Source organism: Cheilinus undulatus, linkage group 6 (assembly GCF_018320785.1).
Source record: "Cheilinus undulatus linkage group 6, ASM1832078v1, whole genome shotgun sequence".
In the NCBI taxonomy this organism is placed as follows: domain Eukaryota; kingdom Metazoa; phylum Chordata; class Actinopteri; order Labriformes; family Labridae; genus Cheilinus; species Cheilinus undulatus.
In genome coordinates this window covers 47,606,851-47,834,090 of record NC_054870.1, presented here as the reverse complement: position 1 = coordinate 47,834,090, position 227,240 = coordinate 47,606,851, and the positions used below count along the sequence as shown (strand labels likewise).

The 227,240-nt window shown below is 38.7% G+C and overlaps 10 protein-coding genes across 17 annotated transcripts; 3 read left to right on the top strand and 7 right to left on the bottom strand.

The window, feature by feature from the left end:
- Nucleotides 1–11,757: 11,757 nt before the first annotated feature.
- On the bottom strand, nt 11,758–13,881 carry LOC121511401 (actin-depolymerizing factor-like). Its single transcript, XM_041790063.1, has 4 exons — nt 13,798–13,881; nt 12,573–12,865; nt 12,345–12,421; nt 11,758–12,250 (listed from the first exon to the last, which is right to left on the bottom strand). Exons 1-4 carry the CDS (start codon nt 13,798–13,800, stop codon nt 12,108–12,110), a joined length of 516 nt encoding a protein of 171 aa, XP_041645997.1. The 5' UTR covers nt 13,801–13,881; the 3' UTR covers nt 11,758–12,107.
- Nucleotides 13,882–24,782: 10,901 nt separating this feature from the next.
- LOC121510929 (calpain-2 catalytic subunit-like) lies at nt 24,783–41,507 on the bottom strand. Of its 2 annotated transcripts, XM_041789315.1 has the most exons (21): nt 41,256–41,507; nt 38,076–38,145; nt 35,078–35,196; nt 34,846–34,979; nt 34,605–34,773; nt 34,433–34,516; nt 33,781–33,866; nt 31,684–31,758; nt 31,379–31,536; nt 31,101–31,270; nt 29,872–29,883; nt 29,558–29,769; nt 29,435–29,471; nt 29,288–29,353; nt 29,152–29,209; nt 29,003–29,067; nt 27,725–27,793; nt 27,555–27,633; nt 25,242–25,358; nt 25,094–25,152; nt 24,783–25,011 (listed from the first exon to the last, which is right to left on the bottom strand). In XM_041789315.1, the coding sequence occupies exons 1-21, from the start codon at nt 41,490–41,492 to the stop codon at nt 24,988–24,990; spliced, it is 2,100 nt and encodes a 699-aa protein (XP_041645249.1). In that variant the 5' UTR covers nt 41,493–41,507; the 3' UTR covers nt 24,783–24,987. The 2 variants fall into 2 exon arrangements, with proteins under 2 accessions (XP_041645249.1, XP_041645248.1); XM_041789314.1 differs by lacking the exons at nt 24,783–25,011; nt 25,094–25,152; nt 27,725–27,793 and having other exon boundaries at nt 28,981–29,067; nt 41,256–41,492.
- Nucleotides 41,508–43,103: 1,596 nt separating this feature from the next.
- On the bottom strand, nt 43,104–57,477 carry LOC121510754 (calpain-2 catalytic subunit-like). Of its 2 annotated transcripts, XM_041788967.1 has the most exons (21): nt 55,586–57,476; nt 53,346–53,415; nt 53,088–53,206; nt 52,833–52,966; nt 52,582–52,750; nt 52,400–52,483; nt 52,240–52,325; nt 52,076–52,150; nt 49,179–49,339; nt 48,929–49,098; nt 48,823–48,834; nt 46,477–46,688; nt 46,206–46,242; nt 45,956–46,024; nt 45,804–45,861; nt 45,634–45,698; nt 44,691–44,759; nt 44,026–44,104; nt 43,522–43,638; nt 43,380–43,438; nt 43,104–43,300 (listed from the first exon to the last, which is right to left on the bottom strand). In XM_041788967.1, the coding sequence occupies exons 1-21, from the start codon at nt 55,820–55,822 to the stop codon at nt 43,277–43,279; spliced, it is 2,106 nt and encodes a 701-aa protein (XP_041644901.1). In that variant the 5' UTR covers nt 55,823–57,476; the 3' UTR covers nt 43,104–43,276. The 2 variants fall into 2 exon arrangements, with proteins under 2 accessions (XP_041644901.1, XP_041644902.1); XM_041788968.1 differs by lacking the exon at nt 48,823–48,834 and having other exon boundaries at nt 55,586–57,477.
- Nucleotides 57,478–68,790: 11,313 nt separating this feature from the next.
- On the bottom strand, nt 68,791–75,732 carry LOC121510755 (microfibril-associated glycoprotein 4-like). The gene is made up of 7 exons (XM_041788969.1): nt 75,672–75,732; nt 71,578–71,647; nt 70,766–70,918; nt 70,383–70,421; nt 69,685–69,781; nt 69,389–69,556; nt 68,791–69,219 (listed from the first exon to the last, which is right to left on the bottom strand). Exons 2-7 carry the CDS (start codon nt 71,581–71,583, stop codon nt 68,969–68,971), a joined length of 714 nt encoding a protein of 237 aa, XP_041644903.1. The 5' UTR covers nt 71,584–71,647; nt 75,672–75,732; the 3' UTR covers nt 68,791–68,968.
- Nucleotides 75,733–75,855: 123 nt separating this feature from the next.
- Nucleotides 75,856–83,372, bottom strand: LOC121510756 (dual specificity protein phosphatase 13-like). The gene is made up of 5 exons (XM_041788970.1): nt 83,099–83,372; nt 82,767–82,984; nt 76,670–80,537; nt 76,339–76,420; nt 75,856–75,913 (listed from the first exon to the last, which is right to left on the bottom strand). The coding sequence occupies exons 1-3, from the start codon at nt 83,221–83,223 to the stop codon at nt 80,326–80,328; spliced, it is 555 nt and encodes a 184-aa protein (XP_041644904.1). The 5' UTR covers nt 83,224–83,372; the 3' UTR covers nt 75,856–75,913; nt 76,339–76,420; nt 76,670–80,325.
- A 4,477-nt stretch (nt 83,373–87,849) lies between these two features.
- Nucleotides 87,850–90,209, bottom strand: LOC121511035 (dual specificity protein phosphatase 13-like). The gene is made up of 3 exons (XM_041789522.1): nt 89,926–90,209; nt 89,630–89,844; nt 87,850–88,422 (listed from the first exon to the last, which is right to left on the bottom strand). The coding sequence occupies exons 1-3, from the start codon at nt 90,156–90,158 to the stop codon at nt 88,223–88,225; spliced, it is 648 nt and encodes a 215-aa protein (XP_041645456.1). The 5' UTR covers nt 90,159–90,209; the 3' UTR covers nt 87,850–88,222.
- On the top strand, nt 89,243–111,471 carry LOC121511034 (sphingomyelin synthase-related protein 1-like). 3 transcript variants are annotated; one of them, XM_041789519.1, is made up of 6 exons: nt 89,243–89,318; nt 102,631–103,248; nt 103,329–103,424; nt 105,141–105,258; nt 105,427–105,577; nt 110,367–111,471. In XM_041789519.1, the coding sequence occupies exons 2-6, from the start codon at nt 102,635–102,637 to the stop codon at nt 110,669–110,671; spliced, it is 1,284 nt and encodes a 427-aa protein (XP_041645453.1). In that variant the 5' UTR covers nt 89,243–89,318; nt 102,631–102,634; the 3' UTR covers nt 110,672–111,471. The 3 variants fall into 3 exon arrangements, with proteins under 3 accessions (XP_041645453.1, XP_041645454.1, XP_041645455.1); XM_041789520.1 differs by lacking the exon at nt 89,243–89,318 and adding an exon at nt 91,206–91,295; XM_041789521.1 differs by lacking the exon at nt 89,243–89,318 and adding an exon at nt 91,654–91,749.
- Nucleotides 111,472–121,897: 10,426 nt separating this feature from the next.
- LOC121511033 (neuropeptide Y receptor type 4-2-like) lies at nt 121,898–147,832 on the top strand. Of its 2 annotated transcripts, none has more exons than XM_041789518.1 (2): nt 121,898–121,962; nt 145,802–147,832. In XM_041789518.1, exon 2 carries the CDS (start codon nt 145,872–145,874, stop codon nt 147,210–147,212), a length of 1,341 nt encoding a protein of 446 aa, XP_041645452.1. In that variant the 5' UTR covers nt 121,898–121,962; nt 145,802–145,871; the 3' UTR covers nt 147,213–147,832. The 2 variants fall into 2 exon arrangements, with proteins under 2 accessions (XP_041645452.1, XP_041645451.1); XM_041789517.1 differs by lacking the exon at nt 121,898–121,962 and adding an exon at nt 127,941–128,069.
- A 7,877-nt stretch (nt 147,833–155,709) lies between these two features.
- On the top strand, nt 155,710–226,894 carry mcph1 (microcephalin 1). 3 transcript variants are annotated; one of them, XR_005992041.1, is made up of 15 exons: nt 155,710–155,791; nt 157,640–157,683; nt 157,777–157,868; nt 157,966–158,084; nt 158,219–158,303; nt 159,813–159,924; nt 160,000–160,131; nt 160,231–160,311; nt 163,542–164,717; nt 168,099–168,214; nt 177,177–177,214; nt 177,338–177,500; nt 177,576–177,653; nt 178,599–178,752; nt 226,062–226,115. XR_005992041.1 is itself a non-coding variant. In XM_041790077.1 (15 exons), exons 2-15 carry the CDS (start codon nt 157,659–157,661, stop codon nt 226,444–226,446), a joined length of 2,508 nt encoding a protein of 835 aa, XP_041646011.1. In that variant the 5' UTR covers nt 155,710–155,791; nt 157,640–157,658; the 3' UTR covers nt 226,447–226,894. The 3 variants fall into 3 exon arrangements, 2 of the variants coding, with proteins under 2 accessions (XP_041646011.1, XP_041646012.1); XM_041790077.1 differs by lacking the exon at nt 178,599–178,752 and adding an exon at nt 226,394–226,894 and having other exon boundaries at nt 226,062–226,299; XM_041790078.1 differs by lacking the exons at nt 155,710–155,791; nt 178,599–178,752 and adding exons at nt 156,194–156,228; nt 226,394–226,894 and having other exon boundaries at nt 226,062–226,299.
- Nucleotides 181,674–213,648, bottom strand: angpt2a (angiopoietin 2a). The gene is made up of 9 exons (XM_041790079.1): nt 213,172–213,648; nt 202,148–202,303; nt 194,941–195,062; nt 194,616–194,854; nt 194,146–194,273; nt 193,617–193,718; nt 189,796–189,962; nt 186,405–186,535; nt 181,674–182,529 (listed from the first exon to the last, which is right to left on the bottom strand). Exons 1-9 carry the CDS (start codon nt 213,430–213,432, stop codon nt 182,357–182,359), a joined length of 1,479 nt encoding a protein of 492 aa, XP_041646013.1. The 5' UTR covers nt 213,433–213,648; the 3' UTR covers nt 181,674–182,356.
- Nucleotides 226,895–227,240: the final 346 nt, after the last annotated feature.

The window sequence follows — 227,240 nt, the reverse complement described above, 5'->3', positions numbered from 1 at the left end:
AATAGAAGCCATTTTAAAACTGCCATGTAGTCCACACTTAGTGTTTCTATCAGAAAGTATTACTACATCCTCAGTTATCACACAGCAGAATAAAGGTTATCAAAGCTCACCAGAGCTTGCTTGACAGACTATTCATGTTGGATTTTAGTCTTTTGAAATGTCTTGGTTCTTGCCCATCTCCACCTCTTTGATGAGAAATTCCATCCCAAATTAAAATCTTCAAAAGTCAAGTTTAAGTGATGAAAAATGTTGCATTGTGAACCTTAGACGGAATAAAACATGAACGAACAAAGATATGAGACACAAACGTGTAAAACTGCATTATCACAGAGGGTATGCATGCATACATTTTATTTTCTCTATTTTCCTGTTACAACGTAAAGATTTGATAATTTCTCAAGAAATTATCAAATTAAGTGTTTTCCCAAGGTGAAGCAAATAAGTTGTATCTTGGCAAAACATCTAAAATGTTCTTATCATTGCAGTGGCCTTATTGAAACTTTTTTTTTTCTGTCAAATGTACTGCTAAACCGGGGGCCTTAATCCTGAGAGCAGGTAACCTGACACGCTAGATGGATTTGTTTCACACATCCATCAGGGAAAGCTTCAATAGGAAATGTTTGAGAAAAGGCAGAGGATTTTAAAAATACTCAGTGTGATTGGATAAATGTTCTATCACATCTCTACGGGCTTATCAGAGCAACAAAACACGTGACGTAGCAGTTATCAAGCTGCTTGTGCGCAGCTACTAAGGAATGACGCAAAACATGGCAACTATAGACATGTAAGTACTCAACTTTTGTTGTTTTTGAAAATAAAACAACTCACTGCTGTTCTTTGTTCTTTTAACAAAGAAATGTTGTCAAGTTCTGATAAAACTGGTGCTTTAGCAGCATCCACGCTAATCTCTTCCTCCATAACTGCACCAGCTCCTTCTGCTGCTTGTTAACGTCACGACTCTGCTGCGCCTGAAAGTACTGCCTCTCGTCGCTGATTGGTCCTGTCACTTTCTAATCGGGCCCAAACGTTTCAGATGAGTGCTTAACAAGATGGATTTGCCAGTGAAAAAACAAGGAAACGGGCGTATCCATCTGCTTTGCAAGGTTGGGTGGTACAGATACTTCTGACTCACCACATCATATTTTCATTCTAACTGGCCCACCAGTAGGATGTCAGCAAAAATGTACACTTAACCTTCGTGATTTGAAATATTCTTAAGCCATAAAGATTAGAAAAAGTAAAGAGTAAAAGTAAATGGATAAGACATTTGTCATTTCATTTTCTATCAAAAGTTTTGCATTTTGCAATTATGACTTAAAGTTATGGTTATAAGTTTTTATTTCATATTTTGACCTTTTCAGGTCTTAACTTTGACTTTTTATGTCATATTTTGACCTAAACTCAATTTTTAATTTTATCTCCAGTTTGACCTTTTCAGCTCCTAACTTTGGCTCTTAATCCCATATTTTCACCTTTATAGATAATAAATGTAAAATTGTATCTAACGTTTTAACCTTTAAAACTCATGATAATGAATTTTATATAATTTTATGAAATTTTCAGCAAGTGGTTTGAGTTTTAACTCACATTTTTCAATCTTCTTTGATTTATAATCCCAGATTTTGACTTTTGGACTCAGCGTTTAAAAATCAATCTCGTGTTTTGACCTTTAAAACTCATGATTATTATTTTTATCTCATATTTTAACATTTGAAACTCATGATTTTGAGTTTAACTCATATTTTACCCTTCAAAACTCATATTTTGGAATTTTATCTCATTTTCTGACTAAAACACAAGATTTGGAATTATAAACTAATAATTTTACCTTTAAAACAGAATTTTATCTCATATTCTGATTTAAAACTCAAGATTTCAAGTTTTTCAGTTTCAGTTTTTTTTACCTTTAAAACTCAGGATTTTAAATTTTAACTTATATTTTGACTAGGGCTGTCAATAGATTAAAATTTTTAATCACGATTAATCTCACAAATTCCATAGTTAACTCGCGATTAATTGCAAATTAATCACACTTTTTTTCTGTTCTAAATGTAACTTACAGTATTATTTCTCAAGATTTAAATACCCTTATCAACACAAGTGGACAAAAATGCTTTCTTTATGCAAATGTTTGTTCATGTCAACAACCCAAAACAACAGATAAAGTCCAGAAAATTCTCTAGTCTGAGCTCAAAGATACTTAACGCTGCAAAAAATATGCTGAGAGCATAACATGGTAAACTCAAGCCCAACAAGCCACAACAGATGGAGATACTGACCTTAATGTAGCATTACTGAATAATACCGCAATGTAGAGTCAAACTTTAGACTTATAGAAGTTAACTCCTCTGTTCTCAGCAGCTGAACATCAAACAACAGATCTCATCATCACACATGGACATAAAGAAGTCAAGTCTCTGCTGAGAGCTCAGCAGTAAGGCACAGACACATCTAATGGTGTTTCACTGTTCTGATGTGAGTAAGGTGGACACATCTGCCCTGCTCAAGAGAAAAAGCAAGTCATTACTTAAAAAATGTCTGCTAATATTTATCATGTTTTTACTTTCAAACTAAAAAATTTAGTCCAAATGTAAAATAAATGCTGACAGTAAGAAATGACTGTCATCAGTCCAGTAGATTTACTGGAATGATGTCAATAAACACACATGTGAAGCCTCTTTTCAAAACTCTTGAACACACAAAGTAAAAGAAGTCTCAGTGGAGAACTTTTAAGGTGTACTAAGAGGACTTAACCATCTCTTCATTCTTCAGATCATAGAAGAGCTACGGATTTAAAATAAAACCATTTTTTCTTCTTAAATAAAGGAGACCCACAGTCTAATAATGCTTTCAGCTTATATTATGATACTCTACAGAGCTCATTCACTAACCTCTGCTCTCCTGTCACACACCAGCCTCTGCTACTCTGTCTCCTCCTCCTCCTCATGATGCAGCTGTACATTCACCATGCATCAGACAGTCTCCTACAGGGACTGCAGAGTCTTTGACAGTTTTGCAGCATCTTGATTGACTGTTATTTAAATTTGGGGTTTGTTTACAGTTCTAGTCGATCGTTTTAGTAAGTTTCGTTTTTTCCTAATACTTTCACTTTCAAGCAGGAGCTGCGTGGGGATGAGAGGGGGGGTAAACGGACCTTTAGGAGACGTGATCGACCAGTCAACAGTCAATATAAAGGGTCAGCACAGCTGTGGTGCCAGTTCGTAGCAGATATAAATAAATGAATAAACCATACAGGCCCAAAACACCGGAACACCGGGAAATGCCCGGTATGCCAGATAGCGAGTCCATCCCTGCAGAGTTGTCTGAGTGTCTCCATTGTAAACAAATCCAGCATGGCGAGGGGGGCGGCTCTCTGCATCAGCAGTGTGCATGGTCAGCGAGTGGTGCGGGCTATATAAGGCTCTACGAACTTCCTGTAACTCCATTCATGTCGACAGTAGGAGAAAATAACTTCAGTCTTATCTGACATGATCTGAAAGCTGAACCTGTCATTCAAAAGTCTCTGTCCTGTATCCATTTCTGCTCGCTTGTACCGCATCACGACGGCGCCACTTCCTGGTCTGGCAAACTACGGGATGGGTCGAGGGTCATACAGAACGCGCATGTGTTAATCAGTAATTTGAGTTAACGCGATATTAACGCGTTAACTTTGACAGCCCTAAAACAAACGTTTAAAACCCATAACCTTGTTGTGACTGGCAGACTTCCTAGCGGGAACGTCCGCGCTGAGGTTTGACAAAAATAATAAGGTTTATAAGCTGACTACAAAAGTTTGAAGCTGAACCAAAGGTCTCACAGTAAAATTTATTGTGTGCGAGGGCCAGGAACAACTTGCTTGTTTCCAAGGCATCGTAACTTCCACATTCGTCATCTTTCCTACCTTGGTGAGTCTGGATGTGTCCGTTAGCTCAACCTGTAATGCTGAAACTACATTAACACTATTAAAGCACATTTTATTGATGTTTCCTCACTCTTAGCTTGATATTTTCTTTAATCGAGGAAGACAACCAGTGGTTACAACTTAATTTTAAAATGCGGAAATAAAAAAGGACATGTATCAAGATAAAATTAACATTTTTACACATAATACACATGCATTTATAGGGGTTTTCTTTACTAAACAATGCCCCCATTTAAAATAATATATCAACTGCAGTATACAGAGAGAAATATGGCTTTTTTTGCATTCCAAAACTGAAGGATTTCCAAACAGTGTAAATTAAACATTCGTGGTATAAATGAGCCAAAATCAAGCGTAATGTAGAAAAATACAATTATATAGGCTACGTATGTGGTTTCTTTCTTTTTTCTTTTTTTCTTTCTTTTTTACATTTTTAACTGTTCCACTGTGCAATAGTTCATGAACACAATTACAAAACGATTTAATAATATGGACTACATTTTACAGAATTAATTATCATCAGAAAGTAAAATGAAAAGATCATTTCTTTTGAAAAAATGGCATAGAGTGCCAAAATTGTGGGGAAAAAAAAAGACTAGACCCAGTCCTGTACAGTGTGCAACATTGTATACATGTATAAAATTGATTTTTATATCATATTCAAATGATCATATTTCCTGTTCCAATTGGCTTATTGAGATCATTCATTATATATTTCCATGTTATCATGTGACAAAAATAGTACATGATGACAACGGTGTGAATAGTGGAATCCTACGGCTTCATCATGCAGCAAGATAATGACCCAAAACACACTGCCAAAACAACAAAGGAGTTCATCAGGGGCAAGAAGTGGAAGGTTTTAGACTGGCCATGTCAATCTCCAGATTTAAACACTACAGAGCAGGGTTATCAAACTCAAATCCGGCTCACAAGATCATATGCTGTTCTCATTAAAACTGGCTCTAAAATATAAGGTCTGCAGATTTCCTCCAGTATAAAAATGTAAACTTAACTTTGATGATATCAAATATCTTTAAGTCATACATATGTGGAAAAAAACAAGGAATAAAAACAATTAGAAAAAAGAATTTTGAGAAAAAAAATTGTTTTTTCATTTCATATTTTCAATTTTGCATTGCACAGTTATGACTTCAATCTATTATTTGGACTTTTATTTCATATTTCGACCATTTTAAATGTATCATTTAGACTTTTGTCTTGTATTTTGAGCTTTTCAATTTATTATGAAATTATCGTGGAATGCTATGAAATAATCATGGAACATTACAAGACGGAGATGTTTTAAAGTTAAATGCAAAGCCGGAACTACACTCCAGACATGGCTGCAATGTGTCACTCCACCCAGTGGTTTACTCAAGAAATAGTGCCATGTATTTGCTTCATGTGTCGTAATGTTACATAATTACACGTTATTATTTCACGGCGTGGTGAATGTGCAGGTCACAACTTGTCCACAAGAGCATTTTGGAGTTGTTGGATTGTGTTTTTGATGAGTTTGATGAGGGAAAGCTAAAAATACCATCTGCTTCCATAGCATTGGCTGTAAAGCTGATATATCAGTCCCCTCAGATCTAGAAACAGCTTGCACCAACAACTAAAGGAAACGAACCTATTACTAGGACTGAAAAAGGGGGAGGTTGACTGGCTGCTCAATATGACTAAGGTGCTTAAATAATAAACCAAATTGGGTGCTCTTGGAAAACGGGGGGGGGACTGTGGGGAAAAAACTGTCCAAAAAGGAGGAGAAAACCAGGCTGACGTCAGCCTGGTTTTCTCCTCCTTTTTGGACAGTTTTTCCTCCTATTACTAGGACTATAGGAATTATGGCAATGGGCGAATTTGACAAAATGTTGAAGTATCCCTTTAACATCTAATTTTGTGTTTTTACCTTTTGAACTATTGTGTCTCAGATTTTGAGCCTTTTAACTAATCATTTTGACTTTTTAAATCTCAAAATCATTTATCATCAGTGCTATTTTTTCCCTATAATTTTTTACAGTGAAAATGAGGTTAGCAGTTTGGTTAAATGTGGACCCTGTTAGGCTCTCAGATTGGACCTTTGTTAAATCACAAGTCTTCATTCAGCATCCCCATACATGTCTACCTTGCCACATGGACCTTTTTCAATGATTGAATCACACTTTGAAGATATTATTGCACCATGTAAGATGTAACATATGATTTAATGTTTCTTTGATAGATTACCTTTTGAAATTACCTTATTTGATGAAAATTGAAGAATCTGTAGTGGATGCATTAATGATGTAAGTTTAAAGGCCCTCTTTTGGCATTTAATTTAACATTAATAGACTTTGTTTGAAATAGTTTAAGATCTTAATATCCCCTTTGTTCTTTGTTGTATATAGAAAAAAATCATCCATTCATCCATCCATCCAAAGAAAGAAAGAAAAGAAGCAAAGAAATAAATGGTTAAAACGGCATTGGATCCTGTGTTTGAATGTGCAAACAACATAAGTGTTCTGTGAACCAACAGCAAAACAAACTGAGTTTTTTCAACCTTAATTTAGAATCCGGCCCCTTCTGTGATTGAGTTTGACACATCTGCTATAGAGCAGGAACTGTATCTGCTAAAGAGCAGACTGAAGGGAGAAGCCCCCCAAAACATACAGCAGCTGAAAGAGGCTGTGGTGAAAGCTCGGAAACGCGTCACAAAATAAGAATGCCAAAGTTTGGTGATGTCAGCGGGGTCACAGGATTGATGCAGTAAGTCTATCTGTTCCAACACTTTTGCTCACCTAAACATTTGGTGTTCTGTTACAATCAAAGCTATTTCCTAAATTGTGTGTCAGATCAAGATGTAAATACCTGGAAATAAAAGCTGAGATGTTGATCTATTCTCTCATATTCATCTTTTTATGTCAAACCCAAATGTTTTAGTCTACAGCAAAAATAAAGGAATTGGGCTGACCGTTCCCATACTTTTGGAGGGGACTGTACATTTATACTTCACAATAGTCTCCTACATATATCATGGTTTATTGGTGGTTTGATTGAGCCCCATAATATCATGAATCTGCCCTACAGATGTATCAATTTGTCACTCATTCAATCTTTCATTATTTCTATATTATATATATAGATATATTATATTATATAGGACTGTGGTTGGGGCCAAAGATGATGGTGACGAGCCTCAGCTAGGCTAGATAAAAACCATGTGAGGTTTTATATACAGCTGGCAAAGTACAGAAAATTTTATGGGAGGACCTCCTAAAATAAAATCTACGACTGTGGTACTAAAACAAAGCTCCTGGCTTAATCTAGATGAGGCTGGGTAATAAAGAGAGAGTCAGCATCCTTTCTTACCACATCCTACCTGTGTGGGACAGGTATGAGCCATCTGGGATGCTCAGAAAGGCTCATTAATCCACCAGGTAAAAAGCTTGAAGTTATTTTCTCATTAATGTTTTAGTTTAAAAAGGTAATTCATGAAGCAGAAACATCTGGGATTAACTTTATGTCTGAAATAGTATTTTCTCGTTGATCCCCTCATGGTAGTGAAGGTGAAAAGGTTAGGACAGGAGTAAAATCTGATGTTTAGACAGAAACTCTGGGCTAAAAAAGATGAATCTCTGCCTTAAAGGACTAAAGGAAAGGACAGAGAAAAAGAAGACAAAAGCTATGTTGGCTGAGGGTGAGAAATCTGCTAAAATAACACATTCATTTCCCAAACACACCTCTAATTCTGGCTGCAGTATACCTAGCAACAGTGCTGCTAAGCTAGCAGTCATGATGTGCTGGAGATGGAGATGTGCCCTTCAAAATAAAAGCACTTATTAACCTTTGCCACCATTTTTTTGAGGCATCTGTGGCCCAAGCACTGCTCTTAGGTACCTTTAGTACCTGCATGGATGCTGATTAAAATCTGTCTCATTCTGAATCCAAAGAGTGTGCCTCCAGGCTACCGTAACCTGTGGTTATGACATAACCACATGTCTGTACGCCCTGTGTAAATGGCAAAGGCTCAAATCCAACCAACTCCTATTGTCTTGTCTGAACAAAGCCATAAAAGCCTCAGAATATGTCTTGGAAAAACAGAACATCTCCTTTTTCATCATGACGGTTTCTAGTATAAATTCAGCATCTGTGTGCCAACATTTAGCTTGTTAATTTCAGCATTTTTAGAACTGCCGTGAGTTGATCGATGTTGAAGTAGAATAAACTGCCACTAAACTTGGGTCAGTTTGCTAATAAGATTTGGGGGGGGGGGGGTCTGCTCTGACATGGCCAAACTTAAATGTACATCTCACTGGTGTCAGGCAAAAACCTTGTATCTCCAAAGTCCCCACTTTTCAGGGAATGAAACTAAAGCTGTACCATTTAATCAGTTTAACCCTGAATGGTCATTTGGCTCTTGAGGGCTCTTCGGGGTGTGTTTTGGCTCCCAAGAGGGCACCTTAATGCGTTTTTCAACAATTGGGCCACGAGGGGGGTGAATGCCCCCCCCGCCACCCCTCTGTGCACGTCACTGTTTAAGAGAGAAAACCTGAAATTAATAGTAGTTTAAAAAGTCTTACATTTTTACATTAGAGACTGAAGTTTTCAAAATGATCATTTACAACAGAATAAAGTCAAAATTTACAGGAAACCAAACAGAAAACTGAGGTTGGATTTTTTTTTCTTTTTGACAGGTTTAAATTCACCCACGTTTATAACTTTCAAAGTTTAAAAAATGTGTTTTTTGGAAATTCTCAAGTTTTTTCTTGAAATCAACAGATTCTTTGAAATTTAGTAATTTAAAAAGTCTAATTTTTACATAAAGGACTCAGAGGTGTAAAGTTTTCAAAATGATAAATCTACAACAGTGTAAAGTCACAATTTTAAAGACACAAAACTGAAAACAGGGGTTGGATTTTTTTGTTTTCGTTGTTTTGACAAATTTTGGTTCACATATATTTATGACTTTTAAAGTCATTAATGTGAAAATCTGTTTTTTTTTTCTTCTTTTGGGAGAATATCAAGTTTTTTCATGAAAATGAACTGGGGCCTCATTTATAAAGCTTGCTTACGCACAAAACGGGGCTTGAAAGTGGCGCACGCCACTTTCCACGCAAAGGTCGTGATTTATAAAAATAAACTTGGCGGGAGAATGTGCGCACCGGTATGTCAACTTTGATCCTTGCGCACGAACATTTTGGAGACGGGGAAACTTGCAGCGCAGATGGTGAGGTGGTGAATTGAAGCCAGTTTCATCTCGTACATTTAATGTCATCACATATCAGACTTAAAGACCCGCGTAATCATAAACACCCAAGTCTGTAGTTATAGATGTGTTCCTTTAGTGAGCCATTACTGTGTGCACAATGTTCATATATCATACTTTCATCTTCAAATGATATAGAGCGATGATAGCACTGATTGATTAGTATTAATTGTGACAAGGTGTGTAACAATCAGTCTAATTGCTGAGTAAGCATAGAAATAGTGCGGTGACACTCGTGCGTAATGCTGCACAATGGATGCGCTGGCACTGCTGGAAGATCAGTCAGATGGAAGGATCAGGATGGAGAGAGTCTTCAGGGACCACGAAGATTTCCTGGCCCATGATGATGACTGGCTAATGAGCCGATTAAGATTTCCTAGAGCAGTGCTCTTGGGTCTATGTGCTGAACTGGGCCCAGTATTAGACAGAACCACCCGCCGGAACCGCGCCATCCCGGTGCATATACAGGTGCTGACCACTCTGGGGTTTCTGGCAACCGGCTCCTTCCAGCGGGAATTAGCCGACAGGTATGCGTTTGATATGATTAACAACATAACATTTGACATTTTCTGTCTAAAGCCCCTTTGGGTTATGATATAATACAGTTAAATTCTGTAGGTCTGGGACATCGCAGCAATCCCTCAGCACACTAATGCCAGCCGTTTTGGCTGGCATTATGAACATGACCAGTCGATTTATCAGGTTTCCTCACACTGTGGGTGAACAGGCCAACATTAAAAGGCAATTTGCAGCAATGTCCGGTTTTCCAAATGTAATCGGCGCGATTGATGGCGCTCACGTTGCTATAAGGGCTCCGAGTGGAAATGAATTTGTCTATGTGAACCGACAAAAATGTGCATACAATCAATGTACAAATTATTTGTACCTCAAATATGGTTTTGACAAATTTAGTGGCACGGTGGTGTGGGCCAGCACGTGACTCATTCATCCTGATACACAGCAGTGCAGAGAACAGACTGCAGATCGCTCTGTGGCACTCACACATGTACAGCGGTGACGACCTGCTGCCTCGCTTGTTTTTCTTTTATTAGTGATGCCACTACTGTGACCAACAAATAAAATCATTCACCCACAAGCACCTCTATTTCGGTCTGCAGGAAACTCCTTTTCCTTGTCGTCTCTGCCATGCGTAAAGTGCCGTCGATCAGCAGGCTTATTTATATGCATGAATGTTCCTGAGCTACTTCGCATTGACCATTCATGGTAAAATGTGGGTGTGTAGAGGGCGGGAAGTGAGATGAATCCACCCGCGCAATCTTCCAGATGGACTGTGATTTATAAAGGGAAAAGCGCTTGGAAGTGTGCGCACGCACGGTTTTATAAATCAGATTATTTTTGGGGGTGGCCCTAATACACAATTGTCATAATGGATTGTTTATAATTATTTTTTTGCCAAGAACAAGTGAATGTGGGCCTGTCATGTTGGGATTTTGTCAAACACAATTAAAAACTGTATAAAAAGGAGCGATGACTTGCCTGTTAACTTATCAAAAACAGTCCATAGTACGGAAGAGAATGAGGGCCGCTGAAAAAAAAATTGAGACAATTTTTTTTTTTTTACTCATGAGATTAAAGTCAGAATTCTGAGATTAAATTCAGAACTCTGAAATTAAAGTCAGAACTCTGAGATTAAAGTCAGAACTCTGAGATTAAAGTCAGAATTCTGAGATTAAAGTCAGAACTCTGAGATTAAAGTCAGAATTCTGAGATTAAAGTCAGAACTCTGAGATTAAAGTCAGAACTCTGAGATTAAAGTCAGAACTCTGAGATTAAAGTCAGAACTCTGAGATTAAGGTCAGAATTCTGACTTTATTCTCAGAGTTCTGACCTTAATCTCAGAGTTCTGACTTTAATCTCAGAGTTCTGACTTTAATCTTGTCTTTTTTCTTAGAAGTGAAGAAAAAAATTGTCTCCGTTTTTTTTTCAGTGGCCCTAATACTCTTCCGTACCATAGTGTTAGATGGCAGTCGGAACTGAGAATCTGAAGCACTCAGATGTAGTAAAAAGCCGACTCCAACAAGTCTTCATCCTGATGAAGACTTGGAGTCAAAATGTGTAGATATCCCTGTTTAATAAAGGATTTTTACTACATCAGAGTGCCTCAGATTCTCAGTTCTTACTGCCATCTAACACTATGGACTGTTTTTAACAAGTTTAACGGGCAAGTTATTGCTCCCTTTTTTATACATTATCTTCATCCTTTTATCCTGAAAAGTGCCTGATCCTGGTGACAAAGTTTCGTATACCTTTGACCCCATGTAGCACTCAACCACCTTTTTTCTTCAATTAAAAATTGTTTTTAATTTTTCCAAGTCAGTCACCACTGATTTAATAGACTGTGGTGGAAAAATTGAGTTATAAAAACGAATGTTTTATGTGTTCAAGCCTTTAAAATGATAAGCTCTTACTTTGCCATTATTGTATTTTTATTTTAATGTGCTCATTACCGTTTGTTTTTGTAGAAATTGTCTTGTCTCTTTGTATGAACCACGGGAAGAATCGTCATTATTGCAGCAATTAACCAATGGGGATTCAGTAAAAATAAAGGAATAAAAAAAGTAAAGGATCCATTGCATTGCGTTTATTTGATAATAATTCAGTGAAACTTCACTCATTAAAAGTTTCTTCACAGGTGTGCAATACAGTGTTAACGGTCTTAAAATAACATTTTTTTTTTACCCAGAAATATCCCTGATTAACCAATCCATAAAAATAGCAAAAATTGACTATACTTGAGTATTCTGGAGATATTACAGCAATTATGCAAAATAAAAACAGCAGATTAGAGAAATATATATGTACCACGAATTAAGTTTGAAATAAATCTTAATGTATAAAGAAACTCAGACGTCATCTGCTAAACTCCCTTTGAACCAACTTTGTGATTCAGCCATGGGAAGACCTTGGATGGTTGGCTTATTGGTGACATTTCCTCTGTTTCCCGGGTATGTCCTTGCCCTCCATTTTAACGATGTGAGGCGTGAGTTTTTCCAAACATTCAATGAAACTTTCACAATCCAACTGTGTGATGTCATTCAGCTCCATATTGTGTTTGACACCTGTTGAAAATGTAACAGTTATTAAACATGCAGTTCCATCATTCAGTCAAATCATTATGTGAAGTTTAATACAGAGCACAGCCAAGTAACCTACCTTTACAGCAGTTCTTCAGAGAGGTTCTGGATGAGGAGTATTTCATTCTATCTTTGACGCAGATGTTGTCTGGAATCCTGAAAAGAGGAAAATCATTGACAACAGCCTCACAAGATAAATAATGCCACAAAACATGGAAAGCAAGTGCCCAACTCTGCAAGTTCCCAAGATTATTTAACTCTTCCTTCTCTACCATCTGCAGACAGTTGCATAATTAAAAGCACCTACCATGAAGCAAAGACCAGCTCCTCTTTTTGAATTCCTTCGTCGGTTTCAAAGTGGCAGTCGTACAGCATGTAGAAGCAGCAGGCTTCTTTCGCCAGAGACTTGCACAACTGGAAGGCATCCTCCGGATTGCCATCTTTGCCCAGCATCTGGTCAGTGTACACTTTGTCCACATCAATCATCGTATCACCACACTGGATGGTAAACGTCACCAGCCGTATACGATTGTCTTTATCAAACACTTTGATTTTCTGGACCATTTCCTTGGCTTGGTCCGAGATCTTAATTCCAGATGCCTGCATTCAAGAAGACAGAAACTGTTAAAAACAGGGAAATGCTCTTTTTATTTATGCCTGCATCTTATTGCATCACATGTGAGATTCATGACCTAATGAACTGAAAATGTTTAATGCTCCATCCATTTTAAATTACATAATGTTGTAGCTGTCACAGTTATTTAAGTTAAATTTGATTTTTCTCTTGCACAAGAATCTAAGAGCTGATTAAAATGCATGACTTCTATTTGATTTGGTTGAAAATGGTAAAAAAAAAAAAAAAAGTAGCCTTTTTTTCCTTGCAAACTTGTGTGATCCATTAAGGCTGAGTCTAATGTGTTTGTCGTCTCAGTTCTTTCAAAAAGATTGAAACAGCCGCACAGTGTGAGCACTTTGAATGGATATTTTCCTCCTGTGCTTTGGTTCGACACCAAAAGCAAACTGAAAGATGAAGAAACAGGGTTTCTTCAGAACCACACAACACTTCTACTCTATCAGTGGACATTTGTCTTTTTAAGCCATTAGGCGTAGCGTCCCTATGATTTTCAAGGCCTCTGCTGTGTCACATTCCTGTCATTGTGGAACAAGTAAGCACAAGAAAGACCTCCCTGAGGGAGGGTCTCAGAACAAGTTTCAAGCACAGACAAAGCCCCCTCCATTTTGGAGGCAAAGCCCCCTCCATTTTGGGGAAAAAAACCACACCTTGAAAAAGCCCTTTTAAAACACTAAATTCTCCTCACACAGCAAAATGTTCCCTCAGAGACACACAAAGAGAAAATCTTACATTTTGAAGATTTACAACAGGGCTTCACTGAGTTTAAATTTTTTTACAGATGTGTTAAAATGCTGTGAAAATGCTGCAGCAGCTTTAGATTACACATCCTACTAAGCACACGAGTCACACAAAAGAAGCCAAGGAGCAGCACATGAACCCAGCTGTGAGAGTTACTCACCATTTTGTCTCTGGTGTGTGGATGAAGCAGGCAGCTGAGAGAAATGGCAAGACCAGTGAAACTGCTGAAGGGTCACTAGGAAGGAGAGCAGGTGGACTCACAGAGGAGGAGCTCAGGTTAAATAAGCACACCTCCAAAGCTGGGACCACCCCTTTTCTCTCAGGTGTTACAGTTTCTGCTGCAACCTCAGCATTTGCATTTAATCATATTACATTAGAAGCTTCAAACACAACAGATATGTGTGCCTCATTTGGCTCAAAGTAGAATGTTTTATCCTTAAAGAGTCACTTCTTTTAGATCTTTCAAATGCTGCCTCAGGTAAATGTCTTCCTTTTTAGGTAAACCTTCAGGTGACACAGTCAGAGGTGGGAGTGACACTTAGTACCCTATGGCAAACAAACCTGTCTACATTTTTTAACCTGATCTGCTGTGGAGAGGAGGTTCAGTGGCCTTATAAGGTAAAAGTTGGGACTAGTGCTTGCATATGTCAAAAGAATTTTTCTACCTATAAGGAAAGGTAGATGTCTGCCCAGTCCGATGATTGATATCTGTAATTGGAAGGCTAAAGATCATGTTTGATTTCAGTCACTCCCTGCAGATAACACAGAAACATTACACCGCAAAAGATGAGCTGAAGCGACAGATTGGGACATCAGCTCAGTTAGTAAGTCTGAACATCATGTGCTAAATTGAATGCTGAGTCAGTGTGATTTATGTAATTTACAAAGTTTGGCTCACGAATCTTCAATTAGTGCACAGCCTCAGGCCTTTTTTTAGATAAAATAAAAATGGGACATAGCCTGTTTGTCTGTTTCACAAGTAATCAAACAGAATTTAAAGGTACAATATGTTAAAAATGTTTTGAGAGCATGGGCTCAGCTTTTTCTCCAAACTTCCCATAAAAACCTGCATTTTACACCAGTGGCTCTCAACCTTGGGGTCAGGACCCCCTTCAGAGTCGCGAGACACTGAAACGTGGTCTCTAGATGCCCTGAAAAAACTAAGAATGTTTTTTGAATCTCACTTTGCAACAATTTTGTCAAATTTTAACCCCTTTTTGACAGTTTTTTCCCATCAATTTAAACACATTTTTTCCATTTAACCCCTGTTTTTGTCAGTCTGTTTTTGCCACTTCTAAACCAGTTCTTGCCACATAAGCTTAATGTTGCCTCCCACCCATTATTGCTGCTATTAACCCCTTTATGCCACTTTTTGTACCCAATTTTTCCCATTTTAACCACTTTTCACTCTTTCATATGCCCAATTTTGGCAGTTCAACCAATTTCTGACAATATCTGCCAATTTTTTCTTTCTCAGTTCACACTTTTATGACAGTTTATATCAATTTTCCATCCCATTTCACCAAAATCCAGCCACTTTTTTTAAAAACTCCCTTTAACCACTATTTATGCCCATTTTTGCAATTTTTTAAAATCTAATTTTTGCCACTTCCAACCCATTTCTGTTACTTTTGAAATCCAATTTCACCACCTTTTCCACTATTTTTTGCCATTACAAACTCATTTTAACGTTTTTTAAACCATTTTAATTAATTTAATTAATTTGGGCCCCAGTTTGGCTGGGCGCCAGAGAGCTCTTCCATTTGTCCCCCTTCATGCACGGCCTGGTCTGCACGTAACAATTCTTGAATGTGCCATGTGCACCTTCAGGTACAGTGGGGGTCCCAGTCTCTGGCACCTTCATTTTGGGGGTTGCAGGCTGAAAAGATTGAGAACCACTGATCTACACCTATGTGATACAAGCAGGGGTGGAAAGTAACTAATAGCTTAACTCAAATTACTGTAACTGTCTAGGGTTTTTGGGTACTTTAAGTTCTTTGAGTACATTTTGAAATCAGTATTTTTACTCCTACTTCAGGAAGTTTTCACCAGAGTAACTGTGCTTTTACTTGAGTACAGTACTTTTGTACTTTTCCCACCTCTGTTGAGGACACAGTAGCACATCCAAATACAGTGGTTAATTTCTCAGGGATAAACAGTTCATCTGATTTTAACTCCCAAAGTGTAATTCTAACTCCATTCTGAGTGAAATGGTCTTCAGAGTTGGAGCTGACAGTGTCGATCCATACATGTGGACAGAAGAGGAGACCGAGACTTTTCTTAACATCATACTTATACCCTTAAACGGGGCTTTTGCCATACATACATACAGATTTTGTCTCTGAACTATGATCCATTACCTTCGTCTTTTGTTAAAAATGATCAAGCTTCCTTGCAGCAAGGTACAATTGTACTTGTTCGAAATTTAAGAAATATCGCTTTTATTTTGTGAAAAACTGTAATGCAAATGGAGCTAGTGACTTTAGGTGCCCCTTCAGAATGTATAGTAGGTAGGGATTTATGTTATTATCAGCCTGATAACGGTATCAGCAAATATCAAAATTTCTGCTGATATTTAAAACTGACAGTTTGGCTGTGAATATCAGAATATATGACTGTAAATTTTTGCCTTTTTTACTGATAAGTTTGTAAAGTTTTGGGCTGGATGGACAGACCTACACCAGTTAAAGTTTTTTTTCTTTTTTCTTTCTCAATCTTTTAACTTAAAAGTGTGTATTAAGCACTCATGTTTGTTTCTTTTTTAATCATTATGCATTAAAATATACTCAACGGACAGAAGTTTTAGGTCTGAAATACATATTTGAATATTGGTATTTACATGGGCTAAAATTAATCTGTAGATACCAGCATATTGGCAAAAAAAAAAAAAAAAAAAATCCAATATGGTGCATCCTTAATAGAGGGTATTCTTCATCAGCATTCTTCTTTCAGAGGAGACCCACCTTACTACAGATTTTAAGAGCTACTGCAGCTTTGTCAGATTGTGCATATTAAACACTTTAAATAAAGTTTAGTTAGTCTGTATGTAGTCTGGACCAATGAAACACTTCCAAAGTTTAATTATATGAGTTTAACACTGGCAGTGTTTCTGTGCGTTTGACTTTATTATAGAGGTGTGACTTTTAGAGATCTATTCTCTTAATAAGGAAAGATCATAATTTACTGTAAAACTCTGCAGTAGCTACTCAGGACTTAAAGTAAACTTTTAATTAAATACTTTTACTTGAGTAGAGTTTTAGACCAGTACTTTTATTTTTACCAAAGTAAATTTTAACTCAGGTACTTTTACTTGAATGCAACGTACTTTCTCCTCCATTGGATATAGAGCTATTTATGTGCATATGGACACAACCCTGAAAACATAGTGCTTCCGGTCTCAGTAATTGCTGGTGCAGAGGTGTAATATGTAAATAGTACAGAGCAGGATGTGCCACATCCGACCAGACACATCTTTCCATCTGGCCCCCAGAACATCAAATTCATAACATGCAGAGGAAAAACGTTTTTTTTTTTTTAAATACTCCTTACAGCTATTAAAACAGCTCCAAAACAATTGAGATAGAACAATTTAATCAGGAATGGCTTTGTTTCATCCGTTTTTCAAAATCCCACCTGTCAGCCATTATTAGCAAATATAATGCATGTTAAACACAAACTTATCGGTTCAATACTTTCTTGATAAAAACTGAAGTTTCTGTGGAAACACGGTGTTTTGGGAGTGCAATATTCCTACTTGGGTTTTTCATTACCAGCATCAAAATCAGTGACAGACAACATGACAGCCACAGAAATATCCAACCAAAGTATCTCAATCGCCCCCTTGTGGCTGGCTGCGATATAGAGACTGAACTCAATCCCAAAAATGACATGCATTTGAAAGAAAATAAAAATATTTAAACAAAAATATGTTAATAAGACCGTTAAAAAAACAACTTAAGTTTATTTAAGAGGTCAGCTCCAAAAAGTGCCTGAATAGGAAAAAACTGGCTCTTATACAAATGTAGTTGATGACCCTGGTACACTGCCTACAGAAACACTCTTTAGGCTAATGGTCTTTTTTGCTTTATGAGCTCATTTAGAGGCATAAATAATTTTAGCTTGTTTCATATCCAGCGAGAAATCCTACCAGGAGATTGGTTAAAATGTTTATAAAACTACAAAATTCACTATATACTTGGAAAAGTGCACCTAGTCAGAAAACTGTGATTAAAGCTCATTTTACCTAATGACTAGAGTTGTAAATCTCATCCAAGGACTGCTGCTATCAGCTCCAGTCCTGTCTACACCATACACTAATAGAGGGTTATATAGATAATGGATGGATGAAACTGTAATAAAGGATTAGAGAGCCACTTTATTGTTGGTAAGGGATGTACTCGGCCTATAGCCTGCTAAAGCATTAGTGCAGCCTGTTAAATGTGCTTAGAATAAATAACACACCTACAAATGAGGACAAAAATAATAGCCCCCTATGAAAAATTCAGTTTTCCCCAACTATTTCCAAAGTGCTATTATAAAGAGCATTTTTTAAGCACGCTGTCTAAATTCCTCAAAACCACACAAAGTGATGATTGACTAAAGCATGTCCAAGCATGTCCCTCCGCTTTACTACAGAGCTGCATCCCTCTGACTGTGTGTCCATGTCAGACTGAACAAACACTCCCAAGACACAAGTCAAAAACGCTCAACTTAAAACCAGGAGTTTTTCTTATGTTGTCACCACCTTTGCATTGATTTCAGCAGGCATCTATTTTTAGTCCAAATATTTAGCGTTGAACTCTTCTAGTGACATTAATGCCCCTGTAGGCTCTGATAGATTCTAAGAGAGAGGCAAGCAGTGCACCTGCATGTTTGATATTATTTGGAAAGTAAACAAGAGCCCTCAGAAGCCACGCCCCCTTCACATCAAGCTGAACTATCACCTTAATGGGGCAAGGACCCATATATGGTCTGTGATACAGTACAACCAGAACGATTTTTCTCAGCCAATCAGTGAAGCTCAGTCACGGAAAGTGACATCACATCATCTGACCATTCAGCAGCACCATAAATGGCCCTACAGTCATAACCAAGCATGATAAGTAGGTAAGACTTTGTAAACATTGTAAAGGTGAACAGTCGAACAAATGGAGGGACCATATTTAGGTACTGGCCCATTTAGGGGTGTAAAATGTTGTCTATATAGAAAACATGTGGCCAGCTCATCTAGCAACCATTAGAAGGGTATTTTCTTAACAAATAACTCATTATAATGTAGGACCATAGAACTCTACAGCAGTGGTTCCCAACCATTTCAAACCCTTTCATTGTAAAAACCCTAAGAAAGACCATCTTATAAACTGTCCCAGACCCCAGACTGCTCTATAGTGTAGTTAGATGTTGCCACAGGAGTGTAAAAATTCACAGGGGATCCAGCAGTGAACTTTATTTACTAATGGAAATTTTCAAGATAAAGATAATAGAAATAGGTGTAATTTCTAGACAGTTTTGAGACTTTGCAGCAGTTTTGGTATTCTTATATGGTTTATATCTGTTGTTTTATATTTAATGTGAGCCTTATTTCTGCTCAAATTAACTCAGATATTTGATATTTGTGTTGTTTTTTTTATATTTTCTGGTGGATTTAGTAAGAAACATGAATTGTATAAACAGTGAAAAATTTCAGTCAATTTTATGACAGTATAACAGTTTTCTTTCACCCAAATTGCTTAAATTTGTACTTATTTAATATCTGGAATATCTGTCATACTTTAAACTTATCAGTCTCACACTGGATGCACTATTCTGTAGCATTATTATTACTGTTATTACTGCCATTTAAACTGGAACTCTGTATTCACAGTACACTTACTGTTCATATTCACCATGCCATGATTGTTGCATTTATAATGTTTTATCATATTAAATTACATTACATTGAATTATATTATATTATATTATATTATATTATATTATATTATATTATAGGATATTCTACATTATATTATACTATGCTATACTGTACAATATTATAGGATATTGTATTATTTTTTGCACCTTAACTTGATATTCATATTCATACTACAATACCAACTACACTGTTATAGGTATATCTTGTATTACTTATAACCTTGCTCCTCCATACTGCACACCTAACCTACCATTCTATTTGACCTCTTTTGCACTACCTCGTGTTCATGGCATAACACTTCTCTGTATATAATTTTTTGCCATAAAGTTACCATGTCACTTTACACAAACACGTATGACTTTAATTACTATTGCTTGCAACAAATGTGAATTGTATATACCTACTGTCAATTATGTCATTCTTTATTTGGATTTTATTTAGTTATATTGTTCAATTCTATTGTATTTTTACCACCTGTTGTGTTGCTGCAATGCCAGAATTTGCCCTCTGTGGATCAATAAAGCCTTATCTTATCTTATGTTATTCATACTGTGAGCCTCATCACTGCTAAAATTCACGTGTTTACTTGATATTTGTGATTATTCTTGGTGTCCTTTTGGACATCATTACTTTTACGGTATTCCTAAGCTGGTCATTTCTTTCCTCTGAAAGAGATCAGAATCTAAAGTCAACCTCACAATGTCTTGTAAGATGAATATTTTGTTTTTTAAATAACTTTTACATTTGCAAGTAAATACTTATTAGACTGTGTGTGTTTATTTTTCCATTTTTAAGATCATAATAAGTAAACAGATTTTTTATTTTTTTGTTACCATAAACAGGTGAAGAGCCATATATGGGTACTTCTGAAATATATTGCCACCTCAGATTAAACTCTTACAGCAATCTGAGGGGTTTTATAGCAGTCATAACTCAGCGAGTGACACAGAGGTGGAGCATGCCCTGATTTACAAATCTGCACTGTTCCATATTTGGTATGATAGATCACTAACTCTCACAGTCAGGAAGTAGACAGCTACACTCGTGGTGCAGAAGTGTTTAATTCACCCAAAACGTCAGCAATGGAATCTAAACAGTGATTACTGAACAACAGACAACATCTAAAAACACCTGAAAGATCTGGTGGGCAGATGTTGGATTAATTCACTCTACAGCAGGGGTCATCAAGTACATTTGCATAAGGGCCAGATTTAGTCTCGATGGAAACTCTGGGGGCCGGACCTTTAAATACACAAAAATGAAATCAAAGAAATATTTTGGTCTGATTGCAATATTATCGTAGTATTGTTTGTATTTTCTTTCAAACCACAGGACACTTTTAGGCATTAACAGTGAGATCAATCCCTGTTATCTATAATGCAGGAGACAGGCCTGACAACAGAGTTGGCAGGGCCCCTGAAGAATCCCAGAGAATGGACCCCGCACAGTTGTGATTTAGCACCAATATTAACTCATTTTTTGGACTTTTAACTCCTTTTTGATACTTTTTGCCTCTTAATGCCTCTTCAACCCATTTTTTGCAAGATTTTAGCCCCTTTTGAACCACATTTCCTGCATGTTTTATCCCCTTTGTGCACTCTTTTATCCATTTTGCCACTTCTGTTTTTGCCACTTTTTAACCCCCTTTCATTACTTTTTGTTCAACAATTTTTGCCACTTTAAACCCATTTTTGATGCCTCTTTAACCTAAGTTTTGCCACTCTTCAACCCATTTAAATCACTTTTCCTCCATGGTTTATCCCTTGTGTGCCACTCTTTTATCCATTTTTGCCACTTTTTAACCACTTTTCATTACTTTTTTATATTAACTTTGTCAACTGTAACAATTTTTGATACCTTTTGCCAATTTTTTCCTCTTTTACCAATTTTTGCCACATTTTAACCTCTTTTCACTACTTTTTCTGCCAATTTTTGTCCCTTCTTGCCACTCCACAACCCATTTTGCCACTTGACACCATTTTTTGCTGCTCTCTAACCGCTTTTCACCACTTTATCTGGCCTTTTTTTGCAGCACTTCTGCCAATCTTAACCCTTTTTAAAAAAAAAAAATCTACTAATTATGACAGTAAATTTCTGTAAAAACAGATCAGATTTTAAGTCATTCTAACACTATTTCAATGTTGATTGTTTATGGGATGGATTTAACAGTTGCAGACATGTAAAGCCAAAGGATACTCTTAAAACCACAACATCTTCTTTCTCCCTGTCTGAATTATATGATCTTTCGGGAGCCAGACAGGGAGCTATGGGGGGTCTGATATGGCCCCCGGGCCACCAGCTGACGATCAGTGCTCTACAGAGATAGATTAACACTGACTGGATCAGCACTACCAGATAACTCAGACACTGAAGCCCATTTAATTTGAATGGAGATAAAATTACACTTCAAAATCAACACTGACATTTTTTAACACTGAGAATTCAACACTCAAGTTTTTGCTGTGTATTGGGTTGTCCAACAATATATATATTCTATGGCTCAAACTTTGAATTCCGCAGCATTTCAGTGACTGCCCTATAAAGGGTTAAACTGGCACAGCTGGGCTTCTGTGTGTGTTGACAATGATAGCAAATGCTAGGAGTAAACATTAGCTTGCAGTATCGACAGTGTAAGAAGATATTATGACACAAGTGCAGTGTGCTGACTCCTGCTGTAACAACTTTGTTTCACTCAGTGGAACTAGGAACCTTTATGTGTCCTCTATGTGCGTTTTCACTGGGGTTGGATTGGCGAGGAATCACCCCATTCCCTTGCCACCCTAATGAGAAGGCCCCTGGCTACAGAGCTTAAACACTGTGCATTTAAACTAGGATCAGAGCTAAATCTTCAGTTCATGTTGTTATAATTTAAACGTTTTCATGGGACAGTATTTATCATATTATTGTTTATATTTTGTATTTGACTTGTACTTGCTGATTTGTTTCCTGAAAGAGGTGTTTTAAAATATGTAGGCCTCTGCCTGGGGCCTTCAAATTACCAAAATCACTCCTGCTTAGTATTTCCCTTTTCTGCTGTGTAACATTTCTTTTTCACAACAATTATTGGGCAAATTACTTATCAAAGCTCTACAACTCCCAGTCAGTAAATAACCTAGTTCTCCAAATAGAAAATGACAGAGTAATATTCTGTGCTTGTTCGTGATCCTAGAAGTTATATCTTATATCTTTTCCTTTCAAAAAAAAATTTAGGGCAGAACAAACCATTTCTCCATGGTGGCTATTTATAAGCACAGTTAGTGTGTTTCATCATCACAGTGGCTTTTCTTCCTCTCTGTGGATTAGTGGTTTTACAGAGTCAGAATCACGCCCAACATCCGGAGCCTCTTCTGCTCAGAGGAGCTGTCTGCATAAATGTCAGCACGTCATAGCACGACTGCTGTGTGGCTGCACTGCAGACAGAGCACTCAGAAAGACACTGTGGATTTACATGCAGATGTCTGATAGAAGAGGGGTTTAGATAACGACAGACTTTTTGGTCAGCTCAGGGCTGTTGTGTTTTTAAGGTTTATCGTAGTGGCATTGGTAAGGCTGGCCTCTAACAGCCAGCAGCAACATTACAAAGCAGTAAAAGGGGAAAAACAGGCCTGAAAGACACCGAGCAGAAAGTGGCTGCTGCATAACTCTGTCAGTGGGAAACTTCTTGTAGCTGCAGGCGTGAGTTTTGTAATGGTGATGACGTCAAAGCAGGAAACTCAAGTCTGGGAAACTCTGACATCTACTGGAAGACTGCAGCTACTACATCTGTCTTTGGGTTTTGGTGCTACAGATGTCTACTAGTATGTCTGGTTGCACTTTACATCTCACTCGGTGAAAAATAAAAAAACATTTATTTGTGGGTTTTGTTTTAGAGCAACAGGTCATTCAGTATGAGCACATACAGTTAGACATGTCACACTTATGTGCTAGTCTGTCTTAAATTGCATGACAACAAATTTACTGAAGTAGAACAGGATAAGATAATGTGGTTGGAGATTTACTGACTGCATGCATGACCCAAACCGGACTTGGGGCCCATTTGAAAAGTCCTAAAAAATGACTCCTCAAGTCCTTTCCTATCCACTTTTTCCTTGGCCTTGATGGTCCCAGGGTTAAGAAAAGGTGTGAATAGGCAGAGAAGAAAGAATTCCCCAGTGATAAGGGAACTCGACTAGGCCAATGATCAAGATCTGACCTGAGTTTACTGTATAAAAACTACAATTTATGTTTAATGGACAACAAAAGTGCATCTGTTGGCTGGTGTAATCTTCTCTTTGTTGTTTAATGAAGCTATTGAAACATTCAAACCTCTGTGATAAATACAACCCCAATATCCCCAAAAAATGCTACTCAAATCTTATGAACCCATATTCTATTTACAATGTAACATAAACAACATATCAGAAGATAAAACTGAGACATTTTACCATTTCATGAAACTATTAGGGCCATGTTTACCATTGTGTAGGATCCTCTTTTCTTTTAACAACAGTCTGCAAACATCTGGGAAATTAGGAGACCAGTTCCTGGAGTTTTGGGAGAGGAATGCTGTCCCATTCTTGTCTGATGTAGGATTGTAACTGCTCAACAGACCTGGGTCTTTTTGCTGGATTTTTCCGTTTACGGTGCTCCAAATGTTTTCTACTGGTGAAAGATCTGGACTGTGAGCAGGCCAGTCTGGCACCTGGGCTCTTGTACTGTGATGCCATGCTGTTGTATGTGGTTTAGCATCATCAAGCTTAAATATGTTAGGCCTTCCCTGAAAGAGACGTTTTCTGGATGGGAGCATCTGTTGCTTTAAATTTTAAAGCAATACACAATAAACAATAAACTTTAAAACCTCTATCTACTTTTAGCATTAATAGTTCCTTTCCAGATGTGTAAGCTACCCATGCCATAGGCAGTAATGCAACCCCACTGTTGTGAATGAAATATGGTTTTATGAGATTTGCAAATCATTGCATTCTGTTTTTACATTTTAACAATGACCTAACTTTTTTGGAAGTGGGGTTGTATTTCATTCACTCTCTATGACTGCTTTCAGGTAAGTGGAAAAGGGACTCATATTTCTCTTTGCTTGAGTCCTTAAAATGACACTAACCACCCTTCATCATTATGATATGCAGTGTAACGGGAACTCTCTTAGTATTCACCCAAAATCCTTGATATGAATGAAGTGAAAGCTTGAAATATGAAACAAACTGAAAAAGTAGAAGAGAATGATTAACACAATAACATAAATGTACAGATATCTTTATTTGTAGCCCATTTTAACTTCATGTTCTTAGACAATCAAACTCACAAATACTTTCCCATAAGATCAGCATCCATCAATTAATCTTCACACCAGATATAAACCAAAACTCATGATGAACCAGAGCAAATATTCAGATATGAGAACTATTCTGTCTGGATTGTTCAGTTTGAGAGGTCAGAGCTTGTCTACAACATTGACAGATTCAGCCACTGTAGAAGGAGACACAAACAGTCAGTAAGATTCATGCCTGCAACTTTAATTTCTGTGCAAGTTTCATCGAATGTCTCTCACCTCCATGAATCCCAGCTCTATCATACCTTCGCCGTCCTTGTCCAGTGTCTTGAAGGTTTCTGATTAACAGAATTGAACGTCACTCCCCATGATTTCTGCATGGCTGTCAGAATTTAAAAATGGGAGGAAGGTTTAAAAAAAAACTCACTGAAGAGAGACTCTAAGCGGATCAGGCAGCAGACAAAGTTGTCAAAATCGATGCTGAGGTCTGAATCGCTGTAGCGGGCGACAACGATCTGATGCAGAGGGTTGTTGAGAGAGAAACCTGCAAAAACACAAAAAAATCAACCTGTTTATTCATGGAATTCAAACATCAAACAAACATAACACCTTCTGCCTTGATACAGCTGGTGTATGAATTCTATGTTTTGCATGAGCTGATGCTAAGCTCCATTAAAAGCAAACAAGGTTAGTTCCTGCAATGATTGCTTTGAATGCTGTTACTTTGCAAAGCCAAAACCAGTCGTGAACTCATATTGTGTTTAACTTGCCGGTGGCATATTCTACCAGTGTGGAAACAGAAACCTTCACTAGTAGATTAAGTTTTATATTCCACCAATGTGGACATAAATATCTGCTTCAACAAAGCAAATATTGTTCTCTACTTGGCATTTTCCTGTCTATGTGTGTGGCTCACCAAAAAATTAGGCGAGCCCTCTCTTCTCTAGATTCTACGCATGTGAGAAAGTAAAGCAGTTATCCACCTCTCTTTGACAATACAGAGTGTTAACTCTGAGTTTTTATTACAAATTAAGTTCAGTCAGGAACATCAGGACTCAGGCATTAAGTTGTACTGGACTTTGAAGTGCAGGTAAATCTACCTGTGGGTAATTCTCTAAAAAGTGGGACTGTATTTAAAATGGATTCGAGTCACACAGGAGGGCTCAGATATTTTTGGCTGGGAGGGGAGCCCAGACTTGTTTACACAGAGCTTGTTAGCATCATCAGGGCTATCCAGGCTAACAGCAGTGAGGACATAACTTCAGCTAGAGATAAACAAGAAGAAGACAATACTAAACTATCAACGGTGGACGTTTATTTCTTTCTTCAACTACTCCGAGAACCAGGATAACTGGATTTTAAAGTCCTAAGTTAGCAGTGATTGCAGCTGAATTCATCAGCTTATGAGCATCAATATCATCAATTGGTAAGCAACAAGTTAATTTAAAATGCAGAGTTTTAGCACGGTCTGACATTACTCTGCAGCTGGTTAGTGGTTTGGTACAACGACTTGTTGTTTTTTTCTATGGAGGATGTTTGGCTGTTAGCAGCTAATGTTGGCTAATGGGCCATGGGCTAACTGGAAGCTTACATGGGGCTATGTAATGCATATTCTACTGGTCACACTTTATGGTGTTTTCTATGTGATCTTATGCAAATAATTGTAATAATGACTTTTCTCAGTCATTTTCAAGTTTGTGTTGTTGCTGTTGAATGCAGGTTATGTCCGTTAGTAAGGAAACAAACCTATTACTAAGACTATAGGAATTATGGCAATGGGCGAATTTGCCAAAATGTTGAAGTATCCCTTTAAGTATTTTTATTCTATTTCAGACATAGATATTAGCCATGGGAAATTATGTTTAATCAGTAAAATAAAGCTGAAGTCATAGCCTTCTGATTAGGGTGCCCTTGTGGTTCTGTAAAATTTGTATTCCAAACAACTCTGCTGCTGTCACAACCAGCAGGTGGCATTAGATGCAGCACTTTCACTGCAGTAATGGCAGCCGTTCAAGATGGCGGCGCCCACAAAGTAGCCGCAGGATTCGTCTGAACACCAGTTCACAGTAATACTAAACCCTGCCCATAACTATCACAAACTAATGCCACAGCAGGATGAAAGAAGAGCAAAAACACATTTTCTGTCAAAAGCTTTCAGTGTTGTCTTCGCTTTAAGATGATTTTTATAAAGCAATGCAGTCCAGTTCCAGTAAAACTGTTGCTACAGTATATCTACATCCAAGCTAATTTCTACACCTGCAGCGGCCATTGCTAATGACTTCCAGTACAACTAAATCCCACCTGTAGCTATCACCTTGTTCTCCTTAATAAATGATATTTGCTCATGTTTATTATCAGACCGGGCTCAGTTGTTTCAAATTGGAGCTTTGTGGGATGAATCTATCCGCTTTGGTTAGTTAGTTACTGCATGTGATAATTATTGAAAAATATTCTCACAGCTGATTTGAGTGACTAACCTAACGTGTTTTTTTCTACATATTTGATTAAGCAGTTGAGGTCATGTGTGGCAAGCCCAATACGTTTTTTTCTCCAGGTTAAATAAAAAGAGACTGGGGTCACTGAAGGACCTAAATTAGCCCAGAGGATTGATTTAATACTCTGAGTCTGTATACACAGGTTTAAATGAGCCTGCTGCCTTAAACGCTGTACTAGGTTATGTAAACTTGAGTTCAATTAACTTCTTGTCTTACGGTAAACAAGCTCTGAAAAAGACTCTTACCTGCATCCTCAACAGCCATCCTCATCTCAGAGGCGCTCATACAGCCGCTCCCGTCTGCATCTTTGTCTTTGTACATATCCTATCAGAGAGCACAAACATTTAATATTACTGTTTCCATCCTTCTAATGGACTACTGCATGAATGTGAATGCAAACTGGTGAGTAACACACCAGAAACTTCTCGATCTTTGTCCACAAGATTTTGAACTCAACCAGTCCCAGCTTTCCACTTCCATCTTTCTTTAGAGAGAATGTCAAGAAAAACTGTGACATTGTATTTTGAAAGAACCAGATATTCTACGCCTGTGACATCCTTTTTTGGAGCTTTCTGATCGACAGAAATTGACAGTTTGGCAGCGGCGGGCTAATCGGTTAGGTCCGTTTTCAAACCTGGCACATTTGTTTTTGATTGGAGTTTTGGGACAATCAATCAGATACGACAATCTGTTTTTAACAGGACTTTCTAAAACTGCTAAGAAAGCATGCTGCTCTTTTCTCCTGACAACTGAGTTTATCCACGTTTCTTAACAGTTTTCTTTTCTTGAAGATACATCAAACACGTCATGAAGATATATTTCACTTCACTGTCATTTTACCTAAGCCCAAAAAAGCGTGTCAACTCCTTTTTAGCTAGTTGTTATTGCATTATAGGGATGTGCATGGTTTAACTGTTAATTTCATTTATCAAATTACAATATTTACAAGACAGTTAGACTAATTACCTGTAATTTTGTGTATACAGTCTTGTAATCCTGGTCTATTATGGTCTTTTAAACTGTGATGAACCTCCCACCACTAGAAGCCACTGTAGCTTCAGGTAATAGCTGCTGCACTTCACTGGATGTAAATACAAGAAGCTTAACAGTTAGCATGTAGTAGGAACAGTGCAGTATGAACGTTTTTATGTAATAAATGAAAATAAAGATGTATGTAGGGTGTCGAGGGTTGAACTGCGTATAAGTACTCAACCAAAGTTTAAAGGCCACTTATCAGCTGGATGTTAATCTGCAAAGAGGAGTGAAGGCTGGCGAAGCTAACTGCTAATGTTAGCGGGTGTGTTGCTAGCCTGATATACTCTGTACAGAGTGGCTAACACAGTGACCCAGAGATGAATTTGACTGTTTTCTAAGTATTTTATTCTCTTTAGACTAGTCGGTTAAACGCAATGTACATGAGCACTCAGATGAATGGAGAAATAGACACAAAGGAACATCCTTAGCTTTTATCCTGCTTGTTTCAACAATAAACAGCTTTTTGAACAGCAGCACTAATCTGTCCCAGCTGGTCAGACATGTTTGTCTCTGTGCAGTGAAAATACCACATTTGAGATGTGGGGAAGGTGAATTTGACTAACCAGGTTGTCTTTAAGAGCTGTAATGCATCTGCATATATCACCAAATCTATTTCCAGCCTAAATCAGACTTAACCTGGTGCCATAAGGAAGGATACATCCAGTAGGTTGACCATGTTTCGGCATGTTGTCAGGCTAAACCCGTCGGTTTTGATGTCACTTCCTGCAAAAGAAGAAAATTTGATTTCTCTGAGAGTAAGCTGCATAAATTTACTTGTTGATCGTGTGTTAAAAAAGTTTCTCTTACTCCTCGTCACCACTCTGTTGAGGATTCTCTGCAGCTCGAATGCTGAAATCTCCACATCCTATGGAGAAACAGAAGCAGTGCAGACAGGATGATTTTAGACATTAAGTTAAAGAAGTTCAGTCTTTGGGGTACTCACATGTCCAGCAAGCTGTCCAAACAGTCTCTTGAATCTGTCACAGATGTCATCTTCATCGATATCAATCTAAAGAAAATAAATCTATTTTAGTATTAAAAGTAGTGATAATCTTCAAAATAAAATCAAATGAATCCGAATATATTTTACCTCCTCAACATGGCTCTCAACAGGATCGTCAATCTCTCTAAAGGCAGCAGAAACTCAAAGTTAGATGATCATTTTGAAGCCAATATTTTTATTTATGAAACTAAATCTGTTAAAGGTACATACTGGAAATCAGCCTGTTTCTCTGAGAAAACCCTCATGTAAAAGTCTCCGTTCTTGTTGGGCTCAAACGTAGACGGGATGATGAGGTATTCTCCAGGGGGCAGGACAAAGCGGTTGCAAACTTCTCTCAGGTTGATGAAAGTCTCAGAGCGTGCTTTTGAACAGTTTCTCAAGAAGAAGTTTCTCTTCAGGTGCACTTGCTTTTTGCCTGAGTACTGGAAATGGCAAAGGATGGTCACATGAGGGCGCTCTTTACTCGCATTATGAGCCCTGCATTTTGTGATTGGAACAAAAAATGGAGAATGAAATACACTTACCTCTTGGGGCAACTGGAAAAAAAAACAGAAAGAAAAGTCAAAACAGAAGATTAAAAAGCATTCTTGACTTGCACAAGTTTCAACCCTATAACTGAATGAACTTAATTAGATCATTACAGCAATGGCTGTGACAGACATTTAGAAATTTCCACATAATCTGCATCCATTTACTATTATCATAAGGAACCCAAAAAGATATAAATCTTTTATATGATATAAGCATAGATAATTCAAAGTGCCTGTAAAGTGGTTAAAAAAAAAAACCCTGTAATTTAGGTTTGTTGAATGACAGGCCACTATCTTATGAACCACCAGGTCAGATTTCAGTCATAAACAACATCTGTAGGTTTATAAAATGAAGCTCCAAAGTCATGAAAAATGAGGCAGTGATATCTGCTAGGATGGCGTGGACTTATTGGTTAAATACATCGTAGCCGTGCCAACTAATGAAAAATACAATTCTCTAAGATTTAAAAGAAATGCTGCAACCCGAATGGAGGATTTATGTCCTGACAGGCAGAAAGTTTAGAGCTAAAAAGTCTCAGTTTCATTTTCTTAACCAGTATTTAACTCTTCAGGTAATCGTAGTGTTTCATTATCCACGTCATATGAAGTTACATCTTTCTCCTGTTCAGCAGATGTTTTTGTTAAGATACACTTCATTTCCTGATGTTGCTCTTCAAAGTAAAAGTCAACACTGATGATTAGAATTAGAGGCTTTTATCTTGATATACTTTAGCATCAAAGCTAACAGACAGGATTACATGGTCATTGCTTTGAGAGACACAAAGCCACAGCCAGCTTCTTTTAATCATCAAGGATTAAATACATCAATTTATGGATTAAAACATACCTACAGCAGGTAAGGTGTTTGTTCCTGCTGTGCCTTGTTCAAGTGAAAAATAGACAAGAACTCCAGCAGATAGCCTGCCCCCTGACCTTGAATTTGATTTGGCAAATCTACCTCACAGTGAACAAAAACACAGCATATAGCTGGCTGTTAACTTTCAATGAAGGCAGTGACATTGGCTAATAGCATACTCTGCTGAGATGAACTGTTCTGTGATTTTATATTGTTGTTGTGTTAGGAAGGTGGGATAATTCATATAGCACCCTTTACCAAAAAGGTTTGCAAAAAATTGTGCAGGCACTGTTGAGCTCTATTGCCTCATACCCTATACAACCTGACTTAAAAAAATACCAAAATCTCCCTTTAAATGTGTGCCTACCTCGTAGATGGCAAATCCGATGGTCTCCATGTCCTGCCCCATTTTCCTCATCCGGCGCCGGTTCTTCTGCATCAAGCCCACGATGAAAGTGCAGCCCTCCTCACCTTCATCAGGGTCATCGTCTGGCTCTTCCAGTTTAATGGTAAACTGGGGGTTTGTCCAGAAGGAATCTAGGGAGGCGAGGATTAGCATTAAAGCAATATAGGCAGTCTTTGTTGATTTTAATACACGTTCAAAAGTGCTTGATTAAAAGGCAAGAGGATTAATCCTGCTCCTACTTGGGTAGTTTCTGCATCCACCGGCTGATGAGCCTCTCCTCCACGTGTCTTCAAATTCAGACTCCGCCCATTTCGTGTACTCATCTGTGAGAGCATCAGGTGTGAGGTTGCAGATCTCAAGGCGGGAATATTGGCGCAGGAAGTCAGAAAATGACATCCTGTGGACATATAAAACACAATTACTATGGTATTATGATGGTATTACCAACATCATTAACAAAAACGTACAGGATGTGGTAGTTAAATTAGAAAAGTCAGCATAAGGAAACAAGTACATGAAGAAAAAAAGATTAAGAAAACTTTACCAAAACTCCCCATCCTCACAACGGTTGGTCAGCCTTTTTCGGTCGTCATCACTCACATATCTCCACTCAGAAGAGCTAGATAAAAATAAATTAAAGTTGTTGTTCTGCTGGGAAGTCTGGTGATATGCATTCTCTAGTTTTATCACTCTGAATTTTTTTTTATCTATTTTTTTTTTTTTTTGCACATTGATTAAGGGTCTCTTTACACTAGGCCAAGTTGTTTCGAACCGTGAATCTTAACAGACCGTTTGTTGACTTGATTTTGATGATTTCCGCCTTTTATTGAGGATAAATGTGAACAGTTTTTGCGCTCTGTCCCATTCTCGGTTGCATTCACATCTCATCCGAACCGTGGCAGAGTCCACTTGAATCGCGCCTGAAACCATCTCCCCCAAGTGGGCCAGGGCTCTATGCCTGGGCATGTTTCATTTGATTCACAGTGACCCGACTTTGGGCTCAAGTGCACTCAGGTCTGGGACCAATTTATCTGGTTGATGCAGTTTACCTGCAGCTAACCTCTGTCCTCTGTTCTACTTGGGTCTGACTAATAAAAGGCTTCAGTCTGCAACCATCATGAAGACAATCCCGCCCCAGATTAACACCGGTAAACCAGTCTATGTACTGTTTTGTGAATTAGCAATAGGTTCAAACTGCAAAGATTTTATAACTTGGTGTGTGCCACCCAGAGTTCTTTTTAAGCTTTAGCTCTCTTGTTCTCTTATGATCTCTTCTGATTCCAGAAAACCAACAAGATAATAAAAAACAAACATGCTAAGCTGTCTTCTTCAAAAGCAAAACCACAAACCGAGTGAGTGAGACAAATTAATTAGCACAGGAATTACCAGTCTTTCCACTGGGTGTGTTTGTTTGTGTGAATAACAGAGGCACTTACACTTAACACCACCATACAAACAATAGTTAAGACGATTCAGTCAGGCTGGGTGTTATTCTGAATGCACTAGGTGTAACGAGAAAAAACGATTTGTAAAAGGTGGTTGGAAGCAGCTCTGTTTTTTAAGTTTTCGGTTTAGAAATCTGTTATTTGATGTTTTTGGGGGGTTTGAGAAGTCCAGGATAAAATAGTGTTCTCAGTACGTCTTCCTTAGATTTATACTTGTCCAAGTGCTAAACAAATAAAGATTGATTGATTGATAATATGGATTATGTCAATATTGTCTAATATTTTGGGCAGAAAAAAGATACCTCACCAGGCGCAAATAAAATCATTTGCATAGTTTAATTACATGAAAAGTCAATGTAAAGAACCAAGTAGATGTGAGTTCGCCTCAGGCAGCGCGAATGCTGTGAATTAGCCACGAGAATTGAGCGAGTAATTTGCGCAAATTTGTGTCGCGTTCAATGCACTGTTGCTTCATTCACGAGAGCTGATAAATCTGAACAATTGAATCACTTGCTGCGCAAACCAATCAGCAAAGAGATCCTCCAGTGGTGTATTTTACATTTGTCACTGGAGGATCCCGAGCTATATGACACAACACGCCTGTTTCACTGGCACAGGAAAAAAAAGGGAGCTCCCTTGGAGGAAAGTGAGTGAGGAGGTCAGATTGCCTGCTAAGTTATAAAAGCTTCTGTCTGCCACTTTGTCACAGCAACAGCAACCTTCTAAATGTAGTCAAGCTCAGCCATATTTGTTGACAATCGATTGAAATGCTAGATGTGGGAGAAGGCGGCTCCTCCCCTCTCCCATTCTGTGGGCACATGCAATTTAATGTGCAAGTAGAATGAGTAAAGGTGGCCTTACACCTAACGACTTTTCCTCTGATTTCAAAGTCGCAGACAAAATTCCAAGTCCGAGTAAAATCATTGGAGTCTTGCTAAAGTTGCTGCTCGCTTCCGTTGTCTCAGTCGTCAGGTGTAAGGTGGTCATAAGGCTTAATTTAACAGGATTATTTGGACAAATAATCTGTCGCCACCAACCATGCCCTAATGGTTGGAGGCTGGGGACATATAGGACCCAGAATCAGGCTTGAAATAATCTAGTTTGTGGCCAACCGTACTCAACCTTTAGTGCTCTGTACATAGACTTTAAATTGGTATATTTAATCACATTTTTTAACCTTTATGTTCAATACTCACTTGTCACTCCAGGCTCCGTTCCACTCCACCTGTCCCCATGGGTTTCTAATTCTGATTAGCTGCTCCCTGCCTCCTCTGAAACACACCTAACAAACACGAAAGATGTCAAGTACTGCTTTTTCTACGTTTTTTTCTATTCAGTTCTATAAGTACTACCACTGTGGTTTGTTCTTGTTTTTGTCTGTTTTGAAGCCTATAGACCCAAACAGCTGATCAGAGCTGAGACGAAGGAATGAATAGCCTATTTGTTGCACTGAAAAACAGCGGAATGGATGTGTGAAACACATCCATCTGACGTGCCAGGTTACAAAAATGTAGTATTCATAAAAACATTTGAACGATACATGAAAACATAATATTTCTACGTCAGTCTTTATTGGGGGGATTTTTTACCCTTAGGAACATAGGTGTATTTGTGATGACCTATGCAAGAAACAGGATTCCTTGCGATCCTTATTTTATTGGAAATTTGACAGTTACATTGTTTACAAAAAACAGCTTTAGTCTCTACAGTTGCACCCTCTCATACAACTGTAATCACATGTGACATGAAAACAGCTAACAGGCCAAGCTCATGGCTTGAAATTGCAGTCAACAAACCAATGGCGTGATGTCAAGGTGGATACAACCATGATATTATGCATTTCCTCACCTGCTCAGCTCCTGTCACTGAGTATGCATGGCCCTTCACCAGCTTACGATATGTGACAGCTTCTGAGTCAGACGCGCTTGTAATCTGGGAGGCAGAAGGAAAAGATAGTGGATTGAAACTGACCAGATACCAACCACACTGTATAAAAGAAAGACAAAAAGCCCCAACTAACATCAATGGAGCATCCCAGGAGCGATCCTCTCTGTAGGGCTTTGCAGATGATGTGGAAGAGGTGTGGATCTGCCCTGTTCAGGTCGTGTCTCTCAGCGATGCCTCCGGTGAAATCCTCAAAGCCCTCAGTGGTGCTGCCTCCAGATAGAGCCTCATAGCATCCATTTACCCTGCAGAGAAAAGCAGTTTACAAGAGAAGACTGGAAAAAGAGAAACTTAAAATTGAGATGTGCTGTCATTACTTGGCGTAGGCCTTCTCAAGCAGGGCGCTCCAAAACTCAGAGCAGTTCTCTGAGTGAACAAACAGCAGCTCTCCATCTTTGGTTGGCAGGCGGTCATCCACCACCACATCCACCCACTCTCCAAACTGCCAGAACTGAGAGATGGAGAAGCCATAATTAGTCAAAAACAAACCTGCTTGTGCTGCTTCAGCTCTGAAGGAATGAGGAGGATGTTTGTGTCCGTTTACTGCACCTCAAAGTGAAAGATTCCAGCGTAGTCTTCATCAAAGCTCTGGTCATGAGGGACGATACGTGACAAAACCTGTTTGTTGAGAGTCAGGGATGCTATAGCTGCCAGGAGCCAGCAGTCACCTGAAGACAAGGTGACAATGTCAGAGAAAAGGAACAAATGTGTAAATCCTCAGATAACGTCCAGGTTAGATAAAGTTACCTGCCTGATTTTATTTGCTGGGTTAGATCAGTGACTCTATATAAAAAAATTGGTAGCATGTCTCCAAATCCTCCTGGTGGGACTGGCTAGACTAGCATCAAATTAAAAATTAAAGATATTTCCTGTCTTAATTGGTAATTAACATTAAAAAAGGAACTACATTTGAGAAGAACTTAAATGACATTTTGTTTAATTTATTAATTTGCCCCATCTGTTAACATGGAGTAAACTGAGCTCATAACCTATACTATAGGCAGTCACTTCAAATATTTTGGCTCCACTTTGGAGGAACAGCCATGCATTCTTTTATATACAGCCTCTAGTTAGGATCATTTGTTGAAATTGGGTTGGTGAAAAACGTGTCCCGAGATTGGAGAAAAATAATCATTTAATTGAAAGATTTAGAAATTAATTTTTGAAAAAAAAAAAAAAATATATATATATATATATATATATATTACAGTATCCTATGTCAAAATATGTACCCCAGTATCAAATTTCACTGTAATGCATCCTAGTGTTTAGTACAATACTATATCTTATTGTAATGTATTGTCATATTGCATCATATTATGTCTGTCATACTGTATCATATTATATTGTATTGTGTTGAACCACAATGTATTACATCTTTTTATATCGTGTTATTTTCTTTTGTAATGTTATGAATTGTTTCATCACGTAACCTACTGTAACATATCTATCATGATGTGACAAAATGCAACGTGACATAATAACATGATGTAAAACAACACAATGTAATGCAATAGTACACAATGCAACATAGAGTGACAACACATTATAATGCAGTTCAATGTAACATAACCCTGGTAAACCAAAGCAACCCACTGTAATCCACTGTAATGCAACATAACACAACATGACACATGACAAAACATAATGCAATGCAACACCTCGAAAAGGAACATCCCGTAACACAATGTCCCATAACACAACAATCTGTAAAGCAAGGTCCTGTGCCGCAACGTCCCGTCATGTAACGCAACGTCCTGTCACATAATGCAACGTCATGAAACGTGAAGTCATGCAACGCAGCTCAATGCAATGTCAAGCAACACAATGTCACACAACTTAAGACAAAGGAACGAAACACAAGGTAATGCAACACAACTCAATGTAACATAATGTGAAAAATCTTAATGTGGCATAACACGACGTGACATACTGTGAAATAACATGATGTAAAGCACCGCAACTTAACGTAGCATAATGCAACAGTATGCAACACAATGTAGAGTGATACAATGCAACATAACGCATTGCAATGTAACATAACAACGGTAACCCAGTGCAACCCACTCCACCATAACCCACTGTACCACTGTACACCATAACCCACAGTAACGCAACGTTACACAACGTGACACATGATAAATATAAAGCAATGCAACATCCCGTTACACAATGTCACGTAACGCAAGGTCTTGTAACACAACATCCTCCAATGCAACGTCCCACAACGCAATGCCCTGTAATGCACCGTGACGTAATGCAACACAACGTAACACCATGATACACCATATTTAATGTTTTGTCCTTTATAGAGCTATTAACCTACATACTGTTATGATGAGAACAACTATATTCCAGGTTGAGCTTACTTTAAATTAACATCTGAATCAATCTGAAGCAGTCCAAGGTTCCTTTAAAGCAATAAGCTCATACTTAATTGCCAAGGATTAGTTTTAAAATTTGTGTCAATCTGAATACAGTAAAAATCTAAACAGCTTTCCCTTTGAGAAGTCATGTTGTTGAATTTAATCCTTTAATCCTGAGAGATCTCTCAAACAAACTTAGCATGAGGTCCTTCTTTTTCACACTTCTCAGTTGTGTAATGTCACATCTATTGTCTTTTCCCTCCTTGTTAATTAGCTGCAAACGTCTATCCCACATGTGCTTGCATTCTCACAGACTGGGTGGAGGCAGCCAGGGAGGGAGTAGTCGAGATGATGTGTACACAGTGACAGCTGATGTCAGTGCAAAGGTATTTACTCTGAGTTTTGGATGGTATTTATAGGTGTGGAGTTACAAAATACAGGCAAAAGACTCCAGATCTGCAAGATTGTTCTGCAGAAGTTTATGTGTAGAGCTGCAACAGATCTGTCAACACTGACAGGCCAAGATAAGCATGAAAATCATGAATGCAAATGGTGTAGATCTGGGGTGTCAGAATTTGACAAACTGAGGGAAAGATACAGAAATATGTAAGGAGGGTAGGGCCACTTTCATATACCTCACCTTGAGGATATCCAAGTTAGTAAAACAAATCAAAATAGGTTAAGATGTGCGTATTGATTGGGTATGCTACTTTATGTCTGACAAGGCAAATAACCAATCACTTAAGGAATTTGTGGGGGTGGCAATCAGATTTCAGGGGGTGCTAGTCAGCCCTGGTCATTACTGGCTCTGTCCCTGGAATGCCATTGGTACTGATAATTGCTGTCGTAGACCTCAGGGCATTATAAATCAAAATATTGCAATTTTTTTTGGTTGCCAATATGATTAGATTGTCATCTCAATTTAGTCCCATTAAAAAAGTAAAAATAATTCTTCCTGTCAAAATGTTACAGAGTGTAATATACATTTGTCCCCTGGGCCATAGATAGGACAACCCTGGTGTAGATGGAGATGAATGTCTTCTTTTTAAAGAGCAATTAATATCTAATTGTGCCATCAGAATGCATATGAATGTGATTAATAGGGAATTCATAAAAAGCTACAGTATGCTACAACTGCTGAAATTTTAACAAGTGAAAAAAAAAATTAAAAAGTGACTCACCAAGTGCTCCTTGACAAATATCAGTCCTGGTTGCATTTTCAGCTATAAATTTTGGATTTGAACACAATTGCTGTGGAGGAAAAAAGAGTGAAAGTGAGTAAAATTTTATTGCTTATTCAGGTGAACTCTCTATTTTGGGCTACCTATTTTATTAACACTAAAGAAGATGGATATAAAATAAAATTACTCTGATATACTGTAAATATTTATCACTATTAAGACACTCTCCTTTGGGGGAAAAGGAGTGAAATTTTGTCCTAATTGGGCTACCATACCATCACTTTTCTAAAATTGGGATTAATGGCTGAATGACAATAGTAAATCAAGATTACTTAGCTTTGATTAGTTTAAAAGGGCATATTGCCATTCTACAAATTTTTAAGCATATTTAGCAATTGTTTATTTTTGGATGAAATAGAATTAAAGGGATGTATTTCATGATGCTGACTTTTAGATTAAGTATTAAAATAGGTGCTGCCCTGCTTTAATGTTGTGGTCCGAAACCAGGCCTTAAGGTCTTGGCAGACCAAGTCCATTGTTTTGGATGTATTTTTCGGTCACACACTTAAACCTTGCAAACTAAGTGCAATGCATTTTATTCGTAACCTTGCAAAGCAGATGGATACGCCCGTTTTTCTTGTTTTTCAACTGGTGAATCCATCTTGCAAAACCGTCTGAACCGTTTGGGCCAAGTTACAAAGTGACAGGACCAATCAGCATTGAGGGGCAATACTTTCAGGCGCAGCAGAGTCGTGACGTAAACAAGCAGCAGCAACAGCTGGTGCAGTTATGCAAGAAGAGATTAGCATGGATGTTGCTAAAGAGTCAGTTTTATCAGAACTTGATGACATTTCTTCGTTAAAAGAAGAACAAAGAACAGCAGTGAGTTGTTTTCTTTTTGAAAATGACGAAAGTCGAGTACTTACATGTCTATAGTTGCCTTATTTCGCGTTATTCCTCAGTAGCTGTGCACGCACAGCTTGCTAGCAGCTACGTCATGTGCTTTGTTGCTCTGATTGGCCCGTAGAGATGTGACAGAACGTTCACCCAATCACACTCCGAGGATTTTTCAAAGCCTCTGCCTTTATGTGAAACACATCCATCTGGCATGTTAGGTTATTTTATTCACATACACTGTTAAAATTCGTAGATTTGCAAATTGTTTTGCACTGCAAAGAGAAAAAGAGAGGATTTGATTCTGTGGCTCTGTAACTCCAAAAATAAAAAAACCCCACTGGATTCATCCAGCCTGACAGAGAGCACCGGCTCGTACGTCACAGTCATAGACTGCTGGAAGAACTGGACAAACCCTGTGTGACGTCAGCCGTCTGCTTACAATAGGCAGACTCAAACTGCTCTTGAAGCCAATCCGCGACAGCTTCCATATTTCAAAGCCTCTGCCCTTTCCCAAACACTGTGTATAAGAGGTTTTCCAGATGGATGTGTGAAACAAATTCATCTGGCTTTCTAGGTTATCTTTTATCTGACAAACCCGACACGCCAGATAGATTTGTTTCACACATTCATCTGGAAAACCTTCAATATAGAGCACTTGTGAAAGGGCAGAGCCTTTGAAAAAAAACTCGGAGGGTGATTGGATGAATGTTCTGTCATATCTTTACGGGCCAATCAGAGCAACAAAACACGTCATAATGGCACTGGCCTCTTGTTGCTGCTTGCTTACGTCACGACTCCGCTGCACCCGAAAGTACTGCCCCTCGATGCTGATTGGTCCTGTCACTTTGTAACCTGGCCCAAACGGTTCAGACAGTTTTGCAAGATGGATTCGCCAGTGAGAAACAAGGAAACAGGCATATCCATCTGCTTTGCAAGGTTAAGGAACTTCTGGTAGGTTACAAAATTTGGTTAGCCAGAGAATTAAGAACTTGCTATGGATAGAAAAGTAAATCAAAATAGCTAAGGAGATTGGTAAATAGTGACATATTTTATTCACAATGTGCAGTTTACTTATTCATGTTAAATGAGCTGTCTGAGAATTTTAAAGTGAAATAAGACATTCGGGAGAGTAGTGCTGTCCTTATTTTCCATCACTGTTAGAGCAGGAAGACTACGGTGAGTAGTGTCCCGCTTCTGCCCTGCTATGAAAGCTCAACTATGGAGCACTAAGTAGCATGCCATTAATGCAATTTAAAAAATAAAGTGCACCAATTTTGAGACCTGCATCTTAATTAACACTTTAACACCATCAGTCCTTTTTAAAATGCTTGGACGGAAATGTTTTGAATTTATAGGTAAATACAGTAAAAAATAAAGCACTTTTAATGTTGATGCAATGCAGGAATGCACTTCTAACTCAGTTTGCAATTATGATACAGAAAAATCTCTGACAAATATAGACCTTGGGTGCATTTTCAACCAAATGTGTATTTGATCATCACTCCTTATTAACACGATCCTTTGTGCACAACCATTCTTTTGGCTCACAGTTTTGTACACACCCTCAATTATATGGACTTGTTTTGAAATTAGGTGCATATGCTATGGAAATATTACACTTTTAGTCTTGACACACAGCAGGAAAACAGCTTCTGATTAACTTGGCCTTTTTGGTTAAAAAATAATCTTTTAAAACATTAATCCTGTTTGCATCTTAGACAATACATTTTGAATTTAAACACATTTCTGTGAGGGAAAATTAGTAAAATTGAGTTAAATGATGCATCTACCTCATGTATGCTCTTCTTTGCTGGCTTGAAATATTGTGACTTCCTTCAGTTAGACAATAATGTTTGCAGAACACAAAAACTAAACATTTTTACCTAAAAGTGTTGCTCTTTATCTGCTTTTCTTTCAAACATAATGCCTTTAATCAAATTCATTTTCAGTCTCCTGTACTGCAGAGACAGATGCACTTGGCATTTTTTCTATCTTTTGAGGCCAAAAACAAACTCTTTCTGCATTTTAACAAGAACTGACATGCTGGATGATAAAATCTGGATTAAAGATAAACACTTTGGTATTTGGATGAGCACTAACAAGCCTAAACAACCAAACAGCATCAAAAGTATGTGTTGTGCCATTTAAGTCTACAAATCTTCATTCAGACATTTAAATCTTTGGGCCAATATGGCCCAGGGCTTTTATTTTTGCTCATGTAAATCATCTGCAGCCACAAGCCTTAAGTTAAAGCAGCTGTTTCCCTCCTCCTCTTGTACCCACCCCGGGTCTTTTCCAGGTGATTCCCCGAACTTTGTAGGAACTTGGTCCAAGTTCTTTGAAGCCTAAGGATGAAGGCTCAGCATCGAAGCAGTTGTCCTCAAACAGCCGTCCTCTCCTAAGACAGTCCCTCTTCAGACTCTCATAGTCCTGGTTCAGGTACTTCACCGCATGAGAGTTGGTACCGATCCCATGTTGTTTGTCTCGGTTGTGCTGAAGTTTAGCTGCAATGCCAGACATTTTTAAAAGACTGTCAGACTCTCTGAGCGTTCACAAGTGCCTCCTAGTTTGTGTGACAGTGTCTGTGTGTATGGTGTGTGGTTAAACAGGCTCTGTTTCATTTATGCTGCTCAACTGTCTCCACACCCTTTATTGTTCATACCAGACAGCAACCTGACTCCGGCTCACCTTTTCATCCAACCTGCTCTACATCTGGCATTCATCCATGGCATATTTCACACATATGTGGCCCTTGTGGATATTTCAGAGACGTGTGCAGAAAATCTGATCCCTGGAATTATTAATCAATAGTATTTCTCCCCTTTTTGCCTCATTAGATACCACAGTTCCTGCAATTTCAGCCACCATTCAATAATAATAAACAAAAGAACTCAACACTCATGCATGGTTACTGACTGGATGTGTGTAGACCATGATCAGGGGAAATGCAGATTGGCAGTTTTCAGAATGTGGAAATAGGGAACTTTTTAAAAAGTTCACACTGTGGAGCCCCTTTTCAAAACTTTGCTTTTTAGGCACCCAAAAAGCAAAAGTTTCATCACAGGATAACAGAATAAATGAAAATGTTTGGATGCATGTCCTCTTTAGGCTTCCATTATATCTGTGACTGCTCAACCCAGAACATCTGAACATGCTTTGATAGTAACTTATAGATAGACAGCAAAGGCTTCTTGATATCTGTCTTCAATTAAAGTTTTGCAAAAGCTTAATGAGCTCAAACCTTAGCTAGCATGACAAATTCATCTTCATGGCACAACACAATTTGTTGTCATAAATATCTTATATTTACTTATTTTAAGCCACATTAAACAAATACAGTCGTGCAGAAGTTTTGGGCACATAAAGCACTGAGGATTCATCATGGGGCTGATGCACCGACACGTGTTGCTCAGCAGCTAAGGTCAAGCCTTTTCATCCTGGTAATACGTCTGCGGACCACCGGTGGTTTTCAGACCCTTGGGACATCCACAGCACTACCAGGAGCTTATGTCAACACATCTGCCCACCTGGACAGTACTCTGGGTCGTGCTTACTTGCCCCATCCGCCCCTTACTCCACCCTAAAGGTGTGGGCATTGTTATTATTTCAGCAGTTTATTTCCCATGCTCCTGGCAATATGCAAGGACATCCAGAGCACAACTGGGGTTGTGCCAATCCTCCACCCAGCCAATGGTGCCTTCAGGCAGCTTATGCCAGCCTTACACCAGAAGACTTTGCTAAAACTTAAAAGATGTTATAAAGACTGACATCTGAGACCCTCTCACATCTAAAGACAATTTGTCTGCAAGCTGTTGAGTTTTTAGTCTCAGACTGAGATTTTGCAAAGACTGTGGGTCACTAACTACAAGACTAGAATATGATTCCTTTTGAGATTATTTCCCATCATGCATCTGGTGGAAATTCACAACAACACTTTTTGAGCAGAGGACAAGATGTGTAAGGAGATGCAGATCAAATTTGAGTTAATATCTCTTACAGTCTGGCATTTTAAATCATTTACATTGAGAAGAAACGAAAGGAACGTTAAACACCAAAGCCTCTTTGCATGTTACTACAACAACCATGAAACTATCTGGAATGTGATAGAAAGAAACGAAACATGATTTAGTGTTTGTATTCCATGTATTTATTGATTAAATATATAGCAAGTTTTATGCCTTTGGGACACAGACAGAGAAATGAAATCTCTTTTTTAAGAGTGTCTGAGTAGCAGGAATCTAATTTAAATGGTTTGAGCTTCCTCTCCCTGCAGAGAACACAAAGTGGCCCTTTGTCGTCACCAGTTAGTGGATCGCCAGGCACAGCCACTGCAAGAGGAAGCAAAAAGATTCAGCAAGCTGTGAACAGCAGAACTAACAGGAGCTTGTGTTTTTGTCTTATACACACCTGCTGCATATTCAGCTCAATTTTCCCTTTGTCAGCTTTTTCCAGAGACTTAAACATTTCTGATGAAGAGGCAGAAACAGACACTGAGGTTATCAATATCCACATCAAGCTAATCAGTACGACAGACTGAATGGACACTCACTGAAGAGCATTTCCAGTTTGACGAGACAACCCACAAAGCTGTCAAAGTCGATTGCGTACTGAGCGTCAGCGTACCGGCTGACAATGGCCTGCAGGATCTCACTGTTGATGTGGAAACCTGAAGAAGAAAAAAAACCATGAGTCACTTTTCATCGTTTTCCTTTTGCTCATCAGTCACTTTTATAAAAGGGATTATTTCTGATCTTTGGGAGGTTTTGCTTTTAAAACGTGACAGATGAGCTGAGTGATAATGGAAGTGACAGCCTCGCCCATGCTTGTTTTGTCCCTGTGGTGAGAAGTGCATAAATGAGCAGGGAGGGAAGAAGTCCCCTAACTGGGTTATCCAGTCTGCCTGCAACCAGCAACAGGTTTCCCAGCATGCAACACAAAACAGCTGTAATTATCACCAGCTGCATCAAGAAAAGTGCACAACACTGACAGAGTTGCATGTTTATAAAGTATTTTCAAAGATTTCTTGGTAAAAGACATCCCAACACAACTTGACCTGCTTCATTGGCGGCTAATCTCATCTCGTGTGAGCTCATGGTGCCAGAGTTGTCCGAATCATGTTTCTTGAAGATCTCCTATAAAATACAGGCATTCAATTGTAAGGTTATCACGTTTTGTGGTGTTTATTTGTTGTTTCAAGTTTTATTGTGACATTTCCGGTTCCTTTTGTGTGGTTCGCTGCTAACTTCTCTGTGCTCTTCCTGAGGCTGCTCCCTTCCACCACGCGGCGCTGAAGAGGATTGAACACACCTGTCTCTGCTTAATCATCAAGCGCTCTACAAGAAGCATGCAGAGACACTCCTCAGTGCCAGAGTTTTGAATACTACTCACCAGTGGTAACCTTCGGCTCACGGCTCACACTCGTCTCATGATTTTGTAAATCTCAGGGTGCTTTTTGTGACTTTTTACTAACATCACATCTCCTTCTCTTCCAGTGCCTCACTCTTCGCCTCACTGCAGCCCAGCCACAGCACTCTCTCCCTAAAAACTCTCACTCCCTTGGACCCTTGGATTCCCCCTTCCCTGCACTATTATCACTGTACAATAAATCTGTTAAACTTGTCATCTGCGTCTGCATTCTGGGTTCAACCACACTATCACATCACATGTTTAAGTGTTTAAATGTGACTAAAATTCAAACAATGTGAAGAAAAAACTCACCAGGTATTTCTGGATTTTGGTCCAAAGCAGGTGAAACTCCAACAGTCCTAACTTGGAACTTTCATCTTTCTGGAAAGAATTAAGGCTCGTTCAGTGTTTTCATTACAGTGCTCACTTATTTATCTTTATTTATTGTTTTGATCAAGCTAGAACATCCAGCACTGAAACAGAAAGCCAATAAATCAGTGAAGAAAGTTGCCATGGTCCTTGTATTTCAAGTTTTTTTTTTCAGGTTGTCCTGTCACAGCTGTCTTTTACAGCTTGTCACACCTACCATTCAAATTGTCCGCTAAATTACTAATTGACATGGTTTTTAATTAGAGGAAACAGGGAACATGTGTGAAGTTGAGTTTTTCACTGTTCTACCACTAGATTTTGTTAGTACGCATGGTCAGAGTTGTGCTTAAATTTACGCACGTTCCTAAGCACAAGTACAAGTTGATAAATTCCATACTTTGCGTGGGAATGTTCTTACGCACTCATTACGCACAGATCTGTTCCTAAGCACGGTTGATAAATGAGGCCCCAGGCCCCCTGCGACCCAAACGGGATAAGCAGTATAGAAAATGTATGGATGGATTTTTTATGAAATGTTAAAATGTCTCAGTTTCAACATCTGATTCGTTGTTTCTTTTCTATTGTGAATTAAAGAAGGGTTTTTGAGGTTTGAATATCATTGCATTCTGTTTTCTACCTTTTACACAGCGCCCCAACTTTTTCGGAGATGGAGTTGTAAATTCATACATAAAAACTTGAAATCTGCTGCAGACGCCAAGGCAGCATCAGCACCGAGGTTCAAACCTGAAGTGTCAAAGTGGTAGATGACCAGTAATAGGTGACACTACAGAGCCTTCATAGATTGTTATAGTTTTTGATTGAAGCACAAACACATTTCAAAGTTTCAAAGCTGTGAAATCCTATACCAATATTTCAAAGAGGATACATCCAGCAGACTGACAATGAGGCGGCCTGTGTCCAGGCGGAATCCGTCCGTCTTAATATCAGACCCTGTGAGAGAGACGTGAAAAAGAAATGAGCTCTACATCTTCAGCAAAAAAAAAAAAAAAAAAAAAGAGATTTGAAAATAGACGTGTGATTGTTTTAAGCACTCACGGCTGGAGACGACATTGTTCAAAATCCTAACCAGTTCAAATACGGACACCTCGCAGTCCTGTTGGAAAAAATGCATTAGTTTTGATCTGTAAACATGATCCAAAGCTGCATAAACTTTAGTTTTACTTCCTGAATTGATCTTTTCAACGCACATCTCCAGAAATCTGCTTGAAGAGTTGTTTAAAATAAGGATCAACATCGCTTTCAGACACTTCTGCCTCCTGTGAGGGAAAGAGACCGATTAGTCACTAATATTAACATCGATTGGCTTCAAATCTAAGCTAATTGAATATTGCACATTTTAATTATAGATGTACAACAAGCTTTAAGCGATTATTTAATCCCAGTTTTCAGGTACTTTATTCATTTTTGCATGCATCATTATGAAGATTTTTTTTTTACCTCCTTTACATCAGCATCAATGTCTTCCTCCATAGGACTGAAAATTAAAAAATGAGGACACTTAAGCTGTTATAAAATGACATTTAATGCAAGTCACTTCAGATTGGATTTCTGTGTTCAAAGAGGGAGATGTTGTCTGAGCTTTGTCCACTAGATGGCTGAATAAGCTAAAACACTGAGGTCTATGTAACCCTGCATGACTGTGCCTCTGTTGACCATTATTTGTTTGATAAGGTACTACTAAATTAAAGAATAGGCAAACTGAAAATACCTGGTTGCAGCTTGTTTTTCCGAGAACACCCTGAGGAGGAAGCTGGCGTTCTTGTGAGGCTCAAAAGTCGAAGGAACGATGACATATTCTCCAGGAGGAAGTCTGAAGCGGTCGCACACTTCTCGTGTGTTGATAAAGGTGCTGCTGTTGGCCACGGCTGTCTGCCGCAGCAGGACGTCCGGACCAAAGTGAACATTACTGCGACCTTTGAGCTGCAGATTAACAGGAAAAAGTAAATTTTATAACTGCAGCTTACAACAAATGCTCTGTCATTTTGCACGTAAATTCTGTTTTTAAAGCTCCTGTGCAGTGTTAATTTCGTTGACTAAAACTATGACTAAAAATGTTCGTCGACAGCCTTTGATTCCATGACAAAAACTAGACTAAGACTAACAAAAATAGATCTGTGATGACTAAAACTGACAAAAGTTTAATTTTCATCGAGATGACTAAAACTAGACTAAAATGTAATAAAGTTTTTGTGATATTTCTCCACTGTGGGTAATATTATCAAAAACAATACATCTGTAGCTATTCTGCCTCTCAGCTGTAGAAAACAGGGACCCCAGGTTTGGTAGAGTGCATACTAGTAGAACACACTGACATGACTTGGTACCAGATTTAGGCAAAAAAATAAATGCTTGGACTAAAAGTAAAGACTAAAATGTGAGGAATTTTTATGGACTAAAACTAGACTAAAATGTTTTTGAGTTCTTGTCGATTAAAACTAGACTAAAACTAAAAAGGAGAGAAAAGACTAAAATGTGACTAAAACTAAAATGCACTTCATTTAAAGAACATAAAAATGATATTAAAAATAGCTGCCAAAATTAACACTGCTCCTGTGTAAGACTTTGTCTCTGCTGATTTTGGGGGCCCCTGCTGATGAAGCAATATCCATTTTTTGCGACCTTCACTGTGTAAATTGTGTTGTTGTGTTGTTTTTTTTGTATATTTATTGCACTTTAATGTTGCAGATCAAACAAATTTAAGTATAAGACAAAGTCATTGGTATCTATCAGTCTGGAAAGATTCAAAAGCCATTCCTAAGGCTTTGGGACTCCAGCAAACCACAGTGAGAGCCATTATCCATAAATATAGAAAACTTGGAACAATGGTAAACCTTGCAGATTGCAGACAATTGCAGATTGCTCTTATTTAACCACACTGGGGGTTTTTGAGCCTGTTTAAGGTCACAGCATCTCAATCAGGTTTAAGTCCAGACTCTGTACAGGCCACTCCAAAACCTTCCTTTTGTCTGTTGAAACCATTCAGAGGTGGACTTGCTGGTGTGTTTCAGATCATTATCCTACTGCATAACCCAAGTGCATTTGGGCTTTAGGTCATGAACTGATGACTGGTCATTCTTCTTCAGGATTTTTTGGTAGAGAGCAGAATTCACAGTTATCTCAATCACAGCAAGTGGTCCAGTTAATGTAGCAGCAAAGCAGCCCCAGACCATCACACTGCCACCACCATATTTGACTGTTGGTTTGATGTTTTGATGAAATGCTGTGTCATTTTTACTCCAGATGTAACGGGCCACACACCTTCCAGGAAGTTCAAGTTGTCTCGTCAGTCCACAGAATATTTTCCCAAAAGCCTCGGGGATCATCAAGTTGTTTTTTTGGCAAATGTGAGAGGAGCCTTTGGGGTCAGCTGTGTTTTTTTTTTTAATTTTTGACCTTGGAACTCTCCCATGATGCCTTTTTGCCTAGTGTCTTTCTTACTGTTGAATCATGAACACTGACCTTAGCTGAATCAAGTGAGGCCTGCGGGTCTTTACATGTTGTCCTGGGTTCTTTTGTGACCTGCTGGATGAGTCCTCGATGTGTTCTTGGTAGGCTGACAACTTCTGGGAAGAATAACCACTGTTCCAAGTTTTCTCCATTAGTGGATAATGGCTCTCACCGAGGTTGGCTGGAGTCCCTAAGCCTTAGAAATGGCTTTGTAACCCTTTCTAGGCTCATAGCTGTCAGTGACTTTAATAGTAACTTAATTTGTTTGATGATCTGAAACACTGAAGTGAGACAAATATGCAAAAACAAGAAATCAGGAAGGGGTTAATATGTCATAATTTGCCATTATTTTCCTCTTTGATTGAATGCATACTGCTTAAATGCTTTCTGGGGAGTATCCACGGGGCTGTTAGATATGAGTAACCTCTGCTGAAGCCCCTGCAGACATGCATATTTAACCCTGTGCCTTGTTGCTGTTCTGCATAATTCTAGGGAGTTGAATGAGTGGCTCGGCTAAAATAGTTAACTTTTCTTCTTAACAGGTGAAATCTCCCCACAACAGCTCTAAAATAAAGGTTTACTGACATGTAGGAGAACAAATACAGACCTCATCTGGGACCTTGAAAGAAGAAAACAGGAAAAAAAGGTTTTAGAAAAACGTATTTTGTAAAGAGCACTGATTTTCAAGATAACATTAAAGGATTCTGAGACACCTTATAAACAGCATAGCCAATGGTCTCAAGGCTACGGCGGAGCCTCCTCTGCCGGCGTCCGTCCTTCTGCATCAGTCCAACCAGAAAGGTACAGCCCTGCTCATCATCCAGAGGATCGTCGTCCACGTCCTCCAGGCGCACCACAAACTGAGGGTTGGATGAGAATGTGGCTGGACAGAGAAAAGAGTAAACCTTTGAATTTAGCAAAATGTTATTGCTCAGTCAAACAGGGGGTATGCTTTTCTCTTACCTGCATAGTTGCGGCAGCCACCAGCCGTAGAGCCGACCCTCCACATCCCTTCAAACTGGTAATGGTTCCAGTGCCCAACATCGTCGCTCAGGATTGTGTCTGGAGTCAGGTTACAGATCTCCAGCCTGTCATACCACTTCATGAAGTCTTTGTAAGACATCCTGAGGAAAGGGGAATCATTTACCATTATAATAGCATCCTGATCACATCTGAGCATGTGATTGGTTTAGAGCATTTAATTGGAAGGAAATAAACTAAAAGAGCAATATACATATGACTTTCAAAGTATGTCATGACTTGATATACGTTTTTGGTTTGTGGTATGACAGATGGCTGTGGTATTTAACAAGCAGACCAAATTAAATTCAGTAAAAACATCTCTTATAAATTAAGTTTCAAAAACATGAAAAACGATGTAGTTAAATCTGCTTTAAGATTTAAAAAATGCTACAACCTGAATAGAGGACTCGCCTGTCAGCTCTGTGTTTGAGCCATCAGAGTCACAATCCCATTAACCACATAAGTTAAAAGAGTCAAAAATGGTCAAAAAGTCGCAATAATGGTTGAAAAGGGGAAAATAGGTATAAAATGACACAAACTGAGTGAAAAATGCCAAAAAAGGGAAGAAAAAGTGGCAAAAAATTGGTGAGAGGTGACCAAAACATGAGTTACAGGTGCCAAAATGCTTAAAAAGCAGCAAATATGTAGCAAAAAAATAAGTTAAAGGGGACATATTATGCAAAAATCACTTTTTCAGGCTTTTCTAACAAAAATATGTGCCCCTGGCCTGTCCACAATCCCCTCAAGTACCAGAAAAATCCATTCCCTCCCCCCTCTGTTTCTCCACCTTTCAGAAAATGTGTGCTAAAACAAGCCATTCTCAGATTTTACCCTCATGATGTCACATGGGGGCTAAGAACCCGCCCCCAGGTTTGGTTGGCCCTCCCTGCTTGGAAGAAAGTTTCACACTCCTCTCCTGATCTTCCTCTCAGCTGCCAACTGAGATGCTGGATATCTCAGTGGGTTACTCTGCTGACTTTCATCTGGTTAGAATCCCAGAAATGTCCATAACTTTGGATAAAAGTGTCTGTAACATTGTAACATCAGGAGTTCCACATCCGTTTCCTGAGAGGGGTGTGGTCAGGGGCGGAGTCAGACTGCTAATTACTATTTAAAGCCATAGACACAGAAACGGCTCGCTCTGAGAAGGGCTGAAACAGAAGGGCTTTAGACATGCAAAAGTCCTATACTAGAATGTTTTTTCAGCAACAAACTTCACAGGCATGTTTTGGGGACCTCTGAGACCAACATAAACATGTCTTAAAAGGGTAAAATATGTCCCCTTTAAAAGTGACAAAAATGAGCAAAAAGCAGCAAAAATGTGGCAAAATGGGCAAAATAGGCATAAATTGGCAATAACTTGGTGAAAAGAGGTAAAAAGGGTAGAAAGTGGCAAAATGGATGAAAAGTGACAAAAAAAGTTGAGTTATGGTGGAAAAGATGGTCAAAAAAAGCTGCGAAAATGTGTGAAAGGTGATTAAAATGGGTAAAAAGCAGCAAAGAGTGGGAAAAATGAGGGGAAAAATGCAAAGAGCAGGATAAAAGTGCCAAAAACAGGATGAAAGTGGCAAAAAGTGACATAAATTAAAAGCAAAAAAATGGCAAAAAATTGCAAATAAAGGCAATGGAAATACAGACAAAAAATAAGGCTGACAATTAACTTTGACTATTAGAGCCTACTGTATAAGTGTTGGGAAACAAACAGATGAATGTGTCTTCACATATGAGATCACTACTGTGTGAGAATGTTTACATGTCAGCATGAAAATCAGTATGAAAAAAAGCCTCACATCAACAGAGCAGCCCAGCAGTGAGCCCAGCCTCAGCGCCCTTTTAATGATGTGGAAGAGCTTCTCTGGAGCTTTGTATAAATTATAAACTGCGATTCCTCCAGTGACTAAACCACTCAGAATTTCTGAGGTCAAAGTTTCCCTTTTTTAAAGTTTTCTGGGGGAAATAAAGTGCTTAACACATTTGTTAGACCACCACCCAAAGTAAGGTTTATGCCACAGCTGCCCTAAATTAACAGCATTGGTAAAACCAAAATCATTTTTTATCTTTCTGCAATGGTTAACACACCAATATGTAGAAGCTCTTTAACCCAAATTATATTTTAATGCTAAAATATAATTATGATGTTATCCATGAATTTTAAAATTAACTGATTTACAAAAAAAAAACCATAAAAAAATAGTAAAGCACATTATTATTTCTTGATTAATATGTCAAATTATAGTTATTTACTTGCATTCCTGAACAGAAATACGAGTTTTAGTGGTTGAATGTTATGCTTGATTAATTTCTGACTTCTCAGAGAAGCCAAGTGAGCTGGCTCAAATTTGGGTGAATTCAGTTTGAAATCCCTCATTCTGTCAAAATGGTAAAAAGTGGAAAGCTGACTGAAAATGAAAGAGTCCGCATTAAAGCACTTCATGTTGCTGGATGGTCTCTGAGACAAATATGACATCTAATAAAACTAATATCTAATAAATGTGTTAAGCACTGTATATTTCAAATTAAGACACAAAAGAGCCACATGTGGCTCATAGCCACGTGTTGAGTAACACTGCTTAATCATATATCACATCCTTTTATAACATCATATCGTATTGTTTGGTTAGATCGTGTCAGGCAGTATTGCTTCATATCCTTTCATAACATATTGTATCATATCGTATCATCGTATCAGATCACATCGCATCCTGTCATATTCACCATGTCTTCCTATTGTATTATCACATATTATATCAAATCTGTACTGTACTTAGTAGTGTTCTCCAAGTCTGCCCGATAAAACCAAACTTTTGTCCAACACTGGACAATGACAGAGTATTTACCAGAATTCTCCGTCCTCAGCGACATGGTTCAGCTTTGACCTCTCTTCTGCACTGACCGTTTCCCATTCACTGGATCTGATGGGGAATTGAAGAAAAAGTGCTTTTTGTAAATCTTGGGAACAACAGATTGGTGTGTGATTGCTGTAGACCTTGTAGTTATTTACCCATCGCTCCACGGCCCGGTCCACTCCACCTGTCCCCAGGGGTTCCTCATACGGATCAGCTGAACCAGCTGGCCCTGAGAGTGAACCTTTGAGGGAGAGATGAATAGTTGGTGAAGCAGTGGCATTAAGCTTTAGAAATAACAGACCATATTTTTTATACCTCTGCTGCACCGGTGACAGAGTATGCATGTCCTTTCACCAGTTTGCGCATAGTCACTGCCTCCCTCTGACTGGAACTGTTGATCTAAAATAAATCAGACATTTTCAGTCTTCAGATGAGATCACTACTGTGTGAGAATGTTTACATATCAGCATGAAAATCAGTATGAAAATAAGCCTCACATCAATAGAGCAGCCCAGCAGTGAGCCCAGCTTCAGCGCCCTCTTAATGATGTGGAAGAGCTTCTCTGGAGCTTTGTATAAATTATAAACTTCTGCGATTCCTCCAGTGAAATCCTCAAAACCCTCGATGGTGTTTCCTCCAGCCAGGGCCTCATAGCAGCCATTCACCCTTTCACACACAAGGATATAGCATGTTTTGTTATCTTGTTATGGGTGCATAAAGTGTTATGAGATTAAAAAAAGGTGAATACTTGGCGTAGGCTTTCTCCAACAGAGCGCTCCAGAACTCAGAGCCCTGAGCTGAGTGGACAAACAGCAGCTCACCATCTTTGGTGGGTAAACGATCGTCGATCACCACGTCCACCCACTCACCAAACTGCCAGAACTAGAGACAAAGATCTGAATCAGTAGATGGGCACAAAAAAACCCTCTAGGGACCAACAGATGGAAGGAGAGAAATAGAAAGTAAAAAGCTAAATTGCAGATGAGAAATCCCTTCATCTCACCTGGAAGTGAAAAATCCCAGCGTAACCATCAGTGAAACTCTGTCCAGGAGGAACCACCCGAGCCAGGATCCGCTGGTCGAGAGTCAGAGAGGCGATAGCAGCCAGGAGCCAGCAGTCACCTGAGCAATAAGAGCAGATGTGTGGTTTGAGACTGGGAGGAGGATTTATACTAGGGATGTTTGCTGTAACCTTCTAAAACAACCTTAAAACCATTCATCTTTCATGCATTGATTTACCCATCTTCTCTCCTTCTCTTACCCAGAGCTCCCTGGCAAATGTCCGTCCTTGTGGCTCCACCATCAATAAACTTTGGGTCTGAACACAGCTCCTACAAAGAGCACAATTCAATAAGAAATGGAGAATGTGAAAGATAGTGCTGCAAATATTCCCTTGGGTTGTTTTAATTAACTGCAGTTAACAGGTGTAAGAAAACTATGAAAAAACAGACATTTTTAGGATGTGAATGTGCAGATTATCAGGCGTTATACTCTGACGTTTTCCTGCCAACCTCCCAGTTTCCATGTGAAGCTGGGATGAGCTAATGTTAGAATCAAGAGGATATATTTAGGACACTCACTGTGGTTAAGTGGGTGGGGTCGGTGTGGTCTTTGTGCGTATAACAAAGCCGCCTCATGCTCTTTTTCTTCCATTCAGAAATGAAGCAAGTGTGTCGAATGAAACATTATCTTGGGCAGAAAGACTGCCACTATAGGGTCAGACTTGTTTCTTTTACTGTCTTGGATTTCTTAAGTGTCTCATTTATGCCATGCCTTACCTCCATAACCCCATCCACCATCCAACAAGGCAAACTCACACTTGGTACTTACAAACTGCCATTTAAAGAGGAATACATTTATGCCAGATCAAAAAGTTAAACGTTGTTTACGCAGTCATTCTGATTTTTTTTTTTTTTTTTTTTTTGTACTTAAACTGTAAACTGTTTGACTGTCATCTCTTAATCTGCAGTTTTCCCAGGTTACCTTTGGGCGTTAGGTTACCTTTGCACCATGATAGAAGTTACTGACTCGGTTAGAAAATCCTGTGGGGAGCAACCATAATACACAATGGATGGTGTAGTAAACATGAGGACTGCCTGGTTCAGTGTGCACCTTTCAGTTAATGTCTTGTAGTCACTAAAGTTAAACTACCGTGACTGGCATAATGTTCAAGATTACAGTGCTGAAAGGCACAAGGGGAAATTGCTGACGATGAACATGCAGCTTCATGAAAAATACTTTAGCCTGCTGTTTTGAGTTGGAACAGAATTTTAAAGTGTTTCCACAGTGTAGTTACACTTTAAAGAGTGTTAATACTTTCAAGAGTGAGTTAAAGACCCTGTAAAGGGAAATCCAAAGTGTGTGTCTAAACACACTAGATATGTTTGAATATGGTTGCACACAAAAAATAGAAAAGAACACAGAGAGCGCAGACTTCCGCCATTAGCCCTATCTCCCAATAGTGAAGAATCCTTTAAAAAATTCCTGGATCCATCCCCAGGTGCTCCAACCACAGCATTCACCAATTACTCCCGCCCAGGTGGTGTGGGCATTGGCTTCGCTATGGTGGACTGTCATGGTGGAAACATTGCCTGCCGGTGCCAACAGACGCACTGACAGTCTCACCCATGGTCTCAGCGGATGACTGAAGTCATGGCAGAGGGTGAATATTCCTCTATTCCTCCCAGCATTGTGAGTATTCTTGCTACAATTCGCTGTCTTTCTCTCTGTTACACTCCAACTCGACTCCTCAACCAGGCATGCGTCTTTCAAACTCTATAAACTCCAAAACTTTAATAGAAACACACCCAAAATGCTGCTGGGATTGAAGTTACTCATGTCCGCCATCTCCTGGTGTAAAGTGGTAACAGCGCAAAGCTCTGCCATTAGCCCTATCTCCCAATAGTACTGAAACCTTTAAAAAATTCCTGGATCCGGACGGTGATCCGGATCGGTCCCAAAATCTATTCAGTTCTTCCTTATGCCATTTCTGACATTTCCTGAAAATTTCATCAAAATCCATCCACAACTTTTGGAGTTATGTTGCTAACAAATGAACAACAAACAAACCAACCCACCCGATCACATAACCTCCTTGGCGGAGGTAAATATGTCCCCTTTAATGGTATGGAAAGATGCATAGACTTCCACAAAAAATGAGTAAATATGACATCATGACATCATGAGCCCACATATTGGCCCCGCCCAAACTAAACTAAGGCAGGAAAGAAGTGAAAAACTTTCTAACAGTCTCAATCCAGAATTCAGTCACATGTAGATCTCAGTGTTTTCACATGTTTACAGCAACCATATTTCAACATATCTAGTGTGTTAAGACAAAAATCATGGATATTACTTTGCAGGGTCTTTAAACATGAAATAGGATTAATAAAAATCAAAAGAATAAAAATGTGCTGCTTACAATGAGAAAACATCCAAAGCTCACAATGAAGGCTGCAGAACACACTACATCATCTTTGTTTGCTTTGGTGTGTTTCTTACCGTTGGTCTCTTCCAAACAACATCCCTGGTTTTGGGTGAGTGCGGTCCCAGCTCGCTGTATCCCAGAGACTTCCCTTCAGCTGGGAAGCAGGGGTCTTCAAAGAGACTCTTGCTCTGTAGACACTGCTGCCTCAGACTCTCATAATCCTGCTGGGAGAACTTCACTGCGTGCTGCTTGGTGCCGATGCCCTGCTCCTTCTTCTGCTGATGGGCCAGACGGTCTGCAGTGGATGTCATTCTCGAGTTTCAAAGTTAAGTCTCCTTTTTGAGCGCTGTCGGAGTGATTGTGTCTTCTCTCAGCTTCCTTTATAGCAGCCTCAGGTGAGGTTGGGACCACAGGGCGGGGCTTTGGTGGACAGGTGAGGCTGCACAGACAGCTACTGCCCTAAGCAAATCTGTAATGAGATAGCTTCGACCACAGCTGAAATACAAACAGGGCCACACCTACAAGTAACCTGAATCTATAGAGTCAATGCATCATTCTGATTTTGTGTTTGCAGGAGTAGTGGGCTTTGGGTTTCACTCATTTAAGGTTGCACAAAAAGTTCGAAAAATCAAAAGGATTGATTTTGTCTTATATATTCTAACCATTGATAAATGCATCACGCTAAAGCATTCCAGTAAGATGATGTTTTTCAAAAGACACAGGGATTACATGCAGCAAAAGGAGCTTAAATGTAAATGAAGTGTGAAATTGAGCAACAGAAAATTGCCATGTACTTGTGCATGACATTGCAAAACTTTGTTTGTTGTATGTCTGCATCCAGTCAGCTCTGTGGCATTTGCATTATTCTCTAACGTGTGACCTCAGATCCTTCTTCTGCAGCTACATCCTCTATGCTAAGTACAGGAGAGCTTCTCCTTGTTCAAACAGTTCCCTTTCAGCTGCTGTGTTGGTGTTTCAGCTCCTGAATGGGGCACTGTTTGTTTAAAAAAGGTGAATCATGCCAAAGACTCAGAAGTACTGCAAACATTCATGCATGACAAGAACGCAAATAACAATACTGAATTTTTACAATCTGTCCTTGTTTGGAAATAATCTAGTAAAAAGCAGATGCAAAACCTGTATGTAACCTGATACGTGACACATGCTGTCCATATGCATCCCATAGACAATAAATCACTTGCATGTGGGCAATAGCCCATTCACGGTGTTTTGGAAGGGCAGAACCCTTCAAAAAATCTCAGAGGATGATTGGATGAATGATCTGTCTGTCTCTTACATTCAATATGAGCTAATCACATTGGCAAAATAAATTAATGGGGGCCATGCATGGAGCTTAAAAATGGTACAGTCCTGGTCAAAAAGGGGCAATTAGTCTTTGTCTTACTTTTAGCTAGCATTTCCCGTCTCAGCCTCGCTCTGAAGCGTACTGGAAAGTTTGTTATATGGTCAAATAACCCAGCCAGCTCCCTCCTTATCGTCAAGATTTTTCTATGGAATCCAAACAGTTGTACTTATGTACAGGCCCTGGCTCACAAAAATTATTTACCAACGTATTAATAAATAAAGAACAAAAATCCACCCCCTTCTACCAGGCTATCAGTCTGTTGCCTCCAGTTTTATGTAATTAAGAAATTCCACAATATTCCGCGTTGAAGACACGTTTTTGTTGCTACAGTATCTGAACACTTCTAGGTATAGTTTGGTGTAGAGCTCCACCATTGTATCTTCATCATCACAGGACCAAGCCAACAGCCAATAGGAATGCTAGCCTTGATAAAAAAAAAAAACAAAAACAAAAAAAAATCAGGCATCCCTTTCTGGATTCTCTCCAGAGCCAGGAAAAGGTGTAGAAATCTGATTTTGTTTAAGACAACCTGGATTACAAGATCATAAAGTACTTTCCTTGATACCATGTGTTTAAAAGCTGTACAATCTTTGTTATTTTAATATCTGAGAGTACCATGAAGAACTAAACCGTGTCTTTTCATAACACAGGTGAACACAACAGGATGAAATCCATCAAAAATTGCAAGCAAACTCCTTCAGATTGGCTTATTTACACAAATACACAAAGCTGGTGATGACAATGAATAAATAAAACTTCCACTCCCAATATACAAAAGGATTATCCTCTTAGATTAACATGGCATGCTGTCTCTACAGTCTTTATGGTGTGACTTTGAAGGGAGGGTAGGTCTTAAATGTCATAATTCTTTGTGTACACATGCATGCATGTATGTAAGGATTACAAAACAGGTAAATGCCAGTTATAATCTTACTAGCCTTCAGGATCAGACTCAATACCACATTACTGTAGAATCTTACAGAAGTAGTACATTGTTTTCTTCGAGGATCAAGGCGTTGTCTCTCCCAGGCCTCAAGATAGATTTAAGAATTTATTGTTAGCAGAGCTGACATCTGGCAGTTAAACGCCTCCATGAGCTGTATTATTCTAGGACAGAGGGTCAGGGTACCAAAGTGTTATCTATTTTGAAAGGGCATATGACTGTATGGAAATCAAGGAAACAGCCAGCTTCACTTGTTTTTGGACAGAAACGTAAATTGAGAAAATGGCACCATTTTCCAATTTTTGGGGGTTTTTGGTCTGGTTCGTTCAGCGTTATGAAAACAAAGAAAAAGAAAAGTGTGCATGCATGGGCCCCTGGGCCTGTGTCCAAAATGCCCATCTGATAATCCGGCACTGGATGTGCTGGTACGGCAAACTTCAATTTGGGCATGGACTTCACCATAAAATTTCAAACCATTACAACTCAGCTGATTTTGATCAAATCTTAATAAAATCCCATGTGCACCACACTGAACAAAACACATTTGAAATTTTGGAGTCATCCATAGCCCCACCTGCTTATGACAGAAAGTTACTTCTTCTTTATGATTAGCCATCATTCCTGAATGGTTGATTAAATCCCAATCAAATGTGCTCAGAAACATCCAAAGACCTTCACCTTGCACCACTATGAAGACCATGACTTTTTGTCCAACGCTGTGACATTGTTAGGATCTTTAGGGTTTGGGTAAGGGTCAGGATACCAAAAGTTAAAAAAATCTGTCCTGCAAAACATGATTACAAAATGTTTAATGAAGCCAAATAAATAGTCTGCTTCCAGGAAAAAAAAGCTTGTCTTCTACGGAAACATTTTAATGAGCACCTTACACAGTTCTGTTAGCTCTGCTACAAATTTCTTCACAGTACGATGATCACGCTTAGGTTTTCCTGAAATATCTGTTGTTTTCATACCTTCCTGGGCATTGCACTATTTGAGCTGCAGAGAGATCCTTTTTCTTTCCCATATTGCTTGAAACCTGTGGCCTGCTTAGTAATGTGGAACATTCTTCTTAAGTAGTTTTCCTTTAATTGGGGTCACCTGGCAAACTAATTATCACAGGTGATAAATCACAGATTGATTTCAGTGATCCAAAGAGCCCTGAGACACAACACCATCCATGAGTTTAATTGAAAAACAAAAAATTGAATATTTATGACTCTAAAATCCAATTTGCATAATATTTTGCAATGTGGTATATGCTGATGATTTAGACATGGCTTTTGGGAAGAAACTGTCTGTGAGTCTGGTGTATTGGATTTATTTGACCTATATTGCCCCCCTGTGGGCAGAATGGAAAACAGGTGATGACTGGGGTGAGAAGTGTCTGTGATGATGTTTTATGCTCTTGAATGGTCGTGGATGTTTGCAGTGTCCTGGAGTGAGGGAGGAGGGCAGCCAAGGACTTTTTTCTGCTGTTTTGACTTTCTATGGTGCTTTTTTGTCTGCTGCTGAGCAGCCTGTGTACTACGCTGTGAGGCAGTGTGTTAAAATGCTGTCTACAACAGAGCGTAGAAGGCCACCAGCAGCCTCTCACAGAGGGTGTTCCTCTTTAGGATCAGAGGAAGTGGAGGCGTTGCCTTTTTAACTGTAGCTGTGGTGTTCATAGACCAGGAGAGGTTGTCCATGATGTGTGTGCCCAGAAATTTGACCTGTGCACCCTTTCCACACAGTCACCATTGATGAAGATGGGGGGAGGGTCAGCTCTGCATTTTCTGAAGTCAAGGATGAGCTCTTCTGTTTTCTTTGTGTTTAGTGAAAGATTGTTTGCAGAGCACCACAGCATCAGATTTTGGACCTCATCTGGGTAAGAAGACTCATCAACCCCTGAGATGAGTCCAACCACAGTTGTGTCTTCCACAAACTTAATCAGGGAGTTGGATGGATGAACTGAACCGTAAACCAGGTGTAGAGGTGCGTGTGGGGAACAAGGGGGAGCAGTTTCTTGATCAGTATGTGAGGTATGATGTATGGAGGCCCATTTCTGCCACTTAAAAAAAATGAAAGTTAGGCAATCCTGTAAAAAAGAAGTCATAATTATGAGTTGAAAAGAAGTAATCGTGAAAGAAAAAGTCAAAACTAGGGCTGCAAGCAGCACTAAATGGGTCTTCGCACCTTGGGGCACGTCAGGCACGTCAGGGCTTGGTGTATGCTGGGTTGTGGCATGGTCGATGGGGCCCGCTGCAGTTTATTTCTTTCAAACAGCCATCATCTTATGTCTTTTAGAGATGGCGTTAAGTGTTATGGTTATGGTTTGGACCATAACAAATAATTTATGTATTGTTGATATAAAGACGTGGCCAAAGAGAGACTCTGATCATTGCATAAATAATTCATGTTACCTAGCCGTTATGCCTCTGAGAAGTGTATGTGACACAGTTGTACAAGTTTGGCTATGGGTGTTTCCCATGTATTATAGGAATGTTTTAACCATTAGAACAACTGACTCAGCTGACTCAGCAACTTGACTCAGCTGTTATGTTTTTCTTTAAAGGGTTACTTCAAAATTTTGGCAAATTCCCCCATTGCCATAATTCCTGTAGTCTTAGTAATAGGTTCAGTTCCGTTAGTTGTCCGTGCAAGCTGTTTCTAGATCTGGGGGGACCGATATACCAGCTGCACAGCTAAGGCTATGTAAGCAGACGGTATTTTTTGCTTTCCCTCATCAAACTCATCAAATACACAATCCAACAACTCCAAAATGCTCTTGTGGACAAGTTGTGATCTGTACATTCACCACACTATGGTCTCTGAATCTGAGATCATGTTTCTCCTGAGTGGGTGTGGCTTCAGCTCATTTAACAGACATGCCCACACCATCCTGGAGCAGATTTTACTGCCTCATTTTTCATGATTTTGAAGCTTGATTTCATAAACTTAGAGATGTTTTAGTTGACTGAAATTTGATTTAGGGGTTCATAACACAGTTGGCTGTCATACAACAAACCATACAGATTTATTTTCACTTTACAGGGTCTTTGAGCTTACACATATTGTGGCCATCTGTGTCTTAGCTGCTCGTTAGAAAACTGGGCTCACCTGTGCTGGCTTCTCCCAGAAGCTGCTCTGAGAGGCTTTATAGGGAGCAGGTTGTTGCTCAGTTTAGTGAGGTTGTGTGCCAGAGGGTCAACACCATCAGTTGGCTCTCTTTGAGATGAGAAACCCTAACTCTAGCTACCAAAAAGGTCAGGATGATGCCACCCTAAATCCTGCATGTGCACAGACCAGTTGCCATCTCCTATTGTTCCCAGAAAAGTGGGTGGAGCTGAATCAAATGCTTTTGATGCAAATGTATCACTAGCATGGCACTGCTGTGTGTATCTGGGAAAGGGCAGTTTTTGTTGAAGGAAATGTCTTCTACATCTTGAAGGATTTTTTTTTTTTGCACAATAGTGATGTTGAATTTGTTATTGATGTGAGAAACAGGCCACTGACTCTTAGTCCAGTCTGTGAACATGTTTCTTTTGGGTAAACAGCTTAATGTAGACTATGAGAAAGTAGATTTTCATATTCCCCAAAATATTGCTTTGCTAGGAGCTCTGTGCAAAAATGAGTGTCATTGCTGATGGTAACTGTTTTTTTCTGGGCTGTCTCAAGCTGATAGTAGCATTTAGAAATGTCACAGAAACCCAAGTCTGATTGTCAGACAATTAGAAAAGGATTCTCACGTGTGAAAGTATTTTGGGAAGTGAATATACCTCAGTGACCGAGTACATTAATAAGTCACGTATGCGCCAAGTAAGCAGCTGGGAAACAGAAGTAGAAATACAAGCCACTGCAGATTATTTAGGAGTAACAACTATACATTTCTTGAGGGACACTGGCTTCTGTACAGATGTAATACTAAACTTCTATCAAGACACAGCGTTTACTTAGAGAACTGCCATGAAAATCACTGAGAATGTGGTTTGTGTTCATAGACCTGAAGAACCAAATTGATATAGTTTGTGTAAAACTGGTCATAACTACAAGGGCTACAATACAAGATCAGCTTTTAGTAAAAGATATGTTAGTTATGGCTGATTCTATTGTACAATTGATGGAGTTTAAGCAGAAGCTCTTTCCAATTTTGTCCTTAATCAATGGCAATAGCAGAAACGTGTGCTAAATGTAAATTAGCTTTTGAAAACTTTATCTGTTGACAGAATATGGATCTCTAGGGAAAGTGTGAAAGACCCCAAAAAATGTGGAGGGCAATAGTAGCTTGTTTAGGATTAAGGGCTAGAAGAACAAAAGACTTGATTCTCTCCCCCACACAAAGACATCCAAACTAATTTTCTCTCTCAACTCAGAGAGAACCAACTGATGGTGTTGACCCTCTGGTAGTGATGGGCAAATGAAGCCTCATGAAGCAGCGAGGCTTCATGGTCCATTGCTTCACAAAAAGGTTCATTACTTGAGGCCTCAGTTGAAGGTTCAAAATACCGCCGTCTGCTGTCCAAATAAATGAACGACAGTTTATAATATATGAGTTGCCAATTGAATGTGTAAGTGGGCCTACTTGATGCACCTCAATAAAACTGCATTATGGTCATGATGATTTGTATCATGCAAAAATGGTCTATAATATTGTTTTATTCTAGGCTACAGGATTGTATAGGTCATGCTGCCAACCAAACCAACCGTAAAATGAATCACGCCCCTTTTCTTGCTTGAAGTGTTAACATGTAGTAGATTTAAAACTGAGATTTAACATGTCGAAGTTAATTTTTTTATTATTTTGACTAAATGGCCTGGGGACACACACAAGTGTTGACCCCATGCTTGAAACGACATTGTAAACAAAGCAATGACGTCATCTGCACAAAACCGAGGCCTCATTTAACACTGGTAACTTACTTGAGTCTACTCATTCTTTTGTAGCACCTGTAATAATAGCCTAATTAAGCATTTATTATTGAATCTCTGTGCAAAATTGATATATCCAACAAAAAGTGTCAATTTTAGCCTATATTTAATAAAGTCCTAAATACTGATTGTAGCCTACTAGGCCTAATTTGAATCCAACCAGTGAACACTTGTAAGTTGTGATTTTATATATCGGCTATATAATAACCTATGTCTTCATTAATGAAGCCGACGTTCTCCTCATCAAATAAAATCTGAAATCAGGCTAAACTAAACTTTGTAGGCAAATAATGTGCCTTTTGTTATTAGTTTAAATCAGTAGCTTATCTATTTTCTGGTTGTCTATTCCAAAATATTCATCATTTATTTTCATGTTGTTGTGTGTGTGCATGTGTGGTGGTGGTGGGGTAGGGGGGTTCAGTGCTTGTGGGGGACATATGGTGGGGCTGGGCTATTCATTTTTATTCAAGAACAGAATTTTTTGATCAGTGTCAGGCTTCAGGCGGCTCCTCTTTTTGCTGACCACTTCACCAGCCTTTGAAAAAATCCTCTCACAGGGGACTGAGGAGGCTGGTGTTAAGCGCTTTTATTTTGAAATGTGACATGTACACTGAACCAGTCACGTGACCAGAGTGAAGCGAGGCCTTGCTTTACACTGATCACATGGTTTTTAGCAAACTGACACAAGCTTTGAAGCAGGGCTTCATCTGGCATGCCCCCTACTCGGTACACGCCTCGATGCCTCGGCTTCAGATGACCCATCACTACCCTCCGGCACACACAACCCAACTGAACTGAGCAACAACCTGCTCCCTATAAAGCCTCTCAGAGCAGCTGATTGGTAACAGCCCTCACCTGGGAGCAGCCAGCACAGGTGAGCCCAGTTTTCTGATGAGCAGCTAAAACACAGTGGCACAGACGGCAACAGCATGTGTAAGCTCAAAGACCCTGTAAAGTAAAATCCAAAATTTGTGTCACACTAGATATGTTGGAAAAAGGTTGCTGTAAACATGTGAAAACACTGAGATCCACGTACATGTGACTTAATTTTGGATTTAGACAGAAAGTTTTTCACCTCTTTCCTGGCTTGGTTTAATATAGGCGGGGCTAATATGTGGGCTTATGATGTCATAAGCCCACAGTCAGGAATGACCCTGCCCCTCTAACACTACAACATAAAACCACAGAGCAGTTCATGTCAGCCCAGTCTGTTAGCTGATGTAACTGCCTTTATTGAAAGTTATTCACTGAGGTAAATTTGCCAGATCTCTAAATCTCCATCATAACAGAGATTTGAGCCAGAAAACAGACTTTGTCTCTTCTTCTAAGGTCAGCAAAAGGCCAAGAGGCAGGATAATGGCATGAGGGATTTCTTCAGTTCAGATTGTAGCATGTTTTTTTTTTTTTTTTTTTTTTTTTAAATGCGAGAGGATCACATTTCTCCTGAGTGGTCATGGCCACCCACACCATCCTGGGGCAGATTTTACGGCCCCATTTTTCATGATTTTGAAGCTCAATTTTATAAAATTAGAGAAGTTTTATGTGACTGAAATTTGACCTTGGACTTAATAACACAGTGACCTGTCATACAACAAACCTAAATACAGATTTATTTTCACTTTATAGGGTCTTTAACCTTATCAAACTTCCACCTTCAGAAGTGGAGGTTTCCAAGGAGACCATGAGGACAGCAGCTGCTCCCACAGAGTGGGACACACAAATAAAGCACGATACAAGTGGAAAAAAAAAAATCATTATTAGACAAACAGCAGTAACAGTGGTTGTATAATACAGAAAGAAAACCCTTAAAGTGGGAATAGCTGTGAATTTTTTCAAATGTTGTCCTCAGTGACAGAAACGTGCTTTTCTTAATGGGAATTTAGAGCACTGAGTTGCAGTAATGTAAGGAAACCAGCAGAGGACAGAACTGCACAGAGAAACAGGGCAAACCTTTCCTAACAATGCAGGAAGTCTGAGAAGAGTTGGTATAAGAAATATGATATTAATGCATTCATGTTTAGGCTTTCTTGTTAAACCACTATGCCTTTCCCTTTTTTTAAGTTGAAGTTTGCTGTTTTCCCCTGTATGATTTATTTTTATTGCATTTCACATTCTTTTGCCCTTTTATCTCTTTTTTTTATCTTGTTTTTACCCTGTGCCTGCAGGATTTCATTGAAGAAATGTGTCAGTGATTCTGGTTTTGTTGCTCTAAAATCAATTAGTCACACTGTAAAGTACAATGTGAATTTAATGCACAGGGTAAATCTGAAACTAAGTGTATGAGACTTCAGTTCAGACCTTTACCATAGATTTTTACTGCCCTTGTAAGGCCAGACAGGGATATTTACCTCCGCCGAGGAGGTTATGTGATCGGGTGGGTTTGTTCAGTTGTTTGTTAGTTTGTGATCAACATAACTCAAAAAGCTGTGGACAGATTTTGATGAAATTTTCAGGAAATGTCAGAAATGGCACAAGGAAGAACTGATTAGATTTTGGGTTCTAGTTTCAGGGTAAAATCTTCACCAGGGATTTTTGGGGCACGTGGCCAGTTAGGTCAAGGTTGCATGATAAGTGCACCAAAGTTTCCAGCACTACTCTACCCTACATCAGAATTTCTAAGTAAGCATAAGGCTGAAGATGAAGTTTGTTCAGTTTGTTGTCACACAGTGAAGTTGCTATTTTTCTCATGTTGCAGACAATGTATCACATCACATCATGGATTAGTGTAATATATTTTTGCATTATAAGCTCTTATTTGCACTGTTTCCAAGTCAATTTTTATAAAAATATGATCAAAAATGCCAACAAATCTTTTCACCTTACAATTTTGAAGATAAAGATTTTATTTATGCTTCCTAAAACAGTCAGAAATGTCTGATGTTTATCTTTAAAGCTACACAAAATAGATTGGGCCCCAAAGATTCAGGGCTTTTGAGAAAACATTAAGGGCCTAAGCCTTATAAGCCACTCCATGGCTCTGCCTGACTCAGGGCCGTTTCTTACTATACAGGTACATCTCAAAAAATCAGAATATCCTGAAAAGTTCAATATTTTTTGTCTCTCATTTCAGAAAGTGAAACCCATATGTTATATGGACTCATTACACATAGAGTGAAATAATTAAAGCCTTTATTTCTTGAGATGTTGATGATTATAGCTTACAGATAAAGTGCAAAGGTGGCATCCTTTTACACTACCACAATGGAAATTTTGTACCACAAATGTTTGCAAATGTAGACTGCATGACAAGGTGTTGATTCTTTACACCTGTGATAACAGGTCTGATTGAAACAGCTGAATTTAATAATTACAGATGTGGCCAAATACTTTTGTCAGTACAGTGTATATCAGCTGTACACATAAATCAAGTTGGCCTAACTATAGTTGTGTTTCTTATTCTTTCAAACATGAGTCGGTAAGTCCTCTCATTGACAAAACCCCTGATGAGCTACCCTAAATTCTGAGTTATAGTTTATACATTATCTTCATACAGTATTTGTGTGAGTTTAACTGTATTGATAGTTTTTTGCCATGTGTCTCTGCATGCCTTTACAGTGCTTTTGCCTGCTGTCGTCTTCTCCTCTCCCTCTCCAGGCTTATGTCGAGGCTGCGGAGCTGCTGCAGAAATCCGGGGTTAGGGCAGATGTCTCTGTGCGGTCTGACAGCAGCCACGGCCTCCTGCAGCCTGAGGCCTTCAACTATCATTAGGAAAGCCAGCACCAATGTTGAAGAGCGGCTCACACCCATCAGACAGTGGACAAACACCCGTCCTGGGACACAGAAATACGCTAGTCACGATTTATGACCATACACAGAGTCAAATGCTGTCAGAGTGTTTTAATTGGTCTTGAGTCACACAAATGTTAGTTTACCACCTAGCATCATCAGTCCACCAATTCTAGACAAATGAGACTTTCAGCAGGCAATTGTTAGGCAAGTAGAAATCCATAAGGAAATGAGGCTTTATTCCAAAGTAAAACAGCATACTTAATGAGCTACCTAGGGTAATAGCTAATGTGACTGCCTGATCAATTCCCAAAAATCATTCAGTCTCAAATCACATACTTCTGCTCATACACAGTACAAAAGTCCATTTAAATCCAGTACAAAGCCCTTAATCAGAGTGGGTTTGTGCTTATTCTAACTGTGCAGTGCCGTTTGCACTTAAAGGGAGTGACAATAGTTTAACCACTGTTGTTTTCTTCTTTTACTCCTTTTTAAATATAAAGTTGTGAAAAGACACTATGTGATGAATATAATCAAATTAAGACGGCTATTTCCACTCACAATTAAATTCATTAGGTCCCAGGCAGGTGCGAGGACCCTATTGAAATTGGTCGGGTTTGTCATTATTATTTTTATGGGTTCCAAGCCTTTTTTGGCCCCTTATCATCTTCAAAAACCAAAGAAATTCAGCACATATTCAGGTTGATATAGGTTTCAGAGGTGACCCGCAGGAACTGCCCCATTTGCCCCACTTTTCGTGCTCCTATTGGAACAGCCCCAAAAGGGACTTTGACCTAGAGTTGTGAATTTTGGTGGGTAGATTCGTCTCAGAGAGCTCTACAAAAAAGTCTCCTGAAGCAAATCTCAATTTCCAACAGGAAATCTGCCATTTTGAATAAATTATTCCAAAATTAGGTGTTTTTCCCTGTTCTAGGGGTCATAGCTGGTCGAACTCCTCCTAGAAATTTCATTCAATCAACTTGTTCCTTGACATATGGCTAGATGAAACATGGCTGATGAATTTATTCAGAACTTTCTCATTAGTCGAAAGGTGTGGCTGTGGCGAGCCCTCAAATTAGCTTTTTTTTTTTGACAAACAGGAAGTTGTTTATAACTCAGTGGTGCATAGTCTAATCTGACTCAAACTTCCTGTGTTCATGAAGGTCCATGCCAGCCCATGTTTATATGGTCATTTTTTCTATAGATCATAGCGCCTCCTAGTTGTGACAGGAAATGTCAAGGTTTACAGCACAAGCGGCTGTTACAAGTCCTTTGAAGATATCCACTCCAAATTTGTATCAGGGAGTCCTGACCTGGCTTCGGCGGGGCGGCAAACATAAAAGCCTTGGCCTAAATTTTTGAATGGTCATAACTCTGGTATACATTGATGTATCTTCAACAAATTTCATGTGCTCGATGACAGTCCAGGCCAGAACACATCCATAATTGACATTTTGAAAAATTGTACATCATCACCCTCTGGCAACAGAAAGACACTTCTGCTGAATTTCAAATTGCGATCCCTACAAGGTTGGCCAAATCATGCTAAAATTTGCTAAGGCTGTACCCAAGGAGTTGACCTTACACATACTTGATGGTCAAACGTCTATGTCAAAAGGCGTGGTCATGGCAGTTTATATACTGGTTAAAGGGGGTTTAAAAGTGTCTGAAATGGCATTAAATTGGCATAAATGGGTGGGAAATTTGTTGAAATGGAAAAAAAATGATTTAAACTGGCAAGAAAGTGTTAACTGAGAAATTAAACAGGCAGATATTGACAGAAATGGGTTAAACTGGAAAAAATGAGCATATAAGATAGTGAAATGTGGAGAAATTGGGTGTTAAAAGTGATAATAGTGGCAATAATAGGTCAACAGAAGCAACATTAGGCTTAAGTGGCTTAGAAGTGTCAAAACAGGCAGGAAAAAAAGTGGCAGAAAGACTTTAAAATGGAAACAAATAGGTGTTAAATAGCAAAAATATGTTAAAATTAGTGGGAAAAAAATGATGAAAAGGGGTAAAAAAATTTGGCAGCATTGGTAAAAAGTGGCAGCAGTGTAATTTAAAAATATTCTTAGTTTTATCAGGGAATCTGGAGACCCCCTCTCAGTGTCTTGTGACCCCCATGAGGGTCCTGACCCCAAGTTTGAGAACCACTGGTATTGTGGTATAAATAAAACCTGAACCCGAACCCTTCTACAACCAGTTCTAACAATTTCAGTGAGGTTTCCAGCTGTGTCTGTTGTTCTGAGCTTAGATAAAGACATAAGAGTGTTGTTGCTGATTCTGGGTTCATTCTGAGTTTTTTGGTCTTAAAGAATCAGGACAGGAGAGAGATGGACAGTTTCTGCTCATTTATTATCATCAGGTAAGAACCAACAGGTGTTCAGAGCTCAACGAAACCGGATTTAGAAAACCTTCTGGTCTCCTTGTGGAGCTCCTTCTACATGATCAGAGAGGCTGGTCTTTACCATCTAAAGAGATCATGTTGATGATCAGCTGATTGGTCCTGGTGATCTACTGAGCAGGACGGATCTTCATGCTGAAGCTCTTCAGAGAGTAGTTTGGGCCTTTCCAATGGTACCACTCCAGCCCTAGAAAACTGTGACTACTGGGCCCCCAGCGATAAACTCCGTTTGGATTGGTGTGAAGACAGTTACTAAACCAGAACGCCCCCAAGAAATTTTCAGCACAGTTGTAATTCGAATAGTCCTGGTCTTTGTCAAAGGTGGAGAACTTCATTCCATTGTGAAAGGCCAGACCTTCTCCTTGAGAAACACACCAGAACATCAGGATTTTAGATATTACGGCAGAAATGAAGACTAAACAAAACATCAGAGTCACCAACAATAAACACATCTTCTCATTCATTAATATAAAAACAAGAATAGACATCCTCACAGGTCGTCCTGAATCCAAACATAACTTCTAACTCACCGGCGCCTCCATCAATGAATCCAGAGACATGCAAGGTGTATCCGTCTGTCTCAGAGTCGATGGAGAACGAGGTGTAACGAGCAAATGCCGTGTTTCCATCAAAGTCCTCCATGTCCACCAGCAGCTCGTACCTCCTCCTCACAGTCAGATGGAAAATATTCTCAAGACCTGAGAAATCAAACACAGAAACATGAAGGAGAGGATGAGTTCCCCTTCATTAGGTCAGATTATAAAGGTCCTAGTTTGATATGTCAGTGTTATCAATCATCTCTGGACTTCCTGGTTTTTGGTCTTACCGAGCCAGTACTCTCCAGCAGCGCTCCCAAAGCCTATCTTATACGGATCCCAGGGTCTGTAGAAGTTCACCGTGCCATCCATCCTCCTCTGGAACACCTGGAGGACAGGATGGAGGTTAGTTAGCTAAAACTATACAATCAATGATGGTTTCCAGGAGGAACCTCCAGGTGTTTTTAGGTGATCAGTATCTCTGACATTGTAATGAAAGGCTAAACAGAGAGAGATTCATGAAGACTCTGTCAGATTGAAACAGCTGTTGTAACGACCACGTCTATGGACACAATCAGCTGATGTAGTCCCATATAAAACTGACACAAGATATAGAAGGAAACGGCCTCATAGCCATGATTATCTGGGCTCTGAGCTCTGAATCAACCTGGCAGGAACCTCCTTCAATGTTGCCATGTCTGTAGTTTACATCCCACACATCAGCTAGTTGTATATGGCCTGAGCTCTCGGGTGTGGCCTCTAGTGGTGTCCTCCAGTAATACAGGTCACCTCCAGGAAGGTATTTACTCACATGTTCAGGAGTTTCTGCAGGATTCAAGGCTGATTTATGATCAAATATGACCCTGATGTGCACTGACTGTGATGATATTGAACATTCTAATGTAAAGAACATTTTAATCCTTGATAGATGCTTCATAATGCTCATTAGAGCTTGGATTAAAGTGTGAAGGATTGAGCTGACACTCACCGTCCATCCTCCTCCCAGTGAGTCCATGTCACAGTACACCTGGAAACACAAGCACAGTTAGGATCAACACACTGATAAGTACTGCTTGGGTCTGAAATATTTAGATCATCATTGATTTACAGAGAAATAAAGATGTGATGGGATAACCATCCCATCTAAAGAAGTCTAGAGTTTTATTCCTACACTGTTTTTACAGCATCTCTATCTCTGTCCATCTGTAGGAATCTTCAACGCTTCACTGCCTGAATATAAGAACCTATTCAAACACAAGTCTCCTTGTAATCCTCATCCCTGATCAACACCAGATCTATCAGAAGACTGAGCTCTGGAACTGGCTCTCATCATTTCTATCTAATATGCAGCCCAGAGAGGCTGAGGCGTACCTGGACAGCAGACGTGGATCCGATGGGGTAGATGGTGTACACTCCGTTGGGTCGGCTGTTGTCATAGTTATGTATATCATTACAGTCGAACGGCATTAAGGGCAAACAGCTGATCAGCTGAGGAGCTAGGAGACAGATGAGGACTGGAACCAGCTGGAATAAAAGCTCACATTTTGATTTGGATTCAACCAGAGATGAGCAGGCACCAGGCCATAAGAGAAGCTCTGAAAGTCTGCAAAGGTCATCATCTTTAGATGTGTGGAAGGACAGAGCCATAAATACATGAATGTGGTCAAGACGAACCAGAATCAGTTGAAGTTTTCATCTTTAAAGTTTGTGCTGGTCTGCAGATCTATTTAAAAAACCTGGAAACATGTGGACCAACACTCTGCACAGCCAACAAACACACTGACAGAAGCAGTTACAGCTGTATGCACAATGTTGTATAGATGATCTGGTTATGTTATATAGTTTGAACGTCATGAGTATATTAATGTTGTTTTGGTGAATAAACAGCTCCGTTCAATCTGGATGAGTTGGATGCTAACGCTCAAGCTGTATCTTATGGTGCCTTAATACGAGAGTCTGAAATAGTAAAAGTAAAATATTCAGGAACATGTAAATAAAAATATTAGAAAGTCGGTTAAGACTGAATGTAACAGTTAAAAACAAAGAGAGGTTGTAAAATCCCTCCAGAGTCAGAGTTTGCTATCAAAGCGTCAGAGAGCTGGCTGTTTTAATGTCCAGAGAATAGAACTCTGAGGTTTAGGACTGTGTGGCTAAAAGACGGCTAAAGCTGGCTCTGTACGTACCTTCATGGTGAAGTCTGAGTTGAAGTGAGCTGATGAAGATCAGAATCTGTATTTAAGGACTGTGATGGCTCTGTGGGGTACATTAAACATTAACCAATCAGAGACTGAACAGCTGCTCTTTCTCACCAACACATCAGCCTGGAAACCTTTGTCCTTGAGTCTCTGGCCCTTTGATTAAAGTGCGGTCAGCTCCTATCCTCAGCACACCCTTGCAGCTATAACCACATTTCCATAGTCCGCTCCTCACCGATTGGTTGACTTTAACGTCAGATCTTTGCACACTTACCTCTGTATCTTGTTCAGGTTAGAAGCTAAGACAGTTGGAATTAAAGCCACATTTGAGTTTTGGCTTTAAACACAGCCAATGATGATGAAGAGAGGAAGATGCTACTTTCTACTTCTGTGGCAGGCCTGACTGCTGTAACAGCAGAGATACAGCAGAGACACTCAGACTATTATGACATTATCTTGGTTTCCTTTTTTCCTCATTCTTGTGAAAGCAAAAATTTATTTTGATTCCATAATGTGTGTGTTCAAACTCAGTCCCAACAAGGGCCGGGCTCTGAATTCAGGTCTAACCTGAGAGCCTAACAGGGTCAACATTGAACCAGAAACTGTCAACCTCATCTTCAAAAGTAATGAATTACAGAATTACAGAAAACAGTCCCCCAGTGGAAATTTGGTATTTTGACAGAATCGTGCAAGTCCATCAAACATGAAATAGGGGACTGGGTAAGAGCTACGTGAATGAAATCAGTACACATGTATATCATGATTGGATGGAAAGAAAAGTCTCAGAGGGTCATCCTCTAAAATGTACAGGAAGTGCGCTACAAACAGCTAAAGGTCAAATTTTGGCATTTTTGGACGATTCACAAATGTCATATTTTAACAAACTAGTCTGAGGGATTTCATCCAGTTGACTCCAGACTTTTGTTGCTCATTCTGGACAACCTTGAGATGTAAAGTTGTATGAACTGTGAGTGTTCTCCACAGGGCAGTGCCGTGACCAGAGCCCAAACTTAAACTACTTTTTTTTCCCCACTGCGCATTGGACAGTTCACACCTCCACATCGTCCACCTGGACACCTCGTCGGGCATTAGGGTTAGGGTTAATGCTCATATCAGTCATCACCAAACTTCAAAGGGATGATCACACATTAATCCTGAATACATTCATATATCATCATCATTACTTTGTCACAGCGCCCCCTTCTGGCAATTTGAACATTTCTCCCTCTGATTCTTTGAATTTTCTCTTAAAATATTCAGCCCCAGCACACCATTCAGCCTAGATTTATGATTTTTGGTCTGCGTGTGTGTCATCATCTTACCTACCAAAAAGCCTCTTGGACTAATGCCCAAAAACCAACAGGAAGTCCACCAGCTTCATCTCAATTCAAAATAAGGCATTTTTATGGTGCCAAATGACTTTAACCTATTATAACTTTAGTAAACTAGAAAAGCACTCAGAGAGCGCAGACCTCCACCATTAGCCCTATCTCCCAATAGTAATGAATCATTTACAAAATTCCTGGATCCAGGCGGTGATCCGGATCACTCCCAAAATCTAATCAGTTCTTCCTTATGCCATTTCTGACATTTCCTGAAAATTTCATCAAAATCTGTTCATAAGTTTTTGAGTTATGTTGCTAACAAACTAACAAACAAACTACCTAACAAACCCTGCCGATTACATAACCTCCTTGGCGGAGGTAATAATACTCTATGATCTTCTGCTCTTTCTTTAGACAACGGTATCACACTGAACACACCCACATGGAAACATCTCATCATAGCGCCCCCTACTGGTAACAGGAAATGACTAAATGGTTCATATCCTCATTCCTCTTATTGTGCTCAATCTACTGAGCTCTGATTTTGAAGGAAAAGCCTCAATAATTGGCCAAAACACAGACATGTTTCATTGGAGGATGTCTCACTGGAGATGGCGAGTATTTCAATATCTCACCAATTAAACAGGAAGTATGTGCAACCCTCAAAACAAACATCTGATTGCCTTCAAATTTCAGATAGGATCAAGGTCTGCACCTCTACATATTTAAATGTTTATTTCTTTACTTCGATGTTGCACCCCTACTGGCAACAGGAAGTGGCACAAATGGGTAATTTCTTTATTGGTGAGCAAACTGTTATCTCGCCGTTTTACAGGAAGTCACTGTAACTCTTATATGAAACTTATGATTTTCATCAAATCTCACATGTTTAGGGTCTGGCCCCCTACATATTTAAATGTGTATTACATGTTTTTGATAACGCACCATGTACTGTTAGTAAGCAGAAGCAACTTTAACCTATGATGTCCTGTCTTGTTCTCATTTTACATGATAAATAGCAGTCCTGGTAGGAACCTGTTTATTCTCACTCTCCCATGGTAGCGACACACCTTGACATGCGTTGGGGTGTGAGGGCCCCTCAGTGCTGCTTGCAGCCCTAGTTCAACTTGTATTTTATGTTAATATTAGTCGCTCAAAGAAACGTACTTAAATAGCCTTAAATGCCTTTTACTTGATAGAAATGAGCTGTTTCAGGTAGTAACGTGTCAGCTGGCTAGCTGATGCTAACATTAGCTAGTGCACTAATATGCTAACGTCACAATATTCGCAACATCAATATGCCGTTCATTGAGGGTGTGAAGTGTTCATCATTCCATGACTGTAGTCTATTTCTTTACATACTTCTTTACATAACAGTGTGAATGCACTTCCTGCACTTATGCACTCAAAGTATTTATAATATCAATTAGCTTGCATAGCTACATGGCTTCTGTAGCAAAAGCTAGAAAAGTGTGATGTAAGGTAGGTAGGTAGGCTATCTACATTGTGTAAATAGCTAAATCTAAGCTCACAAAGCAGCTTTGAAAGTTACCTAGTGTGTTCTCTACATAGCTAATAGCTTTCATAGCTACATAGCTAATGTAGCTAAAGTTAACAAAGAGGCTACGTAAGGTAAGTAGGTACATTATCTTCATTGTCAGCACAGCTAAAGCTAAGCTCATAAAGCAACTATTTAAGTAACAAGGTGTGCTTTCTACATGGATAATAGCTAGCATCGCATAGCTAACGTTACTAAAAGTAAGAAAGGGGCTATGTAAGTTAAGTAGGAATGTTATCTACATTGTTAACATAGCTAAAGCTTAGCTCACAAGGCAATTACGTACATTAAGAGTTGTGTTCTCAGCTTAGCTATGTTTGCTCTAGCCATTACTGCATAAGCAAATGTAGCCAAAGTTAACTTAGCTACATTTGCTTATGCAGTAATGTTAATCACACAGCTAGCATTGCTATGTGAGCTTTAACTAAAGCTAACAAAGCTAAAGCGAGCCAGCGTTTGTCTAACCAATTCTACAATGGGACTATACATAACCTAATCCACGGTTAGACCTCTGACCTTTGTTTAAGTTGCATTTAAAATAAATAAAAATAAATAAAAAGTTGTGCCAGCAAATGATGGCACTTCCATTCTGAAAGAGACGGCGTCTCAGATGAACAGGGAGTGGCAGTCGTAGATATACGGTCTGCAGCCAGACCCCTGAGAAATGTTAACTAGTTTTTTTTTTTTTTCAAGTTAACATAATATAATAAATAACTATTATTTATTCAACCTACTTACTAGCTAATATACTATCAGTTCCCATTAAATTATGCTAGCTAACTTTACACTAGTCATTACGTACCACAGCTCAAGCATTTCATATAGCTAATGATAGCATTATGTATCATGTATGTTACTATTTGTTAGCTAACAAATTTAACAGATCATAACCTAATGTATTAATGTTAGCTAGCAGATAACACTAGCTAGGAACTTATTTTTTTCCTTTTATATATGGTTATCTTCTGTTTAATTGCCAACTAGAATTGGTAGCTGGATGCTAACATTAGCTATTTCACATTGTACCCAATAGGCTATCAAATATGTAAATCCTGGACCATAACAACAACAGCAATTAAGCCTGAGTGTAATGAGCGTGATGCCAGAGAAAAATGGCTGCTAGTTGAATATGTTCAGTTACATTGCGCTCTATAATTGCAGTCCCATGCACGAAGTATATTTGGATTTGACAAACTTGCCTCCCATAGCCAGTGCAGCTCTGATGTATCGGGCTGTGGGGTAGAAGAAAGGACTCAGGATGAACCCTATCGCGTCATCAGCCTCCACCCCATAATAATCCACTTTCATGTCTCTGTAGAAACGTGGGCCAGTGTTGACATGGAAACAGAAGCCAGGGCCAGGATTAGGGGGTCCATGAGCAGCATTTACTATGTGAGTTATGCCAAGACTGTGGAGCAAGGCCTTGTCCCGAGCTGCTACCCTGAAACATATACATAAATATGTAATTGAAGGATAGCCAAGAAACACGGTAAAATTTCACGATAAAGGACAAATATTACAAAACAAACATCATTTTTTTCTCAAAAAGAAAAATGGACCCTCAATGAGCATTAAAAATGTACAAAATACAACAACATTTTGGGAAAGCAAGACATTTCCTCAAATACATTTCATAAAACCACAAGATTTGCATTGAAAAAAATCAGCAATGTTTCTCAAAACACAATATATGACATTTTTAGCAACGTTAAATCACAAAAGGAATCTGTAAATACAATGGAAGTTGTTCTCTACTCCTTTTGCCCTCCACACCTGCCACATGGCTGAATGCTATAAATAGTATGTGATTTTTTTTGGTGTGATGTTATTGCATTTTGACCTTCAGGGCTTCCGTCAAGCACCTACTCATTGCCGATGAAAACGTTTGGCCAGACTTGATTTACGTGTCCAGTTGGTCGTCTGTCTGCGAGCAGGAACTCCTGCAGCTCTGAAACAGATGGAGGCTGGTATGGTGGATCCCTAAGAAACATGCTGACACATAACAGCACATATCACAATTTCACCTTTCCTTAGACATCTTATGTGAATATTGAATGACTTACAAAGCTCTCACTGCTCCTTTACTTTTCTCTAAACTACCATTACTGGTTTTATACATCAGTCTGTTATCATTTGGAACAGAAAATAATGACAAACCAAGCAAACTAATCTGCACTCATTCGAAATTAAAACTTACCTCACAAGTCCAAACCCCCCTCTGACCAGGCTCGCTCTTATTTGCCTATGAACAGACACAGACCGTTTCCTTAAATAACTCTGTAATCATACACTCACTGGGGACAAAACATCCTTCAGACTGTGTTTATCAGGTATGGAAAACACACACATATGTAATGTCAATGTTTATTTGCATTGGTAGGAATGTGTCAGCATCCTATGAACTTTAACATTAGCTCTCTGGCTGAGTTTCCATGACCACAGACTGTTATGTAACACGAGACTGACCTGTATGTGTGTCTGAGTTACAACATGACAGCTGAAAGCACTCTGCTGCTCTGCTGCTGTAAGAAATGTCACCTATGAGTAACAACTACCAGCGTCATGCTAACTACAGCTGCATTTTTGAGAATTATTTCTACTTTTCAATTTCAAATGAACATAACAAGAGATTTAAGAGAAAAATGCAGTACCTTCTTTATTGTCCTTTAGATCAGTGGTTCCTAAAGAGGGGCTCACCACTTTGTCTTCCAAAAACAAATATTTTTAAATGATTTCAAATTGTATTTTTTTCATAAATATAATATGCATAAAATTAGTCAAATCTAAATAAAAAAAAAGTTGATTTTTAAGACTTAGATGCTGAAGGTAATGTTTGAAAAATCCCTAAAATGTAAGTCTGCACAGGTCCGTTCTTGAATGTGCATGGCTGTGTTGAACTCTGCTTCATGTACCTTCAGGTAGAGTGAGGGTCTCCAGTTTCTGGCACTGTTTTTCGGGGGTGACAGGCTGAAAAGTTTGGGGACCCTCGCTTTAGATGACTGTAACCTTCATAGCAAAATAGTGATAAATAGAAATCTTTAAGCATTTAATTCATTCCCTCATTTTATTTGTTATCTTATTACTATAATTGGCAGTGTGTGTGTCTGTTTTGATTTGCACACCACACCGTTGCTCCAATTGTCTTTGATACCTCTCAGAAGACTTTTTCGGTGTACTGGTTTGAAACTGGTGGCATGAAAAAAATCAGATTTTCTGTAAAATCCCCAAATGTTCTGCCGAATCATCATCCGAGGACCTCTGCTGCATTCTATTTACCTCAGATGTCAGAGCTGAGAGTGATGAAACACCCAGGTTGAGCTGGTGTAGGTTCCAGATCTGTCCCGGGGCTTGTGCCTTCCCATGACGCCACAAACACTGCTGACTACGGCAACAACTGTGGCCAAGTTGATAGTAAGGTAAATAATTAAATAATTCATTTTAAGGTAGATTTTTTTTTTTTACTTGAAGTGACAGATTTTATGTAAAGTTCCTATTACTTTTTTACTGTAAGTAATGATTTTTTCATTAAGATCCTTCTTTTGTAAGTAAAACTAATATTTTAGTTATTTAATATATATTTGTAATGAAAAATTATAGTTAATAAATCAACAAAATTTCATTTTTTAAGTTGAATTCCCTCTCATTTGTAAAAATTTTCTGCTAGACATCATCCCCCTGACATACAGCAAGAGCAAACAGGGGGTCGTGGCCCTTTAAGACACTGTAGATGTCATAGAAAGAAAATAATTGAATCAAAATGATGTTTTTCACACCCTCAGCATCGCCTCTAAACATACAGAGGACTAAAAGCAGGTAATTCAGAATGCCAAGGTATGAATAACATTACGACTCTAAAGTTAGCTTTCAAAGTTAGCTTCGTACAAAACCAATAGGTTCACTGTCCAGCAGTGTGAGCTTCCAGCCAATAAAAATTGGATACATCTTCACAGCCAATCACAATGTACCATGTTATCAGAAGGGAGATCTGTCAGCCAGGACACATCTGCTACCTACACCAGAAAACAACTAGACTTTGAAACCCGCCCACAGTGAAACGTATTTGGATGAGATGATACACCTGCTCTACATCAAAGTAAGCTCTCTTTAAAGCAGTTCTCCATGCTCATATTAACAGAGACAATACAGGAGATGTGTCATACATTGCTGTCAGAATTATTCACTGTGAAATCATAGTTTAACTGTTGTTTAGTCAGCTGTAGTCACCGACTCTGCATAAACGTTAGGTGCATGGTTGGTGGGCTGTATCATGTTATGTTAAAGATCCACAAAAAATGCACTCTTTAACTTTGTAATTCAGTCAAGAGGAACAGCTTTAATGCTCCACTTATTGTGTTGTTGGACTGCCACAACACATACACACTGGAGAAGCTGAGCCATTATGTAGCTAGTTGGGGGAAAAAACACCTCCATCTCCATGCAAACTGGCCTTATCCAATGATGAGGATGGTAATAAGCTGCCATAAATAAAGAACTGCTTACTGTCTGTGAGAGCTGATGGAAGTATGCTGCAGTTTCTATGACGCTCAAACTTTCCAGAGATCAGGAAACAATTTCCCCTCTGTTTGACCTAGAAATATCTAAATAAGGTTGACATTTTTAAGAATGTAAATATGGTCAAGATGATTTTCTAAAGTTGAAATGAAGAAGAAGGGACATTTAAGTGACTTTGAATGGGCCATCGTTGTTGGTGCCTGACAGACTGGTCTGAGCATTTCACAAACTGCTGATCTACCGGGATTTCCGTGCTCAATCATCCAAGGATTTACAGAGATTTGTGAGAAGCAGAGAAAACATCCAGTGAGCAGCAGTTTCTGGGCCAAATGCCTCGTTGATGGCAGAGTCCAGAGGAGAATGACCGGACTGGTCTGAGATGATAGAAAGGTAACAATAACTTAAGTAACAACTCGTTGTGACCATCTGGGAATGCACAACACATTGAAACTTGAAGAAGATCGGCTACAGCAGCAGAAGACCACACCAGGTGCCACTTGTCAGCTATGAACAGTAAACTGAGACTACAATTCACACAGACTCACCAAAAATGGACAAAAGCAGATTGGTAAAGTTGTTAAGTCTCAATTTCTGCTCCAACATTCTAATGGTGGGGTCAGGGTTTTTATTTATCCTTTATTTTAACAGGGAGGACCCACTGGGACCGAGGTCTCTTTTCCAGGGGTGCCCTGCAGTTACACAGAAACAGAAATTTGGCTTAAATAACATGACCACCAACAACCATGGCATATTCAGTCACCTAAATCAACTTCTTTCTCCCTTCTGATGCTGGTTTTGAACTTCTGCAGATCATGCATGCATCAGTTGCTGCCATCTGATTCACTGATTAGACATCTGCGTGACCATCTAAACATGTTTATCAAATAACGTGATTGGTAAGTATATAAAAATTGATCTGCAAACACTATTGAAGACAGGTCAGCTTATTTTACATATATCTAGGTCAAAATATTACCATGACAACACAATAAAATAACTTTAATAGAAATTTACAACAAATATTTGTGTACAAAGCTTGTGCACATGCCTTATACTACTAACTGGATTATGAAAAATCAATCTCAAAGAAATAAGATACATAGATATTTACAATATATGACATTAAAATGGTCTCTGTACCCAGAAGTTTAACTTGAAACACAAACATGGAATTTAAGGTCACTTCAACACTGTCAGAAATAAAATTCCAACCACTCCAAAGACTACAAAGAATTATTCAGAATTGTTCAGAGCTGATAGAAGTGGAGAGTAACCCAAAGAAAGAGACAGGTCTCGAGGTAAAAACTGAAATGATGGATTGAAACAAAAGAGAGACAAATGTCAGAGAAGAGGACACAACCCCCGTTTGAAAGCCAGCTGTTCATCAAGTCTAAGGAGGAGAGACAAAAAGTTCCTGTTGGGGTAAATGGCTCGTTTTTGGACGACTCTCCTCAGGGCATCTCTGAGAGGGAGACGCTGTCGAAGCATTAGGTACACCAGGACCAGAGTGGCTGATCGACTCATGCCCATGATGCAATGGACAAGCACTTTACCTGTAGGGCAAGGGGGTAAAAGACAGAGGAAAGTAAGGGAATACAAAAATTATATAAGGACAGGGCATCAGTGCACTCTATATATGTCACGCTTGCATCAGGAAGCCCAAATACAGCTATAATGTTGTACTGCTGTACTTGTAAGTCATATGAATTAGGAGATCTGACAGTTTTATATTCACTGCTTCTGGACTGATTCCAAAAGTAATATAAAAAGTAAAAAAATCTTAAAATCTTATAAATCAAACAAAAAAACGCTTTAAATCAAAGTGAAAACAGATTTCTACAAAGTAATGTCAAACAAAAAGCAAGGTAAAAAAAGTGACTTAATAAATATTTACCGCTTCTAAAGTGACTGACCTAATTCAACAGGTCCAGCTAAATAATGTTATCCCCAATTTCCATATACAGAGTGCGCGCTGCGGAACGCCGGCGAATCGTACTGCGGAGCACTTCGCTCCCTCTCTAGTCTATCGGAGTATTTCCATAGCCGGCGCTCTAGACCGGCAGAGGTGCGCGCCTGGAGCGGCACTCTGCTCCGCTTTGTTTTCAGCGCCGGCTGCTGCCAAACCTCGTAAATTCACTGTCTTTCAGAAAGCACCAGCCATGGAAGTCACAAGCGTAGAACATCTGGTTCTTTCAAATCATCATTTTATCAACATTACGTCTCATCCTGCAGCGAGAGCAAAGGGTCACTGAGAGGTCAGTGGGTCACAGAGCTACAATGGCGCCATTGACAAGGAAAAGTTCACTTTTGGGGATATTTAGCCAAAGAATTTTGCATAAAACCACAGATCCTTTAAGCATACATTAACCTTTTAACTTCCTAATGTACTCACTCAATGGAGGAAACAATAATATCATGGACTTATACTTGAAAGGATGATAAATTAACCCCAAAAGGTAAAAAAGTCTGCTGCTGACATGCTATTCCTGCGTGAACTCGCAGTTCTCCCATGATCTCTTCCTGCTGATCAGGGCTTGCGCTCCGCGGTGCAGCACCCTAGACTCGCTTCCAGTGGGCGAGGTCGCTTGCCTTTCTGTCGGAGCAAATCTGTGGCGCGCACGCTGTATATGAAAATTTGGGGTAGTAGTCTCACAATTAGTGTAATGGGATCACTTGAGAGCAGTGAATGTGTGTGTGACAAAGACACCTTTGTCTGGAAGGCCAAGTCACTAGTCAGTCAGTATTCCTGGCTACCATTACACCATGAAGACAAAAGAACACTTCAAGCAACTCAGAGAAAAGGTTATTGAAAATTTTAAGTTAAGGGATGGAGACAAAAAATCAAGGCAGTAAACATCCCCCAGAGTTCAGTTAAATCCATCATCAAGAAATGGAAGGAACATGGCACAAGTGTAAATCTGCCTAGACCAGACGGTCCTCACAAACTGACTGATCTTGCCAGAAGGAGACTAGAGAGAGAGGCCACCAAGACACCTATGACTACTCTGAAGGAGTTTCAATCTTCAGTAGCTGAGATGGGAGAGACTCTGCAGACAACAACTGTTGCTCTGGATCTTCACCAGTCAAAGCTATATGGGAAAATGGCAAAGAGAAAGCCACTGTTGAAGAAACTCATTAAATCTCCACTAGAGTCACCAGAAAGCATGTGGGAGACGCCATAGTCAAGTGGAAGAAAGTTCTTTAGTCTAACGAAACCAAAATGGGGCTTTTCGGCCATCAGACAAGACACTATGTTTGATGGACACCAAACACTGCACATAACAGCAAACACCATCCCAACTGTGAAGCATGGTGGTGGCAGCTTGGGAGAAGATGCATGTGTGTGAAAGCTACACAGAAATGGTTTGAAGACAAAAGGATGAATTTTTTGATTTATAAAATCAATAAAACTGTCAAACATCCAAGGGGGTAAATACTTTTTCATAGGCACTGTACTCAAATTTTTCTTTTGTTGTTAGATGTGTTATTTTTGGCTGTACTAAATAAAAAGCCGATATTTGAATTTAAAATATGGCTCAGGTTTCCCATGTTTTCAAACACTACTGAAAGTCTTTGCTTCCTGATCAACAAGGACACAATAAATTATGATAATTTATCAGATTCCCTATGTCAGTACGAGCTGCAACGTAAAACAGCAGTACAACATGATAACAACATTTGAGCTTCGTACCCAGAGTCAGACATCTCCATAATTGGCGGCTGAGTAAATATGTTCAATGGGTGTCTTTAAATAAAGTTGTCTAAATATTTGGGTACTATACCGTCTTTGCTCCTCAGCGCTTTATGTATGAAGTCAGCCGCAGGTTTGAAGTAAAGACTGAGATCAAAGTGGTCTGAATCCTCTGCTGGGATGCCAAAGTAAACACAGGTGTTCCCATAAAAACTCTGGTCTCCGATGCTGCCCTGCTTCGAGTGCGCTGCATTCAGGACATGAGTGATGCCCAGCTTTTGTAACCTCTTTCTATTCTGTGCAACAGCTCTGGAAAACACAAAAATACATCAGATATGAGAAAAATCCAGCACCAAGACACACCTACAGATCCTCCTATCAAGCTTGTGAAAGTTTTCATTGACACCAACATGAGAAACTCACACATTTCCTATGTACAAGTTAGGCCAGACTTCATCCACTGGTGTGAGCTCAAGTGCGCAGGAATCCAAAATGAGCTCCAGTTCTTTAATGATCGCCAGGTTTGGTAGCTGTTTGTTCCCTGACATTCTCACAGCGCTCCGCTGACAGACCCCCGACACACTGCTCCCGTTTGTGTGCCTCCACCGTCCCCTCTCCGCCACAGGCTGCAGCTCAGTGAGAGACTGCAGCAGGTGGTCGTCTGAAAGCAGCCCCGCTCTAAAATTGGCTCTCTGTATTCAGCGAGTGCTCGGTGACTGCATGTGGAGTTACCTAATGTTGCTGTTGCATTGATTGGTCTGTTTGCTGATGACAAAGGTCCTGGGGGATAAAAAAGAGTGACTCCGTCTGTAACCGCTGAGGTCACAAGAGGAGAGGAAGGGGGGGAGGGGGGATGGACACAGTTCAACTGTATACAAACAGTAAAATGGTGCAAAAGAATGGAGACAGAAAAAAGGAGAACAAGTAGATCTATGTGTTTCCATTGTAAGAACAAGGGAGGTCCTGAGAAACCTTATTGAAACACAAGGGCTTTAAGGTTAGGCCCTGCAGCATTGAACATATCCGCTTGGTTCAGCACTCAAAGCCTTAAGAAGATCAGCCTGGCAGCAAGGAGTTACTTTGTCTTGATCCACTTCTAACGCTATTTTAATATTGAGATTCAGTGGAGCACCCTTAAAGGGATACTTAAACATTTTGGCAAATTCGCCCATTGCCATAATTCCTGTAATCTTAGTAATAGGTTCGTTACCTTTAGGTGTCGGTGCAAGCTGTTTCTAGATTGGCGCTGCCGAGTTTGGACCTGCTGTGCCAACCCAATGTAAGCAGAAGGTATTCCGGCTTTCCCTCATCAAACTCATCAAATACACAATCCATCAACTCCAAAACGCTCACGTGGACAAGTTGTGACCTGTACATTCACCATTTACAACTAGAACAAATACTTTGCCCCCTACTCTGCTGCCTCCCCACTTCCCTCACCCCTGTACTGTCCTGTTTTTAGTTATTTCTGAGTCTATGAGTTTCTGTGAGAGAGCTGTGAATACCCATCTTTAGACTTACAAGATACTGTGAGATACAAGTCAATTTAAAACAATGATATGCATCTCAAAGTTCATTTACTTGTAATAAGATTGTGTTTTAAGGTCATAGAAAATCTTTTCTTTCGTCATCCTCTTGAAATGGCAGTCCATTATTACATCCTTACCTCCAAGTTTCCAACTTTTAGAGATACACGATGGTCTTTCTTGGTGCTGGCCACTGCATAACCGTGTCAATCCACGTAAAGCAGATTGATAAAAACAGCTGGAAAAAGCATGCAAAGAATCAGGTAAACTTCAAAATACAACATAACTGACCTGAAAACAACTTCAGAATAAAATCATTTTGTAAAAACACAGGTAGCTCAAGGTTTTATTTTTAAAAGAACACCAGAGGGGGTACTGAATATTCATGATTCATGATGATTCATGATGTCTTGACAGACTTAGCAGATTGTTTACAGTGCCGTTTATCAAACTTCGGCTCATAGAGCTCTGAAATCTCTGTAACTTGTACCGTCAGCAATCATTCTCTGTCACCATAGTAAACTAAACTCACAGTTTGTTAATGTCTGAAAAATTAAACAGTTCAGCATTCATATAATTAAATAGCTGTGATAATAATACTTAATTTTTAACCTGAATAATAACCACCCTTATCAAAGCAACAAAAAATGAATTTCATTTATTTATAATGTAGTACAAAATACCCTTTTAAAAAATTCAAACCCCTTTTTTAAAACAGAATTACCTTTTTATTAGTGAAGTGGCACACTGAAGTTAATAATTAGGAAAGTTATGTCAGACTTCATAGCTAGGCCATTATGTGCACAAATGTCGGGATGCCAGGCAATAAAGTAGAACAAACTGAGACCACTTTCTTGGAAAGACATGGAAAAATTGTGAAAAGAAACAGAAAATTGGGTGAAAAGAGGCCAAAAAAAGTAACATTGTCAAAACATTGCATAAATGTGTTGAAAGTGGCAAAAAGAAGTTAGAAAAGTGACACAGATGGGGAAGATGATAAGAAAAAGTGGCATAAATAAACAAAAATGGGGGAAAAGTAGCAAAAATAAACTGCAAAAAGGGTCAAAAAGCTGCAAACAATGTTTGTAAAGTGACTAAAAAGTGGCAGAAATGGAGTAAGATGGCAAAAAGATGTGGTAAAAAGGGGAAAAGGTGGCAAGTGGCATAAATGGCCAAAATATGGGCATAAAGTGGTAAAAGTTAATTAAAGTGGCAAAAATAATTTGTGGAAATGGGCATAAAGTGATACAAATAGGCAAAAAGTAGCAAAATTGGCAAAAAGAGGCATTTATGGATTTAATGTCAGGAAAAAATGGGTGAAACACAGGAAAGGAAAGTGGCAAATATGGGGTCAGATGGCATAAAAAAGTGGAAAAAATGGGTATAAATTAGCAAAGATGGATGAATAGTGACAAAAAGAAATAGCAGTAAAAGGGCAAAAATTGGGTAGGGGGGTAAAATGATGCGGTAAATTGGGCTAAAGTGTCATAATTGGACAAAATTTGGCACGAAGTAGCAAAAACCGTCTAAAGTTAGGTAGAAAGAGTTAGAAATAGACAGGACCAATCAGTGATGAGGAGCAATACTTTCGGGTGCGGCAGAGTCGTGACAAGCAGCGACAAGAGGCCGGTGCAGTTATGGTGGAGAGATTAATGTTGATGCTGCTAAAGCCCCAGTTTGACAACATTTCTTTGTTAAAAGAAGAACAAAGAACAGCAGTGAGCTGTTTTCTTTTCAAAAACAACTAAAGTCTACCGTTGCCATAGTTCACTTCATGCAGTTCTCTATGGAGTTTACTCCGTGGTAGGGGCTATGTCATGTGTTTTGTTGCTCTGATTGGTCCGTAAAGATGTGACAGACAGAACGTTCATCCCGTCACCCTCCGTGTTTTTTTCAAAGGCTCTGCCCTTTCCCAAATGCTGTCTATGGGAGGTTACCAGATGGATGAGTGAAACTCGTCACATTACCCATTTAACTATCAGGTTTGTTTTTAAAGAAACTTTGCATGGGAAATGGCGTTCGCAAATTTCAGGCTCTGTACATGAGCAAAATGAAACCCCAGGAGATTAATAAACAGATGTGTATGGCGTACCTCTGCAGCAAAATCAGTAAGATCTATGTGATACCTCTATAGACCAGCTGCATAAAATTGTCTAGGTTCAATAGTTACCAACAGAAATCTATTTCATCATACAGCTAGTCTCTGATAGTTACACACAGCTGTAAACCAGTTAAACTAACTGCCTGGTAGAGTTCACTCATGCTACATTTAGCAGTTCTTCAATGCAAATATGTGTCTGATAATCAGGTTTTATTTCCAGTTCTCCTATTCTCTATTCTGCTGAAACCTCAACTCTGAGAATGGATGGATAAATGCTGCAGGTAGTCACGACGGTGCCCTTATTTGTACAATATTGTGATTGTGCCTTTTATAATGACTGTGCCTTTGTAATCTCTGTATTTAACTACTGATATGTTTTAATTATTGTCCGCATTTTTAAGAACATTTATCCTTTCCGATTCTGTTTATTTATTGTTATACAACACATCTGCTGCTTGACAGACTGCTGCCAACGAGATTTTGTTGTGTTGTCTAACCGGTGCAACGCTAACAAAGTTTCTTCCTCTTCTCATCCTTTGTCTCTGTTCCTCCGTTATGTTATCAGGTTGTTGTAAACAAAGTGTAAAGGTCTTTGCCAACTGAAAGTTGGCCTGTTGAGCCTGTTGCATTTCATTTGTATTCGCTTGAAAAATTCGTATAACGTCGCAAATGGAACCTGTACATAAGAAGCAGTGAAGATGATTCTGTGGCTGGCTCATTAAAAACATTGGATCCATCCACCCTCACAGGGAGCTTCACAAAAGCACAAAAGCACGTGCCATAGGGCTGTGCCAACTTGGAGGGATGGAGAACAACATTTCACGTCAGTCTCTGTGATGTGGCTGTGAGTACAAACGTATGCCTTTATCTATTATACTCCATGGTTGATATCTACACAATATAAAGGGAAATCAGATTTAAATTTGAGTTTTCAGTGTGAGCGAAAGTAAAGTAGGGGATCGAGTGAGCAGGGAGCTGCAGCCACAGTTCTGAATAATCAACCACCCATTTAAATGATTTGAACAGATGTGAAAAAATCAAACCTGTTCCCCCAGAAAACTAAAATGTACAATTAAGATTAACGCAACACAAGATCATTTTCTTTTTTTCTGAATGAAAATTTTTGATGAAAAATACTGACTCAGTGGGCAAAGGCCTTAAGACCTTGGTTATGTAAGGTCTTCTTATTTAGATGCCTTATTGCCCTAATATTTTTAATCCCAACTCTGTACGCCGTTGCCACTGCAAGACAGCACCCAGAAATCAACCATCAGATTCCTTTATACAAGCAAGTTAGACTTTTATAGACAAAGATTTGCTAAGCACGTGTTTAAAGATGCTAATCTTGCTAATTCAAAACAAGACAACACTGTCTTGCTAACCTCTGAGACATATACAGAATGTTTAAGTTCTTCTAAGCATAACATTAAAATACCATATTACTAATGTGATTATCAATCCCAGGTAAGATAAAGTAATAAAGCACAAGACAGACACTTTTGAGTTTAAACAGGTATGGATAATATTTTTATCATAAAAGTCTCTTAGAAAATAATGGTTCTTAATTTACATTTATACACCTACAAAGTCAGTGTTGAATAAGACATAAAAAGTAATAAAACTAAACAAGAAGAGGTTGTTCGTAAGGTTAAGTTCTGCAGCTGTCATTTCTTATTGATGAAAGTATTTGTCATAGACACAGCATGCGTATGTAGACCTTTATAGAACAGGTGTGACTTTTTAAGGCGTCAGCAGGCTGCCTGTCCTCATCCCCCCAGGTCTTTGGACGTCACAGAGAAAAACAGACAACACACTGAGGACACCTCAGAAGCTCCTCAGTAGTCCATAGTCCTTGTGGTGAAAACGTGTTTTTTTAAATTATTTATAGCATAGAGTTGTTCTCCAAATCTTCTCATTTTACTAATTTGACCGTTCATCCAGCAGTTTTCTGTCCAGAGCTATAAGCTGTCGCAGGAAGCCTCTGTTGGGGAAAATCCAGCGTTTTTGTTGCACTGCATGTATAGATGACAGCAGGCTGTGATTGTGATGAATCATCAGATATGCCAGGACCAATGTAGCCGAACGACTCACGCCCACAGCACAGTGTACAAACACCTTTCCTGAAAACCACAACAAAGAGAATAATAATTGAGTGTGTTTCTACAGCATTCATCAGCTGTGTCCCTAATCAGGGGCTGCATTCTTCATAGAAAACATTTCAGATGTACTCTTGCCTGTCCAGTCTGAAGTCTCCTTTAAATGCAGAATTATGGTGTACCATCGCTGTCAAAAGTCTGTATGCATAACTTCCACACTTTGTATCTGGGTTTGAAAACTTTGTGCGTAAATAAATGCTTTGTACCCAAAAAATTGTTTTGTATATACGAGTCAGCAAATTACGTGTTATGTATGAATCTAAAAGCTACGACTTCAAGCAGTCACGAATACGAATCTGATTTCTACGCATACAAACTCAAGTCCTTGGGTACAAGGCGAAAAGCATTCAAATGACATCACCGGGGTCACAGGCAGGTCATAGGGAGACTAATCGAGCCCCAGTTCCACCCATCACACATGCGCAATGATGGCTGACAAAGACGCTGCTGCTGCTAGTTCCAACTCAGCATCACAGGGAAAGTAAATAACGTGATATTTTATCGACATTTCCAGTATTATTATGATAACACTTCACAATAATATAGATTTTTTAAACACATACAAGTTATAGCATCAGCCCACTAGGTAGCAAGCTAAAGTTTTCTCATATGTAAAATGAGCGGTCAAGCCCTCTGTGTGAAAGCGCGTGAAGGGAATTGCAATCAGTGTACGCAGAAATTTTCGATGATAATTACAGTGTACAGGTCCATTTAGAGCTGGTAAATGCTAGCTTTCCTCGGTTCTTATTCATTCCAAATGGCTGTCCCCCACTTCTTGACCTGCAACAAACATCAGGGATCACGAGATTGCAAACAACCTAGAGCTGTCTAACGAGAGGAAATTACCACGCACTACTCTGGTAGGTTCTAGACCAAGAAAAGCATTTTCTCTGCAGACATTAAAGTCACATGGCACAATAAAAGCAAAAAAGAAATTCATTGAGAATTCATGCTGGCTCCAACGAATTTAAGGAGAAATTATCCTTTCCTAGAGGCATCAGCTGTCTATCAAAGAATGATGGGATGATTGCAGACAACTGTTACCTCACAGACTCTAGCACCTTTCTTGGTGTATATTTTGGCTCCACTTTTGCACAGCTGCTTGGTTTGTGTCCTCCATCGTTTAATATTATCTGTGATTTTTTTTGTAATGAATGTGTGGCAGAGTTACCTCCAGAAGTCAAAGCGTGGTGAATAAACTCAGCAGCAGGGTAGAAGAAAGGGGAAATGTCAAACGTTGGCAGGTCGTTGGCTGGGACTCCGTAGTATTTCACTGTAGTGCCGTAAAAATCGTCGCTGCCTTTACAGCACAGTTTCCCGTGTGACGCATTCAGAACATGATTGATGCCCAGATTATAGAGCCCCAGTTTATCATGAGACATGAACCTGTCACAGATATAACATGCTGTATATACAGTATGTTGTATATGTATCTTAAAGACATTTATGATCATGTATGGTACTCACATGTCTCCGAGGTAGAGGTTTGGCCACACCTCATCTCCGTGCCTACAGGAGTGTGGAGCTGAATGTAAAACCTCCTCCAGCTCCTGCAGAGATGGGATTTTTCGTTTTGACTCCTCTGTGATATATGTGGACTTCTGAGCCTCTTCTGTGTCATCAACACTTCTCTGCTCCAAGTTTGGAGTATTATTACTTCCCTCACAGGCAGCACTTTGGATTGGTTTTCTCTCAGACATTTGAAAGTTTATTGGATGCTGATTATTCCTTAAAAATGAGCCTCACTGCTGTTGTTGCCTTTGCTGCTGTAGCATGACTGACAGGAACAGGTGGTGCAGCTTACACCCACATCCTGGCTTATCTTGTGGAACTGTTTCAACAAAATAAGTCTGAAGGACCGAGATAATTTATGTTTTATCAAATTGAAGCCATACAGTTTAAAAAAAACATTCAGATTTAAGTTTAGACTGTATTCTTTGTTGCATTACTGAGAGCAAATCAACATTAAACCACCATCAGCAGACACTTTGCTCTTAGTAAAGCCAGACTCATCGACTGCTGTGAGTTTAAGAGCCAAGTAAAAACATAACTAATTGTAAAAATATAATATAATATATATTCCAACGCAGAGGGTTTGTGATGTGTGTTGTTTCAACACATAGTTAACGTAGCTTTTTATGGAGGTGCTTTTTACTTTGTATGCCTCATCTTCATTACTCATGCCGATGAAATCGGCAGGGGGTTATGTAAAGTGTTCCGCATCTTTGTTTGTTTGTTTGTATGTGTACAAGATAACTCAAGAACGGAAAGTCAGATCTTCACCAAACTTTCAGGGAATATTGGGATAGTGACAGGGAAGAATTGATTAGATTTTGGTGATGATCCGCGCACCCGTTCTGTTTTTCTCAGACTTTGAAATTTTGACACCATAGTAATCAATGGGAGCGTAGGTTCCTCGGTGGCACTGCTTCAGCGGGGGTCAAGTTAGTTTTAGTTGATGAAACAAACACAGAAAATGCTCTTTAGTCCCTCGGCCTTTCAACCTGCAGAGACATTTCAGGGGTAAAACATTTTCTTGGACTTCGTTTAGGCCTTCTTTATTTGGTAGAAATGAACAGAGGACCTCTGGCAGCACCACAGTACCCAGAGGTGGAAATCCAGGTGTAACTTCTACAGTTGTTTTGTTGTCTGGCCAGCAGATGTCAGTGTGATCCAGCGAGCCTCCCTCCCTGAAGCCAGCAGCTCCTCTTTCCTGCTGTTGTTCATTTTGTTCTTCCTGTTTGGTTGCCTAGATGACAGCAACATGTTTGTCATGAAGTGTTCCTCTGACACAGCTCATCCACACCCTCTGACAGCACAGTGACTGTGGATTTCTGGTAAGCATGGGGAGAAATCTGTTTTCAGTAGCCTTTGATAGAAACTTTACAACAGGAAATGTACTTTCTTTGATTTAGTTTGTCCTCATTTCAACATGAACCCTTACACTTTCGTTTACACTAACAAATTACTGCTTCAGCTCTCCCATCAAAGAAATCATGACAACATACGTTAACCTTTCAGAGTTTATCTCAGGCCAAAATGTGACGTTTTATTGTTGCTGGTGAACTATGAGCCCTTTGTTAAACAGAGTCTCACTCACACTGAAGGGCTTTCTCTCTCACACAGCTGTGTGTCAGCGCACTCTGTGACTAACTGTAAGCCGGCCAAACTAGCTGACAGGGCACTTATGAATCCCCAAGTCAAGCCACTACTGGGACATGCTAGTACAATCCAGAGACTTGTTTCCAAAGATCTTCTCTCTCTGTGAGGAGACGGAGCAGAGCCACACAGGTGAGTTAGCTCTGAGACTTTAATGTGAAGGTCTTTAGTCTGATGGTGTTGGCCTTTGTGGGGCTGTCACTGGCAGCCAGCCATAATATGGTTATTTACAACAATCGGTAGTCTGCGTGGTCACTGCTTAGAGCTCTGAGCTAACCTAAAGACAAAAACTCATATCATGACTGGCTTAAAATGTCCTTATAATAATAAGATATTGATTATTACAGTTGATTTATTCAGAGCAGTTACAAATCTTCTTTTACTTAACATTAAAATGAGAAAACAATGTTTATTATTGCTACAATATTATTGGTTTGATACAAACAGTATTTTGGCTACAAATTCTGACTATATCAGCAGTAAATATTGGCCTAACAACCAAATAAGTTAGTTAGGACCACCACACCTACGTCAACTTTAGTCTTTTTCTTAATTCATCATCATTCTTTACACTTTAAAGTCTGTTTTAAGAACCAAAACTTGTTAATTTGTTCGTCCTCAAACTTTGAATTATGTGTTTTAAGGACTGAAGTTTTAGGTCAGAACTACACTTTTAAATATTTGTGTCTGCTAAGATCATTCGATATAAGGAGTGGGAATTACTAGTGTCCCCACGATATTATCATGATACTTGAGTCACGATTTGATGTTATTGCGATTTTAAACATTTTGCAATACAGTGAGTATTGCAATATAATATATTGCGATATATCGTGCCGACGTGTGTTTTTAAAACCCAAGTTCCATGAGAGATGGTTCATTTAATGAGATAAACACAATTAAATACATTTCAAGTTCCTTTGTTGTTGCTGTGAACATGATCATGTCTTATTTTTAATTATTTTACGGTTATTTTTTATTTTTATTTCATGTGCATTAATTCATGCACATAAAAAGCTTTACAGACACAATTGCAGCCAATTATGTCTTCTCATTTCTGTTAACGGACTAAGCTTACAGCCATAATCAAATATTTTAAGAAAAATGTTTGTTTTTTTCATGTTTTCATGACAGATCTTGTCATGGTTTCTTTAAATACGTAGAACTGAGATTGACTCGGGGGCTGCATCGAGTGAGGTGGAGGGCCGCATGAGGCCTCTGGCCCACCAGTAACACACCCCTGTTTTACATATACTTACAGTATAGATAGTGACGTAAATTTAAACTACTGACCTTGGTAAAATAACGTCTAAAATAATAATGACTCTGCTAATTCTGACTGCTTCATACAGCAGGCAGACGAGGAGAAAGTGAACCTCTGTATTTCTTCCCTTCTTTTGCTCATGCTCATATTCACGGCTTTTTGAAGGAAAAATTAAGTAATTTGCGGTTTTATCTCACATCATGTCCACAAAGGAGCAGTGACAATAAACACATTTTGTAAGCCCTGTAAAGTGAACAATAGATGATCTGTGTAATTATATTTACTCATAAACCAGTGTTACAGTAACACTGAGAGGTGACCTGAAGCAATCTCAGAGTTTTTACACTTCCCCTTTTATGAGGACAAAAAGCACTCTAGCTGCTGATTTCCAAAGTCCAGATTCTTTCTTTTATTCTCTGTGAAATGTGAAATATGTTCAGGCAGCTTAAATCTGCACTGGTTGACTTCCACCACAGAAAGAAAACTCTTCAGAGTCATCTCCTTAAAACTGCAGTTTCGGGTTAGATTTCCTCTGATTGTTCCTCTTCTTGGTGATCAGCAGGTCAACACTCTTTTACTGAAAGAGACATTTAATGTGTTCTGCTTTAAACATGTTTTTAATGATAATTTTAACCCTCATTTGACTAAAGCATGCTTATTAAGTTTGAAAACAATCTTTGATTGCACTTTATTTTAGTGGCCTCTAATTACCAAGTCATTTTAGAGAAACAAGTGGTAATTACCTAGTATTAAATTGGCATTTTCCAAGTAATAACTCAGAAATATGACAATATTAAGGAAGTATTTACCTACTAATAATCTAATATTTATCAAGTTATTCCTTGCAACTAGAGCCCTGCGCAGGAGGATTTGCTTAATCTTACTCTCACTGAATTTCTGACTATTATTTGCTCTCACACTGCATGTGTCCAACCCTGAATGAAGAAAGTCTTAAAACCCCTACAGCATTCTCATCTTCATCATGTGTAATGATGGAACAAGTAGATAAAAAAGCAGCTGATAGTCTCAGACTTATTTCACTCCTGGTTATGATTAGTAATAGCAATATCAAAGTAATATTTACCAACTCACTAGGCTGTGCTGTTATTGACGCTGTCATTACACTCTTATAGAATAAGACCTGTTTGCATGGGTCCCCCCAAATAACTGCATAATGGCTCAGCGTGTCTGCGCACTGGTGCATAATTTTGGTGAATGACCTACAACACAACAAGAGGAGCATTAAAGCTGTTTGAGTTTTAGAGCTTGCACTTTATTGTACAGCTTTAGCAAAGCATCACACCGTTTGGCTGCAGGTGAATCATCACATCCAGGTGTGCCAAATGCATTTCCTTGTGGGCCTGTCTCAACAGAGTCTGGCTGTTTTTCAGCTCTATCACGTTCTCTCTCAGTTATAGAAGAAAACAAGACACACAAGCCCACTGTAGTTTCTGTCTTTCAGGCTGTTTGAGAACGAAGGCTGTCTGCTCCTCGGCATAGTGGCAGAGTGAGCGTATGCATTATACAGGGGAATGACATAATAGGTGGCTGAGATGGGGAGGGGGGAAACTGAAGTGAAAGGAACAACAATTTTGAATTTTAGGGAATGTCTGTACATATTAATGATTTTGTCATGGCACCAGTTTTGAACCACTACACCCAAGAAGGCTTCTGAAAAGTATCAAGGACAATTGGAGCAACGGTGTGGCGTGCAAATTGAAACAGACACACAGACAAGCTGCCAATTATTAAATAATACAAATAAAAAAACAATAATTTCTTTGGTTTTAATAGGGCCTACTCAGCTAGAAGTGCTCAGGCCCTAAAAAAAAGAAAGATCATGTTTTTTAATAGCGATAAAGCCAAGCGGCAACCTCCGGTCCTGAAAAATGAAGCCAATGCGGAAGTGCAAAAAATTGCTATACTGCGACTGTCCACTTGAAGCTGGCTGCAGGAACACCGGAAGTTCCATCTACACACATGTTAAACAGCCGGTTTTGACACACAAATTAAACTGGTTTACAGCCTGGTTCAAAACACCAAACCTGTCTCATTAGCTAGTGTCTTATTGTGCTCCCACTGTACAGGGTGGTGAATTTTTTTGTACCACGATTGTTTGGATTATATTTAGGATGAAAGCTGATTGGTGCGTCTCATTTGATTGACAGATAGCTCGGCAGGCAGAGGCTCCATTTCTGTCAACCGGAATCCTAGCTAGCAGGCTGACATGAAGTCGCGCTTAGTGGGCGGGCCGTTAGGTTGATCCAAAGTTCGGTTGAGACCGCAATTTCAATATGGAAGCCTCCACAGATTGGCTTCAAGAGCCGTTTGAGTCCGCCTATTGTAAGCAGACGACTGACGTCTCACGGGGTTTGTCCAATTCTTTCTACAGTCTATGGATAAAGAACACTTTGGTTAAGCCACTGCAGCATCTCCCTGTAGCCACAGTAATGTAAAATAATTCCACTGCTGCTCCAGAATGTCTCATTTCACTAAAAAAAAGAAAAAAAAACCTTAGGGACAGCCTCATGGATAAGTCGAAAGTCATCTGCCCTTTTGTTGTCAAGCACTTACCTTGTAACTGTTCCTTTAATTCCTTTTCAGTCCATATCAAGCTCTTTTTTCCATGGTTAAGTTCACCTTATGATCTTCGATCTACCTGTAAGTAAAGTCTGTGTTCAAACAGGAAATCCTTAGTTAAGACAGGAGTAAAATCTAAGATAACACACAGTTTAACAACAGTTTTAAGATGCAAAATAGTGGAAATTTGCAGTGTGATAAAAAGGATGTGATTAATGGTGGTTAACAACAAAAGTAGTGAGATTTATTGCAACATCTGTAGTGTCTCCTCGACCTAACATCACTCGCCTTCTGGATTGTTTCACAACGACCAAGGTTAGAAGGAGGTTGGAGTTAGCTGCAGAAAAATGTTGGAATAGCATCATTTTACTTTGCACTTCCATTTATGGGAGGGAATGTTTTTATGTTCACACATTATGTCTGAATAATCACCTGCCTCAGAAAACAATCAGTGTGTATCGTCCCCTCATCAATTATCATGCCTGATAGCTGAAATTCTGCCTACTTGTGTGTTTTCCTGTCAGTATCTGCCTCTCTATCAGCGTGTATCGCTCACAGCTGAACAGGTGTCCTGTCTGAGGGTGACAGACCTTTGGAGCAGAGAGGCCGAGCTGCCCTGTGTCAAGCTTATCAGAGGGTCAAAGAGCAAAGATGAGGCAAAAACAAGAAGAGAGAGAGAGAGTGACTGAGTCTGTGTGTGGGAGAAGAGCTGGTTCTCGTAAGCCTTACAGCAGCACTCAAAGTTTGTCATCGTTTACTATAAAAGGACACCAGTGCAGCAGAGAGGACACTCGTGCTCAGTCAGGTTCAGTTCTTTTTATTTGTTTATGTTTGAAACAAAGCATTGGCCTGCTCTGTTATTCAGTTTCTTGCATTTGAACAGTCGAGGCGCAGACATGAAGCCAGCTGATGGGACAATGCTGGGTCACATCCAACAGTGGGCTTCCTCCAACTGCACCTGCATCCCGGTTTTCTGCCACATGTATGCTTTTACATCCGTAGTCTCTATCTGTCAACGTGCTCGAGCAATGAGCATGTCCAATTTAGGAAAGTGTGTTTAAGTAAGAGATACTTCTACTTTAAGCCCCTAAGACCCTGCATGTAACATTAGGGGTAGGTGGAAAAATCAATACAGCATAGTATCGCGATATTTTGTCTGGTGATATGTCATGTTGTCTCATCAAGTATCGATTTTTTTCAAATCAATTCTAATATGAACTGAAGTCTATGATAATGGAAAAATAAAATCAACTGTTTGGACAATTGTTTGTCCAGTGAAGTTGGCAGAGGTGACGGTCATAGAGCAGGAGAAAGTTAGTACAACAAACATGGCAGCACCAGGGGAAGGACATTAGGAATGCAAGCAGGGCATGAATAAGATGGACATGACACATGAGGTTTGCAAAAAGTGTTACATGATAATGAAATACTGCTGAAATATGATAAATATGAGAGCAAGACTAATGCTACGTCAGCTAAAAAGCTGAAAAAATGGCACAGATGGTAATATATTGCAATGTATGGTATCGCAATACTCACTCTATTGCAAAATGGTTAGAACCACAATAATATCAAATCATGACCCAAGTATCGTGATAATATCGTATTGTGGGGCCACTAGTGATTCCCACCTCTAATGTACATATGAGGACGTTACATCTTGGCTTTCCTGAAACATTGTAATCATTTCTGATGATTAGAATTTATGAGATAATTGTCCAGAGGTTCCACTGAAGTTTAAGAAAATTGAAATGGTAGAAAAATTTCTCAGAAATATTAATATGAAATTTTCATGGAGATTTTAGGGAATTAGTTGGGAAATTTTCAAGTATTTAAAGGACATTTTGGTGATATACTTGGATATTTTGGAGCGTTTCATTTGAAGTTGTGGGGGGTTTTGCCTTTGTCTTTTTTTATTTTTGTTTTTGGGTTTTTTTTTTTTTTTTTTTTTGCATTTTCATGGAAATTTGGGAAGGATTTTTTTCGGGGCCTTGATACTCTGGAGGAATTCTCTGGCATTTTCACAGAATTTTTGAGAGTTTTTTTGCAAACTTTGGGGAATTGATAATAAATGTAAAGGGATGGGTTTGAAATTCTGGGAAATTTGCTATAAATTTCAGGAATTTTCATGGAAATTTTAGGGGATTTGTTTAGAAAATTTCAAGTATTTAAATGGAAATCAGGGAAGCATGTTAGTGTTTTTTTGTATAGTTTCATTGGAAGTTTTGGGGGGTATTTTTTCAGCGTTTTCTTTTTTTGGGGGGGTTGTGCATTTTCATGGAAATTTAAAAAAAAAATTGGATGTCTTTAGGAATTTATTTGGAAATTTTCAGGCATAATCATGAAATTGATTTTTGGATTTTTGGGGCATTTTGATTTGTGATTTTTGGGAAAATTTGTTTTCTTATTTTTAGATATTTATTTGATATTTTTATTTGATTGGGATTTTTGGGGGGGTTGGAGGTCCTTGATGTTTGGGGGAATTCGCTGTAATTTTTATAGAATCTTCGGGAAATATTTGGAATTTTTTGGGGAATTTGATAAGAAATATTAGGGGAATTTGTTTGGACATTTTAGGAAATTTGTTTGGAAATTTTCAAGTATTTACATGGAAATTTGGGGGATATATTTGGATATTTTGTAGGGTTTTATTGGAAGTTTTGGTTCATTTTATTTTTGGTGAGCATTTTCATGGAAATTTGAAAAAATTGTTCAGGTGTTTTGGGGAAATTTGGATTTTTCAGGCATGTTTATAAAATTGTTTTTGGATTTTTTAAAATTTGATTTGTAATTTTTGGGAGGATTTGCTTTTTAATTTTTAGGTGTTTTCAAGGAAAATTGTTATTTATTAGAATTTTTTTAATGTTTTTTTTTGGGGGGGGGGGGTCCTTTACATTTTGGGGTCATTTTCGTGGAGTCTTGGAGAATATATTTGTAGATTTTTGGGTAATTTGATAAGAAAAATTAAGGGGAATTCTCTATACATTTTTTCTGAAATTTCTATGGATTTTTTTGGATATTTTTTTAAAGATTTCTTTTTGGCTTTTTGTGCCTTTACTGATAGAGAAGGACAGTGGATGGAGTCAGAAACAGGGATGAGAAAGTAGAGGAGAGACATGTGGGAAAGGGCCACTGGCTGGATTAGACGTTAGATTAGAGTGCCTTCAACCAAAAGGCCATCTCCACCCCTGGATAAATTTTTCAATGAAATGTTCTGCCTTCATGATAAAGTTTCAATGCAACATTTTGGGCTAGTTAAAGAAATTTTGGGGTAGTTTTAATGGGGTAGAAATTTTAGGTAATATTTCTTTTACATTTTAGAGAAATGTGTGTGGATTTTGGAAAGGATTTAGATAAGTTTTAAAACTATCAGGTAATCCCAAGTAAGTGGGAGAATCTAAAAATATATTCCAAACAAGAGCTCGGGAGATTCACTGCTCGATTCGTCTCTCATTTAGTTTATAAAGTACCACAATTTAAAATTGAAGTCCAGATTAAAACAGGATGCTTTTAAATGAATGATGCTTTTACACAAAAAGTCCAGACCCCAAAAAATAATATTAAAACTGTTAATGTAAAAGAGAAATATTTCCATTGAGATTATAATGTTATTGTCTTGCATTCCTTAGCCTGCTTTGTGCTCATTTTTCCATTTTTTACCCCTCTAAGGTGAAAGTTCCCCAAGTTCTCTAGACAATAATTTATGCTTATTGTCCTCAAAATTTATTAACAAGTCTTTGTAACATTAAAATTAAAGAAAAATGTCAGATGTGCAGCTAGTTTCATTAACATCTCAGTTTTCTTCTTAAATGAGCTCAAATGTTCACACCTGTGACTCTGTACATTTTTAAGATAAAGATATCCTCTGACACCTGCTTCCTTGTAAATGATTGGGTTCTTTAAAACAGTTTTCTAACCGGCTAATCAGTGGCACCCCATCAGAGGCAGGATCTGTGTTAAAAATAACTATTCTGGCTGTGTTGAAACAGCATGCAAGCTTTAGCAGCCTTTCACTGTTCAGCATAATCTCTGCTGTCAGTACTGTAAGCTGTAACTTCAGACATTTCTGTTTCTGTAGCCTGCTGCACAGAAGTGTACTGCATTCACATGTGAAAATACGATTTTGCTCTGTTTTTCTGAGTTACTGACATCAGCAGAGCAGAAGTTTATCATCTAGGAGCAGTTGCTGGAGACTGTGTGGAGTGAATGACACCAACCATGACCATGTTTTCTGAACCTGCCTGGTCTTTATGCCTTATTGGGAGAAAATCCATAAGCACATCACTACTGTATTTAGAGCCAATATCCCTTTGAGAAGTGGTACAGTATACATAGATGATGTTGAATTTGATTAATGGAGTAATATAGATAAAAGATGAGGAAAAATTATTTCTGCTTTCAGGAGGAAATGGCTTAATCCTCCATGCCTACAATAAATGACTGGATAGACATTATATATGAAATACATACAATAGAAAATGAGTCATTTTCCCTCAAAGTCCAAAAGAAGAGATTTTAAAGAATGTGGACCAAATGGATCACTGATCTGGACTTTGCTGATGATGCTGTGATCCTCGCAGAGACTGTAGACATCCTTGTAGTGGCTCTTAACTTGCTGAAGGAGGCTGAAACGTTGGGAATGCACGTCTCCTGGGCATAAACAAAGATTTAGACATTCTGGGACACCTTGGATGCTGCCATTGAATCTGTGTCTGTGAATGATGATAGGAGCTCACCTACCTTGGCAGTGTAATCACTGATCTGCTGACTGCGAGGCTGAGCTCAACTGCAAACTTGGATGGGTTTGCTGTGCAAGACAGGGTGGCGTTCCCAGTACCTGAGCACGTGGACCAAAGTCAGAGTCTTCCAGTCCTTGGCACTTCCTGTCTCACTGTAATCTTGTAAGGCCTGGATGTTGACTGATGGCCAAAGGGGCACCAACTGGACTCCTTTGTGATAACTTCTCTTCAGCCCATCTTTGGGTATCACTGGCAAGATCATGTGTCTGATGCTGACGTGCTCAGGTGTGTGAAGATGGGAAGGGTTAGCTTTCTAATACGAGAACGGCATCAGCACTTTCCTGGGCCTGATCTAGCTCACCGCATACTAGTCTGGGCCGGTCCAGATGCCGGGGGCAACTGTGTGCGTCATGAAGTGATCAGTTGGGAGGATACCTGGAGAGATGGGGTATGAGCCTGGCGCCGGCCTGGGGGATGGCCATCAGGAGGCCAGAGTAGTACAGGACCGAGGCTGACGAGGCAAAGTGCCAAACCGGCATATGCTCCCATACCTGACCTGAATATGAGAGGGCCATCCTCTCCTCCTTGTCTCTCTCTGGGTTCTGTAGCACTTTGATGTTTTTTAATGTTAATTATAGATCGACGAATAGCTAACGTACCTTTTCATGTATGATTTTTTTGAATTGTAGTATATTGTGTATTTTCTTTAGGGTTTCTAGGAATGTTTGAAGACTTTTGTTGCTATAATCTAATGCAGTGGTTCTCAATCTTGGGGTCATGAGCCACTGAGAGGGGGTCTACAGTTGCCCTAAAAAACTAACAATATTTTTTAAATTACACTGTTGCCACTTCACATCAATTTTGCCAATTTTTACCCCTTTTCATAGTTTTTTCCCTCCAATTTCAACACATTTTTACCGTTTAACACCTATTTTTGTCAGTTTTAAACTCTTTCCACCACTTTTTATCTGCCTGTTTTTGCCATATCAAAACCAGTTCTTGCCACCTGAGCCTAATGTTGCCTCTGTTGACCCATTATTGCCACTATTAACCCCTTTTTACCACTTTTTACACCCAATTTATTCCCATTTTAACTCCATTGCACTATCTGATATGCCCATTTTTGCTAGTTTAACCAATTTCTGCCAATATTTGTCTATTTCTTCTTTCTCAGTTAACGCTTTTTCACCAGTTTATGTCAATTTTTAATCCCATTTCAACAAATTTCCACCCATTTTTCTGAATTGAAAGCCATTTCAGCTGCATTTTACCTCCTTTTCACACCCATTTATGCCCATTTTTGCCACTTTAACACATTTCTACTATTTTTAAAATCCAACTTCACCAGCTTTTCTACCATTTTTTCATTATCCATTTTTGCAAGTTTTAAACCATTTTAATCCTTTTTTAACAAAAGGAATTTACATTTTAAGAAGGCTTTTTACAACACAGATAATTAAAAAAAGGGATTTGTTTTTTTAGAGAAGAGTTGTTTTTCAGGTTGAATAAAAAATATAGATATCACAGCTTAACTTTACAATGGACCAAGGCTTTGTTGACCTCCATGGGCCCCCCAGTTTGGCTGGGCACAGAAAGCTCTCCCATTCATCCCCCCTTATCGGTGGCCTTGTCTGCACATGACTATTCTTAATAGTGCATAGTTGTGTTCAACCACCTTCAGGTACAGTGGGGGTCCCCGGTTTCTGGCACCTTTATTTTGGGGGTCGCAGGCTGGAAGGGTTGAGAACCCCTGATCTAATGAACTGTTAAATATTTTGTGTCAGTTTATAGAATTTGAGAATTTGTCATTAATTATTGAATATTAAATTAAAGGCACAGATGGCCTTACTTTACTGAGGCAGTATTCCTCCAAGTAGGCAGCCCAGGTTCAGGTCTGACCTGTGTCACCACAGAGTTGTGCCTCTCTCCCTCCTCAATTTCCTTCTCTGTTTAAATTAAAGGCAAAGCCCCCCCCCCCCAAAAAAAAAAAGTCTTTAAAATGTATGCATTCAAATCTGTGATAATCTACTCATCAGTGTGAATCTTAAGACAAAGCCAATCAAACAATTAGTGCTGTTAATTCCTTTTTGTCCCCTTGCAAACTTAGTCTTTGAGGTTATTGTAGTAAAAACAGACATATGAAGGCGTCACAGTGAAAGTGTGGTTGGCATTCCTTTAGCTATTTTCTGATACACTGCAGGTAAACCCATCATTTAACTTCTTTGCAGTCGCTGCCCTTTTCCCTCCTTCCCTAGTGGCTGATCAATGGCATGCAAATTGGCTCGTCACTGGACGAGTCTCTGGCAGTTTTATATTCAAACTAAAGCTCTGAAAGTGACAATGACAGTGATGTAATCATGAGGACGCGAGATCAGTCCAGTACTTAACTTCCCTCCTGTACTTACATTCTTCATCTCTGTGTTTCTGCAGCACCATGGCTCTGTCAGAGGACAGCGTGAGCACATGGACCTGTAAGCAGGTAGCCCAGTGGCTACAGGAAGAAGGATTTGGGGAGTATGTGGAGTTATTGTGCACCCAGCACCGCCTGGACGGCCTCACCCTGCTGGCTCTGACTGAGGCTGACCTGCGAGGACCCCCACTGGGCCTCACCGTGCTGGGAGACATCAAGAGGCTGGCCATCGCCCTCAACCGGCTGCAGAGACGGAACCAGAACCAGGTGGAGGAGCTGGGTCTGCGGCCTGCTGATAGACATTCTAGCGTGGACTCTGGAGGGCTCGAGTGGAGGTGCGATCGCGCAGACAGGAGGTACAATGGAGGAGATCAGTCGTGTAACGGGACAGAGCTGAGATTGAGGAACGGAGACAGAGCAGGGTACAGTTCAGGAGCTGCGCTTTGTCAAACGCACTCCAACGGACGCTGTCGGCAGCACCTGGCAGGTAGACTGGACCCAGAGGTGTGGAAAACAGTTATGAGTGCCTTTTATGTGTTTTTAGTGTTTGGTTTCACATCTTTTGTCATGGTCATCGTACACGAGCGAGTCCCTGACATGAGGACGTACCCGCCGCTGCCTGACATATTCCTAGACAGGTAAAAAAGTCCAGAGTTCATGTACACATCCTCCTGCACTCATATCTAATCTAAACGCTGACATGTTTTTTTTCTATCAGTGTTCCCAGAATCCCCTGGGCATTCGCCATGGCTGAAGCCTGTGGGCTTATCCTTTGTTACATGCTCCTGCTGATCCTCCTCCTCCACAAACACAGGTACTTCCGTATCTTCCCGTCATCTTAGTTAAGCCACATTTTAGTGCCAGTACCATAATACTGTTAAAATTTGAACAAAGTTTTAAATGCAGGACTTGTCACACTGCATCTTCTGTCTGTAGTGAATTATGCAAATCCTTTTCACAACACTAGAACAACATCTCCATTGAGGAGTAAAGAGCCAAAGAAAACCCCCTTTTGCACGATTACCTCTAGTGCTTTTCTTTACAGAAGGAATGAATTTTCCTCTGTATCCTGTCACGCAATCGTCATTTATGATTCTGTGTTTAATTTGCTTAAATATATGATTCAGATATTTCTAGCAACTTTTGTAAAAGCATGTGGGGCATAGCATTAGTTCAGGCAGCCCAGAGAGCCATTTATCTGAGATCAGCTGATCTCATGCAAGCCCTCATCAGCTGAAGGCAAGCTGATTAATTCTAAGCATGCTGTTGGCTAATTGCACTCATACTGCCATGTTAAAACTGCTGACTACAATTTGCTGCTCCCTCTGCAAGCTGCTTTTACAACCTCCCTCCACCCTAGCTCCTCCTTTATTCTGCCTCTGACTTTATCAGTGTTATTCTGTTGTCACTGATGCCTGCTCTGGGATAAATCTCTGAATTTCTGTATCAATCAGTCAAACTTTATTTATGCAGCACCCTTCAAACAAATTCAACTGCAGTTTAAAGGGCTTTAGGAAGGAAGGAAGAGGAAACAAAGAGTGTCTATTAGTTATGGTTCAAGAGTTATAAACGTTTTCATAAACTGTGTCACTTATTGTTGTATACGACAACCCCCCCTTAGAGACCCCGGATAGTCAGCCAAGTTCCAGGCTCACTAGAAAATATTCTGTAAGAGCCACAAATGCATGGAAGACATGGTTAGAAAGGCACAACAGAGAGCTTTCATAGGAAAAAACAAGTTAGTGCCTACGACTTACGGTTCAAAAGTTACCAAGCAATTGACAAAGGGATGTGCCTGCGGCACGGATCTGTGCCGCATGAGCTCTAAGGGTTAATTCAATACAATAATTAAAAAGATGGATGATCAAAAAGAGACAGATAAAAGATGAAGCAGTAAAGGAAAGAATTTATGAAATAAGACATATTTAAATGAGCATTTATAATAATAATAGTAAAACGATATATGGTTTAACATTCCAAATAATTAAAAGCTTTTTAAACTGGACATAAAAACATACAGTAGATGATCATAACTACAATCAAATAAAAGCCAAAAAAAATTACTACATAAAAGCCAGACTGAATTAATGACTTTTCTTTTGCGTTAATTGTTATTCCTGTATTTTTCATTGAAAAACGTTTTAGTTTCATTTTGGAGTTTTACTATGAGTAATTGACTTCCTCTTTGGATACAAACCTGCTTTTATTTTGAAAGAAATTAAGGAATTTTTCTTAGATCAATTCTGACATTAACTTTACTATAGGAAAAGGACCTTGTTATTGATTGAAAAGAAAAAAAGGGAGTAGTAAAAGATGAAACTTGACTGCAGTTGACTGTGGACTTGTCCACTGAGCTGTCTGTGAGGTTTTAAACTGAAATGAGGTGTTAATGTACAGCAGAGTCCTTGCTTTTCATCACTGTGGCTATAGGAAGATACTGAAATGTGATGCACTGATGATGGACCTTTTTAATCCAGATGAATGAATTAATGCTGACAGCCCTTACTGTAATTTTTTGCTGCTTTTTCAGGTCGATTCTCTTCAGGCGGTTGTGTTCTCTAATGGGAACGGTGTTCCTGCTCCGTTGTTGCACTATGTTTGTCACCTCACTCTCTGTGCCTGGACAGCATCTCAAATGTGCCAGCAAGGTGAAAAAAGCACTCAAGATTCTGTACAAATAAGAGCAATTTTTAGACATGAAGTGGCTGTGATTCTTGTAGATGGTAGGAGAATGGCACGTTATTTTTCCTCGGTGTTCCTGGCTGAAAAGTGCTGAACAGCTGCCACTGACTGATAACTCTGTCTTTGTTCGTCAGACGTACGACGACACTCTGGGAAAGATTCAGAGGGCGCTGGCGATCTGGAGCGGGTTTGGGATGACTCTGACCGGTGTCCAGACGTGTGGAGACTACATGTTTAGTGGGCACACTGTCGTCATCACAATGCTCAACTTCTTTGTAACGGAATGTAAGTACATGGCTTTGACACGTGTGTGACCTTTTTTCAGCTTGAAGCTGACATTATTAAATGTTTTCATATCATCGGCAAATCCCATGAAAAGACCTTAAAAGTTGTTGTCCATACCTCATTGCTGTCTGACTTCCCTCACTTCTATGTGACTTAAAGCCCAAATGTTCACTTTACAGCAGGAGACTTTCTATTAGTGGCCAGGCTAAGGAGGCAAGAAACTATGTTAGAGGGACAACACAGAAATAGCAGACAGAGTTACAGAGTTTAACACATGGGCTAACTTTTACAGAATGAATGATTGGCCGATAGTAAAAATGCATGATTTTTTTTTCCTTTTAAAAAAAATGACATAAAATGCCAGAGTTATGAGAAATTACATGTGCCAGTCCAGGATAAAAAAACTGAACCCCATTTATAAAATACATTTTATATCATATTCAAATGATCATGTTTCCTCTTTAATATGGCCCACTGACATCAAACAAAAACTGAAAGAGAACTTGAAAATCACACTTTTCACTCAAAGTGAATACAATAAAAAATTTGACGTTGTTGTCATGCAATTGCGTGACAATAATAGCGCATGATCATGGACGTTTAAGGTTAAATGCCACTTTTTCAACAAGAAGTTACGTTTTTGTTTTATGAAAAATTACTTCTAAACATCTATTTTCTATACCGCTTATCCGGTTTGGGGTCACTGGGAGCTGGAGCCTATCCCAGCTGTCTGAGAAATTAGTTATTTTCTTAAAAATAAATTTGAGGTGGCTGGGGGACTTTTCAAGCATAGCCCTGGATACAATAATAATAATAATAAAAAATAAAATCAGGTATATAAGAGCAGTTAAAATTCAAGAAAATCAGGAAAGGCTCTTAGATAAAAGTATGCCTTAAGAAGAGATTTAAAAGAAGTCACTGACTCAGCCAGTCTGATATGTCAAAGATTAGCAACAAAATTGATTTTGATGCTTTTTGTGTGTGTGTGTGTGTGGGTGTGTGTGTATGTGTGTGTGTGTAATGTCTGATTTAAAACTTTGCTCCCTAAAAACCACTCATGGACAAAAATGTCCAGTTTACTCCCATTTCAGTCGTGTTTTTTTAATCTCTCTGCAAAAGCAGAATAAAACCATGAATTATGTTAATGTCAGTGATTCATTTTGAGGAAAAACTGTAAGATTTTTAATTTTTGTGAACACACCTTGGTGGTGCTTTTTTCCATTACAAGCTTATGCATGAAATATGTAATTTCTTAGTGATTAAACAGCAGTAATATATACTGGTGTACTGCTATTTTTCAGTTCAAAAAGTTGAATAGATTTATGCAATAATTGCCTTTATTTAGCATTTTGCAACACTTTTTTGAACTGCAATCAGCATTCAAAGTCAACAGTTAACACTGAGAAACATCCCACTCACAGGTCCTCGCTTGTTTAGAATTAGTCTTAGTCATTAGTAAGAGGATCCATAGAGCCTGTTTTTGGATTTTATTAAATGAAGTGTCTGTTTTACACAAAATATTTTTGTATTTCTCAAAAATGTTTTGTATTCCATGAAATGTCTTTTTTGTTTCACAAAATGATTTTGTATAATTATGAACATTATGGCATTTTTGTCCATGGATTGCTTATTAGAGTAGTGCATTTGAAAGATACCAGAAGGTTAACAATAAAAACTGTCAAAAGCTAGTTTGGTTTTCAAACAGTGGAGTAATTAAAACATTTCTCAGTTTCACAGCACTGTATTACATTAAAATAAAATTTTAATATTTTATAATTGCATTTGACAAAGTGCTGGCACGTTGTTAAATTTAATTATCAAAATTCTAGATTAAAACGGTCATCTCGAGTGTAAAAAGTTAAACTGTGTGAAACTTCAGTCATTAGAGCAGACTGTTAAAGTTTAAAGGAATCAGAATGAAAAACAGAACAAACTTTAGCTGAGTAAAACTGTTGGTTCTGCTTAAAACTCCTCAAGCTTACTGATGCGCCTAATAAGGTACAACCTTATGGTACATTTGTAGATTCTGTCCATATAATGAGAGAAATACCAGCTGTAAATATTGGCAGAAATTTCATATCTGCCAAGGCTGATACTTATCTTTTAAGCTTTTAGACAGTAATACATGTACAGCAGCTGATTCAGAATAAATAGATACATACTTGTCATACTGAAGGTAATCTATCTGCATTTTTGCCACATAAAAACATATTAGCTGTTATAATTTGTTTTATAAATGGCTACAGACTCCTGCAGGAGCTTTTCATAATGTCACCAGCAGAGGAGTTTCTTCATACGTTTAAAGTTTAACCAAATATTTTATCATTTATTTGAGTGTTCAGCTCCATTAATCAGCCCATAATTATCTCTTAATCCTTTATTTGATGTCTGGTCTTGTTTAACATCAGCTTCTAATGACGCTACAAGTACCAGAAAATTATGCACTTGGATTTTCTTGAAACTTAATTGTCCTTTAGCACGTCACGAATGCTTCCTACTTTTAACAGTGGAGTTGAGCCTAACTTATTCTTTCTTATGACTGGTAACAATTTGTACCTTACAGTGCCGGATCAGCTACAACCGGCTCATTAATGCTCTCAAACTAAATACACAGTTCACTGTGTCGCAGTCATTTTGTAGGTGATTTAACCTAAAGTATACCTTTATATTAATTAAAGGATGTCAAATAAAAGCATTGCTTTCGGTTAATTCATTACATAAAAGAAATAACTGGTCAGGAAATAAACTAAGAACAATCACACCCTGGCAGCTTTGTACATGTAGTTAAAAAAACTAATTAAAATGATATGTTTTGGGTTTTTTTTGTATTTTCTGTATTATTATTATTTTTTAAAATTTTAAAGAACCCCGTCATCCTTGTCTTCCTTTCATGTACCTATATAGAGGACGGTTACACATGCTTCCTCTCTCTCACAGATGTGTTCTGACGTGTCCTGACTGCACCGATTAAGCTGTCATATTCACCATCTCATTTTAAACTGCTCCTGTTGATGAGCACTGATGTCACACGGATGGTTATTTTGACACTGTAACGTTTTCCTTAACATCAGGTTGTGAGAACTGATTTGCAATTGGGAAAGAAAGCAACTAAACTCCATAAACACTGAGCTGTTTAAGAAGGAGAAACATAAAGTGGACTACAACGTTTGGTTTGTGAATTAACTCTGGAAAATATTATTACATTTTGGAAGAATGACACAGCAACCTAGAAATAGAAATAGTGTCATGGATCAAGTCTTTTGTAAGAGAAGTTTCCAGTTTTATTCCCTGGTTGTGCATTTGTGCAACAGCCGCTACCCAGTCATTTCAACAGCACATCTGTTTCAGAGACTGTGCATACTTTGGAGACTTAAAAAAACAAAAGAAGAATAGAAATACTTCAATTTTTCTCACACCTAACCTGATTTATATTTTAATCAATTTCAATTAGTTTTTTTCGCTATTGTTGTTGTTTCATTTTTTAATATTCAGTTATTTTGAAACACATCAATTGTGATTGCAAATTGCATTATTGGCCAGTTTAATAGCAATCACACATTATTACCAGCTGGCCCAGCACTATATCAAATTACATGTGTTGGGAAACCAACCCTTTTCTGAGCCATCCAGGTCTAGGAATGTAGGATTTTCTGATCTGATAAGTTAAGGCTTCACACAAATGAATTTAAGTCATGAGTTGTTTTCAGATATCAAGTTTGAATCTATAATATAGAAAGTGAAGAGTAGCCTATTTGTAAATATTTCTTAAATTCTTCGTTTTCTTTTTCTGGCCCTGTTGGGTTACACCTTAAACGTATATTCTTTTTTAAAGAAAAAATCTAACACTAAAACTAATAAAATAAAAACTAAATGGAGCATTCTCACAAATAAAATCTAAACTAACAAACCAGCAGGAAAAAATAAAACTTAAAACACAGAGTGGAAACAAAATATAAATAAAAACTAAACTAAGAAACCAGCAGTAAAAACACAAATAAATACTAAACCATCAAACTAGAAAAGATATAAATAAAGTAAATCAACAAACCAGCAGACAAAAAATAATTTACACTGAAAACAAAAAGTAGAAACGAAATAAAAATTAAACCAACAACCAACAGTAAAAAACAACTAAAACAGAAAACAAAAAGTGGAAACAAAACAAAAACTAAACCAACAGTAGAAAATAATTAACGTTGAAAATAAGGCGTTGAAATGAAATAAAAATTTGAAAAAAACTAAACCAACAATCCAGCAGTGACAAATAATTTAAACTTAAAACAAAAATTTGAAACTAAATAAAAATTTAAACAAAACTACATAACTAGCAATAAAAAAAAATATAATAAAAGCTGAAAATAAAGGGTTGGACCAAAATAAAAATAAAACCTAAACCAACAAACCAACAGTAAAAAATAGTTCAAACTGAAAACATAAAGGAAAAATTAAATTTGAAATAACCTAAACCAACAAACCAGCATGTCTGTATATTTAAAAGAGAAAGTTTATAAACTTGAACTTTTCTGTATAATCGATTAAATATTAAGAGTGATTAGAAAATTAAAGCTTTAAGCTTTTATGCACATTTTACTTTAATATCCCATCTTTTTTGGAATTTGTGTTTGTACAGTTAGGGTGACATCAGGTGCTGCTAGACCTGCTTTTTTTTGTAAAGCATCCTAAGATAACATTTACTTTGAACTGTTGGTATACCAGTAAAAACAGACTGAACTTCCTCTGAGGTCAAATGAATCACAAGGAATAATCTTCCGGGTGACTCTGATTGCAGACACTCCACGGTCCTGGAACATGATCCACACCATCTCCTGGGTTTTAAACCTGTTTGGGATTTTCTTCATTCTGGCTGCTCATGAGCACTATTCCATTGACGTGTTCATCGCCTTCTACATCACCACCCGCCTCTTCCTCTACTACCACACCTTAGCCAACACGCGGGCCTACCAGCACAGTCGCAGGGCTCGCATTTGGTTCCCCATGTTCTCCTTCTTTGAGTGCAATGTAAATGGACCGGTCCCCAACCAGTATCACTGGCCCTTCAGCAAACCTGCCTTCATGAAAACTCTCATTGGATAGAGATGCTTCAAACTTCTGCAGCTGCTATTTGAACTATTATGATACGAAACGATTCCTTTTTTACTTGAAATGCTCCTTCCTACCTTTGGTTGGTTTTATGTGGGAGTTTTTTGTATAAACAGATGATCTTTACTTTATCAATTAATATATTGAGAAGTGTTTGACATTTTGGGAGACATTTAAAAGTTACCAAAAAGGGTCGGGTTGGCTTAATTTATTTTAGAGTTAAAACTTGTTGGTAGGTGTGTCCAGGGTCAGATGTATTTCACAGCCAATTAATTTAATTTAAAATAAAAAAATACAAAATTTCAGAAACAAGCTGTTTCCCAGTTACTGTTTTAAAATAGGAAACAAAATGTGGAAAAACCTGTCCTTGACTCTTTCAGGCAGTTCATATTAAATCAAAAAACAGAAAACAAAAAATAAACTGTTTTTCTTTTCTTCTTATGTTTTTGTTTTTCAAGAGAAATGAAAGATGTAAAAAAAAAAAAAAGTTTTATCTTATTGTTTTGTTTTGTTTTTTTTTTCTGAACAAAGGGGAAAGATCAAAGAGTGATGTAACATTCTTCTTTTCCCTTTATTTATTTATTTTTTTTTGAAAGAAATGATATTACATCAACCAGAGTTTCATTCTTTGATCTTCTTTTTTTTATTAGAACAACAAAATAGAAAATAAGCCATAACCATTGTTCAGTTCTTTTTGGAAAAAAAGAGAAATGCAAAACAAAAAACAGACCACAAAAATCAGAACAAAAAACTGAAAACAAACCTTTTTTATTTCTTTTGTGTGTGTGTGTGTGTGTGGGTCCAAAAAAGAGTGAAGATTGAAAAACACATTTTTTACCTTTCTTTTTTTGATAAGAACCATAAGATGTAAAAAATAAACCGCATTTCAATTTTCAATTCTTTTTTGAAAAAACGAGAAGCAGAAAACAAAACAAGGAAATGAACTTTTTTTTGCTTGTCTTTTTATTCCAAATGAAATGAAAGAGGAAAACCATCTTGTTTTTTTAATCAAAAAGGGGAGATCAAAGAACAGCACTGGTGATATAATATTTCTTTTTTTGAAAGAAAGAGTATTACATCATCAGAGTTCCTTTCTCTGATCTTCCTTTTTGTTTCTAACAGTGAGATGAAAAAAATGAGCCATATTTGATTTTTCAGTTCTTTTTGGGATTAAAAACAGGAAAAAAAGGAAAAAAAATAGATTGTCTTAAATTTTCTCACACTTTATTTGTTTTTCCAAAAGAAAGTGAAAAAATGAAAACGATTTTTTCCTTTGATCTTCCTTTTTAATTATAACAATGAGATTAAAAACGCTGTCTATATTTCAATTTTCAGTTGAAAAAAAGAGTACCACAAAAGGAAATGGAAAAAAAAAAAAAGGAAAATCCAAAAAACATTTTTTTGTTTCTCCCTCCTTTTCAAAAACAAATGAAAAATGAACAACAGCTTGTTTTTCATTGTTTTGCTTTTATGTTCTGATAAAAAAAATCTGTCTATCTGTCTATCAATCTATCTATCTATCTATCTATCTATCTATCTATCTATCTATCCATGTAGAAACAGGTAACAAAATGGTTTGCTTTTTGCATTACCAATTGAATGTGAACTGCCTGAGAGGGCAAAGAGCAGGTTTTTTTCAGTGTTTTGTTTTCTTATTTTATACAGTAACAGGGAAACAGTTTTGGATTTCTCATTCCTAATTAAAAATCCATTGGCCATAAATACACTGACAGATTATTTTTGACCTAAAGTGGGGCACTGATTTTTTCAGGGATGAAATTGAATTATTGAGTTATATAAATCAATCATTCTGTTCCCTATTGTTGTCCTTTCTTTACCGTAGAGGCTTTCTTATTCAAAGTTGACCCCATAAAGTAACAAAACATTTGACTCCATACCTTCTTGTTAGAGCATTTAAAAAGAGGATATATGTCCAAAGACACAGCATGAAGTTAAAAAAAAAGAGAGAAAGAAACTCCCCACATTGAAATGCCACGTCAGCTTTTAGCATCCTGTTGCAACACAGCCCAAAAAGCATTTGATAGTTCCGTCTCCGTCTGGGCGAAAGGTCAGTCGTACGTGAGGCTTTTTTATGTGAGGCTCTTTGGTGGGTCAGCAGAAATGGTCAGCCAGGTTTCTAAGCAAAATTTAAAAAAATTGTCCTTTAGAGGCAGCACCGCTAAAAGCTACCTGGTTACCTAAAATCAGAATATTAAAAAAAGTCTGTGTTGGTGGCAACAAGACAGAACAAAGTCGGCTTCCAGTTTTGAAGTAGTTCAGGGCATAGTCTAACATTTACATGAATTTACATTTTGTGCCAGATACATTTGTTCAAGGTAGTGAACCGTAGAGGTGCTAACTGGAGGTTTGATATGCCGTCAAACAGAGTCTGGCTAGCTGTTTCTCCCTATTTCCAGACAGTCAATTACCCTAACATGTTGTGGACAGTAGCACAATATTTACCATGCAGACATGAAAGCCGTATTGAACTTTTCATTTAACTGCCACCAGCGAAGCAAATGACAGGATTTTGAAATGTGTCAAAACAATTATTTCAAATTATATCGTACACTGCCAAGTGAAACAAGAAAGAGGTTCATCTGAGGCCCACACGCACATCAGTTTGAGATAAATGTTAAATATTTTTTCATGCTTTATCCACTATTTGGACATTTAAACTTCACAAACTTTTTTGGTGTCGTCAGTTTACAAGTTTTGATGCAAAGAGATGGAAATGGTAATGTCTACCTAAGGAAAAATGTCCTTTTTTTATTCTCTACAGTGGGAAAAACCTTCTTCTAATCTAGTGGTTCTTTACAGGTCTAGACTCAGGACTCACCACCAAGGTCACTCATAAAGGGGCCAAAAAAGTGGAGAGCTTTTTCAGGCTCATGAAAGCCGGTAAAAATATGCTCCATAGTAAAGACAAGCTGCAGTTACCATGTTTATTTTTAGCCAAAATACTCCAAAGCAACAGAAATACACATTTTATCTATTCTTGCTATAGGGAATTTGGCCCGTTTCAAAATTTAAACTTTATTTAAAAAGTTTTTTGAAAGTTTTTAACAATGTGGGTGGGCTAGTAGAACCAAACCACCTGGCTAGTAATGTTAGACTTTAATGCCATGTTTTGAGAAGAAACTGGGGCATCTTTCCAAGGAACTTTTGAACCCAGAAGTAACTTGTAAATTTGCTTTTCACCTCAGAAAAGGAGGTAAATGTTAGCCAGGAGCATGATTTCACAAAGAGACAAAACAAACGCGTTGGAAAAAGTGCAACTTTACAAAAGCGCCGAAAGAAATTTGGAAATTTTGGTTCTTTTCTAGAGATCTTCAGATAATACCAAATTGTCAGGGGTAAACCAGTTTTGTTTTCCCAAGATAATGAGATAAGATAGATGAGAGTCCCAGCACACCTGTTAAGAACCACTGCTCTAATCTACTGAAAAGCTCTGTTTCATTCACTCATCTTTTTTTTTTCATCCAAACATAAACTGAGTTTTTTTGATTGTGGGGATAATCGTACATAATGTCTGAAGTGAAGGACTTTCTTACATCCAGAGATAAACCAAATATTTGAATACTTATTTAAATGTTCAACTCTAGCTAGCTGCCTAAAATTATTTCCTAATCCTCTTTTTATAAACTGTTGGGTTTTTTTTTGTATTGATGAATTTTAATGATGTTATGAGCACAGAAAAATAAGGACTTGTTGAAGCTTTATGCTCAGAGTTTCCTCTTTTTGCACAACACAAAAGCTGCCTTTTTGTCATTATGGAAGTTGACAAACAGTGTAAAAGTGTGTATTTAATATATCATAGTTGATCCAAAATATCGTTCTAATAATTGTTTACAATTTGTACTTTCCTCTGCGCTGAAGGTATGCTATCTCTGCCTTTTGGCTAAGAATAAAAGTTTACAGATGTATGACTGCCTGTCTCGTCTGCTGCTTTTGTTAAATTAGAAATGATTTCATGTTTTAATTACAAATTGTCAGCATATGAAGTAACAAATAATATTTATTTAATTACTTTATTTGAGTAGTGTGTTTTGGTAATTGTATCATTTTCGTGTACTTTTAAGAAATCATTCATTTTTCTTTTACTTAAGTTTAATTTTAACCAGAATAACTTTACTTTTACTTGAGTACAGTACTTTTGTACTTTTTCAACCTCTGTTGACTTCACAGTTGCACATAGAGAAAGACTGATTCCACATCCATCCCAAAACAGCTGTTGGACACAGTAAAAACTGTAATGTTGATATTTCAGGGTTGAACATTTCAGAGTTGATTTTAACTCTATTCTGAGTGAGTTAGTTGACAGTGTCTGTCCGCCAGTGTTACTGTAAAGAGTCAACTGATCTAAGCTCTATGGACCACCGTTTCAAATCTGTCCGGATAAGTTGGTGTAGTTTCCCATCATGTCTTTGGGCAGAGTGTTGAGGTGTGTTTGGATGTTGCGTGTTGTACAGAAATTCCTGCAGAGGTGCTTCAGTCATTTTTTGATAACTGGTAATCGAAACACCTGAATTTCAAAAAAACCCTAAAATATCGCTAAAAAGTTTTTACTTTTCGATATAGAAATATATCGCAAAATTGCAGTGGAAACACTTTCTGCATTTACAGTTGAAACCAGAAGTTTACATACACTATATAAAAAGGCACATAAACTTTTTTTTCTCACTGCATAACATTAAATCAGATTAAACTTTTCCTGTTTTAGGACAATTAGGATTACCAAAATTATTTCTATTTGCTAAATGCCAGAATAATGAGAGAGATAATTTTTTAGACATTTTTTTATTATTTTCTTGAGAGTCAGAAGTTTACATACATTTCATTAGTATTTGATAGCATTGCCTTTAAACTGTATGACTTGGGTCAAACATTTTGGATATGCTTCCACAAGCTTCTCACAATAGTTTGCAGGAATTTTGGCCCATTCCTCCTGGCAGAACTGGTGTAACTGAGCCAAGTTTGTAGGCCGCCTTGCTCGCACATGCCTTTTCAGCTCTGCCCATAAATTTTCAATGGGATTGAGATCAGGGCTTTGTGATGGCCTCTCCAAAACATTGACTTTGTTATTCTTAAGCTACTTTGTAAGCAGTTTGACAGTATGCTTAGGGTCACTGTCCATTTGGAAAACCCATTTGCACCCAAACTTTAACTTCCTGGCTGATGTCTTGAGATGTTGCTTCAGTATTTTCACATAATGTTCTTTCCTCATGATGCCGTCTATTTTGTGAAGTGCACCAGTCCCTCCTGCAGCAAAACAACCCCACAACATGATGCTGCCACCCCAATGTTTCACAGTTGGGATGGTGTTCTCAGGCTTGCAAGCTTCCCCCTTTTTTCTCCAAATGTAATGATGGTCATTATGGCCAACAAGTTCAATTTTAGTTTCATCAGACCACAGAACATGTCTCCATAAATTAAGGTCTTTGTCCCTGTGTGCATTTGCAAACTGTAATCTGGCTTTTTTATGTTTCTTTTGGAGTAATGGCTTCTTCCTGGGAGAGTGGCCTTTCAGCCCATGTGGGTACAGGACTCGTTTGACTGTTGATAATGACACACTCTTACCAGCTTCAGCCAGCATCTTCACAAGGTCTTTTGCTTTTGTTCTTGGGTTGAGATGCACTTTTTGGACCAAAGCACGTTCATCTCTGGGACACAGAACCCGTCTCCTTCCTGAGCGGTATGATGGCTGGACATTCCCATGGTGTTTATACTTGCGTATAATTGTTTGAACAGATGAACGTGGCACCTTCAGGCATCTGGAAATTGCACCCAAGGATGAACCAGACTTGTGCAAGTCCACAATTCTCTTCCTGATATCTTGGCTGATTTCTTTTGATTTTCCCATGATGTTACACAAAGAAGCAGTGTGTTTCAGGTGTGCCTAAAATACATCCACAGGTATGCCTCTAATTAACTCAAATGTTGTCAATAAACCTATCAGAGGCTTCCAAAGACATGACATCATCATCTGGGCTTTCCCAAATTGTTTAAAGGCATAGTAATCTTAGTGTATGTAAACTTCTGACTCTCAAGAAAATAATAAAAAAATGTCTAAACAAATTATCTCTCTCATTATTCTGGCATTTAGCAAATAGAATTAATTTTGGTAATCCTAATTGACCAAAAACAGGAAAAGTTTAATCTGATTTAATGTTACGCGGTGAGAAAAAAAAGTCTATGTGCCTTTTTATATGGTGTATGTAAACTTCTGGTTTCAACTGTACAAGTCACGGGACGTGACGTAGGGTGTCACATGACCGGTCATTCCAAGATGGCGCGGTATGTGTAGACAGAAGAAGAGACGAGACTTCTCTAAACATCATACTTCTACCCTTATACGTGGCTTTTGCCATACTTACAGACTTACTCTGAACTATCATCCATTGCCTTCGTCTTCTGTTCAAAATAATCAAGGCAACCGCCGTAGATGTAACCATAACCGAGTGTCAAGCTTTCCTGCAGCGGATTCATGCAAGATGAGATTTTACAAGGATTGCAAGGCCTATGCCCAAAACTCCCTTCAATGGAAACGCATTCAAAGCACAATTGTACTTAATCAAAATTTAAGAAATATCGCTTTTATTTTGCGAAAAACTGTAATGTAAACCCAGCTTCTGTCATGTTGTAAAACATTTTAGTTTAACTTTATGTAGTGTGGACAAATTTAACTCTATGTGAGTTAAATTTATGCTGTCAATTGACGTGTTTGGTAAAGCATGACACCAAAGCAGAACAGCCTACCATTGGTTGTTACAGTCCATGTGACAAAACAATGTGGTGGCTAGCATTAGCTGCCAATGCCAGAAATGATTGAAAACAATTTTTTGGCAATAATTGAAATTGCAAAATGTCTGCCATATAGACTCGATCTGGGTGTCTTTATGAACTTGAAGGGGTAACGAGGTAGACAGCAAGTTAACTGTGATCAACCACATTTTTTGGAAGGTGAGTTCAATTTCACTAGCCATACCCAGACCTGATTACTGCCAGACCTGTTGAGTAAAGAAATCTCTGAAATAGAACCTGTCTGACAGAGGGAAGTAGGCTAAAGATCTCAAACAGCAACAAATAATGGTGCCATCTAAAGATATTCAAGAGCAGATAAGAAACAAAGTCAGTGACATCTATTAGTCTGGAAAGAGTTACAAAGCCATTTCTAAGGCTTTGGGATTCCACCAAAACAAAGCCAGAGCCATTACCCACAATTGGAGAAAACTTGTAACATCCAGGAGGTCACAAAAGAACAACATCTAAAGACCTGCAGGCCTCACTTGACTCTGTTTGGGTCAGTGTTCATGGTTCAACAATAAGAGACTGGGCAAAAATGGCATCAGTGGGGGAGTTCCACTGATTTTTGTGTTCCAAAAAAACACACAAAGGTTCGTCTCACATTTTCCAAAAATATTCTTGATGATCACCAAGACTTTTGGGAAATTTATTGTGGACTGATGAGACAAAAGTTGAACTTTTTGGAAGGTGTGCGTCCCCGTTACATCTGACCTAAAACTAACACAGCATTTCGTTAGAAGGGCATCATCAGGCTTCCCCTCAATGGTTATCAGGTCTAAATAGATATATTTATATACTTAATTTATAAAAATCAGTCTTCTGTAATAGTGCTTTTGATCTTCATTCTGCATGAAACATGATTTAGCTGACATTTTCATCATTTTTATTTCAGATTTACACAGTTTAGTTTCGTTTGTCAGCATCCTTTTTCATGCTGTTTATGTTCTCTACTGTTTCTAACTATGTTTTCACATTGGGTGATTGAATTTCTTTTTTGCTTCAGTGCTGTAACTCTCTAAATCCATTTTCAGATCTGCTGAATGTGTCCCTGGGATTGTATTCTTCTTTTCCATTAGTACCTCTTTACCCAACATCTGTTAGATTTTATTTGAGACAACTGACCAAACACGTTGATATTACAAATATGTTTTTGACCTGCATAACTTTCCCCATGTTCTCTCTTTTGAGTGTACCTTGAAACCAGCTTCCCTAAAAGAGCTTATTAAACATTAGACAGCATCCTTTGCAGGTGAAAAGTTCATGATTCACTTGAGGCGTTTCATACATCATCACTGCTTACGTGTCTGCTGCTCCCACCTTAAAACACATAACCAAAAACAACTGTTGCATCACTGTTCAAATATTATTGATAACTACCTAGGGATGCAGCCCTCTATATAAAGCCATCTTCAGACAGTTGTCAGACACATCGACTTCCCACGACTAGAAACTGTTGCATCTCATCAGGATGGAATGTATTTCAGCCTTACACTGATTATTCTCATGTGTAGTGGTAAAATAGTGATTTTTTTGTTTTTAATTCAAGGCTCACAGCATAATTCCATTCCATTCCATTGCAGCATTTAATGTTACTGTAGTTGATGCAAAATAAGATAATATTAAATATTAATAAAGGGATAGCCTATAAGTGATGCTGTTATTGATTCCTATGTCTAGTTCAGACTAAAATCTCAGTCCTGAAAACACAAATCAAAGCTTAAAAAAATAAAGATTGACTTAGAAAACGACCAGCAAATGTTGATCTGTTGGTCCTACCTAAAACTTTACAAACTTAAACTTACACATGGAAATACTGACAGCTTATTTGGGCCTATCTTTACAGCTAACACAGGCTGAGAAAAAACAGTCAATATAGGCCAATATTTACAGCCAATATGGGCAGATAGTCACAGCCAATATGGACAGATATTTACAGCCGGTATGGGCAGTTACTGTAGTTACAGCCAATATGGGCAGATAGTCACAGCCAATATGGACAGATATTTACAGCCAGTATGGGCAGTTTGTGTTGTTACAGCCAATATGGGCAGACATTTACAGCCAGTATGGGCAGTTACTGTAGTTACAGCCAATATGGGCAGATAGTTACAGCCAATATGGGCAGTTAATGTAGTTTAAGCCAATATGGGCAGACATTTACAGCCAGTATGGGCAGTTAATGTAGTTACAGCCAATATGGGCAGTTAATGTAGTTACAGCCAATATGGGCAGTTAATGTAGTTACAGCCAATATGGGCAGACATTTACAGCCAGTATGGGCAGTTACTGTAGTTACAGCCAATATGGGCAGTTAATGTAGTTACAGCCAATATGGGCAGATATTTACAGCCAGTATGGGCAGTTACTGTAGTTACAGCCAATATGGACAGTTAATGTAGTTACAGCCAATATGGACAGTTAATGTAGTTACAGCCAATATGGACAGTTAATGTAGTTACAGCCAATATGGACAGTTAATGTAGTTACAGCCAATATGGGCAGTTAATGTAGTTACAGCCAATATGAGCAGATAGTTAAAGCCAATATGGGTAGTTAATGTAGTTACAGCCAATATGGGCAGATAGTTACAGCCAATATGGGCAGATAGTTACAGCCAATATGGGCAGATATTTACAGCCAATATGGGCAGATAGTTACAGCCAATATGGGCAGATAGTTACAGCCAATATGGGCAGATAGTCACAGCCAATATGGACAGATATTTACAGCCAATATGGGCAGATAATTACAGCCAATATTGACAGATATTTACAGCCAATATGGGCAGATATTTACAGCCAATATGGACAGTTACTGTAGTTACAGCCAATATGGGCAGATAGTTACAGCCAATATGGGCAGATAGTTACAGCCAATACAGGTCAAGATTTTAAACAGTATTGGCCAATAATTACAGGCAAGATATGACGATCTTTAGTCAATATAGGCCAATATTTACAGGCACCATAGGTTGATGTTTACAGTCAACATGAGCTGGACTTTACAGTCAATATGGGTCCATAGTTAAAGTTACTATAGGCCAATATTTACAACTTACTACAGCCGGCTAATATGGGCCATATTTATGTCAAATATGGGATAATATTTACTGCCAACTGGGGCCAATATTGACAACCAATATGGATGGATGTTTCAGCCAATATGGGCCAATATTGCCAGTCAATATATGGCAAGATTTAAAAGCAATATTGCCCCCCAAAATTGGAGGCGACATATGTCGATGTTAACAGTAAATAGAAGCCAATATTTACATGCAATATTGGCCTATGACTACAGGAAACATAGACAGATGTTTGCAGTCAAGTGGGACCGATGTTTATAATTAATATGAGCTGATATCTAACACAGGCAAATGTTAACAGCTAATGTAAGCAGAAATTTACAGCCTCTTTAGGCCCATATGGGCCGATATTTATGGCCAATACGGGCCAGTATTTACAGGGGGCTGATAATAACATCAAACATAGGCTGATATTTCAAGCCATCATATGCCAATACTGAAAGCCAATACAAGCTAAGATTTTTTCAGCCCATGAAACCACAACTAATATAGGCCAATATTTGCAGATGAGATATAATTTAAAATATCAACAGAAATGTTTATATGTGCTATTACTGATCAATAATTTCTTCAGAGAAATCATGCTGTTATTCTGCATCACTATATTTTTTTAAGTTTTATGCTTACATGTTTTGCATTGAATTTGACATGTAGAAATATCTTTGTAAACCTGGATTAATTCAACAATTAATGCTCAGAGTTGTGCTAAAATATATTAACATATCATTTAAACAACACCACTTTAATACAGTTTCCTCCCCTCCAGATTTTCAGAATAAGATTATCGGTTGTCATGTTACCATAGTCAGACAGCCAGATGGTATTCTACTCTCAGAGTTTTGTGTATCTTTAAAAATGTTGATGAATTTAAAGGTAGAGGTGGAAATAATTATCACACTGATAATGAAACATGTAACATGTTCACAGGTGTCTTTAATGCTCTGTTACAGGCTTCTCTCCATGTCTTTGTTTGCCTGTTGGGGCTGGTTGTCCTGTGTGACTCTGTATGCATGCTACGGAAACCTATAATTCCCACTGGAATAAACGGAATACAAGATTTAATTCATTATCTCATGTCCTTCCATAGTAAGTCTGTTGGACACATTTGGACTCAGTCCGTTTCTGTCCCTCCCAATCCACTGCAACGTCCAGCTGATGTGTCTTTACTGAACACCTGTCAGCTGTACTCGCAACTACATCAATACACTAACTAAAGTATTCTTCAGTAATACTATCTGAATGTGATAAGAGCCTTAAAAGCTCCTCTGAACAGTGTTTTTGTTCCTTCAGATCCAGGCTGTACACATGACAATGGACAGACAGTTGATTATGGAGCTCGGTGGAATGAAAGCTGCTTTGGCTGCACCTGTGGTCTTTTGGGGGTATATTGCTGCGGGTAAGATTTTTTTGTGCTTTTATTCATGAAATTGCATTTTTAACTTAATTTTTTTATCATCATGGGATGGGGAAAAAAATACATGATACACATCACTTATTTAAGGTACCTTTTTTTAAATATAAGATTCATTTACAGTTCCTCATACCCCCACTACATGCAGAGGTGGAAAAAGTACACAATATTGTACTGAAATAAAAGTGCAGTTACTCTGAATACTGAGAAGCTACTGAGGAGTTGAACAGTTAAATGTGATCTTTCCTTATAGGGAAGAACAAGAAGAGAATTAATCTCCAACCAGGTTGTTTAAGCAAAGTCACACCTCTGTGATAAAGTCAAATACACTCTAAAGTTGACAGTGTTAATTAAACTCATATAGAATTAAGTTTAACACTAAAAGTGTCTTTATTGGTCCACACAACATACAGTTTAACTGCACTTTTGAAAGAAATAGTTTTCAACAGGACAGGACTGCAGAACCTCCTGAAGATCTTTGGCAAGGTAGGTCTCCTCTGGCACGAATAAAGCAGAAAGTGAACCTCATAGCAAGGCAATGCATACTGATGAAGATACCCAACATGCATCCCTTTCAGACACCTTAAGTCACAGGTGGGAACTCTAACTTAGAGGAAACGTCACTTACGGTGCAAATGTGGCTCACAACAAAAACAACAATCCACCAGAAACATCAGCAAAGGAATCCCACCAGTCATCGGCTGTTTTGGGGTGTGACAGAGAAAGTACAGGAATATAACCTGGCATATCCATCTGGAAAACCACTCATAGACAGCATTTAGAAAAGGGCAGAGTCTTTGAAAAGAAAACTCGGACAGTGATTGGATGAACCTTCTGTCTGTCACATCTTCATGGGCCAATCAGCAACAAAACACGTGACGTAGCCGCCACTGAGCTGCCCCCCTACCGAAGGAGTAAACTCAGTATAGAATTGCAAACGCGAACCATGGCGACTGTAGACATGTCAGTACATGACTTTTGTGGTTTTTGAAAAGAAAATTACTCACTGCTGTTCTTTGTTCTTCTTTTAATGAAGAAATGTTGTGAAGTTCTGATAAAACTGGCGCTTTAGCAGCATCCACGCTTATGTCTTCTGCCATAACTGCAACGGCCTCTTGTTGCTGCTTGCTTACATCACGACTCTGGCGTGCCCAAAAGTACTGCTCCTCAATGCTAATTAGCCCTGTCACTTCCTAACTGGGCCCAAACGGTTCCGATGAGAGCTTAGAAAGATGGATTCATCAGTGAGATACACGGAAACGGGTGCATCCATCTGCTCTGCAAGGTTAACAGCAATATAGTGCTCAAATAAAAGTACTGTTTCTCTGGATACAATTACTTAAGTAGAAGCAAAAGTACTGATTTCAAAACATACACTAAAAAGTACAAGAACCCCAAAAAACTATTAAACTGTAATTTGAGTGAATGTAACATGTTACTTTCCACCCCTGACTGCGCAGTAGCACACAGAGCAGGGGCCATCAATTACATTTATACAAGGGCAAGATTTTTTCCTAACTGGGCTCTTTGGGCGGCAAACTTTTAAATAAACCAAATAACTTTTAATGGTCTTATTAATGTTATTAATTTCAATTTATTTTCTTTTGAATGTATGCAATTTAAAGACTCTAATAGTGAGATCACTCGCTATATTGCAACCAGCCACAAAGGGATGACTGAGATATTTGAGCTGAATATTTCTGTGGCTATCATGTTGTCTGTCACTTGGTTTGATGCTTATATGCTATGTAGAGATACATGAACAACCCAAGCAGGAAAACTGCACTTCCCAAACACCTGAAGCCAGAAGTTTCCTTTGACAACAGCAGTTTTTATCAAGAATGGACTGATAAATTTGTGTGTAGTATGCATATTATTTGTTAGTAATGGCTGGCAGATGGATTTCTAAAAAAATGAATGAAACATAAAGTCATTCCTGATCAAATTGTTTCAATCACAACTATCAGCTATTTTATGATTATAAGACGTTTTCCTCTGCACGTTTTGAATTTGATAATGTTCTTGGGGCCGGGTGGGAAGATATAGGGGGGCCTGATGTGGCCCCCAGGACGCCAGTCGATGATCACTGACATAAAGAGAGAGAAAATGATTCCACATTACATCCCAAAACAGCTGATGACTGCTGGGATTCTTTTGTTCCTGTTTCTGTTTGACTGATGATTTTGATATGAGAAACATTTGCACAGTCAGTGAAGTTATCCACTGAGTTAAGATAAGATAAGATAAGATAGGATGAGACCCCACCTGTGACCTTAGATGTCCCTAAGGGATGCAAGTTGAAAATTCTCCATCAGTAAGCATTTCCTGCTATCAGGTTCACTTCCCGCCTTTTTTGCCAGAGCAGATCCAATGCCAATGATTTTCAAGAGGTTCTGCAGTCCCGTCATGCTGTAAAATATTTCTTTTATTTATTTATTTAATTTCATTTAACCAGGAAAACCTCACTGAGATAAAAAATCTCATTTACAAGAGTGTCCTGGACAAGAAGGGCAGCAGCACAATGAACAGAGTTACAGACATGAAATATTACAGTTAAAAAAAAACACAGGTCAAACAAACAAACTGCAAATCACAGAGCACAATGTCATTGGTCAAAACATCTACAACTTAAAGCTTCATCCTCAGTGCCTCAGTGCCAGTGCCTTCAATCTACTTTTAAAAAGATTTAAAGAGACCAGCTCCCCTAGACATAGAGTCTCCTGCAGAAGATTCCAGGCTGCAGGAGCCACGTACCTGAAACTCCTTTTACCCATTTCAAGATGAACTTTGGGAACAGAGAGCAAAAACATGTCTTGTGACTGAGTCACAGAGCGAAGACTGTAACTTCCAGAACTTTTCACATGAATAAGATCACACAAATATGATGGAAGCAGATTTAGTAAAGCCTTATAAATAAAGACATGCCAGTGGTTTAGCCTACGCTTTGATAAAGAAGGCCAATCAAATCGTTCATACAGGGTACAATGATGAGTTAAGGACTTAAGGTTTGTTATAAACCCCTAGTGCCCCATGATACACAGTATCCAAAGATTTAAGGCATTGACAAGATGCATGCATGTATAAAACATCACCGCAATCAATTAAAGGCATAAAAGTGGCAGAAACAAGTCTTTTCTTTACAGTAAATGAAAAACAAGACCAATTTCTAAAATAAAATCTAAGCCGCAATTTTAACTTCTTCACAAGTTGCTCAATGTGAAGCTTAAAAGTCAAAGAATCATCAATCAAGAATCCAAGATATTTATAAGAAGGCACAACCTCAATCACATCGCCCTGAGACGTAGTGACAGAAGGCAGGTTCAGCGATTTTCTCTTTGAGTTTGAGAACTTCATCAGTTTGGTTTTGTCAGAATTCAGAATCAATTTAAACTCACGCAAAGAGTCCTGTACAATATCAAAAGCCCCCTGTAGGCGATAGAGAGCCATATGCTGCGTAGGAGCAGAGCAATAAATGACAGTGTCATCAGCATATAAATGAACATTTGCATTGGGAACATTTTGACCAGCACTGTTGACATAAAGTGTAAACAACAGCGGTCCCATGACTGAGCCTTGAGGCACACCATTTTTAACTTCAAGATATTTAGGGGTAAATCCCTCAGCCTGCACACATTGTGTTCTGTTTGATAAATCATTTTCAAACCAACAAACAGAATGTTCAGACGGACCAATACAGCGCAGTCTATCTCTCAGAATGGCATGGTCCACAGTATCAAAAGCCTTCGATAGATCAATAAAAAGCGCCACACAGTGCTCCTTATTGTCCAAGGACTCAACAAAATCATTTACAACTTTCACGGCAGCAGTGGTTGCACTGTGCTTCTTCTTCTTCTTCTTCTGCTTTAAAAGTGTAGTTAAACTGTATGTAGTGTGGACCAATAAAGACACTTTAAAAGTGTTAAATTGAACTTTGTATAAGTTAAATTTACACTGTCAACTTTACAGTGTATTTGACTTTATTACAGAGTTGTGGCTTTACCTGAACAGCCTGGTCAGAGACCTGTTCTCTTGTCAAAAAGGAAAGATTATATTTCATTGTACAGTTCCTTAGTAGTTACTCAGTACATAAAGAAAACTTTAAAATTTACTTTGTTCTTTTACTTAAGTAAATATATTAACTGGCAGGTGGTAAAAGCACACGATCTTTTACCAAAGTAAAAGTACATTTACTCTGATTTGAACTGTACTCAAAAAGGACAAGTACACAGAAAATCCCCGTAATTACAGTACTTTGAGTAAATGTAATAAGTCACTTTCCACCCCTGCAAATGAAATACATACTCTCTTGTTTCCTGACTGATTTATCTGCCCTGTTAGCTGCCGACTGATAAGGATTTAAAAAAAAGAATGTAAGTGCATCTTTCCTGCACTACAGCCAAAAAGAAAGACATTATATTCAACCCCCTAATGTTCCTTTTCTGTGTGCACTTGTTTAATTGTGCAGAATGCATCTCAGACCATGTGAACTTTGGTGTTCATTAAAGTGTTTCACATTTTGATTCATCCAACCACAGAACAGTTTTCCATTTTGCCTCAGCCCAGGGAAGTTGGAGGCACTGCTGGGTCGAGGTCTCATATGGCTTCTTCTTTGCATGATACAGCTTTAACTTGCATTTGTGGCTGGGATGGTGAACTGTGCTCACAGATGATGATTTCTAAAAGTGTTCATGAGCCCATGCAGTGATTCCCAGTACAGAACCATGCCTGTTTTTAATGCAGGGCCAAATGAGGGATCAAAAGCATCCAGTATTGACCTTCAACTTTGTCCCTTCTGCATGGACGTTTCTCCAGACTCTCTGAATCTTTTGATGATATTATATACTGTAGATGGTGGGACATAAAGGCTTCCCAATTTCACTTTGAGGCAGTGTTAATTTCATCAGCTAAAACTATGACTAAAACTAATCGTCGACAGCATTTTTTTCTATGACAAAAACAACACTAAAACTAACAAAAATAGATCTATGATGACTAAAACTGACAAAAACTAAGTTTAGTTTTCATCAAGATGACTAAAACTAGACTAAAATGTAACAGTTTTCGTCAGACAATCAAAAGCCGGGATATTTCTCCACTGTGGGTAAATCTGTCAAAATGCAATGCATCTGCATCTATTCTTCCTCTCAGCTGTAGAAAGCAGAGACCCCAGGTTTGGCAGAGTGCAGAGAACACACTACCATGACTTGGTACCAGATTTAGGCAAGAAAAGAAATGCTTGGACGAAAAGAAGAGACTAAAACATGAGGGATTTTTATGGACTAAAACTAGACTAAACTGTAACCGTTTTCGTCAGACATTCAAAATCCGGGACTAAAACTAGACTAAAACTAAAAAGGGTAGAAATGACTAAAATGGGACTAAAACTAAAATGCATTTCATTTGAAGACTAAAACTAAGACTTAAATTAAAAATAGCTGCAAAAAATTAACACTGCTTTGAGGAACATTTTTTCTAAAGTTGTTCTGCAATTTTTTTGACATAGCTTTTCACAGCTTGGTGAATCTCTGCCCATCTTTACTTCTGAGAGACTCTGCCTCTCTTATAGCTCTTTTTATTTCCAGTAATGCACCCTCAGCTGTTTTTTACTAGCAATGTTACTTTTCCAGCCTTTTGCTTCCCCATCCCAACTTTTTTGAGATATTCTGCTGCCTCGGTTGTATTTAATTTCTCTTTCAGGCTTCAGTCCATGTCTTTGTTTTCCCGCTGGGACTGGTTATTCAAGAAGGGCTCTACATTTTGATGTTAAATGTAGTTTTTTCAGAGTCCCCTTAAAACAGTGCATTCCAACCGGTCTTAAACATTTTAACAGCAAGGGTGCCTTTTTAGGATGTAATTGAGTAAATCCACCACTGTGTGACAGCAGAGCTCAGAGCTCTGAGGGTCTCTGGCACCAGAAGGGCTCTAAAAACCCACTATCGGTGCTGCTCCTCTCTCTGCTGACAGAAACATTCTGGTTGTTGTGATGTTCAGCTCTTTTCTTCAACTATCATTGCAGCGAAGTCGAATCTGGTCTGTCAGTTTTTTCTGTCATCTTGGCTTCAAAGAGACACTCTGCTTGACTCGCCACCCATGTAAGTGCCTCATTTAAGACATTATATACCTGTTTTTTCTTGTTTATTGATTGCACATATCCTTTTGTGTCTTAGTAATGGTGTAGCCGTCTTTGCAGGTTTCTAGATGTATTAGAAGCCCTGCATTTGTGATTTTAAATGATGCATTTAAACAACGGCAGTGTTCAGAAATTGCATCCAATTTTTGCAAGAAAAACTGGGAATTATGCGCCTGATTTGCATGACTGTTTTATTTTACTGTGTGGAGAAAATGTGGAGAAATGTGGGGGAAAAAATATCATCAGCTGACAGTTGTGGTGATAATAATGTCTTGTTAGGTTTCACCCACTCAGTCTCTGACAGCCCCAGCAGAGAATAATGAGGCTCGAGCCATCATCCCAGGTTGTTCACATTACGCTGCCTGCCGCCTGTTAGCCAGCTTCTCCACATGCAGGAGGCAGCAGGGGAGAAATGAGTCGAATAGTCCCAGAGACTGAGCATGCAAGAACGGCAACATAAAGACTTGGTATTGAGGACATTTGTGGAACATTAATTAAAAATGACAAGTAGATGGAAACTGTAATGAAAATTGGTTCTAATGGTATGAAGGAAATACGGTAATTTTTAAAATGTGATCAAATAGGAGAAGTGACTCTAAAATGAATTTTTGAACTGAAATGCATAGAAGGCAATTTAGAGGATTATTTTTCTTTTTAATTCCTGTAATTCATATGCATCCAATCCATGCATTTATATAAACACATTTCTAGTTTTGTATCTGAACTTCATTACAAGCAAAAGCAGATCAGTCCTGCAGGTGCCCACACCTACACTACATTGCCAAAAGTATTCACTCACCCATCAAAGTAATTAAAATCAGGTGTTCCAATCACTTTCATGGCCACAAGCACCTAGGCATGCAGAGTGTTTGTGCGAACATTTGTGAAAGAATGGGTCGCTCTCAGAAGCTTAGTGAATTCCAGTGTGGTGCTGTGATAGGACGCCACCTGTGCAACAAGTCCAGTTGTGAAATTTCCTCACTCCTAAATATTCCACAGTCAACTGTCAGCAGTATTATAACAAAGTGGAAGCGACTGGGAACTTCAGCAACTCAGCCACGAAGTGGTAGGCCACGTAAAATGACAGAGCGGGTCAACGGATGTTGAGGCGCATAGTGTGCAGAGGTCACCAACTTTCTGCAGTCAATCACTACAGACCTTCAAACTTCATGTGGCCTTCAGATTAGCTCAAGAACAGTGCACAGAGAGCTTCATGGAATGGGTTTCCATGGCTAAGCAGCTGCATCCAAGCCATACATCACCAAGTTCAATGCAACGCGTTGGATGCAGTGGTGTAAAGCACGCCGCCACTGGAATCTAGATCAGTAGAGACACCTTCTCTAGAATGACGAATCGCACTTCTCCATCTGGCAATCTGATGGATGAGTCTGGGTTTGGAGGTTGCCAGGAGAATGGTACTTGTCTGACTGCATTGTGCCAAGTGTAAAGTTTGGTGGAGGGGGGATTATGATGTGGGGTTGTTTTTCAGGAGCTGGGCTTGGCCCCTTAGTTCCAGTGAAAGGAACTCTGAATGCTTCAGCATACCAAGAGATTTTGGACAATTCCATGCTCCCAACTGTATGGGAACAGTTTGGGGATGGCCCCTTCTGTTCCAACATGACTGTGCACCAGTGCACAAAGCAAGGTCCATAAAGACATGGATGAGAGAGTTTGGTGTGGATGAACTTGACTGGCCTGCACAGAGTCCTGACCTCAACCCATTAGAACACCTTTGGGATGAATTAGAGCAGAGACTGAGAGCCAGGCCTTCTCGTCCAACATCAGTGTGGGACCTCACAAATCTGCCTCTGGAAGAATGTTCAAACATTCCCATAAACACACTCCTAAAACTTGTGGAAAGCCTTCCCAGAAGAGTTGAAGCTGTTATAGCTGCAAAGGGTGGACCGACGTCATATTAAACCCTATGGATTAAGAATGGGATGTCACTTAAGTTCATATGAGAGTAAAGGCAGGTGAGCGAATACTTTTGGCAATATAGTGTATCTCACCAAAGTCTTCTTCCCATGCATTGTCTAAAGATATTTTACAGTAAAATGCAAGGAATGAAATGCAATTGTGTTGTCATAAGTCATAACACTAATAAGGAGAAAATCGACAGATATATCACTCCATTCTTTATTAATCCCCAGAGAAATTTCAAGTAAAGGAGGCAGTCTTTCTCACTCAGAGCTGTCTGTAACAAAGCACAGGCGTGAGGCGTGTACATGGATTTTAATCCAGTAAAACAGAAGAAATAATGAGATGGAGGAAACTTGCAGCTGTCCATCCGGTCAGTCTTGCCAATCTGTAGTTATTTTAATTAACATGTAATCAAAAACTTGAAACTTTCTGTTCCTGTTAGCATCCTCATTTCTCTGATTTCTCTGAAAAAGAAAATACATGATTAAAAAACAGATCTTTGCAGCAGAATTTGTGGGGCCTATGTAGGTGCACATCCCAAATTAAAGCAAGTTTTAAACCAAAATACCAGGGGCATTTAACTTAAATGATTAGACAATAATGCCTATTTGTATGAACATGCTAGAACCTGCACCAAACTTTTTTCATCTGCTCCAAAGCTGATCAGAGCAAGACCCAGGAGGCAAATGTTACCCAGAAGGAGAGAGGGTCTATTTCCTGGGATTTTCAGGGGGTCAGCCTCTCTGGGGGTGGGCCTTGACAGAGCGTGGGAGTTGTGGGGCAGTTTATCTTCCTACACAGTGTTATAAAACGATCTAACTGTGAGGCTGAGATCAACTGCAGACTTGGACTTGCACATGGGGCAAGGTGGGAGTCAGTCTTTCAGTCCTTGGTTCTCCTGGTCGTACTATACTCCTGTGAGGCCTGGACGCTGATGGCCAGATGCGTCAGCTGGACTCCTTTGTGATGACTTCTCTACAGCACATCTTTGGGTATTGTTGGCAAGACCTGAAATTTTTGTCATAATACCAGTTTTAAACATTTTTTTGGCAGCAGAGATGTTATGCATGACATATCATGCAATCATTCAGGTGCCATTTATTACCTCCGCCAAGGAGGTTATGTGATCGGGTGGGTTTATTTGTTCGTTTGTCCGTTTGCTAGCAACATAATTCAAAAAGTTGTGGATGGATTTTCATGACATTTTCTGGAAATGTCAGAAATGGCATGAGGAAGAACTGATTAGATTTTGGGACTGATCTGGATCACTGACTGGATTCAGGAATTTTTTAAAGGATTCTGTACTATTGGGAGAAAGGGCAAATGGTGGAGGTCTGCGCTGTTACCACTTTACACCAGGAGATGGCGGACATGAGTGACTTCAATCCCAGCAGCAGTTTTTGGTACAGCACTTTTTGGGTGTGTTTCTATTCAAAGTTTTGGAGTTTATAGAGTTTGAAAGACGCACACCCGGTTGAGGACACGAGTCGTAGCATAACAGAGAGAAAGACAGCGAATTGTAGCGAGAATACTTACAATGCTGGGAGGAATAGAGGAATATTCACCCTCTGCCATGACTTCCGGTGAGCCCACGGGTGCATCTGTTGGCACACATAGCAAAGCCAGTGCTTTGCCTCACTGTGTTTCCACCCCACCAGGGAGGGACTAATCGGTGAATGCTGTTGTGGGGGGCACATGGGGACAGATCCAGGAATTTTTTGAAGGGTTCTTCACTATTGGGAGATAGGGCTAATGGCGGAGGTCTGCGCTCTCCGAGTGCTTTTCTAGTTTTAGAACAGACTACAAAAAATCCTACCTTCTTCATTTTTGTACTTTTTCTTATTAAATATAAGAATGACAAAAACCCTTCAATGCAAAATTTCATATCCAATTTGTAATACAAGTCAAAATCATCAGAATTAGACACTTTTAAAGGATTATTTAGCCGTTGTTTAGGAATAGAAGAAAGTTATGGAATAATATCAAATCGCAATTGCAATACTGGGGGGAAAAAATTACAATTAGATTATTTTCCAGAATCATTCAGCCCTAGTTGGGGGTGCATATTTAGGGCCCAAGCCTTAGTATCTGTGTGTGTTCTTACTGTAGATATTATTTTTCCAACACTTACGGCTTATTTTGGGCCCTTGACATGCCCAAAAAGTCCCCAAAACCTTCCAGAAAATTGTGCCAAAGGGGAAATTTTTGTGTTTTGGTGGAATCGTGCAAGTCCATTGGACATGGGCCCCACAGGGGCCTCAAGTGTGACATATGGGGATGGGTAAGAGCAACATGCATGAAAATCAGTGCACATATGTATCGAATCTAGACAAAATAACAAGTCACCTGGGATCATCCTCTACTAAGTACATGAAACACACTACAAACAGTCTGAGGTCATGTTTGGCCGTTACTGGCTGTTTTGGGCAGAATCACTTTTGTCACATCTGATGGATCTCCACCTACAGATTTCATCAGATTGTCTCCTGATTTTTGTGGCTATTTTAGACAAGACGGAGCTCTAAAGTTGTGCAAAGTGTGAGTTTTCACCATAGGGCTGGGCTGTGAATGGAGCGCAAAGTTGAGAAAACTTTATTCCATTTTTTGGACGTGTGCAAACTATTTTGAGTCCATGTAACTCTACAGTGCTTATGTCAATCATCACCAAACTTAACAGGGATGATCACACTTTAACTCTGAATACATTTATGCATCAATTTCATCGCTATGTCACAGCGCCCCCTTCTGCTAACTGATCATTTCCTCATCTGAATTTTGATTTTGTCCTTTAAAACACCTTTAAACATTCTGCCCTCACACACTTCTCAGCTTAGGCTTATGATTCTTGATCTGCATATGGATCATCACCAGACCTACAAAAAACCCTGTTGAAATGAGCTGGGGTGCGAGGGCCCTTCAGTGCAGCTTGCAGCTTTAGTTTCTAGTTGTTACTGCACATTAAGAACAGGGTATATTTCCCTGTGAAAGACCCTTGGGTATCTACTCAGTACTTTGAGTAAATTTTAAAAGACTTGCATAAATTTATAGACCAGTACTTTTACTTCTATTCAGGTAAACTTTAACCAGAGTAACTGTACTTTTACTCGAGTACAATTGTCGGGTACTATTCTGCCTCTTAAGCTCTTTTATTTTTCAAACTAACCGGAGTGAGTTCACTGGCTCCCTCTGCTCCTCACCTGAATTGAGGTGAGAGCTGAGTAAGTGTTGTAAAGGAAGGGAGAGTGTGTTTATTTACCTGACATGACAAAACCTACAGACAAAAACTAGTGCAAAATGTCATGTGATACAGTAATCATTCAATCTTGGTTGTAATGTTGTCATGATTGCCAAAATCTAAAGTTCTAAAAGGAATCATCACACTATTATCTCGAGATACTGCAGAGGGAATTTTGAGGAGAAAGATAATGTTAGGCCATCTTGCTCAGAAAAATGTCGACAATGTGGATTAAAAAGTGACTAAATGGAAAAACAATGGTTTTATATTTTCAGAAAACATAAAAACATGAAAACTGCGGTGAATCTGGTTCAAAGAAACTGACGTTTAAGGTTTTCTCAGAGATGAAGGACACTTCAGTGAGGCAGAAAAGAAGAATACAATGCACCAGGTCACAATGAACCCTATCTGCAGACGTTTTGCTGCGAAGGGGACGATCACAGCGACATGCCGGCTCCTTCATTGTAACGTGACAGGTTCAGATCGGCCCACTAATTGGCCATTTCTCCCTTTTTTCAGCTGGTTGTTGTGGTTCCTCCGCTCTCTTGCAGCTGCTTACTGGTGACATTACACTTTTCTCTCCCTCATGAACAAAGGATGATCGGTGCTGTGCCACCCTGCCTGCAGCTCACTCAACACACTGCCAGAGCAGGTTAGAAATGATGCAGTGTGAAGCTAAGTGAGAGCGCGCTTAATGGAGAATGACAGGCTCTGTTTCTAGATGGCACAAAGAGAGTTCAGGAGAGAGAGTGAGAATCCATTTATAGGACCCTGACAAAGTCGTGCCCTTTTATTTTTTGACGTATTGTTTGCATGAGAAGAAGAAGTCTCCACTCAGATGTATGCTCAGTAATTTTATTGTCATTAAGCTATTATGTTCAGTCCTGAAACCTGACTGGAGGACTCATCTGAGGGTGGGGACTGACACGTCTGAGATCTAAACAGGGATTGAGAAAGAAAAGAGTCATTATAGAGATCAAGCACCAGAAATCCTCTGTGCAGCTGCAGCTAAGCTTAATAGAAATGACTGACACTGTTTTAATGTTTCCCATATGGTAACCATTTCATTTAGTTGTGTGAAAAAGCCCATCCTAATTTAAGATCGAGTCCCAGCCTGCTGTTGCCTCACGTCATGACAAATACAGAAAAAAAGAAGGAGAAAAAGCAGCCAGACAGAAAAAAAACAGGTTAAGCATGCACCCTAGCCTGCAGAGATGGAGAAAGTATTCAAGTAAACGGACAGTAACTCCAGTTAAAATCTACTTAAGTAAAAGAATTGGAGTACGAGGCGGTAGCTACAGGCAGAGATTAGGCGTACTAAATGCTGATAGCAAAGGCTTCTGCTAGTGTGTAAGTCCTGCCCTTCCCAAACGCTTTAAATTGGAGGTTTCCCTGATGAATATGAAATATAGCCATGCAATGGAATTTGAAACAGTCTGTCTGGTGTGTCAGGTTAAAATGATGCATCATGAACAAATGTCAGTCAGTTGCTGCCATCCTGAATATATTTGCTGGATCAAAAAAAGATTTCTTACAGGGAAGAAATGAGATAAAGTTTGATCTTTGCTCATGGTGAAGTGAGGAGGTTGAGTACCTGTGGGTCTTGTTCGCTACTGATGAGGGTAGAAGGGGCCGCAAGATCAACAGGCGGATCGGTGCAGCATCTACAGTATTGCAGACGTTGAAGAGGGAGCTTAACCAGAATAACCTGACACACCATATGGATTTGTTTCACATATCCATCTGTACAGCCTTCCATAGACAGTGTTTGGGAAAGGGCACAGCCTTTAAAAAAAAAACTCAGAGGGTGATTGGATGAATGTTCTGCCTGTCACAACTTTACAGGCCAATCAGAGCAACAAAACATGTGACGCAGCTGCTACCGAGGAGAAGCTCCATAGAGAACTGCATAACCCGAACCACAGTGACTGTAGACGTCAGTACACGACTTTTGTCGTTTTTGAAAATAAAACAACTCACTGCTGTTCTTTGTTCTTCTTTTAATGAAGAAATGTTATCAAGTTCTGATAAAACTGGTGCTCACCAGAGGGATTAGATATCTCATCTAGCCTAGGAACGCCTCAGAATCCCCCAGGAGGAGCTGGAAATGTTACTGGGGACAGAGATGTCTGGGTTGACTTGCTTAGCCTGCTGCCAAACTCGGATAAGCAGAAGACAAAGGACAGATGGATGTGTTCATGGTCAAACATGGGAGGAAATGTCGGCAAACTTGGAATCTAACACCAAAAAAAAGTGATTAAGAAATTGACATGAGCTAAATTGTTATGTTATTTAAGTTCAAATTAGGGATGCACAATATTATAATTCTGTATCATGAGTTTTTTGCTTATAAATTTAATTATCAGTTCATTTCTGGTATTTTCAGCCTACATATGTGTGGTAAATGTCAGCAGTCCCCAGGTTGTTGCTGTGCTGTTTGTAACTATCATAAAGGCAGAAGAAGCTTAGTGCTGCTGTTAAAATACATTTTACATACAACAAACATGTAATCCTAATAATTGACTTTTTTCCTTATTGAGTTTTTCATTATTGATGGTATTTGAAAAAGATGTCATCTGTCATTTACTGAATCAAGTGTTGCTTGCATTGTCTTATGTGTTTCTATAACAAATAGACCGTCACAATAAGAGGAACAGCTCGATTTAATTATGCAAGAGGTTTGGTATTCTTAACATTAAAAAGATGCATATTGGTATCAACAACAGTATCAGCTAAAATGACTTTAGAAATAAAAGCACAACAGATAACAGCAAAAATTCCATATTGTGCATCTCAGCTTTAAGTAAAAGTAAGTTCCTTCATGTTAGTACACTTTTTAAAAAAAAAATACAAGGCCCTTTATGCCTCTATGGATAGAGGAGAACAGAATCAGAAACAGGGATGAAAGAGCTGGGGAGAGACATGCGGCAAAGCGCCACAGGCTGGACGCAAACCCGTGCACATGGGGAGTGCCCCTAACCACCAGGCCATCCGTGCCCCCATGTTGTTGCACATTTTGACAGATAAAGGCAGACTCAATTAGAGTTCTGTATGTAGTGTTGAATTAGACTGTGGGTTTAAAAAAGTAGAAAAATTACCCTTTTTTTAATCGCTCCTGTGAAGTTTTCACAGAAGTATGAAGGGCTGCACAACTTTGGTCAAATTAATGACGTTTATTAATACAGTGATCACAAAATTTAGCGTTTACATGTGGGTGTGAGCATCTGTGTGTGTCAGATAAAGAATAAACAACATAATGTACAATCTAGCATCACGTAAACAGGCTTACATATTTCTTTATATTTCTCTGTTAGAGGACCACATGGAGTTCTCTGTGGATGGAGCACACATTATAAATGAAAGCAATTACCGTCAATCATGTTTCTTTGATAGTGGGAAGTCATCAATTAAAAGTCAATTAACTGTGCAGCTCTACTAGAGTGCATCCTTTAAACAGCTGACATTCTGGTGTGTTTACACGGCTCCATAGAGCAGCACTCATCTGTGATTATATTAACACAGCTCTCTCCTTCTCTCTAGCAGGTTGGCAGAGATGGGCTGGGAACTTTACATTAGTAATTACTAATTTAATTCTTTTCATCAATATCCTACATGTATACACAGTTGAAAACTTTCTCTGGTGCAAATCCACAGTTATGTCTCCATCTTTGCGGTGAACATGTCTTGTTTGAAAAGGATAAAAGACTGGCCTTACAGGGCGCCTATCCCGAATGAAGGCAGGGTCATTGCAGATAGAATTAAGTGAGTGTTTCACAGGGTCAAAACATTTAAAAAAAATGTAAATGAACCAGGACTGTGATCAAAATTGCAAAAAAGCGACAGCATCTCCATTGGATTTAAGTTTGGACTTGACCAGGCCACTCCAAAACCTTCATTTAGATTTTTCTCAGCCATGCAGAGGTGGACTTGCTAGTGTGTTTGGGATCACTGTCTGAGGTTACTGTCAGACATTCTCCTTCAGGACTTTGTTTTAGAGAGCAGAATTCATGGTTCCATCAATTACAGCAAGAGGTCCAGGTCCTGGTCCAGACCATCACATGTTTGACTGTTGGTATGATTTCCTACTTATGAAATGCTGTGTTGGTTAACACCAAAAGTTCGACTTTTGTGTCCACAGAATAATTTCCCCAGCAGTGATTTTCTGCCTAGAACTCCTCCATGGATGCCATGTTGCCCAGTCTCTTTCTTATTGTTGAATCATAAACTCTGACCTTAACTGAGTCAAATGAGACCTGCAGGTCTTTAGCTGTTGTTCTGGGGTCTTTTGTGGCCTCCTGGATGAGATGTTGATGCCGTTTTGAAGTATTTTTGGTAGGCCGGCCATTCCTGAGAAGGTTCACCACTGTTCCAAGTTTTCTCCATTTGTGGGTAATGGCTCTCACTGGAGTCCTAAAGCCTTTGAAGGGGAGGGGGTCTTTTTCACATAGAACCAGGTAGGTTTGGATGGCTTTTTTCCTCTTAATAAATGAAATCTTTTTTTTTATTAACTCAGGTTACCTTATCAATAATATTCAAATATGTTTGATGATGTGAAATATCTAAGTGTGACAAATATGCACTGTACTTACAGGACTGTCCAGGTTCTTTTCATAGTCCACATTGAAAACTGGAGGTTTTCAATGAAAATCAGAGGCTCTCTGATGTGTCTATTGGTTCTGACTCAGCTAAGTCTTCATCAGGACATAAAAAATATATATAACAGGTGTTTAAATACAGTAAGGTTGCCAGAGAGTGCCATAACCCCCTATAGGTAAAGTTATTTCATTGACTGAAGCCTTGGTTTGCATTTGAAGTTTTAGAGTACATCTGCTCATTTCCACAAATAAAAAGCTCAGTAGATGGAAATTTCATGAAATGGTTTGAACATTGAACACTCAGTAAAAGGTTGAATTTAATTTAAGATGAAAATTTCAGTTGAATGATAGAGATCGCACTAAAGAAGTCAAGAGATGACAAATCACCTCTCAGGGACATTAGCTCAAGAGGAATTTTGATGTACAGCCTCAGAGCATTTTATGACAGCTATGTTTGATTAATGTAAATCTTTAAGGCTTCATTTTTCCCAATGAACGAATGAAATCAACCCTTTATTTTAACAGCCTTTGCTGCAATCCATCATTAATGTAAAACATTTCACTGAAACATTAAGATAAAGGATTGCCACAGACACTGCAACCCTGTATTTTATGGAAATATTATATTTTCAGTTTAACAGCTTGCATTTTATTATCATATGAGCCAAGGAAATGATTTGATGCTCTAAGCAGCATTTCCATCCCTGGTTTACTGAGACAAATAGTCCGTAATTACTGTTCAGGAAACCTCCTTAAGCTTGACACTAAAGTGTAAGTCAGGGACAGACATAAGTCTGAAGGATTCAGTAACATGAATATTTTTGCAGTGTTTAATGACTACTGGATGACACTTGATATTTCTTGGCAAATTAAACTTTTTATACTGACCTCACGGCCATCAATCGGCTAAAAACAGAACATGTGGGTGATGCTTCCACGGACTTATAATGTAAGAGAGATGGACGTAGCCAACCAAGTGGTTTGTAAGCATTCTGAGCTTGGACAACATATTAATAACATACTGTTACATCCTTATCCCGGTTAACTCTAATCAACAACATGAACATCCTGCTGTATTAGAGAAGACACTAATGGCTGACACCAGAGACTCAATATGTTTACTGATACAAGCTAACTAAGAAGTAGGAGCATTTTTTCCTCTGGTTTCTAACAAACATACTTCCATTTCAGACAGTAGTCTCCACCTGGTGGCCACTGGAAAGAATGAGACTTCTACACTGGCCTTTGTCCACCATGGAAGATATGCTTGAACTTTTCCAGTTCACATGTTTCTGTTGAGTAGACTTTGAATGATTTTGGCCATCATTGTAGCATATGGTATGAATATTCAAAAATCTAACATACGTATTTAGACCACATTACAGCCCAAGCCTAAGAAATAGGTTTCTGCCTTAACCTGTAAGAATTAATGCATCAATTGCAAAGCCCATAATCAGTGCATTAATTTTCAATATCACAGTAATTGCATGCTTTATTGTCCCTTTTCAGTGCACTTTGGTTGAGCCAATGTAATGTCTCCCTGCAGGCACAGTGATGCCCACCATCGCTCCCTCATGTCTTATTACCTCCGCCTAGGAGGTTATGTGATCGGGTGGGTTTCTTTGTTAGTTTGTTTGTTAGTTTGTTAGCAACATAACTCAAAAAGTCACGGATGAATTTTCATGAAATTTTCAAGAAATGGCAGAAATGGCATAAGAAAGAACTGATTAGATTTTGGGACTGATCCGGATCACCATCTGGATCCAGGAATTTTTTAAAAGATTCTTTACTATTGCGAGATAGGGCTAATGGTGGAGGTCTGTGCTGTTACCACTTTACACCAGCAGATGGCAGACATGAGTAACTTCAATCCCAGCAGCATTTCTGGATGTGTTTCTATTCAAAGTTTTGGACTTTATAGGGTTTGAAAGACGTATGCCAGGTCGAGGAGACGAGTCGGAGTGTAACAGAGAGAAGACAGCGAATGTAGCGAGAATACTCACAATGCTGGGAGGAATAGAGGAATATTCACCCTCTGCCGTGACTTTCAGTCATCCGGTGAGACCATGGTTGCTTCCGCCATGACAGTCCACACGTAGCGAAGCCAATGCTTTGCCTCACCAGGTCTCCATCTCACCGGGGAGGGAGTAATCTGCGAATTAGATTTTGGGAGTGATCCGGATCACCATCTGGATCCAGGAATGTTTTACTTTAAAACTAAGACAATTAAGTGGACAAGTCAAAAGTCACCTGTGTTTTGATATCAAACATTTACCTTTTCACTGTTCTCTTATTTCCTTTTCAATCCATAACAAGTTATTTCTTTCTGGGGTTAAGATGCCACAATCTTTGATCTTATAAAAGCAGGTCTGTATCCAAACTGAACATCATTCACTCTTATCAATGACAGCACAACAATGCAAAATGCAACACGAACACGTACTGCCCACAGATGAACATGAAGGCATTAAAAATGAGAAATAGCATAGAATAAAATAAAACAACATTAAAGGCATTACTGGGAGTTAGAACTCCAGTATCATCTTCTTGTTGTAATGTCACTGCATCTCATCCTGACTAATGTCCATTTCTCTCACTTGTCTTCCATTTGTGCTTCCTGCAATCTTAAACGATTCGTCAGGTTTCCATCATGAAGATTTCCTCCAATGTCTCGATTGTCAATCCCGAGCAAGAGGCTCAACCCAGCTTTACTTCCTCATGACAGATTTTTTTTTGCAGCTATCAACAATATTTTTACTCTATCTGTCTCATATTTGCACAGCTCCCTCAGATGAGTTCAAATTACACATAAAGAGTTTCATGAAACTGTGGACAATTTTACCAAAAAAACTAACATTTTGATGACATTTCCAAAGCATGTGTTAATGGTCTACATGTAATACTCCACATTCTCTCCAGCATGGTTCACTTTCATTTAAATGTTTACTCTTCACCTTCGGAGTGATAAAAAAAATTGATGCAAATTTTCAGAGAACTTCCTCCATATCTTTAATTTAGTGGATGTTTGATGTATTTTCCACATGTCCAGTCGTGATATTTTTATATTAGACTCAAATTCCCATTTTTCTTTGTTATGCTGAGTTGAATGCTTGCTAAAATAAATAATTTATACAGGTCAGATGTAATTCTTATTTTAATTCCCTTATGGATTGATAGTAAAACCGTGATCAAACCATACTCTTTGGAGGGGTGTCTTTTGATTTCCTAATAATCTCTTGTCCATAGACACCTGAAGAATTCATGTCAGTCCAGTTTAAACTTCTGTTTCGTGTTGTGAAAGCTTAATAACTCCCCATCTTTCTCTATAGCGTGCCATGCTGTGATTCTTTTGTTGAGCCATTGTTTTAATCCTTTATCGTAGCTGGATGGCTTGACAGTAGCATCAAAAGCAACTAATTTTTAATACAAAGGTTTCTTTTTTTAAGTTGTCAGTTTTTATTATTTAAAACCATAATTTAAGAGAAAACTATTCCTGACAGCCCTTCTTCTATTGTATGGTCACAAAAATAATGCAACTGAAAATGGTTGCCTATAAACATTAGTCGTCCCCTTGGATGCTTCACCCTTTTTTTTTCTTTTTTTTTTTTTTTTTTATTGGGGTTGTCTCATTGTGACAAACAAGGCATTAATAAAATAATGAACAGTCTGACAAATGCATTAATTCCTTACAGGTGCAAAATGAATAAAATAAAATAATATCAATCAATAAACACTTAAGCAAAGACAAGCATATATTCTCATATGATGTATATCTATACATACATCTCCATAACACATAAAGGCAAATACATACATACAAATGTAAGAAAATAAGTGTAGTAACAGACATACGTTCAGCAAAGGCTAAGATGATACAGATAGTGTAATCTGATAAATGCATGGGATTCTGTTTTACCAACAAAGTTTAACATAGGTTACTATAAACCATCGGCTCCAACAGCAATTGCTGAGTACTACCACTTTTTAGATTTAAGAAACTCCATTAATCCCCCCCATATTTTTTCAAAAATTTCTGGCTTCCCTTTTTTAATATATGTTAGTTTCTCCATGGCAACAGTCAATGAAAGGTCCTTAATATATTGATTCATGCTTGGTTTACTAACATTTTTCCATTACATAGCAATTGCCCTATTAGCTTGTAGGAGACATAAATCTAATGATGCACGCTGGGCCTCATTAGGAGCAAAGCCTGTTGGGTGAATTCCCAAAATGCACAGCTTTGGCAAACAAGGGATCTTTAGATTTGTTATTTTAATAATGAAAGCAAGAACCTCCTCCCAAAAACTTTTAACTATTCTGCAATCCCATAGGCAATGTAAAAGTGTTCCTTTTACATAACTGCATTTGAAGCATGTGTCTGGCACATTGTGGTTGAAGTGGTTTAACTTTGATGGTGTATGTATGTTCTAAAAATCCAGTTATATTGTATCAATTTGAAACAGGTATTAATTGTTTGTGTCTGAGCCTTCAGACAAACTTTCGCCCATTCTTCATCTGAAATTTCCTCCTGAAGATCTACACTCCAACTTTGATGTTTATCCTCTGATGATTCTGGGGAACTGTCTACGATCATTTTGTACAACAAAGACATTTGGCGACGACCAAAAACATGCTTCAAAGTGAACTCTTCAAGCTTTGATAGGGAAGGCTGAGTGAATGAATTATTTTGGTGGTTTAAACCTACCTAACCTGCACTGGTGCTATTGGGCAGCTCAGTTAAGAGCAACAATGTGCTATTTTAACAAAAATGATCCACCAGCATGGGTAAAGATTGAATCCTGCTCCACCCAGGGATTACCAGTTAACAGCTACATGTATTCAGCTGAAAAAAAAAGGTTAAGTAAACAAACAAAGAACCCCTTTCTTAAAAACACTATACTTATTCGGTTTGAGGCCCAGAAATACTTTGGTTGACCTCCACCACTCTCAGGTTTCACACCTTTCTGGGGTAACAGCAAATTCTTACCTGGGTGGAAGGACAATGGTTTTAAGACCTGGGCGAGCAAGGGATTATGTAATATAATGGATCTCTTCTATAATGGAGAGTTAATGTCATTTTTTTGAGCCGTAAAAAGATATAACATTCCTTTACAGCACTTCTTTAAGTTTTTACAAATAAGACATTTTATCTCTGCTTCCCAAAATAATGGATGCTTCACCCTTTTATTGATTTTATACATCAGTCATGGTCAATATGATTTGTTTTTTGTTTTTTTTTTTTACAAAAAACCCTCTTTCATGTCAAAGTGAAAACAGATTTCTACAAAGTAATGCCAATTTAATAAAAACATATGCTATGCAAAATAGATGACTGTGTAAATATTCACCCCCTTTCAGTCAGTACTTTGGGGATGTACCTTTGGCTGCAGTCACAGCACTGAGTCTGTGTTGATCGGTCCAGTCACAAATTCTCTATTTGATTGAGGTCTGGGATTTGACTCGGTCACTCCAGAACATTCACCTTGTTGTCTTTAAACCATTTCTGTGTAGCTTTCGCTGTGTGCTTTGGGTCACTGTAGTGCTGGAAAATAAATCTTCTCCCAAGCTGTAGTTTTCTTACTGACTGAATATGATTGTCCTCTGGGATTTTCCTACATTTTGCTGCATTCATTTTATCCTCTACTTTTACAAGTCTTCCAGAGCTGGCTGCTGAGAAGCATCCCCGCAGCATGATGCTGCCACAACCGTGCTTCACAGTGGAGATGGTGTGTTTGTGGTGATGTCAGTGTTTGGCATCTTGTCTGATGGCCAAAAAGCTCTATTTTGGTCTCATCTTCCACTTGACCATGGAGTCTTCCACAAGCCCTCTGGTGAACACTAGTCCAGATTTAATGCCTTTTTTCAACATTGGCTTTCTCTTTGCCACTCTCCATTAAAGCCTTGACTGGTGAAGAATCCTGCCAACAGTTGTTGTCTGCAGAATCTCTTCCATCTCAGCTGCTGAAGCTTGTAACTCTTTCAGAGTAGTCATAGGTGTCTTGGTGGTGTCTCTCACTAGTCTCCTTCCTGCATGCTCACTCAGTTTGTGAGGATGGCAGATTTACACATGTACCATACTCCTTCCATTTCTTGATGATGAATTTAACTGAACTCTGGGGGATGTTCAGCGCCAGATTTTTTTTTGATCCATCCCCTGACTTATACTTTTCAATAACCTTTTCTCTGAGTTGCTTGGAGTGTTTTTTTTTGTCTTCACGGTGTAATGGTAGCCAGGAATACTGATTAACCAGTGACTGGACCTTCCAGACACAGTTTAACCTTGCAAAGCAGATAGATACGCCTGTTTCCCTGTTTTTCACTGGCGAATCCATCTTGCAAAGCTCCCATCTGAACCGTTTGGGCCTGGTTAGAAAGTGAAAGGACCAATCAGCGACGAGGGGCAGTACTTTCAGGCACGGCAAAGTCGTGACGTAAACTAGCAGCAACAAAAAGCCGGTGCAATTATGGCGGAAAGCTTAGCGTGGATGTTGCTAAAGTTCCAGTTTTATCAGAACTTGATGACATTTCTTTGTTAAAAGAAGAACAAAGAACAACAGTGAGTTGTTTTCTTTTCAAAAACGACAAAAGTCGAGTTCTGACATGTCTATAGTCACCATGTTTCACATTATTCCTCGGTAGCTACGCACATGCAGCTCGATAGCTACTACGTCACATGTTTTGTCGCTCTGATTGGCCCGTAGAGATGTGACAGACAGAACGTTCATCCTCAAATGTTTCCTATTGAAGCTTTCCAAGATGGATGTGTGAAACACATCCATCTGGCATGTCAGGTTAGACACAGGTGTCTTCATACCACAATCACTTGAGACGCATTCACTACACTCAGGTGATCCCCATTTCACTAAATGTGAGACTACCAGCACCAATTAATGAATCTCTGACTAATAGGGTAAGTCACTTCAATGGAGATAAATATTGATGCAATCACTCATTTTACGTTACATATTTTTGTTTAACTCACATTACTTTGTAGAAATCTGTTTTCATTTTGACATTAAAGAGAGGGTTTTTGGCCAAAAAAGCCAAATAACATCTACCATGATTGATTTATAAATTCAACAAAAGGGTAAAACATCCAAGGGAGTGAATACATTTTATGTGCATCACAGTCACCATTGACAAAATGAAATAAGTGAAACTGGATTAGACTTCACAACCACCTGTAAGTAAGTCCACTGCTCTCTCAGGGTTTGTTTTTTTTTTTTTTTTTTTGCCTTTTTAGCTTTTGCATGGCTAATTTTTTTATTCGTACTTTATGTTCTCATTAGGGGCGCTGACGGCCCAGCAGTTAGGTCGCACTCCAGTTCTAGGAGCTAGTCTACCAAGCAGGCAGTACAGGTTCAAATCTGACCTATGGCTCCTTTACTGCATGCTATTTCCCTCTCTCCTTCCCTGATTTCATTCACTATCCACTGTCCTGTCCTCTCCAAATAAAGGCAAAATCCTTGCCACAAAAAAATGCATTTGACAGTGACAAATCTCATGACCAAAGTAGATTTCTAGGTGAAATCTGGTCTTGACATAATTGGTTAATTAAGATCTTCAAACAGCCAGTGAAGAATGCATTTTAGATGGAAATAAGCAATTAGTTGCACCTATAACAATGACATATTTGGTTGATTTTAACTGAATGTATCTGAATGTATCTGGGCTGTTAGGGTCCAAGGTAAATGTAACCACATATAAAAACACATCCAAATAACTGCCTAAACTATTTTAAAGCAAAAAGTTCTCATGCATTGTACACCTTCCCTGCAAGGTTTGTTGCTCCACAGCCTCAGGATCCACCTCCTACCTTTCCTTCACACTGTGCTTTTCTAAAAATAACTGGATTAATGCTTCACTTATAGATCTGTAGACCTGTAGGAGCTGCTCCACACATGAATCACCTTTGTTCTCCTCTGTTCTCTGTCTTTTTCTCAGATGCATGTTTTCACAGGGCTGGCATGGACAGTTTGATCCTGGAGGCTGGTGACACAGTAGTCCTGGTGAGATGTCCTTGAGTGGCAACACAAGCCGGTCTTCTCCAGCGCTGACAGCTCTTCCTCCGCCCTTCAACACCTCCGCCACGACACAGTCGCCGCCATGGGAGGAGGGAGGAATCGGTCACGAGTCGGAGCAGGAGTGGCTGGAGAATAAGACGCAGTTTATCTCAGACCTGGCTGTTCTCGGGCACGATGAGCTGTGCCACATGTCGCCTCTCCTCACCGTGTGTCTGGTGGTTTTGTACAGTGTCACGATGGTGCTAGGGCTTGTCGGGAACATCGGCCTTATTTGCATCATCACCCGTCACAGGGAGAAAGTCAATGTCACAGGCATTTTCATCTGCAACCTGTCATTCTCTGACATCCTGGTGTGCATCTTCTGCCTCCCCTTCACTGTCATATACACACTCATGGATCACTGGGTGTTTGGGTCTCTGTTGTGCCGCCTGGTGCCGTTCATCCAGTGTGTTTCTGTGACTGTGTCGGTGCTGTCTCTAGTGTTCATTGCCCTAGAAAGACATCAGCTCATTATTAACCCCTCTGGATGGAAACCAACCATTCCCCAGGCCTATATAGTGATCTTTCTGATTTGGACTCTTGCTGGACTCACCTCCTCACCTTTCTTGGCCTTTCAGCTCCTCACAAATGAGCCCTACACCAATGTAGTCTTTCCCCATCACCAAGCATCTGCTCAGACTTATTTTAACTCATCTCCTTCTCCACCTGCTTTATATACTTTTAAAAATGTATCCACTTTTCCAAACTCATACCGCACCCTCTTCTCTTATGTCACAGCTTCTCCTCATATGGAGGCCTGTTTAGAACACTGGCCGTCCCATCAGCACAGGCTCGCTTACACCACATGGCTCCTTCTTTTCCAGTACTGTGGTCCACTCTTGTTGGTCCTGCTTTGTTATGTTAGAGTATTTGTGCGGCTTCGCCACCGCAAAGACATGCTGGACCGTGCCAGGGCCCCCGAGAACCAGCGCATGACCCACAGCCGTAGGATCAACATCATGCTGGTCGCCCTCATCACAGCCTTCGCTCTGTGCTGGCTTCCGCTCACCATCTTCAACGTGGTGTCAGACTGGAACCAGGAGGCTCTGCCCATCTGCCACCACAACCTGCTGTTCTCACTCTGCCACCTGCTGGCCATGTCCTCCACCTGCATCAATCCCATCATCTACGGCTTCCTCAACTCCAACTTTAAGCAGGAGGTGAGAGAGATGCTGCTGCACTGCCGCTGCCACCCGCTAGAAGAAGAATCTGAGCGGTTCCCCATGTCCACCGTGCATATGGAAATGTCTCGGACGTCTGTGCCTCCGAGCTGCAGGAGCAACTCTGTTTGACTCTGAGGCTGAGGATGAAAAGACGCTGCTGTTGTAGGATGTAGTTGTAGCTTTGCCTGTAAAGACAGTATGAGATTTTGTCATTGTTCTGAAGTGACATGTGCAGTGATATGCTGGTTTGGTTATTCCTTAAACAGCTCTGAATTATATAAAGAGCATTTTGCTGTAAATAGTTACAAAGAATTTGTCATAAGTTAACTCAAATACACAGTTTGCTTTACTTGAAAGGACTAAATGTAGCTTTTTGCAACATGGAACTGACATAATTCACCATCTTATACAGAACTAAAAAGAAATTATGTAGTTTCTGCCCCCATTAGACATTGAACTTTGACTTTTAAGAGTTGCTGCAAATTAAAGCTGTTAAAGCATTCACTGAAAAAAGAATTTCAAACACAAGTTATATTATATCTTCAAGCAGCTCCACATTAGAAGTGTTGGAAATGCCTTTTCACAATGCATGTTGCCGTAACGAAGTGCAACCATCATCACAGCTTAAGACATTTCTGTTTATGAAATTTTAGCCCGGAGCAGTTTTAATTCAAAGATCCAGGCCAAAGACCAACGTCAGGCTTTTCTCCATCTGGCTAAAAGCAACCAAAATGGGTGAACGAAATAAACTCTGCACTAAAAGTAAGGAAATTTTTGTTTGGTAGATTATTTCTATATTGTAAAAATGCTTCTTGGCAGTATACTGTTGGAAAGTCTGTTTATTTCCCTTTTAAATGGAGCCACTTTTTAAAGGAGCATGCATTTGTGGGATGGGCAGCAGAGCTGAGAATGTGGATGGTGCCCATGCAAAAATTGCCAAATCTTCTCTACCAATGCCAAACAGCTTACTCTGCCATTGAATATCATTTGGTGTTGTTTGGTGGACTGGATGAAGTCTGAAGAAACATGACATATTAAGGGCGCATTCACACCAGCTTTAAACGAACTCTGGTCCGTTTTCCCTGATAGTCTGGTTCGTTTGGAGTGGTGTGAAAGCTCACACGAACTCTGGTGTGGACCAAACAAGCGGACTCTGGTCCACTTGAAAACAGGGGGTCTTGGTCCGCTTCCAAATGAGCCCTGGTGCGGTTTATTAGAGGTGTAAAAGCAAATGGACCAACCTGTGAACCAAAGGCAGGAAGTGGCATAAAACGTAATGATATACGTATTTATATGTGATTTGATACACTCAAATACATGTCGGTACCTCGCTTGGCATCTGGGTAGCCATGGCAACACGTCGTAGTCTGTGCTGATTTATTCGTCTCATGTAAAGGACGACATGCTGGACAGCTCACCACCTTGCTGGCTGCTCATAATACCGCAATGCAAGAGCAGAAACCACAAGACAGTGTAAATTCTGTGTTTTTTCATTGTTTATGTGGAAGAAAAGACCGGTGGAAGGAGTTTCGTCTTCTTCTATGCCTTCTGTTCTTCTTAGTCACTGTTTGTTTGTGGCGACAGCGCCCCTAGTGGGCAGAGGTTGTAGGTGTTCAGACGGTTTGGTCCGCTTAACCAAGAGAGCATGTGAATGTGAACCAAACCAAAGGAAAGTGCAACAGTGTTGCCATTTCTGTTCCAAAATGGACCGAGTCCCCCGGACTATCAGGTGTGAAAACGACCTAACAAGCAGGACCCTCAGTAGCGTATGGAAGAACCATACACTGCCACTTGGCACCTCCTCCTCGTGCTGGTCACCAGCCTGGTCACACACTGCTGTGGGATGGCATCCCATTTTTCAACCAGCATTTGTCACAAGACAGCCAGTGTGGTTGTGTTGGTCACTCTGGTTTAAACAGCACACCCAAGTTGATCCCACAAGTGTTCAATGGGGTTGTGGTCAGCTATGATTTGCACCAGCTGTGTGCAAGTTCAAACGCAGCCTAGTTTGAACATAAGTTCTTACTTAGGATGGCATTTACACTCTCCTAACATATAAGGTGTTGCACCAGCTGTGATAGTTTCAATGTAGGCGTAAGTTATAACTTAAATCTTACACCTAACCCCTACTAGGTGTAAAGTCCTCCATAGAATACGTCTGTCATAGTGATAGCTCCAAAAGACGTGATAACCCGGAAGGTGACAAAGAGTTGAGGATTTGACCAGAAATTTGGAGTCAGCACTGTGTTCTCCATGATCAATACCTGTTGTTTTCCATGAGCGGAGATCATTTCCGCCATCCACTGTTATATTATCTGGTGTTATGAGCGATTTCACCACTTGATATCAGTGTTTAGGCTGTAGGCTTCACAATAGTCACACAGGCAAAATGCCTTGTCATATTTTTCATCCACGCTGGATGCTGTTTGACGATTAACGGTGGTTGGCAAACATTATTTTTAGCCGTTAGCATCTGCAGCAAACACAGCGCTAAAAATGCTTTTCAGTGATTGGTTAAAGTAAGAGAATACGTCATATCTGCGACAATATTTTTGTTAGTTTGAACATAAATCTCTACTAGTTAAGATCAACTTTATGTCTCTGTGGTGCAACCGAACAATGACACAACTTAAGTTAGAACTTAAGTAGTTTCAACATAGGGTTTAGTGTGGACTTTACACCAGAACTTAAGGCAGAACTTACACATAGCTGGTGCAACAGGCTGCAGAACTGCTGGCAGCCCTGTGAGACCAGGGATTGGCTGAGTGCAGTTTGGTCAAGATTGTCTGACTAGAGAGCCGTCAGCCTTACTGTCCTGCAACCCTTGACTGCAAATCTGTAGAAGGCCTACGGTTCCAGAGTGTTGACAGGGGGAGGAAACAGTCTTCTTTGGGTGATGTCTCTTTGGGATTCCCACTTCACGGCCTGTCTTTGATATCCCCCATTATACAGAACTTGGCCTTCGGTTTGGAGATGGTACTAGGGCTCACTCTAAACAATGCTGCAACTTGGTTTTACAGAACCCCAGCTTGAAGTTGCCCTATCCCACCAGCTCTATTCAGATCTGTCAGATGTGGCATTCCGATTCTTAAAGCAGACCCGCTGTGCTTACTGGCGCCTTTCAGGCACCTGATTGGCAGCACCTGGAGGTACCAGAAGCTCAAAACAAGAGTCAGTAGTAACAGCAAACAAACTGTTTGGCATTGGCAGAGAAGATTTTTCATGGGTGCAACCCACATACTCAGCTTTGCTGCTCATCCCACAAATGCATGTTCCTTACAAATTAGGCACCATTCAAAAGGGAAATAAACAGGCTGTCCAAAAGTTGCCAAGAGGCATCCTTACAACACAGAAATAATCTACCAAACGAAAACTTCTTTACTTTTAGTGCAGAGTTTATTTAGAAACATCTCTTTTTTGGTAACAAAGCCGAAGAACTGCAGGAAATACTGTATCCATCCACTCATGCACACCTTGCGACTAGATCTTTAGGCCTCTTAGAGCATGATGTCCCCAGGCAATTGTCTATCTTTGCCTGCTGGCATAACCACCTCTGACATCAACATGTAACACGTGTCCCCATCTGTTTCACTTGTTGTGTTAGAGCATTCGTGAAATGTGACAGCATGGCCCAGCAGGAGCTCCAAATGAACACATGCAGTCAGAGGTGGGCGCTCACGCAGTGCTGTATCCCCCCCCGGTCTGCCAATTCCGTCTTGTAACGACTACCTCTGATGCCAGCATAAAGCGTATCACTTCGTTCCTCTGTGATATCATACTGACAGGGGAAGCATCCTAGGGGCGTAGTTATCACGCCCTGAAACAGAAATGTGAATTTAACACTTTCAACAGGAAATGGTGTTCCTCATACTAGCTGTGCGTTGCTTCAGAAGACAATTTTGTTTTAAAGAGACAAGAAATCAGCATACAGATGAGGGTGAAATTATTGACCCTCCAATGAAAACTTCAGTTTTTCCCAGGTATTTCCCAAGTGTGGTTAAACAGAGCGAGGAATTTTAACACAGCTTTTCCTAACATCCTAGTTTTATTTTGAATGCTTTGATTTTTTTTTTTTTACTTTGCACACAGAAACAAGATCATTTCACAAAAAAAGTATCAATGTCTAAATGATTAGCCCCAGTAATACTATTAGTCAGTTGTGTCTCCTGAGGAATCCCAGCCCATTCTTGGGTTCTTTGGTGAATCTCTCAAGCTCCTTCAGATTTGATGGCCTTCTGGCATTGGCCTTAATCCTCAGTTCACCCCACAGATTTAAAATGGTATTCAAGTCAGGGCTTTGTGTAGGCCACTCAATGACGTTCATCTCGGTCTTCTGGAGGTTGTTCTTCACCAGGAGCCATGTTTGTTTTGGATCATTGTTGTGTTGGGAAACAAAGCGATGACACGGACCAAATTTTGCTGCCAACTTCTTCTTTCGAAATCTTCACATATCCTTCTTTCTTTATGATTCCTTTCACCTTTTAGAGATTCCCATTTCCAGATGTACTAAAACAATCCCCACAGCATTATACTCCCACCGCTGAGTTTCTCTGTGGGGACGGTGTCCTTTGGGTTACACGCCTCTCCCTTCTTTCTCCAATCATAGGTAACCTCTCTATGGTGGAGACCTCAAGTTTAGTTTCATCTGACCAAAGGACATGCTTCAAGTATGCAGAATCTTTCTCCAGGTTGTCCATAGCAGACTTCAGTCTGGCTTGAAGGTGTCTCTTATGCAGAAGTGGAGTTTTTCTTGGTCCATTCCTCTCGTGATGGTCTTCTTTGAGACTGTAACTCCTGGCTTTGCTAAGTCCTTCCCTAGAGTCTTGGCAGTTGTTTTGAGGTCTTCAGACACATCTTTCACCAGTTTTCTAAAGGGGGAGCATCATTTAGACTCTGGTAGTTTTTTGTTTTTGTGAAATGATTTTGTGTCTGTGTGCAAAGCAAAATAATGTAAGCATTAAAAAAAAAAAAAAAAATAGGAGGATGCTCCTAAAAATTAATTTGTGTTTAAATTTCACATTTTCAATTTAGCATCTCACAATTAGGACTCAAAATTAGGATTTTGGCTTTTAATTTCATACTTTGAGCATTTCAACATATAATTTTGACTTCTCATATAATATTTTGAGCTTTAAGATTCAGAATTCTAATTTTTTAGGTGATATTTTGACCGTTTTAACCAATTATTTTGCATTTTTCCTCATCTTTCAACTCAAGACTTTGGCTTCATAATCCCATAGTTTGACCTTTAAGACTCAAAATTTAAAATTTTGAACTCATGATTTTGACTTTCAATTTCATGATTACAAATTTTATTTTATATTTTGACCTTTTAAACTCATGATTTTGACTTCTTTCATGTATATTTTCCATTAAAAACATTATTTTTCTATTTCAATTTCTTGTTTTGACCTTTTTGAACTGATAGATTTACTTTTCTCAGATTGTAAGCCTTTTAACTTATCTTTTTAACTTATTAAATGTCAAAATCTTTTACCATCAGTGCTAAGTTTTTCTTTCCATATTTTACTACCAATGAAGCAAGGTTGACAGTTTACAGCTAAAAAGGTGACCCTGTTAGGCCCTCAGGTTAGGCCTGAATCCAGAATCCAGCCCCTGCTGTGATTGAGTTTGACACCCCTGGTTTAAGGGCACTCCAGAAATATGGTTAATTCTATCCTCATCTGTATTTTGTTTTATACTAAAGGGAAATTATCTGCTGTATACTCTAAAAACTCTGCCAGTTGTATTTGTTTAAACTTAACCACAAATGAAAATATTTTCTTTTGCATTTTTGTGCATTACCCACATCAGAAAAACAATAGAAGAGACATGTTAAAATATGCCTTTGTGAACATGGACATTAGAATCGCAGGTGCATGTGTGCGTTTTAAATCACAGGAGGAAATGAGAACCGTCATTGTAAGAGAATCAATTCTGACTTGGGCTTTGTGTCTTGAAACTGTCAAGTAAAATGGAAACCCGCCATCATTTCACACATTATTCATAGCTTTGCTTCTCCTATTGTGGAGTGTTAAAATGCAACAAGTGAAAAAGGACAACTTTGTCCACAGTGTATCATTAAAATGCTGCCACCTTAGAGTCACAAGACCTGAACTCAGCTGAAAACCTATCAATTTAAAACCAGACAGCAAGAAGTACTTCCCATCATCATGTTCATTCAGAGACAAAAGTCAGGAAATATTTTGATAATACAGTAAAAATTTTGTCTCCTTGGAGAAATTTGTCCTGGACCTCTATTACTGCACACATCCAGCTGCTACCACAGTAACAGATAAGTAAAATAAAACAGCATTCTACATCTACATGGAGTAGCACACGTGGATTTTGTGTAAATGTGGATTGCCATAATCGAGGCAATCCCGACACTGCAGTAGAAGAATAGGCGATAGAGTCTGTATTTACTGCACACAATGAATTTAATCTCCTTTGTCCTGGAACTGCATCTTGTATTTAAAGGTAGCACAGAAGTGTATTGTGATGTGAGATTTTTGTCATTATGGTTGTTGTAATGTTGTTGTATTTCTTACATTTTACAGTGTTTCTATTGTATTAATAGAGTTTGTGCTGGTAAATGTGTTAACTTCCAAATGTGATTGATTTGGTTGCAGAGATGAAATTGTTTTAGCATTATGGATTGGTAATAAATGTAGGAACAGCATCAAAGATGCTCATACATACTGTTGTCTATGTAACCTTAAAAAAGCAGACTTGTGGCTGTCCTGGAACAGAGCTGACTTTGATAAGAGCACAAGTTATAAGCAGGTGTAAACAGGGTCTTGTGGAAAACTGTAGGCCAGATGTGCATGTGCCTGATTTAATCATCAAAAAAAAAAATGTGAAAACTATTTATTTGAGACTTGTTTTATTGCTACCTCAAATGCCTTAATCTCTTTTCTGTAATAAACATTTCAAGATACAAATCTTTGTCTGCGCTGTGTGCCAAAAAAAGGAAAGAGGTAAATTGTCCATGAATTGATAAATCTCAGATAGTCCCTGAAAAATTGTTATGCTCCAGGTATTGCTTTTAATATTAATTGACCCCTCAGAGACGGTCTGCATCTGGAAAGACAATGAGGTGTCTGATGAAAAAAGATAAATGAAAGAGACAATTAGAGCAATTGTTAGGACTAGGTAAAGACTAAAAATGAACACAGGGCAGTCTAATGGTTCACAACAGACTTATAACTTATAGTTTTGACAGCAAAGTGCACTTGTAAACAAAAGTCTGATTGGGCCAACGGGAAATGCCTTCAAGATAGGCCAGTTATATAAATGTATAGGTTCAATCTCAAATGTGCTGCCCTGTTTGTCTTTAGAAAACTTAGTAATGGGTTTGATTAAGGGGTTTGCATTTTCAATAATTTCATGAGTGAGAAAGGTCACTACCTTATGATTGTGTGATTGGTTACTCACTAGTTATATTATCTTTAAAAATGCTAATAATATGGCAGATACCTCACAAACTGTTCTCAACACCCCCCACTCCACAGCTGCACAGCTAGTACAGTTTCTGCTGTATGCCACTCATAAGTGCAGTATGTCTACTGGATGGTTGTCTTCCAATCCCAGCTTTGAATCAAATGATAAGTGAAGGTAACACATGACTCTGGGTAAGAACTGTCCATAAGTCTGTAGAAACCACTTTGAGAATACCAAGCGTCAACCTGCGCTGTTGCAAAATGAAGCCATGTGAAGTGCAAAATATACAGTTTTTACAGCAGTAATCAAACTGTTTTCAGCTGGGATTAAAATAATTTATCTGAGATGCACAAAAAAATCAGTGTTGCAGGTATGGTGCATTGTTTCAGATGGATTAAATGGGGACAGTGGCACCAGGACACATGCGTGTTTTATTAGGGATGCACAATATTATTGGCATGATATCAGAACTGGCAGAAAAAAAGGAATTATCAATATTAGCATATATGAACATTTCTGCCCATTTTTACAAACGATATTATGGCTATGAAAATCAGCCTATATCAGCTGTACATTTTGGCCATATGAACAAATAAGTTCATGGAGTTTGAGGCTGGACCAACAGACCAACTACAGCTGGAGTCATTTTCTTTATACGACATCACTCCTTACAATTAGGTGTCTTTTAAGGACTGGAATTTGTTAATTTGTTGCTGCTCAAACTATACATTAAGATTATTTAACACTAATTCAGATAGGCCAAGTTATAAATGCTGTTTCACTTTTACCAGATTTGCTCTGCTAATGCTTACAGGCTGAATATTGCACACTGCATCTTTAAATACGTGGCATAGTTGCCGATTAATGTTGAATACGAAAAAGATAGCACACAAATAAATATTCCAAGGATTCTTTCACTGAACTTAATGAAAACCACCAGAATCCAGACTAAAGTTTTCTATTGACAGTTTTAGGTCGATGATAAACCAGACTATTACCCATTTTGACTCATTAAGCTGTTTTTCAGATGTATGTGTTTGACCTACAAAAAAGTAAACTCCAGTTATGAAATAGACTTGTTAGGGTACTTAGCAGTGATTGCCACTTTCCCTTTTTCTCGGTTGGAAGTGACGTTTGTTTCGTGCCAACCAATCATGACCGTTTGTCCCAGGATGCACTGCGAATCAAACTGCACGCGCGAACTATGCACCCTGTAGTCTGGTACTGTTGGAAACTGCGTAATTTAAACCTCATTGCCGGATAAAGTAAGTTCTCTGAATTCACCAGACAAGTATTTTTGATTCAAGCATTCGCGTCTTTATACTGTTATTTATCAAAAATTTATTCAAAGCGCTTGTCAGCAAATAACGGAAGTATGTACCCGAGTTAGCCACACCAGCGCAGATGCTAGGAGCCAACAGGTTAGCTCGCTAACATAGCAGCAAACTCTCCGTGAACAACGAAATTATACCGTTATTTAGGCTTATGGCTTCGTAGCGGGGATTTATTTGCTGGAGTGATGGCATTTCTGGTATATTAAAAGTACATTTTTAGGTAATCCACGTTCTATTAGGCCGACTTTCAGACTATCTTGCTAAGCGTTTGCCAACTGTCAAATATTTTCAGGCATCTCGCGAGAAAAACCTTTACCTTTCTGAGCTGCAGGACGCTATTTGAGTGATGGCAACACTTATTTTCCCGTGTAAGTCGTAACATTTCTAGTAGAGTGCCATTTTTTGTTTCAAAACAACTTACAACTTATAGTTTTGTTGGTCAGAAACATGGGCGTTTTACTATATTGGGATCAATAAATGAAAAAATGATAGATTAGATGAGGTAAAATCATCCCTCTACTGTCAAAATATTTATAGGACTAAAACAATAATGTATTTACATACCACCTTTGTTATAAGCCAACAATGCAACATCTATTAAAGAAAATAAAACAAATAAGAGCATAGGGTTGACACAATTGGTTGAGAGAGACACTGTACAGCACATTCAAAACCACCTCGAAAAAATACATGGCTGTGACACCCAATACTGTTAAAGTTCCTATTGTCAGTCACCAAAATTGCAACTCTTGCCCATGTCTGCTGATTGAATTACCAATGTTAAAGTGCAGTTTAGATAGTGTTCATGACAGCAATAAGATGGACACACCTTTCTCCTGCAGTAGATGTGTACTGTTCTAGAGGTTACTTCTTGATACCATCAATTATTGAAACACCAGAGATTTTCAGTACATAGTATTAAAACGAATCAAGGTATTAACCCTTATTTTTTGTAACCTAGGCTACCAACATACTTGGGGTGCACCTTAAACCACTAGACCATATGCACACTGGTGTTGAGCACTTTGACAACCTTGAAAAATGAGAAATCCTGGATTATATGGGATTGACACCTGGACCTGAATTGGCATGAAAAGGCAGGGGGAAAAACAGGTGTCTGTTCAATATAACAGCAGATCACTGTAAGAGATTATTTCAGAAGACTTAAATAGAAGCCTATATGCAGTAGTCTGAAGAGATGTAAAGACAAAATAGATTTTACAAGCTTGATTTCCTCTTGTCGACCTCACTAGGGGTTCTCAAAATCAGTTCATAAAAAGTTTAAAGGTCTGCAGTATAGTCCAGGGCCACACCTTTTTTCAGAAGCAATCAGTAAAATCTTGATTTCAGTTCCCTAAACCTATTAATATCCATTGCAGGTGAACAGAAGAAAGGAATATTGACTAAGGCAGGTATAAGAAAAAGTTTCCATAGTCCAAATGGGGTTGAGAAATAATGCCCTCCATCTAGACTGTGATAACCTTGAAAAAAATCATTTTTTATTTTGCTCTGACTGCCTTTCGGCAATAACAAAGCACAGCCGTTCTTTATTTCCAGCTCTTAAGACTATTTTATTCAGTACATCAAAGATAAATTTGATCATTGAAGGGAATAAAAGTTCTGTGTTACAGTTCTGATCCTGATAGTGATTGCCATTGTTGTGTTGCAGGCATGAAGAAACAACAAATATTTGTCTGTCTTCTCTTTTTAAAAATACAGCAAATGAATATTCCAGTGAATATGTAAGCTCTAAATAAAGTCTTGATTGTTTTTGTACAGGTGAGTCCTGGAGCAAGTAATGACCACAAGTCCAATTCTTCAAGGTATTATACATCGTCCAAGTCTCACTATAGTTTATGAAGCCTGAAGTTTGTACCATTTTATTCATTTTAATGTTCTCTTCAATGTGTGCACAGATGTTGTCGCCTATGTTGATGTGTGGTCATCAGACAAAACAGCAAACTACTCTAAACCATTTGTTCAGCAGCTACAGGAGATGGGAGCTCAGGTGAGACTGCATGACACTTAAACACACTATATTGTATATAGATTACACAGGTTAAAGGATAGTAGATGTGATAACTTTGGAAATGTTTTTTTTACAGGTATCAAAAACATTCAATAAACAAGTCACACATGTAATTTTCAAAAACGGCCATCCAGCTACATGGAGGAAAGCGAAGAAAAGTGATGTGAAGCTCGTCTCTGTTCTCTGGGTTGGGAGGTATGAAAACCAACAACTGTGCTCTTTGTAATCAAACAATTGTCTTGTTTTCTTTTGTTGTTTTATTATCATGATTTTTTTTCTAAGATATTGAGTCTTTTGATGTAGTTTATTTCTGGTGAAATGATTTCCAGGTGTTATGAAGATGGTTTGCGTGTGGATGAGGAGTTGTTTCCAGCCTTAAATGATGAAACAAATCCTGTGCTGAAAAACAAAAAAGTGAGTACATACAGTTACATGTTTTGGTCTTTCTTATGTCAAAGGTTAAGCTGGCATGTTAATCATTGTTTAGTCACTATTTGTCAAGACAGACTTAAGGCTGATTTGGGGTCATAGATGAAGGTGGGCTCAACATTGAATACTTAACATAAACACATATTTAAACATGTTTCAAAAAACCTCTAAGGTTACTTTTTTGTCAGAATTTAATAATAGCCCTTTTTCAACCTGAACATTATATGGCTGCAATCATGAAGCATATAACAAAGGCTAATGGTCACAGTATCTCTACATTAATCCCCCATTTCAAAGACAAGCTCACACGTCTTATGTGCATTACACAACATAATACAATTATAATTTTGCCTCAAAAGAAGCATGTATGTATGAAACAGGGGGTCACATTTTTTATACATTTTTTATGATGTGTTTATAACTGTTTAATTTCTGTTATTTAAATGATCAGTGATATCAAAAAATACCAAAGCTTTAAAAAGTGTTCTAACACAAAACTATTTTATCACAAAGATGTGTAGAAGAAGAATAAATCTGTCAACACTGACAGAAAATCTCTTGCAAACTGTCAAGCTATGATAAGTGAAACAAGAAATCACCTAATATTGTCTAGGACTTGACTTTACTTTTGCTGCTGAGGTATCATTTGATTTTGACTACTATCATATCAAAGTTTATAACTCTGGTATAACAGCAGCCTGAGTATAACAACAAATCAAATAATTTAAGTAACTATTTCAGGTCCTTTCAGCAAACCGTTGCCTCCCTTGCGCAATGCATATTAAAGATTAGATGAAGTTCGCCATGCTTTTCTACCTTTTATTTGTAACTGTCTGACTTGGTTGGTCAAATATGATTTTGAATGTTTCACTGCTAACATGAATTCAGTGTTCATGATTAGGGATGGGCAATGAATCGAATTACTGTAGATTAAATCGCAATATGGCCTGCTGCAATTTTCAAATTGTAAAAGGTGGAATATTTCTTTGATCTGAAATATGTGTCAAAATACCAGTTTTTCATCTTTTTTTTTGTTTTTGTTTTTTTTTTGTTTTTTGCAGCAGAGATGTTATGCATGACATCATGCAGTCATTCAGGTGCCATTTTTTTTTAGAATAGTCTACAAAAAAATCCTACCTTCTTCATTTTTGTACTTTTTTTCTTAGTAATATAAGAATGACAAAAACCCTTCAATGCAATATTTCATATCCCATTTGTAATACAAGTCAGAACCATAAAAATGAGACACTTTTGAAGAATTGCTCAGCCCTCGTTTAGGAATAAAAGAAAGTTAAAGAATAATTGCATATCAAATCGCTATTGCAATATTGGGTGAAAAAAATTGCAATGAGATTATTTTCCAAAATCATTCCATGATCTGAATGTCTGAAGTTTTAGATAATATACTTTGATTAGAATAATTTTGAACTTGAAATACTTAATCTTTGATATCTTTACCTCCTATTTCAAATGTTTTATTTGTTCAAATGGCAGCACCGCTGCATGCAGCCAAAAGATTCCCCAGAGAAGACACCTGAAAACGACAGACGCATGAAGAAAAAATTAGATAAGATGATGAGAGACCTACCTCCAAAGCAAACTATAGGTGAGACACTTTAAACCTTTCAAAAATTAAAGCATCTCAGTCAGTCAGTCTTTCTTAAACAGTTTTTACTCACAGTTACAGAAATGTCGCCCATCATTATTGATGAGGAGAGCGGCATAGTCTACAGCCCAGCATTAAAGAGATCTGATTACATGGCACAACGTTTGAAAGACATGAAGGAGAAAAGGGAAAACCTCTCACCCACAGGTATGTGAAGCAACAGATGCACAGTGTGAGGGATTAAGGTTTTAAGAATATTTAATCGCTTTTGAACGCTACAAACTCACATAATTGTGATTCTTTCAGCCTCACAGATGGTCGAATCCTGCTCACCCACTGGACTGAAGCCGTCTCTTGGGAGCACACCAACTGTCTTCAAATTTAAGTGTAAGAAAATTGGATGCGATTTTCTTTTGATTAATCAGTTGTAGTTTCTCATCTTTCCAAACATGCAGACAGTAATCAAAGAGCTAGAGCATACAGCATTCTTAGGCATTTCATTTTTTAAAGACAGAAATAAACACATCTGTCTGCTAGTAAAGATTTATATGTTTGGCCTGATTTACCCATACAGTTTATAGAAAAATAGAACATCAAATGCATTTCATTGATTTTTTTTACTGTGATTCACAGTTAGTGCATTCAAACCCCATGAGGGCAGAAGCCAGAGTGGGAGAGTTATTGGGTCGTCATGTATAACAAACCTGCAACAAGAAAACAAAGTGGCTTTAAGATGCAAATTCCCTTTAGCATTAACAGGTTTTTTTATTCAAGTATATTGAATCTCTAAAGAGAAAGCAGTTTGGCTTGAAGATGAATATACTAAATCAGTGGTTCTCAATCTTTCTAGCCACAGGACCCACCACTACCTGCATGATGTGAAATTGCAACCCAAATGTCTGAAAATTTTCAACCACTAAAACTGATTTTAAATGAAAAATGATGCATTTTGGACCTTAGGTGGAACAAAACATGTAACTGAACAAGGAGACGTGACAGGACTTTGTGAGGAAATGTGTGCAAACCTGTTATTCCACCCTGTTTTGCTGTCATAATGTAGATTTTAGTTGTTTTTTAAGATCTTGAGAAATGAGACCACATTGTAAGTGAAAAAAACAGCTTTTTCTTGATATTTTTGTTAGAGATGGGCCAATGCTTTTTTTTTATCAGCTTTGATCCGACTCCAATATATATGTTTCAATACCCGATATTAATTCCCATATATTTTTGAAATCTTAATCATTTTTCTCGTGCTATTATGTGTAAGGTTACACCACTCTTATAAACAGCCTTTGAAACCTTGAAACAATATTTCTTTTTCAGTTATCAAAAAATACTTTAAAATGCATAAAACGTAGTATTAGATATGTTCAGACAGACACAGGTAGCAGCAACAAATATCAAACAAAGTCATATTGACTGATGAACCTTTCAACTTAGGATAAAAACTATTTTTCCTGTTGAAATGTGTTAATTTCCTAGCATCCTTAAAAAACAAACAAAATTGACATGGAATCCAGGGGAACTAAGTAAAATAAACTAAAATGCATGCATGTCCTCCCAGAGCTTCTGTAAAGATGTGCTTCCTTTGAAAAGTATTTTATATATGCAATCTCTTCATTCATTTAGATTTTTTGTTCCATCTATGGTGAGCCTGCAACATTTTTCATTACATAAGTTTGGGTGGTTAAACATTTTTGGAAATTTGGGTCTCGATTTCTCATTAAAGAGCTGGTGATGGGTCCTGAGGCTAGGCCAGTTGAGAACCACTGCTCAGAATCATTATTAGATTTGTTATTCAAGCATTACAAATCTGCAGAAAGAAAACAGCAGCTTAAGGATGCTTATTCCCTAAATCAGTTTTCCTCAGCTGGTTTATAAGGACCTAAAAATGTGTTGTGTTGTTTTTAGTGGGTCAGGAATGTGTCTAGAAGAAAAGGATATTGCAAGGAGTCTAATGGCCCTAATGAACTGCATCTATATCTTTTATTTACTCTCTTTTGCTCTAATGGCTAGTAAATTGTGTTTTTTTTGTGAGATATTGACTTATTTATCATGTCATCTTTGGATAAAAAAGGTTTCTTCCCCATGATAATGTGTTAATTTCTTAATATTCTCAAAAAAACAACCGAAATTAACATAAAATCCAAACAAACAATATAGAATACAATGTATGCATGCATTCCCTTCCAGAGCTCTTGTAAAGATGTGCTTTTAAGCTGTTATTTTTTTGTGCAGTGTCTTTGTTCAATCAGATTTTTGTTCCATCTAAGGCTGGCCACAGACTGCATGATTTTTGGCCCGATTTAAGGCCAGATTTTTTCCCAAATATCATGAAGGAGTATCCCCAGTGGACACTCGTTGCAAATTATTATTTGTCTGAATAATCCTCAACTGTGTGGTGTCAACATTATTAACATTACTAGCCTCCTAGACCTAGATATTTACTATTTTTTACTAGATATATACAATTTTAGGCCATAGTGGCTCTGACGAATTACCCACAACAACCAATGAGAGTAAGCAGACAGAGTATCGTCAACAGCCAGACGTAATGTACTTTCACCGCTCACAAACATAAGCACAACTTTACCTTTATTCCAGCCAGGATTCATCCATATTGTCTTCCTTGTTTTATGATTTTTGCTGCAACTGTGACACATGCCAGGACAGCCTGTAGTGGAGGGACAGCAAGCCAAGGATATCGATAGTAACTAGGGATGATATCGAAATCCAGGACCAACATGGTACCAGTACCAACAAATCTGATACCAGATACCGGACTGAATTACAACAGATATCGATATTTCAATATCAATACCCCAAATGAAAGGCAAGAAATGTGTTTTGGAATTTGTGTGATCTATGGGTTAACTAACACCAGTTTTCTCATTCCATGCTCTATTGACATCTTATAAAGATAATTCTGCCAATCATTCATGATACCCAGGCAGATTTTATTCTCCTGCTGACTTTCAACACAATGTTTTTCTCTCAGAAGTTTTGATTCAGGTACTGTTTAGGCACCAGCACCGTATCAAAAGTACTGATTTAGCAACAGTATCAGCAAAAAACCTATACGATACCCAACCCTGATAGTAATTCCTGTTTGTTTGTTTTTTAAATCCTTAGTCACATTTAATCTCACATCACATCTGTAACATCTATTGTGTTGGGAATCTTCACTGTGAGGCTGCTGGCAGGTTGGCAGGTGTGTGGTCTCAGCAGTCTCACAGTCTGCCTGAGTTGTCTAGTGTGTGCATTCAGAGGATTATAAGATGAAAAATCATTTGAAATTGTCATTATGTTTGTGGTCTCCCACACTTTTAGAATTCTTTAAGATTCTAAGATTGTCTAGTCTGTGGCCAGCCATAGGTCCAAACTACAACCTTTTTTTATTAAATAAGCTTGGATGGTTGAAAATGTATCTTTGTAAAGTTAGGTGACAACTCCTTATTAAATTGGTGGTGATGAGTCCTGAGGCTGGACCAGTTGAGAGCCACTGCCTTAAATCTTTATTAGATTTGCTAATCAAGTATAATAAACCTGCAAAAAGAAAACAAAGTGCCTGAAAGATGCATATTCCCTAAATCATTATTATTTTTTCCTTTATTTAGATGACCAGTCGGATGATGATTCATCTGCCTCTGCTGCTGAACCTTGTTACTCACCAGATAAGGAAGAAGGGAGAACGAAAGTTGATGTTATAAGCCATGACCATCTCGATACATGCCACAGAAAGGTTTCTGAGAAGCCCTGGCTGTCACCCTGCCGCGATGTGCCAGAACGGATTCCAAGTCCAAGTTTGAAATGTCCCAGCATCAAGGACAAAGAGGGTGGAGAAGGAAATAAAACTAAAAAATCAAGACGGACTTCAGTCAGAAAAAAGCTCGCAGAGACGCCTACATCTGTGGGTTTGTTGGAAAGCCTTCAAAAGGATCAGAGATCAGATAATTACAAGAACATTCAACAAGAAAAAAGTCAAATACAGACAAAACTGCAAAGCCCACCACCTCACACTTCTGAAAAGGGAAAGGGAAAACTGAAAGCAGTTAAATCCCTCACACAGACTAAGGCCCGCTCTCTTTCTGACACTGTGAAACTTTCTAGTTGTTTCTCACCACCAGCTAAGCCAACTGATGCTGCTGATAAAAAGTCAAAAGAAACTTCTTCTCCATTAGAGAAAAAGCCCAAACGAGCCAGACAATCATTTTCTGCGCTGGTACGATCTTTTAAAGCATCCAGTGACTCTAAAAATGTTGCCTCTAGCTCCACTGATTGTGATGATAATGTGTTTGAGGACCTCTTCTCCCCCGCTAACCTCCAGAGATCGAAGAGCTCTGCTTTGCTTCGTCTACCTGCAGAGAAAAAACCCTTCTTTCCAATTCCATTTGACCTGGATTCTGTACCACAGAAGAAGAAACAAAGAAGAAGTGAAAGTATGGGATCTGAAGCTAGCAGTCAAAAGAAAAGGAAATTCGAAGAAGGCCAGAGTGGCAAGAATCAACAAGAGCCAGTTCATGCAATCAGTGACCCTCTGATTGATCCGCAGCAGGATTTGAAAGAATCTGTGCCTGCATTAGAAACTTATTCAACAGCCTATGTCAAACCTGTGGACAAAAGGCAAAAACAAAGCACCGTGCCATTTACAAGTACTGGCACAACCACAAATGCTGCAGTTAAAAAGAGAAGAGCTTCTACCTCAGTGCAACCGACAATGCTAACAGACGCTGAGGCGGAGTCAAAGCAGCAAAAAAAGTTTGCTGCCAGTGCCCTCTCCAGTAGCTCAGAAAGTGAGTAATAAAACTGACAGAAAATAATAAAGTGGAAGCATAAAAGTGAACCCAGATTTCCCTTTTTTATTTCTGTTACTATGAATTGAAAAAAAGAAAACTCAATTTACTCAGTGTTCAAATTTTATAAAAGGGAATGTTTGAAGCTATGTTTGTATCTCTTGGAGGATGTTGGTGGATCTTAAATCCTGAATTATTCTTTAACTGGATTCTGGATTACCTAAAAGGGACTATCATGAAAAACTCTTAATTTAAGCAGTTTAGAGTTAGATTTGCTCACATTTTCAGGTATCAGGAGTATCTACCAACTCGCAAAATTTGAAATAGACAAACTTAGCCCTTTGTTGAGGGTCCGTCTGAACCATGAAATCTGATAGTCTGTTTAGAATCTGTGCTTCTTGGGATCTCACAGTGATAGTCTTAATATCTGCCCTTCAACTAGTAACACCTAAGACAAAAGAAGCATGCCATTGTACTTGTGTCGTTGCACTTTAATGGAAGAGATAGGTGAGTTGAGAAAGAGCTCATTTGCATTTAAAGTCCCTGTAAAGTGAAAACCAAACTTTGTGTATTAACACACTAGATCCGTTGGAATATGGTTGCTGTGAATGTATGAAAACACTGAGATCTGTGTATGACTGGAATTTTGATTTAGACTGTTAAAAGGTTGTTCATCTCTTTCCTGGCTTAGTTTTATTTGAGCAGGGAAATTATTGGAGCCCATGACATCACCAGTCTTGACAGGGAATTACCCTGCCCCTCCCCAGTGCTGCAATGATATAAAATCACCAAGCAATTCATCTCAGTACAGTCTGTTGTTAGCTGATGTCACTGCCTTCATTGAAAGTTAACAGCCAGCTACATGATGTGTTTTTGTTCACTGTGAGGTAAATTTCCAAAATCTATCAGCCACAGTGGCCTACAGCTCATTGAAGATATAACAGAAAGATTTGTGCCAGAAAACAGTAAATCTAACCTCTGTCTCTCTGCTCTGGCACAGAGCCAGGCAGCTGCGCTCTGATCCGTAGTATTTTTTTAATTTCAAGGTCAAAACCTACTCTGGTGCTTGATCCATGTTATGGACCAAAGCATGGCACAAATGTTTCATGCAGACCTGTGGTTGGTTCCCAAGCTTTTCCTTTAAACCCCTATTCTAACCTAGAAAAGCTGAGTCCCCATAGACACATAAAAACGCTCTATACCCTGCGACAAAAAAAAACTAATTTGAGTTTTCAATGATAAAAATCACAACATAATAAGCCCTAACACACTTGTTCTTACCTTTAAAACTCTGTAGAACTAATCCAGTATATTTGTTATCATATGTTTAAGATGATTTTAGTTGAAGAGCGCAAATCTAATTTTGTTCCCCTAAGGCACACAGAACCTTGTGCCCCCTGGTGGATCTGGATCACAGCCTAGGAACCAGTGATAGACCAGTAGTTCAACCTATTTCCTAAGGGCCCCCTACACATATCCAAGGAGAGCTAAGGCCACCCAGGAACCACTTGGAAAAAATAAACATAGGTTTTAACTGTTTGTTTGTTTTTTTTAAGATTTATTTTTGGGCCTTTTTCTGGATAGAGGAAGAACAGTGGTGAGAGTGGAGAGAGACATGCGGTAAAGGGCCGCAGGCCAGATTCGAACCTGAGCCGCCCGCATTCATGGGTAGCACTTTGAACCACTCGACCATCTGTGCGCCCCCGATTTTAATTATTTTCATGACAAAATCACAATATAATGGGCATACTTACTTAACAGGTTCTTGGCAAAGAAATCTATCCCTAAACTATTCATTATTACACTCTAAAAAATAGGATGTTAATTTTTGAGAAAGAAAAGAAACTTTCGAGTACAAAAAGCTGTAAATTTACGAGGAAAATCTTTCTTTTAACTTCAAAAGCTGTATATTTACTTGAACCAAAACTCATGGAGTAAAATCTAACAGATTAAATTGTTTTCTTGCACTAGTCCTCCAGTTGAGAGCCTAATCAAATGATACTTCTTAGTCGGACTTGTCATTAAGGTTACTTGTGATTTTAGCCTAGAATCATCACATTATGATTATCATCAGGACTTAGAAGACACATTCCTGAAAACTGAGGCTATCCATTCACTGTTTTCTTGTTAATTTATGACTTTATAATGTTTTGAATTTATGACTTTATAATTCTAAAGTTTATAATGTCAAAATTTTCAACATTTTAAGCTTGGAAAGTTAGAGATTTTTCTCATAAATTTATGAATGTTTAAACTGTAACATTGGAGTCTGGTTTCTTGTAAATACTCGACTATACTCTCAAAAAGGTTTCCCTCAAAAATTCACAGATCCTCTTTTTTTTTGGTTTAGTTTTTTTTTAACCTTTTAGGGTGGCCTTGATACAGTCATATATTATGTAATGATTTGAAATGATATCTTCAAATCTAATTTTAACAAAAGCAGAGCAGACAGCGCCCAAATAGGGGTGCCGGACTCAGGTTTGGGAACCAGTGATTTAGACAACACTGTTAAAAGGTGAAATAGGGATATGTCTCCTCTAATGAATGGTGTGCCATTTTTGCAGCCAATTTTCCAGAGGTGTGTTTTTGTTTTTTTGCGTGTCATTTGAGCAACGAATAAAGAAATATGATTTCAGTGTAAATAACTTTGGTCTTTTATAAGAATATTCAGATGAAATTCTATATTGTTCATCTTAAAGTCTTAATTGCTTATGGTGATTCAAATTTTGAGGAATGCTTCACAGGTGAATTGGAAGCTCTAAGCAGGATTAGAAACTTTATGACTAGATTGATTTTTGTACATGAAAATGTATTTCATTTGTTTTTCTAACTTGCGTATCTTTACAGCTAAAGATACAGTTTACGAAAAATATAGCTCTAATGCTAGTCTGAGTATCTAAAAAAAAAATTAATGCATACTAGTGGCTTCAATTGTATTTTGAGTTATTATAGCTTGTATTGAGACATTTATATAAGAATTTTCTTTAATTCAAGCTAACAGTAAAACTATTAACTCTAAACTGATTAAACTTCTAGCACATAAAGTTAAACACAATATTTTAATTTAGAGCTACATATGAGACCTTGGAGTATTTAAATGTAAAGTTTAGTTAACCTCATAGTGGATAATTATATCTTATGCTCCCCTAACATACAGCTCCAAGCTATGTTTCTGATAGTAAAAAGCAAGTATACAGTAATTGGTTTAAAACTGTTTATATTTACAATTTGTCTTTGTTTTCAGCCAGCTGTGAATGCAGCACGGCGGATAAGAAGATGCATGAATGCACACACAGAGACAAAGCAGAGCCTGCTGTTTGGTAGATTAAGTGACATCCCACCAACTGTGTTCAATTACTTTTTTTCTTGTTTGCCTTGTAGGTAGAGGAAATGAATGTAAAGTTGCAGCTGGTGTAACAGAGATCGCCTCTAAAGAAGAACAAAATCCAACAAAGCCAATCAGCTTGTGTGCTCAGAAAATGGTCAACAAAACAACGGTGAGAACTCTTAAATGTTTTAAGTTAAATTTAAATGTAAAGGAATACTGAGGGGGCATTTCCCACAGTTTGAGAGGAAATATTTGGAAATTGTCACTTGTTGGAAGCTTTCAGGATTATCAGTATTAATATGACACAGCGATCAGATTTAACAGTTTTGGCTATGAATTTATTATTTGCATTTACAGTATAGGTGTGCTTTGCTCAGTTTTGTGGTTTGGTTCTGGGAAATTTGCTGGTGGTAAATATTGAGGCCTGTCACTTTTCCTTCTCTCATTAAAAAAGTCCCAGCTAGCAATTACAACTAGAAACTATAAATTTCTCTGGCTTTGAAAAATTTGTGGAAAATATGATGTAATGTAAGTACTATGGCTGTCAAGATTAATTGCATTAAAGGGATATTTCAGTGTTTTAGAAGTTGAGTCATACGAGGTACATAGCAGTAGAAGTGGCATTAGCCTTCAGTGGTTTCAGTGAGCATTGCTCCTTTAAGAAGGACTCGCTGTTTGTACCCACAAGGAAGCTAGGCTATACAGTGTAAAAGATGGGTACAGTTTCTCCACATAATTTTGTGAGTTTTCGGTAAAAATGGGCAAAACAATGTTGGCTCATACGTACACACTGTCAGAAAATTTGAGCACGTAACCGGTAGCCAAAGCCTACATTGCAACATAGTGACAAAAACACAGAGGCTTTCTGGGTAAAATACAATAATGATATTAATTTGAGTTAACATTGTTTTGTGGCCCTTTTTTTTTTTCTTTTTAACCAAAAACTTGCTAAATTTCACAGAGAAACTGTACCCATCTGTTCTGCTGTATAACCAAGCTTCCTGGCAGGTGAAAGCAGTGAGTCCTTCTTAAAGGGGACATATTTTACCCTTTTAAGACAAGTTTATAATGGTCTCAGAGGTCCCCAAAACATGCTTGTGAAGTCTGTTGCCAAAAAACACTCCAGTATTGGATTTTTGCATGTCTAAAAAACCATCTGTTACAGCCCTGCTCAAAATGAGCTGTTTCTGTGTCTGTGGCTTTAAATGTTACTGAGCTGTCTGACTCTGCCCCTGACCACGCCCCTCTAAGGAAATGGATGTGACTTAATGGATCAGGAGAGGAGGGTGGAACTCTCTTCCAAGCATGAAAGGCCAACCGAAATTGGGTGCAGAGCTAACTCCCCACATGACATCATGAGGGGAAAATCTGAGAATGGCTTGTTTCAGCACACATTTCCTGAAAGGTGGGGGGGGGGGGGGTGTTCTGGTACTTGAGGGGGCACAGGTCAGGGGCACATATTTTGTATGAAAAGCCTGAAAAAGTGATTTTTGTTTAATATGTTCCCTTTAAAAGAGCAATACTCACTGAAACCACTGGAGGCAAATGCCACTTCTGCTGATAGGTACTCCATATGGCCCAACTTAAAAAATACTGAAATATCCCTTTAATCGCGATTAACTAAGATCTACAATTAGTGCACTACATTTTTTTAATCACAATGTATTGTATGATTTATTGTCCCTTTCAGGACACTTTCGTTTAGCCAAATCAGCATCTCACTGCAGCCACAGTGATTTAAAATAAGTCCACCACTGCTCCTAAATGTCTCATTTCACTTTACAAAACATGCCGACAGTGCATTGGACAAGTCAAATGACATCTGCACCTTGTGTTATCAAACATTTACCTTTTTTATTGTTCCATTATTCCTTTTTAATCCATAACAAGCTCTTTTTTCCATGGTTGAGTTCATGTTATAACCTTTAATCTACCTATAAAAGCAGGTCAGTCCGAACAGGAACTCAGCTACCCTTTTTCAAGGCAGCAGAAAAATCCAAAATGATACAAAAACTGTTTCAAATGCAAAATAGTGACATTTTGAAGCAATAAACAGAATGCCATTAATCGAGATTAACTACAGAAATCCTGAGATTAATTGCGATTGAAAATGTTCATTTTTTGACAGCCCTACTAAGAACCCCAGAAAATGTTCACATAGAAATTAAGAGTAAAAATGTTTTAATTGTAGATATTTTCGTGTGAAAATTCTACATATTGCACTTTGAACCTGAGCCTTAACTTAATATTTCAAAACAGTTGCAGGTGCAAGCTAACAAAACCCTCTTAGACTCATAGTTTTTTGTAATAAAGGAAGTTTATAAAGTTAACTAAACATTACAGTGTGTGTTTGACTCCCTTTAAAGTGTTTCCTCCACAAGGTCACACACTTCATGACTGTCTGTGTTTGACGCATCTAGACGAGAGGTTGTGTCTGGTCCTGAGGGTTTCCTGTGTTTTTCGCCTCTGTGATGGTAGCGTACAACTTCCTGGCCTATGAAATGCACCTGGGCTCTGTTTTCGTTACGCTGGTTACCTCAACAAGCTGCAGCTGACAAAAACGGCCAAACATGACGTCAGCCCCCTCAGGGGTCTGTCATGGGTTTGACTCTTCTGTAGCCTGATTACAGAGATGTCGTAGTTGTTCTTTTAGCTCTGGAAAGATCATGATAAAAGATGAATGAACAAATATGAGAGGAAAGATAAACACAGACATCCATGGCGAATGCTCTGAGGTCACACCTGCAGAGCTCACTAGTACTGAAAGTGCAAATATGACACATTTCATGGAGCTCAGCTTTTATGGAAATGGGGCCAATTTGCAGTTATAGTTTGTGCAGTTTGACTTAAACAAGGGCATTCTCAAACATGTAAAGGTAGATTTGTTTGCCTTTTTGTTCCTCTGGTACATAGCACTAGTGTGAGGATGTAATGTATGTTACCTGTTGCTTCCTTGTATCCTTCTTGTCTTAGCTGTAGTGGTGTGGTTGTATATTGTGTTATTGCTAGAAGGCACATGTTAATATACACCTGTAAACCTTGGTTGAAAATTCACTGAATGTCAAAAATGGTCAAAAAAATGTAGATGTCACTCCTAATGGCCTTTTGTAAGTGAAAATTTACCCAGTGTATTTCCCAGAGCTGAATAAATGTAACCTGATACACCAGATAAGGGCAGAGCGTTTGAAAAAAAAAAACTCGGAGGGTGATTGGATGAACGTTCTGTCTGTCACATCTTTACAGGCCAATCAGAGCAACAAAACACGTGACGTAGCCGCTACCGGGCTGCGCCCCTACCGAGGAGTAAATTCCATAGAGAACTGCATAACGCGAACCATGGTGACTGTAAACATGTCAGTACATGACTTCAGTCGTTCTTGAAAAGAAAACAACTCACTGCTGTTCTTTGTTCTTCTTCTAACGAAGAAATGTCATCAAATTCTGATAAAACTGGCACTTTAGCAGCATCCACGCTAATGTCTTCCACCATAACTGCACCGGCTTCTTGTTGCTGCTTGCTTGCATCACTACTCTGCCGCGCCCGAAAGTACTGCCCCTTGACGCTGATTGGTCCTGTCACTTTCTAATTTTACATTATGTTGAACATTTTTGAAGCATTTTAGTTTTTCTCCCAGAAAGCCTCTGTGTTTGGTAGTATTTTGCAATGAGAGCTTCAGCTTCCGGCTACATGCTCTTCCACCTCAGCATATCTGAACATCTGTCTTGGTCTGTCAGATTTTTCAGAGGAAACAAGAAGTAACTAAGCTAAAACAAATCTAAAATGAGCGATTTCAACTCGAGTGTTGACATCAGCTGTTTACTGTGGATACCTTTATGACCTGGAGTACACAGAGGAACTCTTTCTGCAAATGGAGACTCAGCGGAAAGAGAGACGGGAGAAACTTTAGTGGAAACTGGTTTGCAGGATAGATCCTGACTAACCTGCAGATGTGGGTGTGGAAACTGTGAGCCCATGTCCACAAGAGCAACAGCTGTCACAAGTGGGACTTATCAATACTTCTTCAGGACATTTCTGATCGAGGATAGCGGCCAACACGTGTCCACAGCCTGCATCACTCCCCATCCAGTGTTCCCTGCCTTACTGATTGATGTTGTGCCATGGACCTTCTTGAACTCACTGAACATAAATAGGAGAAAATGACCCCATCCATAAGATCCGAATGGAAATTTGTCATCCAAGTAAGGTTATGGCTGTCACTTATTCGTCTAATGGTTGATAACAAGACAAGCTACAGTCAGCATTACATTTATGAACACAGCCTGTGAGCTGTTGAAGTGAAAACTGAGCTGAAATAACTAGTTTTAGTTTATTTTGATGTTGTTTCCTCTGACAAAGCCTGCAGACCCAAATAGCTGTTCAGATACACTGATGCAGAAGCACATGTACAGTGCTATGAAAAAGTATTTGCCCCCTTTCTGATTCCTGATTTTTTTGCATATTTATCACGCTTAAATGTTTCAGAACATCATACCAATTTTAATATCTCACAAAGACAACCCAAGTAAATACAAATTGCAGCTTATAAATGAAGATTTTATTTAATAAGGGAAAAGAAATCCATACTTATCTGTCCAGATTTTTTTTGTTCCATTTTTACCTAAAACTAAATTTCACAGAGAAACTACGCCTGTCTGCTACATTTCTTTGATAATAAAAGTAAGAAAAAGTTACATTAACTGTCTTCATATTCACATTGAATAGCAATTTTTCTGTCATCTTTCATGTCAGGCCATGCTCGTTTGTGGTTCTGACACAGCTATCTGGTATTTTTGGTATCATTACTGCAATCTGCAATCAGAACCACAATCCTTTTTCACTTTGATTTTTAAGAGCATCATGTTCAGTGTGGGCAGAATTGCAGCCATTGAGGAGACGCCATCGTAGGGTGAAGAATTTCCTTCATTTGTGCTGGGAGCGCTGCTGCTCAGAGGCTGTTCAGCAGTTCACACCAGCTCTTTGTCAGAGGCTCATTATGTGCGTCTCATTCTTCAGTGCCTGTTTTCTTGTGCTGCTGCCAGAACATGTTCTCTGTAAAAAAGTCCCCTTTGAGTAATCTTTAGAGAAGCTGCCCATGTTTTGAGTTGATCTACTTGGTCTGAAAGACTTCAAAACAAGCAGATTTTCAGGTCTTCTCTTTTGGAGTACTGTCGTTATGATAACCCTGTTGAGGTTCATTTAGAAACTTGAATATCAAGCATTTTTCTTTTTTAGGAAAACTCCTGTCAGGACACCAGTCTGTGTTTGATGATAACAAGCTCAGTGACTTCACAGCGTACTAATCAGCCGTAATGTGATGTAAAACCCCTGTGGAAGCGGCTGGGTAACTTATTTGTCACCACTTTGCTCAGCAGGAATTAACCTCTGACTTTCAGCTGTTGGAGCAGATATCAGAGTGGGCCAGGAAAGGACCCCATAGTGTGTTTGTAACTGCAGCTCAGGTGTTTGTGCCGATGATGGCTTGCTGAACTGGGGCCAAGGTACGAGGCTGCATGGGCCACAGTCATCAGGTTACAAATTTACAGTTCCGTTTCAGTGGCTCTGAATATGTTTTTCTCCACTGATGGCCTTGGTGTTGATTTCCTTTTTGGTCACAGTGCAGCATTATATCCAGCAGGGTTATTGTGCACTGCCTGTCTGGATGTTGAATAATGACCCTTTTACCTGTTCAGTGCTATGTCATTATCAACTTATTTATTATTTAACACACAAAACATGCAATCTATAGGATAGGCTTTCTATTTACAGTTTCACTTGATATCCTTGTTATATCTTATGTTTCATCTTTAGAATATATTTGTATGGCTGAAGGATTTCTGCAGATCCTCTGAAGACTTTACCTGAGATTTGAGACTCTGTGTGCCAAGTTTTTTATCTTTGTACCTCTTATACAGTCATACAACCTCCCCTGATTTCACAGTATCAGTGAACACAAAGTGCTCTATTATTCATAAAGCAAGGTTTATTTATAGAGCTTTACTCATGGACACAGAATTAAAAGAGATCATTAAAAGATCTGTTACACATTTGCTTGCAATAACTGTATCAAGCCTGTGACCCACTTACATCACCAAACTTTTGCATTCTTCTTTTGTGTTGCTTTCCAGGTTTTCACCGTGTATTCTTTCAGTTGTTGTTTGTTTTGGGGGGTTACTCCCTTCAGTCTCCTCTTTAGCAGGTAAAATGCTCTGTAGGGTTTAACTCTGGAGATAGACTTAGTCTGAAACCCTCCACTTCTTGCCCCTGATGAACTCCTTTGTTGTTTTGGCAGTGTGTTTTGGGTCTTGCTGTGTGATGCAGGGTCTCCCAGTCAGCCTATCCCAGAAGAAGCTATGCAAGCCCAAGCCATGACATTACCTCCACTGTGTTTCACAGATGAGCTTGTATGTTTGGGGTCATAAGCAGATCCTCTCTTTCTCCAAACTTTAGCATTTCCTTTACTTTGGTAAGGAGGTTGGTGCTGATGTCACTAACAGTAGATGGTGATACCTTCACTCCTGTCCTCTGGAAATTGTTGCTGACATCACTAACAGTTGTTTTAGGGTCTTTCTTTACAGCTTTCTCAATGTTTTTGTCATCAGCTGCTGCTGTTTTCGTTGGTCTACCCGTTCCATGTCTGCTACTTAGAACACCTGTGGTTTCTTTCTTCTTTAGGACATTCCTAATGGTTGTACTGGCTAAGGCCAGTGTTTCTGCAATAGCACTTATTAATTTTTTATGTCCTCTCAGCTTTACAGTTGCTTGTTTTTCACCCATAGACTGGTTTTCATGATGTTTACACCTCTATCTATAAATGCAGTCTGCACAGGCAAAACCCAAATCTGAAACTGAGTGTAGACATTCAGCACTGTTTATTGTTTGAATAATTGATGTAACAGGACAGTGGTTCCCATACTGGGGTACTTGTACCCCCAGGATACGCAAAGTGACTTAGGGGGTACGCGAAAAATAAATGTAAAAACATGATTTGAAAACAAAAAAATTGGTAAATTATGTAAAATTATTCACTTTTATTTTTATTTTTTAGATTTAATTTGTATATTATTTTTATTATTTATTATGTTTGCTGACCCTTGAATACCTGTCAGGTTTCAACCAGTTGTTTCAGTAGTTTAAGTTCAAACCGGCAAATGTTTGTATTGTGAGCTCTGATAAAGGCCTGAAGTGTTGGCAAAGAGGCTGGAGGCTGGATTCATGAGGCATCTTGGAGAAGGAAATCTGTCCTGAATTTTTCAAGATTCTTATAGTAACATATGTTCAGTCAGACAGTCTATTCTGTGAGAAATAATTCACTTTAAGAGATTTTATTTGTATGTTATGCATGCTAAGTGTGGGAGGTGGGGGTGGCGGCAGGCTTACAGACACATTTCTTTTTCTAGCTGCTATAAGTGCATAAGAGTAGGGGGTACATGGCTGGAGGTCAAACGTCTGAAGGGGTATGGGCTGTGAAAAGTTTGGGAACCACTGTAATAGCACAAACCTGGGCAACAAAACACACATGTCAGTCACATGTTCCAATACTTTTGCTGACATGAAAATTGGGTGGTTTCAAACAAAGAGTGCTGTCTTCTAAGTTTATCAGATCCAGATCTAAAAACCTGGAAATAAAAGCTGAAAGGTTGATCTCTTGTCTCATATTCATCTTTTGATGTAAAACCCGAATCTTTTCAATCTTCAGCAAAAATTAAGGAATTAGCCTCACTGTTCCAGTACTTTTGGAGAGTGGTGTAGCCTTGGGTCTCCAAATCCATCAAGAGAACAGAATTATTCAGCATAGTATTAGTTTCAATCAGGGTGATATAACTCAGTAGAGAGAACTATATAGAAAGCTTGCTGAGTGTCAATAAAAGGACAATGTAGACGGGATGTTAATTTCTGAAAAATCAGACCTGGCATGGGAAAGTGTTAAATTTACAGTGTAAGAGATGCATTCCTTGAATGGAAAGCCTGACTTGATGCTGACCTGAACTGTTTTTTTTAAATCATTTTAATACCAAAGATTTTAGCAAGGAACAGTTTTAAGAATATTTCCCCTGGGGATACAAGTATTCACATCAACAAGGATATGGTTCTGAAACTTTTCCAGAAAGCCAAGGAAAGAAACGGTCCTGGGCCTGACGGCACTGGAGGCCGTATTTAAAAATTGTGCAAAAGAGCTGGCAGGTATTTTTTTGTTTTATCTTTGAGATATCACTTCAGCTTCACAAGGTCCCTTGTATTTGGAAGGACTCAATACTAGTGGGTATGCCAAAAAATAAGGCACCAAAGACACTCAGTGACTTCAGACCTGTAGTTCCTCTCTTGTAATGATGCTTGAAAAAATTCAAATTCTTAAAACTGCAGAGGCAAATCTTAACCCCTTACAATTTGCATACAGGTCAGGTAGGGGTGTTGAAGATGCCAATGGATCACTGAGGAAGTGAAAGCGTTTGTTCAACTTGTTTTATTGACCCTCAGAAAGGACCCGTCTATCCTGGCTGATCACAGCCAACCTTTCTTTTTTAAATTTTATCTTCCCAGCCCGTTGTGTGTTTAACAACCACCTCAGAACGTCTTCCTGAGGATTAAGGCTCACTGTTTGCTCTGTCCATCCAGTACAGCCGTGAGCTGCCCTGGGAAACCCCCTCAGACTTATAGCCTTAATACTTCTCCAGTTTATCAAAATTCATTAGAAGCAATAAAACAGTAAATGTGTTTTTAAAGATACCTTGCAATATTTTTACATTAAAGAAACATGAATTGTGTTTTCTGTGTCTTTGAGTTGTTTCTATTGTGCATACAGAATTCACCTTTTTTTTAATGCAGTTTTTGTCACACAGGACTGACAGAGATGGTTGTCTGCACTGCAATCCATAAAAAATCCAAGATAAATCTGTGGTCTTTATCTGCATGATTTGATATTTCTTACTGTTTGCCAAATGTGTGGTTGGAGTGAAAGAACACATTGTTAATTTAACAACTCCCCAGAAATAGAGGAGGTGTGAAAGCTTCACAAACAGACGTAAGCACATGTAGCTTCTGCTTTAATACAGTAATCTGTCTGTGATCATATAAGAGAATACACTGCAGTGTTTATCCTTGCAATAAGTTAGAAATTTTATGTTTCTTTCAGGCCAGGAGAACATTGGTCATGACGAGTATGCCCACTGAGTACGTACTGAAACATTTTATTTTCATAATGCTTGTATCACTCTGAATGTGTTGGTGATAAAGTAAAACAGATCATTAGTTTGATGTTAGGTTTTTTTTTTCTTCTTTATTCACCTCTCATAGGAAGCAACAAACTGTGTATCAGGTGGTGAAATCCTTGGGTGGTTTTTCAGTTGTTGATCGGGTGTGTGAGAACACGACGCATGTGATTTCTGGAGGCCAACGGCGGACTCTGAATATTCTGTTGGGCATAGCGCGAGGCTGCTGGATCCTCTCCTTTGAATGGGTATGCAGTTTGTACTTTACTTGGGGATAACATCGTTTTCAATTCTCGTTTTAATTCTGTTTGGTTTCTGAATAGATTCTCTGGTCTTTGGAGCAACGACAGTGGATTCCTGAGGAACCGTATGAACTGTCAGACCCGTTCCCCGCAGCACAGGTCTGTACCAGCATTACCACAGACTGTATATGTTTATGTAGTTTAGGGGGCACATTTATTACCTCTGCCAAGGAGGTTATGTGATCGGGTGGGTTTGTTTGTTCATTTGTTAGCAACATAACTCAAAAAGTCATGGATGGATTTTCATGAAATTTTCAGGAAATGTCAGAAATGAGAAATGGCATAAGGAAGAACTGATTAAATTTTGGGACTGATCCGGATCACTGTCTGGATCCAGGAATTTTTTTAAGGATTATTTACTATTGGGAGATAGGGCTAATGGCGAAGGTCTACGCTGTTACCACTTTACACCAGGAGATGGCAGACATGAGTAACTTCAATCCCAGCAGCATGTTTTTGGTGTGTTTCTATTCAAAGTTTTGGAGTTTATAGAGTTTGAAAGATGCACGCCAGGTCGAGGAGACGAGTCGGAGAGTAACAGAGAGAAAGACAGCGAATTGTAGCGAGAATACTCACAATGCTGGGAGGAATAGAGGAATATTCACCCTCTGCCATGACTTTCAGTCGTCAGGTGAGACCATGGGTGCTTCCGCCATGACAGTCCACACGTAGCGAAGCCAGTGTTTTGCCTCACCGTGTCACCACCTCACCGGGGAGGGAGTAATCGGCGAATTAGATTTTGGGAGTGATCCGGATCACCGTCTGGATCCAGGAGTGTTTTTAAAGGATTCTTCACTATTGGGAGATTAGGGCTAATGGTAGAGGTCTGTGCTCTCTGAGTGCTTTTCTAGTTAGACCCATGCATTGAAGCTTGTGGTCTTTATCAGGGTCATGAAGAAAAACATTTCAAACATCATTTAAATACAGTTCATTCTTCTCAGTGCAAAACACATGGAAGCCAGCTTGGACTTTGGCCTCTATTTGAACATTACATCTGGAGGAAACCATGCACCACTCATCACCTGCCCAATACCATACCAACAGGGTTACACGGTGGTGGAAGCATCATGCTGTGGGTGTGTTTTTCAGCAGAAGGGACTGGGAGGCTGGTCAGGGATGAGGAAAAGCTGAACCTGTTCCACTGTGCTCAGAACCTCAAACATCTCTGTAGAGACCTGAAAATGTCTCTCCACCAACGGTTAGTTTTTTTCTTTTTGATAAACTAGCAAAAGTGTCTAAAATTCTGTTCTCACTTTGTCAGGATTGGTTACTGAGTGTAGATTAAAGAGAGAAAAATGAATTTAAATGACTGTAGCATCAAGCTGTAAAATAACAAACTAGAGGAAAGGAAAGGAAAGAAAGAGGGGTCTAAAAACTCTCTGAATGCACTGTAGGGTTCCCCATTCAAATAACATTTGCAGTGTGTTTCATTTTTCATAATTCTATTAAAAATGGTCCTTAATTAGGTCTCACTAGATCAGGGTTCATGACATAAATCATTTGTTTCATAAATTAGACACAGAAAACTATCTTTTGCATCTCAAAACCAGCAAAGGCTTATAAAACCTGAGCCAAGGAAGTAGGACGGAAACCTGCTAATTTTTATTGCCAGTTGTCCATTTTCAGTTGGCTTGTTTTTCCTGAAGCATCCTGTGTGGATTGGGAACGTTGCCTCTTCCTGAACTCGTCATTTATGAATCTCTGTCCTCTCCTGACGCTGTGAGGGAAAAGACGCGGTCATGATGCAGACAAATGTCAACTCATTTCCTCTTGACATTAAATGCAGTCTGTTGTTGTTGACAGACTAAGTATTTTAATGTCCCTAAAATTGTTCAGTTGATCATTTCTTTAGCTAGCACAGCACATGCTTCCCTGCCTTTTCTCTAGTTGCTTTGCTCATTTGAAGCCTGGTGCTGGCTTGATGTTGGCCATTATTAGTTGTAGAAGCTGATTTTGAAAGCGTTGAGATGATGATTTAAAGACTGTAGTTTAAGTCACAAGAGGCCAGTGAAGCAGTTTAAAACCTAACTCTTGATTGAGAATAATGTAATGATGTAAATCATTACAACTCAACACATTCTGCTTTCCTGTCAGTGATTGGATCTTGACAGTAATCCAGTTCATTGCTTGATCTGGATTCCTCATGCATTTAAGGAAGTGAATAAGCCTAAAACAGGAATTCACTTGTGGTTACTCTGTCCGTAGAATATTGCAGTTCCAGCAGCATCTCTTTAGGTCTCGCTGGCCTTTGAAAATATGGAAGAGAATGTTTAAATCTTGTGCCATATCATAGCAGGTCTCCAAGATGAACATCCTCTGACATGTTAGATCAAGGGGGTGCGTATCCATAATGTTAGTGCGAGAATCAACTCTTGGGCTAAATGATATACACTGGAAGATTTTATCCAAGTTGTTTACCTTTGACCAAACCTTTACCTCACTCCTTTGGATCTGGTTGTTCACAAGTAATCCAACTGAGCCATTTCTGATGTGGTTAAATCTTGAAACCAGTTGTTTAAAAGACAAAAGGACCAATCAATCAGGTAAGCCAATACTGATTCTAATCTGGATAAAACCTCAAGTTTTTTTTATTAAAAGATTTTGAGTTGGACAACTTTAAACCAAAACATCAGGATTATGCTGATCCCAGCAGAGGGTCGGATTCAGAGGGGATTAAAGGGGGAACAATGGAAGGAAACTGTTCAAACTAGTCAAACAATACAAATGTTTTACTTGGTAGGTGAAATTTCAGGGGCAATGTTGGGGTGAACACTTAAAATAATGAAGTGCACATTGCTAGTTAATTGCTGAAACTGCCTTATTCTACTTTTTTTTTTTTACGTTTTTCTGCACGTCAAAGCCCTTTGTGAACCCTTGTTTTTAAAGTGTTATATAAATAAAGTTATTATTATTACTTAATTGCTCACTGCTATAAGTAATTAGTTAAACTATTAGTAACATTGCTTTTGCATTGCTCTGTTTAGTGCTCCCTTGGTGACACACTGTGAAGCTGGCTGTGATTTTAAATCCAGCCTTGGTTGTTTGGATGGAGGGGTTTCTGCTTGGTCTGCCAAGCTAACGTGAGCTGTACCTGGTTATTGGTGTTTGTTTACGATTAATCACATGCTTTATTTTCCTCTCAGTGCACTTTGGTTGAGCCACTGCACTGTCTCTCTGTAGCCATGGGGATGTAAAATAGTAGACCACTGCTCCATACTGTTTAATTTCACTCTAAACTCATGGACAGCTCAGAGGACAAGTCATCCATACCTTGTGTTACCAAACCTTTTTACTTTTCCCCTATTTCCTTTTTTATCCATAACAGTTTCCTTTCTCTGTGGTTAAGTTCATGTCAGGGTTTAATCTACCAAAAGTTCCTTATTTTCTTTCAAAATAAAGCAGGTCGGTAGCCAAACAGGAATTCAATTACTCTTTGTTTAAGACTGTATAAAAACCCAAAGAAACTGAAACTGTTTTAAATGCAAAATGGGGGAATTTCAAAATGAAACAAAAGGGAGATTAATCACAATTAGCTACAGAAATTCTGAGTTTAATGGAAATTAAAACATTTTAATCATTTGACAACCACAAGATGTATTTAGCCATTAAAGTCTGTATTTAGGTTAAGTCAATCAAATCCAGTTTTCATAAAATATCTGGGGTGAAAGAAAACTGGATTGTATGATCTTTGGTAGGAAAAGTGATTATTAAAAGCAGATCAAATTTATCTGAATAAAACCTATCTGTTTTCTTTCCTGCAGTTGAACCAGGTTAAAAGACACCAAGAAGAAGATGATCAGTAAATGCATCTTCAAACCTTAAGTTTTTTTAATTCTTTCTAGAAAAGATGGAAATACCACTGGCATTAGTGTTGATCTGGTATTTGCACTTTTACCAGGTATTTCATGGTAAAAGTGTGGAACAGGACTGTAGATAAAAAGGCTCAGAAGTTAAGCTCTCTGCCTCGTAGTCTTGTTTAATATTCAGCAATAAATAGCTGGTAGAGCAGTACGGTCTAAAAAATGTAAATCCAGTGTTTACTGGTGAGAAATTCATCTTCCTCTGAGGATCTGAAACAAACCACAAATTAAAGGAATACATTCCCAAAAGACTGCAGGATGAACATCATTTATTAGCACAAGAGAAGTTACTGGAAAATGATACAAAAAGGGTTCCTTTTAGTCTACATGCAGTGAAAACGCACACAGCAACTGTAACAAATCTGTCATTATAATAATGTTAAATATCCACCTAGAAAAATCTACATATAAATTAAACAACAAATACATACATTCCTAAAAAGAAACATTTCTGTGTTGTTTTTACATTTGCATTTACATTTTAAACATCTAACAAAAAACAGTTTCCAGAACACATTAGCTGATCCAGTAGTTTTTCTGCATGTTGTACCATAGCCTTTTTATCGTCACATTGGTAGCTTTATACAAAATATTGCTAGCTAAATGACATTACAACTTTTCTGGAATTAAATTACTTAATTTCACATTTACTATGGTCTGCTGTTTGTTTGGAGGTCTGTTTTTATTCAGCAATGTCTTCTCCGTTACTTATCCAATCACAGTACAGTCAGGTATCTTCAGTAGGTATTTTTTCGTGATAGTCCATAATGTTTAGCTTTTGCAACATTCAGAAACCACAAAAATGTACAAAATCATCCATTTGTTTGTAAAAAATAATGTCAGTAAGTGCTTTGGCAGCCCGGTGAGTTTTTGTTTTTGGTTTGCTTGTTGCTGTGTGTTGAGCAGAATTTCCTTCAGACTTGGTTTAATCAGAATGACAGTTCAGAGTGAGCCTGAGAAGTCTGCAGGTCTGATCATCATCATCGTGGACTTCAGGGAATAGCCCGAGCCTTTCCAGTAGTACCATTTGACTCCGTTGAAGCGGTTCGAGTTTTGGCCTTGTTGATAGTACATCCCGTTCAAATTAGAGGGGCCGCAGGCATCAAACCACCAACCTGCAACATCAAAACAAGGATTAGAAATGTAAATGCAGTGTTGTTAAAGCAGATAAAGCAAGCTACTCCATGTATAACAAGGATGGTAATTGCTGTCTTTGGGTGAAGTACTTATAGGCCGTAGACAGTTGCACATAATTACCTGTTTTTAAAAATGAATTTAAATACATTCAAGGGTTAAAGCTCAAGGGAAAACATCTAGTTACAAACAATGTAAAGCCACTCTCAGAACTACACCATTTAGACACAGTTTTTTGAAGTTTTTCCAGTCCATTTATGCACATATATTACCTTTGAATTCTGAAAGCTTTGAAGCTGTTTTTGCTCTCTTAGACAAATTAAATTGGGCAGCCTTCACTCCTGTATAACCTAAACCTTTGAACTTAATAAACAGTGACATGCTTTCCATGTAAATTTGAGAATGTTGATGTCCTAATGAGCATTAAATTGATTTCCAAGCTGTAATTACAGTCCTATCATCATCTCTATGAAAGAAATTCATGCACCAGTAGTTTCATTTAAGTCATGTTGCATTTGCAGCTCTTGTCCAAATGTTGTCATGCTGTGGCATCACACCAAAGGCTGCAACATGGTCAACATGGTGTCACAACATTTAATTTAAATTTGGCAGCGACAAATTTGAAGTGACGGTCAAACAGCTCCTGCTCTTAAAGATTTTATTTACAATTATTGATGACAAACATGCCGCATACTTTTTCTCTTCGGGTCACAAGAAAATCCTTTTTTTGTCTTTTCTGGAAAGATACAGGCTGATAAGATACAGTGGCTATCAAAAGTATTCACCCACTTGTATGTTTTTCTCTTTTATTGACTTTATAAATCAATAATGGCCAATATAATTTGGCTTTTTTGACAAAAAAACATATAAAAACCCCTCTTTAACATCAAAGCGAAAATAGATTTCTTCAAAATTATGTCCATTAAATAAAAACATGTTATGTAAAATAAGTGAAGGCATAAATATTCGCCCCCTTCAAGTCAGTATCTAGTAGATGACCCTTTGGCTGCAGTCACAGCACTGAGTCTGTGTGGATAGGTCTGAATCAGGCTTTCACGTCTGGACACTGCAATTTTACTGCTTGAGCTCTGTCAGGTTGCACAGAAGTCTGGAAAAAACAGCCTTTTTCAAGTTCAGCCACAAACTCTCTATTGGATTGAGGTCTGGGCTTTGACTCCAGAACATTCACCTTGTTGTCTTTAAACCATTTCTGAGTAGTTTTTGCTGTATGCTACAGGTCATCATCTTGCTGGAAAATAAATGTTCTCCCAAGCCGTAGTTCTGAAAAAGATTGTCTGTGAGCATTAACTATATTTTGTCATATTCATTTAACCCTTTACCTTTACATGCCTTCCAGGGCCGTCTGCTGAGAAGCATCCCCACAGCATGATGCTGCCACCACCATGCTTCACAGTGGAGGTGGTATGTTTGTGGTGATGTGCAGTGTTTGGTGTCCGCCTAACATAGCGTCTGGTCTGATGGCTAAAAAGCTCCATTTTAGTCTCATCAGACCAAAGAAACTTTCTTCCATTTAACCATGGAGTCTCCCACATGCCTTTTGGCGAACTCTAAGGGGGATTTAATGAGTGGCTTTTTTACTTTGCCACTCTCCCATAAAACTTTGAAGAACCCAGCCAACAGTTGTATGCAGAGTCTCTCCCATCTCAGCTGCTGAAGCTTTTAACTCCTTCAAAATAGTCATAGGTGTCTTGGTGGCCTCTCTCACTAGTCTCCTTCTTGCATGCTCACTCAGTTTGTGAGGACGGACTGATCTAGGCAGATTTACACACGTGCCATATTCCTTCCATTTCTTGATGATGGATTTAACTGAACTTCGGGGGATCTTCAGTACCTTTGATGGTGTTTTTATGTTCATACCATGACTTAAACTTTTCAGTGGCCTTTCCTCTGAGTTGCTTGGAGTGTTCTTTTGCCTTCATGGTGTAATGGTAGCCAGGAATACTGATTAACCAGTGACTGGACCTTCCAGACACAGGTGTCTTTATTCTACAGTCACTTGAGACACATTCACTGCACTCAGGTGATCCACATTTCACTAATTCTGAGACAACTAGCACCAGTTGGCTGGACCTCTGTTGAATAAGGTCAGTCGCTATATGCAGTCACTTATTTTTCATACAAATTTCTGTTTAATTGACATTACTTTGTAGAAATCAGTTTTCACTTACATTAAAGAGGGATTTTGGCCCAAAAAGCCAAATTATATTGACCATGATTGATTTATAAAATCAATTAAAGAGGGTGAATACTTATTGTAGGCACTGTATATGCATACTTAACAGGAATGTCATATGTGGCTATGTATTTGCAAAAATCATTCAAAAATGGTACAATGTAAGATCTTTAATCATTCAAAGTAGCAATAAATACCACATCCTTGAAACCTTTGGCTGTTAAGTCATATAAAGGTCTAAAGCATTGGTTCCCAACCTGGGGTCCAGGCACCACTAAGGGGGGCACCAAAGATCTCAGGGGAGGTGCATGGCCCTGTCTGGTCTGATGCAAAATACATGTGCATATATCTTTTTTAAATCATGATTAGTCACATAATGTATGACTGTATTAGAGCCAACCTAAAAGAAAAAAAAGAGGATCATTTCATTTTTGAGGAAAAACTCAAAATTTTTGAGGGGAAAAGTGGGACAAGAAACCAAATTCATAATTTCAGAGTTTAAAAAGTTATAAAGTCTTTAGAAGAAACTCTGCATTTACCAAGTTTAAAATTTTGTAAATTTTAACATGAACTCAAAAACTTCAAATTTTTTAACATACAGCGTGTGAAATTTTGCCACCAAAGGGCCTTAAACCATAACCCTAACACAGGATGAGGAGTCAGACCAGTGCTGCTTAGCTCTGCTGTTTACTTTTTTTTTAAATTGACAACTTTATTCTATAAAATCCACTTATAAGGTGTATTTACTAAACAGAAAACCAGCAGGTCAACTTTATAAACATAGCTTTAAATGCTTCATTGATGCATTAGTAAAGAACTAGTAAACCCTAAACCGAGCCTTGACTGTGTACTTTACTAATGCATCAATAAAGCATTTAAGACTGTGTTTATAAATGACATATCATTTAGTTGATAATTTTTTATGAATGATCAATAAACTGTTTACTAATACTTAACTCATGCATCAATAAAGCATCTATAATTGTGTTTAGAATGAAATATAAATTAGTAAATACTTTATAAATGATGAGTGAAGTATTTACTAATGCTTGATAGTGGGTATAAAGTGTTTTTATTTCCTTTATAAGGACATACCGCATTCTTTTAAACTGTTACTCATTCCAAACATGTGGTTTCAAATTCATAATGACTGATCCAGCTTTTCTGTGTTTACTGGGTCAGTGCCACTCGGTCACGATTGTGCATAATGCCCAAATGGAGTCCCCCTGTGGGAGACCCCTCATGGGAAAAAAGGGATAGGGTAAAAGCTTTCATGCTTTCCTGCTCACTTGGCAGACCCGAACGCAGAGGGAGACAAACTTCTGGCAGCGGAGTGACTTTCAGCGGAATGGAGGAGGACTTTTAAACAACAAGAGGAGAGAGGGAAAAGCTCTGTTCCCAGGCTATTAATGTCAGCTATTGTCAGAGCTGAATTCCCCAATGAGTTTATCAGTGATTAACTCAGAGCTAATTGTGCTCTTTGACCCGGCCACAAAAGTACGGGAGCGCTTAAGATGCCCTTGAAGATTTTCGGGGGAAGTGCCAAGATTTGGGTGGGTGGGAATTCCTTCCACAACAAGTGCCACGGCGAGCTGACGTGATTGTTGTGGTTTTTCAACTAGAGTAAATTCAAAAGCAGTTCTAAAGCAGTGCTTGTCTTACCTCCTGTTGTCAGCTGTGAACATTTGCAAACACATTTGTCGTTGTCTGCATCCTTTGTACTGAAATCACTTCCTGGCTGCCCGATGCTGCTTATTTTGCCTGCTGTTCCACTGAAGCCTTTAAGGTGTATCCTGTAAAATGGAAAAAGGAAAAATGAAGGAAGACGAAGAGGAAGTCTGTGATTGCTGTTCCTCAAAAGGCAGCATCCTACACATTTATATGCTTCTTTGGCCCTATAGCTTTACTGGATCTAAAATGGGGGGGCTTGAAGAAGGGGAGGCAAGATATTTGTGTTGCATTTTTCATTTGTCTTTGTTTTGTGATGTTTACAACCACAAGCTCCATGCTGTTTCCACTTTACGTTACAGAATGCTTTTTCCACCATGTCTTTTCCGAGTTAGACTGGAATTACCGAGTCACACAGCTAAACACCAGATTGGTCATAGCCAAGCAGACTGAAGACCTGAATAGAGCTGAAGCATTTCAAGGTCTGTTTGAGAAATTCAAAGGAAGTATCCATTCCCCTCCTGGAATCAGCTTAGAAAGAAAATACCCCTTAAGGTGGTGTTATTGCCAAGAAGGGCCGACAGCATGCTTGAAATCCAAGACATTTCATGTATTTCCTATTTTTCAACCACAAACTGCTTTTATGACATTTTCTTTGGGCTAATGCCAGTACATTCATACCAGGAAGTTTACAGCAAAGGAGGAATTTCTACTTCTAATATTTTTGTAGCAGGTCAGCATTTACGGTCATGTCAGTTTCTTTAAAAGTGGCTGTCAGGAGGGAGATGTGGGCGATGCAAAGGAGGGACTGGAATGGCATTTCAAAGCATGAGCTCTAATCAAATCAATGGAAAATCAGAGGAAAATGAGCATGGTCTCATCTGTCAGAGAAGAAATGAGCCTAATTGCACTTCATTATTCCAATTCATTTTACCTTCTAATTGAACCACTTTAAAACAGGTGCAGGTGACAATTAAGGCTCATCAACCTAGAAAATGACATGATTGATCCAACACTTAGGATTCTGTGAGCTCTTCTAAAAATAGGGTGCTCTGGTGAGATATTGTCGTCTCATTTCTCATGATGCAACGATCACAACACAGTAATAATACATGGTAGTACATAGTAGTAATGCATAGTAATAATTACTGCTATTAAAATTTTTTGAGATAGTTGTCTGGAATGTCCACAAAAGTTTAAGTAATGTGCTTGAGATCTTGGGAGAATTTGCTGTTTGGATTGGGTATTGGAAATTTGCTTTGAGTGTTTGTTTGTTTGTTTATTTGTTTGTTTGTTTGTTTTTTGTATTTTTCAGGGAAATTTGGGAAATTTATTTGTAAATTTTGAATTCCACTATGGAAATGGGGGGCATTCTTTTCACGGAAAGTCAGAGCATTTGTTTTGATGTATGGGTGTTTCCAACATTTTCATGAAATTTGTGAAAATGCATTCTTGAATATTTGGGAATTTGCTTAGAAATTTTAGGGAAAATTAGCTTTACAGTTTGGGGACTTTGCTTGAAATTTTTCAGGAATTAACATAGATTTTTGGGGAAAATATTCATCAGAATGTTTCAGTTTTATGATAAAATTTCACTGAAACATTTGGGGACTTTCTAATACATTTTTAGGGAGTTTTTGTGTATACCTTAGAAATGTGTTTAAGAATTTTGACAGAAATTTAAGGTAATTTCTTTGAAATTTTGAGGGAATTTGTTTTGAGTTTGGAAAGTCAAATTCTCACAAAATTCATTCTGAAAGACAAAGGTGATGTTATACATTATCAGGTCCTAGTTATCCTAAACAAGTGGGATGAACTATAAATACATTCCAAACAAAAGTGTGAACGAGGAAGGCCACTTTTAACAGCTTTCTCTCTCATAATGTGAAATTGATCCGTGAAACCAAACCATTGGTTTATAGTTTAATAGATACACCTTATGGAGTGCCATTTTTAATAAACAGAGTTTAAGAGCCAGAGGTTGTAGTGCTGAGCAGCTCTGGTCTCCGTCAGACCTTGAAATATCTAGTGGGCCCGAAATGCTGTGGGGGGTGTAAGTTTCACGTTTTGGGGCGAGCTTGGGCGATTAAATTAGCAACTGATGATGGAGAAAAATCATGGTCTATCACAATTAAAAACACAAAACATGACTGAGATACAGCAACAGAAAGGCAGCTTCCAGTAGCAGTTACTGCATTATTATGTAGCAGTGTTTCATGTTACATCAGACATTTCCATGACAACAACAGGTGTCATGTCTGCCACTGTGTGTCTGCTCCGTTATGACAACAACAAAACAAGACAAGTTTTGTTACAACTATAAAAATCAGGAATTTTCTGTTTTTGAAAGCTGTTGGGAACATTTGATCTCAGAGCCTGATTAAAAATATAATACAGATTATCAGCCCCACTCTAAAAAAAATTTTTAAAAAAAGTATTTCCCAAGTGCTGTTAAACAGAGCAAGGATTTCTTTATTACAGCTTTTCCAAACATCCTTGATTTACTTTGGATGCAGTTTGCAGCAGAATTGAGTCTGGGTCATCGTTTTGTCTTCAACACAACAAAGACACAAAATATAGGTGGCTCCTGGTGAGAAACTCCCTCCAGAAGACCAAAGTGAACATTACTGACTGGCCTGCATAAAGCCCAGACTTGAATCCCTTTGAAAATCTGTGGGATGAACGAAAACAACGGTCCATGCTAGAAGACCATCAATTTTTTTTTGTAAGAAATTCTCTTAGGAGGGCCAATAATGCCATCTTCATCTGCACATAACATAGGAGTAGTCATTTTTAGGTAATATAGACATTTAAGTGAAAAGATTCTTCATATTTCAGATTGAGGGCTGATCTTTTCAAGTAAGGTTTGGGCCTCTTTCAATGTGAATCCACTGAAGTGAATGGAGGAGTCTGATATTAAAAAAAATTACTTTTTAAAAATCAGTGTGAACAGACCGACGAAAACACCAGAAATTAACAAAACAGTCAGAAGTGGGTATTGAGACTTGCAGTTTGAGTGCAGCCTATGATACTACAGTACAAAGAGTAAAGTTGAAGATGTCAGCTGGGAGTGAGTAACACCCAGGAATCCACCGTTGTTGCAGTCCATCTATTCTGTACATGGCTATTGACTGAAACTGTAATGTGCATGTGTGTGTGAGGAATGGCATACAGGCAGTTCACAAGACAATGAAAACTGCCGTTTTCAACAGCCATTTTCCTCGCTAGAATCTGCTTTCAAACTTTCCACATTCTGCACCCAAAACAGCATTGTGGTTAAAAACAAACAGCCAAAATGGAACAAAAGGTTACTGTTTCCTGGTTGAAACTGTTGTGTAAACTTGGCCTTAGGTGGTCTTACTCTTCTGTTGTTTAAATAACTCACCTGTAATTCTGTGCCTCACTGTCGAGAGAGAACAAGTCGTATTGTGAGAATCCAGAGTTTCCCTCCCAGTCACTCAACTGGATCCTCAGTTTGTAGGACTGGTGATTTGTCAGTCTGGAGACGAATTCATTTCCCAACCAGAATTCACCAGAAGGATCTCCAAACCCCTGAAAAGAAACACAACATGAAGTTACATTTAAACTTTGTTGAACTCCTGCATTTGGGGCTTGAAGGTTGCATGGCTGTACAGAACATTCTTGGCTTTCACACTGAAAGTCATTTCATCAGACCACTCAAATACTTTAAATTGGTGCACAAAGCTATCTCAAGTACTCAAATTCACAATGACATTGATAAAAAAGTATGTCAGGTTTGACTGAGCTTGAATTGTGGTTGAAAAGTTAAACACTGTTCTCTCTGCATTGATAGTTTTGTTTGGATTATAGATTCCTTTCCACAATACTGAGCCCTTTGCAGTGCTTACAAAGAATATCCACCCCCTTTGATGGTTAACCTTTTTATTATATTTTCAATCATGGTCATATAACTTGGCTTTTTTGACCAAAAAAAAAAAAAACTTTTTAATGTCCAAGCGAAAACAGATTTAAACAAAGACATATCAATGAAGTGACTGTATAGATGTTCACCCCCTTCAAGTCAGTATTTAGTAGATTCACCTTTGGCTGTAATCACAGCACTGAGTCTGTGTGGATAGGTCTCAATCAGGGCTGCACATCTGAACACTGAAATTGTACTGCATTCTTCGTTGCAAAACTGGTCAAGCTATGCCAGATTGCAAGAGGATCCGTTGTGAATAGCCCTTTTCAAGTCCATGCACAAATTCTCTACTGGATTGTAAGGATGAGTATTGGCAAGAACCTCACGATACGATATGCATCACAATACTTGGGTCACGATACAATAGTATCATGATATATCAGGATATTGTGATATATTGCGATATTCTACACAGTTAACCTAGAAAAATATAGAGATGATGTATATGTAAATCACACAATACGTTGGTGGTGTTCCCGCTATATTTCACGGCAGCAAGACAGAGCTTTCAAACGGCTGTTTCAAACTCGCTGTTTGTGCTCCCCGTTTTAACTTTGGAGCCAAAATGCTTCCAAATGTCTGCTTTGAATTATGCAGGTGTTATTTTGTCAGCCATGTTCACTTCTTTCACCCATGCACTCTGACTGCTTCTACAGGAAATGCTGCGGCGACATACAGCAGAGTAGCTCTTCGGCACCATCTACTGCAGTGGAGGTGCAGAAGTCATATTTTAATAACAACTTGGCTAAAATATGAATTTTTATTTTTTTACAAAAAAATCGATATTAAGAGTTGAAGTATCGATATTGTATCGGATGTCAAAGTATCGCAATATATTGCCGTATTGATATTTTTTCACAGCTCTACTGGATTGAGGTCTGGTCTTTGACTCGGCTACTCCAGAACATTCACCTTGTTGTCTTTGAACCGTTTCTGTGTAGCTTTCGCTGTATGCTTCGGTCATTGTCTGCCAAGAAACATCCCCACAGCATGATGCTGCCATCACTGTTTTTACAGTGGGGATGGTGTGTTCATGGTGATGTGCAGTTATTGGTATCCTCCAAACATTACCACAGAGTCTCCCACAAGTCTTTTGGTGAACTCTAGTCCAGATTTAATCTGAGTTTTCTTCAACAGTGTCTTTCTCTTTGCCACTCTCCCATAAAGCTTTGACTGGTGAAGAACCCAGCCAACAGTTGTTGTCTGCAGAGTCTCTCCCATCTCAGCTGCTGAAGCTTAGAACTCTTTCAGAGTAGTCATAGGTGTCTTAGTGTCCTCTCTCTCTAGTCTCCTTCTTGCACGCTCACTCAGTTTGTGAGGACAGCCCTAGGGGTTTTGGACTGATAAGATTTTATTGATATCAATGCCATTATCAATTTTTCTTAAAAATTCTGTTTTTATTTATTCTTTCCTGTGAATATTCTTCTTGGAAAAAGTAGACCATATAGATTTTCACAGTTTACAATTAAAATTGTATTGAGTCTCTCTCCTTCTGAGCACTGAACAAGAAGTACGCCACCTTCAGTGAGAGTCAGTGACTAGCACACCTCAATTACTGCCTATGATAAAAAGATTTGAGAGATTTGAGAAGTGTTTGGGAGGAAAACATGCTAGAATATACAAAAAATATACAAAAAATCTTTTTTGTTGGAAATGTCTCAGAACAAAGTGCTCTCTGGATCTTCAATATCTGAACTTGATTCGGGATACAATATGACACATTTTCTTTGAAAGTTGACATAAATATAGCTGTAGTCTCTGGATCCTAGATCTCTGGACGTATAAAAACAAATTTAATCTTGTACAAAGTTAACATTTCTTCCACAAAAAGATGCATGCCTTGCATGAAATCACTGTTCGTGGACACTGCATGTTCCACTGTTTTTATGTTTGTCTGCCATGTTGACTTCCTAAACTTCTTTGGATTTAACAGAACTCTGGGGGATGTTCAGTGCCTTGGAATTTTTTTGTATCCATCCCCTGACTCAAACGTTTCTGTAACCTTTTCCTCTGATTTGCTTAGAGTGTCCTTTTGTTTTCATGGTGTAATGGTAACCAGGAATACTGATTATCCAGTGACTGGATTGGGGCTGAACGATTTTGGAAAAAACTAGTTGTGATTTTTTTTTCCCCATTTATTGTGATTTGATATACGATTATTCCTTAACTCTCTTTCATTCCTAAACAACGGCTGAACAATTCTTTAAAATGATCTAATTCTAATGATTTTGACTCGTTTTGCAAATTGGATATGAATTGTTGCATTGAAGGGTTTTTGTCATTCTCATATTTAGGAAAAAAATTACAAAAATCAATGTAGGAATTATGTAGACTACTCTAAAAAGCACCTGAATGATTGCATATGTCATGCATAACATCTCTGCTGAAAAAAAAAAGTTTAAATCTGCTATTTAGACACAAATTTCAGGTCAAGAAAATATTGCACCTTCTGCAATTTGAAGATTGCAACAGGCCATATTGCAATTTAATTTAATTTTCCAATTAATTGCCATGCTCTGGACTGGATCTTCCAATCACAGGTGTCTTTATACCACAGTCACTGAGACACATTAACTGCACTCAGGTGATCCCTATTTCACTATCTATGAGACTTCAAGCACCAATTGGATCAACCTCTGTTGAATTAGGTTAGTCACTTTAAAGGGGATGAATATTTATGCAATCACGTAACTTACTTTGCATAATTTTTATTCAATTGAATTTTCTTTGTAGAAATATGTTTTCACTTTGATATTAAAGAGGGTTTTTTGCTAAAAACGCCAAATTATATTGACCATGATTGGTTTATAAAATAAGTAAAAGGGTAAAACATCCAATGGGGGTGAATACTTTTTATAGACTATACATCCTTCTTAGTGTTGGGAAACCTAATCCTTATTACCAGCAATCATGTAATCACTTTTTGATTTAAGATCAAACCACAAGTTTTCAAAATCTTCTATTTAAAAAGAAGACAAATAGCCGGAATAATTGTGACTCTAATGCAGCAGTTATGGGCTGCTGGTGATATTTTCCTAAAAGCAGACTGTCACATAGGAGTCCTGTGTTTGTGGTTTCTATTTGTCTTGTTTTCTTGTCTCTTTTGATTACTTGGAATTGCCTCTAACAGAGAGGAATCACAAAGCCAACTGTTTTCCTTTGCCAAAACCAAAAACTGGCTGATGTCTTGTGCATTTGGAAAGAAAGCTTGTTGTCTTGGTTATATTTTTCAAAGGGAAGAATTTCTCCTTGATGGCTTTTACCTTTTTGTACTCTTGCCACGTACGGTGAAAGTCAACACGGCCATCAAAGCGTTTTTGTAGCACCGTCCAGCCTCCTCCTTCTGTCTCCATGTCACAAAAAGCCTTCAAACACAAGGGAGAAAAGATGCCATAATTAATAATTCATAATCTTTGTTCTTTGAGAAGTTTTTGCCAACTTACACTTTGACTCTGGCATCTTGTGGGAGAGTGTTTAAAACAAATGTTGAGTTTCAGAGAGAGGGTAAAAGTCCAAGTCGTGTCCACTGAAAAGTATCTAAGGAGATCCAAGTTTTGGCTCAAGCATGCACATCATTAATGGAAGTCTGGGAACATTTTAATTTATCTAGCCTGCTTTTAAACACACTACTGTTTACTGTGCACTTCCAGAGGTGTGCACTCTGTTATTTACAAGGTTGTGTGTAAGTACATGGGTTAGTGCAGGCCTGTGCAAAGGCTTCTCTACATAATCAGAAAAGCTTGATTTATCATGATTGATATAGGGCAGAAAGTCTGAATGGATTGACTTTACCTTCACCTCCATGGTAGTGTTGGGTAATGTTAGCGTGTAGACTCCGCTCTGAGAGTTTCCTGACTTGAAAACAGCAGCACAGTCCGTAAATGTTGAAGGAGTGTCCTGCATCATAGCGGTTTTTGTCTCTGCAGAAGAAATCCGCCTTGTTAATGTGGCACGAAGCATTGAACCGTCGTCCTTTGATAAATTTACATGAAAGGGCGCTTTAATTACTTAGCGCTTTGACAGAGAGGCATGTGGTAATTAAAGTTAGGTGGTCTCCTTTTGTGCAATCCAATACAGCAACACAACCCCACACAAAGGCCTCAGTAATAAGACATTCAAAGTATTTTGTGCCCTCACTCTTTCTTTGGATTAATTTGTGCAGTTATATTGTGTGCAGATTTCTACTGGCACCGGCAGCTTTCACATAAAGGTTAAGGCAGACGGTGTCTGTGTACCTCGTCATACTTTAGGGCGAAGTTTACCTCGAGCTGAGCCCACAGAGAGGGAGTGGATCAGGTTGTTCACGGTGCCCAGGAGCTCCTGCTGCTGATGCTGCAGTACTGTGTTGTTGGAGGAGACTCTGAGCAGCTGCTGCTCCAGCTCCCCAATTATAGCCGTCTGCCGCAGTATCAGAGTCTGAAGCTGCTCCTTCTCTTCTCTGAGCGTCTTCAGCTCCACCTGCCGCTGCTCCTCCATATCCTCCACCTTTTTCTCCAGGAAGCTGATGAGAAGCATGCAACTTTATAGACTTTGCTTTGTGTATAATACCAACGCTGTATTGTTAATGACCATGAAGATCAGCTTTACCTGTTTTTGTCGCTCAGCTTGTTGATTTCATTTGTTTGAACAATTAGTTGTTTTTCGAGCTTGTTTGTTGATATGGAATTTTCCAGAAGTCTACGCTCAAGTCGAGTTGTATGATGAATTACCTAAAAAAAACATGAAGAAAAGTTGTTCAGTCATTTCATACTCTGTGAAATTATCAGTAAGATTTCAAACTAAACTCATGGTCTCTATATCTTCAAGAACAGCAAAAAGACCATTTTCTAAGAAACTTCTTCAGAAAGGCCGAATTTACTTGATGAAAACTTGTCTTTCAGGGCGCACTTTCAGCATGTTGTCAAAAAGGTGACGCTGGTACAAGACCTGTTTCGCCTTTTCTGTCATAAAGATGCTGGTTGAACCCACTTTTTCTCCTTTTTTTTTTTAAAGTGAAGTGTACTGTCCATGAAGGCCTCTGCTCCAACTCTTGTGCACTGAGATTTAAAACAAACTTTGGATTTTTGTGTGGAACAATCTGCAGACTGAATTTCTACAGGAAAACTTTGTGAGCCTGAATGTTTTTAAATCCCTACTAAGACCTTTTGAGTCCAAACTTTCTTTATGCAACAATTTTAGCTGGTATAAATATTAAATTAACAAAATAAATGTGCCAGTTTAACCTCGCGAGACCTGACCTTTTCTAATGCATTTTTGGTTTCCCCAACTTTTAAGTAAGTATAAGTAGAGCCTGATCAGTTTAAGAGCTCAGCCTTGTCTTTGAACAGGAATAATGTTTTACTAAAATGATGTCCACAAATCTCTGGTCTAATGCAGCACTGGAGCAGTTTAAGAGCATCTGTTTTGGCTGTGTGGCCCAGTTGGTCAGTTGTGGCCATCCTCAGTCAGTTGGTCAGAAATGGTGTCAGACGCTGAGAGGGATGGAGGAGTCATTTTGATGATGGCAAGGATTTGTTGAGGCCAAGCATCAACAAAATTTCCACACAAATACCCTAAAATTTCAAAAGAATAATCTAGAATTTCTTTCAGAATTCTCAAACATATTTCAAAGTATTCCACAAAAAAGTAAATCCCTCAATGTTTCAGTGAAATTTTATCATGAAGCCTACACCAGTGTTAATTTTGTCGAGTAAAACTATGACTAAAAAGTTTGTCGAAAGCCTTTTTTCCATGACAAAAACTAGACTAAGACTAATAAGAATAGATCTGTGATGACTAAAACTGATAAAAACTAAATTTAGTTTTCGTCAAGATGGCTGAAACTAGACTGTAATGTAATGTAGTTTTCGTCAGACATTCAAAAGCCGTGATATTTCTCCACTGTGGGTAAATCTGTCAAAAAACAATACATCTATAGCTTTTTTTCCTCTCAGCTGTAGAAAGCAGGGACCCCAGGTTTGGTGCAGAGAACACACTACCATGATTTGGTACCAGATTTAGGCAAGAAAATAAATGCTTGACTCAAAGTTAAGACTAAAATGTGAGGACTTATTATGGACTAAAACTAGACTAAAACTTAGAAGGATAGAAATGACTGAAATAGTCATTTCTATCCGGCCTACACATTCCATTTTTCCCAAAAATATATATGTCATATATGTTCCTGAATTTTAATTTAATTTTTTAAATCCCCCAAAATTTCAAGAGCACATTCACCCAAAAATCTCAAAGCTAATTCCCCAAATTTTACAAATATATCACCAATGATTGGATGCAAATAATGGAAAATTCCCCTCAAACATCCAAACAAATTTCCACAAAATGTCCAGAAATTTCAGGGAAATTGTTTGTCCCCAAATTCCCAATCAAATTCCCCCAATAAACAAAAAAATTCTCAAGTTTTTTTTAAATTACCTTAAAATTCCAAAGCAAAATCCCCCCAAAATTCAATACATTTCTTCAAAAATGATTTACCAAATACAAAGTCTCATGAAAATTTCATTTTATATTTCCTCAACTTGCAATTCGCAAGAATTTACAAATATATTCCCAAATTTATACAAAAATACTTTAAATGGCAAATTCTCCCACTATTTAATGTAAATAACTTAAACATCAATGGACAGTCTTGACAATAATCTAAAGACATCTAATAGCAGAAATTACTACTGTGTTGTTGGAAAGCCAGAATGTTTTGTCCTTTTGTGTAAATGCAGGGACTCTGGAGGTTATAATTGCCAAAATTTTATATTCTTCAATACCGGATTTTTTTTTAAGATGTTTTTTTTTTTTTTTTCTAGTAAGATAAATTTAGATGAGCTGTTAGGTTTTTCCATGGAGAGACTGCTGCCTAAATAACAGTAATTTCAAAGCTGTGATACTGATGCTCCTGTGCCATTTCATCTTCACTGTGAATCTCTTAAAGGCGCATTGGAGGACAAAGTGATCCCCTTCTGTGTCATCTTTAGGGGTAATAGCAAGTGATCAGCAGAGCAAGTGGGGGAGCACAGCATTGTGTGTGCATGTCTGATTGTGAGTGTATGTGGAGCTCCCACTTATGCGATGCCCTCGCAGGCTCCCATAAAGCTAAAAGGCACTGAGAATTGACAGACAGTGGCAAACTGTGAAAATCATGCTGTCACAGAATGTCTCAAGGCGTAATGATGGCAAAGCTTCATTAGAGCTCTGCCGCGGGAATGCATTGTGAAAAAATAACTCAATAATAAAACCTTGGTACTCAAAGCAGGCGGCCAAGGTTTCAGTCACTTATATACTACCTGCCTCCTTCCTGCATGTCATACCCTCTCTCTCCCTGATTTTCTACTTTACCCATTGTCCAGTCCAAATATGCATATAAAACCACTGGACAAAAACATGCATTCTTCACTATTTTAATGATTGATTTTATTGAAAGTGCTGAAGCTTTTGAAAATGCTTGTATTTAATAAGAAAGGTGCTCAAGAATCCCTCTAAAGCCGGGCATACACTGTGATTTCAAGTCGACTCTGACAGTCAGGGATACGGGTGTTTAAAAAGTAGTATCTCAACATGGTGGTATCAGCACCCCATGCATCCCGATATGTATCATATTGCCACGTTCTTGCCAGTACACAGCCCTAGTTGTGGCAAAGACAGCTCATGCTATGCGACTGAGTCCTTACAATGCATGGCCATCACACACAATTTAAGTGTTCACATTGTACGGTCTGATGGTCAGACAGACTCTGACAAAAAAAAAATCATTGGACTGAGATTTGAGTTGTATCCAGTCATATCCTCGCTCTTTCACTCTCTGTCTCTCCCACTATCTCTCTCTCTTTCCCACACAAACAAACAGCATCACCATCTGTGTCAGCGGGAGGTCCACAGGAAGGAATATTTCCTGCTCATTTATTTCCTTTATTATAGTGGGGCTGGGGGGGCATTATAAAGTCATTCCTGCTGTTGTCATGATGATTTAAGATGCTGTCTGACAGTTTATGAAAGAAAAAATACCCCAAAGTTGAGGATTCTGCTCATGGCACTGCTCTCACAGTGGGAGTGTCTGGAGTCACACATCCAAAATATCTAAGGTGTCAGAAATCCGTCTGACCAGTTGGGAGCTGTAGTTGGGACATGGTCGTCTGTTGTATCCCTCAGTACGTAGCATGATAAACCACACCTGATCCAACTGAAAGTTGCACAACTTCAAAGTGAGTGGTGTGACTCAAAATTTGTGACTGAATCGGATGAACTTTGCACAGTGTACACCAGGCTGTACACCCGGCTGTTCACCGAGCGTCATGAGTACATGCAACTTTTCACATAGTTCAGGCAGAGATTGCCTACAATTTCTGATTACTGAAGACAATGAATAACCCTGTATTATGCATGTGTAACTCTGCTGCTGTTGATGTTTGATTTGTACTCAAATCTTATCGTTTCAAATTCTGGCATCATGACAACCCTACCGAAACTGTGATGTTATTTTCGCCAACCAAGGTTCAAGAGCTAACAATAATGTCATGTCCCTCCACAAAAAGTCAGAAACACTGTTAATCAAAGTTTATGCAGCTGCATATGACATTTCTCCACTTTAAAGTTTGGTATAAATTGCATTATTAACTTGATATTTTTACATATTATTGAAATAGCTCTGTTGGTAGAGCACTGGCCACATACAGAGCTTGTTGTCCTGCATACACTAGTCATGGGGACTGATCCTTGGTCTCAGTGCTGTTTGGTGCATGCCCTCCACACTCTCTTCCCATAGTTCTTGTCTCGCTTCAGCTTTCCTATCCAAATAAAGGCAGAAAGCCCAAAAAATAAACTTAAAAACATCGGTATGGCTGTAGAATAATGACATATTTTTGAAAATTCTCTAATAGCATAGAAAGCCTGAACATTTTACCAGACTACAGGCAGTTTGTTTATATATAATGTTCTGTTTTCCATCAGTGAATCAAGTTTAATGAAAGCCCAGTTTGACTCCTATAGTGAACACACATCCATTTGCAAAATGGAAAAGTCACGGCAGGAAAGAACATCATATTCCAATACAGCACACATACCTGAACAAGGGAAATACTCTCAATCCACCTGTTTTCACAAACCGACGTATTGAACTAAACTCCGGGGTTGAGGACCTTGCCTTGAATTTCCCATTTTGGAGGAACTGAACTCAGCAAAAAGCAGGTTGTTTACATGGATCCCAGCTATGTGTCTCCAATGGAGCTGTTGATGTCTTTGAACAGACGGATGTGTGATTGTGACAAACTGATAGACCCTTTCTGTGGGAATATGAGTGTGCTAATAACAGGAAATGCTGTACAGTTGGCTCACATAAGGTCATTGACGTGCAGCCACAATAATAAACTGACGCACTCATCACTGTTTTTCACTCTGATTGTGTTTTTAATTCTCTGAAGCGACATAATTTAGTGAAGTGTTATGCTGAGCATATTGTGGCTTGCATTGATAAATGTGAAAGAGGAAACTATATTTGGAACATGCTAATGGAAACATTTCTAAAGGCTGTTGGCCTCCAGCACCTTGGAAATGAAAGGCCTTATGCTTTAGTCATCAAATGTGTATTTTAAAAATATCAATCATTATTGTGAAGTATATTTAAAAGAAAAAAATTGTACTGAAAATATATTAAAACTGGTGTTAATTGGGGGCACAGATAGCCTGGTGGTTAGGTCACACCTCATGTATGGAACTTGGTCTTCCAAGTAGGCCTGGGCACCAGGGCCTGAATATCATATCACGGTATTTTTTTTATGCCTTTCACTGTAACAGTATTAGATCACAGTATTGCAGGATTAAAACAAAAAATACATTTAGTCAGATGCTACAAGTAGCATGTTAAGCATTAATTTAACTTATCTCGTGCAGCGGTACTGGCAACTTTATCCTGCTGCATCTCTGATATCGTTTAATGCCACAGCTTGCTTCTTGGACTCAGCATTAACTTACATCGAGTCACAAGTTTAAACACATTTTGAAACTTTTTTTTTTAGCCAAATCACTGAAGTACTGGGCTATAAACAAACGACCCAGCTTGTATTAAAGCCTCAGGAAGACTACCAGATACGCTCTGCAAAGCCAGCATCATCACTGTGTTGCCGTTAAATTTGGAGAGGTTTAAACAGGTTTACTGTCCTGCAAATTAAGTACAGTGGCACGAGTGGGTGACATTCAGTTAGACACCTGGCTGCTAGTAATGTTGGAGCAAAATTAGCTGCTGACTGGACTCAAGCTGGGCTGTTTCCATCACTTTACAATGCTAGCGGTAGCATTAGCCTCATGTTGGCACTACAACTGAATGCACCCATTTAAACTGGTAATTAGAGTGTTAAGAAATCCATTTCCTGGCAGAAATTTTACCGGTGACAGTATTGATACCAGTTTATCGCCAGCAAGCGGCCCAGGCTTGAGTCTGAACTCTGGCTTCTTTCCCACATTTAATTTCCCACTCTATTAACTTTCATGTCTTCTCCATATAGAGGCAAAAGCCCCCAAATAAGTCTTTAAAGATAGAAAATAGTATTGGTGTCGCATAACTTTGTACCCTTTGCAATGAAATTGATTTGATTTGTTGCTATTATTGCCCCTTTTCCACCGAGCCAGCTGGAACTGGTTTGGAGTTGGTTCAATTTAACAACCGACTCACAACAGTTTGGCCCCAGCGATCATATCATAATGTGCTTTGTCACCTCCTTGGCCCACTTGGCTTTGATTCATGTCCATTTTCACCTTAGTTCTACAGTTTCCTCCAAAACAAAGCTCGACTCTTTAAAAACAACACTCTTTACTCATTATTGTACATTCCAATCTCATCCCAGCCACAGATGTAAGCAAGCAGCACCCAACATAAGCACGCAGGCCCCAACTTGAACCAGTTCTTTCCTTTGGTCCAGCAAGGAGTTGGTTCCATGCTGGAACAAGTTTTTCTGAACCAGAGCCAGTTCTTTGGCTATGGAAAACCAAATAACTGGTATTTGGCTAAGCATTGGCTCCGAAACCAGCCCTAGAAACAGCTTGGTGGAAAAAGGGTGAGTTGACCCTGCAAAGCCGATGGATTGGCCAGGTTCCACGTCCATCAGCAGGTGGATCCATCTTGCAGACTAATCAGTGCCACTTAAGGAATACAAGGCGGTGTTTAGTTGTACTGTAAGCCGGTAAACAGTGGCTTCTGGTGAGGTGATTAGCTCGGTGATAGTGGCAATTTTGAATTGGAACTAGACATTTCTTCATAATAAGAAGAGCAAGGAGCCGCGTTGCAAGCTTTTCCTGGCAAAAAAAGATGCTTTTGCTTTTCCTGACAGGCCTCGGCATGAGTTTGATTCACCAACTGGCTCCACTGATAGCGAACAGCAGTAACGGGTTTACCTTACATTCTGCAGTTGCTGTGCGTGGCCTATCATGAATGAGAAAAACCTTGGGAGGGTGATAAGATGAACTTTCTGTCTGTCACAAAGGTTCTGCTCCTCCCAAACGCAGTCCATATGGTCTGTTGTCCAGATGGATGTGAGACATTTCCCATGTCATCAATATGAAACAGTTTATCTGGCCTGACCAGTTAACTATGAGTAGGATTTTTAACACCTTTAAATAGCTTTCTGAGGGGGTACTTAGGCATCAGTCATCTCCAGACTCAGTGAAACATGATGATAATTAAACACCAGGAAAATAAGATATAAATCTTTTCTTTGAACCAGTTCTGGCTCAGTGTACTTCTGAACAGCGTGTGTCCACTTTGTAGTATCGCTGTCTTTCTGTATGTTTAAAGTAGCATGCAGTGTAGCCTCACCTGTGCCTCCACATTGGTCAGTTTCCTTGTTTGCTCTGCAGTTTGACTCAGCAGGTTGGTTCCAATTTCAATCATCGTCGCTGTGTGATTGTGTACAGCAGTCTGTTGGAGTTGGACCATGTCCTGCTTCATGCTGTCCTGTATGTAGCTCTCCAGCTGCAGCACACATGACAGATAATATGCTTTAGACAGTGTTAGAGGGAAGTTTGAGAGATGTTGATTGGTGTCATTATCCATTTGTTCCACACACAACCTTGTTTACTATTCAGTGAACACAGATTCAGAGATGGCTGCTGTTTACTATAATCTTCTTCTCTTTGTTTGACACAGTGGCAGTTCCTATTACATTCTGAACAGAATAGAGGCTCTTTTTAAGTCAACATGTTGCAAGAAGTCAGTCTTTTACATAAATAAGAGACCAACAATCCAACCTGAACAAGGCAACCATAAATCTCAATGTCTCCTGTATAGATAGAATACTAATTGATAGTTAAGCATAAATAAACAAGAGAATGTTCTACATGATTCTACCACCTATTTTAATCATTGAAATTTCCCACAATGCACTTACCTTGATTGCATTTTTGTTTAAATCATATAGATATTTTTAGCATACATTTTCAATGTATCAATGATATATAATATATACTCATATTTCTTTACAGCAGGTGCACAGGAACATTGATTTATTTCACTTTTCACAAATAATTTGCATGGTGGAGCTTGACTGGAATGATGCTGGTTTGATCTCTGGTTCCTAGAGTCACATGACGAAATATCTTTGGGCAAGATACTGAACCCATAATTGCTCTTACTTCTACATCAGAAGGGTACGAATGTTTATGAATGTGACTAGTTAATGCTGATGGACACCTGACCTCATAAAGCAGCCTCTGGGACAATATTGGGTATCATATTGTATCATATCTAAGGACCTGCTAATCCAACTTTTAGGACAGTGTTGTGTATTGTATGGTATTGTATCCTAACATATTTTATCTAGGGATCTACCAATCCCTTGTTCTGGACAATATGTGTATTGTATTGTATTGCATCGTGTTGTATCACGTCTAGAGGTCTACCAATTCTGCTTTTTCAGACCAAGCACAAGTACTTAAATTTGGCTACTCAGTAATATCGAGTACATACAGTACTGTGCAGAAGTTTTAGGCATGTTTGGGCCAAAATTTGAGGCTGAAGTAAGGCGTGTAATGGCAAGTACGCCCATCTGAGGGCCCCATCGGGCAGGAAGGAGGATTGACACAACCAAGGTATTGCTCTGGATGTCTTTGTACATTACCAAGGGCATGGGAAAATAATCTGATGAAAACAAAACAGAAACCACAGCTTTAGGGCGGAGTTATGGGTAGAAGTGGTGCTAAAACAAAGCATAGGGTACTGTTAGGGCAGGTAGGAGGGTTGCCACAACTCCCTGGTTGTCATGTGTATGTTCTAAGCACCTGAAAACTGTTGGTGGTTGCTGGGTGTATTGCTAGGGGTGCAAAGGCCCAGACAAAAGAAAGGCTGTTAAGTTCGACCTTTGCTGCTGAGTGACACACGTACATGTCAAATGTGTCGACACTGACTCTGGCCACCCTCCCTCCTCTCCTCAGCCCGGGGTTGTGGAACATCAGAACCTGTGAAGAACTGTTAGCACTCTACATGCCTAAAACTTCTGCACAGTACTGTATGTGATAACTTTTTAATACCTTTACAGTTCTTAAATTTATTAGAGATTGTTTTATATTCATCAGATGTTCCTCACCCCTCATCTTGATGCATAGCTTAGCTCTACTTTTGTCGTCCTCATTTATGTTAGAATGTAACCGAACTGCAGACATGGCTCCGACTTTGCCTATCTACATAAAAATGAGTGCAAGAACACTTGTTGCAGAATGGAAGAGTACAGTATCTGCAGTGTCAAGTACGAGTAGTTTTGCTCAGTATCTGCACCAATACTGGAATGGGTGCATCCCTAATTGTATCCCAAGGCATGGCATGGCATTGTATTGTATTGTATCTGGGGATCTACAAATCCCACTGTTGGGACAATATTGTGTATCCGTTAATTGTATTATATTGCATCTTACCATATCATTAAGCATTGCATCACACTGCCTGCTCTGCATCATAAATAACTAAAAATAAAAGCAATAGAAAGTGCTATAGCAGACACGAAGATGGTCGAGTGGTTTGAGGCACTACCCACGTATGCAGGCGGCTCAGGTTCGAATCCAGCCTGAGGCCCTTCACCACATGCCTCCCCCTACTCGTCCCTGTTTCTGAGTCTATCCACTGTCCTTCCTCTATCAAATAAAGGCATGAAAAGGCCAAACATAAATCTTTTTTTTTTTTAAAGGAAAGTGTTATAGCTTAATTCAAGACAGTGTAGCAAAAATGCCTGAAAAATGCTTTTAATGACTAATTAACTTGTTAAGACATAACATTTTATTTGGGACATTAAATCTTATCCCAAGTGATAGAGGCCCTAGTCCTTGTTTTTGGTTGTTTATCAGACTTTATAGTTGAATTTGGCATTTGATTAGTGTAATTTTATTTTTTTTTTTTTTTTTTTTTTTTTTTTTTTTTTTTTTACTAGGATTAAGAAAAATGCACTCAATGATATGTTTAATTATCTACCACTCTTCTCAATAACTTTTCAAAATGCTTTTTAATATGCTTCTTTCCCCAGTGTCTTACTTGGGAGACATGTGATTGTCTTTAGGTTCAAAATTTATAATATAGCAGATTTAATAATATCTTTGAATCATAAGACATTTTGAAAAAAAAATTCATTTATTCTTTATATATATATATATATATATATATATATATATATATATATATATATATATATACACACACACACACACACACATATATATATATATATATATATATATATATATATATATATATATATGTATGTATAAAAAACATTTACACACCTGATGTAATCTTGCTCCTGATGTAAGCATGGAAAAATACACCAACTCAGATCACACAGTAGGTGTTCTCCGGGTGGGAAAAGGTCAGCGTTTGATCTTTAAGAAATTGGTTCTTATCTACCTTACAGTACGGCCATATTTAGACCGAGACCAATCATTAAGTTATTTCCTGCACGGTGTTCCTGAGCGGCAATCAGGTCACACGACTCGTAAACAGGATGGATGTGTTGAGTGAGGAGTTACATCCTTTATGACGGTGTGACATCTGTGTACAACCGGACACCAGCAAGGGCTGTTCGTCACTTTTGTTATTTACTAATCAGTCAGTAATGCAACCTCAAGACGAGCCAATTTTATTTTTATTTTTATGTTGCGGCTGCAATCAGTGCTGATTTTGTTTGTCTTCCTTTCATGACTCTCTGTGTGTTTACGTTCTTGGATACACACGGGGATGTGTGCGAGGTGGAAGTTTTTCATTTGGATTGCTGGCAGGATTTCCCATTGACAGTCAATGATCTAATCAGTTGTTTACTCCGTGTGCCTCAAAGGCGTCAGTAAGGTATGACTGTGTTCCTCATTCACACGAGAACGAGACGGCAAATCCTTTTTCTCTTTTTTTGGCATCACACCAAAGTGAATCACACCTGATGGAAGTCTGTACTGTACTATTATCAAAATACCATGCAGAAAAAGTATAATTTCTCTGGTTATAGTGAGGACTCAGATGGAGAGTTATTTTTCAGTGAAATTATTTAATCTCCTTAATCTCCCAAAATAAACCCCCTTCTCAAGCTGTGCCTGGTTGATAACCTGTTTTATACCCTGGAAGCCAGACTGTAGCCCCCCATTAACCAGCCCTATGAGAGTTCTGATCTCAGCTCAGTGGTCAGGCTATTTTAATTTAAATTTGAAAGAAAAACACACAGATGATTTTATTTCTCATGCTGATGATGAAACCTTATTCACCTTATATTCCATAAAAACACGGGGCTCATACTTTAGGTTGTCTTTTGACTTCCAGTGATTGCAATAACTGAGTCTCTGTGAAATGTAGAAGATACTTTACGGCATTTGATGCCAAAATTGAAAACAGGCATAGTATTTAAATTGAATCAAGTTTCCATTAGTTTTCAATTATAAAGTCAAATATCATTAGCTCTGTGAGAGGATGTCACAATAACTGGAGAAGAAGACAGTAGAGTGGAGGTCATAAGACAATGGCAGTGGGTCAAGCAGGCGGGGCTACACAAAGTAGTAAAATAAGTAACCCACACCTCATTCCAAGCCTTTCTCTTAAACCTATATTTTCAAGTCTTGCACAATGACAATTAATACTCTGCAGCTGTCCAATGCCTGTCCAAACAATCGCCCCCATTATCTTCTACGAGCAAACCCACACTGGTGGTGGCCAGATGCATGTGGGTGCACCATCTCACCATCTCTCACATCAAAAACCAGTGTTGAATTCTCAGTGTTAAACATTTCTCTGTTGAGACCACTCAAAGTGTAATTTTTTATTTTTTTTTAAGAATTATTTGGGGCATTTTTGTGTCTTTATTAGATAGAGGTTTAACCACTAGGCCACCTGCTCCCCCAAAGTGTAATTTTGACTCCATTCTGAGTAAATGTCCTCAGTGTTGGAGTTTTCTGACAGTGTTGATTCACCAGTCTTAGTCCAACTCTGTAGAGTGAACTGATCCAAGCACACAACTGCCATTTCAAATATGGGGGCAGAGCTTTCCCATCATGCCTTTGTGCAGGGTGTTTAAATGTAAATGTGAGACCGGGGACCTCCACTGTATCTGAAGGTGCTTGAGGCATAGTTGAACGCAGCAATGCCAAGACTAATCATGTGAAGACTTAAGTTTTTTTTTTTAACATTACTTCGATTTTAGAATAAACCTCACCACATTATTATGTTTTTATATTACTTTTAACTAATTTCATGTATATTTTTTTTATCTAAAATGGGTAAGATATACAATTTGAAATCATTTTGAAATATCCCTGCAACCCTCTCCCGGTCTCGTGACCCCCAGGGGAGCTCCCCATTCCCAGGTTGAGAACCACTGTTCTAGAGTTTAGTTTGGCAGATCATAAACGCTGGCTGCTGGATGTGAAATCCAACTGGAAACTCTTGTAAAAGAGCTTTACAACCTTTGTTTTTGAAGTCATTTACATTCATCATAAAGTACACCAGTACAGTTTGTCATTTTCCTCCATCTCCTCTTGTCCTTTTATATAACATATAGGGAGAGGTGAGACCATAGCAAACTGAAGAAATTTTCTGATGCATCTTCTCATAGAAAGTTGATTTTTTTAATTTGATCAGCCCTAGTCCATCTCTTTCAAATAAGTTAGAATCGCACATTTGGCAGCAGGACTAAACTCATTTCTGTTCTCATTTCCATTCTTTTATTTCATGCTTACAGGACTATTGTGTCACTTTTGTTTTATCAGTTATATCAAAAAAGTTACAGCACACGTCAGTCCTGTCACACTGTTTGAATGAGTTAATTGTCATTTTATGTTCCCCAATAGATCTTAAAAATGCTCTTCTGCTTTGGTGATGCATAGTAGTAGTAAGATGTAATATTTAATAGGGGAAATAGGCCTGCCAATACCAGAATTTTAAACTTTGATAAGATGCAAGCAAAAATCAAACAATAATGATCAGTTTCCAGGCCATAATAGCAAAATTAAAACTTATGGGCATCCAATATTAGAAAATTTCTTGATTAGCAGCAGTAGAAGTAGGAGTCTGCAGGATTTACACATATAGAATTTTAATTTTTCTCACATCCTCCAAGTGTTTTACCTTTCCTCTCTTCATGAATTGAGTATATTTGACAGATGCCTGCTGTGTGACTGCTTTTGTTTGATGTTTGTCTGCGCCTAAGGAACTCTGGGAAGCCAGCTACAAATACAATTTTGATCTCAGTGAGACTTGAATAAACAAGGAGGTAATAAAAGAGATTAAATGTTTTTAATTTTGGAAAATTACAAGCTGGCAACACACTGTTGCAGCATTACCAAAGCAGGTCTGTTGGGTGTTGTTTTGCAAGAGTTTGCTTTTGATTTGTGATGGATTTGTTCCCCGCTTATACACTTGTCTTATGAAGTAGTTTTTGTCTTTTTAAAACCTTTAAAAGCTACGATATGATACAATCAATCACTGAAGTAATAGAGATTGTATTGTTATGCCTAAAAAATAATGAAGTAATGAAAGTTTTGACAGCCTGAGGTGAGAATATGTAAATCTCTTAAGTATTGTGAAGGGTCTTGAAGCGACACTTTAGTTCTGCTTTAATCCTTACAGGAGTTTATCACATTTGTTTTTGCAAAGAATTTTCCTGAAATGAAAATTTAACCATCACACCAGAGCTATGATTTCCTCCCGCATGTTGTCCGCCCAAATCGATGCAGTGAAGTCTGCCAACAGAAACAGGTACTTGAGTATTTTCCCATTCAGTAAAGCATGCTGATGCAGGTAAAATCTTTTGTCTTTAGTGTTATAAATATGTAACATGTTTTCTTGGACTCTGAAGTCTTCACATGTGCTGCTAACAGGCTGTCATGTCTTAAGCTGCACTTTAACCGCCGTCTCTATGTAAGCATGCGAGTTACTGAGTAGTGACGACTAGATCATAAAGAGCTTCAAAGCGGTGTGCCCTGTTGGAGCAGATCAGAGCGTGTTTTATGTTGTGAAGCGGGAATGGAATGATCAAGCTGTGAGATGTTCCTGCCTTGCCTGGCTCTTCTTGTAAAGTTGTGATTGGTAATAACACTTTGAAGGGGAAGAAAGGAGGGAGATAGAGGAGAGAGAAAGAGGCAATTCCTTTCATTCACTCACAGCAGTAATGGCTCAACCAACTGAAAGGGAAGCATGCATCCCCTGCGTGGGCATCTGCGAGGAGTCTTTGTCTTATGCAATCAATAGACACACGTTTCACATGGAGAGAAATACATCTCTAATGCTATTGCATTTAAAAACATCGATTTTTGAGCAGCAAGGACATCTAACTGCTGTTTAGAGAAGAGTTTTTATCAGGCAAAGAAGTGACCCGGTGAATCAACTCTGATCTGTTTCTGTGTTCAAACATGAGAGGAGATGTCTGAGAGTCTCACACTGAAAGAAGTCATGCAGCTGTAACATCAGTATTGGCAACCAGTTAAAATATGATTTCAAAATTGATATCACAGGCTCAGCAGAAATCACTGTTACTAGGGCTGGGCAATTATGGCAAAAATCAAAATCATGATTAATTGAACCCTTGACCTGGATTATGATTAATGAATTCCACTCTCAACTTCCTATTCTGTTTGTTCTGAAAAAATTTTGTAAAATCTAATTTTCCAAGAAAAGTAGAAAATAAACAACTTGTTTTTCTTGTTCACAAAAGAAATTATTTTTGTACTATTGTATAACAAGGAGAAGAAAACTTTGCTGCTCATATTGCACAGTCAGCTCCGTGTTTGAGTTTAAGAGGACTGGATGGGGATGAGCGCATGACTAGTGCTTCTTCTCTTAGATTTACAGTAGGCTACATGCCTCGCAACACCTGGCTAGCTATCATGTGATGACACAGCCAGTTTTTTTTTCAAGGGGTGGTTCATTAGTAGAGAGAGAATTACAAAGGAAAAAAATGAAATTATTGACACAGCAGGTTTATGTCGGTTATAGGCTCTAAATGTCGGTTTTGATTATTTTCGATTAACTGCCCAGCTCTAACTGTTATCCAACATTAATGACAAACTTATGAGGATTATCTGCCTGTTAAAACTGAAAATGCTTGGGGGCATGATTTAAGACTAAATCTAACTGATCAATGGTGTTCATAACAAACCCTGCATACTGAAATTAACACTGTCAAAAGTAATACAGACATTTTACAGCGTCTCGGGTCCACACCACAAAGTGTTGCTTTGACTCTTTTAGGAGAGTTGGTACCTTAACACTGGTTAGGCCACATTATTGACTCTTTTTGGGTGTTTAAAAAATGGGCTCTTCTTTACGCTAACCAGGGTTACTTTAGCTTAAAACTTCTTCTTAGTGTTAGAAATTTACTCTGTCACTGGATTATTTTAAACTATGTTATCCATTCGGGAAGTCATTAACTCAGCGGTTGATCTCACCCATGGTGCAGACGTGTTTAACATTAAAAACAACAGAAAGAAAAAGAAAAGGTTTTTTTCCAGGATCAGATCAATATACTTTGCTAATAAACTTAAGACAGGACATATCTTTCTCCATGTTTCATCTTTATTTGTGGTTCTGAGATTATAATCTTGTTAACTGAGAACGTGAATTGTACAGGTATTTTCTCAATTAAATGCAAGTGCTTCCATACAGTTATATTTGCTGAGTATAATGGCTTTTTTTTAACACAATCGTTGCTGTCTGTTCTATAGGGCATTGGTTCCAGTTCCCCCATAGAAACAGACTTACAGACCCTTCCTGATTACAGGAGGTTGCCAATATTAGATTTAGTTGTACTCACTAAAATCATGATAAAAAACCTTTGAGCAGTTCATGCAAAGCTCTCCTGATAAGAAAACCTTTGTGTGGGGCTATATTATAAAGATTTGACATTCATGTATCACCTTTTATTTGTGGGGGTCCTCAGCTCCTCTACAATACAAGTGAGGGAGGCTCATAGAAAAATAGATGGGCAAATCCACCAGGGAATCACTGGAACTGTATATTAGAGGATGAATTTCTGTATGAAATTGCATTGAATCAGGTATCCTGGGTCAAAAATGCATGTCTGACATTTGTGACAAACAAACGGCTTGAAAATCATTTCATTTTTCAGTGAGTTACAAGCATTTTGCATATGGCGCCAGAAAGCAGCATCTTCAAACATGTGGAGCAGCCGACAGCTGCTGACGTATTTAACTCCTGTGTTTCTTTTTTTAAGATTTATTTTGGGCATTTTTCTGCCTTTATTAGATAGAGGAGGACAGTGGATAGAGTCGGAAACAGGGTCAAGAGTGTAGGGGAGAGACATGCGGTAAAGGGCCTCAGGCCGGATTCGAACCCAGGCTGCCCGTGTACGTGGGGAGCGCCTTAAACCACTAGGCCATCTGCTCCCCGAACTCCTGTGTTTCTAATAATGAAAATGAATTGTGACAAACTTTATTTAGGCTGAGCATCATTTATTAAGTCAGATCTCTCGAAAGTTTGAGATCTGATGTCATAAATATTACACTCACCTGCTCTCATCATCATTTTTACTCTGCAGGATGTAGTCACTCTTTTTGTAATAAGGTAAATTGATTATAAAGAGAGTATTATTTACCAGAGCAACGTGGCTTAGACTCTGTGCTGAGGATTCTTAGCAGCAGTTGCACTCAGACAGTGTTAATTTCGTCGACTAAAACTATGACTAAAACTATTCGGCTACAGCCTTTTTTTCCATGACAAAGACTAGACTAAAACTAACAAAAATAGATATGTGATGACTAAAACTGACAAAAACTAAGTTTAGTTTTTGTCAAAATGACTAAAACTAGACTAAAATGTAATTTAGTTTTTGTTGGACATTCAAAATCTGTGATGTTTCTCCACTGTGGGTAAATCTGTCAATATGCAATGCATCTGTATCTATTCTGCCTCTCAGCTGTAGAAAGCAGGGACCCCAGATTTGACAGGGTGTGTAGAACACACTACCATGATTTGGTACCAAATTTAGGCAAGAAAGTAAATGTTTGGACTAACAGTAAAGACTAAAATGTGAGGGCTTTTTATGGACTAAAACTAGACTAAAACTAAAAAGCGTGGAAATGACTAAAAAGTGACAAACTAAAATGCATTTCATTTAAAGACTAAAACTAAAACCAAAATTAAAAATAGCTGCCAGAATTAACACTGCACTCAGATGCATGCAAAATGAGTCATCTAAGCAAACTATTTCTTCAATCTAAAACTAAGTCCACCCTTTATGGGACCAGGTTTACAGTTTGCACAACGTGGCCACCGCTTAAACTCTGCAAAAAGTTTGAGGCATGCCAACTATGTGACTGATGCAGAAAACTAAAGCTACTCAGCGAGACCGCGGTGGCAAAGTCAGTGATAGAGCCCACAGGCTAGGAGAGGAATCATTTTCAAGATTTATAATAATCTCCTTGGTTAGGCCATGAATGCAAAACACAAAGAGTTAGTGCTTCTATCACTGTGAGTGTTCTGGCATGTGTTCATCCTCAGTCCATCAAAATCACAGACAGCCTTAAAAATCTTCAAAGAATGACGGAGAATCTTTGGTCAGTGTGACCTTGTCTTCAAGGTGTGTTTTAAGGACTTGGGTTTTAGGTTAACTTTAAATTATATATCATTATCGATAGCTGTATCAATTTAAATTTATTTGGAATTATCCACACATTGGGTATCGGCAAAAATACAATTTTGTGCATCCTTAACAATGAGAGGAACAGCTCATTTCTTTAACACCTTATTGTACCCTTGGGGAAATTTGTCCTGGACTCCAAGTGCTGCACACATTTAGCTGCCACCACAGCAATAAATAAGAACAATAGGAGCAAACAGCTACAGTCCACACACGGAGTAGCACACACCAATGAAGAAAACACAAACAATACTGCACATGAATGTGTAGACATAGCAATAATAAGTAATTACAATGAGAACGGATAAAATCAGCTTTTCCTCATGCATGTTAGCATCACATGGAAAAAAAAGAGAGTAGCAATCTGTCCATTATTGGAGGCACAATAGGCGACTTTCCCTGAATTCTCATGAGAGTTAAAGCATGTCAGATGTCATTCTTGATGATTAAATGTTCATATTTTCTACAAACCTAATTATAAAACATTCACACGCTATGCAAAAGTCAGAATTGCATTCAAGTTGTCATAATCTTTTAAGCTAGGTGTTTGGTTTAATTTAAGGCCTCTTCCACTTTGCTTCAAAAGAATTTAGAATTAAGTGTGAAAATCTCTCTTGACACCTGTGTAGAGCATTTTAACACCTCCACAAATCCTCAGTCAGACTTTCACCTCACTGTAGTAGAGACGATCATTCATAGTCATAGTTGCGTCTTTGTGACTCGAGCTCACCTTTAGCAGCCACTGTGTGTTGTTCTCCATGGTCATCTCCAGCTGTTCCAGCCTCTGAGCCGACTCGTCGTCGTCCGCCGGTCCATCCTTCTGAACTGGATGGTTGTAGCTGCTCTGTGTTTGGCAGTTGTCCTGCTCTGGCAGCAGAAAGGTGTAGCTGCATGGCCCATTCTGGATCTGGTACTGTCTCTTTCCAGCAGTGCTGTATCCTGTCCCCAAACCAAGGCAAAAACTTAAAACTAACAAGTCCACTTTCAGCATCTTCTTTAAATGGAGTTAGCACTGCTCTAACTTTCTGGCCTTTTTCCTCAGATGCAGGGCGTGTTTTCCCAGCAGCATCCAAGTGTAAAAAGTCCTCTTGAGATTCCTTTTATTCCCTCTCAGTGGTAGGAGGAGAAAAAGCCATCAGGAATTAGAGCTGGTGTGTCATTCCCTCAGTTTACCAGTGCCAGACTGCATGTGCTCGCTTTTCATCAAGCCCCAAACCACTTGTTTGAGCAGCCCATGGCCCCCTCTGATTAGCTAACTGTGAGTTAAAAACCACTCCCCCCCCCCTCCCCCTTGCTGTGGCCAGTCACTGTGAAGAGCAGTGAAGTGGAGATTCCTTTCAGTACACACTCAGACCAGCAGATACACAAACTACACACGTTCCACTACATCCTCCACATCCCACGTGTTTTTTGTCAGCGCGGGTTGAAAAAGCTCCTCAGGATGCAGCTGTCCACCTTCAGCACACTCTGTGATAGTAGCAGCGTCCATCCCATTCATTCAAGAATGTTTCCCGGTCAGTGACAAAGCATCTCTGAATGGGAGATTCAAAGGAAGAGGCCTTTATTTAAACGGCATTTTCCCCTCCTTTCTTAGGACAATTTTACTTCTTTTTTTCAACATTAATAATGTTATAAAAAGTTCAAAATCCCCAAATCTTTCCTCAGAGGCCAGGGTCTGCAAAGTTTAAAATAACAGACTTAAGTTGCCACTTATCGACCTCTGACCACAAAGCAGACATGGCATCTGCTTCTGGGTAGATTTATGCAATCTCAGAGTTGGCAGATCTCTGTCTGACTCACAAGAATAATCAAGCTTTTTTTTCTAGCCCTTACAGATCAGAAAAGTCATGGGAAAGTTATTTTGTCTCTTTGTTTTCTCTGACAACAAAATTCAGCTTTGTAATTGTAGGCTACCTTGTTTGATTTTGTTCACTTTTGAATACGTGGACACGGATTGTGGGTGTTTTTTGTTTCCTGTGTTGGAGATTCATGTCTGCACAAGCTTGAAATAGCACGACTAAAAGGGATCCCACGCTGACAGAGTTAAATTTTCAGTTAATCTTTGTGAGCACTTCTTTGATGTCTAAAGAGAAAAAACAGGGAAATATGAACAAATCTTTAAAGACAATAAAGGTGATGCGTATTTTTCAGTTCTTTAGTCAAGATTTGTTTGAGACATCCTTTGTAAACAGCATGCCTTTAATTCTTTTGTGTGATGACTTGTTTTGTGCAGCTTAATACACATAGTTCCAGGAACGATCAAGTCAAGGTCATGTTTACTAGAAAATTAGGCTTTTCCCGGATATAACATCTGTAAACAACCGTGTTAAAATGACCGTCCTGCTAGGCACGGAAGTCATGTTTTGGGTCTTTTCCCTTAAATCTACAGCCCCAGTCTGACTGAGGGCTCTCATGTCAAAGTGGGGAGCAGCATGCAGGTGCATTGTGCAGGAAGGGCATTGACATAGGAGGATGTTTAGTCCTTTCTGTAGGAATGTGCCTCCATCACAGACTCTCATACTGATAAACTCTCTCTTGGGGTTTTCAACATTTTTGCTACTGTATTGGTGTGTTTTAAACTCATATAATAATTATTAAAATTATAATACTAATAATGATAATAATGAAAATAATAGTAATAACTTTATTTATATAGCACCTTTAAAAACAAATGTTTGCAAAGTGTTTTAACAGACAGCAAAAGCATAAACTCAGGGAAAAAGAAACATCTACAATCAGAGCAGAACAAAAGAGTTCTGTGACTTCAGACGAGAGGAAAAGAACAGATGTGAACACAACAGAAAAATAATAATAATAATAATAATCTTCAATGATTGCTTGGGTCCAGTAGCAACATGAGTCATTGAGAGTGGGTTGCCAGATGCCTAAAAAAACAATGAATATTTTTTAAATGATTTTAAATTGCATAATTTAACCATTTTTAAGAAATATATGCATAAGATTAGTTAAATGTAAAATAAAAACATTGTCATTTAGTGATATTTATGCTGAAATCAAAGTAATCAAAAAAAAGCTGTATAAAGTAAGTCTGCACGCAGAGTTGGCCCCGGACAAACTCAGAGAATGAGCCCAGCTGTGATTTATTGATGGTATCAGTGCATGTGTTTTGACAGTAGCACTGATGCTAGCGTCCTGAACGACAGTTTGCATGTTATGGAGCTGGAAAGTTTGTCAAACTATTACTGGGTTCCAGTGTTGAAAGTATTTATTTAGGCTACTTTTTAACAACTTTTCCCTTCCAATTTTACAAATATTATTTGACACTCTTCATCCATTTTACATTATTTGTGCCCACGTTGCCTATTTTTACCCATTTCTGCCACTTAACACCAATTTTGCCACATTTTAACAAGTTTTAATCACTTTTTCCCACCATATTTTTACACTTCTCACTAGGGCTGGGCAATTAATCACAAATGAGATTAAATCGTGATATGGCATGTTGCAATTTACAAATCGCAGACCTTGCAATATTTTTTTAACTTGAAATATGTCAAAATACCAGTTTAGTTTATTCATTTTGCAGCAGCAGAGGTTTTATGCAGATTTTGCAAACATTTAACTGATATTTTTTATAAAATGATTTACAAAATTGTCAATTTCGTGTTTGATGTAAGTTTTTCTTAATTAAAACGAGTGACATAAAAACTATAATCCCTATTCAATAAAGCCCTACTTCTCACACATTTTTGCCCCTTATATCCCATTTCTTTTACTTCTTAATCTCATTTCACCACCTCTCCTGCCCATTTCTTCCATTTTAAGATATTTTTGTCACTTTTAACGCTTTCCACCATTTTTTCTGCCTGTTTCTTCCACTTTTTTATATATTCTTGCTTCTTTCCACCTATTACTGCCTCTCTTGACCCACTGTTGCCACTTTTATTCCCATTTTAATCACATTTCACCGTTTGTTATACCATTTTTGATAGTTTAAACCATTTTCCCACATTCAAATTCCCGTTTCACCAAGATTTCTACCAATTTTTGCCACTATAAACCAATTTCTGGCCCTTTTTAATCCCTTTACCACTTTATATGCCAGTTGTTGCCACTTTAACCAATTTATGCCACTTTTCCTTTTTTTTTTTTTTTGTCCCTTTTATTTAATATTTTCGCCTATTTTAACCCATTCCATTTCTGCTGCTTTTAAAACTCAAAAAAAAAATCCTTTCTACCAATTTTGGCCATTTTTAATCAATTTTAGCATTTTTAATCCATTTTAATTCTGTTTTTAAAGAAAAGGGATTTACATTTTTAAGAAGGCTATATACCAGGGCACAAATTAATAAAAAGAAAAGATATTTGTGGCTTTGATTTGATTTATTGTTGAATGTGCGTGGCTGTGTTCAACAGAGGGGGTCCTCGATCACTGGCACCTTTATTTTGGGTGTTGCGGGCTGAAAAGGTTGAGAACCACTGCAGTAGCATATCAGGGCATAGGTACTATGTTGTGCTCACAACGGTGTCAGTTATAGTTGTGTCATTGACTCACCATAGAAGTTCAAACCAGGATCAAGGCTGAGCCCAGCCACCCTCCAGAGGAGTTTCAATTCAGCCTCTTGGATTTGTGATCAAAATGTTTTGAGTTTCTCTAGCCTAAACTCATGACTGTAGGTGAGGCATGGAAGATTGATCCATGACAGTCCAACACAATGATCTGATCTGATCTGTTTTTTATTCTCACGCTCCATTTTACCTTCACTTTTAAATAAAATCCAAAGATATTTGAACCCCTTCACTTTTCAGCAGAGATCCATGATCTCTGCTGGAGGTGCTGACCCTCATCTCAACAGCTTAACACTCAGCTGCAGTGTCTGCTGGAGGTCCCTGTCTGAAGAAGCCAACAGAGCCACATCATCTGAGAGAAGCACAGTGAAATATACAAAAGCTTTAAAAAATAGATAAACCTTCAGTTATATCTCAGCCCAAAGCTACTGCTTCTACAGATCAGAGGATGCTGCAGTTTTTAGTTCATTTATGGTTACATTGATGTGTTTTACAAACAGAGGGCAGAGGAGGTAACACAGAACTAAAATGGTGGCAGTGAATTTTTGCAATTTGGACAGCATGCTGGCGTTTGCTGTTATGTTTGCTTATTAAAACAATAACTAATATTGGATGGCTGGGACTCATAAGTTTGTTGCCATGGTGCTGAAGATGTGAGATTTTTGCCTTCATTGTACCAAAGTTTAAAATGTCAGTGCAAGATTACCTTACTCCCTCTTGCAGTAAAACCAAATTTTAACACTATTTGGCAATCTGTTGCAGTCTACAAAAACAACTGTGTTAATTATGAGCTTCATGCAGTGCAATGATTTTTCATTTTACCCCCACATGGCTGCATTTGAGTTTCCACAGCACTGTGTGTCATTTATTTGACAGGAAAGCCTCCAAACTATCCTCTGCAGTCAGACAGAAATGCCGAAACAGAATAGCAGGAAGTGTGCTGATGTAAGAGCTACTGTATGTGGGAAATGCAACATATTTAAGGCGCATTACCAAAGAGGAAGGACTTGTCATCATTCCGAAACTCTGACTCTTTCAGGTGTTCACACTGAATCACTCAAACAGGAGATTTAAGCAGCAGTTAATTTCTCATGGTCAGTGAATGTACTAGAGGTAGAGGACCACTCCACACATGAAAGGTTTTTCCCAAGATATGAGCAAAAAGTATCATGTGTATAGTTTTTCATGCACACTTTGTATTTCATCCTGCAGACCTGTTAGGCTTAGATCAGTCTTGCCTGGTATTCATTTGCTTCCACGCCAGCATTAGCCAGTGCTGGAGGACTGAGGTATCAGCGAGTCCCAAGATCTCTCAAGATAGGATTGTCTTCAAAATTTGAACAGATGTTCACTCTGACTCAAGGATGAACTTGTGATTTATTTGAGGTCATTGGGTCTCAGGTTCATTGCTTGTTTGCAGTGTTAATTTTAAAAGCTATTTTTAATTTTAGGCTTGGTATTTAGATAAAATGTCTTTAAGTTTTAGTCACATTTTCGTCATTCCTAAGCTTTTTAGTTTTAGTCCAGTTTTAGTTGACAAAAACTCAAAAACATTTTAGTCTAGTTTTAGTCCATAAAAAGCCCTCAAATTTTAGTCTTTACTTTTAGTCCAAGCATTTATTTTCTTGCCTAAATCTGGTACCAAATCATGGTAGTGTGTTTTCTGCACTCTGCCAAACCTGGGGTCCCTGCTTTCTACAGCTGAGAGGCAGAATGGCTCCAGCTGTATTGTTTTTTTTGTTTTTTTTTAATTTTTTGACAAATTTACCCACAGTGGAGAAATATCACTGACTTTGAATGTCCAACGAAAACTAAATTACCTTTTAGTCTAGTTTTAGTCATCTTGACTAAAACTAAACTTAGTTTTTGTCAGTTTTAGTCTAGTTTTTGTCATGGAAAAAAAGGCTGTCAACGAACATTTTTAGTCATAGTTTTAGTCGATGAAATTAGCACTGCTTGTTTGTGAATTTCACATCTTAAAAACCCTTTGAGGGGGTTGTCTTTAAACTTTGCACTACAACATAACTCAGAAACCTATGGATGGATTTTCATGAAATTTTCAGAAAATGTCAGAAATGGCATAAGGAAGAACTGATTAGATTTTGGGAGTGGTCCGATCACTGTCTGGATCCAGGAATTTTTTAAAAGGATTCTTTACTATTGGGAGATAGGGCTGATGGCGGAGGTCTATGCTGTTACCACTTTACACCAGGAGCTGGTGGATATGAGTAACTTCAATCCCAGCAGCTTTTTTGGGTGTGTTTCTATTCAAAGTTTTGGACTTTATAGAGTTTAAAGACGCACACCCGGTTGAGTAGACAAGTCGGAGCGTAACAGAGAGAAAGACAAGGAATTGTAGTGAGAATACTCACAATGCTGGGAGGAATAGAGGAATATTCACCCTCTGCCATGACTTTCAGTCATCCAGTGAGACCATGGGTGAGACTGTCAGTGCGTCTGTTGGCACTAGCAGGCAATGCTTCTGCCGTGACAGTCCACACGTTGCGAAGCCAATGCTTTACTCACCATGCTTTCACCCCATCTGGGAGGGAGTAATCGGTAAATGCCCCCTGATGGTGGGGGGCACATGGAGACTTGGGGGGGGGGGGGGTTCAAACCACTGTGAATAGTGACGGAGATCAGGAATGACAGACACCGCAGAGGAAGAGACGTAGTAGAAGCCATGGGAGAAAACGCACAGCCAATGGTGATGGAGGCTGCCTGGTGATGTCAGAATATGCACATTACATGACTGAACTTGTTTCTTTGTCTTTATTTCATACAGAAATGTGGTCCAGTTCTGATCAAACTGCCACTATACTAGCCACATCCAAGCTAATTGCTATACTATTGGCGGCCATTGCTGTCAGCTTCCAGTACAATAAAACCTCGCCCGTAGCTACCGCCTCGTTCTCCTCAGTTTTTGCCAGATGGCAGACATGGAATCTGGCAAATCCATCTGCTTTGCAAGGTTAAAGGTCACAGTGACCTCCAAATTTTTTGTGGACACGATATTTTAAGAATCTATAGAAGGATTTTGTCAGATTTGGCACAAACTTAAGCTTCAACTTGAGGGTGAATTGACTTGATTGGGGAGGCACTGAATCCTTGTATATTGTGAAGTTTCAGTGACCTGTACCTTTTAGAGGATTATAACCACCAGGCAGTAGTTCTAGTTGTCATAGAGCTACACAAGCTGTCTGTTTGTCAAGCTCCTGCTCATAAAATTTTACTGTACAGAAGCAGCTGCAGAGATATTGATTGGGCTGTCAGAGAACTGCTGTAGGAATTCCCATGTGTTGTATAAATAAATTGCTGCTGGGGCTACAAAATGCAACTTCTAATTTCAAGAGTGTTTATCAAACAGGCTCGTTGCCATTGGCATCTCTATGACCCGTCCTCTAGAGCTTTAAAATATTCAGCTCTATGAAATTGATGGATGCAACAAACAGGCAGACTCCAGCTGAATATTATGGTGTTATTGAATTTAATTTCATGTAATGGAAGTCCTTGAGATGCAGGCAGAAATGTGGGTCACAAATGTACTTTGAAAACAGCTGTGCACGAGATATGGAATTAATTTTATACAACTGTTTAAGCTGTTTAAAACCAATGATAAAATAGGCCCAAGTGATTATTATGTACAGTACCAGTGGAATTAAATATATTATAGAGCTGGGAAATAAATCAATTTTATAAATAAAACAGATCTTGGTGACAATAAAGAATCTGACCATTTAAAAACAAGATTTTCTTGTTAACCTCGCTGCAGTAGCACCTAAAAAACTTTGATTTTATGTTCTTTTTGGTGACCCTTGAAACTAAAGTGATGCCCCCTTTATTTACACACTGGTTATGTCAAATCAGTGTTCTCTTTAAAAAAAAAAAAAAAACATATACTAGTAGACTAGTATTCAGAAAACGGATGAAGGATTGGACGACCTCACTTTTAAATGTACTTTAATAGTATGGGTAAAAAACTTTTTTTTTTTTTAAGATTTATTTTTGGGCATTTTTCTGCCTTTATTAGATAGAGGAGGACAGTGGATAGAGTCAGAAACAGGGTCAAGAGTGGGGGAGAGACATGCGGTAAAGGGCCTCAGGCCGGATTCGAACCCGGGCCGCCCGTGTACACGGGGAGCGCCTTTAACCTCTAGGCCACCTGCTCCCCACATCTGCCCTTTTTGATGGCTGAAAACAGCTGTTAGGCCCATTTCATAGGTAAACCAAGGCTGAACCTGGGCATTTTATTTAATGACACTGATTCAGAAGCAGAGGTCACATGCAACTGAAAACATTCAGAGATAATATTGACCCTGAATGTTCATGTAAATCTCTCCTGCCTGCTGAATCCATGGTGCACTCTTTGAGACAAGTTTAGAGCGTGCACTTTAACCTCAAAAATTCAGTTTACTTTGGTTAAATCATATTGATCAAATAAAAGCAACACTTTTTTTTGAATTGTTGTTTTTTTCATTTGTCGTTTGTTAAACAGAAAAGAAAACTTATTAGAGTCATAAATTTGGTTTGGTGTGAAAATATCTGAGATTTTATTCTTATGTCGTATTGCCCATCCTCACTGTATGCACCGGCCAATATTTTGGCATGCACTGTGGGTTTTGAATGTGCATAGATGATGTGAAAAGAGAGCCTGCTTTACTCAGATTAAAATGCTCACCTTTGGTATTTTTACAGTAAAGCTAAAATTAAAAAAACAAAACCTTCAGATGGCATTTAATGATGCATTTTAAAACTTACTCAAGGTACCAAGACAAGCAAGTGCAAGCAATTTGTCAGAATGCACCAACCCTCCAGCTATATTTAGAAACTAAATTCTTTGATTGAGGTGTATATTATTAGAATTTAAAAAGTGTCAAGCTTGTAAACATTAAGGCTCAATGTCAGCCCACACTGAGTGCTTTTTATCTCTCCAAACATTTGAGATTGTTTTTTTGCTTTCCAAACAAACACCTGTGAACTATGATGATTTTATTCTTTGTCATGATTTCCTGTGTCAGTGTGTTGTTGTTTGGCACAATGTATACAGTACTGTGCAGAACTTTTAGGCATGTTTGGGCCAAAAATTTAGGCTGAAGTAGTGCCGCCAATTTGCATCCATTGCACGACCAGATGGCCACGAATGGTTGCATGACAGGTCTGTCATGTCGCCCGCCACAAACTTGCATCTTGCCATTGACTTTCACTGTAAAATCGTTGGGGACCAAAAAATACTGTTTGGTCTAAACATAGCTTTAGGTGTAGATATGGAGAGTCATCCGCCTCAGCACACCAGCAGGTGGGAAGGAGGACTGACACAACCCCCCCGTGTTCTGGATGTCCTTGCCTGAAAACCATGGCAGTCACTTGGCATATTCCAAACAAAAAACGCTGTTGAGTTTTATTACAAACAAAAGAGATGCCGATGAGCTTGACCTTGGAATCCTTAGCACCTTACATGCCTAAAACCTCTGCTTATAACTGGTTAAATGAAGTTACTATGCATTTTTTGATATTCTCTTATTGTCCAAACACTGCTCAAAAATGTAGATGAAATTTGTTGTTAAATCTGTCTGTATTGGAGCTGCATCGCTGAAATGAAATTTGTCCTAAAATATGAAAAGTCAATAATTTAGTACTTCCTGTCGTTTACAACAATTATTTGAGGTTTTTAACCTTATGTTTTCAACCCCTTAGCTCTGAATGATAGTACATTTTCCCCAGAGATTATCCAAGAATTATTAAATAAAGCATCCCTAATGTATGAAACAGTAACATATATGTGATATTTATTATCATTTTCTACAGCATTGTTTTTATCGCCACAATAATGTATACTTAGTACAAAGAAAGAGAGTAAATCTACCATCTTTGTGTCAGTATGTTCAGCTCTCTCTAATGTTTCCTGTGTTTCTGTTTCTGCAGTTTTTTCTTGCTCCTTTTCTAAGCCTCTTTTCTCCCATAAAAGAGCGAACATACAGCCTTCAATCATTCTCTGAAGAGCACAAAGTGGGTTAATGTGAACTTAACTTCTTCTCTGAACCCTCTGACCAGTCCCTGATTACTTCATGTGAAGAGAAACTTGTGTGAACATTGACAAAAGACTGAGTGGTTTAAAGTGTGTTTCCTGGCATTGAGCTGAGAATGGAGCAGATTATTCCCTTCAGTTTAACAGCTGACCCCTGCTGGACACAGAGTAGACTTCAGTGAGTACTCAGAGCTTCACTAAACAGCCTGAGATGGAACAAAAACAGCTCAGATTCACATCGAGTCAGAGGGACAAACTCTATAAACAAACAATGTAGGCTGTAGAAAAACAAAAGGAGACTGGGCTGCCTTTATAACTGTCATGAACTTGCTATTAAACACAAGTCTCTGCTTCATTATATTTAAGTTTTCTCCACAGTTTGACTCACCACATCAGTAGTTCATGACTTTTACTTGTGGTTTTTGTGGCATGAACAAATATAAACAGAAGTTCAAGAAGGAGCTGACAACAGGATAAAAGACAGAAAAGGCAAGGAGAAGATGTTGGTCAGAACTGAAAGAGTAAAAAGAGACTAAACTGATTAAAAATTGTAGTTTTACCTTTTTAAATTCATCAGTCTATAGTAAGTCTATTTAGTTGACAATTTGCCATTTATTTTGACAACTTAAACCATTTTTGTATTTTTTTATACTTTTTTACCCTTTTTTGGAACTTCTAGCTACATTTTTGCTCACAATTTTTGCTACCTTTTAGCAGGTTTTGCCTACTTTTGCTATTATTTGGACAATTTTTGCCAATATTTTCCATCACTTTTAACCCCTTTTTAGCAACATTAACACTTTTTTGCCACTTTTCTGCCACTTGCAATCTATTTTGCTACCTTCTTGCCTATTTTCACTCACTTTGCCATTGTTTGGCCACTTTTTTGGCCAATTTTGCCCATTTTTTTCATCACTCTTTACCAATTTTACCATCTATTTACTACATTTAACCCAATTTGGCCACTTGTAACCCAGTTTTGCCACCTTTTTGACACTTTCAACATGTTTTTGCCACTTTTAACACATTTCCTGGCACCCTATGCCAATTGTTACCCATTTTTTATTTTTTCTTGTTATTTTTTGCCCAGTTTTGCTGTGGTTTTTTTCATCACATTTCATCAATTTTTGCCAACTTTTACCCACTTTTGCCACCCCCAGTTGTCTGGACCCAGAAACCTCTCCCCTTTATCCCCCCTTACCGGCCACCTTGACTGTTATATCATTTAAAAAGTCTATTTTGTATTGATATGAATATGGTGTGCCTTGAGATTTTGACTTAACCTTAGGTGTGTCTTGGGTGAAAAAGTTTAAAGACCACTGGTCTAGATGAATATGCAGTGCTGTGAGAAAGCATCTGCCCCTTTCCTGATTTCATATTTTTTGCAAATTTGTTACACTTCAAAGTTTCAGATCATCAAACCAATGTTACTATTATACAAAGATAACCCGAGTCAATACAAAATTCAGTTTTGAATTATAAAACGCCATCCAAACCCACCTGTCCCTATGATTTAACACATTTTTTGGAAAGCTGAGTTCAGTTCATTAGCCACATCCAGGCCTGATTACTGCCAGACCTGTTGAATCAAGAAATCACTTAATTAGAACCTGTCTGACAAATTGAAGTGGGCTAAAAAAAATTTCAAAAAGTACCACATCAGGGAGCAGGTTGCCTAGTGGTTCTAGGCATGCCCCATGTATGCGGTCAACCCGGGTTTAAATCCAGCCTGTGGCACTTTCCCATATGTCTCTCTCCAGCTCTCTTGTCTCTGTTTCTGATTCTGTCTGTTGTCCTCTATTGATAAGGGAATAAAAACCTAAAAAAAATCTTTAAAAAGCACCACCTCATGGTGCCATCTAAAGAAATTCAAGAAACAAAAGTCACTGACATCTATCAGTCTGAAAAGGGTTACAACACCATTTCTAAGGCTTTGGGGCTCCAGCAAACCATGTTGGGCACCGTTATCCACCAATGGAGAAAACTTTGAACTGTGGTGAACCTTTCCGGGAGTGGCCAGCAAACCAAAATTATTCAAAGAGCACTGACAACTCATCCAGGAGGTCACAAAACAAAAACCCAGAACAACATTTAGAGACCTGCAGGCCTCACCTGACTCAGTTAAGGTCAGTGTTCCTGATTCAACAATGAGAAAGAGACTGGGCAAAAATGGCATCCATGGGAGAATAATGAGGTGAAAACTGCTGACCATAAAGAACACAAAGGCTTGTCTCACATTTGGCAACAAAAACATCCTGACAATTCCCAAGACTTTTGGAAAAATATTCTGTGGACTGACCAGACAAAAGTTGAACTTTTTAAAAGGTGTGCATCCCATAGCATCTGGCATTAAACTAACGCAGCATTTCATTAAAAAAAACATCAGACCAACAGTGAAACACGGTGGTAGTGGGATTTTCTGGGGCTGCTTTGCTGCTTCAGGGCCTGGACGATTTGCCGTAATTGATGAAACTATGAATTCTGTTCTCTAATAGAAAATCTTGAAGGGGAATGTCCGGCCATCAGGTTGTGACCTCAAGCTCAAGCACACTTGGGTTATGCAGCAGGACAACGATCTGAAACACACCAGCAAGTCCACCTCTGAATGGCTTAAAAAACATAAAGTGATGGTTTTGGAGTAGCCTATTCAAAGTCTGGACTTGTGTGTGCTCAAGATGCTGTGGCATTAAACAGGCCATTCATGTGTGAAAATCCTCCGATGTGGCTAAATTTATATAATTCTGCAAAGACAAGTGGCCCAAAATTTCTCCACATTGATGTGAAAGACTTGCCTGCAGTTGTTGCTGCCAAGGTTGGCACAACCAATTAGGTCTAGGGGGCAGTTACTTTTTCACATAGGGCTAGATAGACTTGGATGGCTTTTTTCTTTTAATAATTGATGTCATTTTAAAACTGCATTTTGTATTTACTCTGGTTATCTTTGTCTAATATCAAATTTTTTTTGATGATTTGAAACATTGAAGTTTGACAAATATGCAGAAATATGTGCCAGTTTTTTTCTGTAGCAAGGCGAGCACATTATATGAAATGTTTCTTTCTCCTAGATCTGTCGTCTCCAGAGGCACCTGTCCGCTGGGGAGCACCAACAGGATCTGTTCCAGGACCAGCCGGCTATGTTCGTGTCCCAGCACTCCCAGCCACCCACTCAGAGTCTGGTGGAGCTGATCCTGCTCTGTGGAGGGAAAGTCTGCAAAACTGTGCGACAGGCGGGAATCTGCATTGGGAAGTACAGCGGCAGGAGACCAGAGGGGAGCAGGATTGTGTCCGAGCAGTGGGTGCTGGGTAAAAGATTTCCTGCTTTCATTCCTCTGTGACCTAATCGATTATTTTACTTGATTACTAATATTCTTTTCTCTTCTTTGCTGTTTAATTACAGACAGTATCACATATTTGAAGCGGCTGTCGTATGACAACTACGACCTGGAGTGAAGGAGGAGTTTTACTGATCTTTTCTGGACAGCGATGGGTCAATGACTGTTGTTTCTACCTTTCTTGTGCAGGTTTAACATCTACCTTTTCAGATGTGTTCAGAGGCTTTACATAAATCCTCTCACATATCCCCCTTTCAAAGACTTTATTGCCCTGTTACCATGGTAACCTGGCATTTCTGGGGACTATCAACCATTCAGCAACGGCTGAATAAGTTACTGTGAATATGGTAAACTGCTTTTACACAGTATTATTTTATCCACTACTGTATAACAACATGTCCGTAGAGGTGGGGTTATCTTTTCTTCCATTTTAGAAAAACCCTCTGAGCCAGTTCAACACTCTAATGAAGATAACACTCTGTTCACTTCTACCAGTGTTTTATAATGTCATTGTTGATATTACTTTTTTAATCAGTGTTTTTAATAAAGCCCATTTGTTTTCTTGATGCAATGTCAAGTCTTTTAGAGTGTGAAATTAAATTTCTGTGACATTTATCATCTTTAAATATTTTCTCAAGCATTTTTTAAGATAGAACAACTTGATTTTTACAAATAACAGTTGTATAGATAAAAGAAATTTGCACCCTAATGAAAGAAGTGCTCAGTGAAGAAACTCCTAATATTGATTATGCCATACTGATAAGTAACCTCACCTCCCACATGGACCTCACTGCCACATTTCTACTTTCTCCAGATCCAGGATCCATACATGCAAGCTCCAGGCAGTGACAACATTGATGCTCCCTATCCCTTCCATATAACCACCAAACTAACCATGTTAATTAGTTAGAC

What these genes read in the sequence shown, in the direction of transcription:
- mcph1 (XM_041790077.1), top strand. Translation starts at nt 157,659, where the DNA reads ATGACCACAAGTCCAATTCTTCAAG. An exon ending in CACAAGTCCAATTCTTCAAG is followed by an intron (nt 157,684 to 157,776) that starts GTATTATACATC and finishes ATGTGTGCACAG; the next exon opens with ATGTTGTCGCCTATGTTGAT. An exon ending in TCTGTTCTCTGGGTTGGGAG is followed by an intron (nt 158,085 to 158,218) that starts GTATGAAAACCA and finishes AATGATTTCCAG; the next exon opens with GTGTTATGAAGATGGTTTGC.
- LOC121510755 (XM_041788969.1), bottom strand. An exon ending in GATCCACGTCTGCTGTCCAG is followed by an intron (nt 70,422 to 70,765) that starts GTACGCCTCAGC and finishes TTGTGTTTCCAG; the next exon opens with GTGTACTGTGACATGGACTC. An exon ending in CACTGGGAGGAGGATGGACG is followed by an intron (nt 69,782 to 70,382) that starts GTGAGTGTCAGC and finishes CCTGTCCTCCAG; the next exon opens with GTGTTCCAGAGGAGGATGGA.
- LOC121511033 (XM_041789518.1), top strand. Translation starts at nt 145,872, where the DNA reads ATGTCCTTGAGTGGCAACACAAGCCGGTCTTCTCCAGCGCTGACAGCT.
- LOC121510754 (XM_041788967.1), bottom strand. Translation starts at nt 55,822, where the DNA reads ATGACATCCACTGCAGACCGTCTGGCCCATCAGCAGAAGAAGGAGCAG. An exon ending in TTGGAGAAAGCCTACGCCAA is followed by an intron (nt 52,751 to 52,832) that starts GTATTCACCTTT and finishes TGTGTGTGAAAG; the next exon opens with GGTGAATGGCTGCTATGAGG. An exon ending in GAACAATGTCGTCTCCAGCC is followed by an intron (nt 45,699 to 45,803) that starts GTGAGTGCTTAA and finishes TCTCTCTCACAG; the next exon opens with GGTCTGATATTAAGACGGAC.
- LOC121510756 (XM_041788970.1), bottom strand. Translation starts at nt 83,223, where the DNA reads ATGTCAGGGAACAAACAGCTACCAAACCTGGCGATCATTAAAGAACTG. An exon ending in AACTTGTACATAGGAAATGT is followed by an intron (nt 82,985 to 83,098) that starts GTGAGTTTCTCA and finishes TGTGTTTTCCAG; the next exon opens with AGCTGTTGCACAGAATAGAA. An exon ending in AGCGCTGAGGAGCAAAGACG is followed by an intron (nt 80,538 to 82,766) that starts GTATAGTACCCA and finishes CTTGCCCTACAG; the next exon opens with GTAAAGTGCTTGTCCATTGC.
- angpt2a (XM_041790079.1), bottom strand. Translation starts at nt 213,432, where the DNA reads ATGCTGAAAGTGGACTTGTTAGTTTTAAGTTTTTGCCTTGGTTTGGGG. An exon ending in CTCTGTGGGCTCAGCTCGAG is followed by an intron (nt 194,274 to 194,615) that starts GTAAACTTCGCC and finishes TTTCTTCTGCAG; the next exon opens with AGACAAAAACCGCTATGATG. An exon ending in AGTGAGGCACAGAATTACAG is followed by an intron (nt 186,536 to 189,795) that starts GTGAGTTATTTA and finishes TCCATTTTACAG; the next exon opens with GATACACCTTAAAGGCTTCA.
- LOC121510929 (XM_041789315.1), bottom strand. Translation starts at nt 41,492, where the DNA reads ATGTCTGGCATTGCAGCTAAACTTCAGCACAACCGAGACAAACAACAT. An exon ending in TCACCTGGAAAAGACCCGGG is followed by an intron (nt 38,146 to 41,255) that starts GTGGGTACAAGA and finishes TTTCCTCCACAG; the next exon opens with CAATTGTGTTCAAATCCAAA. An exon ending in AACGGAGCCTGGAGTGACAA is followed by an intron (nt 31,759 to 33,780) that starts GTGAGTATTGAA and finishes ATTTTTATCTAG; the next exon opens with CTCTTCTGAGTGGAGATATG.
- LOC121511034 (XM_041789519.1), top strand. Translation starts at nt 102,635, where the DNA reads ATGGCTCTGTCAGAGGACAGCGTGAGCACATGGACCTGTAAGCAGGTA. An exon ending in CCTGACATATTCCTAGACAG is followed by an intron (nt 103,249 to 103,328) that starts GTAAAAAAGTCC and finishes TTTTTCTATCAG; the next exon opens with TGTTCCCAGAATCCCCTGGG. An exon ending in CAACTTCTTTGTAACGGAAT is followed by an intron (nt 105,578 to 110,366) that starts GTAAGTACATGG and finishes CTCTGATTGCAG; the next exon opens with ACACTCCACGGTCCTGGAAC.
- LOC121511035 (XM_041789522.1), bottom strand. Translation starts at nt 90,158, where the DNA reads ATGTCTGAGAGAAAACCAATCCAAAGTGCTGCCTGTGAGGGAAGTAAT. An exon ending in AACCTCTACCTCGGAGACAT is followed by an intron (nt 89,845 to 89,925) that starts GTGAGTACCATA and finishes TATCTGTGACAG; the next exon opens with GTTCATGTCTCATGATAAAC. An exon ending in CCACGCTTTGACTTCTGGAG is followed by an intron (nt 88,423 to 89,629) that starts GTAACTCTGCCA and finishes TGTGGTTTTCAG; the next exon opens with GAAAGGTGTTTGTACACTGT.
- LOC121511401 (XM_041790063.1), bottom strand. An exon ending in GAGCTGGTCTTTGCTTCATG is followed by an intron (nt 12,422 to 12,572) that starts GTAGGTGCTTTT and finishes TCCTCTTTTCAG; the next exon opens with GATTCCAGACAACATCTGCG. An exon ending in TCTGAAGAACTGCTGTAAAG is followed by an intron (nt 12,251 to 12,344) that starts GTAGGTTACTTG and finishes CATTTTCAACAG; the next exon opens with GTGTCAAACACAATATGGAG.